A 244,386-nucleotide genomic window follows, 5' to 3' on the forward strand; every position below is an offset into this window, starting at 1 on the left:
TGGTCTCTGTGTTCTCGGACTGTCTGCTTTGTTGGACCTGGGACTGTAGTTGTTCCATGTCCTCTGCTTTCCTCTGGTTCTGGCTCTCCATATAGGAGGAGCTGGGGGAGCGGTACATCTGGATCACACTCCTCTGGGCTGGGGCCGCTACCTGCTGGGGTGCTGGGCTGGCAGACTCCTGGCGGTAGTCATTCTGGTGGTTGTGGTGGAAGTCCATGGCACAGTCGGCCTCTTGGGACCTGTGTTGGTGGCCACCGTTGAAGGAGATCCCAGTGGGGAGACCAGCATCCATGTCAGTGTCGTTGGACTCCATCTTGATCTCATAGCCCATGGGCTCAGGGCTGGAGGAGTCGTCAGACATGCAGCCGTCGGAGAGGGATCCTCTTGGGGAGTATTTTGGGAGTGGGGTGTGGCGTTCCCCTCTTGTGGACTGTTCTGCTTCGGACGAGTCAGAGTTCAGCAGAGTGTTACCACAGGCACTGGAGTACCCGCTACTGGAGAAGTAGGGGTTACTAGCACTGGACTGTCCATTTCCGCTGTTGGAGAGCTGCTGGCTCTTCTCCATGTAGGAAGCAGTGCTGATGAGGCCGAAGCGAAGCTTCAGCTGCAGCAGTTCCGTCTTCAGGCGGCTGTTCTCATCATTCAGCGCCATCACACGGTTCTCCAGCACCATGTCGTTCATCCTCCTCTTCTCTCTGGAACGCTTGGCCGCCTCGTTGTTCTTGCGCCGCTTCTCCCAGTAGGAAGCGTCCTTCTTTTCGTCGGAGATGAACTCCCGCTTGCGACGGCTGGACATGCTGTTCTTTGAGCCGCCTTTGGTCTGGCGGCGCGGGACGTCATCGTCACCGGGTCTGGGAGACAGTGGCGGGAGGCTCTCGCTGTAGTTAGAGTATGTGTCTATGTCCAGGTCGTTGTTGTTGTTGGGAGATGCAAAGTGAAGATTCAGGCTTTCCATTGTTGAGTCCTTTTGACCAGATTGGTGATCTGGCATTAAGGCCAAATGGGGGTAAGGGCGAGGACGAAAGTTTGTTGGAGAGAGAACTTATTTTTTTATTAACTTTCTCTTTAAGTTGCAGGATCTGCGAAAAACTCGGGGTGAGGTATTTGTGCTTCTCTAAGGCTGAACCTCATTGGTTAAATTACGTGACAAAGTTTTGTGAAATTTGAGTTTCAAAGTAGGTTCTTCTGTAATCGTTGAAGTCTCTAGGATGCAGAAGTGAAGTAGGTCAGTTGGTCTACTGGAAGACTTTTTCTTGTAGGCTGGTATCGCTCATGAGGAAACGCACTATAGAAAGAGAGAGAATAAGAGAGAGAACATTCATTAGTTACCATAAATACTATGCCTTCCCACTGTGACATACATTAGGCATTCAATGTATTTCAATGTTACTCTACAATGGTGATGATCGAGACAGAACATACAGTCCTAGAAACTCATGATGTGATTAGTTCAGGGTATTCTTGAGTTCACATCTCTTCATAACTGCGAATTTGACACTTGATCCAAACTGCAATGGATCTGCCATCATTCATACACTTACATGTCACCATTTGCTTGTGCCCAGAAAGTATACGAGCTACTATGACATAATCATAACATTATGTAAGAAATGTTTCATCTTGGATTTGAATCTGAACATTCCTTTTGATCACCTTTCACAATCCCTCATACTCAAAAGGACTTTTGTTAGACGTAACCCTTATTGGAGTTCTGTGGAGGAGAAGGCGGGTGGGCCAGCCTGGGTGTATACAGAGAGGGAGGGTGAGTATGGCAGCGGCACGACCACTCCACTCACAGGAATATAGGTCAACTCTGCTCAGAGGCTGCTAGGCGGCAGGTAGCCTAGTGGTTAGAGCGTTGGGCCAGTAACAGAAAGGTTGCTGGATTGATTCCCTGAGCTGACAAGGTAAAAATCTGTTGTTCTGCCCCTGAACAAGGCAGTTAACCCACTGTTCCCTGGTAGGCTGTCATTGTAAATAACAATTTGTTCTTAACTGACTTGCCTAGTTAAATAAAGGTAAAACAAATAGGTGGGTGGTGCGGATAAGGGAGGTTCTGAGCCTCAGCGTCTAAAGCTCTCTCTGTACAGTGTTGTGTAACAGTGCTGCATCAGACAGTCACATAAGAGGGCCAGTCTGACCTCGTGCCAGGGCTGCAGTTACTGAGCGATGGGCATTCAGGGAGGGAGGAAGGGAAGGAGGGCAAACCCTCTATGTATCGACCTCTAATAATGTCCCTCTATAACCTTTATCAGTTGCCAGGTGGGATATTTGTAAATGTAGCTATAAGGTCACATGGGTCTCTTATGGCACAATTGTCTACAATAATCTATCAAAGAGGTCAACTCAAAGAGATACACCTCTGCAAATCACTAACTTGTAACTTATTGCTTAGTCTGTCTATGTGTCATAACAGTGGGCTGATGTCCTGAAGCTGACACATGACTTGTTATTCAACTGGTTGTGATTCCCCAACGGCCTCACCAGAGGAGAGAGCCAAGGTCTCTGTTCCTTTATAAAATGCCAGCTAGAGAGCCTGCCAGGTATTACACACCCCCGGTTAGTTAGTATGTATCGAGTGCATTCTGTGCCCCTACCGACGGGAAACATTGCTCAACATCCCCTTTTCTCACAAGTCACCAACATCGGTCCGGTGGTGTTGCTGCATACGCAGTTCAGTTGACTCGTCTCGATGTTACATAAGGTAAATGCGCTAATTCTAGATCTGTTGCGCTGATGATTCAGAGACATTAATTATGCATCACTCAACCCTATCTAGATTGTCTATTTCTCCACCAGAAAAACAGATCTGTGAGGATTCAACGTAATTATCTAGGTCATTACTGTGTTACAATTACTAGTTCATTCTTTTTTTCTGAAGCAACTCCCTGAGCCAACAAGACTGCACCAGTCAAAACATTGACAGAGTCCGTTGCCGTTTGTGATTCTGATAACAGATCAAACAGAACGCTGAGGTAATCATGATGGCCTGTTCTGATTGGTTGCTGTCTTTTTGATTCAACTTTTAGTCAAACAGGAAAACCCGTAGATCAGTAACAGAAGCTTTTGGTCAGATATTGTTTTCTTATCTCTTTTTCTATAGATTCAAAATGGTTTCTAATGTTAGGTATTTAATCTGTTAATTCCTGGTCTTTGCTACCACTATCAGGCTACCACCACTATATCTAACAATAGCTCAAGTAAGACTAAATAAGGTCTGGTTTTATTTTCGGGATCTGATCTAAAGCTGTCTCTACTCCGTCTGTCACTGACACACTAACTGAACTCAGTACAAGTAGAGTACTTTCTAGCCACTTCATTTGGCTCTAGAGCTTGTCTGGGTTACACAACCTGACCTAGTCTCAACCTCGTCATTACCTGACCTGGTATCAGCCACATCATAACAACCTGACCTGGTATAAACCACATCATAACAACCTGACCTGGTATAAACCACATCATAACAACCTGACCTGGTATCAGCCACATCATAACAACCTGACCTGGTATAAACCACATCATAACAACCTGACCTGGTATAAACCACATCATAACAACCTGACCTGGTATAAACCACATCATAACAACCTGACCTGGTATCAGCCACATCATAACAACCTGACCTGGTATAAACCACATCATAACAACCTGACCTAGTCTCAACCTCGTCATTACCTGACCTGGTATAAACCACATCATAACAACCTGACCTAGTCTCATCCTCATAACAATATAGATCTAGTCTCAACCTCATCACAACTTGACCTAGCTTCAACCTCATCATAACAATCTAGAGTATGACCATTTTATTACATAATAATACTAGTTTACAGGATATCTTTCTCACAGTGGCAGCTCCCTTCCTCCTTTTGCATAATAGTTTTAGTGGTTACAACCTTCCAGGACACTTTTCTCTGTCTTTTTTTCACAGTGAGAGACAGCCAGTTAGGAATTCCCTCCTATTTTGCTCTGCTGTCTTTCTTCCCCCCAAAGAATCACCACAGCCACCAGATGAGCCATCTCTTTCTCTGTCTCGGTTTTGGTTTTCGCCCAGACACAATACTAAAGGGTGTAGTATGTTTTAGAAACAAAGTAGCGAGGGAAAACAGAAAACTAGAATGTCAGGAACGTCACAATGTTTCCACTCGTCGATCAAAAGAAGGGAAAGAGAGAGAGAGCGCCATTCCGTGTCCCACTGACCTAAAAACGGAGCGCTGCGCATTTCCATCTGCCTCATTGATATGGTACTGGTACTCCCTGTATATAGCTTCATTCTTGTGTATTTTATTCCTTGTGTTTTTTTTTATTACTCTGCATCGTTGGGAAAGGGCTCTTAAGTAAGCATTTCATGATAAAGTTCTATCCGGCGCATGTGACAAATAAATGTGATTTGATTTGAACAGAGCTTGCTCTCTGCCTTTGACTGCGTGCCATAAAATAGGTAAATAGAGCTGGAGAGGGAGGAAAATGGAGAGGGGGAGGGATTACAGTGCGCTCTAAAAATAGAGTGATAGAGAAGGGGTATTGGGGAGGAAGGCTGGCTGGCTGGCGAGAAGGGTTTAGATGAATTCAATTGGTGGACACGACATTAAAGGAATTTTACAGACACTGCGGTACGATGTAAAAAAAAAAAACATAAAAAAAAATGCCTACGTCAGCAGCGCAAAATCGGATTATAAAACCCCTGGTGATTTGATACGCAACATTAATTCCTGGATACTCTATTTGACACCGGGAGGGGTCTCTGCTACTCTATCTCCATGCAGACGATAAACAGCATGCATTTGAGACTTAAAAAATATATATATATATTGACGTCAGAAGGCACACACCCATGTTCCATGTCAAAATCCGACAGAACATATTTCATAGAGCTGTGAGCGACCGGGCTGATGTGCTCGTGTTCTGAATGTCATTGTGACAAGTTTACAAAGCAGAGCTTGTTTAATGCTGAAATACTAGCCACACCTACAGGTTACACACTGGAGCTCAGGGTGAGTACATTTTACAGGTTCAATTCTTTCTGTAATATTGCAGTAAATACTGGATGCTAAAGCCAAATTATCATTCCAAAGGGATAATACAATGAAAAAAGCATTGAAGATTTTCAAAAGCCAGAATCTCCCTTGCTTCCCACACAATTATCAAGCTGTAGGAATGACTCACTCACAGCTAGGATTTCACCACCAGCGAGTTTAGCTGGGGGGAGATGTTAAAGACGGATGGGAAATGTTAGCTCAGCCAAAGCCGTTCTCAGGCGTTTCACCACCACCTTTGACCCCCCAAAGGCAAGACTGAGTAATGCAAAGCATCCCTTTTCCCCTCCATCTCCAAGACATGATGAGCCACCCACATAAATGGACATGTGGTGGAGAGGCCGGTCAGGGCGCCTCCATTTTAGGTTCTGGCTTTGTCTTCTAAGAAAAGGCACCTAGAATCTAGGGAGATATTCTAGGTCAACTCTGAGTTCTATTTAAGCATGTCGTCCTCTCTGTCACATGGTCTTGGGGACTAGGCTAACCTCCCCCCCCTCTTTTCCATCTCCAACTAGGTAAATGCACTTCATTTATGTTCAATGTTCCTTATCAATGTCCATTTAGGATGTACTTATCATCATTTGAACAGGCCAATACGTTCCAATTGACCAATATAGATGGCACCAAACCTGTGCCAAACATCTCTAATCCCTTTACAACTTCCTACCCATAAAGATCTGTAATACTGTAACATGGACTTCTGCTCTCCATTCACTTGCAATAAAATGAGGGTGTTGTTTGCTAGGTGTAAGTCCACGCATCCTTCAAGGTTATAGCCTAGATTAAAGTACCCTAAAAGTGACTTCACTATCGGGCAGCCAAAGTGTTCAGCTCCTTCAGATTCCACAGAGGCTAAATCTAAGAGTGGCAGGAGTCAACTAAGTACTACGAACCCCCAAAACATTTGCCTTCTAGTGTTTTTAGATATGGCCAGCTTGTACCAGGCAGGTACAAGCTGGCCACTTAATCACACTTAATCAGAATTCGGTCAAAGAGGCTGTGTGGCAAAGTCAAAGAAAAGCCCTACTGATTATGTTTGATGTTACAGTGAACTGAACTGAGTTGTAGACCAAAATGTAGCTCTAAGTCTTTCCACACATCCTGCTTTCCCCCAGTCTGAGTTAGACTGGTTTGAGCAATATTCAAATTGGGAAAGAAGGGCTGTTCTGTAAACAGACCAACTGGCAGAAGCCTAAAAAGCTCAGTGACTGCAGCTCTGCCGACTGAGGGGTTTCCCTCTATTGCATCATGTCCTGGAGTTGGACAACTCAACACACACAAGCCCTGTTTTTGGTTATTATTTTAATTACGCAATAGAGCTAGTCCCATTAAGAGCCCATGGGAACAAGCAACTTTATACAGACTGGCGGAAAATACCTGAATTAAACCACCTGATATAATTGGTGTAATTACATCTAAATAGGATTTGAGTGTTTTGTTATAGTATAGATTTTGCAAGAAATATATAAATAGAAAATATATTTGTACTGACTGGGAGATGACTGTAACACAATCTGCTTAGGCTATCGGAAATCATGTACAGGCTCGTGTTAAACATGAAACATATGGCCGGTGAAAACCTCAGGGCACAAGTCTTGATTGGCAACACCTGCTTTTACTTTGCAACAGGTCAATCAAATACAAATACCTCTAGATTTAAAAAAAAAATACATGTGATATTCCTAATTGTTAAATATCAAGGCACATGCTTGCAGATCTTTGTCTATGAATTAATTCTGCAAACTTTCCCCAGCCCTTATGAAAGACCATGATTCTATTCATTCTCCTCCTCTCATTCTACTGCGTAGCTTACTAGTGCATAGCTATTATGTCATATGCCATACCACCCCTCAGCCCACCCCCCCAAAAAAACTCTATGGACTGCTTATAGATGTGTAATAACATGATTATAACTATCCTTTATGCCAAAATTCCAGGACATCTAGTTTTGACCAAATATTTATCACATAAAATGACTAATGGCATAGAATGGAGGCAAATGCAAGACATAGCTAGTAATCCCTCTTGTTCCAAGTTCCAGAGAAAAGCTACACGTGACGGGAACATCCTCGCCAGGCACATGGAATGTCTGAGGGTCTGACTTACAACACGACAAAAGGAGGTCACCGATAGGAACGAAATCAATAACTTGCCTGCACCAGTAGACCATTTATTGCACTGAAATAAATCAAAAAGTTATATTCGTTTTCAGTATACTTTGCCTTTAATTAACCTACCTGTATATTATTAGACGTATCAACGCTATTAATGACAACTTCATAAATAAAATATAGGTCACACACCTGCTATTTAGATTTAGCAACATGTCAATAAACCAAATATTTAAATAAATATGAAACAAATATTTTTAAGTAAAGAAAGAAAAAACATGTTTTAAACTACAATAACTCCAGACAATGCTCTTCACAGCAAGAGGCCACCCCCCAAAACGGTTTGATATTCCAATCTATTGCACAGTGGATTTACTACCCATCCATTGAACAAATACCATGAGGGAAAAACGCCCGACCTGACATTGAGCGCATTGAGCAATGTGAATCGGCTTCTCTTTACAACAGCATCCACCACTTTACAATATAGTGCCTTGATTAAAACGGAGAATTTGCTAAGCTTGAGGAATATACAGTATGAATGAATACATGGGAAAGGGAACTGGTTTCAAATAAACCACAATGACTACAAATAACTCAAAGTCACACACACAGTGGCTGTCTACCGGTAGGGGCGAGTCGCCCGCATGTGAACAATACCCATACCTAAAAGCAAAATGAGAATCTGAATCCGCAACAGTGTTGCACTTTTAAACAAATATCAAATTCTAAATAATTCATTATCCAGCATTCAATCCAATCTAACATTTACGCACAGAATTAAGCACATCAACAGGACTCCAACGTACCTTTTAAGAACAAGTGACGTGTCTCCAGCTAAAAAAATGCACAATGCCGGACACAAAGCAATCGCCTTCCGCAGTTGAAGTTGGCTCGTATCCTCTATTTCGTTCAACAGAAATGGTCAAATAGCTAGATGTTTCATTTGTCTGAGAGAATTTAAAAAAAAGCTTTCGGGCGCAGCTCTAGCTCCTCTTACTTGCTCTGAGGTCAGTCTGTCTGGTTGTAGCTTACAAGAAGCAGTGTCTCCCCCTTTTGCATTGAGTCCCGACTGTTATGTTGGGCGCTTGCTCCAGTTTCTCTCCCTCTCCCCTCTAGAATGTGTGTTAGTGGGTCAGTGGTTGCGTAACAGCTCATAGGCTGCCTCGTCACGTCTTTTTTGTTGGCGCGCGCGCTCCCTGTTTGCCCCCACGGTACAGATCCCTATTGCTTCGACCTGATGCAACACAATTTGGCAGGACCGGGCCACCGGACCAGTAGTATCTGAATTGACTAGCGCCAGACAGAATCAGAATGAGATTTCGGTCAAAGATTTGGTTAGGTTGCCCAAAGGGCGAGGTGAAGACAAATAGCCTAAAGTTTGTTTAGCCTACCTGTGCGTGTGTGTACACGTTTTATTATATTGTAAGTACCAGAAGTCCTCACAAGAATAGTAAACCAACAACAATTCAGAGAAGTGAGGCCATTTTGCTTTACTTGCAAAAATGGTATTTTAGGTTTAGGGTTTACAGTTAGAATTATGTTTAGGGTTGGGGTTAGGATTAAGTTTAGGATTTAGGTTTACATTTAGGGTTTGGGATTACTTTTAGGGTTAGCGGTTAGGGAAAATAGGATTTTTAATGGAAATCAATTGTTCGTCCCCAAAAAGTCCTCACAAGGTGTGTGTGTTTGTGTGCAAGATACAACATTCTATACAAGATATGCCATACCATATGTGATTGAAGTGTATCATTGCATTGTGTGTGTGTTATTATAGGTGTGTGTGCATAAAATAGCCAGGATGGGGGCATAGAGAGAGAATTAACGCAAGGACGAGGTCATCAGCCTCATCACACAATTAATTACACAACTAAAATTACATCACAGCTACAACCTGCTATTGTTTCAAGGGTGCGTCCCAAATGGCACCCTATTCCCTATATATTGCAAAACTTTTTACCCCATAGGGCTCTGGTCAAAAAAGGTGCACTACATAGGGAAAAGGGTGCATTGGGATGCAACGCAAGTCATTTTTCATAGCAAAAGCACTCAGAGCTGAGAGAGAGATATATTGTATAAGAAAAAGTGTTTATCCCAATTCAGCTCGCTTCAATATACATTCAAACTAAACTCATCAATCATTACATTTACATTACATTTAAGTCATTTAGCAGACGCTCTTATCCAGAGCGACTTACAAAATGGTGCATTCACCTTATGATATCCAGTGGAACAACCACTTTACAATAGTGCATCTAAATCTTTTAAGGGGGGGGGGTTAGAAGGATTACTTTATCCTATCCTAGGTATTCCTTAAAGAGGTGGGGTTTCAGGTGTCTCCGGAAGGTGGTGATTGACTCCGCTGTCCTGGCGTCGTGAGGGAGCTTGTTCCACCATTGGGGTGCCAGAGCAGCGAACAGTTTTGACTGGGCTGAGCGGGAACTGTGCTTCCTCAGAGGTAGGGGGGCCAGCAGGCCAGTGTCATAACGGGCTTGAGTGTTCAAATTAATCACTCTAGATAAAATAATGAGATTAGTCAATAAATCCCTAACTTCGTCCTATTAGGTGATGTGTTATACATCTTAAACATGTATAATCCTCAAAATGATGCTTATAACCATATCATTAATCTGTTTTTTTTGTATATGCTTCCCCCCTTTTGAGGGTTATATATAGCATCACAAACTTCTACCTTTTTGGATATATACAATTGCAGTCGGAAGTTTACATACACTTAGGCTGGACTCATTAAAACTAATTTTTCAACCACTCCCCAAATTTCCTCTTAACAAACTATAGTTTTGGCAAGTCAGTTAGGACATCTACTTTGTGCATGACACAAGTCATTTTTCCAACAATTGTTTACAGACATATTATTTCATTCATAATTCACTGTATCACAATTCCAGTGGTTCAGAAGTTTACATACACTAAGTTGAATGTGCCTTTAAACAGCTTGGAAAATTCCAGAAAATGATGTCATGGCTTTAGAAGCTTCTGATAGGCTAATTGACATAATTTGAGTCAATTGGAGTTGTACCTGTGGATGTATTTCAAGGCCTACCTTCAAACTCAGTGCCTCTTTGCTTGACATCATGGGAAAATCAAAAGAAATCAGCCAAGACCTCAGAAAATAAATCTATTTTGTGAAGTGCACCAGTCCCTCCTGCAGCAAAGCATCCCCACAACATGTTGCGACCACCCCCGTGCTTCACAGTTGGGATGGTGTTTTTCGGCTTGCAAGCCTCCCTCTTTTTCCTCCAAACATAACGATGGTCATTATGGCCAAGCAGTTCTATTTTTGTTTCATCTGACCAGAGGACATTTCTCCAAAAAGTACGATCTTTGTCCCCATGTGCAGTTGCAAACCGTAGTCTGACTTTTTTTTAATGGCGGTTTTGGAGCAGTGGCTTCTTCCTTGCTGAGCGGCCTTTCAGGTTATGTCGATATAGGACTCGTTTTAATGTGGATATAGATATTTTTGTACCTGTTTCCTCCAGCATCTTCACAAGGTCGTTTGCTGTTGTTCTGGGATTGATTTGCACTTTTCGCACCAAAGTACGTTCATCTCTAGGAGACAGAACGCGTCTCCTTCCTGAGCGGTATGGCGGCTGCGTGGTCCCATGGTGTTTATATTTGCGTACAATTGTTTGTACAGATGAACGTGGTACCTTCAGGTGTTTGGAAATTGCTCCCAAGGATGAGCCAGACTTGTGGAGATCTAAAAAAAAAATTCTGAGGTCTTGGCTGATTTCGTTTGATTTTCCCATGATGTCAAGCAAAGATGCACTGAGTTTGAAGGTAGGCCCTGAAATACATCCACAGGTCAATTAGTCTATCAGAATCTTCTAAAGCCATGACATTATTTTCTGGAATTTTCCAAGCTGTTTAAAGGCACAGTCAACTTAGTGTATGTAAACTTCTGACCCACTGGAATTGTGATACAGTGAATTATAAATGAAATAATCTGTCTGTAAACAATTGTTGGAAAAATTACCTGTGTCATGCACAAACTAAATATCCTACCCGACTTGCCAAAACTATAGTTTGTTAACAAGAAATGTATGGAGTGGTTGAAAAACAAGCTTTAATGACTCCGACCTAAGTGTATGTAAACTTCCGACTTCAACTGTAAAGGCTGCCTTTTAAATGGGGTATAGTAGTAGGTGCCAGTTTTGAATTCTTCACTATTATTCTACAATTTAGAAAATAGTAAAAATAAAGAATAACAGTTGAATGAGTAATTGTGTCCAAACCTTTGACTGGTACTGTATATATATATATATATATATATATATATATATATATATATATATATATATATATATATATATACACTACCGGTCAAAAGTTTTCGAACACCTGCTCATTCAAGGGTTTTTCTTAATTTTCACTGTTTTCTACGTTGTAGAATAATAGCGAAGACATCTTAACTATGAAATAACACATTTGGAATCATCAAGCGCTAAACCATCAAGCGCTATGATGAAACTGGCACAAATAAATTCTTCACAGAGTTTAAGTAACAGACACATCTCAACATCAACTGTTCAGAGGAGACCGTGTGAATCAGGCCTTCATGGTCGAATTGCTGCAAAGAAACAATTACTAAAGGACACAAATAAGAAGAAGAGACTTGCTTGTGCCAAGAAACACGCACAATGGACATTAGACCGGTGGAAATTTGTCCTTTGGTCTACAGTCCAAATTTGAGATTTTTGGTTCCAATCGCCGTGTCTTTGGGAGACGCGGTGTGGGTGAACGGATGATCTCTGCATGTGTACTTCCCACCGTAAAGCATGGAGGAGGAGGTGTTTTGGTCTGGGGGTGCATTGCTGGTGACATTGTCTGTGATTTATTTAGAATTCAAGGCACACTTAACCAGCAGGGCTACCACAGCATTCTGCAGCGATACACCATCCCATCTGGTTTGCACTTAGTGGGACTATCATTTGTTTTTCAATAGGACATTAACCCAACACACCTCCAGGCTGTGTAAGGGCTATTTTACCAAGAAGGAGAGTGATGGAGTGCTGCATTAGATGACCTGGCCTCTACAATCCTCCAAACTCAACCAAATTGAGATGGTTTGGGATGAGTCGGACTGCAGGGTGAAGGAAAAGCAGCCAACAAGTGCCCAGCATATATGTGAACTCCTTCAAGACTGTTGGAAAAGCATTCCAGGTGAAGCTGGTTGAGAAAATGCCAACACTGTGCAAAGCTGTCATCAAGGCAAAGGGTGGCTACTTTGAAGAATCTCAAATATAAAATATATTTTGATTTGTTTAACACTTTTTGAGTTACTACATGATTCCATGTGTTATTTCATAGTTTTGATGTCTTCACTATTATTCTACAATGTAGAAAATAGTAAAAATGAAGAATAACCCTTGAATGAGTAGGTGTTCTAAAACTTTTGACCGGTAGTGTGTATATATATATTGTGTGTACAAAACATTAAGAACACCTGCTCTTTCCATGACATAGACTGAGCAGGTGAAAGCTATGCTCCCTTATTGATGTCACTTGTTAAATCCCCTTCAATCAGTGTAGATGAAGGGGAGGAGACAGGTTAAAGAAGGATTTTTAAGCATTGAGACAATTGAGACATGGATTGTGTATGAGTTCCATTCAGAGGGTGAATGGGCAAGACAAAATATTTAAGTGCCTTTTAAATGGGGTATGGTAGTAGGTGCCAGGCGCACCTGTTTGAAAGATCCAAGAACTGCAACGCTGCTGGGTTTTCATGCTCAACAGTTTCTCTTGTGTATCAAGGAAGGTGTTCATAATGTTTTATACACTCAATGTAGATTTGACTCGCTAGGACTCTCATTTGGATTACATAGGGAACATAACGATTGAGCCCTGAAGCTCCGTTTTATGTCATAACAATTGAGCCCTGAAGCTCCGTTTTATTTCATAACGATTGAGCCCTGAATCTCCATTTTATGTCATAAGACAAGCTGTTTCCAAGGAGATTTTTGTAACAGCATCAAGAGCCTCTCTGGATGTCCGTGGTGATAGATAACTATAGTCAAGGACAGCTTCAGTTATTCTATTGGCACTTGTATTTACATCGCCACCATGGCCTTTTTTGCCTTTACCTCCCTTATCTCACCTCATTTTCTCACATTGTATATAGACTTATTTTTCTACTGTATTATTGACTGTATGTTTGTTTTACTCCTTGTGTAACTCTGTGTTGTTGTATGTGTCGAACTGCTTTGCTTTATCTTGGCCAGGTCGCAATTGTAAATGAGAACTTGTTTCTCAACTTGCCTACCTGGTTAAATAAAGGTGAAATTAAAAAATTAAAAATGTAAAAAAAAACTCTGAATGGGTTTTTATTCTCCGTCCATAGTGTTTTCTCTATTGTATCATAGAGCAGGCCTGCCATTCAGAATGACCTTGGAGATAAGGAAATAACAGCCACTGGAGAAAGCAATGATGTTGTTTTCAATGGAAGAAGGTTATCACACATTCAATAGAAGTGGTTATTCTCTCACATTTTCTCTAATACAATACTGCTGTCCCTTTGATCTCCCATTTCAGAGTTATGAAAATGGGGGAAAATGGAATTACTTCTTATCATATTGCCTTTAAGCATTTTTGGATATATGGAATTTGAGAACTGACCTGTTGCGCTTCAAGGGTGAAAGACACATGAACACAAAGAAATCCTACTCTCCACAGACATCGAACATCAAATAGTTTTGAGGACCCTTGGCTGTTGTCTTTACTTATTTATGCTCATTACTTGATGCCTATCCCACACACACACACACACACACACACACACACACACACACACACACACACACACACACACACACACACACACACACACACAGTGCCATTCTTCAATCTAATGGTAATCTCTTCATTGCCCCCAATAAACCTCCGACAAGTAGTGTTGAGGAGAGTTTCTATCTCTGTAAGACAAAAGAGGAAAGGCCATAAGCGTGAATAGTATCGTTATCAGTGTCAGTAGAGCGTTTAACCCGTTGAACTCTATGGACTATAACATTGGTCAGCTCATCATTTACTCCAACGTCCTCTGCGCTGGTTAATCATCTTTCTTATTAACCCTACGCACACAGAGAAGAGAGAAGGATATCTTACAGTAGATCTGACTCTATACTCCAATATCCAGTTGGAATCCATTCAATTCCAATGCCAATTCAAATGCTTTTTCTTGCCACTTTTTGTAGTGTGCGTATGTTCATTAAAACAGTGTCAAACCTGGAGTCAAATTTTTTCACAGTGTTACATAATTGCTTTTACATATGCCATGGAGAAGCCCCTTTGGCAACATGGAATAGAGGAATCAACTGGAAAGGATTAAGAAAGAACAGATTCATATACATCCCTCCTTCCAACCCCCTTTTCTTCCATTCCCCTCTCCCTCTCTCCTTCCATTCCCCTCTCCTCTCTCCCACTCCTTCCCTCCCCCTCTCTTTGTTACCACACTGCCGTCAGTCAGACAATCTTGGGGAGACGTTGACCTTAAACTTGGTAGCTCCTACCCCCTCTACTCCGACAACAACCACCCAACCCCCAACGCACTCCCCCCAGAGCTGCGTCTGCTGCACAGTGTTCCCTTGGCAACCGTCATAGCCAGCGTCTGCCTAGCAACCAGCAACCAGACTGTCTGTATGGTCTATGGATTATAGGAATGGGGGTTGGTTGTAGACTAGACTAGAGGGAGGGGTGTTGGGGATTGGGGTAGAGTAGAGTAGACAAAACAACTGATGTGTATCTATTGGGCTATTCAGTGTTATTGTTAGGCAGGCGGGGAGGAGACAGACAGAGGTAGACTCAGTGAACTGGGGGGTTACCATGTATGGAGTCCATGCCTGTCAAAAACAATATCTGGGGTGTCTCACTCACACTCTCCATGTTATCACCAGTTATCTCACACTAATGTTTTTTAAAGAGTGAAAAAGGAAAGATGAGAGAAAAAGAACCAGAATATAAACATAATAAACCTATGCCAGGAAATACGTTAAATACGTAAGAAATACGTTAAATACGTAGGAAATACGTTAAATACGTCTAAGTAACCAGGCTCACTACTGGAACGATAAGGACTGGTGTAGCATGAGGCATGTGCTCTGACAAATACACTGTAGAGAGTCTACTACTGGAACGATAAGGACTGGTGTGGCATGAGGCATGTGTTCTGACAAATACACTGTAGAGAATGAACTACTCGATTTGAGAACCTCAATGGATATTTCTGCTGTGGGTGAAGCGTTCAGCTACAGAGACTGCCGGATGCCACCTGGTGTTGGGTTTTGTTCACTGAAGAACAACAGCTTCCAGACCTGTTCTGGGTGTATCTCTGAATATCACTGAGCCAGTCGTGAACAGTTAGCATCTCTTACTCTATACGAAGTGTATAGTCTTCTACACTATCTTCATATCTCCTGTGTTAGTGTCTCTCCCCCTCCCTCCTTTGACTTCCCTACTTCTATCTACTCTTCTTCTCTCTCTACCCCTCCTTTCCTCTCCTTCTTTCTTCTCTAAGTCTTTCTTTCTCTCCGTCCCATTCATATTCAGGTCCAGAAGTGCGTCCTGACATGGCCAATCAATATCCTGTCCTCTCCTTGAAGCTTAAAATAGCTTCTCCTCCTGCTGCTGCTGACGTTGTCTCTCTCTGTGTGTGTGTGTGTGTGTGTGTGTGTGTGTGTGTGTGTGTGTGTGTGTGTGTGTGTGTGTGTGTGTGTGTGTGTGTGTGTGTGTGTGTGTGTGTGTGTGTGTGTGTGTGTTGCTGCTGACGTGGTACATATGAGTCACTCAGAGACCCACTCTCTCCCCCCATCCCATCCCCATCACTGAGCAGAGAGGGAGGCCTAGATTATGCCCCAATCTCCATTTTTATCCATTTTATCATATTTTATTGTAACACATTTGCACTGCCCGTACTTTACCTTCATGTAAATATTGTAGAGATGCATTGTATCTACAGAACCCTTCCTTTTCCCCTCTTTAACGCCTTGCTCTGTTCAGCTGTGTGCACTGCCGTGTCGTGCTAGTGACCCTTAGTGCATCACAGAGCTGCAGAGAGTGAGGGAGGGGAGAGAGAGGGATGGGAATAGAGGGAGGTAGTGAGAGAGTAAGTAAGAAGAGAGAGGGGGGAGATAGAGAGGAGGGAGGTAAAGAGAGGTAGAGGGAGAAAGAAATCACCCGTTCATCGTTGGCGAGAGACAGAGAGCGAGAGACAGAGAGCGAGAGACAGAGAGCGAGAGCGAGAGAGATGCAAGGCCTCTGTAGCTCACTGGGGACCCTGCCTGTCTCATTAGGTTCAGGCACGCAAACAGTAGTGTATATATAGAGGGTTGGAAAAGAGCACCATTATAGTCTATCACTGATGCAGAAAACACGAGCTGGGTGGGAAGGCTGCTATATATATATTTATAGTGGATGAGGATATTTCCCTCCATTACAATGTAAAGCACTTAAACACTTCAGGTGGAAAGGTGGTCTGTGTATACTGTCAATGCATTTAGATCAGCTGTTAGTGATGTATTTTGTGTTGGTGGATCTTTATAATGCATGCTTTTAGCACAGTAGAAACACATTGGTTTGTTCAGGAATACATCATGTTTTTTTTAACTCTCTATCTCGAGCCCTCATATGACTCAGCGGAGACTACTCGTCATGTGCTGCGAGAACACTTCATATGAGCGTGTGGGGTCGTAACCACGTGTACAAGGCTACTAGTAACTTCAGACTCCCTGCATTTATAAGAGAATAGTGGATGTGAGACTAGCCGTGTAAGACACACGTAATAAAGTATCATAAACGTGTATTAGTCAGTCACGTAATAGAAACTCATAGACACAAAACACTGATTAGGAAAAACGGTTTATTTACGTACATGTCCAGTATATCACATTACTTACAGTTGAAATGAAAGAATATGTACATAGAATCTGTTATTTTTCTATTTTTTAGCCAAACCGTTTAAGACAAACTGTGTAGAAACAAATCGAGGTGAGGAATACCATGTCTTACAGCAGCAGGATAATGTAAAGTAATAATGCAAACAGAATGGGTTTACAAATGATCTATCTATGACATCAGTGTGTGTACCGCTGCATGTGCTCGTGTTTACCAGTGTAATCCAGTGTTTTAAGACCTGTTCAATAAAAGTCTCTAAAGAAAGAATGTGAAACGTTATCAAAGAAATAGGACAGATCAGTCTACAAAAAAAAAGAGTATTTCAGATATAATAAGAAAAAGTATGAAAAAGTATGAAAATGTATGCACTCACTACTGTAAGTCGCCCTGGATAAGAGTGTCTGCTAAATTACTAAATATATAAATACAAAAATGTGTATCATATAAGTTACCCATAAATGCTGTTTTATAGTACTGTAAATCAAACAGAGTATCCTGAAGTATTGCTTTTGACTGCTGATTGCTATTGTAACTGGTATTTCCTGTGCTGGTGTGCTTTTATAGTGGTGAAGGCCACTGTATCGTAGTATCTGGAGAATGTGTTATTGAAGTAGTTTTCAGGTTGTCATATGGTTCGCTCAGCTTCATCACACTTGATGTAGCTGTTTGCTTGAGCTAAATGGGGCGGCAGGTAGTTTAGTGGTTAGAGCGTTGGGCCAGTAACCGAAAGGTTGCTGGATCGAATCCCCGAGCTGGCAAGGTAAAAAAAATATTTTGTTCTGCCCCTGAACAAGGCAGTTAACCCACCGTTCCTAGGCCATCATTGTAAATAAGAATTTGTTCTTAACTGACTTGCCTAGTTCAAATAAAAATGGGCAGTGCTGTGCCCTGTGAGTCAAGTTCAGCTGAGACACAGTGAAAGTGTCCTGTGAGAGTCAATGTTCAGGTTGAAGTGAATGTAACTTTCTTTGAGTCTATACCCCTTTCTCTCCCTCTCTCTGTTGCTCTTCTCTGTATGTAAATGTAAAAATGTGTGTAAGGTGAGGTTGTGAGTGTGTTCAAGCTGACCTCAGACCAGTTTGGAGAGCAGCTGCTGAGAGAACAGCTTCTTGAGCTGGGCCACCTCCTGCGATAGAGAACTGAGCTGGGATTTGAGGGCGCCATTCTCCACCACATACTGGGAGTCTGTGGTAGTGGTGGGGCTGTGTGGAGACCCTCCAGAGGGGGAGTAGTGGTGCTGCTGATCATGCCCAGCACGGGCCTCCTCCCTGGGCCATGCAGCCTGGCCCTCTCCCCTATGACTGTACCATCCAGCCTGGCTCCTCTGGATGTTTGGTCCGACTGTAGCTACGGGGCAAGGGCGTTTACTATTAGGGGACCTTGCTGGTATCTCCCCACCTTCGCTACCTCCACCGGGGGTTTTGAAGCGCAGTTTGTGTGGTAGGCTAGAGTCCTGCCTGCCGTGGTACTGTCCTTCTGCCTCCAGGGATGTGCGAGGCTCATAACGCCCCTGTTCCTCTACCGTTCTGGGGGAAGTTCGGCTGTGGTCCCCTAGTCCATCGGCAAAGAACACAGGGCTGCCGATGTTGGAGCTTCCAGGGGAGAAAGCAGAGTCCTCGGATATACTACTGCCCACATCACGCCCTGCTGGCAGCCCAGTTCCCCTCACCTCGTATGAGGATGAGTGGTGGGGATGGTGGGAGGTGGTGGCGGCGGTGTTATTGGGGTAGGAACCATCATCGTGGGGTAGGTAGTACCTCAGTTCAAGATGGTTGGGGGGAGGCACGGACAGCGGCATTATGGCTATTTCGGAGGTGTCCTTGACTAGGCCAAAGCGGAACTTGAAGGCCAGGAGTTCGGCCCTTAGCCGAGCGTTCTCCTCCAACAACCCCAGAACCCTCGTCTCCAGGACCATGTCATTGGCACGTCGTTTCTCACGCGACCGTTTCGCCGCCTCGTTGTTCTTCTTCCTCTTATCCCAGTAGCCGTCGTCCTTCTTCTCATCGGGAGTGAACTCGCGTTTGCGGCGCAGAGCACTGTTGCTATCGTCAAAGTCATCCTCACCGTCATTGTTAGAGATAGCATTAGCGTTAGCATGGTTAGTGGTGGCGGCTAGGCTTTCTTTCCGCTTCAGGGCAGAGGTGCAGCCCAGGAGGGAACGGGCTAGCTGGCTGCTGGAGGTCAGGATGGAGACCGCCTCGTCAGTGAAGGACATTGCCTCGCTCAGAGGCCTCGGGTCCAGGCCTTCCAGTCCCAACAGATGGGAGGGACCACCAGACAGATCCTGGAGGACGCTACTGGTGGGTCTAGTATGGTATTTCATGCTTGGATAGCCCTGGTGTGATAGGGTAATTGCCAAACTCATAGATTGTGTGCTTGAGTTTTGTTTAATAGCTCACTTTAGAAATACACTCTCTGGTTGTTTTGATAATGACGCTGGCTCGAGTGCCTGTGATTCACGTTGCAATGCCACCATCTAGTGGACAGAGAGAGAAAAGGCAGCGAGGAGGTTAATGAGATTTGAGTAAACCTTATGTAAGTTCAACACAATGTTATATCATTCTGTCACAGCTCCAAATATTCCTGTAGTGTACAGTGTACTGAACAGATGCACATAGATGGTTAACACGCACATATTTGTCATTATGAAACACATCCCTAGGCCAATTCCATTTTGCGACATGGATATCAGCAAGTTGAGGATGAAAGTAAGCTGCTGATTTGTGAAGAATATTCTATCCTATACTATTCTATTATTTCTATGTTGACTATGTATATATGTATATATATGTATATATATGTATATGTAATGCATTCCTGAATGTTTTATTGGGATGAGGGAATTTTCAAAGAATGTCAAACACAAGGCTACTCGCCTATAATAAAGCCTATAATAAAGCCTATAATAAAGCCTATAATAAAGCGTCTATAGGCTATAACAGAGGTTGTGTAAAGGAATCCAGTGAACTTTCTGTCAATTCAACAGTACGCTGAATACTGTAGTTTTCACAGCAACAGTCTTTAACAACTATTTGCTCCCACACACAGTCTGAACAAGTTGAATTAAGTGTACCCACTGAGAAGGCAGCCCCGAGGCCTGTCATCATTTCCTCGCGTTACGCAACGTTACAGACATGCATTTATGCATGATTTTACCCGGTGTCCCTGAGAAACAGCACTGGCGGATGAGAACCGCGGCAGCATGCGCAGGGTAACTGAGAATCGAAGGGAGACGATCAACTTTATCTGGTTTTGATATGCTGCATAGTGCCAAATCCTAATATTAGACTACATTACTTTATCAACCACTTTTTATATTTTCCCTATCCACCTTAAATAACTAGTTCAGCACCACACACAATACAATTCTTAAAAAACACATTTTAGTCACATTTCTATATAACATAATAAATCAACATGTTCTTTTCCATTTGAGATGAGATTACCTGTCAGTGAAATAGCCAGATGAAGTTCCTCTTCTTCATGTAAATCTCCTCCAGTGCTTCAAAGTGGTCTGAAATGGCCACAATGTTATTAGAAAGACTGCATATGCTCAATAGATTGGATGATAGGGCGCGTCTCTCCCAGTTCGCTTTGCGCTTGTTTCTGCTCAGCGAACACTGCCGCTACTCATATTTGTTTCTTCACCCAGCATAGGTTCAACTTGGTTTGTCTCCTCACCTCGCCTGAACCCGCGTCCTCAGCCTATAGAATAGAACCACCACCAACGGAACGCAAAGCCGCCTCCCCCTCGGCCTGGAGCCAATGCGCCATTCAGTCACAGCAGAGCGAGCCTATCCGCTTTCAGCTGCTATGCGTCACACACTATTTTTCTCACCCCAATCCACCTCTCTCTCTTTCTCTCTCTCTCTCTCTCTCTCTCTCTCTCTCTCTCTGATTTTCAACCATGTTTTCAACATCTTTGATCATATTACTGTATGTTAATGTCTCCAAATAAGTTGCAAATCCAGTCCACAGTCTCTCCAAATATCCATTTGCAAGACATTGACTGATAATATGCCTATTTTGAAATAATTCCATTAAATACCTACATGTACAACAGAATGGGTTGGATTCTGGTTTTACAGATACAGATGTCTCATGCTGTCTGTCCATACACCTCCAATCCCTCATGTTGATTGACCTGAGAGCTCTCTCCTGAACTGGGATGCCCACTGACTCAGTGCTCAACTGGACTTGACATTTATCCATCTATCCATGGAATTCACCTCCATGTGTAATACACAGAACATATCTTACCAGCACTGATTTGAATGATAGCTGCTTTATTGAGGAAAGTTTACTTGCAATGACTGTAAATGTGGTTGTCTTGGCTACCTTAGTTGAATGCACTGACTGTGAGTATATCTGGATACATGAACAAAATATACAAAATATGTACAGATATGTTTAAAGCAAAAGTTCAATTACTATTTGTTATTCATTTGTACAGTTTATGTTATGAATGGAGTTTACTTTTACATGTACCAGGAATTTGACCTGTTGCCAGAATTTAAATCAAGTCAAATCAAATGTTATTGGTCACATACACATATTTAGCAGATGTTATTGCTGGTGTAGCGAAATGCTTGTGTTCCTAGCTCCAACAGTGCAGTAGTATCTAACAATTCACAACAATACACACAAATCTAAAAGTAAAATAATTGAATTAAGAAATATATAAATATTAGGACGGGCATTTAAATATTAGGGCGAGCAAATATACAGCCAGAATATACAGACTGTAGACAGAGGAATTTACACATAGTCTATATACAGTACACACACAATACAGATACAGTAAACACCGAAACAACACATAATATTAATGATAATAACAGAGTATGTAAAATGGGTTCAATTGGCGTTATAACAGATTTCCAATGCTGTCTATAATCTTCATGTCTTGGGATCACCAATCCCATTAGGCTGGATAGTCTGAAAGGTGATTTTTGAATTGGACCAAAGGCAACACAGGCTAGTAAGGATCCGCCCCTTTTTTACATTTTCGCCTAAAATGACATACCCAAATCTAACTGCCTGTAGCTCAGGCCCTGAAGCAAGGACATGCATATTCTTGGTACCATTTGAAAGGGAACACTTTGAAGTTTGTGGAAATGTGAAAGGAATGTAGGAGAATATAACACAATAGATCTGGTAAAAGATAATACAAAGAAAAAACCAACCTTTCTTTTGTATTTTTTTTGTACCATCATTTTGAAATGCAAGAGAAAGTCCATAATGCACTATTCTAGCCCAGGTGCAATTTAGAGTTTGGCCACTAGATGGCAGCAGTGTATGTGCAAAGTTTTAGACTGATCCAGTGAACCATTGCATTTCTGTTCAGAATTTTGTATCAAGACTGCCCAAATGTGCCTAATTTGTTTATTAATAACTTTTCATGTTCAAAATTGTGCAATCTCCTCAAACAATAGCATGGTATTCGTTCACTGTAATAGCTACTGTAAATTGTACAGTGCAGTTAGATTAACAAGAACTTAAGCTTTCTGCCAATATCAGATATGTCGATGTCCTGGGAAATGTTCTTGTTACTTACAACCTACATTAGCCTACATTAGCTCAACTGTCCCGTGGAAGGGACACCGATCCCGAAGAAGCAAGCCTACCTACTTAGGAGGCCCGCTGACGTAGGCAGCCATACCAAACACAACATAACTAATTCCGTCTATTCTGAGAGGTCAGTCTGACATGTATAGTACATAAGCATTTAGTACATAGTACCGATATTATCATTTTTTGCCCATCATGTTCAAATCATCTATAAGTGACTTTGAAATACATTCAGATGATTTAGACATTATGTACAAAAAATGATATCGGTTCCATGACATGAATGGAATTTGTGCCACTAATGCTAAAACATTAGCATTTGGAAAATGGTGCCAGTGAAATACAATCAAAGCATGGATTTCTGTCATTCCCTGTCTAGACTGCTTACATGATAAGGAAACCAACATGTCATTTTGTAATTTGGGTGAAATATCCCTTTAAGTAACCTTCTTTCTTATGTAACCAGACCAAACATAACATATCATACTCATTGGAAGGGAACAAATCGTCCTGGATCCTCCCGGTACTGCTGCTCATTCTGTTCACCAGTTATGGAAGTTGATGCCACCGGCCTTCTAGGCTGCACTGAACTGTGTCATTACGCACACCTGGTTCCAATTCCTCACTGATTGTGTTTGCTTAAATGTGCCCTTTGTTTCCCCAGTGGGCTGTCGATTCATTGTTCCCATGTCCGTTGGTCGTGTGAGTACCTGTGTATTGTCTCAACCTGTGCTGCGTGTTTTGTGCATTGTGTATTATGGGTCTCGTCCTGTGTCGTTCTACGAGGTTTACCCTCGCTCTTTTGTTTGGGTACATCCCAGTGTTTTGGGTGTATTAAAAACCCAGATTATGTATTCCTGCGCCTGTTTCCAAATCTTTTACACCAGCATGACACAAATTTACATTTACTATGTTACGTCTATTCTGAGAGGCCAGGGTGACATGTATAGTACATAAGCATGTAGTACATGTGTAGTACATATGAATTGGAGGGGAACAAATGTGCATTTACTATGTCTACGGTGTCGCTATAGGTTTGAATCCAGCTTACTGTCCTTTGACACAACCTCTTTCCATCTTTCCCCACTGTCATCCTCTCTATCTGTACAATAAAATCAGAAAATATTTCCCAAAGAAATTGCTGAACTTAGCTGAACTTAGAACAACTAAGCTACTTTGTGTTGTTAAGCAGCCTATAATCCTTCCTTCCATGAATTCACTTTCATGGAATTCACTTTCATAAAAAGTACACCAGCATGTATAATAGATACAGTACACGTCAAAAGTTTGAACACACCTACTCATTCAAGGGTTTTTCTTTATTTTACTATTTTCTATATTGTTTCTACAAACTATGAAATAACACATATGGAATAATGTAGTAACCAAAAAAGTGTTAAACAAATCAAAATATATTTTATTTTCTTCAAAGTAGCCACCCTTTGCTTTGAGACAGCTTTGCACACTCTTGGCATTCTCTCAACCAGCTTCACCTGAAATGCTTTTCCAACAGTCTTGAAGGAGTTCCCAAATATGCTGAGCACTTGGCGGCTGCTTTTCCTTCACTCTGTGGTCCAACTCATCCCAAACCATCTCAATTGGGTTGAGGTCGGGTGATTGTGGAGACCAGGTCATCTGATGCAGCACTCATCACTCTCCTGCATGGTCAAATAGCCCTTGCACAGCCTAGAGGTGTGTTGGGTCATTGTCCTGTTGAAAAACAAATGATAGTTCCACTAAGCAAAAACCAGATGGGATGGCGTATCGCTGCAGAATGTTGTGGTAGCCATGCTGGTTAATTGTGCCTTGAATTCTAAATGAATCACAGTGTGACCAGCAAAGCACCCCCACACCATCACACCTGCGGAGATCATCTGTCTACCTACTCTGCGTCTCTCACAAAGACATGGCGGTTGGAACCAAAAATCTCAAATTTGGACTCATCAGACCAAAGGACAGATTTCCACCAGTCTAATGTCCATTGCTCGTGTTTCTTGGTCCAAGCAAGTCTCTTCTTCTTATTGGTGTCCTTTAGTAGTGGTTTATTTCCACAAATTTAACCATGAAGGCTTGATTCACGTACAATGAACTGTGGCCCACAATCTGAGACAATGTCTTGGTGAAGTCCGTGTATGGATAACCATGATATCAGCGGTCTTTTTTGCTGAGGGGCAACTTGGGTAAGGCGATGAAATGGGCTGCTTTGGAGAACCGATCAACGACCACCAGAATAGTGGTAAGCCCTTGAGATGGAGTTAACCCTGTGATTAAGTCCCCAGACACATAGACCAGGGCCGGCTGGGGATGGGCAGAGGTTGGAGCAACCCGGCTGGTCGCTGAGGTGAAGACTTGCTTTGGGCCCAGATGGAACAGGCCGCAACAAAGGATCTCATATCCTCTATGTTGGGCCACCAGAATTTCCGCCTCAGGAACTCCAGTGTCCAATTAACCCCTGGATGTCCAGTTAAGTTAGAGTATCACCATTGTAGTAATCGGGACCTGGGCTGATTGCGGAACGTAAAGTCTGTTAGTGGGTCCCCCTGCCGGGGTCAGGTTCTCGGGTCTGGGCCGGTCGGACGGTGGTCTCAATACTCCATATCACAGGGGCCAGAATGCGCGAGTTGGTGATGATGGGTTCGAGGTCCCTCTCCTCATTAGAGACATCGTGTTGGCGGGACAGGGCGTCTGCCTTCTGATTTTTGGATCCCGGGCGATAGGCTAGCTTGAAATCGAACCTGTTCAAAAAACAGCCCATCTAGCATTGCGAGCGTTCAACCTCTTGGCTTCTTGAATGGAAACGAAGTTCTTATGGTCCATCTAGATCACAAAAGGATGAGGTGCCCCCTCCAACCGGTGCCTCCACCCCTCAAGAGCCCACTTAACTGCCAAGAGCTCCCGGTTGCCTACATTGTAGTTGCATTCCGCCTGTGAGAAACGCTTGGAGAGAAACGCACATGGGTGCAGTTTCTTGTCCCCTCGTGCCGCTGTGAAAGGACCGCCCCTGCTCCGGGGTTCGAGGTGTCCATCTCCACCACAAAGGGATGAGTCGGATCAGGATGAACGAGGATGGATCTAGAGGTGAAACATCCCTTGAGCTCCATGAATGCCCTGTCAGCCTCAGGGTCCAGCAAAAACGGGGTCAGTTGGCGACCGCCTCAATCTTTACGGGGTCCATTTGGATGCCTGCGGTAGACATAATGTGACCCAGGAAGGAAACCGGGGATACGTGGAACTCACACTTCTCTATCTTGACAAAGTTGATTCTGCAGGAAGCATCTCAGGACTTGGCGGACATGCAGTATGTCTTCCGGAAGGGTCTTGGAGGAGATCAAGATGTCATCGAGGTAAACAAAGACAAACCAATTCAACATATCCCTCAGGGTGTCATTCACCAATGCTTGAAAGACTGCCAGTGAGTTCGATAATCCGAATGGCGTGACTAAATACTCGGTGGCCACTAGGGGTGTTTAAGGCAGTCTTCCAATCATCTCCCTGATTCTCACCAGATTGTAAGCATTGCGGAGGTCCAGTTTGGTGAAGAATTGGGCCCCTTGGACCAACCCCAATGCAGAGGACATCAGGGGCTGGGGGTAACAATTCTTGACTGTAATCTGGTTCAGCCCTCTGTAATCGATGCAGGGACGCAGGCCTCCATTCTTCTTACCCACAAAGAAGAAGCCTGCACCAGCAGGGCATCCTGGTCTTCTAGGGATGCATGAGGACACAGCGAGGCTCTTGGTGGGGGTCTTAAACATTTTGTCTGGCAGTCTTTACCCCAGTCTAGTAGGTGTCCCGTGGACCAGGAAACTAGTGTGTTATGTAGCGCTAGCCAGGACTACCCTAGGATAAGTGGGTTCTCGGAAGCAGCGATCAACAGAAAACTAAGAGTCTCAGAGTGGTTCACCCCAACCTGCAGTAGAATTGGCTTGGTCTGATATTCCACCTGACCGGAGCAAATGGGGCGTCCATCGAGGGCTTGAATCTGCAGAGAGATGGGACATTTCACGCAAGGGATCTGTAACTCTCTGGCAAAGTCTTGAACAATGAAATTCTCGGGGTCCTCAAAGGCTTGAATCTGGTGCTGACGGTTGTCCCAGTGGAGGGTTACGGGTAGTAACAGACGGTGACTGGGTAACCAGGAGGTAACTGAAAGCTCGTCACGGTCTCCCCTAGTCCTGGCGAGCCCTGGCGTTTCCCGTCAGCTCTGGGCAGGTAACACGGAGATGGCCGAGACCTCCGCAGTCTTTGCGTATGAGCCTGTCACACTCCTCTGGGCTCAGACGTGTGCGTCCCAGCTGCATAGGCTCCTCAATGCTGGGTTTGGGGGGCTTGGGGTGCTCAGGAAACCGGGATACTGGGGTGGTGTCTCACGCGTTCTCGGAGTCGGTTGTTGATCCTGATTGCCAGCGTTATCAGGGACTCAAGGTCCTCTCCCAGTTCCCGAGAGGCCAGTTCATCCTTGATCGAGTTAGACAACCCCTGGTGGAAAGCGGTGACGAGTGCCTCCGTATTCCACCCACTCTCGGCAGCGAGAGTGCGTAACTCAATGGCGAAGTCAGCCACTGGTCTGGCCCCTTGGCGGATGTTAAACAGTCGGCTGGCCGCTTCTCATCTGCCGACTGGGTGGTCGAAGACTCATCGCAGCTCGGCAGTGAAGGCTAATAGGGAGCTGCATGATGGTGGCTGCTGTTCCCAAACCGCCGTTGCCCACGCCAGGGCCTTGCTCGGGAGTAGAGAGAATATGTAGGCGATCATGGCCCAGATCGGTGTGGAACGAGGAGGACTGTTGCTCGAACACCAGAGAGCACTGGGTGAGGAACCCCTTGCATCCTCCCGGGTGTCCGTCATACCGCTCGGGGGCTGGGATCTTGGGTTCCTAGTGCAGGTTCCCTGGAGGAACTACGGCGACGCCTGTAGCACTGGGTGATGAGACTTGGACATTGGCTCCTCCTGGGTTGATGTTGGACTGTGGTTGGAGGGAGTCGGTAAGTGCCCGGAGGGTTTCTGATATCTGGAAGAGTTGTTCTTGCTGCCGCCCCAGCAGTGCTCTTTGGTGGGTTACAACATTCTTGATCTGGGTGCTCTCTGCTGGGTCCATGTTGTAGGCTGAAGCTTGCTGTGACATGGTGAGGTTGGACTCAAGTGCAGAGAATAGACCAGACAAGGAATCAGTGGTTCAGGATAAACATAACACTTTACTGAGAAATGGTAACTGAAGGATCACAGTAACACTTGGAAAACCACAAACACTCTCAAAAACTCACTCAGGAGACAAATGCACATGGCACACAATTCAAACTTCAGCACAGGACAACATAAAACACACCTCTTTTAACAGGGAAATCATAATGAGTAAATAGGACACACCTGAGTGTCGTTAATGTCTCTAGGACGGTCTCTGCCGCCCTCTGGTGACAGGTGGAACCATGACACTTTGAAGAATCTAAAATCTAAAATACATTTTTGGGGTTACTACATGATTCCATATGTGTTATTTCATAGTTTTGATGTCTTCACTATTATTCTACAATGTAGAAAATAGTAAAAATAAAGAAAAACCCTTGAAAGAGCAGGTTTGTCCAAACTTTTGACTGGTACTGTACATATATAATGCATTTACAGAAAACAAAAGTGCAATTGCTATTTGTTATTAATTTACTATACTGTATTGTTATCTTATATGTTCCATGTAAACATGTAATTATGGCATGTACACTTTTCGATTGTCTTTCAATTAAAATGTGTACAGCATGTATACTGAAGGATTGCACAGGTGGAGCAATTGAATGGTCCTCAGACTAACATTCATTTCAGCCAACTCAGGTTGTTATCCAGTTTATCAAACCTCCTGGGAAATCACTTTCATAGTATGTATAGGCTACATTTACATAATGGACTCAGGGGTTGACGTACCATAGTAAACATACATTTGATTAGCATTTGTGGCACGAATCCCATACAAGTCATGGTACCGATATTAGTACTTTTTTTCCATCATGTTCAAATCATCTATAAGTGACTTTGTTGAGCACAATACATTTGAAATACATTCAGATGATTTAGACATGATGCACGAAAAATACAGAATGAAAAAATGCCACTAATGCTAAAACATTAGCATTTGGAAAATAGTGCCAGGGAAATAAAACCAAAGCATGGATTTCTGTCATTCCCTGTCTAGACTGCTTACAGGATAAGGAAACCAACATGTCATTTTGTAATTTGGGTAAACTATCCCTTTAAATAATCTTCTTTCTTATGTAACCAGACCAAACATACATATCATACTCATTGGAAGGGAACAAATCGTCCAGGATCCCCACGGTACTGCTGCTCATTCTGTTCACCAGTTATGGAGGTTGATGCCACCGGCCTTCTAGGCTGCACTGAACTGTGTCATTACGCACACCTGGTTCCAATTCCTCACTGATTGTGTTTGCTTAAATGTGCCCTTTGTTTCCCCAGTGGGCTGTCGATTATTGTTCCCATGTCCGTTGGTCGTGTGAGTACCTGTGTATTGTCTCAACCTGTGCTGCGTGTTTTGTGCATTGTGTATTATGGGTCTCGTCCCGTGTCGTTCTACGAGGTTTACCCTCGCTCTTTTGTTTGGGTACATCCCAGTGTTTTGGGTGTATTAAAAACCCAGATGATGTATTCCTGCGCCTGTTTCCAAATTCTTTACACCAGCATGACACAAATTTACATTTACTATGTTACGTCTATTCTGAGAGGCCAGGCTGACATGTATAGTTCATTAGCATTTAGTACATGTGTAGTACATATGAATTGGAGGGGAACAAATGTGCATTTACTATGTCTATGGTGTCGCTATAGGTTTGAATCCAGCTTATTGCCCTTTGACACAACCTCTTTCCATCTTTCCCCACTGTCATCCTCTCTCTATCTGTACAATACAATCAGAAAATATTTCCCAAAGAAATTGCTGAACTTAGCTGAACTTTCACAACTAAGCTACTTTGTGTTGTTAAGCAGCCTATAATCCTTCCTTCCATGAATTCACTTTCATGGAATTCACTTTCATAAAAAGTACACAAGCATGATATAATACATTTACAGAAAGCAAACCTGCTATTTGTTATTAATTTACTATACTTGTATGTACTGTATATGTTACATGTAAAACATGTAATGGTACTGTATGTAGTCTACAACTACAGAAAGAATGCACTTTATTTACATATTATATGTTATATACAGTATGTTACTTGAAAATATGTAATGGTATGAAGGAATGCCCTTTATTACATATTATATGTTATGTATGTTACATGAAAACATGTAAGGGTATGAAGGAATGCACTTTATTACATATTGTATGTTACATGAAAACATGTAAGGGTATGAAGGAATGCACTTTATTACATATGTTTTGTATGTTACATGAAAACATGTAATGGTATGAAGGAATGCACAGATGGAGGAAATGGGAGCAAACAAGGTTTTGGTAGTCCTACGTGGTCAGAAGCACGAAAACACACCATACAGCCAGTCACCCCTCTCTCTATGCCTCTCTTTCTCTCTCACAACCCCCCCCCTCTCTGTCCCATGTCTGCCCTCCCTGAGGAAATACGCTAATGCTCCTGAATGTTTAGAGTAACAGGATCTATTGGAGCTGGAAGGACACAAAAAAAAGCAAGCCAACATACTTTGTTATTATCATCAAGGCTATGTACGTGTATTGTATAGTGTGTGTCAGTAGATTAATTAGCTATGGGCAATGTACACTATATGTACAGTATGATCTGTATATGATGTCATGTCTACAGACAGCATATTTACATACAGAATAATTAATGATGTGTCCTAGACAATTTCCACCCTTGGGGACAATACATTTGATCCTATCCTATCTTGTTTATCCGGTGTAGGCTACACTTGTCACGATTGTCGTAAGGAGTACACCAAAACGCAGCGGGAAAATGTATAGTCATCTTTTTTTTTGAAGAAGGAAAAACAAAATAAACACATATACAAAACAAACGACTCCAAACAGTCCCGTCAGGTGCAACAAACACTAAACCAGGAAATACCTACCCACAAACCCCCATAGAACAAACACCCCTATAAATAGGACCTTCAATCAGAGGCAACGAGAAGCAGCTGCCTCCAATTGAAGGTCAACCCAATAAACACCACATAGAAATAGACCAACTAGAAATAACATAGAACATAACCCGAAACACCCTAAACAAACACCCCCTGCCACGCCCTGACCAAACTACAATAACAAACAGCCCCTTTACTGGTCAGGACGTGACAACACTCTTCTAGACCATTTAGAGTACAGTACATGTGTGTTATCTTTTTACACATTTCCTTCCTGCACTGTTGAGATGAGTTCTCGTAGCCAAGAAAAACGTCTGGTGGAAGCATACGATTACACTCAGATGTGGATTGGAATGCTATTTATACGATCCCAGTTGCGAAACTATGGTAAAGAACAGAGTCAGGGTTCTATACCATCTCATGCTAGCCATGGTCCGAGCAATTTTCCGCCCTATAGACAATATCAAATACGCAAAAATAACTTAAGAAATAGGTTAAATTATATCAGCCAATATGCTAGATGTAGTTTGAAGAGAGCAGAGCTGGAGAGACTTGCACTTTTGCTTGAGCTATTTGTATAGCCTACCTTTTAGGAGTGGGAAGATTTTCAGACTGAGAAATATGGGTGATCAATATTTAGGCCTATTTCTAGAAAATGTAGTTAACTATAGCCTAATCATAGGTCTATTTAGGAAGCACATTTGCTTGGAAAGATAACTGCCCCATGCTTCTCCGCCTATGTATAAGTCGTAAACTATGTAAGTCGCTCTGGATAAGAGCGTCTGCTAAATAACGTAAATGTAAAATGTAAATGTATACATAGGCTATAGCCTATTCTAATTGAGACCCCATGTGCACATGATCTCGCAGGTATGGCTACTGAACAACTTCATCTTGACCAAGTCGCAGTTGTAAATGAGAACTTGTTCTCCTGGCCTACCTGGTTAAATAAAGGTGAAAAAAACCAAAAAAAACTGGAAGCAGCAATAATGATGACAGCGAAGTTTTGCATAGTCCTATAGAATATAACCTACCTTTTAGGAGGACAATTTGCAGGCAGACAAATAAATGGGTAATCCATGCTTACTGAAAATGAAAAGGCTCAATACTTGCTCACCATAGTAGCCTAACCTATGTGCCTTTTCCTTTTCAATCATGATTACATTTTTTGATTGCACTTCGACTCACTTTGGTTGAGCTCCCTCCACTTCTTTTCATGATCAATATTTATTTACAGACACTGTAGTAAACCACAGTCTAATCATATTTAACTTCATTTCATATTCAACTTAACTGAAATGTGATTCTCTGCCCAAGTAGGCAGCCTACTTTATTTCAATGAAACCACACGCCCAACTAGGAGGTAGGCTACTGAAGATGAGTGTGTGAATAATGAGAAAAACATGTGCTTTAATACAACAGGTAGGCTAACGCATACAAAGCAGAAAGAGGACCGTTTCAAAATAATCTATGGGAGAACAAAAATATTTGAATCCCAAAGTTGTCTGTCTGACCGCCGATGCCGCCTACAGCATGAAAAATGCAGACCGCGCCGCAATGATCTCTGTCGGGATCCGCAGGCATCCCGCGGGAATGCAGCCCTCTAGTGCAGTCAGTACACAACAATATGCTCATCATGTCTTAGCAGGATCAGATGGTGACAGGGGTCCCAGCAGGGTCAGGCAGCCAGGGAAGACCAGTCTATGGAGCTTTTGCAGTATATTCAGTGAATGATACAAAGTTCCATTTTGAATTGATGGATAGATCTTGCATAGATCTTGCATGGAGCCCCAGGCCGAGGGAGATTGACAGTTCTTTTGTTTTTCTTCCATTTGCGAATAATCGCACCAACTGTTGTCACCTTCTCACCAAGCTGCTTGGCGATGGTCTTGTAGCCCATTCCAGCCTTGTGTAGGTCTACAATCTTGTCCCTGACATCCTTGGAGAGCTCTTTGGTCTTGGCCATGGTGGAGAGTTTGTAATCTGATTGATTGATTGCTTCTGTGGACAGGTGTCTTTTATACAGGTAACAAACTGAGATTAGGAGCACTCCCTTTAAGAGTGTGCTCCTAATCTCAGCTCGTTACCTGTATAAAAGACACCTGGGAGCCAGAAATCTTTCTGATTGAGAGGGGGTCAAATACTTATTTCCCTCATTATAATGCAAATCAATTTATAACATTTTTGACATGCGTATTTCTGGATTTTTTTGTTGTTATTCTGTCTCTCACTGTTCAAATAAACCTACCATTAAAATTATAGACTGATCATTTCTTTGTCAGTGGGCAAACGTACAAAATCAGCAGGGGATCAAATACTTTTTTCCCTCACTGTACAGTATCACTAGATTTGTTTTAAGATTAAGGGTATACTGTGCAACTTTCATAAGGTCTGGATGCCTTATATGGAATACTGTACGACAAAAGGAGTCTGTATTGAAAACATGCCTATGTCAGGGGAGATACCTATTTAGGCAATCCCTAGCTGCTGGGCTGCTCAATTCTGGCCCTGGGGGTCTGCTGTACTGTTGTCACTCCGGCCTTGGCCTAACACACCTGAAAGCTGAGTGGGGTGTGTTGGTTTGGGGCGTTACAGGGCCGAGGACCCCTAGGGACGGGGTGACCCAGCTATATTGTGTGCAAGTAAAAAGAGCTCTACAGTACTATTAGGCCTATGATATGAATTATATGGAGGGTGTACTGTTTCTTTGTGTTAATGTGTAGGTGTATGTGTGTTTTCATTCAACTCTTGTTTTCCAAACCTTTCCCTTGAGACATAAAACAAAGATGGGAAGGAAGTCGTGTTGGGGAAAGAGTTGAGTTATTGACTAGACTGGTGGGGGTCTGGCGTGTAGGCGGCTCGGGTTGGCTGTCTTAAAGACAATCAAAAGTTGTCTTTGTACTTTATTTGTAAGAGTTGTTCATTTTTTAGGCTATTGTTTTTTTTAACAAATCAAAATATATTTTATATTTTAGATTCTTCAAAGTAGCCACCCTTTGCCTTGACGACAGCTTTGCACACTCTTGGCATTCTCTGAACCGGCTTCATAACACACACACACAAATGATGCAGACAATTACATTGATGGAAGCCACAATCTATCTGCAATATTAAAGCTGATCTACTCCCTAAAGAAAATGAAATAATAATAATAAAATAATTATGTCCCCCCCACTTCTGTACTGTAGTTTAATTTAAAAAACGTTATTTATCCCTCAGGGTCAACTACTTTGGCCACGTGAGTCAGCAGCAGCAACAACAACAACAAACCACGAACCACAGCTGATATACTACACACAGCAAATTCAATGAGTAATTCCTGTTATCTTATCTGTCAGTGGTTTCCTAACCACATGGAGTGTTGATGTGTTGATAAGGGTCTTCCTGGTATTACCGGTTTGGTGTGAAAATAGTACACTGTTGATCCCACTGGACAGGAAATCAGTATATCCTGTATCCTCTATACATGTATTTAAAATGTATGTAGTTCTGTCCTTGTGATGTTCTTGTCCATTAATGTCCTGTATTATGTAATGTTTTGTGTGGACACCAGGAAGAGTAGCTGCTGCTTTTGAAACAGCTAATGGGGATCCTAATAAAATTCTAAAATTGTATCTCAATGGTCTGATTGGGGATAATAGAGCACTCATTGCTATTTAAAGTGTATAGACCATGGTAGCATCTGAAATTGCACCCTATTCCCTACATAGTGCACACCTTTTGACTAGAGTCCTGTACACTATATAGGGAATAGGGTGCCATTTTAAACACACATAAGTGTTCATTGTGGATACATTCTTAATGCTATGATAGAAAGAACTGAGATGAAGGATAGTCCACAGTGTGTACTATGCGTTTCACTTTGTACCCTACTGCCTATAAAGCTATCCGTTCAAAGTACAGCACGTGTGTTCGTTAACAGTGAGGTTAAGTCAGGTATGGTTGCGATAGTGGTATGTAATCACAGGTCAATACAACTACAGTGTGTGTGTGTGCTGGGGGGCGGGGGATATGTACTGAAGCATGTTAGCACAAAAAGGTCACGTGTTGACTAACCTCAAACCAAGGGGACAGTATCACACACACACACACACACACACACACACACACACACACACACACACACACACACACACACACACACACACACACACACACACACACACAGTCGTACAGCAATTCAAAGTGTACATTAGCTTTGAGGGGAGTTGGAAAGTCTTGAATGACTCAGTACGTGGTTAGCAGTTCACAGAGGAGGCTAGTAAGCGTCTCACCCCTCCCTCTCTCTCTCTTTCATCCCTCTCTCGTTCTCTCCGGATCCATCCCTCTCTTTCTCTCTGTTTCTCCTAACCTGAACTATCACACCATCTATTTCCCTTCATCCCCTCACCCCCTATTTCTCTCCTTCCATCTCTCTCTCTCGCTCTCTGTTTCTCCTGACCCTAATACTCACTGTAAAAATACTCACTGGGAAAGGGCTTGTAAGTAAGCATTTCATGGTAAAGTCTACATCTGTTGTATTCGGCGCATGTGACAAATATAACTTGACTCTCCCTCCATCCTTCTCTTTCCCTCACCCCTTTCATCACCCCCTCTCCCTCTTTCTCTCCCTGCATCTCTCTCTCCCTCTGTCAGTTTCTCCTAACCTGACTCTGGCCCCCCCTCCCTCCAACTCTCTACTCACCTGCAGCAGAGCTCTTTATACTAATCCTTATCCTGGAGCTGGACAGGGACCCAAAGTTCACATTATGAGAGTTTGTGTAATAACCGAAAAAACAACACTAACATTTACTCTGGCTTACCCACTGTGTGTGTGTGTGTGTGTGTGTGTGTGTGTGTGTGTGTGTGTGTGTGTGTGTGTGTGTGTGAGAGAGAGAGAAAGCATAACTTGTTAATTGATCAATGTACAGTTTACATATTCATGTTAGCCTATATTACTATCTGAGTAATCTATCCACCCCACGCGATACACTGACTTTATGTATGGGAGTTAGGATAGGATACGGACTGCAAATGCAGGGGTAACATATAAACTTGATTGTTTTTCACACCCACCAACAGGCCTGTAGCAGTCACAACCACAAGCCAGATGGTCTTACCAGCTAACAACCATCTAACAACTGGAACAAAGTTTGATTGAAATTATGTTTGTGTGAAAAAAATTATTGCAGGATAAACAGATTTTCTGCTGAATAACAAGCTCAGGAAACAATATTGCCTTTGTCCTCACACTAAGGTGACTGTCCACATATTGAGTACAGAGAGAGAGAGAGAGATCCTATTCTAATTATACCAGGAACTGGGATGGAAAATTGTCATGAGATGTCCTGCAAGAATAGAGTAACATTGTCCAAACTAACCCAAACTGTCTAGAACCTCTTTTGTCCAAAGCTCTTCTGAGAAAGATCATACCCACCATAGAAGTAAATTATACTGTCTCATATACCATGGCTATCAGCCAATCAGCATTCAGGACTCGAACCACCCAGTTTATAATGTCTCATATACCATGGCTATCAGCCAATCAGCATTCAGGGCTGGAACCACCCAGTTTATAAAAGGCCATTGAACACAGACAATAGGAGGATTCAACAAGACGTATGCAAAATAGAGCAGAACTTGGTCTAAAGAGCCTGAAGTATGGGCTTATTATTGACCACCATTCACTGTCTATGGGTTGTGTACCATATAAAAGTGATTGTAAAATACCATAATCCTACAGTATCGAAATGTAAAGCCTTTTCATTGTTGATTATGTACCTCCTTATCCTCCTCGCCCCCCATCCATTCTGGAATGTTCATCAAACGTTCTCTGCACTGTTCTGGAATGTTTATCTAATGTTCTCTGGACGGTAGCCAGATTGGATTACAATGGATGTAATCAGCATTGTGCCAGGATCACACTAAGGCTGTACTCTGTCTAAATGAGTTGTGTGTCATGCCCTGAACAATAGGTCAACAAAACCTCTCTTCTCCGAACACCCCCCCCCATTCATAGTTTCCTACGAACACCCTCTATATCCTCAATTATCCCTTCTGCAAAAACGTCAATCTGTCAAACAACACAATCATTTAAAAAAAGACTGAATCCAAGTCCATGGCTATTTTAGTATTGCCAAGGAAGCCATCCATGCTATACAGATCTGCTATCTTAGTTTGACCAGTTTCTTACAGCAGGAAAATACACTGAGTCTAACTCATTCCACAGAGGGCCTAGTGTTTGCGGGTTTTCGCTCCTCCCTTGTACTTAATTGATCACTTAAGGTCACTGGTTAGTTAGAAACTCCCCTCACCTGGTTATCTAGGTCTTAATTGAAAGGAAAAACCAAAAACCTGCAGACACTAGGTGAATGAGTTGTAAACTCAGTGCAGGGGTGTCCAAAACAGTAAGAACACCTTCCTAATATTGAATTACACCCCCTTTTGCCCTCACAACAGCCTCAATTCGTCAGGGCATGGACTCTACAAGGTGTTGAAAGCATTCCACAGGGATGCTGGCCAATGTTGACTCCAATGCTTCCCACAGTTGTGTCAAGTTGGCTGGATGTCCTTTGGGTGGGTGGACCATTTTTGATACACACGGGAAACTGTTGAGTATAAAAAAAACAGCAGCGTTGCAGTTCTTGACACAAACCAGTGCGCCTGACACCTACTACTAATACACTGTTCAAAGGCACTTAAATATTTTGTCTTACCCATTCACCCTCTGAAAGGCACACATACACAATCCATGTCTCAATTGTCTCAAGGCTTAAAAATCCTTCTTTAACCTGTCCCCTCCCCTTCATCTACACTGATTGAAGTGGATTTAACAAGTGACATCAATAAGGGATCACAGCTTTCACCTGGATTCACCTGATCAGTCTATGTCATGGAAAGAGAAGGTGTTCCTAATGTTTAGTACACTCAGTGTAGTCATGCTCAAAAGGAAATGTGAATTATTACGTGGATTAGGGGTTGATAAATTTTTTGTTGGGGCAAATCAAGTGTGAAATGTTAAAGTGGGGTTACAAACTTTATAAGCCTTTTTAAAACTTGAATACACTACATGTTTGCATTTCTGAATTGGCTCCATTTAACAATGCAGTGTACACATCTTTTTATAGACGTTCAGTGACGGAGGGTTGTTGAAATATTAAGGAGTGTTTGTGTATATATGCGCAAGGGGGACATGTGTCTGTGTGTGAGGAAGGGGGTAGAAGGGGTGGGGGGTACATGTTGCGTAATCCACCTTGCCTGAGTACTTATGTAAGCGTGTACGTCTGTGAAGAGAGAAGTCAGCGGTCCAATGGATATAGATGGCCTAGTTTTAGGAGGGACGGGAGAGCAGCAGAGAGAGTGAATGCAGGGTACAATGCATACTTATGGCATTGTCAGAAATCGAGAACATTCCTCTGGATGGAGTGTGTGTGTGTGTGTGTGTGTGTGTGTGTGTGTGTGTGTGTGTGTGTGTGTGTGTGTGTGTGTGTGTGTGTGTGTGTGTGTGTGTGCGTGCATACTCAGGGCATTCTCAGGAGTCCATAGAACCTTCCTCGGGCTGGGCTGCTGGTTCTGTAGTGTGTGTGATGTCATCATAACATGACATCAGAGGTCTGTTGTCTTCATAACATGACCATGATGTGACATAACATATGGAGGGCTAACATAACATGGTAACTTTGCATTGCTACAGTAGACTGACTGGTGCAGTACAGGAACTACTAGTATTGAAGGAGTGATATTTCACAAAACATAAAATATGATTTGATGCACAGACAGTATATCTCTATTTGATGATAGGATCTCGTGTAAAAAAATGTAACCAAAAAATATATTTTCCTTTCATTCAATCAATGAAATGTATTTTGTAAAGCCCTTTTTACGTCAGCAGTTTTTACGTCAGCAGTATACAGATACCCAGACTAAAACCCCAAAGAGAAAGCTATGCCTGTCCCTTATCCTGCATACAAACAGTTGTTGTTATTGTTTTTAAGCTCTGCCATACCCGTCCAGCAACACTCCTATGATCTGGGTCAGGTCACACTAGGACAACTAGTAAACAACTTCCCCTCACTTCCTAGTACTGATCCTCTTACAGACTGGGGTTGCCTGGCAACTAGCCTCTGTAGGCCAGGACAGTGGACACTTGAGAGAAAGTAGTACCGTAGATGCTATTATAATGCCCCTTGATACTTACAGGCTTTGGAAGTACTTAGAACCCAGAGTAAAAAATATAGAGGAAGGATACATATGTGATAAGTCAGCTTTTAATCAACTCAGTCTCCCATTGTTGGGGCTGTTTGGATGCAATTAAAGGGCCAGTTCAGTGAAAATGTTGATTTGCCTGTGTTTTATACATTTTCCCCCACTATGAGGTTGGTATAATACTGTGAAATTGTGAAAGTAATGATATTGCCCATTTAGTATAAGAGCTAGCTGTTTGAAAATTCAGCTTGTTTTGCATGGGTGGGGTTTTGGGGCGGCAGCGTAGCCTAGTGGTTAGAGCGTTGGACTAGTAACCGAAAGGTTGCAAGATTGAATCGCCGAGCTGACAAGGTACAAAAATCTGTCGTTCTGCCCCTGAACAAGGCAGTTAACCCACTGTTCCTAGGCTGTCATTGTAAAAAAGAATTTGTTCTTAACTGACTTGCCTGGTTAAATAAAGGAAAAATAAAACATGCGGTGTAAGTTAATAGACCAATAACAAAGAAAGTTTGCCCTCCTCTCCGCCAATAACAGCTAGTGTCAGGTTTCATAACAGCTAGTGTCAGGTTTCATATCCCCTACCACTAGGCTCCTCCAAGTAGGGCCCTCACTCAGACCACTCTCAGACAGTCCAAGCAAAATTCTTGCTTGAGAAATGGCTTTTTGCTAAGAAGCTATTTTTGTTTCTTTTTGATAATGTTTTATTAAAAACAATCAGAGTAAGGTACTTCATTGTCACCCAGAAATGATATGATATTGAGTTAAAGAAAATAAGGTTTTAGTGGGTCTCTAACTAGAGTGCTTAGAGAGGGAAGTGTAGCATTCCCAGGAAGTGTAGCAGTAGGCTATGTACTGTATGTGAGATGTGCATCATGGTACATCATGTTCCAATGGGTAAAAGAAAGCATTTTGCTGTGACAAGCATTTCACTTCACCCGCAATAACATCTGCTAAATATGTATATGTGACCAATAACATTTGATTTGAAAACATGTTTTATTCATTTAGTTACTTAACTAGTGTTATTGTACTGTTTTCTGTTTGAGGAAGGAAAACAGAAAAAGGAATACGTTTGACAGGAAGGGTAAGGGTTGAGGGTTAGGGATTTAGATGCACTATTGTAAAGTGGTTGTTCCACTGGATATTATAAGGTGAATGCACCAATTTGTAAGTCGCTCTGGATAAGAGCGTCTGCTAAATGACTTAAATGTAAATGTAAATGTAGGGCTGAGACTAGGGTTAGGGTTAGGGTTAGGGCTGAGACTAGGGTTAGGGTTAGGGAAATGGCTGGGGTTAGGGTTGAACCGAGGTGTGAACATGAAGCTAGGGTTAGGGTTAGGGTCGGATGATCATCGAAGAACACCAGGGAGAATTGTCACTTGTTTTCCCCTTTCTGCAGATTCTTTGTGCAGAGTGAGAGAGAAAGACAGAGAAAGATAGTTGAATACATGTACTCATTCATTTGAGGGGCAGTATGCATAGAGTCTGTTGGGACACTGAGTTCCAAATCTTCCCTTACATCACCCCTCATGACGTGTGTTGGTTTGTGTGTGTGTGCACGTGTGTGTGTGTGTGCACGTGTGTGTGTGTACATGTGTGATTTTCTTCTCTTTTTTCTGTTCGTTTTTTGTTTGAGAGAGAGAGAGAATGGCCATAGGGAAAAGGTGGCATTGTGGGCCATGACACAGCCTCTGTTCTCAAACTACCTTCTAAATCCCGCTCTGCCTCCCTCCATTCCTCCTCTCTCCTTCCCTCTCCTTCCTTCCATCCCTCCTTCCCTCGGTTTTATCCTCAGAGAGCCTTACACTACATGACTATCAATGACAGGGCCGTAACATCAGATAATACGATGATGAATTATTTAATCTCTGCCCAGCTCAACACATCTGTAGGGGGTTGGATTCCAACAGAACCCTCAGAACATTTGGAATGTTTGGGTTCCAACAGAACACTTGGAACTCTTTCATCAGTTCTGATGCCAGGGTGTCTGTGTCTGTGCCTCACCCTAACTCAACTCTTACACTACCTCACCCCCTGGCCCACTCTCTGAGGTTAGCATCGGTCCTACCAGGGTTGAGCACATTCAGGAAGTAAACTGAAATTCAAATTCAATAATGAAAAAAAGTACATTTATTTTCAATGATTTGTCAAACAACTCAAAAGGATAAGCAATTTATTAAAAAGTTGTTTAATTTATGAAGTTTAAATTCAAATTATTTCCTGAATTGAGTGACTTCAATTTGAATTGACTCCAACCCTGGCTCTTACAGTAAGCAACAGTAACCAACAGGTACACGTACTGAGGTCAGCCTTCTCATCCCTGGGTGCTATGTCAACATTGCACCATTTGGCAAATACCAATAGTTTGTGTCCTTGACACAGTGCGTCCAGTGTAATCATTGATCATGCATAATCATGAGTGGGGCTTTTTTGAGTGGGCAAATGATTGTATTAGGCCTACTGTATGTGTGCTTTTCCAATGTAGCACAGAGTAGATATCTGGCTTTGACATCAGTCCACTTAGGCCTACCTATAAATCTATGGAAATAGATAGCCTGACTTTGATAGCCAACTTTGACCTTGCTTCACCCCTGACCCTGCTTCAAACTAAGGTCTACATGCTCCGGTCCGCATCTCTCCTACAGTAACAAACAGGTACAAATACAGACGTCAGCCTTTTCATCCCTTGATGTTCTGTCAATATTACACTGTGCCCATTATGAGTAGTAATCATCAATATGATAAAGCTTGGATGTCAGTTCACTGACCCTTTAAAAAAAAAAAAAAAACTATTTATAATAAATATTTAAATCCATGCTTGTGTTCAAACTGTGATCTGAATATGATGAGATGTGTTTGTGTGGCGTTTTGTCGAAGCCCAGTATATGAAGCAAACAGACAGATGGGAGTTTTAGATCACATTATCATGTGGATTTGGAATAAAATGTGGTCTGTTACGATGGTGAGAGACAACATAGCGTGTACGAATGAGAGTGGGCGTGTGAGAGAAAAAGAGATTGAGTGAGAGAGAGAAAAAGAAAGTCAGAGAGAGAGAGAGAAAGAGAGAGTCAGAGAGACAAAGAGACAGAGCGAGAGAGACAGCGAGAGACAGAGAGAGATAAACAAACATAGTGATGAGCTGCATCTGACATAATGTGGGTGAATCACCACAGTGCGGCTGGGTTATCTTTCTCTCTCTCTCTCTCTCTCTCTCTCTCTCTCTCTCATCCCCCCTGCCTGCCAGTAGAACAGAACAGAACCGCTCTGTGAATAACACCATCTGACCAACAGCAAACACAGTCTAGTCCATGGGCAACAAAACATTCAGAATATGCCCAAGATGTGGACCGCAGCAATGCAATGCAGCTATCTCCCCATTCTCTTGTTGGTGCTAGTTCTGCTCATCAGCAGGGGAGACTGTGTTAGGGCTGCGGTCAATGCCACCGTACTTGACTCCAAAGGCAATCCAACTCAAACTGTAACCAAGGACAATGGCTTTAATGGCTACAATTCAGAAAAATTAGGGGCGGATAGGAATCGCGATTGCACCTGCACCGAATCATGGAGTGGTGGAACGCCAGGGCTGTGACCCCTACACACGCTTAGTGGTTCCCTCCGGACAGGACACTGGGTGGCCCTGCTGCAGCGTGGCAACTGCACCTTCAAGAAAAAGATTTTCAACGCCTCCGTCGTGCTCGTCCACAACAACAGCTCCAAGGAGGCCACCGTCCTAATGGCTCATGAAGGTACGGCTGATACGGTGGCTGTGATGACCACCGAGTATACGGCAAGGAGATGGTGGGCCGGCTAGAGGAACCTGGCGGTGCTAGTGACCGTCGTGGTGGGCTGGCGCGGCGCGGCCAAGAACACCAACTTCTCCACTAGAGGAAGTGGAGGCTACACCACGTTCGTTACTGCCATGTCTTTGTGCTTCATACCATTACACCTCTGTTTTACCACTTAGATACTTGAAGTTCAACCAATCAAACCAACTAAGAAGTGATGTACTTGATATGCAGTGGTGGAACTAGAGTTTGGGTGGCAAGGGGGGGGGGCCAAGGCTACTTCAGGGGGTCCATAGACCGTGACAGAAAATTAGAGTGTAACCTTAACCTGGCATCTAAGGAGCATGAATGAATCCTATGATTGCTGATTAGAGGTAGGAGTGATAATTGACTTAACCTGGAGTTCTTCAATGTGGCAGATAGTGTGGTCCAAAAGGGTTACTTCACTAGAATTCTTTAACATGAATAGTCAGTGTCTCTACATCGGAAGTGCAGCTCAATTTCTTTCTTTCCTTCTCTCCCATACACACAGACACACACTCAGACACAGACACACACACAGACACACACACACACAGACACAGACACACACACACACACACACACTGTATTCACATTCTGGAGAGACTTAGGTCACTCTGTTTTTATGAATATATAATCTGGGTCTATAAGTGTTGAACATCCAAAATATGTTTAAAGCTCAATCACCAAGGAGATAAGATAGCATTTGTGTGTTACATAAATTGCATAGTTTATTTACAAAAAAGTAAATTTACAAAAAACACACTGCAATTTGGCATACCAGGTATCAAGCAGAAACGGAATTGAAAAATACAAATAATTTTGGTGTCCATCAATATTACAAATCATATTTCATATCATATATCATATTTATGGTCATATATTATGTTAACTAATAGCAAAGAAAAGTTTTGGAATTGGCCTAATCAAGACCAAATGAAATCCGTGTGACATGATACCCTTTGGATTGATTATTTTTGTTACACTCGTTGATGGAAGGATTGGACCAAGGTGCAGCGTGGTAGGCGTACATCTTTCTTTCTTTATTCAATGAACACCGAAACAAAACAAATACAAACGAAACGTAATGTTCAGTAGGGCTACACAGCACAGTACCAAAAACAAGATCCCACAAACTAAAGGTGGAAAAAAGGCTGCCTAAGTATGATCCCCAATCAGAGACAACGATAGACAGCTGCCTCTGATTGGGAACCATACCCGGCCAACAAAGAAATAGAAAACATAGATTGCCCACCCTAGTCACACCCTGACCAAACCAAATAGAGAATAAAAGGGACATCTAAGGTCAGGGTGTGACAATTTTAGAATGTCAGTGTACTAGCTAGTACACAGTGCAGGTTTTAGTCATGACCAGAGGGACCGCCTAAGTGCCAAATTATCCTAGATTTAAAACAGCATAATTCTGCGGTTCTGGTGAGAACTGGCAAAATGTTTCACAAACTCATCCATGTTGAGGCAACGTGCCCTCCTTGACTCAACACTGAGAATTCCGAGGTGACTTAGCCTGTCATCAACCATTGTTGTCCTAAGGTGGGTTTTAATCATTTTTAAAGCTGAGAAGCTTCTTTCGCAAGAAGCACTGCTGACTGGTGTAACAACAGAAATCTTACAAAGTCGAAATAGCTCATGGAAGACCTCTTTATAAGGTTTTAGAAACACAACAAAGTCAAGGAGAGTAGACGGTCTGTGTCTTCCACTTTTCTCTCTCCTATCAAGAAGCCGCTTGGTTTGATGAACCTCATGTTTGAGGTCCTCTAAATCTTACTCAAAGGTCTGACCAAAGGCAAACAGGGGCTTCTCATTCAAGAATGTTGTACTCTTTGGGTTGAGAGACTGGACCCCTTGCATTATCTCGCAATTCTTCTTTGAAAAATGCCTCTGCAGCTCAGCTGTGACACTGTCAAGCACTTGATAAAAGATAGCTTCTTGGAACCTCTCACCATCACTTTGGTCACTATTTTTCTGTCCTACAGTGCTCATCATCAATGAGTCGTGAAATCTTAAAGTTTGTTTTAGGCTGTCTTTTACACACTGTTTGTACACTTATTTTGCAGTGCTCTGCAATCTCTTTAACCTCTTTCCATAGTTCTCCAAAGTAACCCTCACTTCTGTAGTCCTGTAATGTGTCTGTAAGGGCACCTACTAGATCCACAGCCCTTGCTAGGTCAAGAGAGCTTGATTGGAGCATGTCAGAAAGACATTTGGCATCACCAAGCACTTTACAAAGGTAACCAAAAGCCCTATGAAATGTAAATCTATCTGAGAAAGAAGGCCCCTTGCCTCCACTGATCTATCACCACTATTTTCAAGTGTGATATCCTGTAGCACTCTCAGAACTGCTGGAAGCATGTCCCTCAGATTACGGCATTCCATGTATCTGCATGCCCACCTGACATCTGTAAGTCTCTGTAGTTCCCTGGACTGCTGCTGTGGATACAGCTCTTTCTGAACTGCAAGCCACTTGAGATGGACCTACGAGCCAGATACAAAGTTATAAAGCTACCGCAGGAGAGCAAAAAAATGAACTGCCTCAGGCACTGATTTTACAGCATCGACAATGTCATGTCTTTGGGCACCATTAAACTGAAGACATGTTTATCAAAATAACTCCCTGTAATTATTATTACGCGATTAAACTGATTAATCGTTTAACTGTAATTAACTAGGAGATCGGGGCACCAAGGAAAATATTCAGATTACAAAGTTATAATTTTCCTAATATAACTTTCCTATATTATAACATTATATATTATATTATAGTATCTGACCGATTATCTTCTGGTTTAAATGGTGTATTCTTTACCTCGTCCAGTCTCATTCCAAACGTCGTAAATTGTTGTATCTGCACGAACCCAGTCTTCACTAAGTCATCCATACATCAACTGTCTTAAAATCATTTATTTACTAAACAAAGTAATTCACAGAAAGCATACAAACAGTAGTTATCGTCACAAAGAATTGGTAGAGTAATGTGCCCTAGTGGGCTAAACCGGCATGGCGGCTTGTTAAACAAACAAGGGGTTGGGGGCAGCGGAGAAGGCAAAACAATGTTGATAAATATTAACAATTGATATGCTAATCCTTTGCGCATGAACGCTCACTCATTTGAGAACAATTGCAATCAATATATATTTACGCTCAGTGTGTCGCCGGGATCCTTGTTGGAGAGTTTTTGTCCTGTTGGAGAGTTTTTGTCCACGTTCTCTCTCTCTCTCGGTTAGAATGGATCTTTCAAAGCGACATTCATTAATGTCGTTATAGAATGGATGTTTCGTCGGTCTTCGCGTTCAATGATATCAAATTTCTAGCTGCAGACTATTAATTAATATCAAAGACTTGTTATTATTCTGTCGGTATCGATAGTCTAAAAGTTTAACCATGTGGTATGGTTAAACTTCAGTAGAGGAATGCATGGTCAAACCTTGGCTCTCTCTTCTGAGGTAAGCTGGTCTCAAGAAAGTAACCCTGGGTGGGCTTATATACTGAACGTAGAAAACTGTCACATGACGCCTTGTCCTGTCTGTGTCCCTGGGGGCGTGCCGATGACTGAGTTAAGCTTTGAACAGAAATACAATTCTATCACATTAACATCAGTACATAGCCTCTCAACATATTCCAAATAGCTTTAATCTTATTAAATAATTGTATACAACCATTAGATGTAAGTCTCACCGCTGAGGCTAGTATATAAACCTTAGTATGGTAATATGGCCATATTGTCTCTAATGAGCCTCACAAAATTGTACCAAGCAGACCAGTTCGTAGCTGGATTCTTCACCTGATCTTTTATACCTCTCCAGAACATAAATGTCGTTCGGTTCTCCAATTCTGTGAGGTGGAAGAATCCTTTGTTCTCTCCATGAAAACACTCTGTCTCTTTATACTGGGGCCATGGGGCAGGACATTCTCCTTTGGAATTTTACGACCGCCTTCACACAGCCTTGTGTCAGAAGTATAGAGGTCGGGGGATGGTGCATAGAAAAGGCCTGGTGCAGAGGGAGGGGGTTCAACTGTGCTCTCTGTACCCAGAGAGAGGGCAACGTCATGACAACAAGAACCAAATTCAAACAATGTGCATTACAGTGCACATAAAATGCAAATCTTGCACTGTTTTTAATCCGTGCAGACAGACCAGAATGCTTTCCGCTCATGACGGATGCACCGTCATAGTCTTGCCCCACAAGATTATTTCTGTAGTCCAGACCATGTCTTTCAAGGCAATCTATTATCATTTCTGTGAGACCTGCTGCATCTAAGCTTTCAGCTGACAGAAAGTGTAAAAAGGTTTTAGTACCTCACAACTAAAGACTTTTGTTATTTTTTCTTTAACTCTTTGGTTTCATCTGCAATTACACTAAAAACTTCACTTTCTTTTACTTCTCTTATTATTTCACTTTGTACCATCTCAGCTCAGCCCTCAAGAACTTCCTTCTGGCTTGTGTACTTACCATTGCCACATGCATTCATCCTTTTCTCTTCATCCTTTTCTCTTTTCTCTATGCTTTGCTATTTCTTCTAAGATTGTCAAAAAAATCACCCTTGTTGTGAGAGTCATTAGACTCTCGATGACCTCTCTGCGCTATATTTTGAGTGGCAGTTAATGAGAAGCACATCTGCAATTGTTTTAATGTAAGTACAGTTTTCCTCCACTTTCTTTTTCTGGTCCTCATTTATGACATCTAACATTGATGAGTTGTTGTCAATAGCCCTTTTATGCTGATTCCAAGCATACATAGCATTGATATGATGCTCTGCCTTTGAATGGAGCTTCAACCCAGAATCTTTAAACGGCACCTTTTTCCAGTTACAAAAACCTGACTGTGATGTGAAGGCAGATTCAGGTGTATTGGGCAGAGAAAAATGCCTACATGCGAAACAATAAGTCAGAATATTACAGAATATTCAAGCCTTGAATTGTCCTTATACCAGGAGCTGTTGAAAGCCCTTTTCCTAGTGCCATGCTGAGTTCTGGGAAATGTTTTCAAACACGGCTGTACAGGGCCCTCTTCTCTGGATCTTGAAATGTCTGAAATACACGTTAAATAATGTGTCATATCTCTATGGAAATGTATAATTAAGGGAGCCACAAGATTAGATTCTAACAGCTGCTAACTAAAATGTGTAGTTTAAAGTATAGGCCTGGCCTACCATTGGGTCCTTTTGGAACAGAAGTCTAATATCTCTTTTCATGTTTAATTGACTCTATGCAAAAATAAGACAGTCTATGGTTACATCTAAGCATCCAATTACTCACATTTTAGTCCAATCTCAATCTTAATTACAAATCTCCATTATCATAACTGTTAGTTAAATTCAACTACAAGCCTAAGTTACTAGTTAGATCATGGCTAGCCCTACTCTGCAGTAACTGAACTAGCTATCATTTCTTACACCTTTACGATAGCAAACAGGCTATCTGCAAATTGTGGTCATCTTTTGAGTAATGTTAACAGATTGATAATAACAATTGCTCGTTTTGAGTTAAAGTACGAAAATCTGAGTTAATGGATTTCAAATTGCTGAATGTTAACTTACTAGTTACCCCACATTAGCTAAACATTCGTATACTGTAACTTACAACACTGCACTGTATAAGCTTGTATTACTAGCGCAGATGTAAACATAATGTTAGGCTAAATTGGAAACCGATATCTCTTATCTGATTATCTGTCTGTTAATGAAGCCAAAGGTCTAACATTAACTTACACACCGACTCAACTTTCGTAAAAGTTGTTCAGGAAACCTAAACCCGATGCTAAACCTTAAAACTTACTTCAAATATGATGCTTTCGCCAATTGCGAAAAGAGCTCGTGGAGCTGTGGAAATATTCTCTCTTCTTCTTCTTCTGTATGTTCTTCTTATTCTTATTCTTCTGTATCTCGCAACCAATGTTAATATTTTCTATTCCTCGTCCTCGACTTGAAAAACGTGTCGCCAAACGTCAAAATAAATGCTTCTTTCAACAAGAGGTGAAATGAGATGTTAATCAGTATCAAACTGCCAGTAGCGAATGACATTTTGGGCTGGCACACAGGGTGGTCAATCAGATGTCAGGCATGTCCAGTGCCACCCCGGACACCCCTCTGGCTCCGTCCCGGTTGATATGTACATGGTATGTACACTGAGTGTACAAAACATTAGGAACACCTGCTCTTTCCATGACATAGACCGACCAAGTGATGTCACTTGTTAAATCCACTTCAATCAGTGTAGATGAAGGGGAGAAGACAGGTCAAAGAATAGTTTTTAAGCCATGAGACAATTGAGACATGGATTGTGTATGTGTGCCATTCAGAGGATGAATGGGCAAGACAAAAGATTGAAGTGCCTTTGAACAGAGTATGGTAGTAGCTGCCAGGCGCACTGGTTTGTGTTAAGAACTGCAACGCTGCTGTGTTTTTCACACTCAACTGTTTCCTGTTTCTGGACATTTATAAGAAATCCAGCTATGCCCTCAGACAAACAATCAAACAGGCAAAGCGTCAATACAGGACTAAGATTGAATCCTACTATACCGGCTCTGACGCTCATTGGATGTGGTAGGGCTTGCAAACTATTACGGACTACAAAGGGATGCAAGCAACACTGAAGCATGCATGAGAGCACCAGCTGTTCCGGACGACTGTGTGATCCCGCTCTCCGTAGCCGATGTGAGCAAGACCTTTAGACAGGTCAATATTCACAAGGCTGCGTGGCCAGACGGATTACCAGGACATGTACTCAGAGCATGCGCAGACCAACTGGCAAGTGCCTTCACTGACATTTTCAACCTCTACCTGACCGAGTCTTTAATACCTATATGTTTCAGGCTTACCACGATAGTCCCTGTGCCCAAGAAAGTGAAAGTAACCTGCCTAAATCCAGGCTGTATCACCACCGGCCGTGATTGGTTGTCCCATAGGGCGGTGCACAATTGGCCCAGCGTCGTCAGGGTTTCTAGGCCGTCATTGTAAATCAGAATTTGTTCTTAACTGACTTGCCTATTTAAATAAAAAATAAAATAAAAAATGACTACCGGCCCGTAGCACTCATATCGATAGCCATGAAGTGCTTTGAAAGCCTGGTCATGGCTTACATCAACACCATCATCCTGGAAACCATCATGTAGTGGGGGTGCTTTGCTGCAGGAGGGGCTGGTGCACTTCACAAAATAGATGGCATCATGAGGAAGAAAATGATGTGGATTTATTGAAGCAACATCTCAAGACATCAGTCAGGAAGTTAAAGCTTGGTTGCAAATGGGTCTTCCAAATGAACAATGACCCCAAGCATACTTCCAAAGTTATGGCAAAATGGCTTAAGGACAACAAAGTCAAGGTATTGGAGTGGCCATCACAAAGCCCTGACCTCAATCCTATAGAAAACTTGTGGGAAGAACTGGAAAAGCGTGTGCGAGCAAGGAGGCCTACAAACCTGACTCAATTACACTAGCTCTGTCAGGAGGAATGTGCCAAAATTCACCCAATTTATTTTGGGAAGCTTGTGAAAGGCTACCCGAAACATTTGACCCAAGTTAAACAATTTAAAGGCAATGCTACCAAATACTAATTGAGTGTATGTAAACTTCTTACCCACTGGGAATGTGATGAAAGAAATAAAAGCTGAAATAAATAATTCTCTCTACTATTATTCGGACATTTCACATTCTTAAAATAAACTAGTTATGCTAACTGACCTAAGACAGGGAATTTTTACTTGGATTAAATGTCAGGAATTGTGAAAAACGGAGTTTAAATGTATTTGGCTAAGGTGTATGTAAACTTCTGACTTCAACTGTATGTGAGAATGCTGTTCATTGACTACAGCTCAGTGTTCAACACCATAGTGCCCACAAAGTTCATCACTAAGCTAAGGACCCTGGGACTAAACACCTCCCTCTGCAACTGGATCCTGGACTTCCTGACGGGACGCCCTCAGGTGGTAAGGGTAGGCAACAGCATATCTGCCACGCTGATCCTCAACACGGGGGCCCCTCAGGGGTGCGTGCTTAGTCCCCTCCTGTACTCCCAGTTCACTCACGACTGCGTGGCCAAGCACGACTCCAACACCATCATTAAGTTTGCTGACCACACAACAGTGGTAGGCCTGATCACCGACAATGAGACAGCCTATAGGGAGGAGGTCAGAGAGCTGGTAGTGTGGTGCAACCTCTCCCTCAATGTGAGCAAGACAAAGGAGCTGATCATGGACTACAGGAAAAGGAGTGCCGAACACGCCCTCATTCACATCGATGGGGCTGTAGTGGAGCGAGTCGAGAGTTTCACGTTCCTTGGTGTTCACATCACCAACAAACTATCATGGTCCTGTTGGGTTCTGAGGATATGAAATATACTTATTAATGTCACTGACAGAGAGAGGGTAATGTATAACATTGACATTATGTCAGGATATGTTATTGTTAGCCATCAGGGCGCCTATGGGAGGAAAAGAGACACAGTCTGGTACGAGTCAACATGACAGCCGTGAGTTGGGGAGCAGTGAGCACTTTGGGGCAGAGATCAGGTCAGATGACGTGAGGAAGAACAGACACTAGTCAAAACTAAGGTTTTGACTAGCAACATAAATGCATTGTCCAGGTGTTCGATCCTTTGGGGTGAATAAACTTGGTTTAAGCTTTCATAGTGTCCGTCGAGTTCTTACTCTGATATTTAGAAACTAACAGTCCAAACACACCAAGACAGTCGTGAAGAGGGCACGACAACACCTTTTCCCCCTCAGGAGACTGAAAAGATTTGGCATGGATCCCCAGATCCTCAAAAAGTTCTACAGCTGCAACATCGAGAGCATCCTGACCGGTTGCATCACCGCCTGGTATGGCAACTGCTCGGCATCAGACCGTAAGGCGCTACAGAGGGTAGTGCGTACGGCCCAGTACATCACCGGGGCCAAGCTTCCTGCCATCCAGGACCTATTACTAAACAGTGTCAGAGGAAGGCGCCAAAAATGTTCAAAGACTCCAGTCACTAAAGTCATGAACTGTTCTCTCTGCTACCCTACGGCAAGCGGTACCGGGAGCGCCAAGTCTAGATCCAAAAGGCTCCTCAACAGCTTCTACCCCCAAGCCATAAGACTGCTGAACAATTGATCAAATGGCCACCTGGACTATTAACATTGACCCCCCCCCCTTTTGTTTTTACTCTGCTGCTACTGGCTGTTTATTATCTATGCATAATCACTTTACCCCTACCTACATGTACAAATTACCATGACTAGCCTGTTATTTTATTGTGTTACTTTTATAAAAAATTTTACTTTAGTTTATTTAGTAAATATTTTCTTAACTCTATTTCTTGAACTGCATTGTTGGTTAAGGGCTCGTAAAAATACTTAAATAATAAAAAAAATACATTTTTTTTTATGTGTGTGTGTTAAAATGGTTCAACACACAAAGGGCATCCAGCTAACTGAGCACAACTGTGGGAAGCATCGGAGTCAACTTGGGCCAGCGTCACTGTGAAACGTTTTCAACACCTTGTAGAGTGCATGCCCCGACGAATTGAGGCTGTTCTGAGGGCAAACGCGGGTGCAACTCAACATTAGGTAGGTGTTCCTAATGTTTTGTCCACTCAGTGTATACGTTCTTGCGCTAACACTTGCACTTATCTTTTGTTACTATCACTGACTTTGCTGATATTGTGGAACAGTTTGACTTACTATGACTGTGATATGTGGTTGTCTTACCTACCTTAAGATGAACGCATTAACTAAGTTGCTCTGGATAAGAGTATCTGTTAAAATACAAAAAAATAAAAATAAAAATATCACTTCATAATATCCCTGTAGAACAGAGACACCTAGTGGTTAAATTATACATTTGCGCTTCACTCACACTGCAGATAACTTACAAATTAGAAACAAACTCAATCATGCAGAGTCAAATAAATGTATTAAAATTAGCAAATTATACAAATAAAACTTTTGAGAAAAGTGATATTAAAAGTATGACGTTATGAATTATATTAATATGAAAAGCCTTGCAAATAAATACATTTATTCAATTGGAAATTGTACAAAATTGTTCTGCTTGGTGTATTTTCAATGTTGTTCAGTTGAGGTGATCTGTCTCCATGAAATTAAGATGCTAGTAACTTTTACCAAATGAAAAGTTGATATCTTAACCACATTTGAACCTTAATTCAAGAAAAATCTTAGCCTTAATAAAAAAAAAAAACATCTTTAGATAATTTACAGGAAATATTAAGATCCATAAATATAATGTTGGATATTGGAAACAACCCATATTTGTATGAAGTTCCTTGTACAATGTTTCAGCCAGAATGACACTCCCCAGTGACACAGCCTGTATTGACCTTTGAACTTTGTGTACATTTTGGGTGGTAATGTTCTAACCTAGTTTCCAGACTACATTCCACTGGACGTCTCCACTGCAAGAGCAGCAAGAGGAACTGCCCCTCCCTACCTTCAGGCTATGCTCAAACCCTACACCCCAACCCGACCACTCCGTTCTGCCACCTCTGGTCTCTTGGCTCTCCCACCCCTACGGAAGGGCAGCTCCCGCTCAGTAGTCAAAGCTCTTCTCTGTCCTGGCACCCCAATGGTGGAACCATCTTCCCCTGAAGCTAGGACATCAAAGTCCTGCCCATCTTCAGAAACCATCTGAAACCCTACCTCTTCAAAGAGAATTATAAATAATCCCCCTCCTCACCTCGAGCCCCCCCCCCCCCCCTCCAAGAAACATTAAAGAAATCCCAAAATCCTGAACCAACACTTGCTTTTGACTCCACCCCCACCTTTCTAGCTCTGACTTTGCTGATAACTACTTTATTGAGGAGAAGAGTAGTTACTATGCCTGTGATATGTGATTGTCCCACCTAACTCTTACTGGAAGTTGCTCTGGATAAGAGCATCTCCTAAATGACTCAAATGTAAATGTTTATTTTTAGTGTTGTCAGTGTGTAACTGTAAGTCTCTTCGCTACTTTAGCTGTTTATAGTGTGTGGACAACGTGTGTGTGTCCACTGTATATCTTTGAGTAGTCACGTCTCCTCTTCATCCATGATAACATTACTCTGCCCAGTAGTTGCGTGTGCACCGCGTGTGTTGATTAGATTAGTGTGCGAGAGAGAGAAAGAGAGATGTAGACAATAAGAGAGAGAGAGAGAGAGAATGAGAACCAGAATGACAGTGGAGAGTGTGTATATACAGGTACACACATATTAGTGTGTAGGATCTCACACAGCCCCAGTCATACCCATCCTCCACTCCTCTCATCATGTGTGTCTCTTCATGTGCAGGGCCAGGTGGTCTGAGCGGGAGAAGGCTCTCTGACACTGCAGACACGCGTAGGGTTTCTGACCCGTGTGTTTACGATAGTGACGGGTCAACTCGTCCGAACGGGCAAACTTCCACCCACAGCCCTCCCACGTACAGTGGTATGGTTTCTCCCCTATGGAATCAATAGCACACAAAAGCAACCAGTGTCAAAATCAGTTGGCTCATAAGTGACTTGTTTTAAACACTCCGTAGCAATTGTAGTCCCTCTGCATTTGTTGATACAATGTGTTGATAATTCATAGTGTAAGTTGTATCCTATTCAATAGGGTTAATGCAATCAAAGATCCTTGGGACGTCCATACCCTAACCCCTACACTAACCCCTAACCCCTATCCTTAACCTAACCCTAACCCAACCTTAACCCTTACCTAACCCTAACCCTTTCCTTAACTGTTTTAACAACTTCAATGGGCTGACGTCAGAGTTGGGACGTCCCAAGGATCGTGTAGACTTTTTCTATTCAATAGCCATTACTACTAAAAGCGATGAATCATTATTCATCCGTATGAAGTTGTCCATCATGCAGTTCTGCCTATTAGCCGTAATGTATTCTAATCCCTAGAATATGCATTAATGCCTCAATATCTGTGTAATGTATTCTAATCTCTGTATTCTTACCTGTGTAATGTATTCTAATCTCTGTATTCTTACCTGTGTAATGTATTCTAATATCTGTATTATTACCTGTGTAATGTAATCTCTGTATTCTTACCTGTGTAATGTGTTCTAATCTCACCTGTGTAATGTATTCTAATCTCTGTATTCTTACCTGTGTAATGTGTTCTAATCTCTGTATTCTTACCTGTGTAATGTGTTCTAATCTCTGTATTCTTACCTGTGTAATGTATTCTAATCTCTGTATTTTTACCTGTGTAATGTATTCTAATCTCTGTATTCTTATCTGTGTAATGTATTCTAATCTCTGTATTCTTACCTGTGTAATGTATTCTAATCTCCGTATTCTTACCTGTGCAATGTATTCTAATCTCACCTGTGTAATGTATTCTAATCTCTGTATTTTTACCTGTGTAATGTATTCTAATCTCTGTATTCTTACCTGTGTAATGTATTCTAATCTCTGTATTCTTACCTGTGCAAGGTATTCTAATCTCACCTGTGTAATGTATTCTAATTTATGTATTCTTACCTGTGTAATGTATTCTAATTTATGTATTCTTACCTGTGTAATGTATTCTAATTTATGTATTCTTACCTGTGTAATGTATTCTAATCTCTGTATTCTTACCTGTGCAATGTATTCTAATCTCACCTGTGTAATGTATTCTAATCTCTGTATTTTTACCTGTGTAATGTATTCTAATCTCTGTATTCTTACCTGTGTAATGTATTCTAATCTCTGTATTCTTACCTGTGCAAGGTATTCTAATCTCACCTGTGTAATGTATTCTAATTTATGTATTCTTACCTGTGTAATGTATTCTAATTTATGTATTCTTACCTGTGTGCGTGCGGAGGTGAGACTTGAGGTGGGAGCTCTTGGTATAGGTCTTACTACAACCTGAGTATTCACAGCTGTGTGTAGCAGCTCTCTTCTTCACCACAGTCCTGCGGCCGTTCTTCCCCTCCAAGCCTCCAGGGGGAACCCCTGAGGAGGTGATAACTAGGTGGGGCTGCTGGTGCTGGGAGTAGGGGAAGTGGTTGGAGGAGGCTTGTTGGTGGTGGTGGCCGTGGAGGTTGTAGTCTCTCTGGTTGCGGTACAGACCCAGGTGGTGGGGGTAGTTTTGGAGGAAGCTGTAGTGGTGGGTTCGAGATTCAGAGGTCATAGAGGTTGTCATGGAGACAGGTGCTTGGAGGAATCTGCCATCTTGAAACGTCATCATGGAAGTGTGTTGTTTGGGGTAGTAGTGTCCCATTCCAAAGTCCCATGATTTGGCCTTAGTGAGGACAGCAGTGGCTCTATCTCTGCCATGTCTCTCCTGGTTACTTCCGGGGTTGAAACCATACTGGTCCACGTTTGGTTGAATGGGGAATGATGATAATGATGATGATGACCAAACCTGTTGGTTGTGAAGTTCTGGTATGCCTGAACCAATGGTCTCTAAGGGGGTGAGCAGCTCAACCATCAGGCTACTGCTGCCCATATGAAGCCTGTCTGGACTTATTTGGTCCGTCAACACCCCTCCTCCATCATGGTAGAGTCCAGTTTGGTCCGGCTGAGGAAGACGCTGAGTGTTGTAGTCCAGAGAGGGGTTCAGCTCAGGTGATGGGCTGCTCCAGTCTGACAACAAGAACTCCATGTCCCATGAGGGTTCACTTTCATCGTCCAGGTGAGGAAGAACTGGCTGCTGGTCACTGGTGTTGCCAGGTGACGTCCTCTTGGTTTGAGAGTCCAGACTGAGAGCGCCATCCTCAAATTTCCACACCTTGTGTGACAGTACAAAAACATCAGTTCATATCGAGCCTCTCTTACTAACTTCACATACATTTGTAAATAACCAAACAACACCCACTAACAAATTAAAATAACAATTTTATAATTAAATCATAGTTTTGTAATAACTTTTTAAATAAAATCCATTTGATATTTGAACAGATCTTAAATCAAAATCAACGTATAGTCCTAAATGTGTTGGCTTTGTTGGGGATGAGGCTGTGCTCACAGGGAGTTGCGAGTCAAAACATGTTGTTCAAAGAAAAGTTGATGGCATTTAGACACTAGCCCCAAGACTCACCCTCTTAAAACAAAGTAATACAAGTGACAACCCTTTTTATTGTTTCAGCAAAATGTAGAAACCAAATAAAAGTAACAAGTGGAATACGTACCTTCATATTGTCATTAGAGTGAACAAAGTTTGAGAAGGAGCTGAAGGATGGTAGCACAGCACCTTGTGGCCCAGCCATCTGATCAGTTCGAGTTAGACGTCGACTTTACACAGGTTACAGTGGTGACAGTAATGTGAGGTTTGTATTTTCTTCTACATGACCATCTCACAATGGTTAGACTATTGCAAATTATAAGTAACCAGTCATCCTGAAAACAGTTACACCTGTCTCTTATCCAATTCCACATGCCAAGTAACCTACTTTCTTTTTACAGTTGTCGTCTCTCCGTTCTACCCGTCTACCGCCCCCCCCATCTTTCTCTCTCAGTTGTGAACGTGACTTCAAATCTTCTCTGTTCATGTATCTTCTGATGACTGTTGGGGGGTGGGACGTAAGTGTGTGTGTGTGTGTTCTACGCCTACTCCTTTTCTTACTCCAGTCCTCTCCTCTTAACCAGGAGAAAGAGTGAATGAACAGTTAAGCTATCTCCCCCCTCGCTACCACTCCCTGTTTTTGGATCCTGAGCAGAAATCTATAGCCAGCAAAACAATTCCAAAGAGAAAGAGAATTGAAAAAGAACAATAAATAGATGTCATTCTAGCTAATGAATGTTTTGCACAAAACAACTGAAAATGTCATTTCAAGTGTATTAGAATTGTTGTTTCTCTGACATGTTATGGCGTACAGTGCAAGCGGAATACCATACTGGCATTCGCCTCTTCATTCAGCTTCATGATCCAACTCAAACTCCCCTCCCCCACTACTAAAACTGCTACACACACATTGAGCAGTACACACGCCTCTGGGACATGTGGTTCTGAGAAGACCTGTGTGTCTAGTAGGTGATTATGTGCTAGGCTGTGTTTATCAGTGTGCATGGGGGCCAAGAGAGGCCCCTGTTTGACAACAGATAATGGTGCTGCTGACTACTGCCTGTCCCTGCTGACTGCTCCATTCACAGATAAAGACTCTGTCACTCTTTTTTACAATCTTTCACTTTATGTCTACAGAGTGTTACTTGGGAAAAACCTTGTGTTAGAAAGGAGCTACACTTCAGTTTGTTATGAATGCCCTATGGCCACTTTTTACAAATACTGTTTATATTATGGCATCATCACTATCATGAATTGGTGCAATCACTGGTGTAATAAAGTTCAATGTACCGTATTGGTACACATGAATTGTAATAATAATCAGATTATATTAATGTAAAAAAGCTCAAGGACACAATGTTCATATTTTCCAAGCAATTCATTTTTTTTTCATTGCAAGTATTGCTTTATGCAAGTATATCTAATGTTTTGCTGTGTGTGTGTGTGTGTGTGTGTGAGATGCAGGCAGCTCAGGTGGGGCTCAGTCATCCTTGGGAAGGTTGGAAGAGCTGGTCCGAAATGTCCAAACTCACCTGAAAAACCTGATGCACTTTGTTTTCTTCTTGGTCTTGGGGTGGACAGACAGACAGACAGACAGACAGACAGACAGACAGACAGACAGACAGACAGACAGACAGACAGACAGACAGACAGACAGACAGACAGACAGACAGACAGACAGACAGACAGACAGACAGACAGACAGACAGACAGACAGACAGACAGACAGACAGACAGACAGACAGACAGAAAGAAAAGATCAGTGTTAAAAAGAACTAAACAACACATATATATTATGAACACACCAGACATCCATAGTAAATTATGATAATCCCTCAGAAATGTCATTTTCTTTTGGATTCAATATTTTAAGAATTGTAGCTAGGTGGTTTTTATTTCTTCACCACCTGCTTCTCAACCTCCACCTCCACCTGCCTCTCAACCTCCTCCACATCCTTCTCCACCTGCTTCTCCACCTCCACCTCTTTCTCAACCTCCACCTCCACCTGCCTCTCAACCTCCACATCCTTCTCCACCTGCTTCTCCACCTCCACCTCTTTCTCCACCTCCACCTCCACCTGCCTCTCAACCTCCACATTCTTCTCCACCTGCTTCTCCCCCTCCACCTCTTTCTCCACCTACTTCTCAACCTCCACCTCCACCTCCACCTGCCTCTCAACCTCCTCCACATCCTTCTCCACCTGCTTCTCTCCCTCCACCTCTTTCTCCACCTACTTCTCAACCTCCTCTACATCCTTTTCCATGTCCACCTCCTTCTCCACCTACTTCTCGACCTCCTCCACATCAACTACCTTCTCCACTACCTTCTTCACCACCTCCTTCTCCACCTCCAGAGCCTTCACCTACAGAGAGTCCTTCCCCAGAGGCTCCACCTCTTGAAGATCTTCCTCCTCCAAAGGCTTCACCTCCGGGTAGAGGTTCAAATATACCTCCATGCAGCCGTTGAAGGGATTCAAGTTTTCAATGTTATAGGTGGCATCAAAGTCCACAAAGAGCTTTGTTAACCTCCAACGGAGCTTGTGCTTGGCCACTTGGTGGTCTTGGCCAAACGCCCTATTGTAGATCCTCATGAATTTTACACTGGCGCCGAACGGGGTTTTGATCAGGTTTTACGGGTTAGAAAATAAAAACATCTACAGTACACGTCAAAAGTTTGGACAAACCTACAGTACACATTCAAAAGTTTTTCTTTATTTTGACTATTTTCTACATTGTAGAATAGTAGTGAAGACATCAAAACTATGAAATAACACGTATGGAATCATGTAGTAACCAAAAAAGTGTTAAACAAATCATAATACCTTTAATATTTTATATTCTTCAAAGTAGCCACCCTTTGCCTTGATTACAGCTTTGCACACTCTTGGCATTATCTCAACCAGCTTCATGAGGAGTGCTTTTCCAACAGTCTTGATGGAGTTCACACATGTACTGAGCACTTGTAGGATGCTTTTCCTTCACTCTGCGGTCCAACTCATCCCAAACCATCTCAATTGGGTTTAGGTCGGGTGATTGTGGAGGCCAGGTCATCTGATGCAGCACTCCATCACTCTCCTCCTTCTTGGTCAAATAGTCCTTACACAGCCTGTGAGGTGTGTTTTGGGTCATTGTCCTGTTGAAAAACAAATGATAGTCTCACTAAGCATAAACCCAATGGGATGGTGTATCGCTGCAGAATGCTGTGGTATCCATGCTGGTTGTGTGCCTTGAATTCTAAATAAATCACTGACAGTGTCACCAGCAAAGCACACCCACACCATCACACCTCCTCCTCCATGTTTCATGGTGGGAACCACAGATGCGTAGATCATCCATTCACCTACTCAGCATCTCACGAATACATGGCGGTTGGAACCAAAAATCTCAAATTTGGACTCATCAGACCAAAGGACAGATTTCCACCGGTCTAATGTCCATTGCTCATGTTTCTTGGCCCAAGCAAGTCTCTTCTAATTAAAGGTGTCCTTTAGTGGTGGTTTCTTTGCAGCAAATCGACCATGAAGGCCTGATTCACACAGTCTCCAATGAACAGTTGATGTTGAGATGTGTATGTTACTTGAACTCAGTGAAGCATTTATTTGGGCTGCAATCGGAGGTGCAGTTAACTCTAATGAATTTATCCTTTGCAGCAGAGGTAACTCTAGGTCTTTCTTTCCTGTGGCGGTCCTCATGAGAGCCAGTTTCAGCATTCCAGGTGACTACCTCATGAAGCTGGTTGAGAGAATGCCAAGAGTGTGCAAAGTTGTCATCAAGGCAAATGTTGGCTACTTTGAAGAATCACTTTTTTGATTACTACATGATTCCATATGTGTTATTTCATAGTTTTGATGTCTTCACTAAAATTCTACAATGTAGAAAATAGTAAAAATAAAGAAAAACCCTTGAATGAGTAGGTGTGTCCAAACCTTTGATTGGTACTGTATATTTATATACAGTCGGGGTCTCAACTTACTGTTGAGAGTTAGAATAATAGGTGCATAAGGTGCAATTTCGAAATTTGGTTGTGCATCAGCAGTGTCGTGTCATTGACTATCATTAAATGTGAAGACTGTATAATATCAAATTAATTCTCTATGTGTAATTTAATTACACGATTAAACTAATCATGTAACTTGAATTAACTAGGAAGTTGGGGCACCACGGGAACATGTTGTTTATAGAGTTTCAATTTCCTGAATATAACTCTTCAGATATTTTCATATCTTATCAAAACAGTCGCTTATTAATGAATTTTACCTCATTAGTCTCATTACTGATCGTCGCAAACCCTTGGATATCTGCACGAACCCTAGCATAGAATCATGAATCGGCGACATACAAATTGGCTTAATTATTTATTTACTAACTAACTTAAAATAAATCACAGAATTACATAAACACACACAAATAGTCACACATTGGTTACAACATGATACAAAGAAAAAGTCCCTAGCGAACGAAACCGATATGACGGCTTAGTAGACAAAGGAAAGGGGTGGGGACTGCTCAAAAGCGGGAAACTCATGGAGGATTACTACACTCATAGAAATTGCTAATACTTTGAACATGAACAACCGCTCATTCAAAAATAAATTGCAATTTACATATTTACAAGTGTCTGCCTTTGTTGTCCCTCTCTGCGATTGCCGGTCCGTCTGATGGATAGTCATGGAGATCAAAGTCGTATGTTGTTAGAATGGATAATTCAGACTACCATTCGGAAATGTTCTTAGATCGGATGCGTTTACCAGACTAAAGTATTTAAACAGCTGTAGATTGAATAATTGTTCTTCCGTTTGTAGATTTCTTCACCATTTCAACGTGGGAATGATCTCCATGTTCTCTGGTCTTGTCCTTTGGCACAGTTGCCAACCATTTCAACATGTAGCCACCGCTTCATGTTTTCTGATCTAATGTAAATTTTGTCGGAGGTGGGTTTTATACTCTGTGGAAGAAGGGGCAGTTCCAGAATGCCTTATGTGATGTCTGGTCACGTGGGCGTGGCCACTGACTTGGTTAAAACCTTTATATGAAGAACAATTTTCTCATTTAGAAGGCTAACATCACATTACATCTTTTCACAAATAGTTTCATATTTACTCATTCATTTTATAAAACATTCAGGTAGAAAAATAATAACTGAGGAATGTACACTTCCAGAGATACCGTTATCTTGTCCTACTGCTTTCTGATGTCACAAAATAAAACAACTTTGACAGGATTGTTCTTTAAATACCCACGGACCATTCCCACATTCTCAATAATACAAATATTGTTTAATTATTCAAATTTTTGATGTCCAAGTGTCTCTCTGTGTTCCATAGTTTACATTCCAAACTCGAACACTACAGAGCATAGAGGAACCCTCTGGAGACCCTCTGGAGAGCCCTGCGGTTGTGGGTGGTGCAGTTGCAGTTGGCGGTGATACAGCCCAACAGGATGCTCTCGATTGTGCACCTGTAAAAGTTAGTGAAGGTTTTCGGTGACAAGCCAATTTTTTTCAGCCTCCTGAGGTTGAAGAGGTGCTGTTGCGCCTTCTTCACCACACTGTCTGTGTGCGTGGACCATTTCAGTTTGTCGGTGATATGTACACCAAGGAACTTAAAACTTTCCACCTTCTCCACTGCTGTCCCGTCGATGTGGATGGGGGGGGGGGGGGGGGTTCTCCCTCTGCTGCTTCCTGAAGTCCACGATCATCTCTTTTGTTTTGCTGACATTGAGTGAGAGGTTCTTTTCCTGACACCACACTCCGAGGGCCTTCACCTCCTCCCTGTAGGCTGTCTCGTTGTTGTTGTTAATCAAGCCTACCACTGTTGTGTCGTCTGCAAACTTGATGATTGAGTTGAAGGTGTGCATGGCCACGCAGTCATGGGTGAACAGGGAGTACAGGAGGGGGTTGAGAATGCACCCTTATGGGGCCCCAGTGTTGAGGATCAGCGGAGTGGAGATGTTGTTTCCTACCTTCACCACCTGGGGGCAGCCCGTCAGGAAGTCCAGGACCCAGTTGCACAGGGCGGGGTCAAGACCCAGGGACTAAAGTTTAATGATGAGTTTGGAGGGTACTATGGTGTTGAATGATGAGCTGTAGTCAATGAACAACATTCTTACAAAGGTATTCCTCTTGTCCAGATGGGATAGAGCAGTGTGCAGTGTGATGGCGATTGCATCGTCTGTGGACCTATTGGGGCTGTAAGCAAATTGAAGTGGGTCTAGGGTGACATGTAGGGTAGAGGTGATATGATCCTTGACTAGTCTCTCAAAGCACTTCATGATGACAGAAGTGAGTGCTACGGGGCGATAATCATTTAGTTCAGTTACCTTGGCTTTCTTGGGAACAGGAACTATGGTGGCCATATTGAAGCATGTGGGGACAGCAGACTGGGATAGGGATTGATTGAATATGTCCGTAAACACACCAGCCAGCTGGTCTGCGCTTGCTCTGAGGACGCGGCTAGGGATGCCGTCTGGTCCGGCAGCCTTGCGAGGGTTAACATGTTTAAATGGTTTACTCACGTTGGCCATGGAGAAGGAGAGGCCACACTCTTTGGTAGCGGGCCGCGTCGGTGGCACTGGATTATCCTCAAAGCGTGCAAAGAAATTGTTTAATTTGTCTGGAAGCAAGACGTCAATGTCCGCGACGAGGCTGGTTTTCTTTTTGTAATCCGTGATTGTCAGTAGACCCTGCTACATACGTCTCGTGTCTGAGACATTGAATTGCAACTCCACTTTGTCTCTGTACTGACGTTTTGCCTGTTTGATTGCCTTATGGAGGGAATAACTACACTGTTCGTTTACAACCATATTCCCAGCCACCTTGCCATGGTTAAATGTGGTGGTACGTGCTTTCAGTTGTGCTCGAATGCTGCCATCAATCCATGGTTTCTGGTTAGGGAAGGTTTTAATAGTCACAGTGGGTACAACATCTCCTATACAGTTCCTTATAAACTCGCTCACCGAGTCAGCGTATATATCAATGTTGTTCTCTGAGGCTACCCAGACCATGTCCCAGTCCACGTGATCGAAGTAATCTTGAAGCGTGGAATCTGATTGGTCAGACCAGCATTGGATAGACCTAAGCACGGCGCTTCCTGTTTTAGTTTCTGCCTATAGGAGGGGAGCAACAAGATGGAGTCATGGTCAGATTTGCCAAAAGGAGGGCGGTTGAGGGCCTTGTATGCATCGCAGAAATTAGAGTAGCAATGGTCGAGCATGTTCCTCGCTCGTGTACTGCAATCGATATGCTGATAGAATTTAGGTAGCCTTGTTCTCAAATCAGCTTTGTTAAAATCCCCAGCTACAATAAATGCAGCCTCAAGATATATGGTTTGCAGTTTGCATAAAGTCCAGTGAAGTTCCTTAATGGCTGTCTTGGTATCTACTTGCGATGGGATATACACGGCTGTGACAATAACCGAGGGGAGTTCTCTTGGGAGATAATGCGGTCGGCATTTGATTGTGAGGAATTCTAGGTCAGGTGAACAAAATGACTTCAGTTCCTGTATGTTGTTACAATTACACCATGAGTCGTTAACTTCTCAGGGCTACGTGGGACGCTACCGTTCCACCCACGGTTCACACTATTCAACAGCCAGTGAAATATCAGGGCGGCAAAACAACAAAATGTCATAATTAAAATTTCTCTAACATACAACTATTTTACACCATTTTAAAGATACACCTCTCCTTAATCCAACCACATTGTCCGATTTCAAAAAGGTTTTCGGCGAAAGCATAAAGTTAGATTATGTTAGGACAGTGCCAACACCAGACAAACCACACAGCCATTTTCCAAGCCGGAGAGGGGTCACAAAAACCATAAATACAGCTAAAATTAAGCACTAACCTTTGACGATCTTCATTAGATGACACTCCTAGGACTCAATGTTACACAATACACGTATGTTTTGTTCGATAAAGTTCATATTTATATCCAAAAACCCTATTTTACATTGGCGCGTGATGTTCAGAAAATATTTTGCCTCCAAAACTGCCGGTGAATGAGCACAACAATTTACAAAAATACTCATCATAAACGTTGATAAAATATTAAACTGTTATTCAAAGAATTATAGATGAACATCTCCTTAATGCAACCGCTGTGACAGATTTAAAAAAAGCTTCACTGGGAAAGCACACTTTGCAATAATCTGAGTACGGCGCTCAGAAAAATACATCAGGCAATACAGATACCCGCCATTTTGGAGTCATCTAAAATCATAAATAGCATTATAAATATTCACTTACCTTTGATGATCTTCATCAGAAGGCACTTCCAGGGATCCCAGGTCCACAAAAAATGTTGTTTTGTTCGATAAAGTCCATAATTTATGTCCAAATACCTCCTCGTTGTTTGCGCGTTCAGTAAGCTACTCCAAATTGTAGGAAGCTCGGCAAAAAAGTCGAAAAGTCTAAAAAAGTTATATTTACGTTCGAAAAAACATGTCAAACGTTGTATAGCATCAATCTTTAGGGCCTTCTTAACATAAAACTTCGATAATATTCCAACCGGACGATTCCAATGTCTTGAAAAACATTATGGAACACAGCTACCTCATCACGTGAACGCGCGCCAATGAACATGTCATTTTCTGAGTCACCAACTTCCCGGCCTTCTTTTTCGCTCTCTGTTCACTGCAAAAGCCTGAAACAAGGTTCTAAAGACTGTTGACATCTAGTGGAAGCCTTAGGAAGTGCAAAATGAACCCTAAGTCACTGTGTGTTAGATAGGCAATGACTTGAAAAGACTACAAGCATCAGATTTCCCACTTCCTGGTTGGATTTTTCTCTGGTTTTTGCCTGCCATATGAGTTCTGTTATACTCACAGACATCATTCAAACAGTTTTAGAAACTACAGAGTGTTTTCTATCCAAATCTACTAATAATATGCAAATATTTGACTCTGGGCCCGAGTATTAGGCAGTTTACTCTGGGCACACTTTTCATCCGAAATTGAAAATACTGCCCCCTATACCCTAAAAAGTTAATCATGAAACATGCACCCATCCCTTCTTCTTACCAGAGAGATGTTTATTCCTGTCAGCGCGATGCACTGAAAATCCCGTTGGCTGTACTGACTCCGACAGCGTGTCCCAAGCTAGCCATGTTTCCGTGAAACAGAGTATGTTACAATCCCGGATATCTCTTTGGAAAGCAACTCTTGCCCTGATTTCGTCGACTTTGTTAACTAGGGACTGGACATTAGCGAGTAGTGCATCAATACGTGTTCCTCATATTTGGAGTTCTCGATTTGTTCTGCATATTTGGAGTGCTCCACTTATTTTAAGTGTTTCTAAAATCCCCTATCGAGATAAATGAAGGGTGGAAAACCGATTGGAACCATTTCCCTGTTTGACCGCTAGGTTGTATGGGTATTATGACATCTCCACTGTGGACATCTCTATTATTGTGCATGTTTACACAGCGAACGCACTATCACCACTTTGAAGTCAATATCTATCTCTGGTCCAGGGCGCAGTCCTTCACTAGTAGAGGTTAGTAGAGGAACCCACACTCTTGCCATGGACCAGAGCTAATAGATATATATACCTTTGTTTAATAAATGTCAAAGCAATACATTAAATATCACTAAATAAATAAATTCCATTGAAATATGATGTTAAAAGCACAATTGATTCGACTTTAAATAGCGTTAAATTTTGGTTTTATTATGCTTCAGAATGGTCCCTGTTCTTGTCCAAAAGTTCTATATGATCTATGGCAGGACGGCAGTGAGACTTCTCATCCACTAGGTGTCAGTGTTGTACTGCAAGGCGTCTCCAGATTGATTACGCTACTTTATTGTGTCTGCTCTGTGCATGTAGCCTATTTACCCATATGATTAATGAACTTGTGAAGACTACATAAAGAGAACAGCCTCAATTCGTCGGAGCATGGACAAGGTGTCGAAAGCGTTCCAAAGGGATGCTGGCCCATGTTGACTCCAATGCTTCCCACAGTTTTGTCAAGTTGGCTGGATGTCCTTTGGGTGGTGGACCATTCTTGATACACACGGGAAACTGTTGAGTGTGAAAAACCCAGCAGCGTTGCAGTTCTTGACACAAACTGGTGTGTCTGGCATTTACTACCATACCCTGTTCAAAGGCACATAAATATTTTGCCTTGCCCATTCACCATCTGAATGGCACACATACACAATCAAAGTCTCAATTGTCTCAAGGCTTAAAAATCCTTCTTTAACCTGTCTCCTCCCCTTCATCTACACTGATTGAAGTGGATTTAACAATTGACATCAATAAGGGATCATAGCTTTCACCTGGATTCACCTGGCCAGTTGGTCACATACACGGAAAAGGCAGGTGTTCTTTATGTTTTGTACACTCAGTGTATGTCTCATGCTCTGTGTACAATATGCATGGATCCACACACCAGGGATATTCTGTGGTCTTGGTTTATTATTATATGATCTCACATCGCATTAACAAACCCCTTAAAAGGAAGTGTGCTTGTATGTTGTACTTCCCCTCAGTCCTATTTTAAGACGTTGTCATACTTTTCACACACACACACACACACGTACGCACACACACACACACACACACACACACACACACACACACACACACACACACACACACACACACACACACACACACACACACACACACACACACACACACACACACACACACACACACACACACAGCAGATCCTGTTTGCCTCCACCTAGAGCAGATGTTTCCACATCCACACAGAAGAGAGACTGCTTGCTCCTTCAAAGATGCTTGTCTGTCGATACCATCTCTCACTTTGGATATTTGTTCTGCTTATCTGTTATCTACAACTTTGGGGTAAGTACTTTGAATATGAATTTACTGACACTTATGTTGTAGATTTCAGGGTAAAGTAGTTGAGCCATTTCAATGATGTTTGGCATCAGTTCTGTTATCTTTATTTCCTGACAATTTAAGTAGTCTATTTGGATGGGGTAATGTGATCCTAGATCACAGGAGGTTGGTGGCACCTTAATTAGGGATGACGGGCTTGTGGTAATGACCGCAGCGGAATTAATCAAATGGTATCAAATATATCAAATACATGGTTTCGAGGTGTTTGATGCCATTCCATTTACTCCGTTCCGGACATTATTATGAGCTGTTCTCCCCTCAGCAGCCTCCTGTGTCCTATATCTGTTTAGTGGAATTCAGTGTTTACTATTAGTGGGTCTCACACTTGACTGCTCCTCCCCAGATACAGCATCCTCAGACCTCCTCCCGGTCTCCCCCCCAACACCCTCCCTTACCCAGGCCTCCTCTGTAGGCAACACCGTCCTGGGGACTGTGGTCCTGGTTTGTCGGGCCCCTGAGGGCCCTGGAGGGACCCTGTTCAGACTCCACCGGGTTAAAAAGCTGGTGAACACCATGACTTTCCCCAGTGAGAGACAGGAGGCCCAGTTCACAGTGAGAGTGAGGGAGGATTCCGCTCGGGAGCTTCTATACTGCTGCCTGTATCAGAACAGCCAGGGGAAGTATAGCCCATACAGCCACTATCTGACTCTGAAAAAACAAGGTGAGTTTTATAGTTATATAGTGAGTTTTATATTTATGATTGATGATTTTGGATCAGGTAGTTGAGTACGGTGGAGCCGTGGATCTGGGACAGAAACTACGGCAAGCACCATGATCACTACAAATAATGATGATAATCAGTCACAGAAATCTTTTTCTGCCATTTATCGTAACAGTAAATGGAAATGCTATTTCAAAGTGAGAAACGGTTCAGAGGTTTATGCTAGGTTTAAAGCCACTTGTGGTGGAAGTCAATAAACACTCCTATCTGCTTCTCCACCACCACTAGCAAAACTGCCATAGGTGTTCTCAGTGGTTACATGTGTGTGTGCTTGAATGTGTGTATCGTACTGTTACACCCTGCAGGTTATATAGAAACCACAAACATCAAGCTTGACAGTTAAGGCAGGACGTGTGAATGACAACACAGGATAAACTTAAATGGCAGTTCTCACATTACCTCAGAGACTGGATATACAGCTTCTGCTAAATATCCCATGTCTAAATGTATAGTTTCAGTACATAATGCCTATAGACTACTATGCATTTGGTTTGATAAAGTTTATTACGAAAGTAACAAGCTCTTGAATTCATCTCCTTGGAGTTGAAAGGAAGCTCCCTTCTTTACTTTTCTTATAGTAGGAAGACTTCACCATTTCAACCCCTTTATAGCAAATCAAATTTCAAATCAAATCAAATGTATTTATAAAGACCTTCTTACATCAGCTGATGTCACAAAGTGCTGTACAGAAACCCAGCCTAAAACCCAAACAGCATGCAATGCAGGTGTAGAGGCACAGTGGTTAGGAAAATTCTCCCTAGAAAGGCCAGAACCTAGGAAGAAACCTAGAGAGGAACCAGGCTATGAGGGGTGGCCAGTCCTCTTCTGGCTGTGCCGGGTGGAGATTATAACAGAATATGGCCAAGATGTTCAAATGTTCATAGATGACCAGCAGGGTCAAATAATAATAATCACAGTGGTTGTAGAGGGTGCAACAGGTCAACACCTCAGGAGTAAATGTCAGTTGGCTTTTCATAGCCAATCATTCAGAGTATCTCTATCTCCTGCTGTCTCTAGAGAGTTGAAAACAGCAGGTCTGGGACAGGTAGCATGTCCGGTGAACAGGTCAGGGTTCCATAGCCGCAGGCAGAACAGTTGAAACTAGAGCAGCAGCACGACCAGGTGGACTGGGGACAGCAAGGAGTCATCAGGCCAGGTAGTCCTGAGGCATGGTCCTAGGGCTCAGGTCCTCCGAGAAAGAGAGAGAGCGAGAGAGAGAAAAAAAAGAGAATTAGAGAGAGCATACTTAAATTCACACAGGACACCGGATAAGACAGGAGAAATACTCCAGATATAACAGACTGACCCTAGCCCCCCGACACATAAACTAATGCAGCATAAATCTCTCTCTCTCCCCCTCTCCCCCTCTCTCTCTCTCTCTCTAGGTGTAGCCTCTCCTAGAGCTCCTCCTCCTCCTTCCCCCCTTCTCCTCCCACCCCTCCTCTCAGTTGATCCCCCAGGTGGTCAGGTGAAGCACGGCCAGACATTATCCTTCCACTGCTCCCCCCTCCTCCTCACTCCCAGCAGAGCCCTAAACCAGAGGCCTTCCTACTGCTGAGGACAGCTAAAGCGACTGGGCAATCCATGGGGAGCTCCATGGTCCACCCCCAGGCCTCCCTGGTGTCCCACTCCACAGCCCAGACCGGGGCCTTCCACCTGGGGCCCGTGAGGGGAGGCGAGGGGGGGTCCTACACCTGCCTCTACCAGGTTACAATGCCTCGTCAGGGACCGGCTAATTCAACCGCCAGTCATCCAGTTCTTGTCACGGTCACAGGTGAGAGATCTGGTTGAGGGGTGAAATTTCAGCTAGACACTGATCTAAAGTCAGTTATGTATTGTATTCCCAATGGTTAAGGTTAGAATTGTGTGTGAGAAAATCTGATACCCATACTCTCTCTCCATCTTTTCTCTGGTGGGCCTGCCATCCCAGAGCTGTTGCCGGTGCCCACTCTCTCTCTCCAGAGCCAGGCTGGGGAGTGGGCCTTGGTGTGTACTGGCTCACCTGCCTTCCCTGGCGCCCGCTTCTCTCTATACCGCCTGGGAAGTACCTTCCCTGATGCCACCCGTAGTGCCCCCGCTACCCGATATCGTGCCCTTTTTGCTCTCTCATCCCTGCCTGCCCAGGACAGCCCGTTGTCAGACCAGTACCAGTGCCAATACAGTTCCCTGCTGGGAGCAGAGTGGAGCCACTCAGAGAGAAGTCCACTGGTGGCTGTGCCTAGAGCCATAGGTCTGCATCTCTCTGATGTCTGTGTCTGTCTGAGCCTGTGTGCGTCAACTCATACCACTCAAGAGGCAGCCTTGAATTATTTTTCACCTATAATAATGTCTGTCATTCTCTTCCAGAAAAGACCACCACCTCCCCTCCCTCCTCACCAGGTAACTCACTGAACCACTACGGTCAACAAATCACCCTCTGACTGGGTACTGATGTTAGACACAGTGTGGGCCTGATGTTTGGTATTGATATTAGACACAGTGTGGGCCTGATGTTTGGTATTGATGTTAGACACAGTGTGGGCCTGATGTTTGGTATTGATGTTAGACACAGTGTGGGCCTGATGTTTGGTATTGATGTTAGACACAGTGTGGGCCTGATGTTTGGTATTGATGTTAGACACAGTGTGGGCCTGATGTTTGGTAATAGACACAGTGTGGGCCTGATGTTTGGTATTGATATTAGACACAGTGTGGGCCTGATGTTTGGTATTGATGTTAGACACAGTGTGGGCCTGATGTTTGGTATTGATGTTAGACACAGTGTGGGCCTGATGTTTGGTAATAGACACAGTGTGGGCCTGATGTTTGGTATTGATGTTAGACGCAGTGTGGGCCTGATGTTTGGTATTGATATTAGACACAGTGTGGGCCTGATGTTTGGTATTGATGTTAGACACAGTGTGGGCCTGGTGTTTGGTATTGATATTAGACACAGTGTGGGCCTGATGTTTGGTATTGATATTAGACACAGTGTGGGCCTGATGTTTGGTATTAGACACAGTGTGGGCCTGATGTTTGGTATTGATATTAGAGACAGTGTGGGCCTGATGTTTGGTATTAGACACAGTGTGGGCCTGATGTTTGGTATTGATGTTAGACACAGTGGGCCTGATGTTTGGTATTAGACACAGTGTGTGCCTGATGTTTGGTATTGATATTAGACACAGTGTGGGCCTGATGTTTGGTATTGATATTAGACACAGTGTGGGCCTGATGTTTGGTATTGATATTAGACACAGTGTGGGCCTGATGTTTGGTATTGATATTAGACACAGTGTGGGCCTGATGTTTGGTATTGATATTAGACACAGTGTGGGCCTGATGTTTGGTATTGATGTTAGACACAGTGGGCCTGATGTTTGGTATTAGACACAGTGTGGGCCTGATGTTTGGTATTGATATTAGACACAGTGTGGGCCTGATGTTTGGTATTGATATTAGACACAGTGTGGGCCTGATGTTTGGTATTGATATTAGACACAGTGTGGGCCTGGTGTTTGGTATTGATATTAGACACAGTGTGGGCCTGATGTTTGGTATTGATATTAGACACAGTGTGGGCCTGATGTTTGGTATTGATGTTAGACACAGTGTGGGCCTGATGTTTGGTATTGATATTAGACACAGTGTGGGCCTGGTGTTTGGTATTGATATTAGACACAGTGTGGGCCTGGTGTTTGGTATTGATATTAGACACAGTGTGGGCCTGATGTTTGGTATTAGACACAGTGTGGGCCTGATGTTTGGTATTGATATTAGACACAGAGTGGGCCTGATGTTTGGTATTGATGTTAGACACAGTGTGGGCCTGATGTTTGGTATTGATGTTAGACACAGTGTGGGCCTGATGTTTGGTATTAGACACAGTGTGGGCCTGATGTTTGGTATTGATATTAGACACAGTGTGGGCCTGATGTTTGGTATTGATATTAGACACAGTGTGGGCCTGATGTTTGGTATTGATGTTAGACACAGTGTGGGCCTGATGTTTGGTATTGATATTAGACACAGTGTGGGCCTGATGTTTGGTATTGATATTAGACACAGTGTGGGCCTGATGTTTGGTATTGATATTAGACACAATGTGGGCCTGATGTTTGGTATTGATGTTAGACACAGTGTGGGCCTGATGTTTGGTATTGATATTAGACACAATGTGTGCCTGATGTTTGGTATTGATATTAGACACAATGTGGGCCTGATGTTTGGTATTGATGTTAGACACTGTGTGGGCCTGATGTTTGGAATTGATATTAGACACAATGTGGGCCTGGTGTTTGGTATTGATATTAGACACAGTGTGGGCCTGATGTTTGGTATTGATGTTAGACACAGTGTGGGCCTGATGTTTGGTATTGATATTAGACACAGTGTGGGCCTGATGTTTGGTATTGATGTTAGACACAGTGTGGGCCTGATGTTTGGTATTGATGTTAGACACAGTGTGGGCCTGATGTTTGGTATTGATGTTAGACACAGTGTGGGCCTGATGTTTGGTATTGATGTTAGACACAGTGTGGGCCTGATGTTTGGTAATAGACACAGTGTGGGCCTGATGTTTGGTATTGATATTAGACACAGTCTGGGCCTGATGTTTGGTATTGATGTTAGACACAGTGTGGGCCTGATGTTTGGTATTGATGTTAGACACAGTGTGGGCCTGATGTTTGGTAATAGACACAGTGTGGGCCTGATGTTTGGTATTGATGTTAGACGCAGTGTGGGCCTGATGTTTGGTATTGATATTAGACACAGTGTGGGCCTGATGTTTGGTATTGATGTTAGACACAGTGTGGGCCTGGTGTTTGGTATTGATATTAGACACAATGTGGGCCTGATGTTTGGTATTGATATTAGACACAGTGTGGGCCTGATGTTTGGTATTAGACACAATGTGGGCCTGATGTTTGGTATTGATATTAGACACAGTGTGGGCCTGATGTTTGGTATTGATATTAGACACAGTGTGGGTCTGATGTTTGGTATTAGACACAGTGTGGGCCTGATGTTTGGTATTGATATTAGAGACAGTGTGGGCCTGATGTTTGGTATTAGACACAGTGTGGGCCTGATGTTTGGTATTGATGTTAGACACAGTGGGCCTGATGTTTGGTATTAGACACAGTGTGTGCCTGATGTTTGGTATTGATATTAGACACAGTGTGGGCCTGATGTTTGGTATTGATATTAGACACAGTGTGGGCCTGATGTTTGGTATTGATATTAGACACAGTGTGGGCCTGATGTTTGGTATTGATATTAGACACAATGTGGGCCTGATGTTTGGTATTGATATTAGACACAGTGTGGGCCTGATGTTTGGTATTGATGTTAGAAACAGTGGGCCTGATGTTTGGTATTAGACACAGTGTGGGCCTGATGTTTGGTATTGATATTAGACACAGTGTGGGCCTGATGTTTGGTATTGATATTAGACACAGTGTGGGCCTGATGTTTGGTATTGATATTAGACACAGTGTGGGCCTGGTGTTTGGTATTGATATTAGACACAGTGTGGGCCTGATGTTTGGTATTGATATTAGACACAGTGTGGGCCTGATGTTTGGTATTGATGTTAGACACAGTGTGGGCCTGGTGTTTGGTATTGATGTTAGACACAGTGTGGGCCTGATGTTTGGTATTGATGTTAGACACAGTTTGGGCCTGATGTTTGGTATTGATATTAGACACAGTGTGGGCCTGGTGTTTGGTATTGATATTAGACACAGTGTGGGCCTGATGTTTGGTATTGATATTAGACACAGTGTGGGCCTGATGTTTGGTATTGATTGACACAGTGTGGGCCTGATGTTTGGTATTGATATTAGACACAGTATGGGCCTGATGTTTGGTATTGATATTAGACACAGTGTGGGCCTGATGTTTGGTATTGATGTTAGACACAGTGTGGGCCTGATGTTTGGTATTGATATTAGACACAGTGTGGGCCTGATGTTTGGTATTGATATTAGACACAGTGTGGGCCTGATGTTTGGTATTGATATTAGACACAGTGTGGGCCTGATGTTTGGTATTGATGTTAGACACAGTGTGGGCCTGGTGTTTGGTATTGATGTTAGACACAGTGTGGGCCTGATGTTTGGTATTGATGTTAGACACAGTTTGGGCCTGATGTTTGGTATTGATATTAGACACAGTGTGGGCCTGGTGTTTGGTATTGATATTAGACACAGTGTGGGCCTGATGTTTGGTATTGATATTAGACACAGTGTGGGCCTGATGTTTGGTATTGATTAGACACAGTATGAGCCTGATGTTTGGTATTGATATTAGACACAGTGTGGGCCTGATGTATGGTATTGATATTAGACACAGTGTGGGCCTGATGTTTGGTATTAGACACAGTGTGGGCCTGGTGTTTGGTATTGATATTAGACACAGTGTGGGCCTGATGTTTGTTATTGATATTAGACACAGTGTGGGCCTGATGTTTGGTATTGATGTTAGACACAGTGTGGGCCTGGTGTTTGGTATTGATGTTACACACAGTGTGGGCCTGATGTTTGGTATTGATGTTAGACACAGTTTGGGCCTGATGTTTGGTATTGATATTAGACACAGAGTGGGCCTGGTGTTTGGTATTGATATTAGACACAGTGTGGGCCTGATGTTTGGTATTGATATTAGACAAAGTGTGGGCCTGGTGTTTGGTATTGATATTAGACACAGTGTGGGCCTGATGTTTGGTATTAGACACAGTGTGGGCCTGATGTTTGGAATTGATATTAGAGACAGTGTGGGCCTGATGTTTGGTATTAGACACAGTGTGGGCCTGATTTTTGGTATTGATGTTAGACACAGTGTGGGCCTGATGTTTGGTATTGATATTGGAGACAATGTGGGCCTGATGTTTGGTATTGATATTAGACACAGTGTGGGCCTGATGTTTGGTATTGATATTAGACACAGTGTGGTCCAGATGTTTGGTATTAGACACAGTGTGGGCCTGATGTTTGGTATTGATATTAGAGACAGTGTGGGCCTGATGTTTGGTATTAGACACAGTGTGGGCCTGATTTTTGGTATTGATATTAGACACAGTGTGGGCCTGGTGTTTGGTATTGATATTAGACACAGTGTGGGCCTGATGTTTGGTATTGATGTTAGACACAGTGTGGGCCTGGTGTTTGGTATTGATGTTAGACACAGTGTGGGCCTGATGTTTGGTATTGATGTTAGACACAGTTTGGGCCTGATGTTTGGTATTGATATTAGACACAGTGTGGGCCTGGTGTTTGGTATTGATATTAGACACAGTGTGGGCCTGATGTTTGGTATTGATATTAGACACAGTGTGGGCCTGATGTTTGGTATTAGACACAGTGTGGGCCTGATGTTTGGTATTGATATTAGACACAGTATGAGCCTGATGTTTGGTATTGATATTAGACACAGTGTGGGCCTGATGTTTGGTATTGATATTAGACACAGTGTGGGCCTGATGTTTGGTATTAGACACAGTGTGGGCCTGATGTTTGGTATTGATATTAGACACAGTGTGGGCCTGATGTTTGGTATTGATGTTAGACACAGTGTGGGCCTGATGTTTGGTATTAGACACAGTGTGGGCCTGATGTTTGGTATTGATGTTAGACACAGTGTGGGCCTGATGTTTGGTATTAGACACAGTGTGGGCCTGATGTTTGGTATTGATGTTAGACACAGTGTGGGCCTGATGTTTGGTATTGATGTTAGACACAGTTTGGGCCTGATGTTTGGTATTGATATTAGACACAGTGTGGGCCTGGTGTTTGGTATTGATATTAGACACAGTGTGGGCCTGATGTTTGGTATTGATATTAGACACAGTGTGGGCCTGATGTTTGGTATTAGACACAGTGTCGGCCTGATGTTTGGTATTGATATTAGACACAGTATTGGCGTGATGTTTGGTATTGATATTAGACACAGTGTGGGCCTGATGTTTGGTATTGATATTAGACACAGTGTGGGCCTGATGTTTGGTATTAGACACAGTGTGGGCCTGATGTTTGGTATTGATATTAGAGACAGTGTGGGCCTGATGTTTGGTATTAGACACAGTGTGGGCCTGATGTTTGGTATTGATGTTAGACACAGTGGGCCTGATGTTTGGTATTAGACACAGTGTGTGCCTGCTGTTTGGTATTGATATTAGACACAGTGCGGGCCTGATGTTTGGTATTGATATTAGACACAGTGTGGGCCTGATGTTTGGTATTGATATTAGACACAGTGTGGGCCTGATGTTTGGTATTGATATTAGACACAGTGTGGGCCTGATGTTTGGTATTGATATTAGACACAGTGTGGGCCTGATGTTTGGTATTAGACACAGTGTGGGCCTGATGTTTGGTATTGATATTAGACACAGTATGGGCCTGATGTTTGGTATTGATATTAGACACAGTGTGGGCCTGATGTTTGGTATTGATATTGGACACAGTGTGGGCCTGATGTTTGGTATTAGACACAGTGTGGGCCTGATGTTTGGTATTGATATTAGAGACAGTGTGGGCCTGATGTTTGGTATTAGACACAGTGTTGGCCTGATGTTTGGTATTGATGTTAGACACAGTGGGCCTGATGTTTGGTATTAGACACAGTGTGTGCCTGCTGTTTGGTATTGATATTAGACACAGTGTGGGCCTGATGTTTGGTATTGATATTAGACACAGTGTGGGCCTGATGTTTGGTATTGATATTAGACACAGTTGGGCCTGATGTTTGGTATTGATATTAGACACGGTGTGGGCCTGATGTTTGGTATTGATATTAGACACAGTGTGGGCCTGATGTTTGGTATTGATATTAGACACAGTGTGGGCCTGATGTTTGGTATTGATATTAGACACAGTGTGGGCCTGATGTTTGGTATTGATATTAGACACAGTGTGGGCCTGATGTTTGGTATTGATATTAGACACAGTGTGGGCCTGATGTTTGGTATTGATATTAGACACAGTGTGGGCCTGATGTTTGGTATTGATATTAGACACAGTGTGGGCCTGATGTTTGGTATTGATATTAGACACAGTGTGGGCCTGGTGTTTGGTATTGATATTAGACACAGTGTGGGCCTGATGTTTGGTATTAGACATAGTGTGGGCCTGATGTTTGGTATTGATGTTAGACACAGTGTGGGCCTGATGTTTGGTATTGATATTAGACACAGTGTGGGCCTGATGTTTGGTATTGATGTTAGACACAGTGTGGGCCTGATGTTTGGTATTGATGTTAGACACAGTGTGGGCCTGATGTTTGGTATTAGACACAGTGTGGGCCTGTGTGGGCCTGATGTTTGGTATTGATGTTAGACACAGTGTGGGCCTGATGTTTGGTATTGATGTTAGACACAGTGTGGGCCTGATGTTTGGTATTAGACACAGTGTGGGCCTGATGTTTGGTATTGATATTAGACAAAGTGTGGGCCTGATGTTTGGTATTGATATTAGACACAGTGTGGGCCTGGTGTTTGGTATTGATATTAGACACAGTGTGGGCCTGATGTTTGGTATTATACACAGTGTGGGCCTTATGTTTGGAATTGATATTAGAGACAGTTTGGGCCTGATGTTTGGTATTAGACACAGTGTGGGGCTGATGTTTGGTATTGATGTTAGACACAGTGTGGGCCTGATATTTGGTATTGATATTGGAGACAGTGTGGGCCTGATGTTTGGTATTGATATTAGACACAGTGTGGGCAAGATGTTTGGTATTAGACACAGTGTGGGCCTGATGTTTGGTATTGATATTAGACACAGTGTGGGCCTGGTGTTTGGTATTGATATTAGACACAGTGTGGGCCTGATGTTTGGTATTGATGTTAGACACAGTGTGGGCCTGGTGTTTGGTATTGATGTTACACACAGTGTGGGCCTGATGTTTGGTATTGATGTTAGACACAGTTTGGGCCTGATGTTTGGTATTGATATTAGACACAGTGTGGGCCTGGTGTTTGGTATTGATATTAGACACAGTGTGGGCCTGATGTTTGGTATTGATATTAGACACAGTGTGGGCCTGATGTTTGGTATTAGACACAGTGTGGGCCTGATGTTTGGTATTGATATTAGACACAGTATGGGCCTGATGTTTGGTATTGATATTAGACACAGTGTGGGCCTGATGTTTGGTATTGATATTAGACACAGTGTGGGCCTGATGTTTGGTATTAGACACAGTGTGGGCCTGATTTTTGGTATTGATGTTAGACACAGTGGGCCTGATGTTTGGTATTAGACACAGTGTGTGCCTGCTGTTTGGTATTGATATTAGACACAGTGTGGGCCTGATGTTTGGTATTGATATTAGACACAGTGTGGGCCTGATGTTTGGTATTGATATTAGACACAGTTGGGCCTGATGTTTGGTATTGATATTAGACACGGTGTGGGCCTGATGTTTGGTATTGATATTAGACACAGTGTGGGCCTGATGTTTGGTATTGATATTAGACACAGTGTGGGCCTGATGTTTGGTATTGATATTAGACACAGTGTGGGCCTGATGTTTGGTATTGATATTAGACACAGTGTGGGCCTGATGTTTGGTATTGATATTAGACACAGTGTGGGCCTGATGTTTGTTATTGATATTAGACACAGTGTGGGCCTGATGTTTGGTATTGATATTAGACACAGTGTGGGCCTGATGTTTGGTATTGATATTAGACACAGTGTGGGCCTGGTGTTTGGTATTGATATTAGACACAGTGTGGGCCTGTGTGGGCCTGATGTTTGGTATTGATGTTAGACACAGTGTGGGCCTGATGTTTGGTATTGATGTTAGACACAGTGTGGGCCTGATGTTTGGTATTAGACACAGTGTGGGCCTGATGTTTGGTATTGATATTAGACAAAGTGTGGGCCTGATGTTTGGTATTGATATTAGACACAGTGTGGGCCTGGTGTTTGGTATTGATATTAGACACAGTGTGGGCCTGATGTTTGGTATTAGACACAGTGTGGGCCTGATGTTTGGAATTGATATTAGAGACAGTGTGGGCCTGATGTTTGGTATTAGACACAGTGTGGGGCTGATGTTTGGTATTGATGTTAGACACAGTGTGGGCCTGATATTTGGTATTGATATTGGAGACAGTGTGGGCCTGATGTTTGGTATTGATATTAGACACAGTGTGGGCCAGATGTTTGGTATTAGACACAGTGTGGGCCTGATGTTTGGTATTGATATTAGACACAGTGTGGGCCTGGTGTTTGGTATTGATATTAGACACAGTATTGGCGTGATGTTTGGTATTGATATTAGACACAGTGTGGGCCTGATGTTTGGTATTGATATTAGACACAGTGTGGGCCTGATGTTTGGTATTAGACACAGTGTGGGCCTGATGTTTGGTATTGATATTAGAGACAGTGTGGGCCTGATGTTTGGTATTAGACACAGTGTGGGCCTGATGTTTGGTATTGATGTTAGACACAGTGGGCCTGATGTTTGGTATTAGACACAGTGTGTGCCTGCTGTTTGGTATTGATATTAGACACAGTGCGGGCCTGATGTTTGGTATTGATATTAGACACAGTGTGGGCCTGATGTTTGGTATTGATATTAGACACAGTGTGGGCCTGATGTTTGGTATTGATATTAGACACAGTGTGGGCCTGATGTTTGGTATTGATATTAGACACAGTGTGGGCCTGATGTTTGGTATTAGACACAGTGTGGGCCTGATGTTTGGTATTGATATTAGACACAGTATGGGCCTGATGTTTGGTATTGATATTAGACACAGTGTGGGCCTGATGTTTGGTATTGATATTGGACACAGTGTGGGCCTGATGTTTGGTATTAGACACAGTGTGGGCCTGATGTTTGGTATTGATATTAGAGACAGTGTGGGCCTGATGTTTGGTATTAGACACAGTGTTGGCCTGATGTTTGGTATTGATGTTAGACACAGTGGGCCTGATGTTTGGTATTAGACACAGTGTGTGCCTGCTGTTTGGTATTGATATTAGACACAGTGTGGGCCTGATGTTTGGTATTGATATTAGACACAGTGTGGGCCTGATGTTTGGTATTGATATTAGACACAGTTGGGCCTGATGTTTGGTATTGATATTAGACACGGTGTGGGCCTGATGTTTGGTATTGATATTAGACACAGTGTGGGCCTGATGTTTGGTATTGATATTAGACACAGTGTGGGCCTGATGTTTGGTATTGATATTAGACACAGTGTGGGCCTGATGTTTGGTATTGATATTAGACACAGTGTGGGCCTGATGTTTGGTATTGATATTAGACACAGTGTGGGCCTGATGTTTGGTATTGATATTAGACACAGTGTGGGCCTGATGTTTGGTATTGATATTAGACACAGTGTGGGCCTGATGTTTGGTATTGATATTAGACACAGTGTGGGCCTGGTGTTTGGTATTGATATTAGACACAGTGTGGGCCTGATGTTTGGTATTAGACATAGTGTGGGCCTGATGTTTGGTATTGATGTTAGACACAGTGTGGGCCTGATGTTTGGTATTGATATTAGACACAGTGTGGGCCTGATGTTTGGTATTGATGTTAGACACAGTGTGGGCCTGATGTTTGGTATTGATGTTAGACACAGTGTGGGCCTGATGTTTGGTATTAGACACAGTGTGGGCCTGTGTGGGCCTGATGTTTGGTATTGATGTTAGACACAGTGTGGGCCTGATGTTTGGTATTGATGTTAGACACAGTGTGGGCCTGATGTTTGGTATTAGACACAGTGTGGGCCTGATGTTTGGTATTGATATTAGACAAAGTGTGGGCCTGATGTTTGGTATTGATATTAGACACAGTGTGGGCCTGGTGTTTGGTATTGATATTAGACACAGTGTGGGCCTGATGTTTGGTATTATACACAGTGTGGGCCTTATGTTTGGAATTGATATTAGAGACAGTGTGGGCCTGATGTTTGGTATTAGACACAGTGTGGGGCTGATGTTTGGTATTGATGTTAGACACAGTGTGGGCCTGATATTTGGTATTGATATTGGAGACAGTGTGGGCCTGATGTTTGGTATTGATATTAGACACAGTGTGGGCAAGATGTTTGGTATTAGACACAGTGTGGGCCTGATGTTTGGTATTGATATTAGACACAGTGTGGGCCTGGTGTTTGGTATTGATATTAGACACAGTGTGGGCCTGATGTTTGGTATTGATGTTAGACACAGTGTGGGCCTGGTGTTTGGTATTGATGTTACACACAGTGTGGGCCTGATGTTTGGTATTGATGTTAGACACAGTTTGGGCCTGATGTTTGGTATTGATATTAGACACAGTGTGGGCCTGGTGTTTGGTATTGATATTAGACACAGTGTGGGCCTGATGTTTGGTATTGATATTAGACACAGTGTGGGCCTGATGTTTGGTATTAGACACAGTGTGGGCCTGATGTTTGGTATTGATATTAGACACAGTATGGGCCTGATGTTTGGTATTGATATTAGACACAGTGTGGGCCTGATGTTTGGTATTGATATTAGACACAGTGTGGGCCTGATGTTTGGTATTAGACACAGTGTGGGCCTGATGTTTGGTATTGATGTTAGACACAGTGGGCCTGATGTTTGGTATTAGACACAGTGTGTGCCTGCTGTTTGGTATTGATATTAGACACAGTGTGGGCCTGATGTTTGGTATTGATATTAGACACAGTGTGGGCCTGGTGTTTGGTATTGATATTAGACACAGTTGGGCCTGATGTTTGGTATTGATATTAGACACGGTGTGGTTCTGATGTTTGGTATTGATATTAGACACAGTGTGGGCCTGATGTTTGGTATTGATATTAGACACAGTGTGGGCCTGATGTTTGGTATTGATATTAGACACAGTGTGGGCCTGATGTTTGGTATTGATATTAGACACAGTGAGGGCCTGATGTTTGGTATTGATATTAGACACAGTGTGGGCCTGATGTTTGTTATTGATATTAGACACAGTGTGGGCCTGATGTTTGGTATTGATATTAGACACAGTGTGGGCCTGATGTTTGGTATTGATATTAGACACAGTGTGGGCCTGGTGTTTGGTATTGATATTAGACACAGTGTGGGCCTGTGTGGGCCTGATGTTTGGTATTGATGTTAGACACAGTGTGGGCCTGATGTTTGGTATTGATGTTAGACACAGTGTGGGCCTGATGTTTGGTATTAGACACAGTGTGGGCCTGATGTTTGGTATTGATATTAGACAAAGTGTGGGCCTGATGTTTGGTATTGATATTAGACACAGTGTGGGCCTGGTGTTTGGTATTGATATTAGACACAGTGTGGGCCTGATGTTTGGTATTAGACACAGTGTGGGCCTGATGTTTGGAATTGATATTAGAGACAGTGTGGGCCTGATGTTTGGTATTAGACACAGTGTGGGGCTGATGTTTGGTATTGATGTTAGACACAGTGTGGGCCTGATATTTGGTATTGATATTGGAGACAGTGTGGGCCTGATGTTTGGTATTGATATTAGACACAGTGTGGGCCAGATGTTTGGTATTAGACACAGTGTGGGCCTGATGTTTGGTATTGATATTAGACACAGTGTGGGCCTGGTGTTTGGTATTGATATTAGACACAGTGTGGGCCTGATGTTTGGTATTGTTGTTAGACACAGTGTGGGCCTGGTGTTTGGTATTGATATTACACACAGTGTGGGCCTGATGTTTGGTATTGATGTTAGACACAGTTTGGGCCTGATGTTTGGTATTGATATTAGACACAGTGTGGGCCTGGTGTTTGGTATTGATATTAGACACAGTGTGGGCCTGATGTTTGGTATTGATATTAGACACAGTGTGGGCCTGATGTTTGGTATTAGACACAGTGTGGGCCTGATGTTTGGTATTGATATTAGACACAGTATGGGCCTGATGTTTGGTATTGATATTAGACACAGTGTGGGCCTGATGTTTGGTATTGATATTAGACACAGTGTGGGCCTGATGTTTGGTATTAGACACAGTGTGGGCCTGATGTTTGGTATTGATATTAGAGACAGTGTGGGCCTGATGTTTGGTATTAGACACAGTGTGGGCCTGATGTTTGGTATTGATGTTAGACACAGTGGGCCTGATGTTTGGTATTAGACACAGTGTGTGCCTGCTGTTTGGTATTGATATTAGACACAGTGTGGGCCTGATGTTTGGTATTGATATTAGACACAGTGTGGGCCTGATGTTTGGTATTGATATTAGACACAGTTGGGCCTGATGTTTGGTATTGATATTAGACACGGTGTGGGCCTGATGTTTGGTATTGATATTAGACACAGTGTGGGCCTGATGTTTGGTATTGATATTAGACACAGTGTGGGCCTGATGTTTGGTATTGATATTAGACACAGTGTGGGCCTGATGTTTGGTATTGATATTAGACACAGTGTGGGCCTGATGTTTGGTATTGATATTAGACACAGTGTGGGCCTGATGTTTGTTATTGATATTAGACACAGTGTGGGCCTGATGTTTGGTATTGATATTAGACACAGTGTGGGCCTGATGTTTGGTATTGATATTAGACACAGTGTGGGCCTGGTGTTTGGTATTGATATTAGACACAGTGTGGGCCTGATGTTTGGTATTAGACATAGTGTGGGCCTGATGTTTGGTATTGATATTAGAGACAGTGTGGGCCTGATGTTTGGTATTAGACACAGTGTGGGCCTGATGTTTGGTATTGATATTAGACACAGTGTGGGCCTGGTGTTTGGTATTGATATTAGACACAGTATGGGCCTGATGTTTGGTATTGATATTAGACACAGTGTGGGCCTGATGTTTGGTATTGATATTAGACACAGTGTGGGCCTGATGTTTGGTATTAGACACAGTGTGGGCCTGATGTTTGGTATTGATGTTAGACACAGTGGGCCTGATGTTTGGTATTAGACACAGTGTGTGCCTGCTGTTTGGTATTGATATTAGACACAGTGTGGGCCTGATGTTTGGTATTGATATTAGACACAGTGTGGGCCTGATGTTTGGTATTGATATTAGACACAGTTGGGCCTGATGTTTGGTATTGATATTAGACACGGTGTGGGCCTGATGTTTGGTATTGATATTAGACACAGTGTGGGCCTGATGTTTGGTATTGATATTAGACACAGTGTGGGCCTGATGTTTGGTATTGATATTAGACACAGTGTGGGCATGATGTTTGGTATTGATATTAGACACAGTGTGGGCCTGATGTTTGGTATTGATATTAGACACAGTGTGGGCCTGATGTTTGTTATTGATATTAGACACAGTGTGGGCCTGATGTTTGGTATTGATATTAGACACAGTGTGGGCCTGATGTTTGGTATTGATATTAGACACAGTGTGGGCCTGGTGTTTGGTATTGATATTAGACACAGTGTGGGCCTGTGTGGGCCTGATGTTTGGTATTGATGTTAGACACAGTGTGGGCCTGATGTTTGGTATTGATGTTAGACACAGTGTGGGCCTGATGTTTGGTATTAGACACAGTGTGGGCCTGATGTTTGGTATTGATATTAGACAAAGTGTGGGCCTGATGTTTGGTATTGATATTAGACACAGTGTGGGCCTGGTGTTTGGTATTGATATTAGACACAGTGTGGGCCTGATGTTTGGTATTAGACACAGTGTGGGCCTGATGTTTGGAATTGATATTAGAGACAGTGTGGGCCTGATGTTTGGTATTAGACACAGTGTGGGGCTGATGTTTGGTATTGATGTTAGACACAGTGTGGGCCTGATATTTGGTATTGATATTGGAGACAGTGTGGGCCTGATGTTTGGTATTGATATTAGACACAGTGTGGGCCAGATGTTTGGTATTAGACACAGTGTGGGCCTGATGTTTGGTATTGATATTAGACACAGTGTGGGCCTGGTGTTTGGTATTGATATTAGACACAGTGTGGGCCTGATGTTTGGTATTGTTGTTAGACACAGTGTGGGCCTGGTGTTTGGTATTGATGTTACACACAGTGTGGGCCTGATGTTTGGTATTGATGTTAGACACAGTTTGGGCCTGATGTTTGGTATTGATATTAGACACAGTGTGGGCCTGGTGTTTGGTATTGATATTAGACACAGTGTGGGCCTGATGTTTGGTATTGATATTAGACACAGTGTGGGCCTGATGTTTGGTATTAGACACAGTGTGGGCCTGATGTTTGGTATTGATATTAGACACAGTATGGGCCTGATGTTTGGTATTGATATTAGACACAGTGTGGGCCTGATGTTTGGTATTGATATTAGACACAGTGTGGGCCTGATGTTTGGTATTAGACACAGTGTGGGCCTGATGTTTGGTATTGATATTAGAGACAGTGTGGGCCTGATGTTTGGTATTAGACACAGTGTGGGCCTGATGTTTGGTATTGATGTTAGACACAGTGGGCCTGATGTTTGGTATTAGACACAGTGTGTGCCTGCTGTTTGGTATTGATATTAGACACAGTGTGGGCCTGATGTTTGGTATTGATATTAGACACAGTGTGGGCCTGATGTTTGGTATTGATATTAGACACAGTTGGGCCTGATGTTTGGTATTGATATTAGACACGGTGTGGGCCTGATGTTTGGTATTGATATTAGACACAGTGTGGGCCTGATGTTTGGTATTGATATTAGACACAGTGTGGGCCTGGTGTTTGGTATTGATATTAGACACAGTGTGGGCCTGATGTTTGGTATTGTTGTTAGACACAGTGTGGGCCTGGTGTTTGGTATTGATGTTACACACAGTGTGGGCCTGATGTTTGGTATTGATGTTAGACACAGTTTGGGCCTGATGTTTGGTATTGATATTAGACACAGTGTGGGCCTGGTGTTTGGTATTGATATTAGACACAGTGTGGGCCTGATGTTTGGTATTGATATTAGACACAGTGTGGGCCTGATGTTTGGTATTAGACACAGTGTGGGCCTGATGTTTGGTATTGATATTAGACACAGTATGGGCCTGATGTTTGGTATTGATATTAGACACAGTGTGGGCCTGATGTTTGGTATTGATATTAGACACAGTGTGGGCCTGATGTTTGGTATTAGACACAGTGTGGGCCTGATGTTTGGTATTGATATTAGAGACAGTGTGGGCCTGATGTTTGGTATTAGACACAGTGTGGGCCTGATGTTTGGTATTGATGTTAGACACAGTGGGCCTGATGTTTGGTATTAGACACAGTGTGTGCCTGCTGTTTGGTATTGATATTAGACACAGTGTGGGCCTGATGTTTGGTATTGATATTAGACACAGTGTGGGCCTGATGTTTGGTATTGATATTAGACACAGTTGGGCCTGATGTTTGGTATTGATATTAGACACGGTGTGGGCCTGATGTTTGGTATTGATATTAGACACAGTGTGGGCCTGATGTTTGGTATTGATATTAGACACAGTGTGGGCCTGATGTTTGGTATTGATATTAGACACAGTGTGGGCCTGATGTTTGGTATTGATATTAGACACAGTGTGGGCCTGATGTTTGGTATTGATATTAGACACAGTGTGGGCCTGATGTTTGTTATTGATATTAGACACAGTGTGGGCCTGATGTTTGGTATTGATATTAGACACAGTGTGGGCCTGATGTTTGGTATTGATATTAGACACAGTGTGGGCCTGGTGTTTGGTATTGATATTAGACACAGTGTGGGCCTGATGTTTGGTATTAGACATAGTGTGGGCCTGATGTTTGGTATTGATATTAGAGACAGTGTGGGCCTGATGTTTGGTATTAGACACAGTGTGGGCCTGATGTTTGGTATTGATATTAGACACAGTGTGGGCCTGGTGTTTGGTATTGATATTAGACACAGTGTGGGCCTGATGTTTGGTATTGATATTAGACACAGTGTGGGCCTGATGTTTGGTATTGATGTTAGACACAGTATGGGCCTGGTGTTTGGTATTGATGTTAGACACAGTGTGGGGCTGATGTTTGGTATTGATGTTAGACACAGTTTGGGCCTGATGTTTGGTATTGATATTAGACACAGTGTGGGCCTGGTGTTTGGTATTGATATTAGACACAGTGTGGGCCTGATGTTTGGTATTGATATTGGACACAGTGTGGGCCTGATGTTTGGTATTAATCACAGTGTGGGCCTGATGTTTGGTATTGATATTAGACACAGTATGAGCCTGATGTTTGGTATTGATATTAGACACAGTGTGGGCCTGATGTTTGGTATTGATATTAGACACAGTGTGGGCCTGATGTTTGGTATTAGACACAGTGTGGGCCTGATGTTTGGTATTGATATTAGAGACAGTGTGGGCCTGATGTTTGGTATTAGACACAGTGTGGGCCTGATGTTTGGTATTGATATTAGACACAGTGTGGGCCTGATGTTTGGTATTGATATTAGACACAGTGTGGGCCTGATGTTTGGTATTGATGTTAGACACAGTGGGCCTGATGTTTGGTATTAGACACAGTGTGGGCCTGATGTTTGGTATTGATATTAGACACAGTGTGGGCCTGATGTTTGGTATTGATATTAGACACAGTGTGGGCCTGATGTTTGGTATTTATATTAGACAAAGTGTGGGCCTGGTGTTTGGTATTGATATTAGACACAGTGTGGGCCTGATGTTTGGTATTAGACACAGTGTGGGCCTGATGTTTGGAATTGATATTAGAGACAGTGTGGGCCTGATGTTTGGTATTAGACACAGTGTGGGCCTGATGTTTGGTATTGATGTTAGACACAGTGTGGGCCTGATGTTTGGTATTGATATTGGAGACAGTGTGGGCCTGATGTTTGGTATTGATATTAGACACAGTGTGGGCCTGATGTTTGGTATTGATATTAGACACAGTGTGGGCCAGATGTTTGGTATTAGACACAGTGTGGGCCTGATGTTTGGTATTGATATTAGAGACAGTGTGGGCCTGATGTTTGGTATTAGACACAGTGTGGGCCTGATGTTTGGTATTGATATTAGACACAGTGTGGGCCTGGTGTTTGGTATTGATATTAGACACAGTGTGGGCCTGATGTTTGGTATTGATATTAGACACAGTGTGGGCCTGATGTTTGGTATTGATGTTAGACACAGTGTGGGCCTGGTGTTTGGTATTGATGTTAGACACAGTGTGGGCCTGATGTTTGGTATTGATGTTAGACACAGTTTGGGCCTGATGTTTGGTATTGATATTAGACACAGTGTGGGCCTGGTGTTTGGTATTGATATTAGACACAGTGTGGGCCTGATGTTTGGTATTGATATTAGACACAGTGTGGGCCTGATGTTTGGTATTAGACACAGTGTGGGCCTGATGTTTGGTATTGATATTAGACACAGTATGAGCCTGATGTTTGGTATTGATATTAGACAAAGTGTGGGCCTGATGTTTGGTATTGATATTAGACACAGTGTGGGCCTGATGTTTGGTATTAGACACAGTGTGGGCCTGATGTTTGGTATTGATATTAGACACGGTGTGGGCCTGATGTTTGGTATTGATATTAGACACAGTGTGGGCCTGATGTTTGGTATTGATATTAGACACAGTGTGGGCCTGATGTTTGGTATTGATATTAGACACAGTGTGGGCCTGATGTTTGGTATTGATATTAGACACAGTGTGGGCCTGATGTTTGGTATTGATATTAGACACAGTGTGGGCCTGATGTTTGTTATTGATATTAGACACAGTGTGGGCCTGATGTTTGGTATTGATATTAGACACAGTGTGGGCCTGATGTTTGGTATTGATATTAGACACAGTGTGGGCCTGGTGTTTGGTATTGATATTAGACACAGTGTGGGCCTGATGTTTGGTATTGATATTAGACACAGTGTGGGCCTGATGTTTGGTATTGATGTTAGACACAGTGGGCCTGATGTTTGGTATTAGACACAGTGTGGGCCTGATGTTTGGTATTGATATTAGACACAGTGTGGGCCTGATGTTTGGTATTGATATTAGACACAGTGTGGGCCTGATGTTTGGTATTGATATTAGACACAGTGTGGGCCTGATGTTTGTTATTGATATTAGACACAGTGTGGGCCTGATGTTTGGTATTGATATTAGACACAGTGTGGGCCTGATGTTTGGTATTGATATTAGACACAGTGTGGGCCTGGTGTTTGGTATTGATATTAGACACAGTGTGGGCCTGATGTTTGGTATTAGACATAGTGTGGGCCTGATGTTTGGTATTGATATTAGAGACAGTGTGGGCCTGATGTTTGGTATTAGACACAGTGTGGGCCTGATGTTTGGTATTGATATTAGACACAGTGTGGGCCTGGTGTTTGGTATTGATATTAGACACAGTGTGGGCCTGATGTTTGGTATTGATATTAGACACAGTGTGGGCCTGATGTTTGGTATTGATGTTAGACACAGTATGGGCCTGGTGTTTGGTATTGATGTTAGACACAGTGTGGGGCTGATGTTTGGTATTGATGTTAGACACAGTTTGGGCCTGATGTTTGGTATTGATATTAGACACAGTGTGGGCCTGGTGTTTGGTATTGATATTAGACACAGTGTGGGCCTGATGTTTGGTATTGATATTAGACACAGTGTGGGCCTGATGTTTGGTATTAATCACAGTGTGGGCCTGATGTTTGGTATTGATATTAGACACAGTATGAGCCTGATGTTTGGTATTGATATTAGACACAGTGTGGGCCTGATGTTTGGTATTGATATTAGACACAGTGTGGGCCTGATGTTTGGTATTAGACACAGTGTGGGCCTGATGTTTGGTATTGATATTAGAGACAGTGTGGGCCTGATGTTTGGTATTAGACACAGTGTGGGCCTGATGTTTGGTATTGATATTGGACACAGTGTGGGCCTGATGTTTGGTATTGATATTAGACACAGTGTGGGCCTGATGTTTGGTATTGATGTTGGACACAGTGGGCCTGATGTTTGGTATTAGACACAGTGTGGGCCTGTTGTTTGGTATTGATATTAGACACAGTGTGGGCCTGATGTTTGGTATTGATATTAGACACAGTGTGGGCCTGATGTTTGGTATTTATATTAGACAAAGTGTGGGCCTGGTGTTTGGTATTGATATTAGACACAGTGTGGGCCTGATGTTTGGTATTAGACACAGTGTGGGCCTGATGTTTGGAATTGATATTAGAGACAGTGTGGGCCTGATGTTTGGTATTAGACACAGTGTGGGCCTGATGTTTGGTATTGATGTTAGACACAGTGTGGGCCTGATGTTTGGTATTGATATTGGAGACAGTGTGGGCCTGATGTTTGGTATTGATATTAGACACAGTGTGGGCCTGATGTTTGGTATTGATATTAGACACAGTGTGGGCCAGATGTTTGGTATTAGACACAGTGTGGGCCTGATGTTTGGTATTGATATTAGAGACAGTGTGGGCCTGATGTTTGGTATTAGACACAGTGTGGGCCTGATGTTTGGTATTGATATTAGACACAGTGTGGGCCTGGTGTTTGGTATTGATATTAGACACAGTGTGGGCCTGATGTTTGGTATTGATATTAGACACAGTGTGGGCCTGATGTTTGGTATTGATGTTAGACACAGTGTGGGCCTGGTGTTTGGTATTGATGTTAGACACAGTGTGGGCCTGATGTTTGGTATTGATGTTAGACACAGTTTGGGCCTGATGTTTGGTATTGATATTAGACACAGTGTGGGCCTGGTGTTTGGTATTGATATTAGACACAGTGTGGGCCTGATGTTTGGTATTGATATTAGACACAGTGTGGGCCTGATGTTTGGTATTAGACACAGTGTGGGCCTGATGTTTGGTATTGATATTGGACACAGTATGAGCCTGATGTTTGGTATTGATATTAGACAAAGTGTGGGCCTGATGTTTGGTATTGATATTAGACACAGTGTGGGCCTGATGTTTGGTATTAGACACAGTGTGGGCCTGATGTTTGGTATTGATATTAGACACGGTGTGGGCCTGATGTTTGGTATTGATATTAGACACAGTGTGGGCCTGATGTTTGGTATTGATATTAGACACAGTGTGGGCCTGATGTTTGGTATTGATATTAGACACAGTGTGGGCCTGATGTTTGGTATTGATATTAGACACAGTGTGGGCCTGATGTTTGGTATTGATATTAGACACAGTGTGGGCCTGATGTTTGTTATTGATATTAGACACAGTGTGGGCCTGATGTTTGGTATTGATATTAGACACAGTGTGGGCCTGATGTTTGGTATTGATATTAGACACAGTGTGGGCCTGGTGTTTGGTATTGATATTAGACACAGTGTGGGCCTGATGTTTGGTATTGATATTAGACACAGTGTGGGCCTGATGTTTGGTATTGATGTTAGACACAGTGGGCCTGATGTTTGGTATTAGACACAGTGTGGGCCTGATGTTTGGTATTGATATTAGACACAGTGTGGGCCTGATGTTTGGTATTGATATTAGACACAGTGTGGGCCTGATGTTTGGTATTGATATTAGACAAAGTGTGGGCCTGGTGTTTGGTATTGATATTAGACACAGTGTGGGCCTGATGTTTGGTATTAGACACAGTGTGGGCCTGATGTTTGGAATTGATATTAGAGACAGTGTGGGCCTGATGTTTGGTATTAGACACAGTGTGGGCCTGATGTTTGGTATTGATGTTAGACACAGTGTGGGCCTGATGTTTGGTATTGATATTGGAGACAGTGTGGGCCTGATGTTTGGTATTGATATTAGACACAGTGTGGGCCTGATGTTTGGTATTGATATTAGACACAGTGTGGGCCAGATGTTTGGTATTAGACACAGTGTGGGCCTGATGTTTGGTATTGATATTAGAGACAGTGTGGGCCTGATGTTTGGTATTAGACACAGTGTGGGCCTGATGTTTGGTATTGATATTAGACACAGTGTGGGCCTGGTGTTTGGTATTGATATTAGACACAGTGTGGGCCTGATGTTTGGTATTGATATTAGACACAGTGTGGGCCTGATGTTTGGTATTGATGTTAGACACAGTGTGGGCCTGGTGTTTGGTATTGATGTTAGACACAGTGTGGGCCTGATGTTTGGTATTGATGTTAGACACAGTTTGGGCCTGATGTTTGGTATTGATATTAGACACAGTGTGGGCCTGGTGTTTGGTATTGATATTAGACACAGTGTGGGCCTGATGTTTGGTATTGATATTAGACACAGTGTGGGCCTGATGTTTGGTATTAGACACAGTGTGGGCCTGATGTTTGGTATTGATATTAGACACAGTATGAGCCTGATGTTTGGTATTGATATTAGACACAGTGTGGGCCTGATGTTTGGTATTGATATTAGACACAGTGTGGGCCTGATGTTTGGTATTAGACACAGTGTGGGCCTGATGTTTGGTATTGATATTGGACACAGTGTGGGCCTGATGTTTGTATTGATGTTAGACACAGTGTGGGCCTGATGTTTGGTATTAGACACAGTGTGGGCCTGATGTTTGGTATTGATGTTAGACACAGTGTGGGCCTGATGTTTGGTATTAGACACAGTGTGGGCCTGATGTTTGGTATTGATGTTAGACACAGTGTGGGCCTGATGTTTGGTATTGATGTTAGACACAGTTTGGGCCTGATGTTTGGTATTGATATTAGACACAGTGTGGGCCTGGTGTTTGGTATTGATATTAGACACAGTGTGGGCCTGATGTTTGGTATTGATATTAGACACAGTGTGGGCCTGATGTTTGGTATTAGACACAGTGTCGGCCTGATGTTTGGTATTGATATTAGACACAGTATTGGCCTGATGTTTGGTATTGATATTAGACACAGTGTGGGCCTGATGTTTGGTATTGATATTAGACACAGTGTGGGCCTGATGTTTGGTATTAGACACAGTGTGGGCCTGATGTTTGGTATTGACATTAGAGACAGTGTGGGCCTGATGTTTGGTATTAGACACAGTGTGGGCCTGATGTTTGGTATTGATGTTAGACACAGTGGGCCTGATGTTTGGTATTAGACACAGTGTGTGCCTGCTGTTTGGTATTGATATTAGACACAGTGCGGGCCTGATGTTTGGTATTGATATTAGACACAGTGTGGGCCTGATGTTTGGTATTGATATTAGACACAGTGTGGGCCTGATGTTTGGTATTGATATTAGACACAGTGTGGGCCTGATGTTTGGTATTGATATTAGACACAGTGTGGGCCTGATGTTTGGTATTGATATTAGACACAGTGTGGGCCTGATGTTTGGTATTGATATTAGACACAGTGTGGGCCTGATGTTTGGTATTGATGTTGGACACAGTGGGCCTGATGTTTGGTATTAGACACAGTGTGGGCCTGATGTTTGGTATTGATATTAGACACAGTGTGGGCCTGATGTTTGGTATTGATATTAGACACAGTGTGGGCCTGATGTTTGGTGTTGATAATTGGACACAGTGTGGGCCTGATGTTTGGTATTGATATTAGACACAGTGTGGGCCTGATGTTTGGTATTGGTATTAGACACAGTGTGGGCCTGATGTTTGGTATTGATGTTAGACACAGTGTGGGCCTGATGTTTGGTATTGATGTTAGACACAGTGTGGGCCTGATGTTTGGTATTGATATTAGACACAGTGTGGGCCTGATGTTTGGTATTGATGTTAGACACAGTGTGGGCCTGATGTTTGGTATTGATGTTAGACACAGTGTTGGCCTGATGTTTGGTATTAGACACAGTGTGGGCCTGTGTGGGCCTGATGTTTGGTATTGATGTTAGACACAGTGTGGGCCTGATGTTTGGTATTGATGTTAGACACAGTGTGGGCCTGATGTTTGGTATTAGACACAGTGTGGGCCTGATGTTTGGTATTGATATTAGACAAAGTGTGGGCCTGATGTTTGGTATTGATATTAGACACAGTGTGGGCCTGGTGTTTGGTATTGATATTAGACACAGTGTGGGCCTGATGTTTGGTATTAGACACAGTGTGGGCCTGATGTTTGGAATTGATATTAGAGACAGTGTGGGCCTGATGTTTGGTATTAGACACAGTGTGGGCCTGATGTTTGGTATTGATGTTAGACACAGTGTGGGCCTGATGTTTGGTATTAGACACAGTGTGGGCCTGATGTTTGGTATTGATATTAGACAAAGTGTGGGCCTGATGTTTGGTATTGATATTAGACACAGTGTGGGCCTGGTGTTTGGTATTGATATTAGACACAGTGTGGGCCTGATGTTTGGTATTAGACACAGTGTGGGCCTGATGTTTGGAATTGATATTAGAGACAGTGTGGGCCTGATGTTTGGTATTAGACACAGTGTGGGGCTGATGTTTGGTATTGATGTTAGACACAGTGTGGGCCTGATATTTGGTATTGATATTGGAGACAGTGTGGGCCTGATGTTTGGTATTGATATTAGACACAGTGTGGGCCAGATGTTTGGTATTAGACACAGTGTGGGCCTGATGTTTGGTATTGATATTAGACACAGTGTGGGCCTGGTGTTTGGTATTGATATTAGACACAGTGTGGGCCTGATGTTTGGTATTGATGTTAGACACAGTGTGGGCCTGGTGTTTGGTATTGATGTTACACACAGTGTGGACCTGATGTTTGGTATTGATGTTAGACACAGTTTGGGCCTGATGTTTGGTATTGATATTAGACACAGTGTGGGCCTGGTGTTTGGTATTGATATTAGACACAGTGTGGGACTGATGTTTGGTATTGATATTAGACACAGTGTGGGCCTGATGTTTGGTATTAGACACAGTGTGGGCCTGATGTTTGGTATTGATATTAGACACAGTATGGGCCTGATGTTTGGTATTGATATTAGACACAGTGTGGGCCTGATGTTTGGTATTGATATTAGACACAGTGTGGGCCTGATGTTTGGTATTAGACACAGTGTGGGCCTGATGTTTGGTATTGATATTAGAGACAGTGTGGGCCTGATGTTTGGTATTAGACACAGTGTGGGCCTGATGTTTGGTATTGATGTTAGACACAGTGGGCCTGATGTTTGGTATTAGACACAGTGTGTGCCTGCTGTTTGGTATTGATATTAGACACAGTGTGGGCCTGATGTTTGGTATTGATATTAGACACAGTGTGGGCCTGATGTTTGGTATTGATATTAGACACAGTTGGGCCTGATGTTTGGTATTGACATTAGACACGGTGTGGGCCTGATGTTTGGTATTGATATTAGACACAGTGTGGGCCTGATGTTTGGTATTGATATTAGACACAGTGTGGGCCTGATGTTTGGTATTGATATTAGACACAGTGTGGGCCTGATGTTTGGTATTGATATTAGACACAGTGTGGGCCTGATGTTTGGTATTGATATTAGACACAGTGTGGGCCTGATGTTTGTTATTGATATTAGACACAGTGTGGGCCTGATGTTTGGTATTGATATTAGACACAGTGTGGGCCTGATGTTTGGTATTGATATTAGACACAGTGTGGGCCTGGTGTTTGGTATTGATATTAGACACAGTGTGGGCCTGATGTTTGGTATTAGACATAGTGTGGGCCTGATGTTTGGTATTGATATTAGAGACAGTGTGGGCCTGATGTTTGGTATTAGACACAGTGTGGGCCTGATGTTTGGTATTGATATTAGACACAGTGTGGGCCTGGTGTTTGGTATTGATATTAGACACAGTGTGGGCCTGATGTTTGGTATTGATATTAGACACAGTGTGGGCCTGATGTTTGGTATTGATGTTAGACACAGTGTGGGCCTGGTGTTTGGTATTGATGTTAGACACAGTGTGGGGCTGATGTTTGGTATTGATGTTAGACACAGTTTGGGCCTGATGTTTGGTATTGATATTAGACACAGTGTGGGCCTGGTGTTTGGTATTGATATTAGACACAGTGTGGGCCTGATGTTTGGTATTGATATTAGACACAGTGTGGGCCTGATGTTTGGTATTAATCACAGTGTGGGCCTGATGTTTGGTATTGATATTAGACACAGTATGAGCCTGATGTTTGGTATTGATATTAGACACAGTGTGGGCCTGATGTTTGGTATTGATATTAGACACAGTGTGGGCCTGATGTTTGGTATTAGACACAGTGTGGGCCTGATGTTTGGTATTGATATTAGAGACAGTGTGGGCCTGATGTTTGGTATTAGACACAGTGTGGGCCTGATGTTTGGTATTGATATTAGACACAGTGTGGGCTTGATGTTTGGTATTGATATTAGACACAGTGTGGGCCTGATGTTTGGTATTGATGTTAGACACAGTGGGCCTGATGTTTGGTATTAGACACAGTGTGGGCCTGATGTTTGGTATTGATATTAGACACAGTGTGGGCCTGATGTTTGGTATTGATATTAGACACAGTGTGGGCCTGATGTTTGGTATTGATATTAGACAAAGTGTGGGCCTGGTGTTTGGTATTGATATTAGACACAGTGTGGGCCTGATGTTTGGTATTAGACACAGTGTGGGCCTGATGTTTGGAATTGATATTAGAGACAGTGTGGGCCTGATGTTTGGTATTAGACACAGTGTGGGCTTGATGTTTGGTATTGATGTTAGACACAGTGTGGGCCTGATGTTTGGTATTGATATTGGAGACAGTGTGGGCCTGATGTTTGGTATTGATATTAGACACAGTGTGGGCCTGATGTTTGGTATTGATATTAGACACAGTGTGGGCCAGATGTTTGGTATTAGACACAGTGTGGGCCTGATGTTTGGTATTGATATTAGAGACAGTGTGGGCCTGATGTTTGGTATTAGACACAGTGTGGGCCTGATGTTTGGTATTGATATTAGACACAGTGTGGGCCTGGTGTTTGGTATTGATATTAGACACAGTGTGGGCCTGATGTTTGGTATTGATATTAGACACAGTGTGGGCCTGATGTTTGGTATTGATGTTAGACACAGTGTGGGCCTGGTGTTTGGTATTGATGTTAGACACAGTGTGGGCCTGATGTTTGGTATTGATGTTAGACACAGTTTGGGCCTGATGTTTGGTATTGATATTAGACACAGTGTGGGCCTGGTGTTTGGTATTGATATTAGACACAGTGTGGGCCTGATGTTTGGTATTGATATTAGACACAGTGTGGGCCTGATGTTTGGTATTAGACACAGTGTGGGCCTGATGTTTGGTATTGATATTAGACACAGTATGAGCCTGATGTTTGGTATTGATATTAGACACAGTGTGGGCCTGATGTTTGGTATTGATATTAGACACAGTGTGGGCCTGATGTTTGGTATTAGACACAGTGTGGGCCTGATGTTTGGTATTGATATTAGACACAGTGTGGGCCTGATGTTTGTATTGATGTTAGACACAGTGTGGGCCTGATGTTTGGTATTAGACACAGTGTGGGCCTGATGTTTGGTATTGATGTTAGACACAGTGTGGGCCTGATGTTTGGTATTAGACACAGTGTGGGCCTGATGTTTGGTATTGATGTTAGACACAGTGTGGGCCTGATGTTTGGTATTGATGTTAGACACAGTTTGGGCCTGATGTTTGGTATTGATATTAGACACAGTGTGGGCCTGGTGTTTGGTATTGATATTAGACACAGTGTGGGCCTGATGTTTGGTATTGATATTAGACACAGTGTGGGCCTGATGTTTGGTATTAGACACAGTGTCGGCCTGATGTTTGGTATTGATATTAGACACAGTATTGGCCTGATGTTTGGTATTGATATTAGACACAGTGTGGGCCTGATGTTTGGTATTGATATTAGACACAGTGTGGGCCTGATGTTTGGTATTAGACACAGTGTGGGCCTGATGTTTGGTATTGATATTAGAGACAGTGTGGGCCTGATGTTTGGTATTAGACACAGTGTGGGCCTGATGTTTGGTATTGATGTTAGACACAGTGGGCCTGATGTTTGGTATTAGACACAGTGTGTGCCTGCTGTTTGGTATTGATATTAGACACAGTGCGGGCCTGATGTTTGGTATTGATATTAGACACAGTGTGGGCCTGATGTTTGGTATTGATATTAGACACAGTGTGGGCCTTATGTTTGGTATTGATATTAGACACAGTGTGGGCCTGATGTTTGGTATTGATATTAGACACAGTGTGGGCCTGATGTTTGGTATTGATATTAGACACAGTGTGGGCCTGATGTTTGGTATTGATATTAGACACAGTGTGGGCCTGATGTTTGGTATTGATGTTAGACACAGTGGGCCTGATGTTTGGTATTAGACACAGTGTGGGCCTGATGTTTGGTATTGATATTAGACACAGTGTGGTCCTGATGTTAGGTATTGATATTAGACACAGTGTGGGCCTGATGTTTGGTGTTGATAATTGGACACAGTGTGGGCCTGATGTTTGGTATTGATATTAGACACAGTGTGGGCCTGATGTTTGGTATTGGTATTAGACACAGTGTAGGCCTGATGTTTGGTATTGATGTTAGACACAGTGTGGGCCTGATGTTTGGTATTGATGTTAGACACAGTGTGGGCCTGATGTTTGGTATTGATATTAGACACAGTGTGGGCCTGATGTTTGGTATTGATGTTAGACACAGTGTGGGCCTGATGTTTGGTATTGATGTTAGACACAGTGTTGGCCTGATGTTTGGTATTAGACACAGTGTGGGCCTGTGTGGGCCTGATGTTTGGTATTGATGTTAGACACAGTGTGGGCCTGATGTTTGGTATTGATGTTAGACACAGTGTGGGCCTGATGTTTGGTATTAGACACAGTGTGGGCCTGATGTTTGGTATTGATATTAGACAAAGTGTGGGCCTGATGTTTGGTATTGATATTAGACACAGTGTGGGCCTGGTGTTTGGTATTGATATTAGACACAGTGTGGGCCTGATGTTTGGTATTAGACACAGTGTGGGCCTGATGTTTGGAATTGATATTAGAGACAGTGTGGGCCTGATGTTTGGTATTAGACACAGTGTGGGCCTGATGTTTGGTATTGATATTAGACACAGTGTGGGCCTGATGTTTGGTATTGATATTAGACACAGTGTGGGCCTGGTGTTTGGTATTGATATTAGACACAGTGTGGGCCTGATGTTTGGTATTAGACACAGTGTGGGCCTGATGTTTGGTATTGATATTAGAGACAGTGTGGGCCTGATGTTTGGTATTAGACACAGTGTGGGCCTGATGTTTGGTATTGATATTAGACATAGTGTGGGCCTGGTGTTTGGTATTGATATTAGACACAGTGTGGGCCTGATGTTTGGTATTGATATTAGACACAGTGTGGGCCTGATGTTTGGTATTGATGTTAGACACAGTGTGGGCCTGGTGTTTGGTATTGATGTTAGACACAGTGTGGGCCTGATGTTTGGTATTAGACACAGTGTGGGCCTGATGTTTGGTATTGATGTTAGACACAGTGTGGGCCTGATGTTTGGTATTGATGTTAGACATAGTTTGGACCTGATGTTTGGTATTGATATTAGACACAGTGTGGGCCTGGTGTTTGGTATTGATATTAGAGACAGTGTGGGCCTGATGTTTGGTATTAGACACAGTGTGGGCCTGATATTTGGTATTAGACACAGTGTGGGCCTGATGTTTGGTATTGATATTAGACACAGTGTGGGCCTGATGTTTGGTATTGATGTTAGACACAGTGTGGGCCTGGTGTTTGGTATTGATGTTAGACACAGTGTGGGCCTGATGTTTGGTATTGATGTTAGACACAGTGTGGGCCTGATGTTTGGTATTGATATTAGACACAGTGTGGGCCTGGTGTTTGGTATTGATATTAGACACAGTGTGGGCCTGATGTTTGGTATTGATATTACACACAGTGTGGGCCTGATGTTTGGTATTAGACACAGTGTGGGCCTGATGTTTGGTATTGATATTAGACACAGTGTGGGCCTGATGTTTGGTATTGATGTTAGACACAGTGTTGGCCTGATGTTTGGTATTAGACACAGTGTGGGCCTGTGTGGGCCTGATGTTTGGTATTGATGTTAGACACAGTGTGGGCCTGATGTTTGGTATTGATGTTAGACACAGTGTGGGCCTGATGTTTGGTATTAGACACAGTGTGGGCCTGATGTTTGGAATTGATATTAGAGACAGTGTGGGCCTGATGTTTGGTATTAGACACAGTGTGGGCCTGATGTTTGGTATTGATGTTAGACACAGTGTGGGCCTGATGTTTGGTATTGATATTGGAGACAGTGTGGGCCTGATGTTTGGTATTGATATTAGACACAGTGTGGGCCTGATGTTTGGTATTGATATTAGACACAGTGTGGGCCTGATGTTTGGTATTGATATTAGACACAGTGTGGGCCTGATGTTTGGTATTGATATTAGACACAGTGTGGGCCTGATGTTTGGTATTGATATTAGACACAGTGTGGGCCTGGTGTTTGGTATTGATATTAGACACAGTGTGGGCCTGATGTTTGGTATTAGACACAGTGTGGGCCTGATGTTTGGTATTGATATTAGAGACAGTGTGGGCCTGATGTTTGGTATTAGACACAGTGTGGGCCTGATGTTTGGTATTGATATTAGACACAGTGTGGGCCTGGTGTTTGGTATTGATATTAGACACAGTGTGGGCCTGATGTTTGGTATTGATATTAGACACAGTGTGGGCCTGATGTTTGGTATTGATGTTAGACACAGTGTGGGCCTGGTGTTTGGTATTGATGTTAGACATAGTGTGGGCCTGATGTTTGGTATTAGACACAGTGTGGGCCTGATGTTTGGTATTGATGTTAGACACAGTGTGGGCCTGATGTTTGGTATTGATGTTAGACACAGTTTGGACCTGATGTTTGGTATTGATATTAGACACAGTGTGGGCCTGGTGTTTGGTATTGATATTAGACACAGTGTGGGCCTGATGTTTGGTATTGATATTAGACACAGTGTGGGCCTGATGTTTGGTATTAGACACAGTGTGGGCCTGATGTTTGGTATTGATATTAGACACAGTATGGGCCTGATGTTTGGTATTGATATTAGACACAGTGTGGGCCTGATATTTGGTATTGATATTAGACACAGTGTGGGCCTGATGTTTGGTATTAGACACAGTGTGGGCCTGATGTTTGGTATTGATATTAGAGACAGTGTGGGCCTGATGTTTGGTATTAGACACAGTGTGGGCCTGATATTTGGTATTAGACACAGTGTGGGCCTGATGTTTGGTATTGATATTAGACACAGTGTGGGCCTGATGTTTGGTATTGATGTTCGACACAGTGTGGGCCTGGTGTTTGGTATTGATGTTAGACACAGTGTGGGCCTGATGTTTGGTATTGATGTTAGACACAGTGTGGGCCTGATGTTTGGTATTGATATTAGACACAGTGTGGGCCTGGTGTTTGGTATTGATATTAGACACAGTGTGGGCCTGATGTTTGGTATTGATATTACACACAGTGTGGGCCTGATGTTTGGTATTAGACACAGTGTGGGCCTGATGTTTGGTATTGATATTAGACACAGTGTGGGCCTGATGTTTGGTATTGATATTAGACACAGTGTGGGCCTGATGTTTGGTATTGATGTTAGACACAATGTGGGCCTGATATTTGGTATTAGACACAGTGTGGGCCTGATGTTTGGTATTGATATTAGACACAGTGTGGGCCTGATGTTTGGTATTGATGTTAGACACAGTGTGGGCCTGGTGTTTGGTATTGATGTTAGACACAGTGTGGGCCTGATGTTTGGTATTGATGTTAGACACAGTGTGGGCCTGATGTTTGGTATTGATATTAGACACAGTGTGGGCCTGGTGTTTGGTATTGATATTAGACACAGTGTGGGCCTGATGTTTGGTATTGATATTACACACAGTGTGGGCCTGATGTTTGGTATTAGACACAGTGTGGGCCTGATGTTTGGTATTGATATTAGACACAGTGTGGGCCTGATGTTTGGTATTGATATTAGACACAGTGTGGGCCTGATGTTTGGTATTGATGTTAGACACAGTGTGGGCCTGATGTTTGGTATTAGACACTGTGTGGGCCTGATGTTTGGTATTGATATTAGACACAGTGTGGACCTGATGTTTGGTATTGATATTAGACACAGTGTGGGCCTGATGTTTGGTATTGATATTAGACACAGTGTGGGCCTGATGTTTGGTATTGATATTAGACACAGTGGGGGCCTGATGTTTGGTATTGATATTAGACACAGTGTGGGCCTGATGTTTGGTATTGATATTAGACACAGTGTGGGCCTGGTGTTTGGTATTGATGTTAGACACAGTGTGGGCCTGATGTTTGGTATTGATGTTAGACACAGTGTGGGCCTGATGTTTGGTATTGATATTAGACACAGTGTGGGCCTGATGTTTGGTATTGATATTAGACACAGTGTGGGCCTGATGTTTGGTATTGATATTAGACACAGTGTGGGCCTGATGTTTGGTATTAGACACAGTGTGGGCCTGATGTTTGGTATTGATATTAGACACAGTGTGGGCCTGATGTTTGGTATTGATATTAGACACAGTGTGGGCCTGATGTTTGGTATTAGACACAGTGTGGGCCTGATGTTTGGTATTGATATTAGACACAGTGTGGGCCTGATGTTTGGTATTGATATTAGACACAGTATGGGCCTGATGTTTGGTATTGATATTAGACACAGTGTGGGCCTGATGATTGGTATTGATATTAGACACAGTGTGGGCCTGATGTTTGGTATTAGACACAGTGTGGGCCTGATGTTTGGTATTGATATTAGAGACAGTGTGGGCCTGATGTTTGGTATTAGACACAGTGTGGGCCTGATGTTTGGTATTGATGTTAGACACAGTGGGCCTGATGTTTGGTATTAGACACAGTGTGTGCCTGCTGTTTGGTATTGATATTAGCCACAGTGCGAGCCTGATGTTTGGTATTGATATTAGACACAGTGTGGGCCTGATGTTTGGTATTGATATTAGACACAGTGTGGGCCTGATGTTTGGTATTGATATTAGACACAGTGTGGGCCTGATGTTTGGTATTGATATTAGACACAGTGTGGGCCTGATGTTTGGTATTGATATTAGACACAGTGTGGGCCTGATGTTTGGTATTGATATTAGACACAGTGTGGGCCTGATGTTTGGTATTGATGTTAGACACAGTGGGCCTGATGTTTGGTATTAGACACAGTGTGGGCCTGATGTTTGGTATTGATATTAGACACAGTGTGGGCCTGATGTTTGGTATTGATATTAGACACAGTGTGGGCCTGATGTTTGGTGTTGATAATTGGACACAGTGTGGGCCTGATGTTTGGTATTGATGTTAGACACAGTGTGGGCCTGATGTTTGGTATTAGACACAGTGTGGGCCTGTGTGGGCCTGATGTTTGGTATTGATGTTAGACACAGTGTGGGCCTGATGTTTGGTATTAGACACAGTGTTGGCCTGATGTTTGGTATTGATATTAGACACAGTGTGGGCCTGATGTTTGGTATTGATATTAGACACAGTGTGGGCCTGATGTTTGGTATTGATATTAGACACAGTGTGGGCCTGATGTTTGGTATTGATATTAGACACAGTGCGGGCCTGATGTTTGGTATTAGACACAGTGTGGGCCTGATGTTTGGTATTGATATTAGACACAGTATGGGCCAGATGTTTGGTATTGATATTAGACACAGTGTGGGCCTGATGTTTGGTATTGATATTAGACACAGTGTGGGCCTGATGTTTGGTATTAGACACAGTGTGGGCCTGATGTTTGGTATTGATATTAGAGACAGTGTGGGCCTGATGTTTGGTATTAGACACAGTGTGGGCCTGATGTTTGGTATTGATGTTAGACACAGTGGGCCTGATGTTTGGTATTAGACACAGTCTCTGCCTGCTGTTTGGTATTGATATTAGACACAGTGTGGGCCTGATGTTTGGTATTGATATTAGACACAGTGGGGGCCTGATGTTTGGTATTGATATTAGACACAGTGTGGGCCTGATGTTTGGTATTGATATTAGACACAGTGTGGGCCTGGTGTTTGGTATTGATGTTAGACACAGTGTGGGCCTGATGTTTGGTATTGATGTTAGACACAGTGTGGGCCTGATGTTTGGTATTGATATTAGACACAGTGTGGGCCTGATGTTTGGTATTGATATTAGACACAGTGTGGGCCTGATGTTTGGTATTGATATTAGACACAGTGTGGGCCTGATGTTTGGTATTAGACACAGTGTGGGCCTGATGTTTGGTATTGATATTAGACACAGTGTGGGCCTGATGTTTGGTATTGATATTAGACACAGTATGGGCCTGATGTTTGGTATTGATATTAGACACAGTGTGGGCCTGATGTTTGGTATTAGACACAGTGTGGGCCTGATGTTTGGTATTGATATTAGAGACAGTGTGGGCCTGATGTTTGGTATTAGACACAGTGTGGGCCTGATGTTTGGTATTGATGTTAGACACAGTGGGCCTGATGTTTGGTATTAGACACAGTGTGGGCCTGATGTTTGGTATTGATATTAGACACAGTGTGTGCCTGCTGTTTGGTATTGATATTAGACACAGTGCGAGCCTGATGTTTGGTATTGATATTAGACACAGTGTGGGCCTGATGTTTGGTATTGATATTAGACACAGTGTGGGCCTGATGTTTGGTATTGATGTTAGACACAGTGTGGGCCTGATGTTTGGTATTAGACACAGTGTGGGCCTGTGTGGGCCTGATGTTTGGTATTGATGTTAGACACAGTGTGGGCCTGATGTTTGGTATTGATGTTAGACACAGTGTGGGCCTGATGTTTGGTATTAGACACAGTGTGGGCCTGATGTTTGGTATTGATGTTAGACACAGTGTGGGCCTGATGTTTGGTATTGATATTAGACACAGTGTGGGCCTGATGTTTGGTATTGATATTAGACACAGTGTGGGCCTGATGTTTGGTATTGATGTTAGACACTGTGTGGGCCTGATGTTTGGTATTGATATTAGACACAATATGTGCCTGAAGTTTGGTATTGATATTAGACACAGTGTGGGCCTGATGTTTGGTATTGATATTAGACACAGTGTGGGCCTGATGTTTGGTATTGATATTAGACACAATGTGGGCCTGGTGTTTGGTATTGATATTAGACACAGTGTTGGCTTGATGTTTGGTATTGATATTAGACACAGTGTGGGCCTGATGTTTGGTATTGATATTAGACACAGTGTGGGCCTGATGTTTGGTATTGATGTTAGACACAGTGGGCCTGATGTTTGGTATTAGACACAGTGTTGGCCTGATGTTTGGTATTGATATTAGACACAGTGTGGGCCTGATGTTTGGTATTGATATTAGACACAGTGTGGGCCTGATGTTTGGTATTGATATTAGACACAGTGTGGGCCTGATGTTTGGTATTGATATTAGACACAGTGCGGGCCTGATGTTTGGTATTAGACACAGTGTGGGCCTGATGTTTGGTATTGATATTAGACACAGTATGGGCCTGATGTTTGGTATTGATATTAGACACAGTGTGGGCCTGATGTTTGGTATTGATATTAGACACAGTGTGGGCCTGATGTTTGGTATTAGACACAGTGTGGGCCTGATGTTTGGTATTGATATTAGAGACAGTGTGGGCCTGATGTTTGGTATTAGACACTGTGTGGGCCTGATGTTTGGTATTGATATTAGACACAGTGGGGGCCTGATGTTTGGTATTGATATTAGACACAGTGTGGGCCTGATGTTTGGTATTGATATTAGACACAGTGTGGGCCTGGTGTTTGGTATTGATGTTAGACACAGTGTGGGCCTGATGTTTGGTATTGATGTTAGACACAGTGTGGGCCTGATGTTTGGTATTGATATTAGACACAGTGTGGGCCTGATGTTTGGTATTGATATTAGACACAGTGTGGGCCTGATGTTTGGTATTGATATTAGACACAGTGTGGGCCTGATATTTGGTATTAGACACAGTGTGGGCCTGATGTTTGGTATTGATATTAGACACAGTGTGGGCCTGATGTTTGGTATTGATATTAGACACAGTATGGGCCTGATGTTTGGTATTGATATTAGACACAGTGTGGGCCTGATGTTTGGTATTGATATTAGACACAGTGTGGGCCTGATGTTTGGTATTAGACACAGTGTGGGCCTGATGTTTGGTATTGATATTAGAGACAGTGTGGGCCTGATGTTTGGTATTAGACACAGTGTGGGCCTGATGTTTGGTATTGATGTTAGACACAGTGGGCATGATGTTTGGTATTAGACACAGTGTGTGCCTGCTGTTTGGTATTGATATTAGACACAGTGCGAGCCTGATGTTTGGTATTGATATTAGACACAGTGTGGGCCTGATGTTTGGTATTGATATTAGACACAGTGTGGGCCTGATGTTTGGTATTGATGTTAGACACAGTGTGGGCCTGATGTTTGGTATTAGACACAGTGTGGGCCTGTGTGGGCCTGATGTTTGGTATTGATGTTAGACACAGTGTGGGCCTGATGTTTGGTATTGATGTTAGACACAGTGTGGGCCTGATGTTTGGTATTAGACACAGTGTGGGCCTGATGTTTGGTATTGATGTTAGACACAGTGTGGGCCTGATGTTTGGTATTGATATTAGACACAGTGTGGGCCTGATGTTTGGTATTGATATTAGACACAGTGTGGGCCTGATGTTTGGTATTGATGTTAGACACTGTGTGGGCCTGATGTTTGGTATTGATATTAGACACAATATGTGCCTGAAGTTTGGTATTGATATTAGACACAGTGTGGGCCTGATGTTTGGTATTGATATTAGACACAGTGTGGGCCTGATGTTTGGTATTGATATTAGACACAATGTGGGCCTGGTGTTTGGTATTGATATTAGACACAGTGTTGGCTTGATGTTTGGTATTGATATTAGACACAGTGTGGGCCTGATGTTTGGTATTGATATTAGACACAGTGTGGGCCTGATGTTTGGTATTGATGTTAGACACAGTGGGCCTGATGTTTGGTATTAGACACAGTGTTGGCCTGATGTTTGGTATTGATATTAGACACAGTGTGGGCCTGATGTTTGGTATTGATATTAGACACAGTGTGGGCCTGATGTTTGGTATTGATATTAGACACAGTGTGGGCCTGATGTTTGGTATTGATATTAGACACAGTGTGGGCCTGATGTTTGGTATTAGACACAGTGTGGGCCTGATGTTTGGTATTGATATTAGAGACAGTGTGGGCCTGATGTTTGGTATTAGACACAGTGTGGGCCTGATGTTTGGTATTGATGTTAGACACAGTGGGCCTGATGTTTGGTATTAGACACAGTGTGTGCCTGCTGTTTGGTATTGATATTAGACACAGTGTGGGCCTGATGTTTGGTATTGATATTAGACACAGTGTGGGCCTGATGTTTGGTATTGATATTAGACACAGTGTGGGCCTGATGTTTGGTATTGATATTAGACACAGTGTGGGCCTGATGTTTGGTATTGATATTAGACACAGTGTGGGCCTGATGTTTGGTATTGATATTAGACACAGTGTGGGCCTGATGTTTGGTATTGATATTAGACACAGTGTGGGCCTGATGTTTGGTATTGATGTTAGACACAGTGGGCCTGATGTTTGGTATTAGACACAGTGTGGGCCTGATGTTTGGTATTGATATTAGACACAGTGTGGGCCTGATGTTTGGTGTTGATAATTGGACACAGTGTGGGCCTGATGTTTGGTATTGATATTAGACACAGTGTGGGCCTGATGTTTGGTATTGGTATTAGACACAGTGTGGGCCTGATGTTTGGTATTGATGTTAGACACAGTGTGGGCCTGATGTTTGGTATTGATGTTAGACACAGTGTGGGCCTGATGTTTGGTATTAGACACAGTGTGGGCCTGTGTGGGCCTGATGTTTGGTATTGATGTTAGACACAGTGTGGGGCTGATGTTTGGTATTGATGTTAGACACAGTGTGGGCCTGATGTTTGGTATTAGACACAATATGTGCCTGAAGTTTGGTATTGATATTAGACACAGTGTGGGCCTGATGTTTGGTATTGATATTAGACACAGTGTGGGCCTGATGTTTGGTATTGATATTAGACACAATGTGGGCCTGGTGTTTGGTATTGATATTAGACACAGTGTTGGCTTGATGTTTGGTATTGATATTAGACACAGTGTGGGCCTGATGTTTGGTATTGATATTAGACACAGTGTGGGCCTGATGTTTGGTATTGATGTTAGACACAGTGGGCCTGATGTTTGGTATTAGACACAGTGTTGGCCTGATGTTTGGTATTGATATTAGACACAGTGTGGGCCTGATGTTTGGTATTGATATTAGACACAGTGTGGGCCTGATGTTTGGTATTGATATTAGACACAGTGTGGGCCTGATGTTTGGTATTGATATTAGACACAGTGCGGGCCTGATGTTTGGTATTAGACACAGTGTGGGCCTGATGTTTGGTATTGATATTAGACACAGTATGGGCCTGATGTTTGGTATTGATATTAGACACAGTGTGGGCCTGATGTTTGGTATTGATATTAGACACAGTGTGGGCCTGATGTTTGGTATTAGACACAGTGTGGGCCTGATGTTTGGTATTGATGTTAGACACAGTGGGCCTGATGTTTGGTATTAGACACAGTCTGTGCCTGCTGTTTGGTATTGATATTAGACACAGTGTGGGCCTGATGTTTGGTATTGATATTAGACACAGTGTGGGCCTGATGTTTGGTATTGATATTAGACAGTGTGGGCCTGATGTTTGGTATTGATATTAGACACAGTGTGGGCCTGATGTTTGGTATTGATATTAGACACAGTGTGGGCCTGATGTTTGGTATTGATATTAGACACAGTGTGGGCCTGATGTTTGGTATTGATATTAGACACAGTGTGGGCCTGATGTTTGGTATTGATATTAGACACAGTGTGGGCCTGATGTTTGGTATTGATATTAGACACAGTGTGGGCCTGATGTTTGGTATTGATGTTAGACACAGTGGGCCTGATGTTTGGTATTAGACACAGTGTGGGCCTGATGTTTGGTATTGATATTAGACACAGTGTGGGCCTGATGTTTGGTATTGATATTAGACACAGTGTGGGCCTGATGTTTGGTGTTGATAATTGGACACAGTGTGGGCCTGATGTTTGGTATTGATATTAGACACAGTGTGGGCCTGATGTTTGGTATTGGTATTAGACACAGTGTGGGCCTGATGTTTGGTATTGATGTTAGACACAGTGTGGGCCTGATGTTTGGTATTGATGTTAGACACAGTGTGGGCCTGATGTTTGGTATTGATATTAGACACAGTGTGGGCCTGATGTTTGGTATTGATGTTAGACACAGTGTGGGCCTGATGTTTGGTATTGATGTTAGACACAGTGTGGGCCTGATGTTTGGTATTAGACACAGTGTGGGCCTGATGTTTGGTATTGATGTTAGACACAGTGTGGGCCTGATGTTTGGTATTGATGTTAGACACAGTTTGGACCTGATGTTTGGTATTGATATTAGACACAGTGTGGGCCTGGTGTTTGGTATTGATATTAGACACAGTGTGGGCCTGATGTTTGGTATTGATATTAGACACAATGTGGGCCTGGTGCTGGGCATTTTATGTGTAGCCTACTCTACAGAGGTAGGACCTTAATTTGATCACCCTGTTGCAGGACATTTCAAACTTGTAATCCATTTGAGGTAAAGGCTTCTGTAGTTTGTAATTTCCACAGATTTTTCACTTCAAAATGTTTTTCAACTTCTACAAAAATGTCCAATAATTATAATCTGAAATTACAACAACATTTCCTGTTGCTGCAGGATTATTTTCCTGCTGTAGCAAACTGGCTCAAACTAAGATAAGTATGTATGTGAGGGCTCGTTGATTGACATGTGATATTTGCTTTCTGGTAGGGCTTACTGGTGTGGACTGGCCTCTGGTGTTGAGTTGTCTTTCTGTTGTGGTTCTGTTCTTCATTGTACTGGTGGGCGTGGGTGTGGCAGTGCAGAGGAAAGGTAATGTTACACCTGTTAACCTATACTCTGTTCCCAGAACAGTTTGTGCTCTCTTGTCAACCAGGAGCGGTTTACCTTAATAGGAGTAGGCAGGACAGCACAAACTGATCTGGGACCAGGCTAGTAAACCTTTAAAGAAATGTCCTTTACCATTCAAAATATGACATCACTGACTCTGTTCATCACACCTTTTCACTTTTTAATTATCTTCTCTCATTTCTCTTCTCATTGTCCAGTTAAGGCAATAGTGGAAGAAAAGCGTAAAAGGTGGGTGTTGGAGCCTCTATCTATGAGACTCTAACTTTCGGGGAAGTACAGTAATATCATAGAGCTTGAGATGTTTTAGAATAGTATTTCTAATAGTATTTCTCCCTTTAAAATAGTATTTATATTAGTATTTCTCCCTTTAAAATAGTATTTATATTAGTATTTCTCCTTTTAAAATAGTATTTCTAATAGTATTTCTCCCTTTAGAATAGTTTTCTAATAGCACTTCTCCCTTTAGAATAGTTTTCTAATAGAACTTCTCCCTTTTGAATAGTTTTCTAATAGTATTTATCCCTTTAAAATAGTATTTATAGTAATATTCCTCTCTTGTGTCTAGGGAGGGGGCTCTTCTATGGGCCAAGCTTAATTCCAGGGACCATGTTCTTGGTGAGTGTTTTTAAGCAAATAGAGTGATTCAATGATTTTATGTCTCATAATGCTTTCATGTAGTCATCATCACTGACATCCTTTTTTACATCATTCTATTTGTTTGTGTGTTATTGTTTTTCAGACCTTACCCTCAAACGTGTCAGCATTACCTCTCAGGTAAGGTCTCTCTCTCTCCAATTCAACTGAATTTACTTTGTTATTTATCTAAAAGGTAAACCTACTCTCATTGACTTCCTCCACCTTTTGGACACCTAAGCAACAACCACACATCTGATAATAATTCATCACAACTCTCTCTCTCTCTCTCTCTCTCTCTCTCTCTCTCATAGGCTTTATTGACATGGAAAGTTAAATTACTTACATTGTCAAAATATACATATATAAGAAATTGAGGGACCAACAGCAATAACAATAGTAGTAGTGGAAATGGGACTACCATTAACAGCAACAACAATGTTCATGAGAATAATAATACATTAAAGAAATGTTAGTAGACCAGTCTCAACCTGACTGAGGAGCCACATGGCATGGTATGAAAGGCAAAACAAAATGGGAAATATTATGGACCTTACATTGTACTTTTCACTGGCTGAACCTCAGGTTGTGTGCTCACTGAGTCTGTACCTAATCAGTGTTTCCCTCAGTTTTTTTTTTAAATCAGTCACAGTGGTCAGATAGTCTGACACCATGTACTGTCCGTTTAGAGCCAAAAAGCATTGAAGTTTACTTTGCTTTTCTTGTGGTGTCTTTCCAATAGGTGATATATTTTTATTTTTGCTTTGTGATGATTTGGTTGGGCAAGATTTTCTGAGTGCTGTCCTGAGGCTCTATAGGGTTGGTTTGGGTTAGTGAACTGAGCCTCAGAACCAGCTGGCTGAGGGGACTCTTCCCTTGTTTCATGTCTTGACATTGTAGGGCTTTGTGATGGAATGTTTTGGGGTCACTTGTTTTTAGATGGTTGTAAAATTTGATGGCTCTTTTTTCTATTCGAATAAGGAGGGGGTATTGGCCCAATTCTGAGTTTTTCTTTGCACTTGCAATACAGTCTTGCAAAACTCTGCATGCAGTATTTTGATTAGATGTTTGTCCCATTTAGTAAATGTATTATTAGAGAGCAGATCCCATTCTTCGCTGCCATATAGAGCAATTGGTTCTATAACTGATTGGAAAATGTTGAGCCAGATTCTAATTGGAATTTAGATTTTAATGTTCCTTTTAATGGCATAGAATGCTGTTCTAGCTTTGTCTCAGCTCGTTTACAGCCATGTGAAAGCTACCTGTGTTGCTGATATTTAGTCCTAGATACATGTCGTTTTTGGTGTGTTCTAATAGAACTGTGTCCAAATAGAATCATTATATTCAGGTTTTTTAGGTTAACTGTCAGAGCCCAGGTCTGACAGAACCTGTGCAGATGATCCAGGTGCTGTTGTAACTCCTCCTTAGTGGGAGACAGCAGCACCAGGTCATTTGCGTACAGCAGACACTTGATTTCGGTGTGTGTACGGTGAAACCAGTTGCTGCAGATTCTTCTAATGTTTTTGCCAATTCATTAATGTAGATGTTAAATAGTGTTGGACTTATTGAGCAGCCTTGTTTCACTCCATGTCTCTGAGAGAAGAAGTCTGTTTGCTTGTCGCAAACCGCATATTTGTTTTTAGTGAACATTGATTTAATAACATCATTATGTTTTCCCTCCAATACCACTTTCTATTAGTTTATAATAAAAAAATACTTGTGTGTCAAATTGAATCAAATGCTTTCTTGAAGTCGACAAAACACGAGTAGATCGTGCCTTTGTTTTGGTTTACTTGTTGGTCAATTAGAGTGTGGAGGGTGTAAATGTGGTCTGTTGTACAAAAGTTGTCGTTTTTTAATCTGGCTTCTGCTCAGGACGTTGTGTTCATCAAGGGAATGACATAGTCTGCTATTTATGATACTGCAGAGAATTGTCCCGAAGTTGCTGTTAACGCAAATTCCTCTTTAATTATTTGGGTCAAATTTGTCTCCATTTTTATAGATTGGTCTGATCAATCCTTGGTTCCAAAAATAGGTGAAAATACCTGCAGTGAGGATAATATTGAAGAGTTTGAGTATAGCCAATTTGAATTTGTGATCTATAAATTTGATCATTTCATTTAAAATACCATCAGCACCACAGGCCTTTTTGGGTTGGAGACTATATCGTTTTTCCAATAATTCTTCTTCTGTAGTTGGGGTATACACAGGATTCTGATAGTCTTTGACTGCTGATTCAAGTATTTGATATTTTTCTTGTATATCTTTTTGTTCTGGGCTCTTTGTTATATTGCTGTAGAGGTTTGCAAAGGTGATTTATCCACATATCCCCATTTTGGATAGCCAATTCCTCATGATGAGGTTTGTTTAATTTATTCAAATTCTCCCGGAAGTGGTTTGATTCTATGGATTCCACAATTCCATCCAGCTGATTTCTAATGTGCTGTTCCTTTTTTGTTCTTAGGGTGTGTTTGTATTGCTTCAGTGTTTCCCCATGTTGAAGGCGTATATTTTTGTTGTCTGATTCTCTGTGTTTTGCATTAGATATATTTCTCAATGACTTTTTTCGATTTTTGCAATCATTATCAAACCATTTTTTTTATTATCTATTATTTTTGGCTTGCTCTTATGTTTGTTTAGATTAGCCAAGGAGGCTCATTTGTCAAATCTAAAGTTTATGTTCCAAACTGCCAAATGTAATAGTGTGTAGTTCTTCTGCTGTTCTAGCAGTCAGGTCTCCACAGACCAGTATGTTGTCTTGGGCCTGAAAGTGACTAATCTCCCCCTGTAGAATGGAGAAACTCTCTTCATTGAAGCAGGGTGACTGAGGGGGGAATGTATGAGGCACAGAGGAAGACGTTTTTATCTGTTAAGACGGCCTCCTTGTTGATTTTTAACCAGATAAAGAATTATCCTGTTTTGATCAATTCGATTGAATGATTTAGTTCAGATATATACCATACCATTCCACCTGTGTGATTCCTTTTAATTTGGTGGATGGTACAATTATCTCCCTATAACCTAGTGGACAACCACAATATCAACATCATCAATTTACTTCAGGAAGTCTGGGCTTCTGCTCTTTAGCCCAAAAGCAGACGCAGACTTAGACTTAAATCCTTGTAAATTCCAACATGCAACATAAAAAGATTAAATAACTGTTTTTTCTTTACCTCAAAATTAGATAAACACTCACAATCCAAGAACCATTCAAATGTGATTTTTCAATTAACATACTCTTATTATTCAAATATGATTTGTTTATCATTTAAGATGGCATTTGTGTCATGCCACTTGGGTGGATGTAGTGTGAGGATGGTGGAGTTGTTGTGCCCATCTTACCATGACCCTCGGCCTATCACATGTGAGCATAGTAGACTCAGCATGTGTTTAATGTCACTCATGTCGTTGGTGGGCTGGGCCAGTTGCTCCTCACACAGTTTGTGCGTAGCTCTGCCTGCTGGGCTCTGGCTCTGCCTGCTGGGGGGGGCTCGTCTGGGTGGGTTTGAAGCTGGGCTGGGCTGGGCTGGTCTGTGCTACACTGGCTGTGGTGGGCGTTGAGGTTGGTAGTGCTGTGGCCGTGGCTGGGGGAGCCTGGGTGCTGGTCTGGGGTGTTGCCTTAGTGATCTTGGGGGGTGGAGATTGCTTCGCTGTTCCTGGGTGGAGAGGCCGGGCTGCGGTTTAAAGTGACGTCCTTGAGAGTCTTGGCAAGGATGGGGACTGTCTCCCAGTACAGGTGAACATGGTCATAGAGACAGTCCAGATCGAGGGTGGGATGGTGGGCCAGGCGTACATTGGCGTTTATTCTTTGGATTGTGGCAGGGTGGAAGTCCTTCCTCTGTAGAAGGGTTGATGCCACGATCCTTGAGTTGGGGAAGATTGCGGAGGTCTCTCTCGCTCTCATTTATGGGTTTTATCGGCATATGTTAACATTTCCAAAGCAAGTGGGGTAGATCATTTACAGTAAAATTAACAGTAAACATTACACTCACAGAAGTTCCAAAATAATAAAGACATTTCAAATGTCATATTATGTCTATATACAGTGTTGTAACAATGTGCAAATAGTTAAAGTACAAAAGGGAAAATAATGAAACATCAATATGTTTGTTTTCAGAATGGTGTTTGTTCTTCACCCTTTTCTTGTCACAACAGCAGTGTGCACGTAGCCTGTCTTGTCTTGAGAGCCAGGTCTGCCTACGACGGCCTTTCTCAATAGCAAGGCTATGCTCACTGCGTTTGTACGTAGGCAAAGCTTTCCTTAAGTTTGGGTCAGTCACAGTGGTCAGCTATTCTGCCACTGTGTACTCTCTGTTTAGGGCCAAATAGTATTCTAGTTTGCTCTGTTTTTGTTGTTGATTCTTTCCAACATATCAAGTAATGATCTTTTTGCTTTCTCATGTTTTGGTTGGGTCTAATTGTGTTGCTGTCCTGGGGCTCTCTGGTCTCTGTCTGCCTCCCTACTGAACACAAGCGCGCTTTGAGTCAACTTCTCATTACTGCTCCTCTGTGACCTGGGCCAGCTAGCTGTAATCATCTCATTAATTAGCTTGATGAGGTGGACTTATTAAGCTAAACCCTCTCCCCAGACAAGGTGCTAGTATATGGGTTACTGTGGACAGAGTCACCACAATGCTGTCATCATGACTTCATGTGAAGCTATAATCCATCAGGGGAAATGGACTGTCTTTGGATCCTAAAAGAGTCTTCAAAAGGAAGTGTTTAGATTTTACGTAATGAAACCGCATTTGTGTGTGCAGGAATGGGGTAACGACGACAGCGCAGCAGAGACAGCCTTCAGCAGGTCCCCTCCATGGAGAACTCTCTCTACGTTTGGCAACACACCATCCTCCTGACCTCCTTCACATCTCCCTCGTTCCCTCTATTCTCACTCGTTCTCTCTCTCTCTCTATTCCTTTTTCTGTCCATCTTCTTATGTCTCTCTCCCTGACCCTTCTCATCTCTATACAGTACTTCTCTTCATGCTCCCTGATCTCTCGTTCTCTCTGTCACCTTTTCTTTCCCTCTCCATCCTTCTTCTCTCTCTTTCCCTCTCTATCCCTCTCTTCTCTCTCTCCCTGAACCCTTTCCCTCTCTATCCTTCTCTTCTCTCTCTCCCTGAACCCTTTCCCTCTCTATGCGTCTCTTCTCTTTCCCTGAACCCTTAGCCTCTCTATCCTTCTCTTCCTCCACCTTTTGGACATCTAAGCAACAGCCACACGTCTAATCATACATCACAACTCTCTATCTATCTATGGGAAACATGTTCTCTCTGTTTACATTTTTGGCTGAAAACCTAGCCGTGATTACAGGAACAGAGAAGTCCACATTTCCTCTAACGTGTTTCGTTTCACAAGTTTGCATTAGGTCACTTTCACTGAATCTTATTGAATTTCATAAGTTGTTTCATGTACATAAAATCTATTTTATAATAAAAGCTGTGGGGTAATTCTAATCTAGCTGCTTCATAGGTCATTTGTGTTTGAGTGTGATGCATGTAGACTTATTTTCACTCTTTTCTGAAAGTAAGGCCACATGTAAAAATGTGTGAACTTTCCCTTTAATCAAGAGTATTCATTTGCCCAACAATTGTTTTTACATTGAAGTCCCTTGAAAGAGACACTAGAGGGCACTCTCCATGAAGAGGTAGTACTTTTACAGCGATAGCTTCTCTTTTACAATTTGTTAGTTGGAAATGATTGGACATGCATCAGTTCAGCTCCACCTCACCAATTGAATGTCTCACCCACAGTTATTGTCAGTGGAAAAACTTATAGAGGGCCAGGTTACAGCAAACGCTAGACCTCTGGAACAATGTGTTCACAATAAATACAGGAGCGGAAACCACATATTGTGATGTATTATTATCAGATGTGTGGTTGTTGCTTAGATGTCTAAAAGGTGCAGGAAGTCAACGAGACACACTGCTAGACCGATACTGAGCGATACCACAACGCGTTACTAAAGGTAGAGCGAGGAGAGAAGTATTATGGTGATACATCACTGATACTTGTTTATGAGTTTCTATTACAGACTATAAATCACACAAGTAATAGTAGCATCATTGTACAGTTGGTCAGAAAGGATACTCTGTATGACTCCTAGTTGTATAAGTTGGACAGGGTTACATGGGATCGCTGCTAGCCGGACCTGTGAGTTACAGGTGGCCGTGAGATAAGACTTCACGAGATAAGAGCTGCTGATGATGTCCGTGTCCCAAATGGTACCCCATTCTTGACATAGTGCACTACTTTTGACCAGGGCCCATAGGGCTTTGGTCAAAAGTAGTGCACTGCATAGGGAATAGGGTACCCACTAATCCAGCGCTACTGTTTAAGTCAAAGGGCTGCTCTATATTCAAAACACTCCACATGAATATGAGTTAATGGATGACCTGAGCACCTTATTTCTTTACTGTAATACTTCACTGTAATACTTCACTGTAATACTTTACTGTAAGTATATTGCCTACTATATGGTGACACCTGGCTGTGACCAACACGTCACCCTATGGGGCCTGGTCAAAAGTAGTGCACTACATATAGGGAATAGGGTGCCACTTGGGATACAGCCCAGGAATTTTTGTTGGAAGAATATGTAACGACCTATGATGGATTGAATAAGTGATGTGATTGTTGAGCACAAATCTACAATCCCTCAGGTCAGGACGAAGGATGTTGTTTCAGCAATACCTATTGGCTTATATCATTGGCAGAAATATCATTGTTTTAAAGGTGTCTGAAAATGGAGATTGTACAGTAGGACCACTACACCCTTGCTGAGCATCGATGATCACATTCCTGAAAGATACATGGCGTTTATTTAGGGTCAACACCGATGCTTTTTTCACACATCGTGCTAACCCTGTCAATACCGTGATTTTCACATGGTCCTTTATAGCACAGTTCCAGCCACTATGGATGAATAACCAGGCCAGCTCAATACAGCTCGGCTCAGTAGTGTGAAAATAGTACGACTCTCCCTCTTCAACCATAAGATATTCAGTAGCTCTAAGAGTACAACCCTACCTCTTCAACCATAAGATATTCAGTAGCTCTAAGAGTACGACCCTCCCTCTTCAACCATACGATATTCAGTAGCTCTAAGAGTACGACCCTCCCTCTTCAACCATAAGATATTCAGTAGCTCTAAGAGTACGACCCTACCTCTTCAACCATAAGATATTCAGTAGCTCTAAGAGTACGACCCTCCCTCTTCAACCATAAGATATTCAGTAGCTCTAAGAGTACGACCCTCCCTCTTCAACCATAAGATATTCAGTAGCTCTAAGAGTACGACCCTCCCTCTTCAACCATAAGATATTCAGTAGCTCTAAGAGTACGACCCTACCTCTTCAACCATAAGATATTCAGTAGCTCTAAGAGTACGACCCTCCCTCTTCAACCATACGATATTCAGTAGCTCTAAGAGTACGACCCTCCCTCTTCAACCATACGATATTCAGTAGCTCTAAGAGTACGACCCTCCCTCTTCAACCATAAGATATTCAGTAGCTCTAAGAGTACGACCCTCCCTCTTCAACCATAAGATATTCAGTAGCTCTAAGAGTACGACCCTCCCTCTTCAACCATAAGATATTCAGTAGCTCTAAGAGTACGACCCTACCTCTTCAACCATAAGATATTCAGTAGCTCTAAGAGTACGACCCTACCTCTTAAACCATAAGATATTCAGTAGCTCTAAGAGTACGACCCTCCCTCTTCAACCATAAGATATTCAGTAGCTCTAAGAGTACGACCCTCCCTCTTCAACCATAAGATATTCAGTAGCTCTAAGAGTACGACCCTCCCTCTTCAACCATAAGATATTCAGTAGCTCTAAGAGTACGACCCTACCTCTTCAACCATAAGATATTCAGTAGCTCTAAGAGTACGACCCTCCCTCTTCAACCATAAGCTATTCAGTAGCTCTGCGTGTTTTACTAACTGAAGTACTTCATTTCGCTGTTCTGCCAGGTATCAAAAGAACAGAGCACACACCCACACAGGGCATGCAAAACTCCCATTCATCTAGAACACACACACACACACCTGTGAGTAGGGACTATTAGTGGCGTTATACACCTGGTATCTTTATGGTGTTTGTCACCATACCTGACTATTGTAGGTATGATGACAATGCCCCACCCAGTCGTAGGAGGCCATGCATACAATAGGGAAATAAGGTTTCACATGGCTCCTTGTAAATGAATGGGAGATGAAAACTGAACAATTGCCCACCTATCCCATCTCAGTGAAGAAGGCACACTGTGTTTACTGGCATGTTGGGTTACAAAACACACAGCACACAGCACACACACACACACACACACACACACACACACACACACACACACACACACACACACACACACACACACACACCTCTCTGATTATTCTGTCCTTGCAACAAAGACCCATTACAACAGGCCTACTTATCCACTCAACACCTTCACACCACAATGCTACAGTCATGCATTCACGCTGTTGGATTAATGATTTGTCAAGGTAAAATTCAGGCTTGTATAAAGCTGCTTTGGTTGGAGATTTGCGTTTCCAGAAGTGATTATTGAAGGTATAGTTCAGATAGATCTTGTAGTATTTTGTTCATCAGTCCAGTTCATTGGGCCCCAATATTGTGCATTTCATTGTCCGCAGTCAGGTTTTTAAGATGGAGCACTTTTAGTACAGATTCAGAGAAATGTTAAATTCTATACTTTATCACTTCATACGGTGGTATCCACACTGTCATTGTCCAGGTGCCATCATTAAAGTATGTGGTGAGGTGTGTTTGATTTATTGTTGATATTGAAGTTCTGTCAGGTGATATATGATTTAGATGTTTTCTATCAACAGTTTGGTCGACGCTCCATGTAACTTGGCATCATACAGTACTACTCAGATAAAATGTGTGTATTATGAATGAGTTGTTATACAGACGATGGTGCTGGATAATCGTGTGCGTGTCATATTATTCATTTTGCGCACCGCCAGCCAGCGTTGCTATGGCAGCACCAATGACAGACAGCCCATAATGTTAGCCAGCACTAATGGGCTGCGTCCAGTCAGACTGGAACTGTTGAATTATTAAAAGGAGAGATTGGGGAGGTCACTAAAAGCGTGATCTTCAGGTCGTATGATCTCACCTGTGTGGTTCAGTGTATGGTTCAGTGTATGGTTCAGTGTATGGTTCAGTGTATGGTTCAGTGTATGGTTCAGTGAGTGCGTGATTTTATTTAACCTTCATTTAACCATGCTAGTCAATTAAGAACCAATTCTTCTTTATAATAATGGCCTGGGAGGAGGTAAAAGGCCTCCTGTGGGGACGGGGGATAAAAAAAGAAAAAAAAGAACTGGAAGACAAAACAGACAGAAGACACTGGCAACAGCACAACTAAAACAGCAAATAAACAGTGGATGGGTGTGTGTGTGAAGTGAAACAACATTCTTCCTTACATAAGGAAATGCTAACTAGTGACAGCTAGAAACAGCTACATGTCTCAACAACCTGTTCATCCATTTGTCCTGTGAACTCCTCCAGGGACACCAGGTCCTGTAGTTTTAGGTTGGCTTGGAGGGAATTCCAACACCAGGGGGCTGAAAAATGAAACAACCTTTCTCCATGCTTGGTTCTAATTTTCGGTACTGTTAGCATAAAACAAGATTTCTCATTTCGAGCTGGAAGAGAGGATAGATAAAATGGCAGTTTTCCTAAAATGGTCTTCTGTGGTGCCAGGACAACAACCTCTCCCTCAACGTGATCAAGACGAAGGAGGTGATTGTGGACTACAGGAAAACGAGGACGGAGCACGCCCCCATTCTCATAGACGGGGCTGCAGTGGAGCAGGTTAAGAGCTTCAAGTTCCTTGGTGTTCACATCACCAACAAACTATCATGGTCCAAACACGTAAAGAGGGCACGACAAAGCCTTATTCCACCTCAGGAGACTGAAAAGATTTGGTATGGGTCCTCAGATCTTCAAAAGGTTCTACAGCTGCACCATCGAGAGCATTCTGACTGGTTGCATCACTGCCTGGTATGGCATCCGCTTGGCCTCCGACCACAAGGCACTACAGAGGGTAGTGCGTGCGGCCCAGTACATCCCTGGGGCCAAGCTTCCTGCCATCCAGGACCTCTATATCAGGCGGTGTCAGAGGAAGGCCCTAAAAATTGTCAAAGACTCCAGCCACCCTAGTCATAGACTGGTTCTCTCTACTACTGCACAGCAAGCGGTACCGGAGCGCCAAGTCTAGGTCCAAAAGGCTTCTTAACAGCTTCTACCCCCAAGCCATAAAACTCCTGAACAGCTAATCAAAGGGCTACCCAGACCCCTCTTTTACACTGCTGCTACTACTACTACTACTAATCTGTTTATTATCAATGCATAGTCACTTTAACGCTACCTACATGTACATATTACCTCAATTACCTCGACTAACCGGTGCCCCCGCACATTGACTCTGTACCGGTACCCTCTGTATATAGCCTCGCTATTGTTATTTTACTGCTGCTGTTTAATTATTTGTTACTTTTATTTTCTATTTAACTATTTTTTACTTCACACTTATTTTTCTTAAACTTCTTAAAGCCTTGTTGGTTAAGGGCTTGTAAGTAAGCATTTCACTGTAAGGTGAATTTCACTGTACCTGTTGTATTCAGCGCATGTGACAAATAACATTTGATTTTTATGTTTTTTTATGGTAGGCCATTTCTGGTAGGCCTACGTTACGATCAAATAGCCACATTAGCCTACTTGGCCACTGTTAAAACTGTAACTTAAAGCGGGTACAGCCTCACTGTTCACAGTAAACACGTGCTGGAAGTTGCACAGAACTTTTCCCAACCACCCGAAAAGGGCAAGGTACATGTTCGGCGTTTTAACTTGAAACAAAACTTTACTAAGTCACACCATTGACGTCATTGTCACTATGCTGTTATTCATTGATTGAGTGTATGACATTTGGACACCCTATGCCTGTGTCAGCCCAGCCCAAAGACAGTAAAAACTGGGCAAGGCTCACGAGTTATCCTGTGACAATGGGTGATCCACCCTGCTCATTCAACAGCTCCTCACATCACTACTACTGTGTGTGCACCTAATCCCTCTTCCTTGAAGGTGTGTTTTAGTAGCAATCAGACACAAACATGAACGCAGAAAGACATTGGGTTTACATGTATGTATTTGTGCATCTTGACTACTTTATGGAAATCAGAGATATACTATATGTGCCAAAAATCATCTTGCATAAAAACACTATCTCAGATGAATGATTATGTTAGAATGGTATCATACATTAGATTTTGCAGTATTTACTATGTTGACTGACTTGATTTGTAGTAGCTGACTGAATGTAGATTACATTTGTTAATCACTTATTAAATTCACATAATTATATCATAATGTCAACTTACATACTGTAGAAACGGCTTATCTATAGTAAATAGAAACTACGGGGAAGGAAATATTCTCCCAAAATGTGCATTATATACATATCCATATAAATCCATGCTGAGTCATGTGCTTCAGAAACAATACAACGTAACCCATTTCAACTTCCTTCAACCCTCACAAAAATCCTACTGTAGAGATTCGGCCAGTATCTTCTGGTAAAAACATCTTCCAATGACCATCCATTGGTTCCAATCTCTCCCACTACATTCCAAAGCTCCAATTTACAGTTCAGTTCCAAAGTTCTGATATGACATTCAAATGGTTCCAACAGTCCAGAGTTCCAACTCCCAAAACCTCTGTTTCTCCAGTGCATTTTCAGATATTGTACTTCCCTGGTTGTCTGTTTCTAATTCTTCATTCCAATGATCTGGTTCATTCCCGTCCTTCCCCTGAGCTTTTAGCAGTAGATCAGGGCCTGTATTCATAAACCATCTCCTAATAGGAGTATTGATCTAGGGTCAAGTCCCCCATTGTCTATGTAATCGTGTTCATTATGCTCTAAAAGGACAAACTGACACAAGGCCTGTCTTAGTCCTCCTCCTCCCCTCCATGGCCGTTCATGACCTGGCCGGACTCCCAGCGCTGCAGGAGAGGAGTCTTCTGTCTGGGGGTCCGCGGGCTCTGGAGGCCCTGGAAAGAAGGTGAAAAAGAGAGTGAGTAGAAAGAGAGAAAGAGTAGAGGGAGTTATAATAGAGAGTAGAGGGAGTTAGAATAGAGAGTAGAGGGAGTTATAATAGAGAGTAGAGGGAGTTGTAATAGAGAGTAGAGGGAGTTAGAATAGAGAGTAGAGGGAGTTATAATAGAGAGTAGAGGGAGTTATAATAGAGAGTAGAGGGAGTTATAATAGAGAGTAGAGGGAGTTATAATAGAGAGTAGAGGGAGTTATAATAGAGAGTAGAGGGAGTTATAATAGAGAGTAGAGGGAGTTATAATAGAGAGTAGAGGGAGTTATAATAGAGAGTAGGGGGAGTTATAATAGAGAGTAGAGGGAGTTAGAATAGAGAGTAGAGGGAGTTATAATAGAGAGTAGAGGGAGTTAGAATAGAGAGTAGAGGGAGTTATAATAGAGAGTAGAGAAGTTAGAAAAGAGGGGATGATGAAAAAGGATGATGAGGTCATCTCATGGATCAACATCGTTAGCACCGAGGTCATGTCAAATCAAATTTCACGTGCTTTGTAAACAACAGGTGTAACCTAACAGTGAAATTCTTACTTATGGGTCCTTTTCCAACAATGCAGTTAAAGATAAAGCTAAAAAATAAAAATGTAATTAAAATGGGAATCTATTAGACCGTAATCCATAACTACGTTATGCTGTTTTCAGGGCTCTGCTCTAAATTGACAAGCATCGTTATCTTTCTCCCTCCATCCGTTATTATTGAATCTTTCTTATCAGTAGTCTGTGTAGATATACACTGTAGATAATGTAGCAGGCAGAGTGACTGTAGCCTGGACCCAGATCCCTTTGTGCTTTCTTGCCAATTGAACCCCTTTGATCATTGTCAGCACAAACTGATCTGGGACCAGGCTAAAGGGACTGCATGGGGCTCAGGCTAGGGAACAGTGCTTCTAGCTGTCAGACTGGTTTACAATTATGTCAGATTTATAAAGTTGCAGTCAGCCGATGCTAATCTTGTAGTCACTTCAGCTTCAGAGAGATGTGTAACCCAAGAGACCAACCGTGGAGGAACTCAGGAGGGACTCTCTCTTTCTCTCCACTTTCGTTCTGTCTCTCTTTTGCTCTTTCTCTCTCTCTCGCTCTTTCCGTACCCAAACTCTATTCATATTTCTAATCCACTGCTCTCTCTCCCTCTCCTTCCCTCTCTCCCCCTTCTCTCTCTTATCTCAATTGATTAAGGAAGCTCCTTACGATCAGACGTGGTGTTATTAGCTCTGAGGGCTGAATTCACTGAGAAAATGCCACTAATGGAAAATCTACACGTGATCTGGTGCTACGGTATATATGGCACCATAGTGGATTAAATGTTGAGTCTAATGTAGAGATAGTGTCCTGGTGTCTCTGTATGAGGTATGGAGAGGACATGGTTGTTTAATGTAGAAATAGTGTCCTGGTGTCTCTGTATGAGGTATGGAGAGGACATGGTTGTTTAATGTAGAGATAGTGTCCTGGTGTCTCTGTATGAGGTATGGAGAGGACATGGTTATTTAATGTAGAGATAGTGTCCTGGTGTCTCTGTATGAGGTATGGAGAGGACATGGTTGTTTAATGTAGAGATAGTGTCCTGGTGTCTCTGTATGAGGTATGGAGAGGACATGGTTGTTTAATGTAGAGATAGTGTCCTGGTGTCTCTGTATGAGGTATGGAGAGGACATGGTTATTTAATGTAGAGATAGTGTCCTGGTGTCTCTGTATGAGGTATGGAGAGGACATGGTTGTTTAATGTAGAGATAGTGTCCTGGTGTCTCTGTATGAGGTATGGAGAGGACATGGTTGTTTAATGTAGAGATAGTGTCCTGGTGTCTCTGTATGAGGTATGGAGAGGACATGGTTGTTTAATGTAGAGATAGTGTCCTGGTGTCTCTGTATGAGGTATGGAGAGGACATGGTTGTTTAATGTAGAGATAGTGTCCTGGTGTCTCTGTATGAGGTATGGAGAGGACATGGTTGTTTAATGTAGAGATAGTGTCCTGGTGTCTCTGTATGAGGTATGGAGAGGACATGGTTGTTTAATGTAGAGATAGTGTCCTGGTGTCTCTGTATGAGGTATGGAGAGGACATGGTTGTTTAATGTAGAGATAGTGTCCTGGTGTCTCTGTATGAGGTATGGAGAGGACATGGTTATGTAATGTAGAGATAGTGTCCTGGTGTCTCTGTATGAGGTATGGAGAGGACATGGTTGTTTAATGTAGAGATAGTGTCCTGGTGTCTCTGTATGAGGTATGGAGAGGACATGGTTGTTTAATGTAGAGATAGTGTCCTGGTGTCTCTGTATGAGGTATGGAGAGGACATGGTTGTTTGGGTATGTTATGGTTTCCACTACACTCTTAGAAAAAAAAAAAGGTGATATCTAGAACCTAAAAGGGTTCTTCAGCTGTCCCCATAGGAGAACCCTTTGACTAACTCATTTTGGTTCCAGGTAGAACGCTTTTGGTTTGACAGAGGGTTCTACATGGAACCCAAAAGGGTTCCCCTTTGGGGACAGCCGAAGAACCCTTTTGGAACCCTTTTTTCTAAGACTGTAGATAGCACAGCCACAAAGTCAAAGTTGGGTAATATCGTAAAAATGTATGAAAACAAAATGTTTCTTTTTTCTTAATTTAAAGTTAGGGATAAGGTTAGCAGTGTGGTTAAAGTTAGGGATAAGGTTAGCAATGTGGTTAAAGTTAGGGATAAGATTAGCAGTGTGGTTAAAGTTAGTGATGAGGTTAGCAGTGTGGTTGAAGTTCAGGATAAGGTTAGCAGTGTGTTTACAGTTAGGGATGAGGTTAGCAGTGTGGTTGAAGTTCAGGATAAGGTTAGCAGTGTGGTTAAAGTTCAGGATAAGGTTAGCAATGTGGATAAAGTTCAGGATAAGGTTAGCAGTGTGGTTAAAGTTCAGGATAAGGTTAGCAGTGTGGTTAAAGTTCAGGATAAGGTTAGCAGTGTGGTTAAAGTTCAGGATGAGTTTAGCAATGTGGTTAAAGTTAGGGATAAGGTTAGCAGTGTGGTTAAAGTTCGGGATAAGGTTAGCAGTGTGGTTAAAGTTCGGGATAAGGTTAGCAGTGTGGTTAAAGTTCAGGATAAGTTTAGCAATGTGGTTAAAGTTAGGGATAAGGTTAGCAGTGTGGTTAAAGTTCGGGATAAGGTTGGCAGTGTGGTTAAAGTTAGGGATGAGGTTAGCAATGTGGTTAAAGTTAGGGATAAGTTTAGCAGTGTGGTTAAAGTTAGGGATAAGATTAGCAGTGTGGTTAAAGTTAGTGATGAGGTTAGCAGTGTGGTTGAAGTTCAGGATAAGGTTAGCAGTGTGTTTAAAGTTAGGGATGAGGTTAGCAGTGTGGTTGAAGTTCAGGATAAGGTTAGCAGTGTGGTTAAAGTTAGGGATAAGGTTAGCAATGTGGTTAAAGTTAGGGATAAGATTAGCAGTGTGGTTAAAGTTAGTGATGAGGTTAGCAGTGTGGTTGAAGTTCAGGATAAGGTTAGCAGTGTGTTTAAAGTTAGGGATGAGGTTAGCAGTGTGGTTGAAGTTCAGGATAAGGTTAGCAGTGTGGTTAAAGTTCAGGATAAGGTTAGCAATGTGGATAAAGTTCAGGATAAGGTTAGCAGTGTGGTTAAAGTTCAGGATAAGGTTAGCAGTGTGGTTAAAGTTCAGGATAAGGTTAGCAGTGTGGTTAAAGTTCAGGATGAGTTTAGCAATGTGGTTAAAGTTAGGGATAAGGTTAGCAATGTGGTTAAAGTTAGGGATAAGGTTAGCAGTGTGGTTAAAGTTCGGGATAAGGTTAGCAGTGTGGTTAAAGTTCGGGATAAGGTTAGCAGTGTGGTTAAAGTTCAGGATAAGTTTAGCAATGTGGTTAAAGTTAGGGATAAGGTTAGCAGTGTGGTTAAAGTTCGGGATAAGGTTGGCAGTGTGGTTAAAGTTAGGGATGAGGTTAGCAATGTGGTTAAAGTTAGGGATAAGTTTAGCAGTGTGGTTAAAGTTAGGGATAAGATTAGCAGTGTGGTTAAAGTTAGTGATGAGGTTAGCAGTGTGGTTGAAGTTCAGGATAAGGTTAGCAGTGTGTTTAAAGTTAGGGATGAGGTTAGCAGTGTGGTTGAAGTTCAGGATAAGGTTAGCAGTGTGGTTAAAGTTAGGGATAAGGTTAGCAATGTGGTTAAAGTTAGGGATAAGATTAGCAGTGTGGTTAAAGTTAGTGATGAGGTTAGCAGTGTGGTTGAAGTTCAGGATAAGGTTAGCAGTGTGTTTAAAGTTAGGGATGAGGTTAGCAGTGTGGTTGAAGTTCAGGATAAGGTTAGCAGTGTGGTTAAAGTTCAGGATAAGGTTAGCAATGTGGATAAAGTTCAGGATAAGGTTAGCAGTGTGGTTAAAGTTCAGGATAAGGTTAGCAGTGTGGTTAAAGTTCAGGATAAGGTTAGCAGTGTGGTTAAAGTTCAGGATGAGTTTAGCAATGTGGTTAAAGTTAGGGATAAGGTTAGCAGTGTGGTTAAAGTTCGGGATAAGGTTAGCAGTGTGGTTAAAGTTCGGGATAAGGTTAGCAGTGTGGTTAAAGTTCAGGATAAGTTTAGCAATGTGGTTAAAGTTAGGGATAAGGTTAGCAGTGTGGTTAAAGTTCGGGATAAGGTTGGCAGTGTGGTTAAAGTTAGGGATGAGGTTAGCAATGTGGTTAAAGTTAGGGATAAGTTTAGCAGTGTGGTTAAAGTTCAGGATAAGGTTAGCAGTGTGGTTAAAGTTAGGGATAAGGTTAGCAGTGTGGTTAAAGTTCAGGATAAGGTTAGCAGTGTGGTTAAAGTTAGGGATGGGGTTAGCAGTGTGGTTAAAGTTGGGACTAAGTTTGGCAGTGTGGTTAAAGTTAGGGATAAGGTTAGCAGTGTGGTTAAAGTTAGGGATAAGGTTAGCAGTGTGGTTAAAGTTAGGGATAAGGTTGGGGTTAGGTTTAAAATATAATTTTAAGAAGAAATAGGCAGTGTTTACAACTTGTGACTGTGATAACTAGTGACGACCGTCTGTTAGGGCCAGGTGGTTTTACTGACCTTGTGACTTAACCAGGAAATAAACTTTGAGCCCCCAGTGTTTCTTCCGGGGCACATGATATAAACTAAGAGCGCTCGTCAAAGCGTATGATTAAGCCCCGACGTTTTACCTACTCAGGAAAACTCCTGGGCCTATATAGATTATGTTTGGTGAGGGAAGGATATAACATACCTCTGATTGGCTATCCAGATACTCATCTGTCTGTGGTGGAGGCCACATGCCCAGCTTCCCAAGAGACTGCCGCGCTGGAGAGAGTGTGAGGAAGAGAGGAAATTATAGTTACATAATGATCTATAATTTATAATAAAACTATCATTTCTCAGACACAGAGTCAGAGGACTTGTTGTATTAGCACACCCTAACGTCCCTCTATTCAGTACTATTCAGTACTATTCAGTACTGTACCCAGATGAGCCAGGCCTGTCCCTGTCTGTCTGGCTGCTACTGTGGGCCTACCACTGACAACATACACAACACGCCCAGCTTGCCTTGGCATACCACATCGTAATAATACTGGTACTAATTATTACTGTGATGACAGCTTTATTTGAAAAGCATTTTTCATACTGGTCACATCACTAAGCACTTTGAATGATTTCCAAGGGTGATTTATGCCCTGAAATATATAACCATTAGATGGTATTAGTTCATTACATATTCATTCATGTTAAACATCCCTTAGTGTCTACTAACTCCCAGAATTCAAAGTTGCCTCACAAGCATATATTCAAGGCTGGGTTCTACAATTCATCTTGGAAAATATTTTCTAAAGCACTTTGTGTTTTTCTGACACAAGGGTCAAGACATGAGTCAGTGATTCTCACTTTCATATATTTTCACTCACTTTTGATCCAGCAGTTAATTGTACAGAAGATCCAAACATTAGTTTAGTCAGTTACCCAGTAGTGTATCATTCAGCCTGTTGGCAAGGGTTGCTTACCAAACGGTACCCACCCTATTTAGTACACTACTTTTGACGAGAGCCCTGGTCAACAGTAGTGCACTATTTCGGGAATAGGGTACAATTTGGGATGCACACAAAGACTGTGATCTCTGGAGCAGAACTACTGATGACAGTGAGAATGTTGTATTACATGTTTGATGATGTAGCACTACCTGACCCAATAGGAGATGAAATAATATCCTCACTGGACTATTACATTATCTTCTCATCGTCTCTCCTGACACACACACACACACACACACACACACACACACACACACACACACACACACACACACACACACACACACACACACACACACACACACACACACACACACACACACACACACTAACCTGTTGGTGTTGCAGAGGCTGTCCGCGATGAGGGGGTAACAGATAGTTCAGGGGTCGCCAGTCCGTTCTGTAGAAGTAGAGGTGGAGAAGTGGGACTCTGTACCTCCCTACTGGCTGGCCTCCCCCCTCCTCCTCCTCCTCCTCCTCCTCCTCCCCCGTACAGACTGCTCCTCTGCCTCCGCAGCTCCTTCTCTCTCTCCCTGGCTTCCCGGATATCCTGCTCCACCTTGTCCTGAGACACCGATGAGGAGCGCAGCTTGAAGAAGGGGTTCTCCTTTGGAACCTCCTCTTCCTCCTCTTCCTCCTCCTGATCCATCCTCCCTCCATCCTCATCCCTCCAAAAACCCCTTCTCTCTTCTCCGCTGAGTGTACTGGTTGAGGAGTACATAGAAGCGGAGTCGACCACGGTGAGGCCCTGTGTCTCGGTGAGCGCGCCCGTACTGTGGGAGTGCCTGAGGGGCTTGGAGACGTGGTGGATGTGGGCCGGAGCGGGGAGAACCAGGTGGTGGTGGCTATCCAGGATGATGATCTGGCCCCCGGTGCTCTCGGAGAGAGTGGGGCCCCGGGGGACAGGGGCCCCATGAGGGATGTAGGTGATGCCTTTTGGTGTTCCAGAGGGGCTCTGGTTCTGGGTCTGGCACATCAGCTCCAAGCTACTACGTCTTCTCTCCCCGAATGAGCCTTCGACAAAGGACACAGATGAAGCGTCGTTCCCCTGGATCTCCAGGGTGGAGAGGTCACTTGCCGAAGCCCAGGAGGGTGCCTTGCTATGGGACAATACCATCGAGGATGTCCCCTTGGGCTCCTGGAAAGCTTCAAATAACTTCTTCCTTTCCTTGAGCTGGCGTACTGTCCCTTTGTCATAGGAGCCTTTAACTTTCCCTAGTTGAACCAGGACCTGTTCCCTCTGGGTCTCTACACTGATCTCCTTCTGCATCTTCTTCCCCGCAAACTGACGGTCCTTCCCCCCCTGGCTCTTGTCCGATTTGGAAGGCAGGGTCTCAGTCAAGACTGACTTCCTTAGGGGGATGTCCACATATTCCTGGGTGGGTGGCTTGTTGTGGAGGCCCCTGGATCTCCTGAGGGACTGCTCACGCTGCACTGCCCGACGGATCTCCCTCTCGATGGGGGTCTCGTCGGCCGGAGGCGAGGTGAGGGTGGGGGTGGAGGTGGTGGTTTGGAGCTCCACGGTACTATCAGGGGAAAAGTCGGCAGATACGCCGCTGTCACTCTGGCTGTCATCGAACAAGTCCCCTCCCAACTTCATCTTGGAAGCTTTGCTGTGACTGTCTCTCGACATCAACAACCCAGGGTTTGTCCTCTTTTCTTCGCTCCGTTTCTCTTTTTTCTTCCTGTCTGCCTCGCCCGCTGCGCCAAGTCCACTCGCTCTCTGCCCTCTCTCTCCACCTGTTTGCCTGTTGTCTCCCTCCCTCTTTCCCTCTTCTCTCTCTCCACCCGCCTGCTCTTTCACTACAACACAGCCAGAGCCAAGGAGATCTGCCTTGACCTGATTAGCTGGCACCTTGGCGACCGTCGCCAGGGGCGGAGCCGGAGTTGCTCCCTTGAACACCTGTTGTGCTGCCACTTCCTGGTTACTATGATGTGTCAGGGCAGCAGTGACATTTCGTAACAACTGCTCCCCCTGCTGTTTATCTGGTGTAACTACACCCGGGGGCTGGGCCAGGTCTACTAGGTGGCTACAAGAGGAGGATCTAGAGGAGGTGGATGGCTTAGGCTGAGGGGATTTGCTTCTGGTACTGTCCAGCCTAACCCACTGCCTCCGGGCTGAGCTGATGTCTAAAGGCTTGGAGTCAACACTCTGGCTCTCCTCTCCATCACCGGCAAAAGCTGATTCAGGGTTTTCTGGGGACTCAGAGAATATGTCCACGGAACTCTCTCTTTTTAGTGGAGAGTGGGTGGTAGTGCTAGTTTCAGCAGCCTTCATAGTATCATGGTTGTTGTTGTCTGACATTGTCTGCTCTCTGTCACTACTGATTGGGCACTCACTAACCTCTTGCTTGTCAGCTACCTGCACTGATGGGGTGCTACTGCTAGTTTCAACAGGACCCCCTTCTACAGAAGCCTGCTCTGTAGCACAAACCGTCTCTGACAGCCCCTGCTCAAGTTCACTACTAGCTGGATACTCTGTATTCAACTCCAACCGCACAGCGCCATTTTCCATCATCTCAACAGACTGAGACTCCTCTACTTTGTCTTCCTTGGCACCATCTTCTTCTTCTTTGTCTTCCTCCACAACGTCATCAAGGTGAGATCTCGAGGGCCACTCCTGGCTACCCTGGCTGTCAGATGACGACATTTCCTCCTCTACAGGGTTAGAGATAACCTCCACCTTACCATCACTGATACAGTCAATGGTCTCCTCTTCTTCTTCTTCCTCCTCCAATGGATATGGCTGGGTCTCTGGAGCGCCCTCTGCAGGTGAGGCTTGGTCAGTGCAGGCAAGAGGCGACCGAAAAGCAACAGCATCTTCCTCCTTCTCACAGTGATTGTCATCTAGCATTTTAAGGTCTTGTTCCAATTCACTATCACCCACCTGGATTCTACTACTAGGCACCTGATTTACCCCAGAAAGTGCCTCCTGCTCCATTTTAGGAACCACTTCTGCCATTTTGTTTGTTGAGTCTGTAAGGTTCTCACTTGAGGGAGGCACTTGAGGTCTAGGCACTGGAGCATCTGGAGATTCTGACCCCAGGTCTTCTGACTTTGCCCTGGGTGCCTGTTTGACCAACGGATGAGGAGGAGGGGTAGTGTCCTGGGCCAGAATGGGGTCCATTTTGCCCTCCTCCGTCCCCCAAACCTCGCTGGCCCACTCGTCCAATGAGTCGGCTGAGCTCTGTCGGTTGACCACCGGCTCCATTGTTGCCATGATGAGACAGGTAGACTGCCAATTGGCTGGCTCTGTTGACTTGAAATAACAGTCTGGACTAGAACAGTTTGTAACAGTCAGCCTTCAGCAGGTCGGTCTGGGAGAAAGAGGACAGAGAGGAAAAGGAAAGATTAGCGGAGCTGAACAAAAAACAAACATGGCGTGGAAACCCATTTTCAGACCAATTTTCAGATCCATTTTCTATCCTCTAGGCTACAAACGCATTAAGTAAAATATTGTTGTATTATGTCATTCATACTGTATTCCCATACTTCTTACTGCTTGACACACCATTCACTCTGTGTTGTAAAGCTAAATGGTTTATACACCTGTCATAATGCTAACCAATTGTTGTTGTTAATGCATTGCAGAATGGTTATGGTATTTTATTGCATTGTGTTAGTCTTTGGCAATGAGGTAAAAATTACTACTACTACACACACGATCCTCCTCCTCTGTAGTAGGCTGACGACTCAAACTGAATTCTTCCGCTGATTTATAGTTCGCTACATACTTCAGTGAGGAGAAGAGACGTTCATGGGCGTGGCGTTTGGTTGGAGCAATATGGTTGGGTAGCCAGGCAACCTCTACAGTGCAACTTGGAAAGTTTTCTGCTGAGTGGGTCAATCTTTAATGTGCTTAACCACCTCAGAGCAAGAGGCTCAGCAGTGCTCTCTCTCTCACACACATGCATGCGAGTGTTGTACACCAGCTGAGTGAGCAGAACAATGGGTCTGTACTGTGTCCTCATTATTGCCATTGCACCTCTCTCTCTCTCTCTCTCTTTCAAATAACTTTAATAGGTTCATTTACACTCCAAAACAGTCTCACTTTCCAATGTATCACTTAAGCCCCAAAACCACTATTGAAACTTTTTCTCCCCATCCTTACTTTCATCAACACTTTCTCTCTAGCCATCTCATTTATCCCCCTTCTCTGTCACACTTTCTCTCTAGCTATCTAATTTATCCCCCTTCGCTCTCACAGTCACACTTTCTCTCTCTCATTTATCCCCCTTCTCTCTCACAGTCACACTTTCTCTCTCTCATTTATCCCCCTTCTCTCAGTCACACTTTCTCTCTAGCTATCTCATTTATCCCCCTTCTCTCTCACAGTCACACTTTCTCTTTCTCATTTATCCCCCTTCTCTCTCACAGTCACACTTTCTCTCTCTCATTTATCCCCCTTCTCTCTCACAGTCACACGTTCTCTCTAGCCTCCCCCTTCTCTCTCTGCCTGGTTACTCAGGTCCCCAGTTTCTAGCACCAGACAGAAAAAAAAGATTCTGCATCCATCCCCCCTGCTTCCTCTCCCTGCTAAACCATTCACAGTGTGATTCACAGTACTGTGGGTTTTAACACACACACACACACACACACACACACACACACACACACACACACACACACACACACACACACACACACACACACACACACACACACACACCCCCTGCCCTGGGTTTTGGCATGCGCTGTAAGGAATCATTAGCAGAGGCATGTGAGACAGAACAGAGAGGACTGGGGGTAAACGGATGGGATGAACAGTAGATCTGGGACAGTACGACAGTGTGCAGTGGTCCTGGCCTGGCATACTGCACATTACATTCAGAAAACAATGCCATGTCCTGACCTGGACATGATTACATTCACAAAACAATGCCCTGTTAGAGCGGACAAGCCTGGACAACTTCACTATGAATGGAGGAACATGGGATAGGACATGGGGTGATTGGTTTATAACTGGACATAAGGGCCTGCCCTGCAGGCTATTCATTGGTGGGAAAATGTTGTGGATAGAGCTAGAATATCAAGATTGGACATGCACCTTTTTACAGATAAATGATATTGTGACAGACAAGGCTGTCCCCTCTAACCATTACATTTCTATCTTCAAAATAGATAATACTTTTTACAACATATATGAATATTGGAAACGTGCAAGTCAACCACAAAGGTAGTGTACATTGGGATGCAGCCTGACTTCGATTCCAACAGTGAATACATTTTAAATGGATATGTAACTGGGTGTTCCTCCACTTGAGAAAAGAACAGGTCCTTGGGCTATGAAAAAGGAGGGACACACACACACAAAAATGATGTTTTGCCACGGTAGGGAGGAGTAAACATTTAACTATTGTGAGAAAGAAAGCTCTTTAAATCCCTATTTAGGAACACACACACAGACAGACAGTCTTGTTTAACTAACCTTGTGGGGACCATTCAAAAATCCTATTTTCCCTAAACCCTGACTCGAACGTTAACCCCAAAACCTAACCTTAACCCTAACACTAATTCTTACCTTAACCCTAAACGGCTAGAAATAACCTTTTCCCCTTGTGGGGACTGACAAAATGTTCCCAGTTGTTTACTCTTCGTGTGGGGCAGCTCTAGCAGGGCAGAAATTTGACAAACTGACTTGTTGGAAAGGTGGAATCCTATGACGGTGCCATCTTTAATGTCACTGAGCTCTTCAGTAAGGCCATTCTACTGCCAATGTTTGTCTATGGAGATTGCATGGCGGTGTGCTCGATTTTACACAACTGTCAGCAACGGGTGTGGCTGAAATAGCCGAATTCACTAATTCAAAGGGGTGTCCACATACTTTTGTGTATATATAGTGTATTTTACAGGGAGCACAAAGCTAACCTCCAATGGGACTGTCCCAGGATGTTCCCATGTGCCGTGGGGTAACAGGGAGTTGGGAAAGATGCAGATTAGTGGGATATCATATAATAGGCTAATATTTCTCCTCATTAGCAACGAGGCTAAACTTTATCAAAGGAGCTTCAGGAAATGTGATCATCATTAAATATACATTTCCCACAGGGGCTATTGCAGATAAGCTTCATATTTTCTTTTATGGGTGGCAATTATTTTATATGGACAACTAGTGGTATGTAAAATATGTTTTCCATGTAATAAACATTGAATAAAGACATTAAACCAACAGCATATTACAAATGAGATTTGTAACAGGAATTTATAATCTGATAAAGCTAACCTTCTCCACAACAAGGAGGACTACACTGTACCAGTACAATGGTTACATACAGTGGAACACACTGTGACATCACTTTAAAGGAGCCCCTCAATACCTAGTAAGTTTATGGCACCTACCTGTTGGTATGGTATCGTCTGTGGCGGTGACGACGCCACCGGACTGGAACGCTTCTGATCTACAGGGGACCTTCTTTTTCTCGTTGTGGAATTTGGGACGTCAATCCTAAAGGTACGTCATGTCTAATCAGAACCTAAAGTAAGACCAAGTACCCAATACTTCTGGAAGTAGGTTACTCTCTCCCTGTCCCTGTCCGTACTCACACCCACATTTCCCCCCTTGCTTGCGCACGCCCACATCGGCAGAAACACTCTCTCTCACTCACAAATGACAAATTGTTCACTGTTCCATACAGTTTAATCTGAGAATTAACAGTATGAGCACTTTAATGCATGGACAAATGAGGTTATGCCAAATTATACAACAGTAATCCAATTATAAAAGACTTTTCCTTCCCATTGTGAAGAGTTTGGAGCGGTCCTAATGACGTCCCGACATTCCTGCTGGATCCCACCGTCTCTGTGAATTAGCTTAAGCTCTTGGACATTAAATCTCTCTGTGAACGTAATTAAATCTGTTAAAGAAGCCAAGAAGACAGAATAATATGACAAACCGTGCATCTTTTTTTTCAAAATTCTACAGGTCATCGACAAACCGTAAACACAGAATGGTTGGATTCCAAAACAGATGACAGAAAACGCGTCTCTACATCTGTCTCACGGCCCCCACTCTCTGATCCCACTGATCGAGCTTCTTCTTCTTCTCCTCAGTCTTTCCAGATGTGCTGATAGAAACCACAGAGGACATTCCCCGGCTCCATCACCACTGGCGGAGGCAGCCCCAAACACTCCACCTGTTTCCTGAACTCCTCCATCTCCTCTTCCTCCACCTCTCTCCCGCCCTCCACCTTCCTCAGCAGGTACAGGTCCGTGGACTCCCTCCTCCTGGACATCACCTCCCACCTAAAAAAATAATTAGACTTTACTGTTGTACTTTTCTTTCTCGTACTCACACCAGCACTTGTTTTTCTACCTGTCACTGGTTTAGCTGATAGAGCAGGCGTATTCAACTCTTACCCAATGACATCCAGAGCCTGCTGGTTCTTCTGTTCTACCTGATCATTCATTGCACCCACCTGGTGTCCCAAGTCTAAATCAGTCCCTGATTAGAGGTCCAGAGTTGAGTTTGAGGGTGATAAAGGCTATCCACTGGGCACCCACTGGTTGAATCAATGTTGTTTCCATGTCATTTCAATGAAATGACTTCTGTGCCCAGTGGGTGTTTTGAAGAACGGTTCACTTGTAATGATTGTAATGCAGTATGTGGTTGTTTTTAACTACCTGACCTTAGTTGAATAGCCTACACCGGTGTTTCTCAAGTCCGCTCCTAATCTACCCCCAAACATACACATTCTTGTTGTAGCCCTGGGCAACCACGCCTGATTCAACTTATCAAGGCCTTGATGATTAGTTGACTAGTAGAATCAGGTGTGTTTGTGTGGACCTACAACAGAAATGGGGGTACACCTGGACCAGAGTTGAAAAACACTGGAATACCCCTAACAGTAAGTTGTTCTGGATAAGAGTGTCTGCTAAATGGCTCGAATGTACAATTCTATAAATGACCCACTTCATCACCAGACAGTCTGGGCAGGAGGTCTCCAGGAAGACCCCAGTGAGGTTGAATCGGCCCCCCACGTCGAACCGGAAGGTGCTGTTGTCGTTGAGGAGTGAGATATTGTAGGTTAGATACTCGCATCGGCTGCCGAAGCGGTTAGTCTGGGTGTAGTGGACGGTTGTGGTGGTGTTGGAGTTCTGGGTGGTGTTGGGGGTAGAGGGTGAAAACTCCATGGTGATGCCGTCTCTGGTCTGTGAGAGAGATAAGATGTGATTATTATTCGTTTTCATACAGAAACCCCTATAGAAACAATCATTACAACATACAAAATTGTCACAGAACAATTACCGGTACAAAGGCAGGTGAAATGTAGCCTAGTTGACAAGTGTGCTAAAAAGCAATTTAAAGGGGGCAATCTGCAGTTGTTACATCCATTTTTGGACTTAAACATTTATGATATGCACCCATTGATTCTTGAAGAATATAACTTATAAATGCCTCATGAGCTTAGATCAACTGTCAAACCCCATACAGAACCCCAAATATAAGCTTGTTTTAATCCAATGTTTTGCAAACATTGTAAATGCCTCAAAACATGCGTAAAACTACAATTGTGATATCTTGGATGGTCAGTCCTTGCATCCATAGCTCTGTCTATGAATTTGAGAGTGGTTACATTTCTCCAGGCCTATCCTTTGTTTTAACTCGTGACTAGGGTCCGCATAGGGCTCTAGGGAATAGGGTGCCACATAGTGGATAGGGTGCTACCTTGAGAGCCTCCAGGGATGCAGGGTGGCTCAGGCTGCCTGCGACGAGGGCCCATTTCCTCAAGAGCTGCTGGTCTAGTCGTGGTGGATCCATGGGCTTAAGGAGGTCCTCACAGGCTAGAGCTGCAGCAGGAGCCGATTGGCTAAAAGACAGGAAGCACAGGAGAGTCGTGGCACATAGTGCGAACATGGCATCAGTGTCTAGGTCTCACTATATCTATGCACCAGTATATATATTTATTGTGGGTCTATCTATAGCTATAGTATCTACAATATGTATCACTATATCTATCTTATATATTTCTATGTATCTACAGCATCTATGTGTCATTGATGTGTCTGTGTGTATGGAACACTGGTGCTGGGATAGAGAAGTCCAGTCTTATAGCTCTGCTATGGTACAATGTTCTTCAATGTCAGAAAGTTCCACAGTTGCAGAGTACCAGTAAACTGGCACTTTTCCAAGGCAATTCCAAGGTTGCGAAATAAAAACTACACTTTTTGTTAATCTATGTTCTGTGCTTATCTGGTGAAAAGTTGCGTGCTTTTATCTGAGACATTATTGCATAATGTCAAACATGAAACAATACAGAAGTCTCATTTACATTTACGTCTAGTGTTCTCCTAATTCTTCTGGGATTTCCCTAGTTTTTCTGCAGATATACAGTGTATCAATTGTGTTATTGACAGTACGTTTGTTTATCCCATGTGTAACTCTGTTTTGCTTTATCTTGGCCAGGTCGCAGTTGTAAATGAGAACTTGTTCTCAACTAACCTACCTAGTTAAATAAAGGTGAAAAAAATAATAATTATGCCTTTGTTGACAAGAAAAGTTTGGCTTGTAAAACCCTATAGTTTAGGGTTGGTTGATTTTCCAGATTGACTGACCTTCATGTCTTAAAGTAATGATGGACTGTCGTTTCTCTTTGCTTATTTGAGCTGTTCTTGCCATAATATGGACTTGGTATTTTACCAAATAGGGCTATCTTCTATTTACCACCCCTACCTTGACACAACACAACTGATTGGCTCAAACATATTAAGAAGAAAATACATTTCACAAATGAACAAGGCACACCTGTTAATTGAAATGCATTCCAGGTGACTACTTCATGAAGCTGGTTTAGAGAATTCCAAGAGTGTGCAAAGCTGTCATCAAGGCTAAGGGTGGCTATTTTTAAAGAATCTAAAATATATTTTGATTTGTTTAACAATTTTTGGTTAGTACATGATTCCATATATGTTATTTCATAGTTTTGATCTCTTCACTATTAATCTACAATGTAGAAACCAGTAAAAATAAAGAAAAACCCTTGAATGAGTAGGTGTGTCCAAACTGTTGACTGGTACTGTACTTCAAAATATACAAATATTTTTTAAAACCTAAATATTCTTAAAACGTGACAACATTCTATAGAAAATATTTTGGGGGATATTATTTAGGTTTATAGCAACACAGCAGATGAATCTGATGAGTTGGCTAAAAGTGATGCCCGACAGCGTTCTCTACTACGTGGTTTCCCAACCCTCTCCTCGCCCCCCAGACGTTTCACATTTTTGTTTTAACCCTAAACTGGCACACCTGATTCAAATAGTCAACACCCAAAACGAGTTACTGTAAAACTGCAGGCGCTAATTCCTTAACACTGAGAAAGTGTAATGGCATCAGCTCTTAACAAAGTCTTAATTTAGCTCTGAATAGTGTGGACCCTATAGACTCTGGAAAAGTGTTAAAATGAACACTCAGAGTTGATTCAATGCTGGAGAATTTGCTGTGAACATTCCTGCTGGATTCCACTGCCTCTGTGAATTAACTGAAGCTTTTGTACTTTAATTAACTCAATGAATGTCATTAAATCTGTTAAAGAAGCCAAGAAGACAGAATGATTTGATAAATCATTCAGTACAGGACAATCATACAGTACATTGACAAACAGTACATACAGAACTGCTATATTACAAAACAGAAAAAGTGTCTCTACATCTCTCTTTCACTGCCCCCACTCTCTCAGAATCTATACTTTTATCACATTGATGGATCGTCTTCTTCTACCGGTCTTAAGAGGGTAGGGAATCAGGTACGATAGGAATCAGAGAGGGATTTCCCAACCTACATCAGCACTGGCGGCGCGAAGCCCCAGGCACTCCACATTTCCTGAACTCCTCCATCTCCTCTTCCTCCACCTCTCTCCCGTCCCGCCCTCCACCTTCCTCAGCAGATGCAGGTCCGTGGACTCCCTTATTACGGAGCTCACCTTGTTTTGAAAAGGAGATGAGATACCATTACGTTAGCATGAATAACATCTTTAATAAGACCAAACAGGTTTATGTCACACAGAGCATTATGGGTTCTGTAGTTAATCATGCTACCCACCTCATCACCAAGCAGTCTGGGCAGGTCTCCAGGGAGACCCCAGTGATGTTCCAAAAGCCCCTCATGTCTAACTGGAAGGTGCTGTTGCCGTTGACGATGGAGATGCTGTCGGGTATATACAGTACTTGCACCAGCCGCCATGCCGGTCAGCCTGACTGTAGTGGATGGTTGTGGTGGTGTTGGTGTTCTGGTTTTGGTAGCAGATGTAAACTCCATGGTGACTGTTTTCTCTGTGAGAGAAGAGATGTGGTTATTATTAGTTTTCATACAGCAGCCACAAAAACAATAGAAACAATCACAATATAAACAAACAATCAAAAAGCAATTACAATGAATAATGGGGAATGACAAGTCAAATGTTGCCTAGTAGACATGCAATTTAATCCAAAATAGCTCCCTATTCCCTATATAAAGCTTTCATTTATACCACGGTCAAAAGCAGTGCTTTACATACAGGGAAGAGGGTGCCATGTAGGGAATAGGGTGCTACCTGGAGAGCGAACATGGTTGAGTAATACCAGGGGTGGCTCACACCGTCTGCGACGAAATCCCATCTTCCCAAGAGCTGCTGGTCTCGTCGTGGTGGATCCATGGGCTTAAGGAGGTCCTCACAGGTTAGAGCTGCAGCAGGAGCTGATTGGCCCAAAGACAGGAAGCAGAGGAGAGCTGTGGCATATAGAGCGAACATGGCTTCAGTATCTAGGTTTCACCATATCTAGCTACTGTGGGTCTATCTACAGTATATCTATCATATCTACAATATGTATCACTATATTTATCTTATATATCTATATCAACAGTATGTCTATACTTCATTGATGTGTCTGTGTGTATAGAACACTGGTGCGGGGGTAGAGGGGTCCAGTCATAGCTCTGCTGTCCTGCTATGGTAAAATGTTCTTCAAATGTCAGAAAGTTGCACAGTTGTAGAGTGCCAGGAAAATGACCCTTTTCTATTTTTTTTTTAAACGCTCATCTCATGTACAGTTGTGTGCTCTTTCGAACCAGTGATCTTTTGGTTACTCCCCCAATGCTCTCAACCACTAGGCTACCTGCTGCCCCATTTTTATATTCTCCCAATTAATACTACATTCCTTAGTAAGAGTTTTTTCTACAGACAAACAGTATATCAATAGCTTTGGTATAGTATACTGAAGTAATAAGGCACGAGAGGGGTGTGGTATTTGGTATAGTATACTGAAGTAATAAGGCATGAGAGGGGTGTGGTATTTGGCCAATATACCACTGCTAAAGTCTGTTCTTATGCACGAATCAACGCGGAGCGCCTGGATACAGGCCTTAGCCATGTTATATTGGCCATATGCCACAAACCCCGAAGGTGTCTTATTGCTATTATAAACTGGTTAACAAGGGAAAAAAAAAATGTTTTGTCGTACCCGTTGTATACGGTCTGATATACCACAGCTATCAGACAATCAGCATCCAGGGCACGAACCACCCATTTTATAAAATACAATTGACCTTTGCTATGTTCAGAGCACTGGTGTGGCAAAAGCCTGTGTGTGAAAAAGTTAGTGCCTGCGTCCCAAATGGCACCCTAATGCCCAAGAGCCTTGGTCAAAGGCAGTGCCCAAGGGCCCTGGTCAAGGGTAGTGCACTATGAAGGGAATGGGGTGCCATTTGGGACACGCGTTGTGTGTTTTGACTCTTCACGTCAAAGGTTACTCAATAATCTGTGTGTTTTATCTTAGAATGGAGCAACATGGTCGTTTTTCACTGTCCAGTGTTGACAAACGGTTAGACAGGACATCAAATAATATTTCACAAATGTCAGTTTAATCATTAAACCATTGCTTGAAAAAAACACATTCTATACATAAACTCCCGCTTGATTTCATGGTGGCTATATACATGCCAGAGCGCTGTGTGTATTCTATGGAAAATACACTGATAAAATAAAATGCATAGAATTTAGATATAAAAACATACTTTCCCTTTAACAATTGATAATGGACCAAAATAAGATTCAAGATGGTAAGGTTGCAAAATGCTGGCCACTTTCTGAAAAATGTGAGGTTTTCCAGAAATCCTGGTTGGAAGATTCCCTGAATCTGGAAGGAATAGGCAGGAGATCCAAAATCCTCCAACTAGGAAAACCTGGGAATTTTGATTTCTGGAAAACCCGGGAATTTTCTGAAAGTTAATGGAACGTTACAAACCTTGATAACACTCAAGCAGGCAAGAAGGGTAACACATACAACAAATAGAAAGACAATGGAATAAAGATCTCAAATTGTATGTAGACTATCAAGTTGAGACATAAGTGCACCCAAAAAGGCCCACTATTCCCTTTACATACACGGTGTACAAAACATGAGGAACACCTTTCTAATATTGAATTACACCCCCTTTCTGCCCTCAGAACAGCCCCAGTTCCTTCCAGGCATGGACTACAAGGTGTTGAAAGCATTCCACAGGGATGCTGGCCCATGTTGACTCCAATGCTTCCCACAGTGGTGTCAAGTTGGTTGGATGTCCTTTGAGTGGTGGTCCTTTCTTAATCCACACAGAATGCTGTTGCGTGTGAAAAACAGCAGCGTTGCAGTTCTTCGACACTGAAACCGGTACGCCTGGCACCTGCCACCAAACCCTGTTCAAAGGCATTTCAATATTTTGTCTTGCCCATTCACCCTCAATGGCACACGTACCCCATCCATGTCTCAAGGATAAAAAAGTGGATTTAACAAGTGACATCAATAAGGGATCATAGCGTCACCTGGTCAGTCGGTCATGGAAAGAGCAGGTGTTCCTAATGTTTTGTACACTCAGTGACCTACCTTCGACCAGAGAACATAGACCCAGACCCAGGTCAACAGTAGATCACTTTGTAAGGACTAGGGTTTCATTTGACACATCCCTACTGTACTGGTCATGATTCAATCATCAGGCCTTTCTGTCTCATCCCTACTGTACAGGTCATGATTCAATCATCAGGTCTTTGTCTCATCCCTACTGTACAGGTCATGATTCAATCATCAGGCCTTTCTGTCTCATCCCTACTGTACTGGTCATGATTCAATCATCAGGTCTTTCTGTCTCATCCCTACTGTACTGGTCATGATTCAATCATCAGCCCTTTCTGTCTCATCCCTACTGTACTGGTCATGATTCAATCATCAGGCCTTTCTGTCTCATCCCTACTGTACTGGTCATGATTCAATCATCAGGCCTTTCTGTCACATCCCTACTGTACTGGTCATGATTCAATCATCAGCCCTTTCTGTCTCATCCCTACTGTACTGGTCATGATCCAATCATCAGGCCTTTCTGTCTCATCCCTACTGTACTGGTCATGATTCAATCATCAGGCCTTTCTGTCTCATCCCTACTGTACTGGTCATGATCCAATCATCAGCCCTTTGTCTCATCCCTACTGTACTGGTCATGATTCAATCATCAGGCCTTTCTGTCTCATCCCTACTGTACTGGTCATGATCCAATCATCAGCCCTTTCTGTCTCATCCCTACTGTACTGGTCATGATTCAATCATCAGGCCTTTCTGTCTCATCCCTACTGTACTGGTCATGATTCAATCATCAGCCCCCCCCCGACAGAATTCCTATCACAACCTGGATATGTAGTCCAGTTCAGTTGAAAGCAGGTTCTGTGTGAATAGTAGGGTGGATACACAGATACAGCATAATGGATTAAGACTGGTCTTTCATTCTCAGTACCAGCCAACAGTAACACAGCCAAGGCTGACAGGGTTGTGTTCATTAGAATCAAAAGGAAAACAACTGACTCAAACAGGGAGGGCCTACCTGGACCTGGTCCAACAAGAAAAACACTGGGTTTTATTTTTCATTTCAAAGCACTTCGCCCTACTGAACAAAACCCAGGTTCCTCTGGATGGGTAACTATACTCTTAGGGAAGGAGATCCACAAGGCACTTCAGTAATAACACACCATCTTACCACCCCCCATCATTCACAGTGTTAGAGGCAGAGTCAAGTCCCTCTTGTAGTATTACACAGAGAAAGCATTGGAGAATCTGGTAGGGAGATAGAGCGCGAGCGAAATGATTGATCACATGACGGAGCAGCACTGGCAGGTCTTGCGTTTGGGAGCCACACCGACCCCTCCCTCCGCCTCTCCCCTGGTAGCGGTCAGTGTCTCTGGGGCGGCTGGAGCCTGCTCCCCCAGGGTCTGGGCCTTGGATGGGAACAGCAGGGGCTCCTGCTCAGGCTCTGCCTCAGTCCAGGGCTCCACTAGGGACACCTCCAGGAACTGGCCCCCAGGGAGGATGGCTGATTCTGGGGCCACCGAGGCCTCCTCTTCCCCCTTGACTTCCATTTCAGTCTTCACTTCCACATCGCCCTCTGCCGGCTCGCCTGCAGCCTCTCCCTCTGCGTCGGGCCTGGGTGTGAGTAAGGTCTCAGAGTAGACGGGAACGGCAGCCACCACGCCATCATCTGGGGCCTGCAGATCAGACACAGGAGCTTCCTCTACTGGCTGTGCCTCTTCCTCTCCACCACCGTTTGCCACACCCTCCATCTGTCCTTCTCCTAAATCTCTGGTCACTGTGTACATCTGTCCTTCTCCTAAATCTCTGGTCACTGTGTCCATCTGTCCTTCTCCTAAATCTCCTGTTACTGTGTCCATCTGTCCTTCTCCTAAATCTCCTGTTACTGTGTCCATCTGTCCTTCTCCTAAATCTCTGGTCACTGTGTCCATCTGTCCTTCTCCTAAACCTCCGGTTACTGTGTCCATCTGTCCTTCTCCTAAACCTCTGCTTACTGTGTACATCTGTCCTTCTCCTAAACCTCCGGTTACTGTGTCCATCTGTCCTTCTCCTAAACCTCCGGTTACTGTGTCCATCTGTCCTTCTCCTAAACCTCCGGTTACTGTGTCCATCTGTCCTTCTCCTAAACCTCTGGTCACTGTGTCCATCTGTCCTTCTCCTAAACCTCCGGTTACTGTGTCCATCTGTCCTTCTCCTAAACCTCTGGTTACTGTGTACATCTGTCCTTCTCCTAAACCTCCGGTTACTGTGTCCATCTGTCCTTCTCCTAAACCTCTGGTTACTGTGTCTGCCTCAGTCTCTTTTGCTACTTCTGAGGACTCTTCAGGAGTTGTCTCTGGTTTCGCCTCCTCAATTCCTCCTTCCTCAGGAGATTCTGAGCTCTTATTGAACGCGGCCGAGTCTACTTCCTGTTCCTGCCCCGGAGAGGAAAGGTCATTTGCCAGCTCGTCTCCCTCGTCATTGATAATCACTCGCTCCGCTCTCATCATGATCACTCCTCCTTCCTCGATTACCGGAGCCTCGCCTGGCTCCGCCTCCGTGAACCCCAGGAACATCATGGTAACGGCACCATCTTCGGGGACGACCGTCACTGGACCGGTGGTGCCGTTGGGCAGTCCGCCCTCCTCTGATGCATCGTGGGTAGCAGCTTGCCCCTCCCCCTCTCCTCTCCCATTGGTGAGGATCTCAGCTCTTTCCAATAGTGCTGCCTCAACTGTTCCTAGAACTGTGACAAGAACGACAGATCATAGTTAGGAAATGTTTCAATCATCTTCCCAGTCTTCTATCAGCAAGACCCTTGGCAAGGATGCACATTAGTCTTACCAAGCTCTGGAAAGTCCAGCTAGAATAGTCAGCAAAAGAAGCAGGAGAGTGGAACATTTGGAGAAACTTGGAGAAAGTTATGGAGAGCGAAGGAGAAAGACAAGAAAAGAGGCCGGCCAATGGGGCGAGTGATATAGAAATCCAAAAGAAGTGAAGGGAGAGCAGCTTCCAGAATCGACGCTGTTCTGTTCTGGACTCATGACAGAAGGTCAAATTGATAGGAGTGACATTTCAGCACCAAGCCAGAGGCATGTTGCCAGTCCCTGTGACCCTGAATCCAACCAACCAGAACATTTCCACTGACTTGGCTTGTGTTGTGTGCTCTTTGCCCCATAGAAATAGAATTACTAGACCCATCATGGTGCAGTGGTCTGATGGGATTTTTCACATTCTATAAATTATATTTCTATGCTTTTCCCTGATAACTTCACTTAACACATATTTTTCATCAGCATCAATTTATATGTATTCCATCTCATTCAAATGCATAGATACTGCATGCATGTATGAACTTCCACTGACGTATGAATACAACGTATTGCCTTTGTAATACAAATACCATCAAAGGCCAGTACAGTCTGTAGTGTCTTCTGGGACTAGAACCCATTTCAGTTGATTCAGAGTGAAGGAGAGATGATGGTAACATTGTTAACCCCTTACCGGATTCGGACTCTACTTCTTCCTGTCCATTCTCCAAGATATCTGCTTGGACTGCTTCTGTGGGAATAGATGGAAATAAGACTTTAAAAAAAAAAAAGCTGTGTTTATTAAGCCCAACATTCAACTGTCCCCATTCTGTTTAAACCTACTGGGTTATTTACGACGTCTTTTCACCACACATCACATTCATTATCAACTCAAACAGAAACAAAGACCTACTATTTTATCTTTCAACAATTCAACTGATTGGATCCAGTAATATCAAGCTGGTGGAACGACGACAGCCACCAGCGGTTGCTAACAGTAACAGGTGGTGACAGCGAGAGAGTCGATCATTCATTCAGAGACAGGTGACACCTACCTGCTGTAGCCTCCACCACCGCCGCTGCATTCTATTGGAGGAGACAGACAGGGGCGGGGTTAGACACTCAAACCACATACCATTCTTTTAATAGTTTCAGTCTCAAGTTGTAACCGTGACCCTAGATGAGGGACGCCATTATAAAAAGGGCAGACGAGCAATGTCATTCATGCATTTTCAACCCACAAGAGGGAGCTAATTAGACGTTAGGGCCCACCATCCACTATACAATACTAAATATGCCTCCTTTAAAAAAAAGGTAGACTCGGTGAAATGCCGTTGCCACAAGCAGCACCGCAGATATTGAGATGAGTGAGATGCAAAGACTTCCCTCTCACACAGTATCTGCGCGTGTGTACGGTGTTCGCTTAGTTACAGCCTGGTAGCCAGGGCACCGAAACAGCAGAGAAGTTGAGCCTCGCGCTTCAACGCTGTTAGTCGTTACGGAAAATGGCCCGATATGCCGTTTACGTTCTGCTTCTACGTCAGATCACTCGGTCGACCTTTAAAGAGGGTGGGAGCACCCCCCCTTTATAACAAGAGCCCAGTGTTGAGGGTAGTCTCTCTGCCACGCCACAGAAAGCCCCACTATCATACAGTGTTGAGGGTAGTCTCTCTGCCACGCCACAGAAAGCCCCACTATCATACAAGTCAACCTTCACCGGTCTGCTCCTTGGCTACGAGACTAAATAACACGCTGGGTTTGTGATTCCCGTCTCTACAACCTCGAAAAATCAAGGTCAGGAGAAGAAATACAAACAAAAAGAACAAAAGACGAGGAGAATTCTTTGTTCTAAAATAAAAAGGTCATTCTGAGGTAAACAGTCACGGTTGCCTTGAGGTGGAGCGATTACACACGTTTAAGTGGTACATTGTTCATGCAAGGAGGGCTTGGTCTTTCGAAAGCTCCTGCTTCTGAACAAGAGGTGCTACATCAAAGCTGCATTAACGTATTATTATGGAAAAGTGTATTATTTCTCTGAAAGGAGCCTCGTCGGTCAGGAATGGTGGGAAGATCGTGCGTAATGATTGGGGCTACTTGTTCAGCATGTATTCTACTGGCCCATTCAATTGGTCTGTGTGCTTGTGTATCAGTGAGTGTTTGTGTGTGTGTTACTCACAGCATGGCCATCCTAATTCTCTCTCTCTGTGTGCGTTACTCACAGCATGGCCATCCTAATTATCTCTCTCTGTGTGTGTTACTCACAGCATGGCCATCCTAATTATCTCTCTCTGTGTGTGTTACTCACAGCATGGCCATCCTAATTATCTCTCTCTGTGTGTGTTACTCACAGCATGGCCATCCTAATTCTCTCTCTCTCTGTGTGTGTTACTCACAGCATGGCCATCCTAATTCTCTCTCTCTCTGTGTGTGTTACTCACAGCATGGCCATCCTAATTCTCTCTCTCTCTGTGTGCGTTACTCACAGCATGGCCATCCTAATTCTCTCTCTCTCTGTGTCGGTGTAGGTGTACACATTTTAGTGCCAGAAGTCCTGACAAGAATAGTAAACCAAGTGAGGACATTTTGCCAGTCCTCACTTGTAAAAAGTATGTTTTAGACTTAGAATTACAGTTTAGAGGAAAAATGTGAATCAATTGTTGGTCCCCAAAAGGTCTTCACAAGTACAGTAGGACATAGTGTGCGTCACTCACAGCTCGGCCATCTTCCATCGGCTGCTCCAGTTTCTCCTCCTCCTCCGCTAAACGTTGACTCTCTGTCTGCAACCTGACACACACACACACACACACACACACACACACACACACACACACACACACACACACACACACACACACAGTTTCTTAGCGTTCGGTTCCAATCTCAGCCAGAACAAACCGTTCACTTTTAACCTCGCACTGATAAAAGGTAGTGCTATCAGACACTTACAATACATGAACATACACTACGAGGTGTAGAGACTATAACCACTACGAGGTGTAGAGACTATAACCACTACGAGGTGCAGAGACTATAACCACTACGAGGTGTAGAGACTATAACCACTACGAGGTGCAGAGACTATAACCACTACGAGGTGCAGAGACTATAACCACTACGAGGTGCAGAGACTATAACCACTACGAGGTGTAGAGCCTATAACCACTACGGAGGTGTAGAGCCTATAACCACTACGGAGGTGTAGAGCCTATAACCACTACGAGGTGTAGAGCCTATAACCACATGGAGGTGTAGAGCCTATAACCACATGGAGGTGCAGAGCCTATAACCACTACGAGGTGCAGAGACTATAACCACTACGAGGTGTAGAGACTATAACCACTACGAGGTGCAGAGACTATAACCACTACGAGGTGCAGAGACTATAACCACTACGAGGTGCAGAGACTATAACCACTACGAGGTGCAGAGACTATAACCACTACGAGGTGCAGAGACTATAACCACTACGAGGTGCAGAGACTATAACCACTACGAGGTGCAGAGACTATAACCACATGGAGGTGCAGAGACTATAACCACATGGAGGTGTAGAGCCTATAACCACATGGAGGTGTAGAGCCTATAACCACTACGAGGTGTAGAGCCTATAACCACATGGAGGTGTAGAGCCTATAACCACATGGAGGTGTAGAGCCTATAACCACTACGAGGTGCAGAGACTATAACCACTACGAGGTGTAGAGACTATAACCACTACGAGGTGCAGAGACTATAACCACTACGAGGTGCAGAGACTATAACCACTACGAGGTGCAGAGACTATAACCACTACGAGGTGCAGAGACTATAACCACTACGAGGTGCAGAGACTATAACCACTACGAGGTGCAGAGACTATAACCACTACGAGGTGCAGAGACTATAACCACTACGAGGTGCAGAGACTATAACCACTACGAGGTGCAGAGACTATAACCACTACGAGGTGCAGAGACTATAACCACTACGAGGTGTAGAGACTATAACCACTACGAGGTGTAGAGACTATAACCACTACGAGGTTCAGAGACTATAACCACTACGAGGTGTAGAGACTATAACCACTACGAGGTGTAGAGACTATAACCACTACGAGGTGCAGAGACTATAACCACTACGAGGTGCAGAGACTATAACCACTACGAGGTGTAGAGACTATAACCACTACGAGGTGTAGAGACTATAACCACTACGAGGTGTAGAGACTATAACCACTACGAGGTGTAGAGACTATAACCATTACGAGGTGTAGAGACTATAACCACTACGAGGTGTAGAGACTATAACCCCTACGAGGTGTAGAGACTATAACAACTACGAGGTGCAGAGACTATAACCACTATGAGGTGTAGAGCCTATAACCACTAAGGTCAGAGGTGAGTGTATAATCTGAATCTAGGGTCTAACAAACAGCCACAACACTTGACAGACAACATGGAGAGTATAGAACATCTTAGAGAATTAGAGTCTTCTTACAGCTATTGTGTAGACTATGAGGTGAGGCTGGCCTCCTACAAACACACTGCATGTACAGCACAACACAGATAGGAGTTGAGAGCATAGAAAGCCCTAGAAAGAAAGTGTGGTGAGTATGGTATCTATGGTGTGAACCAAGCATCGAGAGTATCTAGTAAGTATCTAGCCCTATACAGGTAATGTGGTGAGTACACAGTTAGCCCTATACGGGTAACGTGGTGAGTACACAGTTAGCCCTATACAGGTAACGTGGTGAGTAAACAGGTAGCCCTATACAGGTAACGTGGTGAGTACACAGGTAGCCCTATACAGGTAACGTGGTGAGTACACAGGTAGCCCTATACAGGTAACGTGGTGAGTACACAGGTAGCCCTATACAGGTAACATGGTGAGTACACAGTTAGCCCTATACAGGTAACATGGTGAGTACACAGGTAGCCCTATACAGGTAACGTGGTGAGTACACAGTTAGCCCTATACAGGTAACATGGTGAGTACACAGGTAGCCCTATACAGGTAACATGGTGAGTACACAGGTAGCCCTATACAGGTAACGTGGTGAGTACACAGGTAGCCCTTTACAGGTAACGTGGTGAGTACACAGGTAGCCCTATACAGGTAATGTGGTGAGTACACAGGTAGCCCTATACAGGCAACGTGGTGAGTACACAGGTAGCCCTATGCAGGTAACGTGGTGAGTACACAGGTAGCCCTATGCAGGTAACGTGGTGAGTACACAGGTAGCCCTATACAGGTAACGTGGTGAGTACACAGTTAGCCCTATACAGGTAACGTGGTGAGTACACAGTTAGCCCTATACAGGTAACGTGGTGAGTACACGTGGTGAGTACACAGGTAGCCCTATACAGGTAATGTGGTGAGTACACAGGTAGCCCTATACAGGTAATGTGGTGAGTACACAGGTAGCCCTATACAGGTAATGTGGTGAGTACACAGGTAGCCCTATACAGGTAACGTGGTGAGTACACAGTTAGCCCTATACAGGTAACGTGGTGAGTACACAGGTAGCCCTATACAGGTAACATGGTTAGTACACAGGTAGCCCTATGCAGGTAACATGGTGAGTACACAGGTAGCCCTATACAGGTAACATGGTGAGTACACAGGTAGCCCTATACAGGTAACGTGGTGAGTTCACAGGTAGCCCTATACAGGTAATGTGGTGAGTTCACAGGTAGCCCTATACAGGTAATGTGGTGAGTACACAGGTAGCCCTATACAGGTAATGTGGTGAGTACACAGGTAGCCCTATACAGGTAACATGGTGAGTACACAGGTAGCCCTATACAGGTAACATGGTGAGTACACAGGTAGCCCTATACAGGTAACATGGTGAGTACACAGGTAGCCCTATACAGGTAACATGGTGAGTACACAGGTAGCCCTATACAGGTAACATGGTGAGTACACAGGTAGCCCTATACAGGTAACATGGTGAGTATGGGGTGTATAATAGGAGATTCCTACTTGTCTATGTGTTGCTCCATCTCCTGGGCCTGGGAGCCCCACAGCGGGGAACGAGGCTCTGAGGATGTGGGAGAAGAGGGGCCGTCCATCAGCCACTGGTCTCTAAGAGACTTCCTCTGGATGGAGAGAGAGAGCGAGAGAGAGCGAGAGAGGACACCGGGAGAGAGGGAGGGAGGACACATGGAGAGAGGGAGGGCACATGGAGAGAGGGAGAGAGGGAGGGCACATGGAGAGAGGGAGGGAGGCAGGACACCGGGAGAGAGAGAGGGAGGCAGGACACAGGGAGAGAGGGAGGCAGGACACAGGGAGAGAGGGAGGCAGGACACAGGGAGAGAGGGAGGCAGGACACAGGGAGAGAGGGAGGGAGGACACAGGGAGAGAGGGAGGGAGGACACAGGGAGAGAGGGAGGGAGGACACAGGGAGAGAGGGAGGGAGGACACAGGGAGAGAGGGAGGGAGGACACAGGGAGAGAGGGAGGGAGGACACAGGGAGAGAGGGAGGGAGGACACAGGGAGAGAGGGAGGGAGGACACAGGGAGAGAGGGAGGGAGGACACAGGGAGAGAGGGAGGGAGGACACAGGGAGAGAGGGAGGGAGGACACAGGGAGAGCAAGAGAAGCATGTCAGTCAGCGTTGTCAACGTCAAAGACATCATCCAAATCATACACTCCTACTCAGACACAACATGAGCTAAATACAACATGGCAAAGTCTTTAAATCTGACAGGTTTGTCTTCATTCTCACACACTATTGTTATGGTGTCAGCCGGTGGCTGTGACCTTTAAACCTACCCATCCAATCAGCTTAGGTCACATCTCTCTATTAGACCTCATTCCCCACTCCACTTCTCCCCAACGCAATAAATCGCTCAACAGGTGCCCATCCCTTTAATACTTCAATAAAGCCATCAACAGGTGCCCATCCCTTTAACTCATATCCCATACATTCGGACAAGAACACACTCCTTTCTGCCCCAAGTGTGCACTTGCTCACTTTACCATATAGATTTAAAAGATTTCTAGCCCATGCTTACACCAATCCAATGCTTTTAAATGCATGAGGGGGAGTGAATGAGTGCACACTTTTGCGAGCAAGGTAACGAATTGGGACACAGGGTCTCTCCTATCCTACCACTCCCTTCCCCTCCCCCTGTTGGCCTCCCCTCCCCCTCTCCTCTGGCCCCCTCTCACCACCTCAGCTGAAGGTGAAATGTATAGCAGAGCACTGACAGGAAGTCTGCAGAGAGCACTTCCTTCCTGTTTCTGTAGCAGCACAGGTCCTCTCAGAGTGCCAAAATGTGTGTTTGCACAACACCTTCCTCTAACCCAACAGGACTAAAATGAAGTTCAATTAAAGGGATTGTTCTCTCGTTCTAAGAAAGACCTAATCAAGAGGACCAGAAGTTTGATTGGTGGGTAAAACCCAGAAATTCAGACAAGTAAAAAGATGTGATGGGTCCGCACTCAAAAAGATGTTGCATAAACCTTACTACATTTAATTATAAAAGAATATGTATTTTCACCGCATCCGGGATAGAGTACACGGACGTTTCAGCTTTACCGTGTGTAGGTACTGAAGAAGGCTGCAAAGCCAAAACATCTGGGCACGCTATCCCTGATGCAGGGAAAATAATAATATATATTTTTGAAATACAGTAAGCTTTATCAGACATCTTTTTGAGTGCGGACACCATCACAACTTTTTGCATAATTAAGAAATACCCATTGTCCTCCGAGAGTGGCTGAATACAAAACAGTACACCTCCTTCCCCCACAGGACTAACATGAGTTCATGTTACATGATGAGAACAATTAGAAGGCTATAGTACCTCTGTTGAACTGCGAGGCAGCAACTTTACAGGCTACTTGTACACTCCCTTCAGAGTATGCTGCTTCAACGAGTGTGTTCCCTTAATAGAAGACCTCTTTAAAACAGTCAAATTAAATGCATTTCACTGAGCATTGTGTGGCTTCTTATTATTGATGTTAGGCAACTTTAATAGCCCTTTTAAAGCTGGGAGGGGGGGTGATAGCAGGCTGTAATGAACCGCTGAGGAAGTCTAGAGACCACGGCTGGTGACAGCCATTGAGAGGTCAACACTACCTTTACCTCTGAGGAGTACAGATCAGAGTTTGCTCCTTCAGTAGTCAGTACTGTACAGTTGTAGACAGAGGCGTTCTTGTAGGTTAGAAGTTAGCCAACCAAAAACGATGGTTTATGCAAGTTCGTTACAATTTAGCCTCATAAGGGTGGTTGGGGGAATCATTCTTGGAGGCGGCTCCAGGTAGCAGACTAAGGCAGACCAGTCACCTGAAACCAGTTTCTCATTGGGTGTACACAAGCACACAGCAAGGATTTGAGGAATGCGCCCTAGGGCAGTGGGAACGCCAATCTGGAAGTGGTGTGAAAACAATAGAGCCGTCCAGTGCAGAGAGCAGAGCACGTAAACACACACACACCATTCTAGTGAAGGAAGGCCAAACCTCCAAACTCTGGCAGGCAGTTTCAGGAAGGGTGTGTGTGTGTGTGTGTGTGTGTGTCTTCTCAAGTAGACTAGGAGTTGCGTGTTGCTTGGGATGGAATTTGGAACTGAAGTAAGCCCCTTGCTAACAAGCTGGAATGAGTCCGTACAGGATTTTGGCGGAACAACATTATGGCTACATTCTACATTTGTGGGGAAAGAAGAATGAGTGTGGGGGTTCTGTCCAGTATCCACCACCATATTCACAGCGAGAGAATGAGTGTGGGGGTTCTGTCCAGTATCCACCACCATATTCACAGCGAGAGAATGAGTGTGGGGGTTCTGTCCAGTATCCACCACCATATTCACAGAGAGAGAATGAGTGTGGGGGTTCTGTCCAGTATCCACCACCATATTCACAGAGAGAGAATGAGTGTGGGGGTTCTGTCCAGTATCCACCACCATATTCACAGCGAGAGAATGAGTGTGGGGGTTCTGTCCAGTATCCACCACCATATTCACAGAGAGAGAATGAGTGTGGGGGTTCTGTCCAGTATCCACCACCATATTCACAGCAGAGAATGAGTGTGGGGGTTCTGTCCAGTATCCACCACCATATTCACAGCGAGAGAATGAGTGTGGGGGTTCTGTCCAGTATCCACCACCATATTCACAGAGAGAGAATGAGTGTGGGGGTTCTGTCCAGTATCCACCACCATATTCACAGCGAGAGAATGAGTGTGGGGGTTCTGTCCAGTATCCACCACCATATTCACAGCGAGAGAATGAGTGTGGGGGTTCTGTCCAGTATCCACCACCATATTCACAGTGAGAGAATGAGTGTGGGGGTTCTGTCCAGTATCCACCACCATATTCACAGAGAGAGAATGAGTGTGGGGGTTCTGTCCAGTATCCACCACCATATTCACAGAGAGAGAATGAGTGTGGGGGTTCTGTCCAGTATCCACCACCATATTCATAGAGAGAGAGAGTGTGTCTGAGTGTATGTGGTCACTTTTCTGGCCATTTGACGTTACACTTCAGAATAAATAGTCCTGCACAGCGCGAGGGGCGACGGGCCGGGGACAGCGCGGGGGGCGACGGGCCGGGGACAGCGCGGGGGCGACGGGCCGGGGACAGCGCGGGGGCGACGGGCCGGGGACAGCGCTGGGGGCGACGGGCCGGGGACAGCGCGGGCGACGGGCCGGGGACAGCGCGGGGGCGACGGGCCGGGGACAGAGCGGGGGCGACGGGCCGGGGACAGAGCGAGGGGCGACGGGCCGGGGACAGAGCGAGGGGCGACGGGCCGGGGACAGAGCGAGGGGCGACGGGCCGGGGACAGTGAGAGGGGTGACGGGCCGGGGACAGTGAGAGGGTGATGGTCAGACCAGAGAGAGAGTGAGTGTCACCTTGAGCTGCTGTAGCCTCAGCCTCTCCTCCTCCATCTCCCTCTTGGCCCTCTCCTGTTCCTCCTGCAGACGACGCTTCTCCTGAGAGAGGGAGAGAGAGAGAGAGAGAGAGAGAGAGAGAGAGAGAGAGAGCAAGAGAGGGGAGAGAGAGAGAGAGAGGAGGGAGGGGCGAGGGGGGGCGCGAGACAGTGAGAGGTGGAGTGATAAACAAAGAGGAAAAAAATAGAAACAGAGGGAGAACAAAGAGAAAACAGAAAGAAGAGATGGAGAGGTGAAAGAAAAGAGTAGAACACCTGGTCAAACCTGTCACATAGGAACCCTTACCATAGAGAGGTGGCCACCCTATAATAGTCACTGTGTCTCCATGGAAATACTGTGGCGTTGTTTTACTGGGCTGAGGGAGGCGGTACGACACACTGCACTATGGGTAAATTATTCAGTAGCTACGGACAGACAGCGCAAGGAGCAGTGCTTAGTTTCCATGGGCCTGTATGTGTTGTTGTGTGTGTGTCAGGTGCTTGACTCACAGTGATCGCCTGCAGTCTCTGTTTGTACTTCTCTGCCTCGTCCATCTTCAATCTGTGTGACAAGACAAGAGGTTAAAGGTTATAGGTCACAGATATCATTCACCTTAGGAAGTAGTTAAAGTGCTGCTCTAGGAACAGTTTTGCCTTTTCGAGCACAATTAATACGGTTATATGGGCAGGTGGGGACCTGATCCTAGATCAGCACTCTGACCCTGAGATACCTGGAAGCCTTAGTTGTTTTTCTGGGAATTCATCTGGAAGTTTCTATCTAGCTTGTGTTGTTTCACATTACGTATCCCTTGTGACATGGCCTCGGGCATCACAAGGCAAATGACTGTAACTACATGTTTGGATCCTCACAGCTGACACACAGCGGGACAATATGACTAGCCTGACTTGGTACGTATGAACACAGCCTGGAGGATGTGATGTACCCGCCAACCTTTATTATAGAGCCTTTGTTTTCAACTATGTAGAAACAGATCCTATATGCCATTTAGCAGACGCTTTTATCCAAAGCGACTTGGTCACCCCTGCCTACATTTTACATTTGGGTAGTTCCAGGAACTGAACCCACGATCCTGGCGTTGCAACCACCATGCTCTACCAACTGATCTATAGAGGACCAGGAGATATATTTCTACTGTGTAGAAACAACAGTGATATTTCCTACTTCCCAAGGGAATATTGGAGACTGGACCCAACGCACACAAAATGACCCAACGCACACAAAATGACCCAACGCACACAAAATGACCAGTCCACTAGAAAAACCTGACCATCACTAGTTAATTCCTGCGATCTGGTGTAAAAAGCAACCAATCACCACCTACCCTTCATCCTTCTACACACAGTTCCTATCCTCTGCTCCAAGCCTTAGAAAACACCCTGATACCTCCCTCAAACCCCAACCTCCCTGGTGTTTGGAGGCATTGGGGCTATGACAGCTTATAACCAGCTTATGAGCCTCCGTAGGGACTACGTCAGGTCTCATGTTGAGCCAGGAATAGCAGTGAGGAGATAAACAAACTGTCTTTGATGAGGAGCATTGTTGAGCTCCCTACAGACGGAGTCTGAGAATTAAATACAATATGATGATGCACAGCAGAGAGGGAGAGAAAGTTGGAAAAAAACTTGCACACAATGACTCAGTATTAGTCCAAGACCATAATCCATTGTCTAAACAGTATTCACTGAGTTGTGGAGATCTCCTACATGCTTCTACGCCACATGAAGGTCAGTGTGTAACAGACACTCCTCCCAGACCAGGTCCCTACGCACTACACCGTTAACTCAGTTACACTTACAAATCAAATCGGAAGTGTAGACTAACAGTGAAATGCTTACATACAGGTCCTTACCAACAATGCAGAGAGAAATAATAACACAATGAGTAACGATAACGTACACACACACACACACACACACAAGGTACCATTAACTGTTACTATGGCAACACTCTCAGACCCCCCCAAAAGACATTAACTACTACATATGTTCCAATCCCCCCCAACAAATTCCCTAGAGAGTTCCCTCAGCTCATCAACCAACTAGTTGAGATTGACAGAGAAAAGAGGCGCAGGCAGGATGGTTAGTCTAGAGGAGGAACTGGTTCAGGGTGTGTGTGTGTGTGTGTGTGTGTGTGTGTGTGTGTGTGTGTCCGCTACAGTAGGTGAGAAACCCGTCTTACGGACCCACCACACTAGCTAGCGGTGGCTAACGTTTTTTTGGTTGGCATGGTTTCAGTGCAAACACTCCCAGAGCCTTGGTGTGAAACACACACGGTGTGTAAAAGGATGTATATTTGCCCTGTGGGGAGGCCACATGGTTTCTGCTAGCGTAGAGTTAGCGCTCGCTGCGGGAACAGGTGGTTGTATAGCGGGGCAGTAGCGTATCTTAATCATGACGGGCCCAGGAGCCCATATCACCACCCATATTTCCCTTAAAATGTAAATTATTTTGTTGTTAAGGCTGGGTGTTAATATTACTAAACATTGTAACAGCAGAGCAGAACCTAATCTAAGGGCACATTTGAAGCAGTTACCAGAGAAGCCGCAATGTAGCCAATACATTCAGCACCATGGACGGCGGTCAGAAATTAACCCGTATAAATCGATCAGCACCACGGAAAGCACAAAGCGGTCAAAAAACACCCTATTTTATCTGCAAATAATAGGCAATAGCCTATATTATAAAACATAAATATATAGATCAATCTCTCGACAGAAACACCGAAACACAGCTAATGACGCAGTACTCGCTGAAGTTATGCACCGCGGCAAAACTGCCATGTCGGTATTTCAAACGATCTGCCTCCCGCAGAGGCCTATAGCAAAAACACCAGCAAATCAATCAAGTGGAGCATTCAAACAGATTGCTTAAATGGCAGCATGCCTTTTAACAGTATATGATACGTATATGCTTACTATTATTCTTATAGCCTATTTAAACGTATAGGCTATGATGACAATGAAATGGCTCAGCGGCCACGCACCAGAACATGGTTTCCAACGACAGATCGTGCATAGTCGTAGATTGACCAGCAATGTAAATTAATCTCAATAAATCTTGATTTAAATAGGCTGTCTGGGTAGCCTGTTCTGTAAAAATATAAGCTTACTCGATCATCTGATTGGCATTCAACGGGCCTTGCGCTCTGCGAAGTCGTGCTCACATTGTACATAGACTTATTTTTCTACTGTATTATATTGACTGTATATTTGTTTTACTCCATGTGTAACTCTGTGTTGTTGTATGTTGTCGAACTGCTTTGCTTTATCTTGGCCAGGTCGCAATTGTAAATGAGAACTTGTTCTCAACTTGCCTACCTGGTTAAATAAAGGTGAAATAAAAATAAATAAAAAAAATCAGAGAAGAAAGGGGCACTCCGATCTCCTAACAGCCAGCAAGGCTCACAATACGCGCAATCTATCTTGGCTGAATAACATAGCCATGTACGTGGTCATTTGATTCCAGCCTTGGTTGTAGTGGTGTAATACGACTCGTTAAAACACCGCCTTTCGTCATCTCTTGGGAATGGGCCAGTAGGCTTACACGAGCCTAATGCAATAACGTGCCGTTTAACTTTTGCATCCACATTTGTTGCATAATGCCCCGTCAGCTGGATAGGTAAAAAGACCGTCTGTCCCACTTCCACCTGTTTCCTCAGCCGCCACGATTCTAGCCTCGCCCTGCTCCTCTTCCTCCCCGCCCGGGGATAGCTTGTTCCGGCCTGGCTTGTGCTCAGGGTCGTATCCGCCGATACCTGACAACCTGCATCCTCCTCTGTCAAAGTTGCTTCTTCTGGCACGATGGAACAGCTTGGCCTTGGCTCACTTGACCCGCTAAAAGCTGCTGCTGGCGATGAGAAACCTACATCCGCTACATTGCTTGTTCTAGCAATGGCTGCACTTGAACTGCATTTAAAAAATTAAACTAATTTTTATACGTCCTTTGCTTTCTCATTTTCGGCCTTCCTATTTTGGGCTCCACTTTTTAAATCGGTAATTTTTTATTCTCGACTTTCTCTCTTTATACATTTTTACGGCTGTTGTCTCTTGATAGTTAGAAACAACAACGCTTTGGAGAGGATTTGCACAATGTATCCCGGAATCCATTTAATTATCTTAACATGGTATTGAAACTATTGAATAATATGATTTATTTAGCAAGTTAATTGGATTTATTGTCATCAAAACACTAAAATATCACGCTGACTTATGTAGTGGCAAAAAAAAAAATTGTTGGTGAAACCATCAGCGGGATCATTTATCATATAGCCTACATTAAAGAAATATATTTTCTTCAAATCGTAGACGTGATGGACCCGCGTCATCAAACTAGTACTTTGGCATGGTGGGGCGGTATTCAAATTACATAGGGGGCCCGCAGCTCCGGGCCCAGGCACGTCGCGGGCCCTGGTGCGACCGCACCGACTGAAGCTACGCCACTGAGCATGGGGTTATATGGTTTATATGGAGCATTCTTCCAGTAAGGTGTCGCCATCATATCGGTCTCTCACAGACACACGGTTACTCAGCGGTAATAGAAGGTTATGGACGTGTCATGCACAAGTACACATTGAGGTGGAAGTGTTGGGGGTTGTGTCAAACAAGCATGCAGCCATGAGCACACAGACAGTAGCACAGTAGCGAAGGTTTAGTCCAAGCCCAGACCCAGTAACATAAGGGTATAGGTCAGTGAGGGGTTTCTAGTCAAGTCTCAGATCAAATGATGAGGGTCAGGTTGGGAAAAGGCTAAAATCAGTCCATACGGTGACATCACCGTGGCGATCAAACAGAGTTCAGCCACGCACACTGACGCCGTCGGCGACCGATGCAGCACGACACACTTCAAAGCAATGACTGTTTCTGCTCCATTTCCTCCCGACATTTGGAGTTACAGAGGGACAGAGACCGGGCTGACCCTGTGAGGTCCAGACAGGAAACACACACACACCCTTTGTCCATAGAGGTAGAGGTAGTACTTGTTAGTGGAGCATGTCAACACTACCTCAGTTAACATTACTGCGCTAAGTAAATGTACAAGTACGGCTTCATTTACATGTATGATGTTTTTAGGGTGCAGACAACAGTTGAACAGTAGTGGCTAAAGCATAAACAGACTGGTATCCTATCCAAGCTATTCCACTAGTACGTCAGGGTTCTAATCTGTACTAGTAAGCTACTACTAAGGCGTCATGCCATGGGATAAGACAATGGTACACACTACACTGGAGGTTGTACTGGAGCAATACACATTGCACTGAAGGTTGGGTCACTTGGGAGTGAAGATGAGATCGTAAAAGGGCTCACTTGTTGCCATGGAGACAGAGTTAATCCAATCTAGAGTGTGAATAAGTATATTTTAAGTCTGAGCAGCCAGAGGCAGTATTTTACGTTCGGAGAAGACTTCAACAAATCAGAATTATCTGGGCTCTACGCCCCCTAGCCTCTGGGAGGAAGTGCAACTGTGCTTGACTAGCCTTGACTGGCCACCTCCTGTCGACAGAAAGGAAGTCCGGTCTGATGTGTGAATCTCAGAGAGATGTGTTGTGGGGATAAGCTGGTGTGTGTGTCTGTGGGGTGGGGGGACAGGCTTCAGCATTCGCCACCCAACACAACAAGATAGCCTTTCAAAAGTCGCCGAATAGCACCATGGGCCCAACAAATAAAAATAAAGAATCAAATCCTCTGTCTGACATCAATAATATCATATTCAGGGAATATCCGTGTCAGACACATTGCTACAGTCCAAGGTCATTGGAAACTGGCATCTCTCTCTCTCTCTGTTTGGGAAGAGGGAAAGAGCACACACCAGTAAGTGTCCTCCAGACGATCGGCGACGAGCCATCCAATCACAAAGACCCAGACCTCACACACGCATCCCCTGCTGTTGTTATTGGCTGCCAGTCAGGAGTTGATTGAAATAGACCCCACCAATCATAACATAGAGTTCCTGGAAAGAGTCTTCATTATGTGTGTGAGAAAATAATCAAAGGCAATTCCTCTGTGTGTGTGTACATTCAATCATAGAGTCTGTAGCTTGAAGGGGCAATTTGTTGCAAAGTGCTTTTTCATCACCCATAGATTTTCAGTTCCTCACAGAGGGTCAGTGTAGTAGAGAAATCCTCTTTGTCATGGTTGTGCTGCTGGTTTAGATACAGACACCAACCTAGGAGGAGACATAAATCAATCATAGTGTTGCGAGTGTGTGTGAGAGAGATGAGTAGTGTGTACGTGACCGAGTGTGTCTGATATACAGTACAAGTCAAATTTGGGCACCTACTCATTCAAAGGTTTTTCTTAAATTTTACTATTTTCTACATTGTAGAATGATAGTGAAGATATCAAAAGTATGACATAACACATATGAAATCATGTAGTAACCAAAGAAAGTTAAATCAAAAGATATTTCATATGAGATTCTTCAAAGTATCCACCCTTTGCCTTAATGACAGCTTTGCACACTCTTGGCACTCTCTCAACCAGCTTCATGAGGTTCTCACCTGGAATGCATTTCAATTAACAGATGTGCCTTGTTAAATTTTATTTTGTGGAATTTCTTTCCTTCTTAATTTGTTTGAGCCAATCAGTTGTGATGTGACAAGGTAGGGGTAGTATACAGAAGATAGCCCTACTTGGTAAAAGACCAAGTCCATATTATGGCAAGAACAGCTCAAATAAGCAAAGAAACGAGAGTCCATCATTACTTTAAGACATGGTCAGTCAATACGGAACATTTCAAGAACTTTGAAAAAAAAAAAACATTAAGCGCTATGATGAAACTGGCTCTCATGAGAAACGCCACAGGAAAGGAAGACCCAGAGTTACCTCTGCTGCAGAGGATACGTTCATTAGAGTTACCAGCCTCAGATATTGCAGCCCAAATAAATGCTTCACAGCATAACATCAACTGTTCAGAGGAGACTGCGTATATCAGGCCTTCATTGTCGAATTGCTGCAAAGAAACCACTACCAAAAGGACACCAATAAAAGAGACTTGCTTGGGCCAAGAAACACGGGCAATGGACATTAGACTGGTGGTAATCTGTCCTTTGGTCTGATGAGTCCAAATTTGAGATTTTTGGTTCCAACCGCCGTGTCTTTGTGAGACGTAGAGTAGGTGAACAGATGATCTCTGCACGTGAAGCATGGATGTGGTGGTGCGATGGTGCTTTGCTGGTGACACTGTCAGTGATTTATTTAGAATTCAAGGCATACTTAACCAGCATGGCTACCACAGCATTCTCCAGAGATACGCCATCCCATCTGGTTTGCGCTTGGACTGTCATTTGTTTTTCAACAGGACAATGACCCAAAACACACCTCCAGGCATGTGTAAGGGCTATTTGACCAAGAAGGAGAGTGATGGAGTGCTGCATCAGATGACCTGGCGTCCACAAATCATCTGAACTCAACCCAGTTGAGATGGTTTGGGATGAGTTGGACTGCAGAGTGAAGGAAAAGCAGCCAACAAGTGCTCAGCATTTGTGGGAACCCCTTCAAGATGGTTGGAAAAGCATTCCAGGTGCAGCTGGTTGAGAGAATGCCAAGTGTGCAAAGTTGTCATCAGGCAAAGGGTGGCTAATTTGAAGAAACTAAAATATATTTTGATTTGTTTAACACTTTTTTGGTGACTACATGTGTTATTTCATAGTTGATGTCTTCACTATTATTCTACAAAGTATAAAATAGTAAAAATAAAGAAAAACCCTTGAACGAGTAGGTGTGTCCAACCTTATGACTGGCACTGTGTATATATATATATATATATATATGAGATGACAGGAATCCATGGTGTTTGCTTGGGCCAGATCCAACAGCACACTATCATTTCTTTGTGACAGGCTGGGTCAGGGGAATGAAAACACTGCATTCCTATTGAGCGGTGTTTGTATGTATGTGTATGCTGCAATAGCAGCCCAGTGCCAACAGTGAACAGACGGAGTGCGGCAGGGATTACCAAAGTAAACTACAGATCACTATTCTTAGTCATTTATCAAGTTACCCCACACAACAAATGTCTAGTGGATTCAATGACTTCCTACACACACACACACACACACACACACACACACACACACACACACACACACACACACACACACACACACACACACACACTTGATTATCTCAGTATTGCATCATTATCTGTAACGGTGCTTGGAGTGCACAGTAATACAGTACATCATCTCCAATGACAAATAACATATAGGTTTGTATGGGATGTTTCCCCCTTCCTCCTCTTCACATAGTGTTGGGCTGTAAGGAGTCTCAGCCCAGGGTGCATCAATGCCCCCTCTGTCAGGTGCTCCTTTGAGTACCGCACACACACACACACACACACACACACACACACACAATAGTGTCTCTGTTCGTCCAGGCTTCTCCTCCACCGTGCTCGGTGCAATATCCTCCACTGGTGCAATCATGGAGCACTAAGGTACAACACACACACACACACACACACACACCATCCCTTCACGCACTGCATACCTGATCCCTCAACCCTGGAGGCAGCTCTCTAAGTCTGGCCTACTGAACACATCTCTGAGGGGAATGACCAGCTGAACTATCTGAGCTACACTGGCTGCGTCCCAATGGCAACCCATTGCCTACATAGAGCTCTGGTTAAAAGTAGTGTACCATGGGCCTGGGTCAAAAGTAGTGTACTACGTAGGGAAGAGGGTGCCATTGGGACGCATACAGTGAATTGAGGGGAGTTAAAAGGATAAAGTATCAGACAAAAAAAAGTTACTTTTGCCATTGATCAGGCAGACAGCTGAGGGTTCTATGTGGTTGCAGAGTAAGCCATGCTGACTGTCTAAGACTAAGCCATGAGAGAGAGAGAGAACAACAGCATTCTACTGAGACAGAGCAGGACACGACATGCTGCTGAAAGACTTATGTCTGTGATACGTGTGTGTGACTTATTTGAGTTAATCATAAGCACTCATATGTCAGGCTCTATATCTTCAGGAAATGTGGGAGTGTGTGTGTGATATATATCTATATATATATATATCTATATATCTATATATATCTATATCTATATATCTATATCTATATATATATATACACTGCTCAAAAAAATACAGGGAACACTTAAACAACAATGTAACTCCAAGTCAATCACACTTCTGTGAAATCAAACTGTCCACTTAGAAAGCAACACTGATTGACAATAAATTTCACATGCTGTTGTGCAAATGGAATAGACAACAGGTGGAAATTATAGGCAATTAGCAAGACACCCCCAATAAAGGAGTGGTTCTGCAGGTGGTAACCACAGACCACTTCTCAGTTCCTATGCTTCCTGGCTGATGTTTTGGTCACTTTTGAATGCTGGCGGTGCTTTCACTCTAGTGGTAGCATGAGACGGAGTCTACAACCCACACAAGTGGCTCAGGTAGTGCAGCTCATCCAGGATGGCACATCAATACGAGCTGTGGCAAGAAGGTTTGCTGTGTCTGTCAGCGTAGTGTCCAGAGCATGGAGGCGCTACCAGGAGACAGGCCAGTACATCAGGAGACGTGGAGGAGGCCGTAGGAGGGCAACAACCCAGCAGCAGGACCGCTACCTCCGCCTTTCTGCAAGGAGGAGCAGGAGGAGCACTGCCAGAGCCCTGCAAAATGACCTCCAGCAGGCCACAAATGTGCATGTGTCTGCTGAAACGGTCTGAAACAGACTCCATGAGGGTTCTATGAGGGCCCGACGTCCACAGGTGGGGGTTGTGCTTACAGCCCAACACCGTGCAGGACGTTTGGCATTTGCCAGAGAACAGCAAGATTGGCAAATTCGCCACTCGCGCCCTGTGCTTTTCACAGATGAAAGCAGGTACACACTGAGCACGTGACAGAGTCTGGAGATGCCATGGAGAACGTTCTGCTGCCTGCAACATCCTCCAGCATGACCGGTTTGGCGGTGGGTCAGTCATGGTGTGGGGTGGCATTTCTTTGGGGGGGCCACACAGCCCTCCATGTGCTCGCCAGAGGTAGCCTGACTGCCATTAGGTATCGAGATGAGATCCTCAGACCCCTTGTGAGACCATATACTGGTGCGGTTGGCCCTGGGTTCCTCCTAATGCAAGACAATGCTAGACCTCATGTGGCTGGAGTATGTCAACAGTTCCTGCAAGAGGAAGGCATTGATGCTATGGACTGGCCAGCCCGTTCCCCAGCCCTGAATCCAATTGAGCACATCTGGGACATCATGTCTCGCTCCATCCACCAACGCCACGTTGCACCACAGACTGTCCAGGAGTTGGCGGATGCTTTAGTCCAGGTCTGGGAGGAGGTCCCTCAGGAGACCATCCGCCACCTCATCAGGAGCAGGCCCAGGCGTTGTAGGGAGGTCATACAGGCACGTGGAGGCCACACACACTACTGAGCCTAATTTTGACTTGTTTTAAGGACATTACATCAAAGTTGGATCAGCCTGTAGTGTGGTTTTCCACTTTAATTTTGAGTGTGACTCCAAATCCAGACCTCCATGTGTTGATAAATTGGATTTCCATTGATTATTTTTGTGTGATTTTGTTGTCAGCAGATTCAACTATGTAAAGAAAAAAGTATTTAATAAGATTATTTCTTTCATTCAGATCTAGGATGTGTTGTTTAAGTGTTCCCTTTATTTTTTTGAGCAGTATATATATAGAGGTGAGAGAGGGGTGAAAGGTCAGTATGTTGGTCTCGTATCTAGAACCACTGTTTAAACACAACCTGACAGGTAACACAAATCCCACCACACACACACACACACAACACAGACAACACAGACGAGGTGAATCACCAGTTGATTGACATAACCAGGAGGGGGAGGAGTCGGAAAGGGGAGGAGTCAGAGAGAGAACTGCTGGGTACATTAGTATTACATTCTTTAAAATGTTATTACACGTTTGCATTGGCAAAACCTTTGACTTTGTAAGTTGCTACACCTTCCATATCAATACACTGTTTCTTGAATTTAATTGAAAGTGTCAGAGAGAAACAGAGCGAGCAAGGGAGAGAGCAAGCGAGAGAGAGAATAAGATCAAGAGACCTCAACAGGGGCCCAGATTGAGACACCTGTTCTGACTAGACACCTCGGGCTGCCTCACAGCACAAACATGTCACACACCATTTCCAATTGTCGCCAGAGACGTTCAGATGTTTTTGAGAACTGACATCCCTACTTATTATCCCCTTTGTCATCACTGACTCCTTCATCTTGTCAAACCAGCTCGTTGAATATACACAGGGCCACGTGTATTCTCACACACACACACACGCGCGCATAATACAAACAATCCTAACACACCTAAACCTAGCTGCTCACGCAGACAATAGGATATGATATTGTATGGTTCTGTCATTTGACCTACTTTTGATCAAACTATTTTGGGCTGTTCTGTAATGAGAATATTGAGTCACCTCCGCCTAACACTGTCTGGGTGCAGCTGCAGCAGTAGTCTCATCCCAACTCTGTGAGGTGTGACATGTAATGGCTTGCTTCAGTGGTTTCCCCTGTTATGTCTGTGTGTGTGTGTGTGTGTGTGTGTGTGTTAAAGGATTATAGCGTGTGTGTATGTGTGTGCCTGCATGCATGCCTGTGTAACTCAAACAGGTTTGGAGAGAGGTATCCAGGACTGGTGTTATCTGGTCTCAGTTCATCTCCACTGTTATCATTGGGTGAAGACCAGGTCCTATGTTTGCCTTGGGGCCTAGCAGCTAAGCTAACGTGTTTAAGCTAAGCTAACAGAGAAAGCTAATCTAAACTGAAGGACCCATTTCAGACAGGTCACAGACTCCTTACCCTACTTCTGGTACAGAGACAAAGTCCTTGAATAGATGTGCTCCATCTGCAGACAGACAGACAACCGTTGTAATGTTTAACGTCAACATTCCTCATTATCACCCAGGACAAACATAGTCCCATTCCAACCGGACAAACATAGTCCCATTCCAACCGGACAAACATAGTCCCATTCCAACAGGACAAACATAGTCCCATTCCAACAGGACAAACATAGTCCCATTCCAACAGGACAAACATAGTCCCATTCCAACAGGACAAACATTGTCCCATTCCAACAGGACAAACATTGTCCCATTCCAACAGGACAAACATTGTCCCATTCCAACAGGACAAACATTGTCCCATTCCAACAGGACAAACATTGTCCCATTCCAACAGGACAAACATTGTCCCATTCCAACCGGACAAACATTGTCCCATTCCAACCGACAAACATATCCCATTCCACAACACATTCCCATTCCACACCTAGTCCCAGTCCCACAACAGGACAAACATTGTCCCATTCCAACAGGACAAACATTGTCCCATTCCAACAGGACAAACATTGTCCCATTCCAACAGGACAAACATTGTCCCATTCCAACAGGACAAACATTGTCCCATTCCAACAGGACAAACATTGTCCCATTCCAACAGGACAAACATTGTCCCATTCCAACAGGACAAACATAGTCCCATTCCAACAGGACAAACATAGTCCCATTCCAACAGGACAAACATAGTCCCATTCCAACAGGACAAACATTGTCCCATTCCAACAGGACAAACATTGTCCCATTCCAACCCACTGGAGGAGGAAATGAGAGACAATACATCACCCCTCTTCTGTGGGATTGTTAATCAGATTAATATAAGGAAATCAAACAAACAGTGGGATTTAGAGGATGGTATCCCTCCAAAGGCCAACGTCTGCTTGCCATCTGGGGCTGTGGTTCCCCAGCAGGTTGTGATTCACTAGCATGTCTTTATGAGTCTAGCCATGTTGACAAAGCCTTGGGAATCTAAGGGGAGTACACATTGCCTAAGAGATGTCTCTGGTATGTAGACATACCATGCTATCCCACACTGTCACCTCCTGACCCTTGTGTACTGGTGACCCAGCTCACAGTGCTGAGGAACTAAGAGTGACCTTTGACCTCAGCGTATGTCAAATCACCCATCTGATCTGGTCTGAGTGGAACCGTTTAAATCTGAGTCACCATGTTACTAACTATCAAGTAGGCTACCCAACTGACCTAAGCAACCTCCACGGGGTGAGGGCGTGGCCTAAGCAAGCCCCTCGGGGTGGTGGGCGTGGCCTAAGCAACCTCCTCGGGGTGGTGGGCGTGGCCTAAGCAACCTGAAGCAAACAGATACCATATATTAGACCAATGTCTGACGTCAGGTTGCAGCCCCAGACATCCAAACACGGCAGTTGCATTGGTATTTCACACTGCTTGCACAGATTAAGCGTGCCCGGACACGGGAGTACATATCTAACAAACAGTAGGTGATCATGCAAACAGTATTCAAAGGAGACTCCAAAATAAGAGTCCTTATCACGATGAGCAAACTATCAGCTAATGTTGTACAATGTAGTGAATGATTCTACTGTAGAAAAGAGACCATACCAACGGAGGCTTAGGTTAGTCCACACCCATAGGACAAGTCAGCCCTTTCACACCATGGCAACCTGTGGGCAGCTGAAATGCCCATTGATCAAAAACCTCATTCACAAACCAGGCTCCTCTACCTTACACTGAGTAAGCACACTGCGCTCACACACACACACACACACACACACACACACACACACACACACACACACACACACACACACACACACACACACACACACACACACACACACACAGAGCAGTAAAAAGCAGTCTCAACGGCTACCATCATTGTTAGATAACAAAGATAGTTAAGGTTAGATAAACATTGTCCTTAAATTGGCCTCACCTCCCCGTCATAAATTAGGTGCCTGGAATAGCTTCCTTAAGTAGGGTCTCCAATAAAACTACTACTACTGGGAGATTCCACGATAAAAGGTGCAAACCGCACAAACCGTAATTCTGTTACCAAAATTTGCATCTTCACTGTTCAAGTAAATGTTAGTATTTTTTCTGTGGAAATTGTTAAAAGTAGTCCTTGTGCATAGAGCTGTATGGTTTGTTTAACTTTGCAATCATCGGTTTTTGTTTGGCATACATTTTAAAGTGAAAAACCTGAGTCAGCGTAATTCCGTTACCTTGGACTTGCCCTACCACTATCACACACACCAGTTTCACGGGTTGCTCGCTATGATGAAGGGCTGGGTAATTACTAAGAGCTAAACAGCTGACTTTATCATGTCAGAATAGCCCCTATTTCCTTGTTTATATTATAACCCCCATACCGTTACCTCGACATCAATAACACATGATTTAAAGTGTCACATAATTGTCTTGGTGTTTTATGTGGTCTGTCGTGGTGCCTTGCCAGCAGGTGTGGAGGAGGGGTTTGTACTGTGGGTATAGGAGAAAGTAAACCTTTCAAAAGAGTACCGTTTTTTTTTTTTTGCGGGTCACTGTCGGATGATTCCAGACAGTGGGAGACACACAAAATGTAAACTGAACCTTCTCCAGTTCACACTACCTTCCCGGACAAAGTCAAGACACTGACAAACAACGGTTGTGTGGTGAAAAGAACACGGAGACACAAAAAGATTCCCACTTACACATACCACAAACACCTGGGGCCTGGGGAGCCTCTAAGATCAGGTATGAAAGACAAAGCAGACTGACATCACAGACTGATGAGACAGATCACTGGAGTTATATGTACTATAGTGTAGAGAGCATGGGATCTCTACTACAGTACTTCTAATGGTAATAATTAGTCAATGTCATGTACAGGAACTGTTATGTAAGTGAGCAGAACTGAACCTGCGAGAAGGAATGAGAGAGAAACAGACAACGATAGAGGAATTGGAAGATAGAAACAGACAACGATAGAGGAATTGGAAGAGAGAGAGAGTCAGTAAAATGGAAACAAAGAGGTCAAGAAAAAGAGACATATATAGAAACAGAAAGAGAAAAATACATTTAAATAGAGGGGAACATTGTGTTTGAGAGAAACAGAGAGAAAGAGGGGTAGCGTAGTCACTGCAGGGCAGTGTTTGAGGCAGAGAGGAATTTCCCTCCAGCAGACTAGTCATCCATCACCCAGGGGAGAGAGAGATCTCATCACTCCATCTCTCCCTTCACCATGATTTATCTCTCCGTTTTTATCTCCCTCGGTCTTGTCAGTGTGACACTCGCTCTCTTCAGCAGGATAGCAGAGATAAAAATCCAACTGATATGTGGTTAAACTTACTTCACAGTTTCATCTTTCTTTTGCACCCCTCCTCTCTCCCCCACTCAACCTCTCACACATACACCAGTATATACACATACATACAGTGCTGTGAAAAAGTATTTGCCCCTTTCTATTTTTCTAATCTCGTCACGGTATCTCAGTGCATTCAAATTGTCATCAATAAAAAGTAATTGTGTTCATTTTCCGTAGCTTATGCCTGCCCATACCATAACCCCGCCGCCGCCAACTGTTCACAACGTACTGGGGACAGCACAGGTGCACCTTGTGCTGGGGACAATAAAGGGCCACTAAATTGTGCAGTTGTTACACAAACAATGCCACAGATGTCCAAATTTTCTAAAACAACGTTGGAGGCAGTTTATGGTAGAGAAATTAACAGAAAATTATTTGGCAACAGCTCAGGTGGACATTTCTGCAGTCAGCATGACAATTGTACACTTCCTCAAAACTTGGGACATCTGTGGCATTGTGTTGTGTGACAACAGCACAATTTAGAGTGGCACAATTTAGAGTGGCCTTTTATTGTCCTCAGCACAATTTCGTGAACCTACCTACTTACTACGTTTTAACTTTAAACCCTAACCCGTAGCCTATCTAACGTTAGCCAGTTAGCTAACATTAAGCCACAACAAATTGGAATTCTTAACATATATGTTTAGCAAATTCGTAACATTTTGCACAAATATAAATTTTTTACATATTTTATTTCACCTTTATTTAACCAGGTAGGCTAGTTGAGAACAAGTTCTCATTTACAACTGCAACCTGGCCAAGATAAAGCAAAGCAGTGCGTCAAAAACAACAACACAAAGTTACAAACAAACAAACGTACAGTCAATAACACAATAGAAAAATCTATGTGCAGTGTGTGCAAATGTAGAAGATTAGGGAGGTAAGGCAATAAATAGGCCATGGAGGCGAAATAATTACAATTTAGCATTAACACTGGAGTGATAGATGTGCAGATGATGATGTGCAAGTAGAGATACTGGGGTGCAAAAGAGCAAGAGGATAAGTAACGATATGGAGATGAGGTAGTTGGGTGTGCTATTTAAAGATTGGCTGTGTACAGGTACAGTGATCGGTAAGCTGCTCTGACAGCTGATGCTTAAAGTTAGAGAGGGAGATATAAGACTCAAGCTTCAGTGATTTTTGCAATTCGTTCCAGTCATTGGCAGCAGAAAACTGGAAGGAAAGACGACCAAAGTAAGTGTTGGCTTTGGGGGTGACCAGTGCAATATACCTGCTGGAGCGCGTGCTACGGGTGGGTGTTGCTATGGTGACCAGTGAGCTGAGATAAGGCGGGGCTTTACCTAGTAAAGACTTATAGATGACCTGGAGCCATACGATATGGATGATGACATTCACAAACGTATACACACCATACAAAACATCTGACTAAATGAAGTGTTTCGGATTTACATCCAGAATAATACAAAATACTCTGAGACCAGGTTGGTTCACTAGATACCAAACGGAAGAAAAACATCTGAAACAGGGAGTAACTACCTGAATTTGTCCATTAAGAAACATTTGTTTTCCGATTTTCTGTTGCAAAACAGAAAGCTACAATGTGCAGTAATGAATATGCCCCTGGTTATAGGGACTTAAAGAGTTAACTGAACACCATACTACTTCCTAGAAACAAAATGAGTCAGGGGTTCAATGACACTCTTGGGCTAGCACACACACAGTTAGGGCCTAGGGGGTTCAGCGAAGGAAGACTTTAGAGAGTACGTCCCAGGAGACCTGTTGGGAGTCTCCCCTGTAACCTGGGGTCCCTCCCCCCACATGCATACGTCTCTGTGTGCTAGCTAAGCAGATCTATGTGCCGTTGGTTTTAGATGACTCAGGTTAAAGCCCCTGGCTTCTCTCTCAGAATGAGACCAGGCTTGGTCTACATAATGACGTCACCTCAGCAGTTTACAATGCAGCAGAGTGAATGAGCAACTCTGTGCACTGAACATCACATAGGCAAGAAGATATAGGAAATGACACACACACAGTCTATGTGTCTCAGCACACTAGTAGGAACACACCGTATGTGTTCACATATTATGCAAGTCAGTTCCTACATCTAACAGTCCCTTGCATTTACGCAGTATACACAGTGTGAGCCAAGGGATTCTGTTAGATGGGTAATAGTTTAGCGTGTCAGCTATGTTGTTGTGTGTACAATATTGGTGGTGTGTGTAGGTGGTGCAATAGCAGCTAGGCACTATTACCATTATCAGTCTCCGCGATAGAAAGCTGGCCCAATTTGTTCCGTCATCCCAGAACGCATTAATTAACTAGGTTATAATGAGCTACATTTATCCGTCCCTTTGAGGTATATTATGTTCTCTGTATTTAAATACTCCATTCAAGTATATCATGATTTCTGAATGTACCTTCTAGAAATGTGGGAGATCTGTGAAATAACTCCAATTGATATGGAAAAACTCAACATCATGTTGTCAACATTATACACCCTCACCTTCCAAATGTTGTTTTTTTCTGAGGCCTCTGTGACTTTCCACACTCACTGTCAAGTTCATTTCTAAGTTGATGAATGAATATATCAACAAATAAGATGGGACCAAATGTAACTATGATTCTATAATGATTTGGTGAATCTGTGGCTTAATGGTTTACAGAGGTCAAGCACGTTGCAAATCATCAGCTTGCAGCCAGGCCTGTCGTTGCTTGCGCACAAGGATCACATTTTTAGCACGAGTTGGCACGAGTTCAAAAGGTGTTAACCCAAGGACGTTTACTAACTTTCTGCTGTCAGGAAAACTGTCAAATTCAGTAGAAAGCAAAAGCAAAGTAACTTCCAAATCGAAAGGTGTTGGCTAATAATATTATTGCAGCCACTTACCTGTTTGTTCCAACGTGGCCACTCGGCGTTGTCGGTGGTTACAAATTAAATATTTAAAAACGAAAGCAAGAAAAACACCGACGTGGTAAACGAGAGTATTGCAATAAAGAAATATACCGCAGGGGAAAACCTCCTTTCGCTGCTCTACTTAGGAAGAATTTTTTTTAAAAGTCAGAAAATCCACCTATGAAAAACAAACACCTGAGCGTTTTATCCGCTTTTGAAACGCAAAACTCGCCACGTCAGTGCAGCAGACACACGAAAACGTGAAACTTAAAAAGTCTATAAGGTTTTTAAAATAGACATGGGAGTACAGCAAAATCCCTTTCAGAGAAATATGTTTGTCACTCCCTGCCTCCCAAACCGAGTCAGTGCGTGTCCACAATTCACAGGAGCCCAGAGGCAACGTTCTGTTACAGTTACCTGACTCATGTTCTGTGCTGTGCTGTGCTCTGCTGGGTGGCCAACCCTCTTTTTAGAAAGCAACACAGGGATAGTTGCGTGTTGTTCGTATGTACCAACTGTAGGTAGTGAGACGTGGACTTTCCATAACACAGGAGCAACCATAGACATTGAAACCAGGGAGCAACAGGTAACACAACTGACAATATGTTATGTGAGGTGAAATGGAGAATGGGCAATGTGAACAAAACAAAAGTTATCGACAAACAAAGAGTAAATAGTTTAATAGTAGCGCATCTAGAAGGGGGCAGTAGTAGCCTGATGCATCCCAGTATCCTCGTATGTTGTCATTATACAAGCGTGATATTGGAATATAGGCTAAATGCACCCAGAGCAACAGTGGCATTACTATTTTAACGTCTGGAGATGTGGGAAATATTCTCGTCCCCGTAAATGACAGATTACATATATATATATATTTCATTACTCCATATTCCGATCTGAATAATTATGTCCAAACTAACTCCCAAGCAATTTAAACATAATATCCTTGACTGTAATCCATAATATGGACTCTCACAAACACACACACATGGGCACAATAACACGTACCCTGAATCGCCCTAGTTTTGATTCCTGTATAAAAAGGAAAGCGTAGCAATTCTTCACATTGAGAGCCAAACACTGCAAGCACACTGTATTAGTCGTTTCCCTTCCCACAGTGCGTATGCTCACGTTCGTGCATTGCATGTGCGTGCCTGTGCCTGCGTACATGCCCCCACGTGTGCGTGCACAAGGCAGAGAGTGTATTAGTCATTGTCTCATGCTCTACTTTAGTCTCCACAGTGTACCTGTCTGTTGAGGTTGCTACTGTCCCTGATTTATCCTTGTATTCCACTTTTACTCCTTTGACTTTGACTCTTGTTAATACTATGTTAATATGCATGACTTTGACTCTGCGCTTGAGCTCACATATTATCATTATGCCTCATAATATTTTACATCATATGATTGAAAAACGAATATCTGCAAAGTAGTGAGAAAGTACTTTATATTATTTGTCCTTTGAGAGTGGCCCCGTTAGAGACTGCAGTAAAGATATGAATAACTACTGTTACTCTCTTGGCCAGGTGGTGTATTGTTGAAACCTCTTCCTTTAGACCTCGTTAAAATGTCCGGGGTTGATGCAGTACAGTCCCAGCCAATGTCCCTCTCCCCCATACTGTGTGTGGGTGTTTGTGTGTACATGTGTGTGTGCCTCAATGAATGTCACTCCTTATCATGGGAATGGGATGCTGTGTTTCCATGGGAACTACACAAAAAAAATGTTTTTGATGCTTTTAACAATCAGTCACAAGGAAACTAACGCTCTCCCTTTGCCAGGTCTATGCACTGGACATATTGTACTGAAGGCATGTTTACATGATATATCCTATCCACGCTCTCCAACAGGCTTATTGAAATGCAGGCCTCAAGGTGTCATCCTTCCCCTCCAATCAGGGACTGATTCAGACCCGGGGGACACCAGGTGATTGAGTCTTTGGACCAATCAGTGACATTACCAATCAATTAACTACCAGGGAGAAAAGACAACCAGCCCCACCACAGACCTGAAGGCCTTGCTTTTCATACCCCTGGTCTGTAGCTATGTGGAATATTCAATAGTTATTCATTATGGTCAACTAGTACAGTATGTACAGAACTGTTTGTGGAGTAACAGGCACATCCAGCAGCATGATGCAAGTCATACCACATCCAGGCTGGTGCAGCATGCCCCCAGGACGATGCCTTATAGGTCCTCACACTGGTGATAATGAACATGCATGAATACACAGCCCACGTTTGTGGCAACAGTACATATCGCCTTGGGGAGTCATACACACGCACACACACCGCCTGAGGCTGCTGGTGCCTGGCACCCGAGGGCCCCTGACCCATATAGGGCCTGGTGCACAGGTGTGTGTGTGTGTGTGTGTGTGTGTGTGTGTGTGTGTGTGTGTGTGTGTGTGTGTGTGTGTGTGTGTGTGTGTCTGAAACGGCCCACTTTTCCACTTGGTGATGCATCATTAATCCCGTCATTCTGAGGCACTCACCTGAGCCCACGCGTTTATTCACACACGCAGACACACACACACACACACACACACACACACACACACACACACACACACACACACACACACACACAGCCATGGGCTTAGCTTTCTCATGTATGAATGTGCTTTCCTGGGGTTGAGCTCTAAAAGTATGCTGCCTGCGCCTACAATCATAGAAAACAACTACAAACCATCTACAACCTAAAAGGGTTCTTCGGCTGTCCTCATTGGTGAACCCTTGGAATCAAAAGGGTTTTACAAGGAACCAAAAAGGGTTTTTCACCCTTTTTGGTTCCTGGTAAAACCCTTTTGATTCCAAGAAGAACCCTTTTGGGTTTTATGTAGAACCCTTTCCACGTTGGGCTCTACATGGAACCCAAAAGGGTTGTACCTAGAACCAAAAAGGGTTCTTCTATGTGGACAGCTGAAAAACCCTTTTGGAACCATTTTCTCTAAGAGTGTAGACTAGCCTATCCTTCAGCCGTTATTCCTATACCGCTGACACACATATACTCTCTCTCTCTCTCTCTCTCTCTCTCTCTCTCTCTCTCTCTCTCTCTCTCTCTCACTCATTCTCTCCCTCTCTACTCCACTCCCTGCGTTCTCTCTTCTCCCGCGGTCTCATGCTCTCATTCCTTCTTCTTCCGACTCTTTCACTCTCCTTCACTCTCTCTCTCATCTCCTCTCTCTTCTCCAATCCTCTCGCCTTCGTTCACTCTAATTATCTCTCTCACTCCTCGCATCCTCCACTCTCTCTCTCTCTCTCCCAGCCTCTCTAGTTCTTTCTCTCTCTATTGAAGCCCTCAAGCCGTGTGGATTCATTAATTAGCTTCGTCCGTCCATGGAAGATTAGCAAAGTAGCGTAGTGACTGCATGTTGCCCAGTGCATATAGATAGACTGTGTTGCTTGTGCTATACTGTGAATCTATACACACACACATTAACACACACTCTAGCAGACAAACACACTATCTCTCTCTCTCTCTCTCTCTCTCTCTCTCTCTCTCTCTCTCTCTCTCTCTCTTCATTCTCTCTCTGTGACTGTAGCGCTGGCTTACTAGAGAAAGCAGCAGTGAAAGTGCGGGCGGTCTACTTTTACTGAAGACTCGGGAGAAGATAAAACAAACACAGACAGAAGACAGCAGGATGGGAGCCTTCAGCGGGTTGTAAAATACTCCAGTTCTTCTCTGTCAAAGGCAGAGGCTATGGCTACTGTCTAGCAACACTTCATCATCACTACTTCTCTGCACAGAATCTGTGGTAAGACCAGATTTTATTCATGGCATTCTTTTTCTTTGATAAAAGACCGTATTAGAAGTGTGTGTATGCCACACACATTATACTGTAGACGCTCTTATAGTGTGTGTGTGTGTGTGTGTGTGTGTGTGTGTGTGTGTGTGTGTGTGTGTGTGTGTGTGTGTGTGTGTGTGTGTGTGTGTGTGTGTGTGTGTGTGTGTGTGTGTGTGTGTGTGTGTGTGTGTGTGTGAGAAAGCCATAGATAGGATGATGAGTGCAGTAGCAGAGACTTCTCAGTCTCCGTCTCTCCTGACCCACATTGATGAACCTGTAGTGCTGCATGCAGAGCTGTCTTAATGTCCTACACCCCTAGCGCCACAGCCTATATCACTCCACACACACACGACCCACACACACACACACACACACACACACACACACACACACACACACACACACACACACACACACACACACAGTGTCACACACACATTATAAACGCAAATACAGTCACACTCTCTCTCTCGCACACACACACATCTGCTGGATTGTCAGGGAGAAAGAGTAGCGTATCAGTCGTGTGGGTGGGTGAGTGTGTGTAAGTGTCTGGGACTGTGTGTAGCTGTATGTGGGAGTGTGTGTAGCTGTGTGTGGGTAGTGAGAGAGGAGGTGTGTGAGGCAGGGTTTTGGGGTGCCATGACAATACTGCAGTGGTATGAGATGGAACACAGATGATGACAGAGACACAGACAGATTATGTATTGAGAGAGAGAGAGACAGAGAGAGATGAAGAGAAAAAAGGAGGGATGACTGAGCTGGGTGAAGAGAGAGGATGGATGAAGTGAGTGGGGTGAAGAGAGAGAAAGAGGGATGGACTGAGCAGGGTGAAGAGAGAGAAGAGAGATGGACTGAGTGGGGTGAGGAGAGAGAAGGAGAGATGGACTGAGTGGGGTGAGGAGAGAGAAAGAGAGATGGACTGAGCGGGGTGAGGAGAGAGAGAAAGAGAGATGGACTGAGCGGGGTGAAGAGAGAGAGAAAGAGAGATGGACTGAGCGGGATAAAAGAGAGAGAGAAAGAGAGATGGACTGAGTGGGGTGAAGAGAGAGAGAAAGAGAGATGGACTGAGCGGGGTGAAGAGAGAGAGAGAAGAGAGATGGACTGCGCGGGGTGAAGAGAGAGAGAAAGAGAGATGGACTGAGCGGGGTGAAGAGAGAGAGAAAGAGAGATGGACTGAGCGGGGTGAAGAGAGAGAGAAAGAGAGATGGACTGAGCGGGGTGAAGAGAGAGAGAAAGAGAGATGGACTGAGCGGGGTGAAGAGAGAGAGAAAGAGAGATGGACTGAGCGGGGTGAAGAGAGAGAGAAAGAGAGATGGACTGAGCGGGGTGAAGAGAGAGAGAAAGAGAGATGGACTGAGCGGGGTGAAGAGAGAGAGAAAGAGAGATGGACTGAGCGGGGTGAAGAGAGAGAGAGAAAGAGAGATGGACTGAGCGGGGTGAAGAGAGAGAGAAAGAGAGATGGACTGAGTGGGGTGAAGAGAGAGAGAAAGAGAGATGGACTGAGCGGGGTGAAGAGAGAGAGAAAGAGAGATGGACTGAGCGAGGGTGAAGAGAGAGAGAAAGAGAGATGGACTGAGCGGGGTGAAGAGAGAGAGAAAGAGAGATGGACTGAGCGGGGTGAAGAGAGAGAGAAAGAGAGATGGACTGAGCGGGGTGAAGAGAGAGAGAAAGAGAGATGGACTGAGCGGGGTGAAGGGAGAGAGAAAGAGAGATGGACTGAGCGAGGTGAAGAGAGAGAGAAAGAGAGATGGACTGAGCGGGGTGAAGGGAGAGAGAAAGAGAGATGGACTGAGCGAGGTGAAGAGAGAGAGAGAGAAAGAGAGATGGACTGAGCGGGGTGAAGAGAGAGAGAAAGAGAGATGGACTGAGCGAGGTGAAGAGAGAGAGAAAGAGAGATGGACTGAGCGGGGTGAAGGGAGAGAGAAAGAGAGATGGACTGAGCGAGGTGAAGAGAGAGAGAGAGAAAGAGAGATGGACTGAGCGGGGTGAAGAGAGAGCGAAAGAGAGATGACTGAGCGGGGTGAAGAGAGAGAGAAAGAGAGATGGACTGAGCGGGGTGAAGGGAGAGAGAAAGAGAGATGGACTGAGCGAGGTGAAGAGAGAGAGAGAGAAAGAGAGATGGACTGAGCGGGGTGAAGAGAGAGAGAAAGAGAGATGGACTGAGCGGGGTGAAGAGAGAGAGAAAGAGAGATGGACTGAGCGGGGTGAAGGGAGAGAGAAAGAGAGATGGACTGAGCGGGGTGAAGAGAGAGAGAAAGAGAGATGGACTGAGCGGGGTGAAGAGAGAGAGAAAGAGAGATGGACTGAGCGAGGTGAAGAGAGAGAGAGAGAAAGAGAGATGGACTGAGCGGGGTGAAGAGAGAGAGAAAGAGAGATGACTGAGCGGGGTGAAGGGAGAGAGAAAGAGAGATGGACTGAGCGGGGTGAAGAGAGAGAGAAAGAGAGATGGACTGAGCGGGGTGAAGAGAGAGAGAAAGAGAGATGGACTGAGCGGGGTGAAGAGAGAGAGAAAGAGAGATGGACTGAGCGAGGTGAAGAGAGAGAGAGAGAAAGAGAGATGGACTGAGCGGGGTGAAGAGAGAGAGAAAGAGAGATGACTGAGCGGGGTGAAGAGAGAGAGAAAGAGAGATGACTGAGCGGGGTGAAGAGAGAGAGAAAGAGAGATGGACTGAGGGGGGTTAATGGAGAGAGAAAGAGAGATGGACTGAGCGGGGTGAAGAGAGAGAGAAAGAGAGATGACTGAGCGGGGTGAAGAGAGAGAGAAAGAGAGATGGACTGAGCGGGGTGAAGAGAGAGAGAAAGAGAGATGGACTGAGCGGGGTGAAGAGAGAGAGAAAGAGAGATGGACTGAGCGAGGTGAAGAGAGAGAGAGAAAGAGAGATGGACTGAGCGGGGTGAAGAGAGAGAGAAAGAGAGATGGACTGAGCGAGGTGAAGAGAGAGAGAAAGAGAGATGGACTGAGCGGGGTGAAGAGAGAGAGAAAGAGAGATGGACTGAGCGGGGTGAAGAGAGAGAGAAAGAGAGATGGACTGAGCGGGGTGAAGAGAGAGAGAAAGAGAGATGGACTGAGCGGGGTGAAGAGAGAGAGAAGAGAGATGGACTGAGCGGGGTGAAGAGAGAGAAAGAGAGATGGACTGAGCGAGGTGAAGACCAGTTCAGTATATGAGCCATAACTCAATAATACATGTAGTTAAACACAGAGGATTTTAACCACTCTGATGTGTGTGTAGTAATGTATATCTGAACAAGCTCTCAGACACTAGGCTACTGATGAATGTCCACTTTGACATCTAGCCATTAGAATACTAGAGTTTGTGACTTCTGGGCGCAAGTCTCCCCATTGCTATCAATGATTGATTGATTGAATAATGACTTATTATGCAAAGTTTAAACAGGAGTCAAACGCACTTACACTACCTACCGGTCAAAGGTTAGGGGACACTTAGAAATGTCCTTGTTTTTGAAAGAAAAGCACATTTATTGTCCATTAAAATAACATCAAATTGATCCGAAATACAGTGTAGACATTGTTAATGTTGTAAATGACTATTGTAGCTGGAAACAGCAGATTCTTTTAATGGAATATCTACATAGGTGTACAGAGGCCCATTATCAGCAACCATCACTCCTGTGTTCCAATGGCACGTTGTGTTAGCTAATCCAAGTTTTTCATTTTGAAAGGCTAATTGATCATTAGAAAACCCTTTTGCAATTATGTTAGCACAGCTGAAAACTGTTGTTCTGATTAAAGAAGCAATAAAACTGTCCCTCTTTAGACTAGTTGAGTATCTGGAGCATCAGCATTTGTGGGTTCGATTACAGGCTCAAAATGGCCAGACGCAAAGACTTTCTTCTGAAACTCGTCAGTCTATTCTTGTTCTGAGAAATGAAGGCTATTCCATGCGAGAAATTGCCAAGAAACTGAAAATCTTGTACAACTCAACTAGTATAAAGAGGGACAGTTTTATTGCTTCTTTAATCAGAACAACAGTTTTCAGCTGTGCTAACATAATTGCAAAAGGGTTTTCTAATGGACCAAATAGCCTTTTAAAATGATAAACTTGGATTAGCTAACACAACGTGCCATTGGAACACAGGAGTGATGGTTGCTGATAATGGGCCTCTGTACACCTATGTAGATATTCCATAAAAAAATCTGCCGTTTCCAGCTACAATAGTCATTTACAACATTAACAATGTCTACACTGTATTTCTGATCAATTTGATGTTATTTTAATTTCTAAGTGACCCCAAACTTTTGAACGGTAGTGTATCTCAATTCAGGATTCTGTTCAGAGAGGCGTGAGTTCAGGCCCGCGTCCCAAATGGCACCCTACTCCCCAAGTAGTGCACTATGTAGGGAATAGGGTGCCATTTGGGACATAGGCGAGGAAAGGGTGACCCAAAGGAGCCTTTCTAAGAAGACTACACAGAAGGGACTAACGGCTGTCAATCAAACCTTGAAACTGCTTTTCAAGTAAAAAATGCATTATTCTTGCTCTGTATCGGAATTCATATTTGGGGTTTATGCACTACCCAGAATAATATTGACTGTGTGAATCAAACACTTCAACTTCAAATCAACTCAGACAGGCTTTTTTGCTGCTGCGTGGTGAGAAATGTACTTTTGACTTTGATGGAATAGTATCCATAGTCCTTGGAGCCTACAGTTCTTTCCCCATGGGTATCTGCTTGTGGGTAGGTGGAAGGAAGCCTTCTTATCTTATGCTACTTTCTTTGGCAAATGCCTTTCTTTAACATATGTTCTCTTTTCTTTAGCTATCCTGTGGGGGGAATCCCTGAGTTGACTTCAATTTGGGATTATTGTTGTTTAATCTCTCTCTTTCATTCATCTTTTTTTAACCATCTCTCCCTGTCTCTCTTATGTCTATCCTATTCCCATGCTGTGTCTGACTGTCTGTGTCTGACTGTCTGTGTCTGACTGACTGTGTCTGACTGACTGTGTCTGAGAACTGCATCTGACTGACTGTGTCTGACTGACTGTGTCTGACTGACTGTCTGAAAACTGTGTCTGACTGACTGTCTGAAAACTGTATCTGCGTCCCAAATGGAACCATATTCGTGCGTGTGTGTGTGCATGCGTGTGCGTGTCCGTGTGCTTGTGTGTGATAAAAACTTTTTTTTTTAAAGAACTCAAAATTGTTCCGTAATGGACTAAACTTGGCACAGCAATACTTTTCTGTGGCTGTTGCTAAAGGTTATGATTCTACAGGTGCATCAGTCCAGCTAACAGAAGAGAAACAGAAGAGAAACCGGGAACAAGGCACAATGAGGAATATAGGAGACAGAGACCTACAGAAGACCAGCACCTACATCGTACCCTGCTTCCTGCTAGTGGAGGTGAGTGGGCAGCATATTGACCAATCATTTGTATGACATGGTGAAAGAAAAAGGATACATTCCAATATTTCAATCACCCTTTCTCTTGTCCCCTTTCAACACACAATAAATCCAATCCTACATATTGGAACATGGCCTCAGTGCAGAGACCTCTTTGTTCATTGCTCTGTCTGTACTTCCTCCTCTCCTCTCCTCTCTCCTCCCCTCCCCTCCCCTCCTCTGCTCTTCCCCTCTTCCTCTTCTCCTCTCATCCCCCCTCTCCCTCCTCTCCTCCGCTGCCCTCCTCTCATCCCTCCTCTCCTCTCCTCTCCTCTCCTCTCCTCTCCTCTCCTCTCCTCTCCTCTCCTCTCCTCTCCTCTCCTCTCCTCTCATTCCCCCTCCCTCCTCTCCTCCACTCCTCTCCCTCCTCTCCTCTCATCCACCCCTCTCCCTCCTCTCCTCTGCTCCTCTCATCCCCCCTCTCCTCTCCCTTTTTCTCTTCTCCTCTCCTTTCTTTTCCTCTCCTTTCCTCTGATCCCCCTCTCTGTCCTCTAATCCGCTCCTCTCATCCCCCCCTCTCCTCTCCCTTCTTCTCTTCTCATCTCCTTTCCTCTCCTCTCCTCTCCTCTGATCCCCCTCTCCCTCCTCTACTCGCATCCCTCCTCTCCTCTCATCCCCCCTGTTCCTCCTCTCCTCAGCTCCTCTCCCTCCTCTCATCCCCATCTCCTCTCCCTTCTTCTTCTCCTCGCCTCCCCTCCCTCCTCTACCTCCTCTCCTTCACCCTCACATGTATTTCCTAATTAATGGGCCTAATTAACACAAGGAAATGCAATTAGCCTGCTCAGCCGCTAACACTCTACGCTATTGCTAATTCTGTGCCCACTGCCCATAGAGCCTGCAACAAGGGCTAGCGTAGTGGGTTAGCAGAGTTAGCAGTTTTAGCATTATCATGAGGTAAGAGGGGGATTTTTGCCATTAGCTATACAGTATATCAAACACGTTACTGAGACCGTGCACCAGCTGTGCACACGGAGCCTGTGGGCAGAGCTAGCGTAGCAGGTTTATCAAGTTTTAGCATTATAATTCGGTTAGAAGTTGATTTTAGTCATTAGCTATACAGTAGACTATATATTTCATGGGGTTTTAATAGCAGGGCTAGCATTAGTAGCTACAGTTTACGGTAAGACGTTGATTTTGAGTTTAGCCACAAGACAATTGTATATATCCCGTGGGGTGTTATGCCAGTTGGAGTGGACTAATGTGTTTTTGATCAACTGCAGTGAGATAAACTGTAGGTCTATGGAGTTAGACAGTAAGAAGGGTTAACCTCAGTACAGTGTAGAATTCAGATGTAACTAGCCACTGTATATCTCATGTGTAGCACATGGGGATGTGTGAAATGAACTCCTCAACCTAAAATGTCCTCACTTGCAGTAAGAAATTGTACATTTTTCGGTGGCGCTGACTGGTAAGACGCTCCGGGAGTGCGGTATCGTGTGCAAGCAAAGCATAGGCCCTGGGTTCGAGCCTTGGTGTGAACCGAATCAGGAGGATGCGGTACTCGCTAAGCAAGCAGCGTGACGTCCGTTACACCTGGGTTATGACAACTGAATGTGTTTTTGTTCAAATCAGAGACATTTTAGGGCTAGCAGTTAGTTGTGGTACCACATAGGGTTAATGGTTGGGATCGATGTAGCTATATCCCAGAGTGTTCGGAGAGTTGGAGAGTGGACTTCATAATAATGTGTTTTTGTACAGCTGCAGACTATCTGAGAAACCGCAGTAAACAAAAATGCAGTTTGCAGCGTATTAGCAGTTGAGTCCGAATTTGAGCTCAGCCACTAGACATGCAGGCTACGTTCCCGAATGGCACCCTATTCCCTATAGGGCCCACAGGGCTCTGGTTGAAAGTAGTGCACTACGTAGGAAATATGGCGGCATTTGGGACGCAGGGCCAGCATACCCCAATGGGGTGTCATGAGAGCTGGAGTTTAATGTGTGTTTGTACCACTGTAGTCGGAGAAAACAGTAGTACATCTCTGGGGCATTCGCCTCCTACACACATTATACCATTCTCTACCCGACACACTCAGTCTGTGTCCCAAATGGCACCCTATTAACTTTATAGCACACTATTTTTGACCTGAGCCTCCATTGGCCTCCTTTAGCCCTCCTTTCTTCAACCGTACTCCTCCACTCCTACAACAAAGCCATCCAGCTATTTTTACACTCCTCCAAAACACTCTCTCCAACACTCCTCCAGGGTCCCCTCTCCTCTCTTTCTCCATCCCTCCTCTCCTTCTTCTCTCCTCCTCTCATCCGTCGGTGGAAGGGAGTGAGAGAGTAACGACCTGCTACTGTACAGCACTCCAGAGGGCATCCAGTCTTCTGTTGTTACATTAGCATCTCATTACACTCTATTCTCTAAAACAAACGGGCTGACGCTCTCCTTTCTTCCGCCTCTCTTCTCTTTATCTCTTATTCTCTCTCTCTCTCTCTCTCTCGCTCTCTTTCTCTCTCTCTCTCTCTCTCTCGCTCTCTCTCTCTCTGTCTCTCTCTTTCTCTGGGCATTGTTTCGTATCTTCCAGCCATTTCCATCTTTCTCTATCCTAGAACGTGAGAAAATGTCTTATCAGTCCCGTTAATAAACAAGGGATTACACAGGATTTCCCCCTTCCCATCCTTTTGACTGGGATGAGAACTTCAGAATGGAAAATGGAAGCTAAGCTGCTCCATCTCTATCTCTTCTAACCTCTCCTCCTTCCAGGCATAATAATCCTGGTGTGAAAAGACACACACACACACACACACACACATAAAGTTATCACACACATAGACACACTGAAATGCACATTCACATGGACACAGACACACTCTCTCTCTCTTTCTCTCTCTTCTCTTCTCTCCTGGTCCAGCAGTGTGTGACATGGTAGACGTGCTGTGAAGGGGCACACAGGGGCACAAAGGTTCTGCTCTCAAGGCTAACTGGCTCCTTCACTTCAAAGACTGAAGCGCTTAAAGAGTTGTTTTGATGTAACTGATTTTGCACCGGGCTTCAGTGGAAGAGGAAGTAAGTGGCAATTGGAAGGTCATACTATATGGAAATAAAGGGGCAATCAGCAATTGGTATACATTTGTTGGACGTAAATTAATGATATGGCCATTGATTCTGGAAGAATATAACTTTTAAATGCCTCATGAGTTTAGTTCAACTGTCGTACCTGACAACTGTCGAATGATTTTGGCATCTTTTCTTGTAAACTGAATTGATTAGTTACAAAATGAACAGCTGATGAGAAAACTGTCAATCTAATTGTATTCTGGTTGCCCCAGAGAAAACAAATCTGAGACATTGCCTACCGGCCCTGGTCAAAAGTAGTGCAATAACCTGAGCGTACAAAACATTAAGAACACCTTCCTAATATTGAGTTGCTCCCCCCTCTCAGAACAGCCTCTATTCGTCGGTATTGACTCTACAAGATGTAGAATCCAGTGCTTCCCATAGTTGTATCAAGTTGGCGGGATATCCTTTGGGTGGTGGACCATTCTTGATACACACAGGAAACTGTTTAGTGTGGAAAAACCAGTTCTGGACACAAACCGGTGCTCCTGGCACCTACTACCATACCATTTTCAAAGGCACTTAAATATTTTGTCTTGCCCATTCACCCTCTGAATGACACACATACACAATCCATGATACTCAGAATGGCGCCGGAGGGGATGGCTGCCCTTTTACAGCACTCCTAACCAACTGTGCTATTTTGTTAGTTTTTTCGTGTTGTTTGTAACTTATATCTTAACTTATTTTGTACATAATGTTGCTGCTACTGTCTCTTATGACCGAAAACAACTTGTCACGTCCTGGCCAGTATAAGGGTTAATTGTTATTGTAGTTTGGTCAGGACGTGGCAGAGGGTATTTGTTTTATGTGGTTCGGGGTGGTGTTTTGGTAAAAGGGTGTTTGATTTAGTATTTCCGGGTTTTTGGTTTATGGTCTATGTTTATGTATTTCTATGTGTAGTCTAGTAAGTGTGTTTCTATGTAGAGTTAATTGGGGTGGACTTCCAATTGAAGGCAGCTGTGTGGTGTTGCCTTTGATTGGAAGTCCTATATTAGTTGGGTGTGTTTGTCTGTGTGTTTGTGGGAGATTGTTCTGTGTTTAGCCTTGTGCCTTGCCAGACTGTCTGTATATCGTTCGTTCACTTGTTTTGTTATTTTGGTGTTCATTTTGGAAAGTTAATAAACGTCAAGATGAGCGTACACATACCTGCTGCGTTTTGGTCCTCCATTACCGACGAAAACCGTGACAGAATCTCCCACCAACTAAGGACCAAGCAGCAGAAGAAAAAGGATTTCGAGTTGGACTGGCGGGAGAGATGGACCTGGGAGGAAGTTCTGGACGGGGCTGGACCTTGGCACCAGGCTGGGGAGTACCGTCGCCCACGGGAGGAAATTGAGGCAGCCAAGGCAGAGAGGCGGAGGTACGAGGCCTTGGACGCGCTGAGGGAGAAGCACGAGAGGCACCCCCAATAATTTTTTTGGGGGGGGCACACGGGTAGTTTGGCTAGGCCTAGGAAGAGCCGGAAGCCAGCTACCCGTGGTTATATGGAGGAGCGTATGAGGTGGAGAGCGCCATGTTTCGCTGAGGAGCGCACTATCTCACCCATACGCACGCACAGTCCGGTGCGCGTTATTCCAGCCCCTCGCAGGTGCCGTGCTAGAGCGGGCATCCAGCCTGGTAGGAGGATGCCTGCGCAGCGCATCTGGTCGCCGGTACGCCTCCGAGGACCAGGCTACCCAACTCCCGCTCTACGCACGGCTACCATCAGGCCCCTGCACAACCCAGTCCGCCCTGTACAAGCACCCCGCTCGTGCAGGGCTACTAGTTCCATTCATCCAGGACGGGTTGTGCAGGAGGTAAGATCAAGACCGACTGTGCGCCTCCATAGCCCTGGGTTTCCAGCTCCTGTCTCTCGTGCGGACCCGGAAGTGCGTCAACCCAGTCCGACTCATCCTGTTCCCGCTCCCCGCACTAGCCTGGAGGTGCGTGTTACCAGTCTGGTACGCCCAGTACCAGCACCACGCACAAGGCATCTAGTGCGTAAACCCAGCCTCGCCAGTCTAAAGTCGCCAGAGCTGCCCGCCAGTCAACAGTCACCAGAGCTGCCCGCCAGTCAACAGTCACCAGAACAGCCCGTCAGTCAACAATCGCCAGAACAGCCCGTCAGTCAACAATCGCCAGAACAGCCCGTCAGTCAAGAGTCGCCAGAACAGCCCGTCAGTCAAGAGTCGCCAGAACAGCCCGTCAGTCAAGAGTCGCCAGAACAGCCCGTCGGTCAAGAGTCGCCAGAACAGCCCGTCAGTCAAGAGTCGCCAGAACAGCCCGTCAGTCAAGAGTCGCCAGAGCCGCCCGTCAGTAAAGAGTCGCCAGAGCCGCCCAAGTGAGGAGTCGCCAGAGCCACCCACTAGTCAGGAGCTGCCAGAGTGGCCAGACTGCCCCGAGCTGCCAGAGTGGCCAGACTGCCCCGAGCTGCCAGAGTGGCCAGACTGCCCCGAGCTGCCAGAGTGGCCAGACTGCCCCGAGCTGCCAGAGTGGCCCGACTGCCTGGAACGGCCAGAACCGGAGCCACCTCCAGATATCAAGAGTCGCCAGAACAGCCCGTCAGTCAAGAGTCGCCAGAACAGCCCGTCAGTCAAGAGTCGCCAGAACAGCCCGTCAGTCAAGAGTCGCCAGAGCCGCCCGTCAGTGAGGAATCGCCAGAGCCCCCCGTCAGTGAGGAGTCGCCAGAGCCACCCACTAGTCAGGAGCTGCCAGAGTGCCCAGACTGTCCCGAGCTGCCAGACTGCCCCGAGCTGCCAGACTGCCCCGAGCTGCCAGACTGCCCCGAGCTGCCAGACTGGCCAGACTGCCCCGAGCTGCCAGAGTGGCCCGACTGCCTGGAACGGCCAGAACCGGAGCCACCTCCAGATATAGGTGGGTTGGGGAGGGGGGGTGTAGCACAGTGCCGTCGTTGATGGCAGCCACCCTCCCTTCCCTCCCTTTAGTAGGGGGGAATTTTTGTTTTTGTTGTTTGGGGTTGTTGTTTTTTTTGTTTTTTTAAGGTGCTTCTGGGGTTAGCACCTTTAAGGGGGGGGTACTGTCACGTCCTGGCCAGTATAAGGGTTAATTGTTATTGTAGTTTGGTCAGGACGTGGCAGAGGGTATTTGTTTTATGTGGTTCGGGGTGGTGTTTTGGTAAAAGGGTGTTTGATTTAGTATTTCCGGGTTTTTGGTTTATGGTCTATGTTTATGTATTTCTATGTGTAGTCTAGTAAGTGTGTTTCTATGTAGAGTTAATTGGGGTGGACTTCCAATTGAAGGCAGCTGTGTGGTGTTGCCTTTGATTGGAAGTCCTATATTAGTTGGGTGTGTTTGTCTGTGTGTTTGTGGGAGATTGTTCTGTGTTTAGCCTTGTGCCTTGCTAGACTGTCTGTATATCGTTCGTTCACTTGTTTTGTTATTTTGGTATTCATTTTGGAAAGTTAATAAACGTCAAGATGAGCGTACACATACCTGCTGCGTTTTGGTCCTCCATTACCGACGAAAACCGTGACATAACTTCTGGACATCAGAACAGCGATTACTCACCTCGAACTGGACAAAGAATATACTGCTTTCTAGGGAATGGACCCAAATCCCTGTCATTTGCGTGAAGAAAACACAGAGAAAAAGAGGGAGGAGGTCAGGCAGCCTTCTGAGAATTCGTAGGCAAGTGCGTAAACCTCCACCAGCATCCATTCTATTGGCCAATGTGCAATCATTGGAAAACAAAAGGGATGATATACAGTCAAGACTATCCTACCAATATACAGTCAAGACTATCCTACCAATATACAGTCAAGACTATCCTACTAACGGGACTTTAAAAACGGTAATATCTTGTGTTTCACCGAGTCGTGACTGAACAACGACACAGATAATATGGAGCTGGCAGGGATTTTCCATGCATCGGCAGGACAGAGAAGTTATGTCTGGTAAGACGAGGGGCGGGGGTGTGTGTCTATTTGTCAATAACAGCAGGTGCGCGATGTCTAATATTAAAGAAGTCTCGCCTGAGGTAGAGTACCTTATGATAAGCTGTAGACCACACTATCTACCAAGAGAGTTCTCATCTATATTATTCATAGCCATCTATTTACCACCACAAACCGATGCTGGCACTAAGACCGCACTCAACCAGCTGTATAAGGCCATTAGCAAACAAGAAAATGCTCATCCAGAGGCGGCACTCCTAGTGGCCAGGGACTTTAATGCAGGCAAACTTAAATACGTTTTACCTCATTTCTACCAGCATGTCACATTTGCAACCAGAGGAGAAAAAAAACTCTAGACCACCTTTACTCCATACACAGAGATGCATACAAAGCTCTCCCTTGCCCTCCATTTGGCAAATCAGACCATAATTCTATCCTCCTGATTCATGCTTACAAGCAAAAACTAAAGCAGGAAGTACCAGTGACTCGCTCAATACAGAAGTGGTCAGATGACGCGGATGCTACGCTGCATGACTGTTTGGCTAGCACAGACTGGAACGTACAGACGTACATATCCCAACCAGAAGCCATGGATTACAGGCAATATCTGCATCGAGCTAAAGGCTAGAGCTGCTGCTTTCAAGGAGCAGGACACTAATCCGGACGCTTATAAGAAATCCCACTATGCCCTCAGACGAACTATCAAACAGGCAAAGCGTCAATACAGGATTCAGATCGAATCCTACTACACCAGCTCTGACACTCGTCGGATGTTGCAGGGCTTGAAAACTATTACGGACTACAAAGGGAAACCCAGCTGCGAGCTGCCCAGTGACGCGAGCCTACCAGATGAGCTAAATGCCTTTTTTGCTCACTTCGAGGCACGCAACACTGAAGCATGCATGAGAGCACCAGCTGTTCTGGATGACTGTGTGATAACGCTCTCGATAACCGATGTGAGCAAGACCTTTAAACAGGTCAACATTCGCAAAGCCACGGGGCCAGACGGATTACCAGGACGTGTACTCAAAGCATGCGCGGACCAACTGGCAAGTGTCTTCACTGACATTTTCAACCTCTCCCTGACCGAGTCTGTAATACCTACATGTTTCAAGCAGACCACCATAGCCCCTGTGCCCAAGGAAGCAAAGGTAACCTGCCTAAATGATTACCGCCCTGTAGCACTCACGTCGGTAGCCATGAAGTGCTTTGAAAGGCTGGTCGTGGCTCACATCAACAGCATCATCCCGGATACCCTAGACCCACTCCAATTCGCATACCGGCCCAACAGATCCACAGATGATGCAATATCAATCGCACTCCACACTGCCCTTTCCCACCTGGACAAAAGGAACACCTATGTGAGAATGCTGTTCATTGACTACAGCGCAGCGTTCAACAACGTAGTGCCCACAAAGCTCATCACTAAGCTAAGGACCTTGGGACTATACACCTCCCTCTGCAACTGGATCCTGGACTTCCTGACGGTGTTAGGCCTGATTACCGACAACAATGAGACAGCCTTTAGGGAGGAGGCCAGAGACCTGGCAGTGTGGTGCCAGGATAACAACCTCTCCCTCAATGTGAGCAAGTCAAAAGAGCTGATTGTGGACTACAGTCAAAGGCGGGCCGAACAGGCCCCATTAACATCAACGGGGCTGTAGTGGAGCGGGTCGAGAGATTCAAGTTCCTTGGTGTCCACATCACCAACGAACTATCGTGGTCCAAACACACCAAGACAGTCGTGAAGAGGGCACGACAACACCTTTTCCCCCTCAGGAGACTGAAAAGATTTGGCATGGATCCCCAGATCCTCAAAAAGTTCTACAGCTGCACCATCAAGAGCATCCTGATCGGTTGTATCACCGCCTGGTATGGCAACTGCTCGGCATCTGACGTAAGGCGCTACAGAGGGTAGTGAGTACGGCCCTGTACATCACTGGGGCTAAGCTTCCAGCCATTCAGGACCTATATACTAGGCAGTATCAGAGGAAAGCCCCAAAAATGGTCAAAGACTCCAGTCACCCAAGTCATAGACTGGTCTAGGACCAAAAGGCTCCTTAACAGCCTCTACCCCCAAGCCATATGACTGCTGAACAGTTAATCAAATGGGCACCCGGACTATTTACATTGACACCCCCTCCTCCCCCCATTTGTTTTTACACTGCTGCTACTCGCTGTTTATTATCTATGCATAGTCACTTTACCCCTACCTACATGTACAAATTACCTCGACGAACCTGTACCCCCGCATATTGACTCAGTACCGGTAACCCCTGTATATAGCCTCGTTATTGTTATTTTATTGTTACTTTTTATTATTTTTTACATTTGTTTATTTGGAAAATATTTTCTTAACTCTTTCTTGAACTGCATTGTTGGTTAAGGGCTTGTAAGTAAGCATTCACGGTAAGGTACACCTGTTGTGTTCGGCGCATGTGACAAATACAGTTTTGATTTGATGTCTTAAAAATCCTTCTTTAACTTGTCTCCTCCCCTTCACCTACACTGATTAAAGTGGATTTAACAATTGACATCAATAATGGATCATAGCTTTCACCTGGATTCGCCTGGTCAGTCTATGTCATGGAAAGACCAGGTGTTCTTAATGTTTTGTACACTCAGTGTATGGGGAATATGGTGTAAGAAAGGGTCTGCTCTCAAGGCTAACTAGCTCCTTCACTTCAAAGACTGAAGTGCTTCAAAAGCCGTTTTGATGTAACTGATTTTGTACCGGGCTTCAGTGGAAGGGGAAGTAAGTGGCAATTGGGTGGTCATACTATATGGAAATAAAGGGGCAGTCAGCGATTTATGCTACATAGCTGCAGCATAGAAACACACAAACCACAGTCAACAGAAACGGCAGTATGATGTTGGTCCTTTATAAATAGGAGGTAGACACCCATCCATGTTTCCAGTTTCCAGAAGAGGCATTGGTTGCGTAAGGTTGTGTATCAAGTCCGCCTGCATGCATTCACACAGACGCACCCAGACACACACACCTCATTCAAATCCATCTCTTTCTGGCTGCTAAGAAAGAGTTAGTAGCCCACTCACACTAGATGGTCTAGAGTCTCTCTCGGAGGAGTATGGGGGAGGAAAAGAGGACTTTAAAGCAGTGATGAAGAAAAGGAGGAGTGGTTCTATGAATAGCACCTGCAGTGATGATCTAACGGATGCAGCCCGAAGCACTCGTTAGCTCCCACCTGTTTGTTAAAATGAGAGAGATATGAAGACGGAGAGACAGGGAAGGGTTAGGAGATGGGGGAAGAGAGAGGGGCGACAGTGAGAGAAGGGAGGAGAGAAGGGTGGGAGAGAGAGAAGGAGCGAGAGGGAGGGAGGGAGAGACAGAGGAGAGGCGCGAGAGAAAGGGAGAGAGAGAGAGAGAGAGAGAGAGAGACTTCACAATACCAGAAATACACATACACATCTTATTGAACCCATCTAACAGAATGTCTTGGCTCGCACTGGTTATGTGTACTGAGTAAATGCATGGGACTGTGTTAGATGTAGGAACTGACTTGCATAATATGTGAACACATACGGTATGTTCCTACTAGTGTGCTGAGACACATGGACTGTGTGTAATGTCCATATCTTCTTGCCTATGTGATGTTCAATGCAGAGTTGCTCATCTACTCTGCTGCGTTGTAAACCATGTTTAGCACAATGTTGCTGAGTTTCCACTAAGAGTAAACTACTGAGATGATGTCATTATGTAGACCAAGCCTTGGTCTACATAATGGGGGGGGCAGAGAGAGAGACGGGGGAGAGAGAGAGAGAGAGAGAGAGAAATGGCCAATGGTTTGATGAAGAATGCATTAACCTAAGAAAGAAATTGAGAAACCTATCCAACCAAAAAAACAATGTACTGAGCAAATGTCCAATGGCTTTTTACCAAATTACCATACGACAGACCACGTATACATCTACACACCCTAATAGACAAACAAACAAACCAAAACAAAGGCAAAGTCTTCTCATGCTTTGTTGATTTCTAAAAAGTTTTTGACTCAATTTGGCATGAGGGTCTGCTATACAAATTGATGGAAAGCGGTGTTAGGGGAAAAACATACAACAATGTGAAATCCATGTACACAAACAGGTGTGTGGTTAGAGTTGGCAAAAAACACACACATTTCTTTCCACAGGGCCTTGGGGTGAGACAGTGATGCCGCTTGAGCCCCACCCTCTTCAACATATACACATGGGGGCAGCAGGTAGCCTAGTGGTTAGAGCGTTGGGCCAGTAACCAAAAGGTTGCTAGATCCAATCCCCCAACTGAAAAGGTACAAATCTGTCGTTCTGCCCCTGAACAAGGCAGTTAACCCACTGTTCCTAGGCCATCAATGTAAATAGGAATTTGTTCTTAACTGACTTGCCTAGTTAAATAAAGGTTAACTTAAAAAATTATTTAAAAAAATACACTATAATGTATATACAGAAGTATGTAGACACCCCTTCAAATTAGTGGATTTGGCTATTTCAGCCACACCCGTTGAAGACAAGTGTATAAAATCGATCACACCGCCATGCAATCTCCATAGAGAAACATTGGCATTAGAATGGTCTTACTGGAGAGCTCAGTAACTTTCAACATGGCACCGTCATAGGATGCCACCTTTCCAACAAGTCAGTTCGTCAAATTTCTGCCCTGCTAGAGCTGCCCCAGTCAAGTGCTGTTATTGTGAAGTGGAAACGTCTAGAAGCAACAACAGCTCAGGCGCAAAGTGGTAGGTCACACGAGCTCAAAGAATGGGACCGCTGAATGCTGAAGCGCGTAGCGCATAAAAATAGTCTGTCCTCGTTTGAAACACTCACTACTGAGTTCCAAACTGCCTCTGGAAGCAACGTCAGCACAATAACTGTTCGTCGGGAGCTTCATGAAATGGGTTTCCATGGTCGAGCAGCCACACACAAGCCTAAGATCACCATGAGCAATGCCAAGCGTCGGCTGGAGTGGTGTAAATCTTGCCTCCATTGGACTCTGGAGCAGTGGAACCGCGTTCTCTGGAGTGATGAATCACGCTTCACCATCTGGCAGTCCGACAGACGAATCTGAGTTTGGCGGATGCCAGGAAAATACTACCTGCCCCAATGCATAGTGCCAACTGTAAAGTTTGGTGGAGGAGGAATAATGGTCTGGGGCTGTTTTTCATGTTTCGGGCTAGGCCCCTTAGTTCCAGTGAAGGAAAATCTTAACGCTACAGCATACAATTACATTCTAGACGATTCTGTGCTTCCAACTGTGTGGCAACAGTTTAGGGAAGGCCCTTTCTTGTTTCAGCATGACAATGCCCCTGTGCACAAAGTGAGGTCCATACAGAAATGGTTTGTTGAGATCAGTGTGGAAGAACTTGACTGGCCTGCACCAGATCCCTGACCTCAACCCCATCGAACACCTTTGGGATGAATTGTAACACCGACTGCGAGTCAGGCCTAATCGCTCAACATCAGTGCCTGACCTCACTAATGCTCTTGTGGCTGAATGGAAGCAAGTCCCCACAGCAATGTTCCAACATCTAGTGGAAAGCCTTCCCAGAAGAGTGGAGGCTGTTATAGCAGCATAGGTGGGACCAACTCCATATTAATGCCCATGATTTTGGAATTAAATGTCATATCCTCAGTGTACAACGTAAAACACCAAATAATGCATGCAGAGTAGAATTAGGCCGATACCAGCTAATGATCAAAATCCCGAAAAGAGTTGTTAAATTCTACAACCACCTAAAAGGGAGCGATTCCCAAACCTTCCATAACAAAGCCATCACCTACAGATAGACGAACCTGGAGAAGAGTCCCCTCAGCAAGCTGGTCCTGGGGCTCTGTTCACAAACACAAACAGACCCCACAGAGCCCCTGGACAGCAACACAATTAAACCCAACCAAATCATGAGAAAACAAAAAGATAATTACTTGACATATTGGAAAGAATTAACAAAAAAGCAAACTAGAAAGTTATTTGGCCCTAAACAGAGAGTACACAGTGGCAGAATACCACTGTGACTGACCCAAAATTAAGGAAAGCTTTGACTATGTACAGACTCAGTGAGCATAGCCTTGCTATTGAGAGAAGGCGCTGTAGGCAGACCTGGCTCTCAAGAGAAGACAGGCTATGTGAACACTGCCCACAAAATGAGGTGGAAACTGAGCTGCACTTCCTGACTTCCCGCCAAATGTATCACCATATTAGAGACACGTATTTCCCTGAGATTACACAGACACCTTCAAGAATTAGAAAATACATACAATTTTGATAAACTCCCATATCTATTGGGTGAAATACCACAGTGTGCCATCACAGCAGCATTTTTGTATTTGAACTATTTGCACATCGTTATACTTTAGCCATTATATGCCATCTGAAATGTCTCTATTCCTTTGGAACTTTTGTGAGTGTAATGTTTTTGATTGTTTATTGCACAATGTAAACATATGTTTCCCATGCCAATAAAGCCCTTTGAATTGAACTGAATTGAGCGAGAGAGAAAATATGTAGAAAAGGATTTGACAGATAGGATTCTGAAGAGGACATTCTAATGAAAGAAAAACATGGATTAGGAAGGAATGATGGGTAGTGAGCGAAACAAAGGAGAGAAGAGAACAGAAGGAGGGTGTGGAGGAGTGTGTGGGCGCCAAAAGATGTATGCATGCTAATGCTTTGATCCTTCACAATCGCCATGTTTCTCTATCTCCTTTCTCTCTTTCTTTACCTCCCCCTCCTGCTCCTCACCCTCCCTCTACTCTCTCTGTGTATGTCGCTCTCTACCTCTCTGTCCCTCTCTCTCCCTCTCTCTCCCCCTCCTCTCTCCAGTGCTTAATTTGAGCTAGTTCCTGCCGGAACAGGATCCGGCACCTCTCAGTTTTGCACTGTTTCGTTCTGGAACCCATTTACCAGGATCCGGTACCTCTGGTGGCATGAACAATTCAAGCTGTAATTCTCTCCTCTGTAATTCTCACGCCCCCTAAAAAAGTCATGTGAAAATGTGCCTGATATTCTAAGAATGGATGTGTGTTGGTCCGGCCCGGGTTTATGGTTTGTGCAACATTGTAGCCTTTAGACCAACGCGCGGCCATTGCTGTCTCCCACAGAACTAGAATGACATTCACCTTCTATGATCTCTCTCCCTCTCTCTGTTCTGATAGACATGAGCCTGCAAAACGTCTCTCCAGCGTTGCACTTCATCATTTATTTTCCTTATAGAATCATAGCCGCGCGAAGGGTGATGAAGGTGCCGCAGCACCCCTGAAGAATCTAAATACATTTGCCAAAGTAATGTGATTACTGCTGTGTGTTCAGAAAGAAATGATATCATTTACATTACTACATCAGGAGTAGGCCTATAATTTGGCCACAGAGGATCAGTAGCATAGCCGCGGGAAGTAGGGGTGCTGAGGGTGCTGCAGCACCCCCTGAAAAAGCTGGGGGGGCAAGATCATCACAAAAGTAGTGCACTGGGCCTTTACTAGCATTAGTGGACCGATATAGACGTCTGTAGCGCGGCCACATTTTTTTTAAGCATCTCTGCTTAGGATTAAGAACAGTATCTTGCAGGACTCAATAGTTGGAATTGATAGAGTTGTTGCCCTGTCCCTTTTGTGAAAACAAATGTTTTCCCAAAAGTAAGTGCACTGGGTCTTTGCTAGTCCTGTAATAGCGAACCAATATAGACTGTCTTCACAGAGAGAGAGGATTTTGGCACGAGCACATCGGCCATTAAGTGAACTGTGCATTGGATGAGTCAGTGAAACTGGAAAGCCTTATTAAGACTGTAATTTCCTCCTCATATTGTACAATATGTGTCTCCACCTACCTTGGCCTATACTAATGATGGATTCATGACAAGGTTGTTTTTCTTGATCTCAGACTCTTGTCAGTGTCAGTATAGCCTGTCATCTCCATCATTTGTGAGGTATTAAAAAAAGATTTTGCTAAAGTCTCCAGTCATCTAAAATGATGTAGAGTTGCATGAAATTCAGAACTCCAGGCTTCAATTTTTTTTGTTGCACATATGTGCAACTTTTGCTGGCGGCTTTACTCTTCTGCTGCAGCACACACAAGCGAGGATAATGCATGCAATGCTTTATTATGAAGGTGATGTTTATTCATGCGTTCTGGTACTTCAGAGCCCCCCAGGTCATCCCCCCTCTTGGCTCACTTTTTGTTCTGGCACCAATTTACACATTTAGCACTGCCTCTCTCCTGCTCAGACCACTTTATTTCCCATCCTATGCAGTGCTTCCCCCGATGTCCCTAACACTCATTAAATGTTTTATCTCTTTCCCTCACTTTGGTTTTCTCCCTCATCTCTTTCAAGCCTCACTTTCTTCCATCCCTCTGGTCCATCCATTCATTTCTATCAGGCAGCTCATCTTTCTCATCACAAGTCCCCCGTGGAGATGGTTGCTATGCACATTTCCAACACAAGGTGACAGACTGGTCCCTGTAATCTAAGAAAGTTTCTCACATGATGCATACACACACATTCACACACCCATATACACACACACACATGCGTGCGTGCACATGTAAACACATGAGACGCTTTGATGGTTTTGACCTCTTTTAGTGCTTGAAGTGAAACTGCGTGTACACTTCTAGAAAAGAAAAGTGTTATTTGGCTGTCCCCATAAGAGTACACTTTGAAGACACACTTTTCATTCCAGGTAGAACCCTTTTGGGTTCCATGTAGAAGCCTTTCCACAGAGAGTTCTACATGGAACCAAAATAATTCTACCTGGAACCAAAAAGGGTTCTCCTGTTGGGACAGCCGCAGAAGATTGTGTGTGTGTGTGTGTGTGTGTGTGTGTGTGTGTGTGTGTGTGTGTGTGTGTGTGTGTGTGTGTGTGTGTGTGTGTGTGTGTGTGTGTGTGTGTGTGTGTGTGTGTGTGTGTGTGTGTGTGTGTGTGTGTGTGTGTGTCTCTGTTTACCGCTCCATAGCCCGAGGAGGACCAGGTAGTGGCAGAGATCTAGGCCTGGGTCTTTTAATCATCTGTCAGAGTGTGAGAGTCAGGCTTAGCTGTCGTGAATAACAGAGGAGAAGTGAGAGGAGGAGAGGAGACGGGAGGAGACAAGAGGAGAGGAGGAGGAGAGGTGTAGGGCTTTGTAGGATCCTTGATCCTTCCCTTGTGATGTCAGACTATCTGAAGTAATGTGAAAGCTGTGCAAGAGCAAGAACAATGTTTTTCAGACAGAAGGAACAGTATCTAACATCAGAGAACACTCTTTTCAGGGATTTCCAAACTCTTTAGAAACATTTTTCAAAGTCCTGGATGAATGCTGTAGTTCAATTAAATCTCATTACATATTGATCTAAATACATAATCTCGCTCTCTCTCTCTCTCTCTCTCTCTCTCTCTGTCTCTGTCTCTGTCTCTCTCTGTCTCTCTCTCTCTCTGTCTCTGTCTCTGTCTCTGTCTCTCTCTCTCTCTCTCTCTCTCTCTCTCTTTTCTCCCTCCCCCCTCTCTCTCTCTCTTTCCCTCTCTCTCTGGAACACACACATGTAGACGTTTTATTTTATAATCCATGTGCAACAAAGAAACTGGTTTCCATTGTTTCTCCACTTACTGCTCACCCGCCCCAGGACTCGTCTCCATAGGGTGCTGCTGTCATCTTAACACACACACACACTGTGATATACACACACGTTTGACTTTACGGGTGACTCTTCTGCCATCTGGTGTTCTGCTGAAGCTAGGGGTCGACGTAGCACTTGTGACAGCGTCTAATGTCAACGCTTATGTACAAGCCTCACAGTGTCTAACCCCCAGGGACATTAGCTATGCTAAGCAAACACAACACCATCTTCTAACTAGTTCGCGTCCCAAATTGTACCCTATCCCACATAGTGCACTACTTTTGACCTGGGCCCATAGGGCTCTCGTCAAACGTAGTGCACTATGTAGGGTATAGGGTGCCATTTGGGATTCAGAGACTGACTCACAGGGGCTGTCTTACTGTATCTGCGTACTTACTTATTTAGTCGTTTATTTATTTACCCACAACATTAAGAGAGGCACTTTAACATCTTAAATTAAAAACATTTTTAAGCGATTTTGTTTGTTGATTTTACTAAACAGATGGTGACAGAGGATGCCAGTGGGAAAGAGAGGAAGGTTCTATCAAAGGGCAGTAGGCTGGATTTCAATCCATGCCGACAATGTAGACGTGTGCCAGAGGTCGTGGCATTACCGCCAGACCAGCCAGGCCACTTCATTCAGTTTCACAAGTAGGAATAGTTCATTTGAAGCATCACTGAAGCACCACTGCTTTGTTTGAGGAAGGAATCCATTGGCCATGTCAAAATGGCTGCCATAACCAAAGGCTAGCTGCCTGTAACAAACATTATGACGCTCGTCTCTGCCTGTGTGTTAATGTGAGCCTCCTCTAGCGTGGAGTCAGCTTGTATAAGAGCAATAAGCTTGAAATAAATATTCCTCTTATAAGACGGCCAAGTTATTTTTCCCCGTGAATGGTGCCATGAGATACATTTTGAGCAGTAAGCCATGTGTGTTTGAAGCTTTCAAAAAAATGAAGCTGTATAATATAATTCTGCTGTGAGTTACATAAACGTAACGAATGTGACGCCAGTCTTGTTTTTGAGAAAATCTAGGAACATGTTAGAGGGAAATTTGGGCCACATTAACATTAATACAGAACAAATCAGTGATATGATTAATGTAGTGTCACAGTGATCCCTGAGACAAGAACTGTTCTACAGGAGTTTAAACAGTAGACAGTTGTATCTGGTGGTGTTAAAATCTCCCAAGGACTCTATGCTCCTCTATGTAAGGAAGAGTGTTCCAGGGTTAGTCTATGGAGACTGGGAGACTGCAGTGTGGGGGTTGCTCTGTGTACTGAATGGGGACAAAAGGAGGAGAGGAAGCTTGAGAGGTTGATGTGTCCCTGTCTGTCCAAGGTGAACACCCCACTGAGAGGAGGAGACAGAGACTGATAGTGTTAGTACACAGGTTAAATACAGAGAAAAGGTTCTAGAAACACACTTTACCAAACAGAGGACACCTTATAAACAGTTTGAATGTGGCAGTCTGTCATTGTTTCAGTAATAGAACTAGTAACATAGGACGTAAGGGGGAGGTCGTATCAAAAGTGAGAAATATTTCCCTGAGGGAGAAAGTTAGCTACAGGAGTTCTTGAAAAGTGACAGACCTCCGACAAGCCATCAAACAGCCAAAGTGTCAATACAGGACTAAGATTGGTTCCTACTACACTGGCTCTGACGCTCGTCTGATGTGACAGGGCTTGCAAACTAAAGCGGATTACAAAGAGAAACCCAGCCGCGAGCTGCCCAGTGATGCAAGTCTACCAAACAAGCTAAATGCCTTCTATGCTCGCTTCGAGGCAAGCAACACTGAACCATGCATGAGAGCAGCTGCTGTTCCAGACGACTGTGTGATCTCTTTCTCCGTAACCGATGTAAGTAAGACCTTTAAACAGGTTAACATTCACAAGGCTGCGGGCCAGACAGATTATCAGGACACCAGCTGGAAAATGTCTTTACTGACATTTTCAATCTCTCTCTGACCCAGTCTGTAATATCTACATGTACAGATTTCAAGCAGACCCCCATGTTCCCTGTGCCCAAGAACACAAAAACAAGCTATCTAAATGACTATCGCCCCATAGTGCTCACATATGTAGCCATGAAATGCTTTGAAAGGCTGCTCATGGCTCACATCAACACCATCATCCCAGACAGTAGAGAGAACAGACTGTGACTTGGGTGGCAGGAGCCTTTGACAATTTCTAGGCCCTTCCTCTGACACCAACTGGTATAGAGGTCCTGGATGTCAGGGAGCTCAGCCCCAGTGATGTACTGGTCTGTACGCACTACCCTCTGAAGCGCCTTGCGGTCGGATGCCAAGCTGTTGCCGTACCTAGCAGTGATGCAGCCAGTCAAGATGCTCTCAGTGGTGCAGCTGTAGAAGTTTTTGAACATCTGAGGGCCCGTTACAAATCTTCTCAGCCTCCTGAGGGGGAAGAGGCGTTGTTGTGCCCTCTCCACGACTGTTGGTGTGTTTGGACCATGATAGGTCCTTAGTGATGTGGACACAGAGGGAACTTGAAGCTTTCGACCACCTCCACTACAGCTCCATCGATGTGAATGGGGGTGTGGTCGGCCCTCCATTTCCTGTAGTCCATGATCAGCTCCTTTGTCGACAGGGCTGTAGTGGAGCAGGTCAAGTTCCTCGGTGGCTACATGGTGAATTATCATGGTCCACACACACCAACACAGACCTGAAGAAGGCACGACAATTCCTCTTCCCCTCAGGAGGCTGAAAATATTTGGCATGGGCCCTCAGATCCTCAAAAAGTTCTACAGCTGCACCATCGAGAGCATCTTGACTGGCTGCATCACCGCTTGGTGCGGCAACTGCTTGGCATCCAACCGCAAGGCGCTACAGAGGGGGGTGCGTACAGCCCAGTACATCAACGGGGCCTAGCTCCCTGCCATCCAGGACCTCTATACTAGGCGGTGTCAGAGGAAGGCCCTAAACATTGTCAAAGACTTCAGTCAGCCAAGTCATAGACTGTTCTCTCTGCTACCGCACGGACTGCTGTACCGATGCAATAGAACCAACAGGACCCTGAACCGATACTACCCCCCATTTAAAATCATCCAGCCTCATATACTTGTTTAAGCTGATGCCTTACCTCGTCCTCCCTTCCTCTCCCTCAGGCCTTCAGATGGACATAGAGAAAGGGATGGTCAGGATGTTCAGAATGCTGTGTGCATCCCAGAGCTACGTATGGAGAGGAGATGCAAGTAGCGTCTAGAAATAAACTACTGTGCTGAATGCTGCTAGACGCTTTGCCTGTGTGTGTGTGTGTGTGTGTGTGTCCCCAATGACTTTTCTCTTGACACGATGGTTGGAGCCCTGCAGGGATGTGCCATTGTAGCAGAAGTATGTACACACACACACACACACACAAAAAAACATATTGATACACCAGGGGACCCACAGTTCAAAGAGCTTTACCTCCCACAGATAGACAGCAAAGGAGAGAAAGCTCCACAGGACAATATGGATGTATGGTTATAAACAGTCTATGAATACACACACCTGCTGTGCCCACCCACACACACAGACAGGAAACACAGTCAATGAATGTGTACAATTCATTTACACATGCACATGTCCAGTGTTTCTCGAACACACACACACACGCACACGCACACACACACAGAGACATATTCATGATAACGTGCTAACAGATGTTTAGTATCATGCTGTGAACCATATATGTTTTGGTGAATCACCTCTCACTCTAGTGTATGGCACACTGCCACTCATGCAGACACTGCATGTGATCGACAGCACACCAGCGTCACACACACACGCACACACCTCACACACACCCTTTTCCTCCCTCCCATGCTTGCACTTGTGCTATCCTCCTTGCTCTTCCCACCTATTTCTCTCTCTCTCTCTCTCTCTCTCTCTCTCTCCTCTCTCTCTCTCTCTCTCTCTCTCTCTCTCTCTCTCTCTCTCTCTCTCTCTCTCTCTCTCTCTCTCTCTCTCTCTCTCTCTCTCTCTCTCTCTCTCTCTCTCTCTCTCTCTCTCTCTCTCTCTCTCTCTCTCTCTCTCTCTCTCTCTCTCTCTCTCTCTCTCTCTCTCTCTCTGCCTCTTTTCTCTCTCACCCTTCCACTGTCATTTCATTTCTTTTTTTCCCTTTTACAGAACAGCAGCATCTTTCTTAATTTTCAGTTTCTTTCTTTTACCCTCATCCATCGGACTCAGTCTCTCTCTCTCACTCTCACTCTCACTCTCTTCCTCTGTCTCTGTGTCTGTCTCTCTCTTTCTCTCTCTCTCTCTCTGTTTCTCTTTCTGTTTCGCTCTCTCTCTCTCTGTTTCTCTCTCATTATCTCTCTCTCTCTCTCTCTGTCCTCTTTTGCTCTCTTTCATTCTACACACTCCGGAAGCATATGTCACCGTGCTCCAAAAGGAATCGCCTCCTTCTCCTCTCTTCTTTTTGTTTTCCCATCCCCCATTCATCCACCTTACTATCCTTCGGTTCTCTTCAGTTCTCTTCCGTTCTTTCTAAACCTAGAACCATGTTCTATTTCCAGCTGGTGATCATGGCTGGGACGGTTCTCCTGGCGTACTACTTTGAGTACACAGACACGTTCCCCGTTCACATCCAAGGGTTCTTCTGTTTCGACAAGACGTTCTCCAAACCGTACCCCGGACCCGAGGACGACAGCAAGGCGCCGCCGGTACTGGTCTACTCTCTGGTCACTGCTATCCCCACTGTCACGGTAAGACTGGACTGGAGTAGCCTACAGACACACACACACACCTGGCGTAGCGTCACACACGTGGTGTTTGGATGGAGGTGTGTGTTTATAAGTGGGTGTGTATCCACGTGTCTTCTCCTGCTGTTTTGCATGTGTTTCTAACATTGTTTGCATATATTTGTTTTATCTATTGAAGGCAATGTGTGCAGCATACACTTTATGTTGAGCAAGTGTATACCATATGTATGTGTGTCAGTGAGTATGCAGCATGTGTGTATATAATATCAGAGGTTTCTTCCCACACAGACTGACACACACATGCTTTCAAATGAAATTGAATTTGTCAAATGCTTTGTAAACATCAGGTGTAGACTACCAGGGAAATGCTTACTTAAGGGTCCTTTTCCAACAATGCAGAGTTAAAGATAAATAAATATTTTAATATACAGTATATAGAAATAGTGACACGAGGAATAAATACACAGTGAATAACGAATAACAATAATGAGTAAAAATAACATGTCTATATACAGGGAGTACCAGTACCGAGTCAATGTGCAGGAGTACGAGGTAACTGAGGTAGCTATGTACATATAGGTAGGGGTAAAGTGACTAGGCAACAGGATAGATAATAGACAGTACCAGTAGCGTGTGTGTGTGTGTGTGTGTGTGTGTGTGTGTGTGTGAGAGAGAGAGTCTGTGTGTGTGAGAGTGTGTGTGTGTGTGAGAGAGAGAGAGTCTGTGTGTGTGTGTGTGTGTGTGTGTGTGTGTGTGTGTGTGTGTGTGTGTGTGTGTGTGTGTGTGTGTGTGTGTGTGTGTGTGTGTGTGTGTGTGTGTGTGTGTGTGTGTGTCTGTGTGTGTGTGAGTCTGTGTGTGGCGTCAGTGTGCATGGTATGTGTGTGTGTTTCCATAGGATGTCAATACATTCACATATCTACAGTATGCGTGGATGAGTACACTACAGTATAGTATAAATTATACATTGTACGAATAGAAGTGAACCCCATAGACAGAGCTGACCCTTGACCTTCCCCTCCAGGCTGGTCTCTATGCTCTACTTCAGTCCACTCCTATCACTTCATTAAGGCTTTAGCTCTGAGCCCAGGACTTTAAGGGCTTGATATTAACAGTGGTGGACTGTGGCTGAGTGTTACAGGGGTGGACAAGGGACTGGACACACGCCATAGTGCTTATTGAAGCCATAAGTTGCACTGAAAACTGGAACTTCTGCAATCTCTGGCTTTGGACATTAGATTGTATGTACACTGAACAAAAATATAAACGCAACATGTAAAGTGTTGGTCCCATGTTTCATGAGCTAAAATAAAAGTACCCATACCCACAAAAAGCTTATTTCTTTCTAATTTTGGGCACAAATTTGTGTACATCCTTGTTAGTGAGCATTTCTCCTTTGCCAAGATAATCCATCCACCTGACAGGTGTGGCATAACAAGAAGCTGATTAAACAGCATGATCATTACACAGGTGCACCTTGTCCTGGAGACAATAAAAGGCCACTCTAAAATGTGCAGTTTTGTCACACAACACAATGCCCCAGATTTCCCAAGTTTTGAGGGAGCGTGCAATTGGCATGTTGACTGCAGGAATGTCCACCAGAGCTGTAGCCAGATAATTTCTCTACCATAAGCCGCCTTCAACGTTGTGTTAGAGAATTTGTCAGTATGTCCAACCGTTGTGAACAGAGTGCCCCATGGTGGCGGTGGGGTTATGGTACGAGCAAGCATAATCTACAGAGAACAAACACATTTGCATTTTATTGATAACAATCTGAATGCACAGATATACTGGGACGAGATCCTGAGGCCCATTGTCGTGCCATTCATAAACCGCCATCACCTCATGTTTCAGCATGATAACGCACAGCCCCATGTCACAAGGATCTGTACACAATTCCTGGAATCTGAAAATGTCCCAGTTCTTCCATGGCCTGCATACTCACCAGACATGTCACGCATTGAGCATGTTCGGGATGCTCTGGATCAACATGTACGACAGCGTGTTCCAGTTCCCGCCAATATCCAGAAACTTTGCACAGCCATTGAAGAGGAGTGGGACAACATTCCACAGGCCACAATCAACAGCCTGATAACCTCTATGTGAAGGAGATGTGTTGCGCTGCATGAGGCTAATGGTGGTCACACCAGATACTGACTGGTTTTCTGATCCACGACCCTACCTTTTTTTTAAGGTATCTGTGACTAACAGATGACTAACTGGGAATATCTGTATTCCCAGCCATGTGAAATCCATAGATTAGGGCCTAATGAATGTATTTCAATTGACTGATTTCCTTATATGAACTGTAACTCAGTAAAATCTTTGAAATTGTTGCATGATGCGTTTATATTTTTGTTCAGTATAAATGGATAGATAGGTGGGTGGGTGGGTGGATGGGTGGGTGGGGGTGTTTGTGCATGTCTATGTGCAGATGACAGTATTTGGGAGAGACAGTGAATCTGTACAGCATGGTAAGTGTGTTTTACTGTATATGTGCATCCATGCAAGAGTGTGTGCGCAACTACCTGCTTGTGTGTGTGTGAATATGTGTCTGCCTCTATGTATCCATATACGAGAGAGAACATCTCTGCACATCACAGGGCACTGTAGTCTGGTGTGTGTGGGCGGACAGCAGGCAGCTAGCATCCTTCACTTCCAGCTACGGAAATGGGTTACATACTGTGTGAAGGATACATCTCACCACCAGTGTGTGTGTGTCGTGTGTGTGTGGTGTGTAGGTGTGTGTATGCAGGTGTGTGTGTGTGGAGGCTCTACACATTATGAGAGCCATTGGGAATGCCAAGGCTAAGTGGGGAACAATTCTGGCCAACACACACACACACACACACACACACACACACACACACACACACACACACACACACCACTCAGCCTCTAGTAGTAATTACAGTAGCCATCTACATGGCAACACTGCAGTTGGAAGCACTACTTATACCATATCTGCACTGTTAGCCCCGGTGGCTAATTACGTGTGTGTGTCTGTGTGAGTGTGTGTGTGTTGTGTGTGCGTGTGTTGTGTGTGTGACAAGCCACCCCTGGACCTACACAATGAGAGGGTTGAGTTACAAGCACTTACCAGTTTAACATTTGAACTGATCGTCTGCTCAACATACAGCATTAACGTTTGGTCATGATAGCCATGTATAGAATGTGGAAGTAGCCTGGCTGGTGTAGTGGGGATGCCGCAGCCTCCAGTACACGTCTACGGTGTCGGCATACAGTAGGTTTAAACCCGGCCTACTGCCTTTTGACACAACCTCTGTCTTTCCACACTGTCATCCTCTCTGTCTGTTCAATAAAGTCTGAGAATACGCTACATATGATACATGTACGCTATAGGAGGGGACATGGTGAATGGGAACTCAGCTTGAAGTTGAAGAGCTATTTTAGAAACGTGTAAATATCTGGGTCACACACACACACCCACCTAATGCTAAATACTGGTGCCCTGAAGAGCTGTTCTCTGTTCTGCTACTAAGCCCTTGGAACATTTTAGAGAGGGCGAGGTAGCGAAAGGAGAAAAAGAGAGAGACAGTAGAGAGGAAAGGGGGAAGACTGTGAGAAGAGGGGAAGACTGGGAGAGAAAGAGAAGGATAGAGAGCAGAGAGCAGAGAGAGAGGGAGTTTAGAGGGCGATATAAAGAGAAAAGAGAGTAGAGGGGGAGGAAAGAAGAAAGTAGGAAAGAAGAAGAATGACAGAGTGAATGATAGAGGTAGGGGGAGAGAGAGAGAGAGAGAGAGAGAAAGAGAGGCTTGTTGTTTGTGTGTTTGTGTTGCCTGTCAGTCAAGCCGTAGGAAGTCCCCTTCTCCTCCTGAATTATGGAATGGATCCTGACAGGCAGATAGAGCTGCTGCTGCTGATAACCATACATAGACTGTGTCCCAAATGGCACCCTATTCCCTATATAGTGCTCTACTTTTGGAATGGGCCCTGGGCAAAAGTAGTGCACTATCTATGTCGGGAAAAGGGTGACATTTAGGACGCAACCAGAGAGAGCCAGAGGAGAGAGGATAGTGGTGGTGTCACATCAACACCCTTCCCCTCTGTCTCGGTCCCACTGAATGGGATCTGGATATTGAGATTGGTTCCTCCCAATATAAAGAAAAAGAGGTGAGAGTCTGTCTGTCTGTCTGTCTGTCTCTGTCTCTGTCTCTGTCTCTGTCTTTTGTTGAACTGTGAGATGGAGAAAAAGAGAGGGAAGGACGGAAAGTGAGAGGGAGATCATATGAAATGGAATAGAAAGAGAGAGGGAGATCATATAAAATGGAATAGAAAGAGAGAGGGAGATCATATAAAATGGAATAGAAAGAGAGAGGGAGATCATATGAAATGGAATAGAAAGAGAGAGGGAGATCATATGAAATGGAGTAGAAAGAGAGAGGGAGATCATATGAAATGGAGTAGAAAGAGAGAGGGAGATCATATGAAATGGAATAGAAAGAGAGAGGGAGATCATATAAAATGGAATAGAAAGAGAGCAATAGAAGGGTAGAAATAGTCTGGACTGTAACCTAGATTCTCCACAAAGCGACCGGGAAGTCTGCCCAGGCAGGAATGAAAGAGAGAATAAAGGAAGGATGAGAGAGAAGGAAGAACTAGAGAGAGTGTGGGTAGGAAGCTAAATCGTCATGGTAACACTAGGACAGGTTTGTGAGACTATGCCATGTACAGTTGAAGTCGGAAGTTTACATACACCTTATCCAAATACATTTAATCTCAGTTTTTCACAATTCCTGACATTTAATCCTAGTTAGGATCATCACTTTATTTTAAGAATATGAAATGTCAGAATAATAGTAGAGAATTATTTATTTGAGCTTATATTTCTTTCATCACATTCCCAGTGGGTCAGAAGTTTGCATACACTCAATTAGTATTTGGTAGCATTGCCTTTAAATTGTTTAACTTTGGTCAAATGTTTCGGGTAGCCTTCCACAAGTTTTCCACAATAAGTTGGGTGAATTTTGGCCCATTCCTCCTGACAGAGCTGGTGTAACTGAGTCAGGTTTGTAGGCCTCCTTGCTCGCACATGCTTTTTCAGTTCTGCCCACAAATTTTCTATAGGATTGAGGTCAGGGCTATGTGATGGCCACTCCAATACCTTGACTTTGTTGTCCTTAAGCCATTTTGCCACAACTTTGGAAGTATGCTTGAGGTCATTGTCCATTTGGAAGACCCATTTGCAACCAAGCTTTAACTTCCTGACTGATGTCTTGAGATGTTGCTTCAGTATATCCACATACTTTTCATTCCTCATAATGCCATCTATTTTGTGAAGCGCACCAGTCCCTCCTGCAGCAAAGCACCCCTACAATGTGATGCTGCCACATTTCTCCAAGAAGTACGATCTTTGTCCCCATATGCAGTTGCAATACGTAGTCTGGCTTTTTTATGGCGGTTTTGGAGCAGTGGCTTCTTCCTTGCTGAGCGGCCTTTCAGGTTATGTCGATATAGGACCCGTTTTACTCTGGATATAGATTCTTTTGTACCTGTTTCCTCCAGCATCTTCACAAGGTCCTTTGCTGGAGTTCTGGGATTGATTTGCACTTTTCGCACCAAAGTACGTTCATCTCTAGGAGACAGAACGCGTCTCCTTCCTGAGCGGTATGCTGGCTGCGTGGTCCCATGGTGTTTATACTTACTTTATATTGTTTATATTGTTTGTACAGATGAACGTGGTACCTTCAGATGTTTGGAAATTGCTCCCAAGGATGAACCAGACTTGTGGAGGTCTACATTTTTTTCTGAGGTCTTGGCTGATTTCTTTTGATTTTCCCATGATGTCAAGCAAAGAGGCACTGAGTTTGAAGGTAGGCCTTAAAATACATCCACTGGTACACCTCCAATTGACTCAAATGATGTCAATTAGCCTATCAGAAGCTTCTAAAGCCATGACATCATTTTCTGGAATTTTCCAAGCTGTTTAAAGGCACAGTCAACTTAGTGTATGTAAACTTCTGACCCACTGGAATTGTGATACAGTGAGTTATAAGTGAAATAATCTGTCTGTAAGCAATTGTTGGGAAAATGACTTGTGTCATGCACAAAGTAGATGTCCTAACCGACTTGCCAAACTATAGTTTGTTAACAAGAAATTTGTGGAGTGGTTGAAAAATGAGTTTTAATAACTCCAACCTAAGTGTATGTAAACTTCTGACTTCAACTTTATGTCATTACAAACGTTGTTATATAGAATTTGTAAGGCACTAACTATATGCATTGGGACCACATCACACACACACACACGCGCGCATGTGTATACCGTGAGATGACGATGTGTAACGAACAATAGGGAAATATCAAATCAAAGTTCATTGTTGTCACTTACATAGATTTGCAGTTGTTATTGCAGGTGTAGTGAACTGCTTGTGTTTCTAGCTCCTATAGTGTAATAATACCTTGCAATACAAAACAATACGCATAGAATCCCAAAAAGTAGAGGTTTGTGTCAAGAACTGCAGCACTACTGGGTTTTTCACGCTCAACAGTTTCCTGTGTGTATCAAAAATGGTCCACCACCCGAAGGACATCCACACAACTGTGGGAAGCCTTGGAGTCAACATGGACCAGCATCCCTGTGGAACGCTTTCGACACCTTTAGTCAAAAACAGTGACATAACACGCACCCACATACATTTTCTTTACATTTGTTTTATTTTCTTTGTAATTTTTTTTGCGTGGGTGTGTGCTACGCCCATGATGTACAATGTAAAAACAATTTAAACTGAGCCATGTTGGTTTAAAAAGCTGACTCTTCCAAATGAAAAATTGATCACTTGATCAAATGAAAAATGTATCATTTAAACTGAGCCATGTTGGTTTAAAAAGCTGACTCTTCCAAATTAAGTTAGTATATCTATAAGAAAAATAAGAAGTATCAAATAAATTATATCCAGCTATGGATTTGGTTTGCTAACTTGCTAGCTAGGTGGCTAGATGTCAAGATCAAGCTTCTAGGTTACAGCAGAGACATTCAATCCCTTCCTGAATCAAGATCCCTGTTGCATAAATTGTTTGGTCCGTTAAAAAAATTGAAATAATAATAATAATAATAATTTGGGTGGAAATAGCACCCCCTTCTGTGGACTTCTGGTAATACCGTATTCTCCGGTATGGTACAGAAACGGTACGACGATATGAATATCTGCATACCGCCCAATATCTGCAAAATCTCTATATCACTTATTAACCTCTCCCCTCGTCTCTCCATCATCCATTCTCCTCTTCTATTGTAAACATCTGTGACTCCTAAACACGCTCCACTGGACATGAGAAAGCTCTTCTGCTCCACTTTCCAACCGTTAGATTTGACAGAGCTGCCAGCAGTCACAAGCAAGAACACACCACACACACACACACACACACACACACACACACACACACACACACACACACACACACTGATACAGTATACACACACATAGTTCACACATAGACTCTCTCTCACACACACACACACACACACACACACACACACACACACACACACACACACACACACACACACACACACACTGATACAGTATACACACACATAGTTCACACATAGACTCTCTCTCTCACACACACACACACACACACTCACACTCACTCACACACTGATACAGTATACACACACACAGTTCACACATAGACTCTCTCTCACACATACACACACACACACACACACACACACACACACACCACTTCAAAAGAAAACATAGCAATGCGATCCTCTCTGAAGGAGAAGACAGCCAGTATCAGTCATCGTTGTCACCCTCCTCATCTATCCGCTTCTCTCTCTCTTTCTTTCTCTCTTTCTCTCTCTCTCCCTCTCCTTTCCTCCATCCCTCCCTGCTACTCTTGAAAGTCAGCAGGAAGGAGCAGGTTCAGCTTTGATTCATTTGATCTCTTCTAACCAGTGCTTTACATCTCTCTATCAGTCCTCTCTCCACTTCTCATCTTCTGATCTAAAGCTCCACGATGGACTCCAGCAGTGTCTTCGAGTGTCACAGACAGCAGAATACCAGTATTTGTAGGTTCTTCTCTTCTGTGAGTGCCAGTTATGTAAACTCATTGTCACTAGTATGTCTAACACAGTCTAAGTCTCTTTAAGTGTTTACCTGTTGATAATATCGTGGCAGCAGCAGTTCACATGAATCCACAAAGGGCCTGACATTGCAAACAAACCTCAGTGTGTGTGTGTCTAAGCGTATTCATGCCCATAGGCCTGTGCAGCGGTGTGTTTCTGTGTGTATGCCTGGTACTGTACGAGCGCATACGTACAGTGTGTGTGTGTGTGTGTGTGTGTGTGTGTGTGTGTGTGTGTGTGTGTGTGTGTGTGTGTGTGTGTGTGTGTGTGTGTGTGTGTGTGTGTGTGTGTGTGTGTGTGTGTGTGTGTGTGTGTGTACTTGTGCATGTTAATTAATGTAAAGGCTCCTGGTTAGAGGATATGCCATAGCTGACTGTTTAAAATGTGTTATTATGTATAAATGATTCAATGTTTCCCCTCCCTTTATACTGCTGTAGTAGAACACTGGTAAAAGTTATCTCACCTGTAAAAAGACACACACACTACAGACTAACACTGAACACTAACCATCACCACTAACACTAGGCCTAGAGGCTACACTAACACTACCATCACCCTAACACTAGGCCTAAGGCTAACACTGAACACTAACCATCACCACTAACACTAGGCCTAGAGGCTAACACCTCCTCACCACTACACTAGGCCAGAGGCTAAGAACACTAACCATCACCACTACACTAGGCCTAGAGGCTAACACTGAACACTAACCATCACCACTAACACTAGGCCTAGAGGCTAACACTGAACACTACCATCACCGCTAAACTAGGCCTAGAGGCTACACGAACACTAACCATCCCACAACACTAGGCCAAATAACACTACATCACCACTAACACTAGGCCTAGAGGCTAACACTGAACACTAACCATCACCCCTAACACTAGGCCTAGAGGCTAACGCTGAACCAAACGTGGTGAATGTTCAGTCACTTAAGATGTGTTGTGTGTGTTAATATTGATGAAGAAATGAGGCCTGTGTGAAGTCCATTACAGTCCGTTGGGTTGCGATGTTGGTTCTGTTAATTAGGGTTAACATATTGGGTCGATTTCAAGCCTCGACTTATCTAATGGGTTTCCATTGAGTTGTATTGACATTTGACGGCACGCTATAATCGCACCTGCGGTGAGATTCTGAGGTTACAGGGTTTTCCTCCGACTGTCACTGTAGGGAATCGGAATCGATATTTGGATTAAAAGGTTCGAGGTGCAACAGAGTAGGAGCACAAGAGAGCACAATTACATTACACATCACCTCCCCTCCACATCCAAACAAATAGACCCCGTGTTCACAAAAGGTTTTACACCATAGCTGTTCTCCATTTACCTCTCTGTTTGAGTCCCATAGGATTCCTCTCTGTTTGAGTCCCGTAGGATTCCTCTCTGTTTGAGTCCCATAGGATTCCTCTCTGTTTGAGTCCCGTAGAATTCCTCTCTGTTTGAGTCCCGTAGGATTCCTCTCTGTTTGAGTCCCGTAGGATTCCTCTCTGTTGAGTCCCGTAGGATTCCTCTCTGTTGAGTCCCGTAGGATTCCTCTCTGTTGAGTCCCGTAGGATTCCTCTCTGTTGAGTCCCGTAGGATTCCTCTCTGTTGAGTCCCGTAGGATTCCTCTCTGTTGAGTCCCGTAGGATTCCTCTCTGTTGAGTCCCGTAGGATTCCTCTCTGTTTGAGTCCCGTAGGATTCCTCTCTGTTGAGTCCCGTAGGATTCCTCTCTGTTGAGTCCCGTAGGATTCCTCTCTGTTGAGTCCCGTAGGATTCCTCTCTGTTGAGTCCCGTAGGATTCCTCTCTGTTGAGTCCCGTAGGATTCCTCTCTGTTGAGTCCCGTAGGATTCCTCTCTGTTTGAGTCCCGTAGGATTCCTCTCTGTTTGAGTCCCGTAGGATTCCTCTCTGTTGAGTCCCGTAGGATTCCTCTCTGTTTGAGTCCCGTAGGATTCCTCTCTGTTTGAGTCCCGTAGGATTCCTCTCTGTTTGAGTCCCGTAGGATTCCTCTATGTTTGAGTCCTGTAGGATTCCTCTCTGTTGAGTCCCGTAGGATTCCTCTCTGTTTGAGTCCCGTAGGATTCCTCTCTGTTGAGTCCCGTAGGATTCCTCTCTGTTGAGTCCCGTAGGATTCCTCTCTGTTTGAGTCCCGTAGGATTCCTCTCTGTTGAGTCCCGTAGGATTCCTCTCTGTTTGAGTCCCGTAGGATTCCTCTCTGTTTGAGTCCCGTAGGATTCCTCTCTGTTTGAGTCCCGTAGGATTCCTCTCTGTTTGAGTCCCGTAGGATTCCTCTCTGTTGAGTCCCGTAGGATTCCTCTCTGTTTGAGTCCCGTAGGATTCCTCTCTGTTGAGTCCCGTAGGATTCCTCTCTGTTGAGTCCCGTAGGATTCCTCTCTGTTGAGTCCCGTAGGATTCCTCTCTGTTGAGTCCCGTAGGATTCCTCTCTGTTGAGTCCCGTAGGATTCCTCTCTGTTTGAGTCCCGTAGGATTCCTCTCTGTTTGAGTCCCGTAGGATTCCTCTCTGTTTGAGTCCCGTAGGATACCTCTCTGTTTGAGTCCCGTAGGATTCCTCTCTGTTGAGTCCCGTAGGATTCCTCTCTGTTTGAGTCCCGTAGGACTCTTCACCACTCACTTCCTCACAACCCTGCTTCACCACACACTTCCTCAAGTTCCTGCTTCACCGCTCCCTTCCTCACAGCCCTGCTTCACCGCTCACTTCCTCACAGCCCTGCTTCACCGCTCACTTCCGCACCTCCCTGCTTCACCACTCACTTCCTCACATCCCTGCTTCACCGCTCACTTCCGCACCTCCCTGCTTCACCACTCACTTCCGCACTGCCCTGCTTCACCACTCACTTCCGCACCTCCCTGCTTCACCACTCACTTCCTCACATCCCTGCTTCACCGCTCACTTCCGCACCTCCCTGCTTCACCACTCACTTCCGTACTGCCCTGCTTCACCACTCACTTCCGCACAGCCCTGCTTCACCGCTCACTTCCTCACAGCCCTGCTTCACCACACACTTCCGCACATCCCTGCTTCACCGCTCACTTCCTCACAACCCTCCTTCACCGCTCACTTCCTCACAACCCTCCTTCACCACACACTTCCTCACAACCCTCCTTCACCACACACATCCCTCCTTCACCGCTCACTTCCTCACAACCCTCCTTCACCACACACTTCCTCACATCCCTGCTTCACCACGCACGCACGCACGCACGCACGCGCGCACGCACACACACGCGCACACACACACACACACACACACACACACACACACACACACACACACACACACACACACACACACACACACACACACACACACCTCTATCATGGTGGTCATAGTGGGAGTTAGCCCAGTGGATCACACAACCCCTGTTTCAACCTCTTCTCTTTAGATCCTCAGTAGCACACACACACACACCCTCTCATCTGATCACACACACACACACACACACACACACACACACACACATAGAGACCTCCCCTTTGACACAGATTCACACATACTCACACACAAGCCCTTTATCTCCCTAACCCGGTTAGATCCTCCATACAGCTCTGATCAGAATACTGCTGAGCCCCTACGATGATCACAGGACCCTTTGACAGACAGAGACCGATGATGTAGGGTAGATGATCATGCAATATGCATGGTGCGGTAGGAGTGTGGGATGCTAAAACGCTACACATAGCTAAATCTCACCGCATACTGAACACTATTAGAAAAAAAGGTGCTATCTAGACCCTAAAAGGGTTCTTCAGCTGTCCCCAAAGGAGAACCCTTTGAAGAACCTTTTTTGGTTCCAGGTAGAACTCTTTTGGGTTCCATGTAGAACCCTCTGTGTAAAGGGTTCTACATGGAAGATTATGTGTTTAGATAAGTATGTAATAAGATTTAATTGAACTACAGCATTCATGAGAGAGAGAGAGAGAGAGAGAGAGAGAGAGAGAGAGAGAGAGAGAGAGAGAGAGAGAGAGAGAGAGAGAGAGAGAGAGAGAGAGAGAGAGAGGGTTAGCAGGTGTTAATGCAAGTGTAGCGAAATGCTTGTGCTTCTAGTTCCGACCATGCAGTAATATCTAACAAGTAATATAACCTAACAATTTCACAACAACACCTTATACACACAAGTGTAAAGGAATGAATACGAATATGTACATAAAAATATATAAATGAGTGATGGCCGAACGGCATAGGCAAGATGCAGTAGATGGTATAGGGTACAGTGTATATATATATATATATATATATATATATATATATATATATATATATATGAGATGAGTAATGTAGGGTATGAAAACATATAAAGAGGGATTGTTTAAAGTGGCTAGTGATACGTAACAACAGGATAGCAAGATGCAGTAGATGGTATAGAGTAGGGCTGGGCGATATATCGATATAGAAAATATATCGATATATTTTAAATGTGATATGAAATTAGACCATTTCGCATATATCGATATAGTTCAAATTTGCGCTTTGATCCTTGCTCCAAGCAAGCTGCAGACCCGGAGCTCTCTGCGCTGCTCCCCGCGCCCCGCCCCTCCTCTTTCATGCACAGAGGGGGGAGGGGCAGGAACAGACACTTCAACAAACATGGAGGAAGCAACAGCGTCTGCACCGCGGTTTGAGGAGGAATTGGTTAGTAAAAGAAAAAGCATTGGCTCAGTAATTTGGAGATGGTTCGGATTCAAAGTATCAGATGAGCAACAAAATCACGTTATATGTAGGCAGTGCCATAAAAAAGTTACAGCCAGGGGTGGAAGCACTACAAATCTTTTTCACCACCTAAAACAGTGGCACAAACTGCAATACGAAGAGTGTGTGAAACTGCGCGCTGCAGAAGCCCCAGCCGCAAGCCGTCGACAACCCGAAAACGCTCCAGCCCCGAAACAAAGCTCACTGCAAACTTCATTTTCCCGCAGTGTGCCTAATGTCTACCTCAAGACAGCATTACTGTTTATCAAAGTAAAAAAAGAGGGGGAAAATGTTTATTGAGTTGATAGTCTGTTTCTTGTGCAACTGGTTGAGGCTGTTCAGATAACAAATTGAGTTAACAAAAAGCAAATGGTAATCTCAGGCTGATGTTTAAAAAACATTTTCTCAAACTGAGCACTTTATTTTGTTCTTTATTTATATATAATTGCTGCCCTTACTAGGGTTTGTCATATTTTATTATTTTGTAATGTTCGTTATTTGCATCTGTGGATTTGTTAGAAAGGAGAAGAAATCTGTAATTTGATTTTAATAAGCCATTTAAAGTTGTCAAACAAAAAAAAGGTGTCTTTTCTCATAAATATATATAATATTTATTTCAGAAAAAGATAGGCCTATTTTATTATATAGGCTATTTTTGTTTAAGATATTTTTATTTATTTAAATGTGCACCTTATGGAGCTTTGATTTAAAAAAAAAGGTACTCCTGTTATACAGTGTTTATGTTTACATGTTATTGTTATTTGAACAGCTGAGCATTTAATCTGAACCAGGTGAAGAGCCCTGTTTTATTATTTATTCATTTGATTTTTCAACTGTTCACTGAAATAGCCGGTTTCAATAAAACTACTTGAGACATGTCATATCTGGCTTTGACTGAACATTTGCTCTCACTTTGCGGAAAAAATATCGGGATATATATCTTATATCGATATTCAGCCTAAATATATCGGGATATGACTTTTGGTCCATATCGCCCAGCCCTAGTATAGAGTACAGTATATACATATGAGATGAGTAATGTAGGTTATGAAAACATTATATAAAGTGGCATTGTTTAAAGTGGCTAGTGATACATTTAATTACATCAAGATGCAGTAGATGGTATAGAGTACAGTATATACATATGAGATGAGTAATGTAGGTTATGTAAACATTATATAATATAAAGTGGCTAGTGATACATTACATCAAGATGGCAAGATGCAGTGGATGGTATAGAGTACAGTATATACATATGAGATGAGTAATGTAGGTTATGTAAACATTCTATAATATAAAGTGGCTAGTGATTAATTGATTACATCAATTTTCCCATTATTAAAGTGGCTTGAGTTGAGTCAGTATGTTGGCAACATCCACTCAATGTTAGTGATGGCTGTTTAACGCAGGTTTTGGTAGCGGGCCGTGTCAGTGGCACTGTATTGTCCTCAAAGCGAGCAACAAAGTTGATGTTAGATACTGTTCCTTCTGTCTGAAAAACATTGTTCTTGCTCTTGCACAACTTTCACATTACTTCAGATAGTCTGACATCACAAGGGAAGGATCAAGGATCCTACAAAGCCCTACACCTCTCCTCCTCCTCTCCTCTTGTCTCCTCCCGTCTCCTCTCCTCCTCTCACTTCTCCTCTGTTATTCACGACAGCTAAGCCTGACTCTCACACTCCTCTGACATGATTAGAAGACCCAGGCCCAGATCTCTGCCACTACCTGGTCCTCCTCGGGCTATGGAGCGGTAAACAGAGACACACACACGCACACGCACGCACGTACGTACGTACGTACGTACGTACTTTCAATCTTAGAAGAAATGGTTCCAAAAGTGTTTCTGCGGCTGTCCCAACAGTAGAACCCTTTTTGGTTCCAGGTAGAATTATTTTGGTTCCATGTAGAACCCTCTGTGGAAAGGCGTTCTGCCTGGAACCCAAAAATATGATCCTATGGGGATAGCCGAAGAACCCTTTTGGAACCCTTTTTTCTAAGGGGTGTATGCTAACATCTGAGCCCTCACTGGGGCCCTCAGGCCTGTGTAGAGTGAAGGGGAATGACAGGAGACAGTATTACTGTTAGCCTGTGATGTGGTTGAGTCATCTTCTGAGCTCTGCACCCGTAGGGACAGAGACCATGCATACGAATGGCATCGTTTGCATCCCACATGGCACGCTATTATCCTATATAGTGCACTACTTTTGACCAGAACCCCATGACCCTGGTCAAAAGTAGTGCACTATGCAGGGAATAGGGTGTCATTTGGGACACAGACCCGTTTAAGACTACTTTTGGTCGTTACTATACATGGGTACTATTGGGAAGGCATAACCCTGCTGAACCATGGCTGTTGTAAATGCCAGTGGGGCAAAACTGGATGCAGCTAGCTAGCCAACTTCTACCGACTAGCAGCACTGTAGAAACTAATACATTACAACGGAACGATTTCATTAGTGTAGTGTTAGCTAGCTACATAGTTGTCTTTGCTGTCTTTGTATCTAAGATAATTGTGTAGTTTAGAGTAATTATCGAGGTTAGCTAGCCAGGTTAGCTAGTGTTAGCTAGCTACATAGTTGCCTTTGTATCATGATAAGTTGTAGTACTGAAACTATCGAGGTTACCTAGCCAGCTACACTTTCAAAGAAAGTCAACAACGCAGCCACTGCTAGCTAGCCTACTTTACCAGCCAACAGTACTGTATCATTTTAGTCATTTTAGTCAATAAGTTGTCTTTGTCATAGTTTGTCATAGCTTGATAATTGTGTAGTTTAGAGTAATTATCGAGGTTAGCTGGCCAGCTATTTTCATCCCCCGCGACGCCATTTCCAAACCTAGCCAACTATTACCGACGAGCAGCATTGTAGAAACTAAATACATTACAAAGGAACGTCTTGATTAGTGTTATGTTAGCTAGTGTCGTGTCTTTGGGGGTACCATTAAACGGAAGATATGTTTATCAATTAGCTCCCTGTAATTATTATCACGCGATTAAACTGATTAATCGTTTAATTGTAATTAACTAGGAGGTCGGGGCACCAAGGAGAATATTCAGATTACAAAGCTATAATTTTCCTAATATAACTTTCCTGTACTATAATATTATATTCTATTATAGTATAGGTCGATTATCTTCTAAGTTTAAATGGTGGATTTACCTCTAGTCCAGTCTCATTCCAAAACGTCGTAAATTGTTGTATCTGCACGAACCCCGTCTTTACTAAAATCATCCATACATCAATTGTCTTAAAATCATTTATTTACTACACTAAGTAATTAACAGAAAAACATACAAACAGTAATTATCGTCAACAAAGGATTGGTATCGGAATGTGCCCTTGTGGGCTAAACAGGCTGGTCGGCCTGTTGAACAATGGGTCATAAATGGTCAGCTGAGAAGTTTACACAGAGTTCATTAACAATTGACAATTGAAGGCTCACTCATTCGAGAACAATTGCAATCAATATATATATTTACGCTCAGTGTGTCGTTCTGATTCTTGTTGGAGAGTAGTTCTGTTGGGGAGTTTTGTCCGCGTTCTCTCTCTCTCTCGGTTAGAATGGATCTTTCAGAGCGACATTCATTAATGTCGTCATCGAATGGTTGTTTCGTTGGTCTTCGCGTTCGATTATATAATTTACTTAGCTGCAGACTAATAATTAATATCAAAGACTTGTTCTTATTCTGTCGGTATCAATAGTCTAAAAGTTAACCACGTGGTATGGTTCACTTTCAGTAGAGTACTTGGATGGTCAAACCTCTGGCCATAGAGTGTAGGCCTGGTCTAGAGAAATGTAAATCAGGGAGTGTTTTATAGTGCCCATCGAACAGGCTGGTCAAATGACGCCTGGTCCTGTATATGTCCCTGGGGCGTGCCTATGACTGAGTTAGATTTGGTTACAGAAATACAATTCTATCACATTACATCAGTACATAGCATCTCAATGTCTTACAAAAGCTTTATCCTTATCAATACATTCCATACACCCATATGAGGCAAGTCTTAAACTGAGTCTATTATATAAACAGTTTTATGGTAATATGGCTATATTGTCTCTTCTGAGTATCACAAAATTGTACCAAGCGGATGAGTTCGTAGCTGGATTCTTCAACAATCTTCCATACCTTCTCCAGCACACACATGTCGCTCGGTTCTCCAATTCTATGAGTTGGAAGAATTTCCTTTGTCTGTCTATGAAACGTGGGGTAGGAGATTCTCCTCAGAGGGTTTTTTACAACCCTGGGTTGGGGGGAAGGTAGGTTGGGTGATGGTACGAAGGGGAGGGGGTCAACTGTCCTTCCTGTACCCAAAGAGGCCAACGTCATGACATACCCCCCCGGTGGTTTGGATCTTGTTTATCCTGCAAGTTACAAATCAACATAAAATCATGACCACGTGATGTCCCATTGGTAGATCATCGTTGCAGTCCTCTCTGGTGGTTGAACTTGGTAGGCTCTCTGAAAGCGGAGCCGTCCACCACAAGGATGGGCAGTTGATGTCCGGTTGGTGATCGCCGTTGCGGTCTCCTCAATTGGTGTACCTTGGTAGGTTCCCTGGAAGCTGTAAAGTACCCCAGGAAGGGCCAGGGGATGTCCTGGTTGGTGATCGCCGTTGCGGTCCCCCCCTCTGGTGGTTTACCTTGGTAGTCTCTCTGACAGCGGGCATGCCGCCACAAGGATAGGCTGTGGGTGTCCGGATTTGGGGTCGCCGTTCCGGACCCGTCGTCCAGACTGGAAGATCTGGGCAGTAACTTAGGCAGATGTTAACAACGCACACACACTCATGAAATATATATAATTACATTCATTCCCCAATGAGCGGCGTTGTGGCACTAAGTGATGGTTGTATGGGGACTTTGTTTATGGCTCTATCACTTCCTAAGTGTCAAAGGAACTGAACCGAAAAGGAATGAAAGCATAAACAAAACAAAAATATACAAAATATAGTTCACACAAAAAAATCATCTAATTGGACTGTATTCTATATACGTCCAATGTTCTGGCAAAATGATTATCATGGCATTGTCTCTAATGCCATATCTAGGGTTTTCCTACTTGGTGTGTTGCTTAGGCGCTATCCTAAGTTGATAACTATATGATAAGTCTACAGCTGTAATGCACTAGTTTTGGGCAGTCTACAGGTATGACCTACGGACTTCTGGGAAGAAAACTGGTGAGTGCTGTAGAGTCAAAGGCCTAGAAGTAAATGTTCAACTTTACTAAGGCTGGTATATTGCTTGGGCCCTTAAGTGGTCCTAGCATAAATCCTAATTGGATGTTCCGTTGTGCATGTGCGTTTATGCTTACACAAGCGCGCATGTCAAGGGAAGAAAACCAAGTATCCGGGCAGATTACAACTTGTGTCTGTCTATCCCTGTTCTCCCCCTCTGCACAGGCCATACAAACTATTCACACCGCGTGGCCGCTGCCACTCTAACCTGGTGGTCCCAGCGCGCACGACCCACGTGGAGTTCCAGGTCTCCGGCAGCCTCTGGAACTGCCAGTCTGCGGCCAACAAGGCAGAGTTCATCTCAGCCTATGCTACCCTCCAGTTCCTCGACTTCTTGGCGCTGACGGAAACATGGATTACCACAGATAACACTGCTACTCCTACTGCTCTCTCCTCGTCTGCCCATGTGTTCTCGCACACCCCGAGAGCTTCTGGTCAGCGGGGTGGTGGCACTGGGATCCTCGGCCACCCAACAACCTGCCCGCTTGACCCTATCCCCTCCTCTCTTCTCCAGACCATTTCCGGAGACCTTCTCCCTTACCTCACCTCGCTCATCAACTCATCCTTGACCGCTGGCTACGTCCCTTCCGTCTTCAAGAGAGCGAGAGTTGCACCCCTTCTGAAAAAACCTACACTCGATCACTCCGATGTCAACAACTACAGACCAGTATCCCTTCTTTCTTTTCTCTCCAAAACTCTTGAATGTGCCGTCCTTGGCCAGCTCTCCAGCTATCTCTCTCAGAATGACCTTCTTGATCCAAATCAGTCAGGTTTCAAGACTGGTCATTCAACTGAGACTGCTCTTCTCTGTGTCACGGAGGCGCTCCGCACTGCTAAAGCTAACTCTCTCTCCTCTGCTCTCATCCTTCTAGACCTATCGGCTGCCTTTGATACTGTGAACCATCAGATCCTCCTCTCCACCCTCTCCGAGTTGGGCATCTCCGGCGCGGCCCACGCTTGGATTGCGTCCTACCTGACAGATCGCTCCTACCAGGTGGCGTTTCGAGAATCTGTCTCCGCACCACGTGCTCTCACCACTGGTGTCCCCCAGGGCTCTGTTCTAGGCCCTCTCCTATTCTCGCTATACACCAAGTCACTTGGCTCTGTCATATCCTCACATGGTCTCTCCTATCATTGCTATGCAGACGACACACAATTAATCTTCTCCTTTCCCCCTTCTGATAACCAGGTGGCGAATCGCATCTCTGCATGTCTGGCAGACATATCAGTGTGGATGACGGATCACCACCTCAAGCTGAACCTCGGCAAGACGGAGCTGCTCTTCCTCCCGGGGAAGGACTGCCCGTTCCATGATCTCGCCATCACGGTTGACCATTGTGTCCTCCTCCCAGAGTGCTAAGAACCTTGGCGTGACCCTGGACAACACCCTGTCGTTCTCCACTAACATCAAGGCGGTGACCCGATCCCGTCGGTTCATGCTCTACAACATTCGCAGAGTACGACCCTGCCTCACACAGGAAGCGGCGCAGGTCCTAATCCAGGCACTTGTCATCTCCCGTCTGGATTACTGCAACTCGCTGTTGGCTGAGCTTCCTGCCTGTGCCATTAAAGCCCTACAACTCATCCAGAACGCCGCAGCCCGTCTGGTGTTCAACCTTCCCAAGTTCTCTCACGTCACCCCGCTCCTCCGCTCTCTCCACTGGCTTCCAGTTTAAGCTCGCATCCGCTACAAGACCATGGTGCTTGCCTACGGAGCTGTGAAGGGAACGGCACCTCCGTACCTTCAGGCTCTGATCAGGCCCTTAACCCAAACAAGGGCACTGCGTTCATCCACCTCTGGCCTGCTCGCCTCCCTACCTCTGAGGAAGCACAGTTCCCGCTCAGCCCAGTCAAAACTGTTCGCTGCTCTGGCACCCCAATGGTGGAACAAGCTCTCTCACGACGCCAGGACAGCGGAGTCCATCACCACCTTCCGGAGACACCTGAAACCCCACCTCTTTAAGGAATACCTAGGATAGGATAAAGTAATCCTTCTAACCCCCCCCCCCCTTAAAAGACTTAGATGCACTATTGTAAAGTGGTTGTTCCACTGGATATCATAAGGTGAATGCACCAATTTGTAAATCGCTCTGGAAAAGAGCGTCTGCTAAATGACTTAAATGTAAATGTAAATGATGTACTGTGACAACGTTTTCCAGACGTTTTTCTGACTTTCTGGTCAGGTTGTTTACTGGTTATAAAAGGATGTTATTTACACCCTTTTTGTTGTTGCAACCAGTAAAAAAATGTATATGTGGTTGTAATCTGGTTAGCTAATAACGTCTTCTCAGCCAGAAAAACAGTTTACAACCACGTTACGTGGTAAATCTTGTCCGCTGGGTTAAGCAGCAGTACCAATGTAAAAATAACTATCAATAGAACTAGATATCTCTATGCAGTAGTTACATCTCTATACAGTAGTTATATCTCTATGCAGTAGTTATCTATATTCCGTAGTTATATCTCTATACAGTAGTTAAAGTGTATCTCTATGCAGTAGTTTTATCTCTAACAGTAGTTATATATCTAACAGTAGTTATATCTCTATGCAGTAGTTATATCTCTATACAGTAGTTATATCTCTAACAGTAGTTATATCTCTAACAGTAGTGTATCTCTAACAGTAGTTATATCTCTATGCAGTAGTTATATCTCTATACAGTAGTTAAAGTGTATCTCTATGCAGTAGTTATATCTCTAACAGTAGTTATAGCTCTATGCAGTTGCTATATCTCTATTCAGTAGTTATATCTCTATACAGTAGTTCTATCTCTATGCAGTAGTTATATCTATATTCCGTAGTTATATCTCTATACAGTAGTTATATCTCTATGCAGTAGTTATATCGATATTCCGTAGTTATATCTCTATACAGTAGTTAAAGTGTATCTCTATGCAGTAGTTTTATCTCTAACAGTAGTTATATCTCTATGCAGTAGTTATATCTCTATGCAGTAGTTATATCTTTATACAGTTGTTAAAGTGTATCTCTATGCAGTAGTTATATCTCTAACAGTAGTTATATCTCTAACAGTAGTTATATCTCTATGCAGTAGTTATATCTCTATACAGTAGTTAAAGTGTATCTCTATGCAGTAGTTATATCTCTAACAGTAGTTATATCTCTATGCAGTTGCTATATCTATATTCCGTAGTTATATCTCTATACAGCAGTTATATCTCTATACAGTAGTTAAAGTGTATCTATATGCAGTAGTTATATCTCTAACAGTAGTTATATCTCTATGCAGTTGCTATATCTCTATTCAGTAGGTATATCTCTATACAGTAGTTCAAGTGTATCTCTATGCAGTAGTTATATCTCTATGCAGTAGTTATATCTCTATGCAGTAGTTATATCTCTATACAGTAGTTATATCTCTATGCAGAAGTTGTATCTCTATACAGTAGTTAAAGTGTAGAGATACACTTTAACTACTGTATAGAGAGTAGTTCAAGTGTATCTCTATGCAGTAGTTATATCTCTATGCAGTAGTTTTATCTCTAACAGTAGTTATATCTCTATGCAGTAGTTATATCTCTATGCAGTAGTTATATCTCTATACAGTAGTTAAAGTGTATCTCTATGCAGTAGTTTTATCTCTATACAGTAGTTAAAGTGTATCTCTATGCAGTAGTTTTATCTCTTAACAGTAGTTATATCTCTAACAGTAGTTATATCTCTATGCAGTAGTTATATCTCTATGCAGTAGTTTTATCTCTAACAGTAGTTAAAGTGTAACTCTATGCAGTAGTAATATCTCTAACAGTAGTTATATCTCTATGCAGTTGCTATATCTCTATTCAGTAGGTATATCTCTATACAGTAGTTAAAGTGTATCTCTATGCAGTAGTTATATCTCTATGCAGTAGTTATATCTCTATACAGTAGCTATATCTCTATGCAGTAGCTATATCTCTATGCAGTAGCTATATCTCTATACAGTAGCTATATCTCTATGCAGTAGCTATATCTCTATACAGTAGTTAGTGTATCTCTATGCAGTAGTTATATCTCTAACAGTAGTTATATCTCTATGCAGTTGCTATATCTCTATACAGTAGGTATATCTCTATACAGTAGTTAAAGTGTATCTCTATGCAGTAGTTATTTCTCCATGCAGTAGTTATATCTCTGTACAGCAGTTATGTCTCTATGTAGTAGTTCTATATCAGAAACGCAGAATCAGTATTTCACATAACTGCATCATCTACATCTTTGTCTAAGAGAGATAAATATACCAGTATACCAGTGCTCTACCCACTATACCAGTACCCACCTCTCCCCACTATACCAGTACCCACCTCTACCCGCTATACCAGTACCCACCTCACCCCCTATACCAGTACCCACCTCTCCCCACTATACCAGTACCCACCTCTACCCACTATACCAGTACCCACCTCTCCCCACTATACCAGTACCCACCTCTCCCCACTATACCAGTACCCGCCTCTCCCCACTATACCAGTACCCACCTCTACCCGCTATACCAGTACCCACCTCTACCCGCTATACCAGTACCCACCTCTACCCGCTATACCAGTACCCACCTCTACCCGCTATACCAGTACCCACCTCTCCCCGCTATACCAGTACCCACCTCTACCCACTATACCAGTACCCACCTCTCCCCGCTATGCCAGTACCCACCTCTCCCCACTATACCAGTATCCACCTCTCCCCACTATACCAGTACCCACCTCTACCCACTATACCAGTACCCACCTCTCCCCACTATACCAGTACCCACCTCTACCCGCTATGCCAGTACCCACCTCTCCCCACTATACCAGTACCCACCTCTACCCGCTATGCCAGTACCCACCTCTCCCCACTATACCAGTACCCACCTCTCCCCACTATACCAGTACCCAGCTCTCCCCACTATACCAGTATCCACCTCTCCCCACTATACCAGTACCCACCTCTCCCCGCTATGCCAGTACCCACCTCTCCCCACTATACCAGTACCCACCTCTCCCTGCTATGCCAGTACCCACCTCTCCCCACTATACCAGTACCCACCTCTCCCCACTATACCAGTACCCTCCTCTTCTCCACACTAAACCAGTACCCAACTCCTCTCCACACTAAACCAGTACCCACCTCCTCTCCACACTAAACCAGTACCCACCTCCTCTCCACGCTAAACCAGTACCCACCTCCTCTCCACACTAAACCAGTACCCACCTCCTCTCCACGCTAAACCAGTACCCACCTCCTCTCCACACTAAACCAGTACCCACCTCCTCTCCACACTAAACCAGTACCCACCTCCTCTCCACACTAAACCAGTACTCACCTCCTCTCCACACTAAACCAGTACCCACCTCCTCTCCACACTAAACCAGTACCCACCTCCTCTCCACACTAAACCAGTACCCACCTCCTCTCCACACTAAACCAGTACCCACCTCCTCTCCACACTAAACCAGTACCCACCTCCTCTCCACACTAAACCAGGGTCCTGCCCTAAACCAGGGTCCTGCCCAACCATAAAAATGTAATGCACAGTCGGCAGGTTACTTCTCCAGAGGAAAGTTGTAACAGAATGGAATATTTCCATTTGTTGTACTGTTAATAAACTAGCCATAAATAATGCCATATACAAGAACTGAGTATACTGTGAACAAATACAGGAGACCGTTCCTACATAGTGGGTTTGGATTTGCTCGTAGCTCTTTCAGTGTTTTATACTAACCTCTCTGCCTTTCTCTCTGTCTGTCTGTCCATCCGTCCATCTGTCCGTCTGTCTGTAGATTCTGATTGGAGAGGTGACGACGTTCTTTGTGAAAGCGGAGGGGGCTCAGGAGAAGACCATTGTGACGGCTGACTGCTGTTACTTCAATCCCCTCCTCCGCAGGATAGTACGCTTCCTGGGTGAGCCTCGCCGATAGGTCCCACTGTACATTACACCATATTGAACCTGGTGTATATTGGTCCTAATATATTGTACAATATATTGGGCATGCTGCCTCACTACTGTCATTCAGCATAGAATGAAGGGCTTTCTCTCTCTCTGTCTGTCTGTCTATTCCTTCTATTCTCCCTCTCTTCATATCCCTCTCTCTCTCCTCCCACATCCTCTCCCCTCACCCTCCACCTCCTCCACCCCCCTTCTCCTCCTCCACCCCCTCAGGCGTCTACTCCTTTGGCCTCTTCGCCACCACTATCTTCGCCAACGCGGGCCAGGTGGTGACAGGAAACCAGACCCCTCACTTCCTGTCTGCCTGCCGCCCCAACTACACAGTCTTGGGCTGCCAGTCCCCCATGCAGTACATCACAGAGCGCCGCGCCTGCACCGGGAACCCCTACCTGGTGGCGTCCGCACGCAAGTCCTTCCCCTCCAAGGACGCGGCCCTCAGCATCTACTCTGCTGTCTACACAGTGGTAGGAACTAGGGGGATGTTAGAGGGGAAGGAATAAATTGTGACACCGGGAAGAATAAAGATATGTTTTCTGATATCAGTGTTTTGAAGTGTGAATGTATGTTTCCGTACATTTCTATGTGCTTATGTGGAGGTAGAGGGTATATCTACAATGTATAGCTCTGTCTGTGCTTCTGTGGAGTTACTGTATATCTAGAATGTGTAGCTCTGTGTGTGCTTCTGTGGAGGTACTGTATATCTAGACTTTATAGCTCTGTGTTCGCTTCTGTGGAGGTACTGTATATCTAGACTTTATAGCTCTGCTTGCATCTTAACCTCCACCTCTGTGTGTGTGTCTGCAGAGTAGCTTTTAAATGAACTATTCCTTTCTGTGTGTGTTTCAGATGTACGTGACGCTGGTGTTCCGTACAAAGGGCACCCGGCTGACCAAGCCCACCCTGTGTCTGACCCTCCTGTCCCTGGCTGTGCTGGTGGGGGTGGTGAGGGTCACGGAGTACAGGAACCATTGGGGTGACATCCTGGCTGGATACCTGACCGGAGGGGCCATCGCTGCCTTCCTGGTGAGGGGACTGGGGAGTAGGGGATGGGGAGGTGGTAGAAGTGGGGGTGGGGTGGTGGGTAGGTGTGGAGGGTAGGTGTGGGGGGTAGGTGTGACGGGTAGGGTTGGAGGGTAGGGGTGGAGGGTAGGTGTGGTGGGTAGGGGTGGAGGGTAGGGGTGGAGGGTAGTGGTGGAGGGTAGGGGTGGAGGGTAGGGTAGGGGTGGAGGGTAGGGTAGTGGTGGTGGGTAGGGGTGGTGGGTAGGGGTGGAGGGTGGTGGTGGTGGGTAGGGGTGGAGGGTAGGTGTGGTGGGTAGGGGTGGAGGGTAGGTGTGGTCGGTAGGGGATGGAGGGTAGGGGTGGAGGGTAGGAGGGCGGGTAGGGGAGGGAGTGTAGGGGTGGAGGGTAGGTGTGGAGGGTAGGTGTGGAGGGTAGGCGGGTGGGTAGGGAGGGAGGGTAGGGGTGGAGGGTAGGTGTGGTGGGTAGGGGTGGAGGGTAGGGATGGAGGGTAGGGGTGGCGGGTAGGGATGGCGGGTAGGGGTGGCGTGTAGAGGTGGAGGGTAGGGGTGGAGGGTAGGTGTGGTGGATAGGGGTGGAGGGTAGGTGTGGAGGGTAGGGGTGGAGGGTAGGGGTGGAGGGTAGTGGTGGTGGGTAGGGGTGGACGGTAGTTGTGGAGGGTAGGCGGGCGGGTAGGGGTGGCGTGTAGGGGTGGAGGGTAGTGGTGGTGGGTAGGGGTGGAGGTTAGGTGTGGTGGGTAGGGGTGGAGGGTAGGGGTGGAGGGTAGGGAGTGGAGGGTAGGGGTGGTGGGTAGGGGTGGAGGGTAGGGGTGGCGGGTAGGAGTGGTGGGTAGGGGTGGTGGGTAGGTGTGGAGGGTAGGGGTGGTGGGTAGGGGTGGAGGGTAGGGGTGGTGGGTAGGGGTGGCGGGTAGGGGTGGTGGGTAGGGGTGGCGGGTAGGGGTGGAGGGTAGGGGTGGTGGGTAGGGGTGGCGGGTAGGGGTGGTGGGTAGGGGTGGCGGGTAGGGGTGGTGGGTAGGGGTGGCGGGTAGGGGTGGAGGGTAGGGGTGGGTAATGTCCTGGTTGGATACCTGACTGGAGGGGCCATCGCTGTCTTCCTAGTGAGGGGACTGGGGGAGTAGAGGTGGGGATGAGGGCTAAATGGGGAGATGGGGGTAATGGTGGGTGTAGGGGTGGGGATGAAGGCTAGATGGGGAGATGGGGGTAATGGTGTGTGTAGGGGTGGGGATGAGGGCTAGATGGGGAGATGGGGGTAATGGTGGGTGTAGGGGTGGGGATGAGGGCTAGATGGGGAGATGGGGTAGGGGTAATGGTGAGGATGGGGGTGCAAGTAGGAGGGTGGAAGTGGAGGATGGGGCATTGGGATTTTGTGCATTACCCATTCAGTTTCAAGTTAGAGCCGCAATGTTTCAATTTACATCACTTTAAATAACTTGTCTTCGGCAGCACATTTTTACAGACTCTCTCTCTCTCTCTCTCCTACTCTCTCTTTCCTTCTCTCCCTACCCCTTCTCTCTCCATCTATCACTCTCATTCTCTCTCTCTGTCTCTCTTTCCATCCCTCTTTCAATCTCCTCCTCTCTCTACCAGGTGACATGTGTGATCAACAACTTCCAGCAGACGGCGTCAGCCCTGCCCCCGCTGCCCCCCCAGCGCCCTCAGCCCCCCCACGGCATGCCGCTGTCCACCCTACCTCGCGTGGAGAGTCCACTTGAAAAGTTAAGTTGCCCTCAGGTAAGGGCTGGGGGGTCACAGGGGATAGTGTTCTCATAAAATGAGCCGTCCTCAAATCTCTTGTAAATATGAATTCAAATATGAATGTGAATTCAGTGAATTCATTCGTTCATATTCATTCTTACAAGAAGGGTATTTTTTTATGGGTCTCTTTAGTATATTGGTTTGGTTGCTACATGTGTTCTCTCGCTTGGTTAACCCTCATATCACTTATGATTAACCTGGTTAACCCTCATATCCTTATGATTAACCTGGTTAACCCTCATATCCTTATGATTAACCTGGTTAACCCTCATATCCCTTATGGTTAACCCTCATATCACTTATGATTAACCTGGTTAACCCTCATATCACTTATGATTAACCTGGTTAACCCTCATATCCTTATGATTAACCTGGTTAACCCTCATATCCTTATGATTAACCTGGTTAACCCTCATATCCCTTATGGTTAACCCTCATATCACTTATGATTAACCTGGTTAACCCTCATATCACTTATGATTAACCTGGTTAACCCTCATATCCTTATGATTAACCTGGTTAACCCTCATATCCCTTATGGTTAACCCTCATATCACTTATGATTAACCTGGTTAACCCTCATATCACTTATGATTAACCTGGTTAACCCTCATATCACTTATGATTAACCTGGTTAACCCTCATATCCCTTATGGTTAACCCTCATATCACTTATGATTAACCTGGTTAACCCTCATATCACTTATGATTAACCTGGTTAACCCTCATATCCTTATGATTAACCTGGTTAACCCTCATATCCTTATGATTAACCTGGTTAACCCTCATATCACTTATGATTAACCTGGTTAACCCTCATATCCTTATGATTAACCTGGTTAACCCTCATATCACTTATGATTAACCTGGTTAACCCTCATATCCTTATGATTAACCTGGTTAACCCTCATATCACTTATGATTAACCTGGTTAACCCTCATATCCCTTATGATTAACCTGGTTAACCCTCATATCACTTATGATTAACCTGGTTAACCCTCATATCACTTATGATTAACCTGGTTAACCCTCATATCCCTTATGGTTAACCCTCATATCCCTTATGATTAACCTGGTTAACCCTCATATCCCTTATGATTAACCTGGTTAAATCAAGTTTAAATAGATTATACTGTTCAATAATAATATCCTCCCCTTTTCCATCTTTATGAAACCCGATCTGTCTAAACCTTGTCCCATCCCCTCCCAACACAGACCTATACCTCTTTAAATCTTCCAGTCCCATTTGTATTATTTCCCTCTGTCACCCTGTACTTCTAATTCTTTAACACATTCCTATCCTTCTTGCCTCCTAACCTTGTTCTCTCCTTCTCTCTCCCCTCCCCCAGGTTCCAAGACTACCGTACACTGAGATCACATGACCATCAGCCATACCTGTGCCCCGCCCCTCCCGATGTGCTCCTCCCCTCGCGGCGCTTCATCTCCAGCGAAGTCTAGACCTGCCCTCCATCTCCGAGCACCACGCCCCCTGTCCCGCCCACCCTGAGGGGCGGTCCCCTCTCCGACGCTCATTCTCCACCCAGGTCTAGAACATGGAACCTAGAACCTAAATCACCCAAATCCAACCTCAAAACAACCTTACCTGGGAGGGACTACCTGGGCTCGTCCAATAAGAAAGGCTTGTTTTCGTTTTCCGTTGCAAAACATTTTGCTACGGTGTGCAGTAATGAATACAACCCTGAAGTAGGTAGAAGTTTACCCTAACCATTAATACATGGTCAAATATCTTGTCATCCTTGTATGGTTAGGGTTGGGGGTAAGGGGAATCTGATCCTAGATCTGTGGTTAGTCTCCATCACCATGGAGACGACCCAGGCCATGGCCATGGTAAGTCCTCTGCGGGCTAAATGGATTTGATCGGATATGGCGTCCTTTCCCTCTGTCTGTCTCGACCTTGTTCATCAAAAGTAGTTTTTTGCCTCCTACTCTTTTGATTTTTTTCCCAAGATGACCCAGTGGTGTACAAATACAAGCTCACCAAAGCCAAGACTACTAAGAGCTGTGGAAGCAATTACAGTACCTTTCCCTTTGTCACAGTTCTATTGTTTTGTCTCCACTTCTCCTTTTGGGCCTCCTCCTTTTCTTCTTCTACTACTCTACTTTAATGTACAGACAGAGAACACTAAACAGTGGTTGAACGACACAGAAAGAGGGGCGCGGTGGATAAAAATGTAAAAAACACAGTGGAAAGATGAGATCAATATACAGTACCAGTCAAAAGTTTGGACACACCTACTCATTCAAGGGGTTTTCTTTATTTTTACTATTTTCTCCATTGTAGAATAATAGTGAAGACATCAAAACTATAAAATAACCCATATGGAATCATGTAGTAATCAAAAAAGTTTTAAACAAATCAAAATATATTTTATATTTGAGATTCTTCAAAGTAGCCACCATTTACCTTGATGACAGCTTTGCACACGCTTGGCATTCTCTCAACCAGCTTCACCTGGAATGCTTTTCCAACAATCTTGAAGGAGTTCCCACATACGCTGAGCACTTGTTGGCTGCTTTTCCCTTCACTCTGCGGTCCAACTCATCCCAAACCATCTCCTTCTTAGTCAAATAGGCCTTACACAGCCTGGAGGTGTGTTGGGTCATTGTCCTGTTGAAAATCAGCAATGGCGTATCGCTACAGAATGCTGTGGTAGCCATGCTGGTTAAGTGTGTGCGTTTCACGAAGTCACAGCAGTTGGAACCAAAAATCTCAAATTTGGACTAATCAGACCAAAGGACAGATTTCCACCGGTCTAATGTCCATTTCTCATATTTCTTGGCCCAAGCAATTCTCCTCTTCTTATTGGTGTCCTTTAGTAGTGGTTTCTTTGCAGCAATTCAACCATGATGGCCTGATTCATGCAGTCTCCTCTGAACAGTTGATGTTGAGATGTGTCTGTTACTTGAACTCTGTGAAGCATTTATTTGGGCTGCAATTTCTGAAGCTGGTAATGAACTTATCCTCTGCAGCAGAGGTAACTCTTGGTTTTCCTTTCCTGTGGCGATCCTCATGAGAGCAAGTTTCATCACAGCACTTGATGGTTTTTGCAACTGCACTTGAAGAAACTTTCAAAGTTCTCGAAATGTTCCGTATTGACTGACATTCATGTCTTAAAGTAATGATGGACTGTCGTTTCTCTTTGCTTATTTGAGCTGTTCTTGCTATAATATGGACTTGGTCTTTTACCAAATAGGGCTATCTTCTGTATACCACCCCTACCTTGTCACAACACAACTGATTCACCTCAAACGCATTTAGAAGGAAAGAAATTCCAGAAATTAACTTTTAAGAAGGCACACCTGTTAATTGAAATACATTCCAGGTGACTACCTCACGAAGCTGGTTGAGAGAATTTCAAAAGTGTGCAAAGCTATCAAAATATATAAATATATTTTGATTTGTTTAACACTTTTTTTTGGTTACTACATGATTCCATATGTTATTCCATAGTTGTGATGTCTTCACTGTTATTCTACAATGTAGAAACTAGTAAAAAGAAAGAAAAACCCTTGAATGAGTAGGTGTGTCCAAGCTTTTGACTGGTACTGTAAGTCCTCAGTGACTGAAGGATGGAATCAAAGGAGCTGTTTGTAAAACTCAGGAAAAATAACCAGGACAAAGGAATAAGAACGGTTAAGAAGATTTTTTAATATTTTTATGTGGTGAAAGAGGATGTACTTTTGCAGATGATGGTGATGGCTCAGTTTAACTACCAGAGGCGTATATGCTTATATATGATTAAGTATATGTTGTGTATTTTGTGTTTTGGGGGATATTTAGTTTAGTTAAATTCTAGTCTCTGCTGTAGCTTCACACTATAGTAATGTGATGTTGTTTTCCCTCATCTGACACAGAGTAACATTCAACTGGATATACTGTAACAACATATGATTAAATTACTGTTATTATACAGGTGGATAAAATGTTACCAAACAGACATAAATAGCTCTAACAACCCTCAAGACGTCACGATGCAACAGCCCAGTTACTAACACCCAATAACTTTCCTACATTCTGGAATATACATTTGATATATTTCTTTAAATATACATTCATTATCACTACTGAAGTGGACTGGCTACCTGTCATTCATTATCACTACTGAAGCGGACTGGCTACCTGTCATTCATTATCACTATTGAAGTGGACTGGCTACCTGTCATTCATTATCACTACTGAAGTGGACTGGCTACCTGTCATTCATTATCACTATTGAAGTGGACTGGCTACCTGTCATTCATTATCACTACTGAAGTGGACTGGCTACCTGTCATTCATTATCACCACTGAAGTGGACTGGCTACCTGTCATTCATTATCACTATTGAAGTGGACTGGCTACCTGTCATTCATTATCACTACTGAAGTGGACTGGCTACCTGTCATTCATTATCACTACTGAAGTGGACTGGCTACATGTCATTCATTATCACTACTGAAGTGGACTGGCTACCTGTCATTCATTATCACTACTGAAGTGGACTGGCTACCTGTCATTCATTATCACTACTGAAGTGGACTGGCTACCTGTCATTCACTATCACTACTGAAGTGGACTGGCTACCTGTCATTCATTATCACTATTGAAGTGGACTGGCTACCTGTCATTCATTATCACTACTGAAGTGGACTGGCTACCTGTCATTCATTATCACTACTGAAGTGGACTGGCTACCTGTCATTCATTATCACTATTGAAGTGGACTGGCTACCTGTCATTCATTATCACTATTGAAGTGGACTGGCTACCTGTCATTCATTATCACTACTGAAGTGGACTGGCTACCTGTCATTCATTATCACTACTGAAGTGGACTGGCTACCTGTCATTCATTATCACTATTGAAGTGGACTGGCTACCTGTCATTCATTATCACTATTGAAGTGGACTGGCTACCTGTCATTCATTATCACTATTGAAGTGGACTGGCTACCTGTCATTCATTATCACTACTGAAGTGGACTGGCTACCTGTCATTCATTATCACTACTGAAGCGGACTGGCTACCTGTCATTCATTATCACTATTGAAGTGGACTGGCTACCTGTCATTCATTATCACTATTGAAGTGGACTGGCTACCTGTCATTCATTATCACTATTGAAGTGGACTTTTGTGGTTTGTTTACTTGTTGATGTATTTCTATCATTTTTATATTTATGAAGCGAAATGTTGCTGCTAGGTCAGTGTGGTTCACTCTTTCACTTAGCATGGCAGTTTTTCTACTATCCGTTTACACAGACGCTGCCCTCTTCTTCCTGCTCCTCTTCCTCATGTTCCTCTTCATCCCCATTGTCATCACTTTCCCCTTTCATACTTCTCCTTAAATAGCCTGAAATCCAACTATCGATCTGTTGTAACAAAAGTGATTTGGAACAATGTTCATTTGGGAGTCCAGGCTTCTCTTCAACCCCGTCTTTTCCAGGTCAACATCTGTACTGTACCTCCTCTCTTCAACCCCGTCTTTTCCAGGTCAACATCTGTACTGTACCTCTTCTCTTCAACCCCGTCTTTTTCAGGTCAACATCTGTACTGTACCTCCTCTCTTCAACCCTGTCTTTTCCAGGTCAACATCTGTACTGTACCTCCTCTCTTCAACCCCGTCTTTTCCAGGTCAACATCTGTACTGTACCTCCTCTCTTCAACCCCGTCTTTTTCAGGTCAACATCTGTACTGTACCTCCTCTCTTCCATATTCACCACTCTATCTAGATCCCTCGTTCATTCTCTCTTTCACCTTTACTCCCTCCATTCTCTCTCCAGTCTAGTTAGAACACTGGAACAAGAGTGTATCGTGTCTTAAAGGTATACAGGTTTCTTGTTGTGTTTGATTATGTTATACTGTATGTTATATCAGTCATGCAAACAAGAGCATCAAACATCCTGAAACTGTCTGTTAAGAGCAAGAGTAGCAAACATCTAACTTTAGCTGGATTGTAGCATAAAGAGAGAGATGAAGTGACATTCTATAACAGACGCATTGTTAACACACAGGCTGTACAGTCAGTGATCAACAATTGACTCAACTTGAGAGAGTGACTGACGTGTGTGTGTGTGTGTGTGTGTGTGTGTGTGTGTGTGTGTGTGTGTGTGTGCGTGTGTGTGTGTGTGTGTGTGTGTGTGTGTGTGTGTGTGTGTGTGTGTGTGTGTGAAACAACATCCTAACTGTTAATGTGGTGATCCAAACTTTTTTTTTTAGGGTTCCCTGGCTGTCATATACTCCTACCAGAACTATGCAGTCATCATAACTTAGTGGTTCTCAGGCATTCTGAGGACTCGCTGAGAACCCCTTACAAAGCAGTCTCCATGAAGACGGTGCTCATCATAATGTTGTATTCATATTAGGATGTATCCTCTATTTTGTATAGATTTGTCAGAAAAATAAATGCCTATTGCTATACCAAGGTTGACAAGCTCTCGTTATTTTCACCGCGCTGTTGGAAGCTCTGGTTGGAAGAAAACGTATTCTTCTCAACAATTACATGTTTATATGATTAAGCCCTGAAGGTATCATTTCTAGAATGATTCCACTCTAACTCATGGAGATTCCTAGTAGAATTTAGCAAAAAGAAATGTAAGGACACTGAGAAAAGCAATCCAGTATGGTGCAATGCTTCACCTAGTGTTGTATGAACATATTTCTCCCTGAAAGAGAGGTGTATCTGCAGTTCCAGCAACAACAAAGCGAACTCCCAGACAGTATTTTGGTTAGTAGTTGAGGGATGGAGAAATGAACTCACTCTCAAATTCCATGAGCTCAAACTGATAGTTATAAGCATGTTTTATTTACCTTTATTTAACCAGGCAAGTCAGTTAAGAACAAATTCTTATTTTCAATGATGGCCTAGGAACAGTGGTTTAACTGCCTTGTGCAGGGGCAGAACGACAGATTTTTATCTTGTCAGCTCGGGGATTTGAACTTGCAACCTCTCAGTTACTAGTCCAATGCTCTAACTACTAGGCTACGCTGCAGTGTTTGTTAACAATTGCATATTTATTTTTTTTACAAATAAAGGAATAAAACAAGCTTATATTTTTGGTTCTGGTGGGGTTTGAAAATTGAACTAAGCTCGTGAGGCATTATTAATAAAGTTATATTCTTCAAGAATCAATGGGTGCATATTCTTATTTTAAAAGTCCAAAAATGGATGTAGCAATCACAGTTTGCCCCTTTAAAGAAATAACGGCACAGTTTCTCTTCAAATAAAATATGTGAGCGAATGTTGCTGTTTATATTGGACAAATTGGTTCCAAACAAATCATTCGAACTCATGGAACAGTCCATCTCGAACTGTGTGTTCTTCAGCCACATGGTGGCGACATTTACCTCACTTGTCATTTATTGAGAGGAAAATGCACGTGTCACAGTTTGATAATAAAAAAGCTGATTTGGGTTATTAAGCGTTCCTTTCTGTAATGAGAGTAGTACTTGTTTTGATGAATTCAGACTCAATTTGAAAATGTGATATTTGACAAAATGCTGAGAATGGGTGTTTGGAACAGCCAGATGATATTATGTACAGCATTTTTCAAATAAATGAATTGATAGGCTACAATAATTCTTCAAAATATGCAGACAGATGCAAGCTGGCAGTTCTACGCACATTTTTTCTCTCTATCACACACCAAGTTACACACACACACACACACACACACACTGAGAACTCCCAGCACTCTCTCGTAGCCCCATCATCTTCTTCGGAAATTGCCTCTCAAGCACCATCGGCGCCCCATTAGAAAAGAGGAGTGCCATGCTGTAACCTTTTTAAATGACATTAGTGATGCACTCACTCTCACACACACACACTCCTATCTCCATCTTTCTCTCTCTCTCTCTCTCTCTCTCTCTCCCTCTCTCTCTACTCGTTCTATCTATGTCTCTCTCCCACCCTCCTCCCCCTCGTCTATCCCACCCTTCTCCCCCTCTTCCTGAAGTTCTCTCCATCTAATTTACACTTGACACCACCAAATGGGCAAAAGCTGGTTGAATCAACATTGTTTCCATACCATTTCAACCAAAACAATCAATGTGATAACGCTGAATCAAAGTGGAAAACTGATTGGATTAGCAAGTCATCAACGGAAGGGCATTTCGTATTTTTTTACGCAACATTTATCCTAAATCCAATGGCATGGTGAAATGTTTTGATTTCATGTTGAATTCACGTTAGTTGACAACTCAACCAAATGTAAATCACAACTAGACGTTGAACATAGTGCACTGCTATATACTGTAAATAGCCCATTGTGGTCAAATGTAGTGCACTATGTAGGGAATAGGGTGCCATTTAGGGAGGCAACCATAGTTATCGGGTTGGCAAAGAAAAGCAGACGTGTCTACTCATCTAGCCCGTTTTATAAATGAGTGTGTGTGTGTGTTCCGACTCCTGGTGCTATGGTGATGTCTCCTCCCTGACTCACACTCTGTATGCCTGGCACAATGCCTATGACCCTGGAGTCACAGTCTGTCTGGACCAACACACACACACACACACACACACACACGACCGGTAGTATTCCTCTGCTAATGCTGTGTGCGTGCGTACGTGTGTTGATCCTGACCAAATGCAAACCACCGAACTCCAGAATACAAAGATAGCCTACTATCTGTCGTAGTAAATTACAAATATTGGTCTTTGCCTTGCCGCAGTCGCCTGATTACCAAATAGTCTGCCTCGGACGATTATGGAGCCATTAACCGTGTCTGTGTGTGAGAGAGCGAGGCAGGCAGAGAGAGAGCACAAGTTGACACACTCTGGGCCAAGGTAAGTGGCACAGCTACCATTCCCCTTAGCAACCTAGTACAATGGTCATTATATGGAGTTGTACAGTAACTTCAAACCGACTGTCATTTAGCCTCTACACACGTCGTTGTTGGACATCATTTTACTTTTCTCACTCTTGTTCAGTGGAAAATAAGCTTGAAGAAGAAGTCCACTGAGCCTTTTGGTTTTATGCATTTTCTACAGGAGCGTGTGAGCTAGGAGTGATGGAGGGCGTGCTCTTTCTTCGGGATTGGAATGGGAGAAGTGAGAGGTTGCAGTTCAGAATCAGCCGGCAGATGACACGAACGTTGGTTCATCCGATTGGTTCGTCCTAGAGCTTTCGGATCAGTGCTATCCGGGATCCTTGGAACGTCCATACCTAAACCATGCAACCCGCGAAAGAGAAATGAATTGGGGGGGGGCGTTTCTCGCTGATATATTTTTTATGAAAACATGGTTCCTCTATGTGGTAAGGACTCGAGATATCCGATCTTGGACAACGGTGGAAGTGCGATGGACGGGTGAGTTTATCACTTATTATTATGGGCTATTAAGCCTGTCATCTCGTTCCGGGTGTAGCGACATTTAGGCTACAGTTCACCAGTAGCTTAGTATCGAGTTTTATTGATATTTTTTTGGTAGGCTATTCTAAACGAAATCTATACTGAACAAAAATATAAACGCAACATGGAACAATTTCAACGATTTTACTGAGTTACAGTTCATATAAGGAAATCAGTAAATGTAAATACATTCATTAGGCCCTAATCTATGGATTTCACATGACTGGGCAGAAGTGCTGTAGAACCAGGCCCAGCCAATCAGAATTAGTTTCCCCCCACAAAGGGGCATGATTACAGGCAGAAATACTCCTAAATTTCATCAGCTGTCAGGGTGGCTGGTCTCAGATGATCCCGCAGGTCAAGAAGCCGGATGTGGAGGTCCTGGGCTGGCGTGGTTACACATGGTCTGCGGTTGTGAGGCTGGTCGGAGGTACTGCCAAATTATCCAAAACGATGTTGGAGCCGGCTTATGGTAGAGAAATTAACATTAAACTATCTGGCAACAGCTCAGCATGCCAATTGCGCGCTCCCTCAAAATGTGGCATTGTGTTGTGTGACAAAACTGCACATTTAAGAGTGGCCGAGTATTGTCCCCAGCACAAGGTGCACCTGTGTAATGATCATGCTGTTTAATCAGTTTCTTGATATGCCACACTTTTCAGGTGGATGGATTATCTTGTCAAAGGAGAAATGCTCTCTAACAGGGATGTAAACAAATGTGTGCGGAAAATTAGAAAGAAATAAGCTTTTTTGTGCCCATTGAAACATTCTGGGATCTTTTATTTCAGCTCATGAAACATGGGACCAACACTTTACATGTTGCGTTAATATTTTTGTTCAGTATAGATGAATAACACTTTGTTTATTGATGGAAGGAAGCAGGAATATGTTGATGAATAGATAACCAAAGACAGGTCCCATTAAAAATAAGCATGCACTGTCAAAACTGTCAACAATATCACAGAATATTATTCTACAGTGTTTTATTGGTTAGGCTATTTTGTTGTTCTTGGAATGTTATTTAATTTCTTTATTTTAAGAATAATTAAATAGGAAATCAGCAGTTGCTACACCTATTTATTTGACTTATAAGGTAATATGTACAAATTGATTCTTGAAGAATATAGCCTAACTTATAAATGCCTCATGAGCTTAGTTCAACTGTCGTACCCCATCAGCACCCAAAACATGATTAAAACTATCATTTTGATATCTTGCATGGTCAGTCCTTGCATCCAAAGCTATGTCAATGAATTTGAGAGTGGTTGCATTTCTCCAGACCCATCCCTCAGCTTTTTACAGAAACGGGCGAGGAAAGAGCTTTGTTATTGTTTCTACTGCTGACAGCTGCTTTAAGGTCTGTTACTTGAGGGGGAAATGAATAGTGTGCAGTATAAGGCTGAAATAATCAGTTCACTGCTATTCTGAGAGTAGCCTACTATGTTCCACTTAGAGGAACTGGTCTACCGGATGTACAGTATCTACAAACAAAGAAACCCTAATATACAATCCTCTCACGTAGACGACAAAACAGGTGCTGCTATTTACAATGGTCAGAAGATGTCTTTATGGAATAGGGATTACTGTGTATTTAGCCTTCTGTATACTTAGGTGTTCCTCTTCTACAAAATATCTCTTTCTTTGTCACTAAGTGATGCCAAAAACTATGAGGAACAAAATACAATACATTTTCTACAGATTGATCATGTTGTCAACGGATCCCTAAAGTTCCAGAATAGTGACTCTGACTCCAGGATCAGTAGCTATAGGGCCTGGAGGAGAACTGATGCTGTAGGCAAACAGCAGCAACATACTGACAGCAGTGCTTCTGTTCCAACAGTAATGTAGAGGAATGTCCTCCTTTAATGATGAGCTTGCCGTTCTCATAGCCTACCAGGAAACACCCTATTTGCTAGTGTCTATCACATGAGAGAGAGCGGAAGAGAGAGAAACAGAGTGAGAGCGAGAGGTAGAAAGCTATAAGCCATGTAATGAGGGATATAGTGTCAGAATACTTGACGTGTCGGACTTGTTTTGGCTCTTCCTGTCAATGACGATGAGAGGGGAAGTAGACAGACAGGAAGAAGGTTGGTGAGAGTTTTGACAGAGTGGGACTCTCTCTCATTTGGCGGTGTTCCTCTATTCAAGGTGCATGTTACACCATGTGATTGATGGGCTGGTAGAGAGAATATCAGTCAATCAAGATATAAACCTTAAATTCAACAGTAGAGGTAGAGAGCGAGAGAGAGGCGTAAACTCCTTTTGTGTTTGTAAACCAGCCCTGAGTTCCCCACAGGGAGCTGTCCATGGTGCTGATACATTCAATCTCTCCCTCTCCTCTTCCCCCCTCCTCCTCTTCTACTCTCAGCTGTTGATTGACATCCACTGCCTCTAATTAGCAAGTGAGAGTGTGGTTGAGTCATGCTGACTGCCTTATTCGCACTGGGACAGGCAGAGAGGAGGTAGAGAGCAGGAGGGAGGGAGGGAGACAGGAAGAGAGGAAAATAAAGGGGGGAGAGAGAGATGGGACGAGAGAGAGAGGGAAGGAGACAGGCAGGCAGGGAGAGCTACAGTAGGTTAAAAGCTTGTTTGATAAAAGGGGTGAAGAGGTCAGAAAAGGGAGGAATGTAAACTGTTTACCAGTTCACTTCAGGTAGCGATTTCTGTCTTTCTTTGTGTACAGTGCATGTTATTGTTTGTTTTCTAATCCAACACTTTTCTTTCCCAGGCCACCATTTTCACAGATGTCTTCTGCCCCCTCCCTCCCTCCCTCCCTCTCATCTATCATTCTGTGAGTGAAGAATGAAGAAAAGAAAAAGAGAGAATGGATAGAGGGGAGAAGACAGGATTGATTGAGGGAGGTTAGACCCGGTGCTCCTGTCTCGACCACGGGTATTCTTGGGTTGATAATACAGATGTGGATGTTATTGCTTGAGAATACGCGTAGCCGAGTGGAAGCTATTGCATCGACAATTGACCTATATCATTACAACAAAAATACTTCCCCCCCTTTTTTTTATGGACAAGGTATATTGCCTTTCTATTTTCATTTTTTTTAAGCTTTATTGAAGAGATAGTGTTGGAAAGACAGGAACGATAGAGGAAGGGTGAGTCAAAGGGCAGTGGGCCAGATTCAAACCCACGCCGTCTCTGGCATGCATGCCATGTCAGCGGCTGCTGGACGACACAGGCCACTCACTTCCTGTATACATTTTTCACCTATATATTATATTGCCCAATCAACTCCTTAACAAGTGTGTAGGGATAAAGAGGAACCTTGTATTTTCACCTGTGCTGGTCCATGACAGCACTACCACCATCACCCCTCTATCCCATCACTATTTATATAACCACATGCTAGAACTGTGAGTGGGACTCTGACGTCTGCAGCGACAGCTAGAGACGGTAACACATGAAGACATGTTAAGGCTTGCATCACGGTGGCAGACATACCATATCAGCACCAGATACTGTAGACTGATCTAGGACCAGCTTTCCCTCCCAAGGCTAAAACTAACCTTATTTCAGTGTCTAGGGGCAACTTTAAGGGCTACATTGCAGTGGCTGACGTTTCAGCTCCAGATAGAAGTTGCCCTTAGGCACAGATCTAGGATCAATTCACCCTCCCCAAATCCTAACCTAAACCACTTCTGGTGAAAAAGCCCAAATTGATCTGTGTCTAGAGGCAGCTTCACTCTACTCTGACATCCATCTCACCAAGGGATCTGGGGAATATTTTTGATAGCCTGGCCCTGGTTAAACTAGACTGAATGCTGCACTCACAATGAAACACAGTGTTCAGTCTGGTCTACCCAGGCTACTACATTGTCATTGCTTGGGTGTATTCATTAGTGCACACTGTAGCAAAATATTTTGCAACTGAAAACCTTTGTAACAAAATCAAGAGTTTCTTATTGGACAAGTTCAGGTATGTTCCTCCCTGTTTCAGTGTTGGCTTTCGTTTGGTTCATAATAAATACACCCCCTAACTGATGAATGGTTGCAGATTAGAGAATGCCAGAGGTGTTGGGGAAAATGTGTTGAAATACATTTTAGTACATTATTATTGCTGATAATGTATTTCCAATAAATCAACATGAGCTTTCTTTGTATATTTAGTAATTTCATGGCATTGTTTTGTAATAATTTAACTTGCACAGAGCTTTTCATTACAGAAAATAATCTCAAAGCGCATAAAAAGCAAAACAAACAAATTAAAATTGAGATGGTAGAGATGGACATCGAATGTGAGGCAGTTTGGATTGGAAAGGCAGTGTAGCTTCAGCAGATGGGGCATCGATGGTGCAGCCAGAGAGAAACAAACAGGCCCGGGGGGCTTCATCAGTGCACCACATCTGCGTCTGAGGGTCAGTTCCTCTATAGGACCCGCTCCTCCATTGCCAAACTTGTAGCACCCACCTGGGTGATGCTACGGCAGCTGAAAAGCGCACAAAAAACCACCACATTTTGGCAGTGGTTA

The 244,386-nt window shown here is 43.9% G+C and overlaps 8 protein-coding genes and 1 long non-coding RNA gene across 16 annotated transcripts in view; 3 read left to right on the top strand and 6 right to left on the bottom strand.

The window, feature by feature from the left end:
* Positions 1–8,266, bottom strand: part of LOC106589527 (filaggrin-2) — a 10,629-nt gene extending 2,363 nt beyond the window's left edge. The window contains exons 1-2 of the mRNA XM_014179625.2: positions 7,957–8,266; positions 1–1,285 (exon numbers count right to left, since the gene is read on the bottom strand). The exon at positions 1–1,285 is cut by the window's left edge and continues 2,363 nt beyond it. Coding sequence (XP_014035100.2) covers positions 1–991 — 991 coding nt within the window. The 5' untranslated portion in view covers positions 992–1,285; positions 7,957–8,266. The remainder of the gene's footprint in view (positions 1,286–7,956) is intronic.
* Positions 8,267–17,000: 8,734 nt separating this feature from the next.
* On the bottom strand, positions 17,001–20,765 carry LOC106589591 (nuclear factor interleukin-3-regulated protein-like). Its single transcript, XM_014179748.2, has 2 exons — positions 20,500–20,765; positions 17,001–19,529 (listed from the first exon to the last, which is right to left on the bottom strand). The coding sequence occupies exon 2, from the start codon at positions 19,416–19,418 to the stop codon at positions 18,123–18,125; it is 1,296 nt and encodes a 431-aa protein (XP_014035223.2). The 5' UTR covers positions 19,419–19,529; positions 20,500–20,765; the 3' UTR covers positions 17,001–18,122.
* LOC123730533 (uncharacterized) lies at positions 19,223–21,486 on the top strand. Of its 2 annotated transcripts, none has more exons than XR_006761988.1 (2): positions 19,223–19,353; positions 20,706–21,486. It is a non-coding gene; the product is annotated as an uncharacterized lncRNA (long non-coding RNA). The 2 variants fall into 2 exon arrangements; XR_006761989.1 differs by having other exon boundaries at positions 19,244–19,353; positions 20,711–21,486.
* A 31,086-nt stretch (positions 21,487–52,572) lies between these two features.
* On the bottom strand, positions 52,573–57,148 carry LOC106589620 (Kruppel-like factor 1). Its single transcript, XM_014179823.2, has 3 exons — positions 56,783–57,148; positions 55,458–56,382; positions 52,573–54,110 (listed from the first exon to the last, which is right to left on the bottom strand). Exons 1-3 carry the CDS (start codon positions 56,858–56,860, stop codon positions 53,935–53,937), a joined length of 1,179 nt encoding a protein of 392 aa, XP_014035298.1. The 5' UTR covers positions 56,861–57,148; the 3' UTR covers positions 52,573–53,934.
* A 10,153-nt stretch (positions 57,149–67,301) lies between these two features.
* Positions 67,302–116,303, top strand: LOC106589584 (protein HIDE1). Its single transcript, XM_045707699.1, has 10 exons — positions 67,302–67,464; positions 67,865–68,182; positions 69,628–70,016; positions 70,173–70,472; positions 70,589–70,621; positions 110,075–110,176; positions 110,413–110,443; positions 110,781–110,830; positions 110,955–110,989; positions 115,609–116,303. The coding sequence occupies exons 3-10, from the start codon at positions 69,827–69,829 to the stop codon at positions 115,702–115,704; spliced, it is 837 nt and encodes a 278-aa protein (XP_045563655.1). The 5' UTR covers positions 67,302–67,464; positions 67,865–68,182; positions 69,628–69,826; the 3' UTR covers positions 115,705–116,303.
* A 5,702-nt stretch (positions 116,304–122,005) lies between these two features.
* On the bottom strand, positions 122,006–135,571 carry LOC106589652 (uncharacterized). Its single transcript, XM_014179895.2, has 4 exons — positions 135,294–135,571; positions 129,288–132,271; positions 128,159–128,232; positions 122,006–122,929 (listed from the first exon to the last, which is right to left on the bottom strand). The coding sequence occupies exons 2-4, from the start codon at positions 132,172–132,174 to the stop codon at positions 122,828–122,830; spliced, it is 3,063 nt and encodes a 1,020-aa protein (XP_014035370.1). The 5' UTR covers positions 132,175–132,271; positions 135,294–135,571; the 3' UTR covers positions 122,006–122,827.
* A 1-nt stretch (position 135,572) lies between these two features.
* Positions 135,573–141,654, bottom strand: LOC106589669 (uncharacterized). Of its 2 annotated transcripts, XM_014179926.2 has the most exons (6): positions 140,483–141,654; positions 139,993–140,222; positions 139,733–139,873; positions 137,620–137,761; positions 136,864–137,102; positions 135,573–136,196 (listed from the first exon to the last, which is right to left on the bottom strand). In XM_014179926.2, the coding sequence occupies exons 3-6, from the start codon at positions 139,768–139,770 to the stop codon at positions 136,001–136,003; spliced, it is 615 nt and encodes a 204-aa protein (XP_014035401.1). In that variant the 5' UTR covers positions 139,771–139,873; positions 139,993–140,222; positions 140,483–141,654; the 3' UTR covers positions 135,573–136,000. The 2 variants fall into 2 exon arrangements, with proteins under 2 accessions (XP_014035401.1, XP_014035397.1); XM_014179922.2 differs by lacking the exons at positions 139,733–139,873; positions 139,993–140,222; positions 140,483–141,654 and having other exon boundaries at positions 137,620–138,373.
* A 113-nt stretch (positions 141,655–141,767) lies between these two features.
* On the bottom strand, positions 141,768–173,939 carry LOC106589665 (paralemmin-3-like). 4 transcript variants are annotated; one of them, XM_045707720.1, is made up of 9 exons: positions 173,410–173,826; positions 155,908–155,959; positions 155,381–155,461; positions 151,511–151,626; positions 148,258–148,330; positions 146,602–146,632; positions 146,241–146,297; positions 145,030–145,482; positions 141,768–144,957 (listed from the first exon to the last, which is right to left on the bottom strand). In XM_045707720.1, the coding sequence occupies exons 2-9, from the start codon at positions 155,950–155,952 to the stop codon at positions 144,041–144,043; spliced, it is 1,773 nt and encodes a 590-aa protein (XP_045563676.1). In that variant the 5' UTR covers positions 155,953–155,959; positions 173,410–173,826; the 3' UTR covers positions 141,768–144,040. The 4 variants fall into 4 exon arrangements, with proteins under 4 accessions (XP_045563676.1, XP_045563673.1, XP_045563668.1 ...); XM_045707717.1 differs by having other exon boundaries at positions 141,768–144,993; XM_045707712.1 differs by lacking the exon at positions 173,410–173,826 and adding an exon at positions 173,833–173,939 and having other exon boundaries at positions 141,768–145,482.
* Positions 173,940–176,530: 2,591 nt separating this feature from the next.
* Positions 176,531–232,822, top strand: LOC106589633 (phospholipid phosphatase-related protein type 5-like). Of its 3 annotated transcripts, none has more exons than XM_045707731.1 (8): positions 176,531–177,167; positions 182,434–182,561; positions 203,651–203,839; positions 227,619–227,739; positions 227,999–228,249; positions 228,632–228,808; positions 230,389–230,532; positions 231,907–232,822. In XM_045707731.1, the coding sequence occupies exons 2-8, from the start codon at positions 182,490–182,492 to the stop codon at positions 231,937–231,939; spliced, it is 987 nt and encodes a 328-aa protein (XP_045563687.1). In that variant the 5' UTR covers positions 176,531–177,167; positions 182,434–182,489; the 3' UTR covers positions 231,940–232,822. The 3 variants fall into 3 exon arrangements, with proteins under 3 accessions (XP_045563687.1, XP_045563686.1, XP_045563685.1); XM_045707730.1 differs by having other exon boundaries at positions 230,389–230,516; XM_045707729.1 differs by lacking the exons at positions 176,531–177,167; positions 182,434–182,561 and having other exon boundaries at positions 203,268–203,839; positions 230,389–230,516.
* Positions 232,823–244,386: the final 11,564 nt, after the last annotated feature.

The sequence above is a fragment of the Salmo salar genome, chromosome ssa02 (assembly GCF_905237065.1).
Source record: "Salmo salar chromosome ssa02, Ssal_v3.1, whole genome shotgun sequence".
Taxonomy (NCBI): domain Eukaryota; kingdom Metazoa; phylum Chordata; class Actinopteri; order Salmoniformes; family Salmonidae; genus Salmo; species Salmo salar.

Coding starts and splice junctions, on each gene's coding strand:
- LOC106589652 (XM_014179895.2), bottom strand. CDS start 132,174: ATGGCAACAATGGAGCCGGTGGTCAACCGACAGAGCTCAGCCGACTCA. Junction 128,233..129,287: donor AGCCTCTGCAACACCAACAG/GTTAGTGTGTGT, acceptor CACTCTCTCCAG/CGCGGCAGTCTCTTGGGAAG. Junction 122,930..128,158: donor ATCTGGATAGCCAATCAGAG/GTATGTTATATC, acceptor CCTTCTTTCCAG/GGCCTCCAGAGCCCGCGGAC.
- LOC106589669 (XM_014179922.2), bottom strand. CDS start 137,808: ATGTTCGCACTATGTGCCACGACTCTCCTGTGCTTCCTGTCTTTTAGC. Junction 137,103..137,619: donor CATCCCTGGAGGCTCTCAAG/GTAGCACCCTAT, acceptor TCTCTCTCACAG/ACCAGAGACGGCATCACCAT. Junction 136,197..136,863: donor CCAGACTGTCTGGTGATGAA/GTGGGTCATTTA, acceptor TTATTTTTTTAG/GTGGGAGGTGATGTCCAGGA.
- LOC106589620 (XM_014179823.2), bottom strand. CDS start 56,860: ATGGCTGGGCCACAAGGTGCTGTGCTACCATCCTTCAGCTCCTTCTCA. Junction 56,383..56,782: donor ACTCTAATGACAATATGAAG/GTACGTATTCCA, acceptor CTGTCACACAAG/GTGTGGAAATTTGAGGATGG. Junction 54,111..55,457: donor TCACCTCCGCACGCACACAG/GTAAGAATACAT, acceptor TTGATTCCATAG/GGGAGAAACCATACCACTGT.
- LOC106589633 (XM_045707729.1), top strand. CDS start 203,507: ATGTCACCGTGCTCCAAAAGGAATCGCCTCCTTCTCCTCTCTTCTTTT. Junction 227,740..227,998: donor CAGGATAGTACGCTTCCTGG/GTGAGCCTCGCC, acceptor CCACCCCCTCAG/GCGTCTACTCCTTTGGCCTC. Junction 228,250..228,631: donor ACTCTGCTGTCTACACAGTG/GTAGGAACTAGG, acceptor TGTGTGTTTCAG/ATGTACGTGACGCTGGTGTT.
- LOC106589584 (XM_045707699.1), top strand. CDS start 69,827: ATGGGGAGCTCCATGGTCCACCCCCAGGCCTCCCTGGTGTCCCACTCC. Junction 70,622..110,074: donor CTCCCCTCCCTCCTCACCAG/GTAACTCACTGA, acceptor GCTTTCTGGTAG/GGCTTACTGGTGTGGACTGG. Junction 110,831..110,954: donor TTCCAGGGACCATGTTCTTG/GTGAGTGTTTTT, acceptor ATTGTTTTTCAG/ACCTTACCCTCAAACGTGTC.
- LOC106589591 (XM_014179748.2), bottom strand. CDS start 19,418: ATGAGTTTGGCAATTACCCTATCACACCAGGGCTATCCAAGCATGAAA.
- LOC106589665 (XM_045707712.1), bottom strand. CDS start 155,952: ATGGACGAGGCAGAGAAGTACAAACAGAGACTGCAGGCGATCACT. Junction 155,462..155,907: donor AGAGACTGCAGGCGATCACT/GTGAGTCAAGCA, acceptor TCCCTCTCTCAG/GAGAAGCGTCGTCTGCAGGA. Junction 145,483..146,240: donor AGAAGTAGAGTCCGAATCCG/GTAAGGGGTTAA, acceptor TTCTTGTCACAG/TTCTAGGAACAGTTGAGGCA.